General features: G+C 36.0%; 1 long non-coding RNA gene across 2 annotated transcripts; it reads left to right on the forward strand.

Annotated features, from left to right (window-relative positions):
• Positions 1–35080: 35080 nt before the first annotated feature.
• On the forward strand, positions 35081–238202 carry LOC116661276. 2 transcript variants are annotated; one of them, XR_004317103.1, is made up of 5 exons: positions 35081–35498; positions 37095–37160; positions 125486–125611; positions 163926–164034; positions 235634–238202. It is a non-coding gene; the product is annotated as an uncharacterized LOC116661276 (long non-coding RNA). The 2 variants fall into 2 exon arrangements; XR_004317101.1 differs by lacking the exon at positions 125486–125611.
• The last annotated feature ends 20432 nt before the right edge of the window (positions 238203–258634 follow it).

The raw sequence follows: 258634 nt of genomic DNA on the forward strand, positions 1-258634 counted from the left end.
AGTTCACAAACTGAGTGTGTTAATGGCATTCAAAATGTCACTTTTTGCCTCTTGAGAAATCCTACAGGGGAGTCAGGCTCCACTGGAAAGAGCTCAGGGTTAACAAGCCAGCCAGCCAAATGAAATACGTTCTAAGTCAAATACTTTGGGAGAGTCCAAGTAGGTGGGTAGCTGTAAGCTAAAGATTGTAATTCCTACAGTTCCACTTAGATCCTTATATTTGACTCTTTGAGCTGTTTTTGATCTGAAACATTGTGCTAAGTCAGGCTTTATAACCCAAAAGGAAATTCTTTGAAAATGGAAGACCCTAGAGGCAAGGAATTTGACCTTAAACCTCTGGTGGGGTTGGATTTTTTAGAATGCCATTTTTCAAGGAATTTTAATGTCATTTTATCTAGCATTTAATTGTATTTTCTGCAAAGACTTTAAGGTTACTGATTTTTTTTTAGTATGAGTTTAACACAATAGTTATGTTGCATTCTGGCATCCTGACCTTTTAAAAACATGTCATTTCATTATGTTTCAGCTGTGTAAGTGCTGTGCTCTTCTATAGCTTTTGCCCAGAGGAGAACTCATAATGAAGACAAGAGCCAGCTAGAGCTCATACCCTCTGAAGCTCTGACATTCTCATTTTAGGTAGACTCTATCTGTTAACAGAGGGGAGGCTTTCTAGTTCCTGGCACCTGATCACATTATGCATGCTGTCAAACAGAATAGAGGCAAAAAGAAGCCACTTAGTGTACAGGAAAAGATAAATCAGATCTGGCTCAATTTGTGTGCTTTTCCTATGGCTTCCTGAAATGTGTCTTGACAGATGCAGTCCACACTGATCTTCCATCTTTGACCCACCTGAGATGTGTGTTATCTGCATGATATAATTTGGCACTTAATCATATACTGTCTTGCAACATAAATGTTTATAATCTCGTGTCCCTAGTTAGGCCATAAGCCTTCAGGGGAAAAGGACTGTCTCTTCTACTTTTTCGTATCCTTTTTGACCCTTAAGATAATTTGTGGCATATAATATATATTCTATAAATTTTTATTTGATAAAGATTGCCTGAGTTGGCTTATCATCTTTAAGAATGTACAGGAGCAGGAAAACCATGGAAATATCATTAACTATGGGATGCTGATAATTTGTCATCTACTGAACCAGTTGGATTTCCCGTCCAACCCTGATTGCTCCTTCCTCCCTCCTTTCGGCATAGCTGCACACTCTGCTTTGTTTCTTTCTTCACTGTACCACGTAACCCAGGGATGTACGCTGAGGTAGAGGGAATGTCTTATTTTCCTTCAGACAAGCTCAAGAATGGTAAAAGTATATCATATAACATTACCAGTTGTTCAGGTTATATGAGGCCAATAAAACATTGCTGGTAATAATGAAAATTATGGCCAAAGGGTCAAAAGTATACAGTGTATCTATAAGTCCTAGGGCAGAAAAAAACAAAACAAAACAAGGGCTTAAATTGGAAGTGGGGGTGAAAAGAATTGGTCTGTGGTTGGACAGGGAAAATGGGGAAGATATTGGGGAGGAAGTCTGGAGGGAGCATTTAGACTTGACAATGGGAAAATCCAGGTTAAATCTGGCGTAAGTTTATCTACTTGCAGAGCTCAGGGGAAAAGTATCTCAAGTGTCTAGGGCTGCTTTAGCTCTTTGAATGTGCCCTCTAAGGAAGCAGACCCAGAGAATACTAAAAGCTGGTGGGCATGACTAGATTTAGATCTCTACTTGTTAGACAGTGGTTTAGTAGCTGAGGCTGACTGTTACAACAGATAGATCCCATTGTGTACAGTGTGTCAAACCAGAAGAGGTTTATTTCTTGTTAAGAGCACTGTGTGTTTGCCCAGATTGGCATGGCGGCCTTCATCCATGTAGCTACCCAAGGGCCTAGTTTAGTGGAAGCTTTGCCATCTTTGATATGTAGCTTCTGAGGTCTCTGCAGGAGTGGGAGGGGCATCTCTAGCCATAAAGGGGGAAAAAGGCAGTGAGGGACATATGTGGATGTTTTTAGGGTCTAGATCTTGAAATGGCACATATTTCCATCAATATTTATTCCAATGTCTAGAACTCAGTGATATGGTCACACCTAACTGGTAGAAATTTAAGGAGTTAGAGAATTCATGACAGGTGATGGGGGAGGGGTACTTCCTTAGGGAAGGAAAAGATGAGAACCCTGGAAGCTTCCCGGTTTTTCTTTGCTTAGTGTACCTGTAACACTGCGTGTGTTGGTATGTGTGTGTAATTATGTCAGGTACAGTTATCTGTAGATGCATCTTACGAGCATCTCTGGGCCTGAGCCACATGAACTATGCCAAGGTGCCTTTGCATGACTTACAAAGATTGTTGATTGTTGTTGGAGTTAAAGTCAATTTTCTTCACTATTAATAATTAAAAAAAAAATCTTTGTGTCCAGAATTTCATTAACTAAGGTATCCATGTATGTGGTGGCATCTTATTATATTAGCACAGCATATACTTGGTGTCTTTGATAATCTTTTTATTTGTTAAAATTAGAAAATGCTGATTGAAATTTATCCAAGGTGAAATTTTTATTTCAGTGAAGTGTTATATAGAACATGAATAATTTAGTGCTGAACTAATCAAATTTTGCATTACATGGTCTATAAAATATAAAAGGCTTCCAGTGCCTTTCTGAAACTTTAATGGATTTGTACATTTCAATAATTTTTTCCTTTGTTGTGTGCTAGCACAATTACCAAAAATTACTCCACTGAAACAGCTGTAGGCAATAGCATTAACATAATCTGCTAATGAATTAGTCTATAATGTTCTGAAGTGTTCTTTCTTTGTTTAAATGCTTTTTTAACCTTACAAGGGAATCACGAAAATGACTATGACCTAGGTCAATTACAAATGTTCATGTAACTTCATTTGGCAACAATTTATAAAATATCAAAAATTTTATAGAAACTGTGTTAACAAGGAGAAATGAAATTATAAGCCACATTGTAGGTGCTGTTAAAAAAATTTGTTGAAAAATGAATGAAGATACAAAGATTCTATCACCTCTCTTTGACCTAATTTATCACTTATTACCTGATTAATCAAATACTTACTCAATCACCTGAATATCAAGGCTTTGTCCCTGATTAATACAGGCATAATCATCAAATTTGCTGAGCAGTAAACTATTGTAGGCTGTGTATAGACTGGGTTAATTGTTTGCAGTCAATTTTGAGCCAAGATACAGAGGCTGAAAGCAAATGTATTATTTCTGAATTGTATGTTTGTTTATTAGTTTTTTTCCTTAGTTACAGCCTCACCCTTACATGTTCTGTATTACGCAAGTTTATGCTACACCGAGGCAGACTAAATGAGAGTGTTGTAAAATGTGGGTGCGGAAGTGGAAACCTCCAAGACTCCATAACGGGTCTCAGCAGAATGTAGAAGAGAGTTTTCTGCTCAGTCCATTTTCTCCTGTGATTGTAGAGCCCTGGCTTCAGTCATTTACTATACTATCAACGCTTGATTATTATTATTCTTTTTACAGGTCATTTCAGATAACCTGACGCCTTTGCTTGTACAAAATCACTTTATTGTGTGTTAGCATGAAGTTGTTCTTGAATCAATACAAAAAATAAATTAGTTGAGCATTTACTTTGTCCAAGCCAATTCAATTAAATAATTCAATTTGATTCAGTCAAGTAAGCATGTATTGATTGCGCTCTATGGAAAGCACTGGTTTGGGGGATATTTATATAGAATTGAATTAAGAAATACGCCTATGATTTAGTAAGCTTTTGGCCCTGTAAAATATTATGATTGTGAAAACTCACCAGTCTGATTGATGTTATTGTCTCTGGAGGGAAGCTCCTTGATTGGCATCTGAAACTGCTAATTTTGATGCTTCTCATGGCCTGGAAATGACCTGTCAAAACATAATGGCTGTGTTTTATGTTTCCTATTCTATTCATTCATGATCTAGGAACAGGATCATATTTAGTTAGAGATGCAAGTTTTGTCAGATACACACATGCACGTACTCCTTTTAGACCCTGTTTAGCATGTACCTTGAACTCCCCCTTCTGAACTGGCTTTGATAGTTGAGAAGTGAAGTTGGAATAGTTGGGATTCAGAAGGACAATGGACACAGAGAGATGATCTTGGGATCCCAAGTTCCAGGGGAAAAGAGTCAGAGTGTCTGCAAACAATTCTAAGTGTATGTGGGAGGGATGACATTAAAGAGGAGTCTCTTGGGGATAACTTCCTTTTTCCCAGCCTTCCAGCCTTTGCAGAGCCATCTTTCCCAGTGCTGTTGGGCTGCCTGCTGACTGTGGAGAAGCCCCACAGTTATGTATGCTCCAGCAAGGGCTTCTGCACTTTAGAACTTACTCCTTCTATCAGGTATTTGAGAAAATGTCTACTTCTGCTCAACCTAGCAGGATACACTAGAGATTTGTTACTTGTAGGCTCACTTCCTCTTAATTCCAAAATCAGTTTTGAGGACAAAATATTACAGAGTATCATGAGCTTTTTTGCCCATCAGACTGTGGTCTTGAATGTCCACAAAATGCCTAGTGCAGGTGGAGGGAGGGAACCCTATGACAAGGTTGGACCTACAGACTCAATTTCCACTCATGTGATGGACACACTGCCAGAGCCATGGCAACTGGTTTCCACTCTAGGTCCTAATGGAACTTGAACCTGTCCTTAAAACTCTGGTATGTAGGGATAGAGCCCCAACTCCTTTCCTTTCTCAGTAAGCCTCTCCCTGAACTGGACGATTTCTGGTCCCCACCTGACTTGACCAGTTCTGTTACTGAGATGTCTGTGTCCTCATACAATGCCCAAAACACGATTTTACCTCTTGTATCAATATTTAGCTCAGTCTTTCTTTATAGTATCTGGGGCTTTAGAATTTGCACTAGGGGACTCTGTCCAGTGATTTCATCCTTAGCCTCAATCTTATACTACTCTCTGCTTTTCCCCATCTCTCTAAGAGGATATCCCAGCATGCCATGTGCACACGGCTGCTGCTTTTATGACTATTTACAAGTTCTGCCTTTCTTTCAGCACACAGTCTTACCCAGTTCTAGAGGGTAGATGTAAGGCAAAGGCCTTTAGGGTAAAGCAGTCTTTTCATATGCTGACAGTGTAGGAGAACCAAAGGTAAGTCATCTATTTTCAGAGTCCTGTTGGCGTTTTAAAATATAATTTAGAGGTTTAAGTTATGTAGTTTTGACCATATTAGCAAATCTCAGTCTACTTGAGAAGAGCTTTGTCTTCCTTGTTGACTTTTTGACTCAAGTAGCTTATTTCCTTGGAGGGATAGAATGACTTTCTTTGGGCAAGAAGTCAAAGCAGATTATTCACTTCTTTTTTAATTAATAGACTTTATATTTTAGAGCATTTTTAGATTTATAGAAAAATTGATCAAAAAGTACAAAGAGTTACTACATACCCCTTCCCTCCCCAGTTCCTTCTATTATTAACACCCTGCACTAGTATGGTACATTTGAGGAGTATCTGTTCTCTTTTTCTATGAGTTGTTTGTTTGTTCTTGAAGTATAATTGACCTACAATACTGTTGGCTCCTGGCACATAACATAGTGATTAAATATTTCTATACATTTCATAATAATCACCGTGATAAGTCTAATTACCATATGCCACCATACAAAGATATTACATTATTGTTGACTGCCTTCCCCACACTGAACATTTCATACCCTTGACTCATTTATTTTATAACTGGAAGTTTGTACCTCTTAATCTCCCTTAGCTATTTCTCTTCTCTCCTCACCCTCTCCCCCCTGGCAACTGCCTGTTTGTTCTCTGTATCTAAGACTCTGTTTCAATACTGTTATATTTGTTCATTTGTTTTGTTTTTTAGATTCTACATATAAGTGAAATCATACAATATTTGTCTGTCTCTGTCTTACTTATTTCACTCAGCATAATACCCTCTAGGTCCATTCACATTACCACAAATGGCAGTAATTCTTTTTTGATGGCTGAGTAATACCACATCTTTATCAAAGAATATCTGCTGATGGACACTGAAGTTCTGTTCCCATGCTGCAGTGAACATAGGGGTGCATGTATCTTTTCAAGTAAGTGTTTTCATTTTCTTCAAATAAATACCCAAGTGGATTTGATGGATTGAATGGTAGTTCTATGTTTAATTTTTTGAGGCACCTCCATGCTGTTTTCCATAGTGGCTACACTAATTTACATTTGCATCTTTCGCCAACACTTGTTATTTGTTGAATTTTTGATACTAGCCGTTCTGACAGGTGTGAGGTGATATCTCACTGTGGTTTTGATTTGCATTTCCCTGGTGATTAGTGATGCTGAGTAACTTGTCTTGTTCCTATTGTCCATCTGTATTCCTTCTTTGGAAAAATGTCTATTCAAATCATCTGACCATTATTAATTGTTTTGTTTCTCTGTTTGATGTTAAGTTGTATGAGTACTTTGGATATTTTGAATATTAACCCTTTATTTGATATATTGTTTGCAAATATCTTCTGTATTCAGTAGGTGGTCTTTTCATCTTGTTGATAATTTCTTTAGCTGTGCAAAGGCTTTTTAGCTTCATGTAGTTCCATTTGTTGTTTTTGTTTCCCTTGTGTGAGGAGACATATTCAAACAAATATTACTAAGAACAATGTCAGAGAGCATACTGCCTATGTTTTCTTCTAGAACTTCTATGGTTCCAGGTCTTACATTTAAATCTTTAATTTATTTTGAATTTATTTTTGTGCATGGCATGAGAATCTAGTTTGATTCTTTGCATGTAGGTGTCCGGTTTTCTTAATGCCATTTATTTAAGAGGCTTGTCTTTCCCCTATTGTATATTCTTGCCTCCTTTGTCATAGTTTAATTTCCCATGTAAGTGTGAGTTTATTTCTGGGATTTCTGTTCTGTTCCATTGATCTGTGTGTCTCTTTTTTTGTGCCAGTACCATATTTTTCTGTTTAATGTAGCAATGTAGTATAGTTTGAAACCAGGGAGTGTGATACCTCCAAGTTTGTTTTTCTTCCTTAAGATTACTCTAAATCTTCAGAGCCTATTGTGTTTCTATGCAAACTTTAGAATTATTTGTTCTAGTTCTGTGAAAAATGCCATTGGTATTTTAATAGGGATTGCATAGAATCTGTAGGTGGCCTTGGATACTATGGTCATTTTAACAACCTTAGTTCATTCTTTTGTTTTTTATTTGTTTTTTGGGGAGGGAGTAACTAGGTTTACTTTTTAATTAATTTCTTTTTATTTAACAGAAGTATGGGGGTCAAATCGATGACCTCATGCATGCCAAGAATGTGCTCTACCACTGAGCTATACCCTCCCCCATTAGTTTATTCTTTGTGTATAGAAACACAACAGATTTCTGTATATTTACTTTGTCTCCTGCAACTTTACAAAATTCTCTGATGGGTTCTAGTAGTTTTTTGGTAGTGTCTTTAGAATTTTCTATGTATAGTATAATGTCATCTGCAAACAATGACAGGTTTACTTCTTCCTTTCCAGTATGCCTTTTATTTATTTTTCATCTCTGATTTCTGCATCTAGGATTCCCAATACTGTGTTGAATAAAAGTGGTGAGAATGGGCATCCTTGTCTTGCTCCTGATCTTAGAGGAAATACTTCCAGCTTTCCACCATTGAGTATGATGTTAGCTGTGAGCTTGTCTTTATTATGTTTAGACATGTTCCCTCTATACTCATTTTGTTGAGGGTTTTTGTTATGAATGGATGTTGAATTTTGTCAAAGGCTTTTTCTGCATCTGTTGAGATGATCATATAGTTTTTATTCTTCAATTTGTTCACGTGGTGTATCACATTTATTGATTGATTTGTGGATATGGAAAAATTCTTGATCCCTGGGATAAATCCCACTTGATCATGGTGTATGATCCTTTTAATGCATTGTTGGATTCAATTTGCTAATATTCTGTTGAGAATGCATCTATGTTTGTCAGCGATATTGGCCTGGAATTTTCTTTTTTGTTCTGGATACTTTTATCTTGTGTTGGTATCAGGGTGATGGTGGCTTCATAGAATGAGTTCAGAAGTGTTCCTCCCTCTATAATTTTTTGAAATAGTTTGAGAAGGATTAGTAACGACTTTATTGTTTTGCTTACTTATTTTTTATAGTTTCATAAATTTTGTTTTATTTAGTGGAAAATGTGTAATGTTGTACAGCTTATATATTGGGGACTTTTGTAAACTCAAGAAACTGATTCTAGAAAGTCAACCCTAAATGTAACATGTTTTATAATAATAAAAAACATCAGAGATTTTAAAAAATCATTTTTGAGCCATTTCTCTTCCATTCATTTCCCAACCACATTTGATTCAACTTTTGATTATTTTATTCTCCAAGTGAAGTGATGATTACAGTTGTAGATAATGTGACCTTAATTTTTTTTCCCATTTTTTAAATTGAAATATAGTTGATTTACAATGTTGTATTAGTTTCTGGTGTACAGCATAGTGATTCAGTTATACATACATATATATGTATATTCTTTTTCATATTCTTTTCATTATAGGTTACTACAAGCCATTGAATATAGTTCCCTGTACTATATACAGTAGGACCTTGTTTATCTGTTCTGTACACAGTAGTTTGTAACAGCTAATCCCAAACTCTGAATTTATGCCTCTTTCCCCCCTACCCCCTGCCCCTGGTAACCATAAGTTTGTTTTCTGTGTCTGTGAATCTCTTTCTATTTTGTAAATATGTTTGTCTCTTTTTTTTTTTTTTTTTAAGATTCCACATATAAGTGAAATCATACGCTATTTGTCTTTCTCTGACTGACTGACTTAGTATGATAATCTCTAGGTCCATCCATGTTGTTGCCAATGACATTATTTCATTCCTTTTTGTGGCTGAGTAGTATTCCATCATGTATATGTATACCACATTTTCTTTATCTATTCATCTTTTGATGGACATTTAGGTTGCTTCCGTGTCTTGGCTATTCTAAAAAGTGTTGCTGTGAACATTGGGGTGCATGTACCTTTTCAAATTGTTGACTCTTCTTTAAATGTTTGGTAGAATTCACCTGTGAGGCTGTCCGGCTTTGAACTTTATTAGTTTCCAGTAAATTTTATCACATCTTATTTGTCTGTTCATATTTTCTGTTTCTTCTTTATTTGAACTTGGGAGATTGTATATTTCTGGGATGTGTCCATTTCTTCTATGTTGTTCATTTTATTAGTGTATAATTTTTCATAGTAATCTCTTATCATCTTTTGTGTATCTCTGCTTTTGGCTGTATTTTTCCTTTTTCATTTCTTATTTTATTCATTTAAGCCCTCTCCCTTGATAAGTCTGGCTAAAGTTTTATTAATTTCATTTATCTTTTCAAGGAACCAGCTGTAAATTTCATTGATCATTTCTTTTGGTTTTTTTTTGTCTCTATTTCATTTATTTCTCATCTGATCTTTATTATTTATTTCTTTCTATTAACTTTAGGTTTTGTCTGTTCTTTGTCTACTCCCTTTAGGCATAAGGTTAGTTTGTTTATTTGATATTCTTCTTGTTTCCTGAAGTAGGCCTATATCGCTATAAATTTCCCTCCCAAAGTTGCTTTTGCTATATTTCATAAAATTTGGATCATTGTTTTTTCCTTTTCACTTATCTTCAGGTATTTTTCTTTTATGTCTTATTTAATTTCTTCAGTGACTCATTGTCTGTTTAGCAGCATATAATTTAGCCTCCACTTGTTTGTTTTTGCAATTGTTTTTCTTGTAGTAGATTTCTATTCTCAGCATTGTCGTAAGAAAAGATTCTTGACATGATTTCAGTCTTCTTGAACTTACTGATACGTGTTTTGTGACCTAGCATGTGATCTATGCCAGAGAATGTTCCATGTGCACTAGAAAAAGTATATATTCTGCTACTTTTGGATGGAATGCTCTCTTTATATATCTATTAAGTGCATCTGGTTTAATATGTCATTTAAGGCCAGCATTTCATTATTGATATTGTGTCTGGATGATCTGTCCATTTATGTAAGTGAGGTGTTCCAGTCCCCTACCATTATTGTGTTATTGTCATTTTCTCCCTTTATGTCTGTTAATATTTGCTTTATGTGTTTAGATGCTTTCAGGTTGGGTATATATATATATATTTACAATTGTTATATCTTCTTGGATTGACCCCTTGATCAGTATATAATGTCTTTCTTTGTCTCTTGTTACAGTCTTCATTTTAAAGTCTATTTTGTTTGATATAATATTGCTACCCTGCCTTTCTTTTGATTTCTATTTGCATGGAATACCTTTTACCATCCCCTCACTTTCAGTCTGTATGTTTTTAGATCTGAAGTGAGTCTCTTATAGGTGACATACTTACGGGTCTTGTTTTTATGTTCATTCAGCCAATTTTTGATTGGATCATTTGGTTGATTTATGTTTAAAATAATTATTTATAGGTATGTACTTATTTCTACTCTATTGGTTGCTTTTGCAGTTCTTTTTTTCTTCTTACAGTTGTGCCTTATGATTTGATGACAATGTTTAGTGTTATGTTTGGATTCCTTTCTCTTTTTTGTGTGTATCTATTCTTGATTTTTGGTTTGTATTACCATTATGATTATTTTAAGTTGCATATCTCTTATATTTGAATGCATTTTAACAGCCCTTCATTTATACTCCCCTTCCCACATATTTGATGTTTTTGACATCATAATTTACATCATTTAAAAAATTTTCCTTAACTACTTATTATGGCTATAGATGATTTTACTATACTTGTCTTTTAAATTTCCTACTAGCTATATAAGTGGTTGATTTTGATTGGGATTCCGTTGTATCTATAGATCAAGTTGAGAAAATATGAAATTCTAAAAAATACTGACCTTTCCTACCCAGGAACAGGAAATATCTCTCCATTTGGGTAGGTTTTTTTCCTTAATTTTTTCATCAGTTTTGTAGTTTTCCTCATCTAGATCTTGTACTTTTTTTAGATTTATGCATAAGTATTATTCTTATTTTTTGGTGCTAAGGCTAATGATGTTGGATTTTTAATTTCAAGTTCCTATTGTTTATTGCTAGTATATAGAAAAGCAATAATTTAGATTTTTAACTTTTTATAATAATATGCTTACTTTATTACCTACACATCTGTTTTCCAAAGTAATGTTGATTTCTTCTAGTCAAAACATAGAACATTTGTTATTTGGGGACTCAATAAGAGCTAAAATCCAAAATGACTACCAATGAACTCCTTAAGAATCCTATCTGAGGTAACTGGGGGAGAAGTAACTATCCATTTCTATATTCTCTGCTCTGAGAATAAAAACTTCCTGCACTTCAAACTCAAAAAAGTTCTTGGGCTGTGATCCATCTCAGTCAATCCCTTTAAATGTGCTGGTTTAACCACACTTCTGAAAAACCACTCGTTAGTGACATAATCACTTGGCTGAAAGCCAATCAGCAATAGTCTCACTGTGACTGACTTTTAGAGACATCTCCACAGCTTGAGATACTTCCAGTTTTAGAGACACTTCTATAGCTATTAAAGATCTACTATTTCTGAATCACTCCCGGTTCTCAAATTACAACAATCTCCAAATTCTGTGCTTCTCAAAACCCTGTGTAAGATCAGCAACTTGCTTTGATCAGTAATACCAGGCTCTATTGATACAGATCTTCCTTGCTTACCAAATAACCCATTAACATTTTGTTTGAAACATTGAGGGGTGGCTTCTTTTTGAGAGCTTTTTCTCCTGTTATCAGTTAAGCTACCAGAAACAGAACCTGTGATTTGCATTGTTTTAGAGCCAGGTAGAAACTCTTAATGGAACTATAATTTTACTATTTTCTTGACAATTTTTTGTTGCAAATTTGCATAAAACTCAATTACATGAATATAGTTTCTGTATCTCTTGAAGTTTAATGCTAGGTAAAATTGTGTCTTGTCTCCTGAGCAAATAGTTCCCTTTTTTCTTTGGCTGCCATGAATCTCAGCACTGCAGTTTCTAATCAGTTATAAGACTTATTTCTCGCTTTGAGATTATGTTCTTAACCATAAATGACACATGGTTTTCATTTATTTTCAGATTGTTTTGTTATAATCCTTCTCATAATGCTTTTATTGCATATGACTTTTGTTTAATCTGCCTTAAAAATCCATTTTGGGGACTAGGTTTGGAAAAAATTATAATACATTTCTTTTTGAGGAACATCATGGTGATGCTCTAATATTTTCACACTCCTTGCTCTTTCCAGGCACTTTCACCTTTGATAATGATTATTTTGTTTACATAATGTCTAGAATTTGGTGGCAATGTTGTAATGAAGTCAGTCAACTAAATTTATGTTTTTACAAGTCATTTCTAATGTTGATATTCTTTAGAGCCAAATTATGTGTGAAAATGTTAATTATAAGCATAACTGGTGAAAAATTAAGCCTCCATAGCAGTTAATTCACCAACTATACAAGAAAGTGGTACAATTTTAATAGCAATATTGTACTACAATAAAAGGCAGCATCTTAACCTTGAAGCTTTGGTGCTAACAATGGAAATCAAAATGAACATTTCTAAATGTTTATTTCACTCCTCTATCCAGCAAGGCAACAGATTAGTTAGTCAGAACAACTAACATCCTGCATAGAAGAATACTTGTCACTGTCTATCTATCTGTCTGTCTGTCTGTCTGTCTGTCTATCTATCTATCTATCTATCTATCTATCTCCAAAAACATATCCTAAATATGAGAATGTTTTTGAGACTGATACAAATTTTCCCACTTCCATTGCTGGTTTTTTGGCATTCATACATACAACAACTTGAATTAGGGCGCTTGAAACTAATTTGTTTGGCTGGAATTACAGTCATTGCTGTTATTATGGATAATTTGTGCTTTCATATAAGCAGCACAGATTCTATAAAGAGATAAAATAAATTTTGGTGTCCATAGTATGGCTTAAAGTGTTGATAAGAAAAGATTATTTGAATATATATTTCTTCCCTTCTTCCCTAAATGCCATCCTGCTTAAAGTTCTGTCTTTAGAAGGGTTGTGGGGAAGGTGTAGTGGAAGAGAGATGTGGATTACCTTCTCCAAATTCTAATGACATGTAACAGAAGATTGAGCAAAATTTACATCATTAAGACCAATTATTCTTTTTTCCAGGGAATATTGTAGATTCCGCTGGGGAATAAAACACAATAAACTCCTATTTTCTGATGGTATATAGGTTACTAGATCTTCTCTGAAGGCCCAGAATGAATAACCCTAGGGGCCTGGGGTGGGGAGGGCAATGGTAGGAGATCTTTGAGAAACTCTAAAATTAGGCATATATGCAGAAACAGTAGTCTTAAAAAGAAAAAGCTACTGAACCTCCTCCTGATTAATAGTGGACATAGGTTTGGAGGAGAAAGGTGGGTTAGTTTTAGTTCCAACATCCTGCACCTCAGGAAAGGAAGGCGAGAGGCAATCCCTTCTTTGCCTACTTCCTGATTCTTTCTCACATGACGTTGTCTTCAAGAAATGTAAGGTTTAGCTACTCTAAAGTGCTGACATGGCAACAAATACAGTACTAGAAAGGAAGCCACCTGGTCTTCAACTAAAGAAAGGAAAATTATTACAAAGAAAGTCTTTCTGACTTTCATAGACTGTCTCCACCTATTCCTGAAACCACTGGAATGGAAGTTGGAAGGATCTGTTTTTGTCTTGTCCTTTCTGCTGATTTTGTCAGGTACTCAGGATATGCCCAGTATTATTTGCATCTAGTTTTCAGAAATTTTCCTAGGATGAGGCCAAGAGAGGCTCCTTGGGCCTGCTTTGACGACCCTTGCTATGAGTAGTTGGGAGACCACTACTGAAGATGAAGAAATTGAATTTCCCATAATTAGTTTTTTAAATCCAACTTTAAATTTTATTTTAGTATTTTAAAAAGATCCAGCTTATTAGGCTTCCTCATTCAAAGCCAGGACAAAGTACGTAATATGATACTTTTATTCATCAAAGGTGATTTATTTTCCTATTTAAAATGACCACTGATGTGTATTATAGCCTGGATTACACAGGAGCTACTTACAGTGGTACTTATATCCCTAGTCACACTCCAAAGTTAAACGCACACTTATTGAGGATGTTCACTGAGCCCCCTGCTTCATGTCAGTCGTATCAGCGGCAGTGGCACCACTGCCAGCTGTATAACATCTGCCATTTATTTACCAATAACTGTGATTTGACCCAAGGCTAAAGGCTAATTTTATTTCATCCAACTCTTACATAAACTATGGCAGGTAATATTATCCTCGTTTGATAGATGGGGAAACTGAAGCAGAAAGAGTCTCAGTATTCTGCACCAGGTCACACAGGTAGCAAGTGAGAAGATTCAACCCTCACGACACTACCCTTTACAATTAAGGACGCTGGGGCCCAGAAAGGCCACAACCAAGGGTACACAGTGACAAATTGAAAATGAGATCGGTCAGAACCCTCAAAGAACATGTTCTTTCTGTTGTGCCATTTATCTCTCATTCTGCATTTTGTTTCTCTGCCCTCTGTGAAGTGTAGGAAGAGGAAATAAAATCTGTGCATCAAGGGGTTTTGAACTGTTTTGGAAGGTCCCCATTTTGGGCACAGACATAATTCTATGCCCGAGTCCACATTTTTAGAAGGCACATCTCAGATAGGAGCGGCTGGCTTGGCAGTGGTCTCAAGCTTATGTTACCCAGTGACCTCAGTGTTGCCAATTAATCGCTGGTGTATGAGCCAACACAAAGCTACTCTTATGTAGGACAGAGGCAGCTAACAGCAGCTTGCTTCAGAAATTGATGTTATTGATAATGGGAGAAATTGTGAAATAAGTTTCATTGGCAAGGGTTTAAGGGCTCTTTTTAACTAATTCCTGAACTCACATTTGAGCTGAGTCCTGGTGGCTTTGGAAAGGAATTCAAAAAGAAAATGCAGACAATAGGAAGGCGGCTTCACTTTCATTGCCTTCAGCTGGAAACAGGTTAGTGCCCACCCACATCAAGGCTGTGCGGGTGCTGCTGCCTGAAGTACAGTCACGTCCTACAGAGTGGCTTCGCAGGTTTTCATTCTCCTTCAGTGACTTTCATATCAAAGCTGCTTTGTTTTCAAGTTAACATAATGAGACTCAGCCTAACACTTTGCCAAGCTCTCATTGATCCTTGGTGTGGAATAAATGTGAACGCTGCCTCATTAATTCTCTCCATGGTCCTTGGAGAGATGTGGCAAGCATTCTCCCATCCATTTTGCAGTCGAGGAAAGAAAAGCAAAGTAAATTGCTCACTTTGCATCTGTGCCCAGCCTTCTGGACGTTTCCATCTGGATATCCTGCTGGCTTGTCAAACTCAACTTACCCCAAATTGAACTCATTGTCTCTTCCCTTTTCCAAAACATATCTCTCTTTCTGGGCGTTGTGTCTTGGTTAATGACACTGTTATCTGCACCATTCCCCTGTGGAGGTCTCTGAGTCATCTTCGATTTCTCTCACTTTCTACGTTCAATCAGTTTTGGAGTTCATTTCCTGTTCCTCTGAGATAGCTCTCCAATCATTTGTTCTCTTCATACAACCCTGCCCCAGTCTCTTGCTCTGTTCTGTGTCTTCTCATCCCTCATCCACATTAGTGCCAAAAAAAAATCCTTACTAATATACCCTAATTTGGGTTTTCCGGTTTTTTGGGTTTTCTCCAAAAAATTAATCTTCCTTGATGGCCCATATGGCCAACAAACACAGCCCTGACTCTTCACATCAGTGATATCTTTTAAAATCAGGCACAACCTCACACTGAGAACTTGTCTCCCTCTTCTTGTTACCATGTACCCCCTACTCTGGACACAAGGCCATCTTGTTGTTCCGAAGTGCTTTGCCCATATCCTAGCTTTAATTCATGACGAACTTGCCTTCATCTCAGCTGATTAGCTAGAAAAATTTCTAGCCATTCTTTAAGGCCCAGTTCATATGTAACATCTTATTTGTTATCTTTTTGACTCATCTATCTGTCTACTTTCTTAATCTCTCCCTCTTTTGGATTTTCATAGCAGTCTGTTACCACTAATCATAACTTGTTTTATATTAATTATCAGTATTTCTCAAAATAGTCTATAAGTTCCTTGAGGGCAAAGTTCATATTTTATTCATCTCTGAATTATTAATATTTAGTATGCTGCTGAATACTTACTTGGTGCTAAATAAATTTATATAGCAATTTATATAATAAAGAACATTTTTAGAACAACTTTTATTACATTTAATATTCACAATAACTGTAATAAAGATATTACTACTGATCCTTAACTTACAGATGAACAGACTGAGGCCTGAAGAGGTAAAAGATTTTTCCATGGCCTGTCTAGCATGAGAACCAAGACTTAAACCCAGGGTTCCTATCTGGAAACCCTGATTTTATCTCACTGACTAGACTGCATATGAGCAGAAGTAGAGGTAGAAGTTTGGCTTAATACAGTCCCCACTTTTGATAAAACCAGCATTTCTGGTTACTACAACATGCTAGATGTTTGTATTGACCGTCAGTGTCCAAAGGATTGTCCACTATTCCTGGTGTTTTCAGTATTTGAGAGTAGGAATGGAAACATCCAAGGGGCAGGGATTCTATCGTGTTGGAGCAACCATAGCACCTGTATGACTTGAGTATAAATGACGTTTAAGAATTCTTGATTGTACAATGGAATCTAGTCAAAGGACTTTTGCTATCCTTATGCATTTTCTCTTCTCATCCCCAGTTCTCACAATAATGTTGTCAAATGTTCATGGGAAAAAAAATGCACACATCTTGGTTGGTTGCTAGGATTAGTTTATTCTGTTACTAGGGGAAAAGCTTGGAAAGGCTTTTCTTTCAGATTTTCTCCCCATTGGCTGAAAATCCTCCTATTCAAATCGTTAATGTCAGATCACACACATGGGCGTCTCTTCCAGGAGGTTCTGCAGCAGATCTCTTTGCATTGTCTACATTTGCTTTTCAGCATAAGTATCACTTGTCTCATCTACAGCTAGTCTAGGCTGTTACCTCTAATTATTTGCTCTGGATTGGCCTAGATTAGTGAACTGTTTGTAGCCTTGTTGTTTTTTAGATGCTTTGCTTTCTTAGTCCAGCTTGGTAAAAGGACAGAGGACTAGTAGGCAAGTTGGAGCCCTAATTTGGTAGAGATGCTTAAAGGTGATTCAAGCAAATGGATCCTGTTAGATTCTCCTTTTCCTTTCTGATAATTCCTGGCATACTTCCAACATCCACTACTGTCCCCTACTTTGTCTAGTCCTCTCCATCCCTCACTCAGTCTTCATGCTCTGTATTACCCACTTCCCACTCTATCTAACAAAATGTTATTTCTTACTAACTTAAAGAGTATCTAGTTGTGACCTCATATATATGAAGCTTTGTAGATTTTAACCTCTTAGTCTTAGTAACAACTCGCAGCGGCAATGATTGATGTTTACTTAAGCCCCAGGCTCTTTAAGTACTTTAATATAGTAGATCAATTGCAAATACAGACTTGACTCTTTAATCCTCCTCCTCTCCAATCCCCCCAGGTTTTCACACCTATTTATCTACTAAGAGGTGAAGTTTATTCTTCCATCTCTTGAATCTAAGCTGATCTTGCGTTTTGCTTTAAAGTGTAGAATGCAGTTGACAGTGTGCTAGTTCTGAGTGAAGGCCTCCAGGGGCCTTGTGTGCCTTCATTCTCTCTCTTAGAACCCCTCCTCTGCCCCGCCTCCCCCAGCATGTGAACAAGCTTGGTACACCTGCTGGAAGATAGATCCCTGTGGAAGGAGGCCAGTTGTCCTTGCTAAGACTAAGGATCCTAGACCAATTTATTTTCCGTGGCCCCCAAACATGCGAGAGAGCTGCCTGCCTATCAGTCCACAACTAATTGCAGATGCAAGAGCAAGCCCAGGGAACACCAACAGAAACACCCAGCTGTCCCATTGACGTAAACAGCCATACTTGCTTACTGTTTTAAGCCATTGGATTTTGGGTGGTTTGTTTCACAGCAGTGGCTAACTCACACCATGTGTGACCTCATTTAAGCCCCCTTATCCAATGATGTAAATATTATTACTATCCCAAAGTGATGGCTGAGGAAGTGTTGGGTTGGCAAGTTGAAGTTACTTGTTCAAGTTCTCACGCTAAGTGACAGGGCAAGGATTTGAGCCAAGACAGTCTTAACTACAGAGTTTGCATGCTCAAATATTGGGTTATACTGTTCCCCTTCAGGACCATATAATTTATAACTTAATTCATAGAATCATTTAGTCTTTAGGGGAAATAATTTAGCCCAGTCTCCTTGACTTCTGCCTGAGGAGCTAGAGACCCAGAGTTTACTGATTTGTTCAAGGTCACAAAGTCAAACCATAGTTGGAAGTTTTTTTTAAAAATTGCTCCTTAATATCCCTATAATTAATTTATCTTTCTGAATCAAGAGCATTTTTTTTTCTACTGGCTGATTGCAAGTTTCTTGATGTTTAATTCTTTCTCTGTGTCTCCCTTGGTGCCGGGCACTGTGCTGATTACTTTGAGGGTAGCACATATTGACTAATTGACCAATTGCTTGCTTGCTTGAATCTGTTTACTTCTGAAGTCATCACCATCTTGGCAACAGGCAGGGTGGCCCCAGCCAGCAGTATCATGATGGGGGAAGGTTGCCTGCCAGACGTGAGCACCACGTTAGGACTGGGCTGCTCAGGCCTAGACCAGGATGGAAATTCTCACCCTTTGGATTTACTGTATTTTTCTCCCAGGAGGTATAACATCTATTGTTCACTGAATTATCAGGACAATTTTTTTTTTTTTTGATGTGCCTGCTGGAAGAAAAAAAAAAATCCCACATATGGGAGAAATTTATCCTTCTATGAGGGAAGACCTAAGTTCCAGACTTTTGCTTTCATATAAGATTGTCCTGAAACAAACTTAAGCAAAAAATGATTCAGTAAGTACAAGCAGCATCAAATTTAACCTGAATTCTTAAAATGTGGCTATTTCTATCTACATTTTCTATAAGCCAGGGAATTCAGTTATGTGATAGAATCAGTTAAACTGATAATATGAACGATAGACGCACTCTGGGGGAAGGGCCTTACATATGCACTTCCACCCCTGTTCTTGCCTTTACCCTTTGCAGAAAAGCATAGCAAAACAAAAATCATGATTTTCTTTCCATCATACTGCATCTTCATCATGAAATCTCACAGAAGATACTCCAAGGCAACTGAACCTTTTTCATGTGCTTAGGTAACAAATCCTTTTCTTCATACTTGTTTCTTTCCCTTGAATCTGCTTCCTATAGAATACACATGGCTTAATGACTAGTTTTCTAGAGATTGAGATTAGAGTCTAGTCATTTGATAAGGTGACAGCAGAGTCTGGTTTAAGTTTATTTAGGCCAATTACATGTTAAATGTAAAACTTACTTGGTTTTTTAATTTGTATTTAGGAAAATTTTACTCTGAAAATGCGATCATCTTTTTGTAACCAGGTTGTGTTTTTATCATTTAATTGTCAAATTTTCCAATTTTAAATTGTTAATATTTAAAGTAGCATAGAAGAAAGTACTGGATTAAAAAATAAGATAAGGAGAGTGATCTAATTCCTCCCATTATCATTTTCTGTGGACTCCAGTGTCTTCAAAGCCTTTTGTTTCCTTTACTGAAATGAACTAACTCTTACTCTGCCTTTTATCCCTGTCTTGCCAACTGGAATCAGACCAAAGCTGTGATTAGAGATCACATACTAGCTGACATCAAGGAATGAAACTGAATCTTGTTAAAATTTTCCTTCTTACTGAAGAACAAAATTGTTCAAGTATGGCTTTGCTGTCACTGTTTTGGGTAAACAAATGTACAAGTGCCATTCTAATAAGTCAGGGACGTATCTAACATTTTAGAGTCATACCAAGTTCTGCAACGTACTGGTTGGTTAGAACAGTGTGTGTGTGTGTGTGTGTGTGTGTGTGTGTGTGTGTGTGTGTGTGTTGGGGGAGTGGTGCTGGGAAGTCAACAGGGGAAGGGCAGAAGAAGTCTGTTTTTCTTGGATGCCTTTAGTTTTTGACTCATCGTTCCTCGGGTGGTTATAAGTGGATGGACGCCCTGCTGTTGGCACTTCACTACAGCCCTTCTCCTGTGTAGGGATACCTATAACTTTGTTTCACCTTTGGCTTCTCAGCTGTTGAGAAAAAGAATTGTTTTTGCTAAGAGATTACACTAAAAGAAATGATGACAAAACTGTTAGGTATAGGTAGCCATAATTAAAGACTAGTAGACTTAGTCAAACCATATATCTATTGGAATTTTATAAAAAAGTCCCAAACTGTAAAAATGTATAGCTTTATAATTTTGTAATTGGGAAATCAGAACATAGTTCTCTATTTGCTAGAGAAATCTATTTACTGGTCACTGAAAAGCCTGTTGCATCCTCCTAACATGGCCATTAGCAAGCCTCGAGTCCATCTGAATGTTGACCAGAGACATCAGTTCCTCACTCTGTGGGTCTCTCCATAGGGCATTTCATAATGTGGCAGCTTGCTTTTCCCTGAATGGGGAGGGGGGAGGGGGAGAGAGAGGTAGGAAGGGATAGGGGAGGAGAGGGAGAGGGAGAAGGTGAGGGGGAGAGAGAGAGAGAATGGGAGAAGGTATCCTAGATGATTGCCAGTCTCTTTTGTGACCTAGTATCAGAAGGAGTATCTCATGACCTTTGCAATGTTCTATTCATTAGGTACAGCCCACACTCGAGGGGAGCAAATTGTACAAGGGGACCATCTTAGAGGCCACCTATCACAAAGTGTATGATTCATAAAATTGGAATTCAGCAGTTATTGGACATTTTGTATAAAGCTTTTCTTTTTGTACACTGATTGTAATAAGATACTGACATCTTAGTTTTTTCACTTATATGGCACTTACATTCTGCCTTTGATTTACTTATTTAAGGTATTTCTTGATATTTAAGTCTTGATTCATCAAGATAGAATAGGTACTTAAAGTTTTTCATTATAGGTATTATGCTCATGTTATTTTAAAAGCTGAGTTATTTCTAGCGTTTAATAACTAAACACTATTGCAGGCCATAAAAAAGATGGAAATCAACCTACTTCATTTTATAAATCAAACATAATTTCAGTGTCAAGTCAATAAAGACAGTAATAAAATAAAACTGTGAACTAATTTCACATACATATGCAGACAAAAATTCTGAATAGTAAATTGAATCCAATAGGGTGTTTAAAGAAAAATACAGGGATAATTCCAGAAACACATTTGTGGTTCAACAATAGGAAATCAATCAACATAATTCATTATGTCAGTTAATTTAAAAAGAAAACTTCAATGTTACATAAAGTTTACATAGAGTATTCTTATACAGAATATCCTTCCCATTTGAATAAAAGATTTCATTAACTTTAGCAAACATTTTTGCTCTAAAGTGAAACTTAAGTAAAAATAAGGAGAAATAAATAAATATGATAAAACTTTTTTCCACATACCAAGAATAAACAGTATATAAAATGGGGAAATGTTAAAGCTATTTCCACTCAAATCAGAAATAAGACAATAGTTCCTACCATCAGTATTTTTTAACCTTGTTTTAAAATCAAAATCAATTCAATGTCTCCAAAATAACACATTATAAATGATGCAAGAGAGAATTAATATACGTTGGAAATACTTCACACTCTACTAAATGAGTGTAATTAATATAATAAGGAAGATGGTTGGATATAAAACAGATACACACTAATCTATTGCTTTTCTCTAAAACTGCAAGAGTTCATATTTGTCATGGAGGACAAACTTTATTAGGGATGAATGAACAAGTTAGGCAAAATTTCTATGGGAAATACATGATAAACCATTGTTCAAGGACATAAAACATGATGTAATCAAATGAAGCAATACAACATACATTTTTAGAAGGAAGCTATACTATAGAAATGTCAGTGTTTCCAAATTTACCCTTTAGCGTTTCTCCAGTAAGAATTAAAATAGTTTAATTTGGAACTGAATAATTTTTTTAAAGTTCAGAAGGAATAATAAATATCTAAGAATAACCAGAAATATTTTATAAACAGAACGGTTAATGTGGATTTGTTTTACCAGAAGTTGAAGTACGTGGTCTTGCCACTGTAATAAAGTAGAATTGAACAAATAGATTCTTGGAGAATAGAAAGTAGAAACAGATTAAAGAATATTTGGAAATTTAATGTAAGATAGTGTTGTTTTTTCATTTCAGTAGAGATGTAGTAATTTATTTAGTAGATGTTGGTAACACAACCTAGATAGTTAACCATTCATCCAAAACAAAAGTAATATGAATCACTACTGTATATATCATCTATAAAACTATATTCTAGACAGATCAAATATCTAAGTGTAAGAAAAATCTGAAAAACTAAAAGATAGTAGAAGAAAATTGAAGAAAATATTTATATAACTTTATGGTAGGAAAGATCCAATATCCATAAAGCAGAGGCAGAAAACTTTCGCAATATAAATACTTTTAAAAGTTTGTATGATGGAAGATACCATAAGAAAGTAAAAATGCAAATGACAGGTAAAGAAAAATACCTGCAATTAGATGAAAAGTATTAGTATCCTTAATACACTGGGGTTCTGCAACTTAAGAAGAAAAGGACAAATAGAATTGAAAAATGGGTAAAAAGACCTTCAATGGGAGAGAAAACTTCCAAATAGACACTGAGAAGATGACCAGCTTATTAGTAATCAGCAAATACAAGCTAAATATAAAAAGGTTTTTTTTTTTGACCCAAAGAGTTGCAAAAATGTAGCACTGTAACTTTGATAACTGGTGATTGTGTTAGGAAATCATCTCAATCATACATTGCTGTGGGAACATGGATTCTCTTGTGAAATACGATTATCTATAATACTATAACTGTCTTTTCTGTATATCCATCCAATATCTATCTATCTATCTATCTACCCACCTACCTACCTACGTACCTACCTACCTACCTATCAATCAATCTCTTTTTCTATCTAATCTACTTATCAGTCATATATGTGTATATATTGTACAGAAGCAGAACATAAATACTAGAGAATAGTAGGCAGCTGTTAAAAACAATGAGTTAGATATACAAACAAATACAATGCTGGTTTCCAGAGGCTGGGTGGAGGAGGAGGCAGGTGTTCAATGGGTGTCGTGTTTCAGTCATGCACTATAGGAGGGTCTGGGGATCCGTTGAACAACAGTGCACATGTGGCTGACAATAATGTACTATACACTTAGAAACTGTTGGTAGGGTGAATTTTATTTTTTATGGGTTTTTTGGCTACAATAAAAATTTGGGAATATCGGACAAACAAAAAAACCCCAAAAGCTAGAAAAAAACAAACAGTGAGTTACATGTGTATCAACCTTGAGTGATAACCGTGGTACAAAGTGAAGGGGAGCTTCCGTGAAGGCAGAGACTGTCTGATTTGTACATACACAGCTCTATCTTCATTGTCTGAAACATGTAATTTGCCTAATTAATAATTGTTGAAAGAATTTATTAGTTTATTTAATTATTAATTAAGTAAATAAAATAAATAAATTATTTTTTATAGAAAACATTCTATATATGAGTATCCACATGTTAATGAACATGGAGAAGAATGGAAAAGGGGTGTGTGTGTCTGTCTGTGTATGTGAGTGGATGTGTATGCTGTTGATACACATACACATCAGCCTGCTAATATTGATTAAGTAGGGTGGTATTGAAGTAAATAGGGGTGAATATAGAGAAGATTATTTTTTAATACATATTCACAGTATTTCACTTTTCTTACAAGAGCCTTTTACTTGTGTAACTTAGAAATATAATAGAGGAACAATTTTAAAAGAAAAAAATGCTTAAAAATAGATTTGAATGACATGAGAAAATGCTTAGAATAGATTATGAAACTCTTGGTAGAATGATACCAACTATGTAAGGTAAACTATGGTTAAAAGAGGTAACTAAAATATTGGTGAAAGTTATTAAAAGGGAGCTTATGAATTTATTTATTTTAATTCATTATACTTTCTTTATATTTAAATTTCTTGCCTTTCTTATTTTGTGATATGTTACAGGCACAATTCCACTTCCTTCTTTCCTAGAGAAAAACTGCATTGTTATGTGGAAGAGTATTTTTACCATATACATATATATATATATTTTTTTTCAGCTTAAAATATCTTTTATTTTTCCCAGAATCTGGATACAATTAACTCTAGTGGGGCAGCCCTCAATATTATTGAAACCTCACATTTTAGGTTAACTACTAAAATACTGTACCTGTGAATGCAATCCCACAATTTCTAATTTTCTGTGTGTTTCAAAGTTAATATCATATTATGTATGTCCTTTTGAAACTTTCTTTTTAAATCATAAAGTAATACATCATTTAAGCTCTTTTCTATTGTATGACAACTTTTTGTCTCTTGATAATACCCTTAGAAATGCAACGTTTTATTGATAATAATTGCTACCATTTATTTTGGGTTTACTAAGATGTCTAGCACTGTGCTCAATAGAATCTAATACAAATTGAAAAATAATCTGATCAGAATTTTGAAGAAGAGTTGAGATCCAGTAAGAATTTTGGACTGAAGGCCCAAGAATACTCAGTGGAGGAAAGATTGAAAAAATAGGTTGGCCCCCTGATTATAAATGCCATCTATTTTTTTGTTTTTCCCTGAGATGGCCTAGGCTATAACAAAATTCTATATTCATCAGTCAGAGTGCCATGCATCTCAATTTTCTTTATTTAAATTCCCTATGTATCCCCGCCTAAGGAATTTACCATATTATTTCACACATGCTTATGTTGTCCTTAGTTGCTTCTCCAGGTATTACATATACACGTAAATATTTTCCCTGACAGACTCTAAGCAGTTTATTAGAGATAAAGCAAATTAGCAATAAACACTCATTGAAGTGATTTGAGTTGAAACGGATTCTAGCTGTAGACCCCTTCTGGGGAAGAGCAGTCCTGGGGCATGAGAACCCCATGAGACTGTACAGGATGCTTATTCTCCATGTGGGCAAGAAAAGAATTAAAATCACAGATTGAGTTGCCCAAGTGTGAGTTACTAACTCTGAGTGCATGGAATAAGGCTTAGTTACGAACTCTGTGTAAGTGGGTTTATAAGATGAAATGTGCAATCACGCAGGGATTAAATGAACTTCTTTCATTGTTTATTTGTTCAGTATTATGGGCACACTCACTGTATTGTCTGGCTTCCACCTAAGTACCTCTAATAAAAGGGAACTCATTATCCTCGAAGACAGCTTGTTCCATTTTGGGACAGCTCACTTCGTTGTAGGATAAAAGGATCATTGGGCCCATTTCCAAGGGCTATAAGAACAAGATGACTTTTGTGGATGTTTGGAGACTAGAGTTTAGATCAGAGATTAATAATCAAGTTCTAGAAAGAGTGATGCAGAAGCGAATTGTATTATCGCTGAAGCTATATAAAGGTGACTGTGATCCTGTTCGTTCGAGTATCATCCCAGGCCTTGGAAGCCAAAAGTAATCTTCCCTTCAGACCCCACTGCATAATAACGTACAGTGTTCTTGAATCTATTGTTTGCCAGATTATGCAGAAAAAGGACAGCTCTGGGGATAATTAAAGATGGTGACAAACAGACTTTCAAAGAAATATTTAAGAAACTAGAATTATTTAATCTTGGACAAGGGGAGATTAAAGGAAGGAAATGATGATGTTTAGTTATAGGTTCACAATTCCTTAACTACATGCTCCCCCGAAATCACTGAAAAACGAGTATTTCATAACACATTTTATAGAAAAACCTGACTACACTGAGATGGCACTATTTATAGTCTCTCCTACTTTGGTGTGAATATTCATGTTTTGCTGCAGTAATAATTACATCTTTGATCATGGAACACTGCTCCATGCGCTGTTGGGGGCGCTGGGTGACATAGATTATATGCACTGTATTACCTCTCTAATGTTTGAAAAAGTGTGAATTTGAAACACCTCTGTTGTTGGGGCGTGTAGACTGTAGTAGGTTATTTCCATATTTAGCTTTTGTGAGGATGATCTTATCTTCTTCCCATTGTGCCTGCCTTTTTTCTTGACTTTGAGGTACACTGATATTGCAGAATTAAGATCCTTGAAAGCAAACGCCAGTCTGAGAATACTCTGCACAAGGAAAGGATGCTTTACTTCTGCAGTTCATTAAGAACTAGGTGCGTGGAGGGAACAGGAGCTCAGTGGGATGTTTCAAGATCAGTAGTCCTTAACCAGAGTTAGGTTATGGCCCGCTTGGAAAATCTGATGAGAGCGGTCTACTGACTCTCTCCCTAAAACACAAAAGGATACAAGATTATACATCTATTTTCATGATGCTCCAAGATCTTGTGAGCTTATATGTTTAAAGATTTCTGCTCTAGAATGTGAATGAGTGAATATAGATTCAATCAAATGAAAAGTTTGCTGTAGCTAACTCACAGGTAAACCTCTTAGAAGTTTTGAATTTTGGGAGGAATGGGATATAAATATTCTCCTTGTCCCCACCATGGCTTAGAAGTAAATGAGAAATTCATAAGAGCTGAAGGGCATAGCCTTCCCAGTTAGGCATACCACACAACCGTCTTTCCAGGCAGGACCTGAAGGAGCAACTCCAGAGGGTCTAAGCTGAGTTCTTCTGTCGAACTTATCAACCCATCGCATCACCTCCTTCTCCATGGGAAGGGATGGAGAGGGGCAGGGGAGAGTCAGACTGTCCCTTCCTGGTCAGTAGTGTACAGATTGTTTCTGTCTCTGTGGAAAAATGAGGAATGAGGATTAAGTATTAACACTAATAGGCTATGTGGCTGTTTTTGAGTTTCAAACCAATAATAGCCAGCAAAAGGTAAAGAAGCCAAACCTCTCCGAAGAGAATAGTAGGCTGTCCCATCCATGCACAAAGCTAGGTTGCAGGTTTGTCAGGCCGGGTGAACAGAATGGTGGGCAAGAAAAATGTTTCTCAGGAAACTGACTGGGCAAAGCATTATCAGACTAAAAAGTTGAGGAGGTAGTTACTCTAGAGGTTAATGTCTCTTCCCATTTCCCTTCAGTCCTCGCTGGCACCGCCTCAGTGCCTCCCAGCTGCCATCAGTCGTGCCCGCAAAGCCCTCCCAGCTTCTACCTGTGGCCGGTTCCTAAAGCTGTTGCCGCGTGTTTTAGTTTTTTGTTATAGTAGCATTTCTAGGAACCAATTTCTGTTACAATTACTTACTTCTGTATAATGAACCACCCTAAATCTTAGTGGCTTAAGATTTAACAATCATTTAGCTTGTGCTTGAGTCTGGGGGTCAGGAATTAGGGAAGGACTTGGCTGGATTACTCTTTTTCTCCGTGTGGTGATGTCTGGGGTCACTTTATTCAGTTGGAGGCTGGTATTTTCCAGAGGTGCAACATGACCACTGGAGTGCCGAGCTCAGCTGAGCTTCTCTTTCCATATAGTCCTAGGTCCTCTCCGTGTGGTCTCTCCAGCAAGGTAGCTGAACTTCCTACATGGCTTCTGATGCCTCCAAGATTTGAAACTGACATATATTTATTTCTACATTATTCTAATGACCCAAAGTTGTAAGAACCAACTCAGGATGAAAGGACACAGACAACCACTCACCCCCAGTGTAGGAGGAATATAAATGAATTTGTGGCCATCTTTAATCTACTACATACAGATTATTAAAATGTTCTTTTGATAATTCCTTAATGTGGATGCTTAAGTTATTTATTTTCAGGCTTTTTTCCATTATAAGAATAAAAGCTACATAGCCGCTTTACTATATCACAAAAGTTGTATTTTATAATTTTTTTATCCTTTAGGTCTAAATATCTTTTACTTACTCATAGTTTCTTATTTGACTCAGTAGTTGTTTGAAATGTGTTTAAAATTTTCCAGCATATGAAGTATTTGTTGTACATTTTTATTGCCTTCTGGTTAATTGTGATGTGGTAGGGATTGTATAAATGATACTAATTATCTCAAGTTCACTTGATATTTACTTTTTGTCAGGATTTACATTGTCAATTTAAAAAAAATTCAGTGTATGCTCAGAATTATAAGTATATTCCTTTGTTGTAGGGAGCAGAATCTTTCTCTCTCTCTGTGCTCTCATTCTCTTTGTAATCTACTTATCATTTGTCTATGAGATAAATTGTCAGTCTTACCCTCTCAGATATTGTGAAGACTTTCAACTGGAAAAGAGCTTTTTGATCTAGTTATCATAACATAAAGTACTACCAATTTTATAAAAAGATCTTTTAAGTCTTAAGTTAGAATACAGAAGGCACAGTATCAGTTACTTAACTTTTCTAAGCCTTTATTGCCTTACTTAAAATAGGAACAATACCTTCCACATAGGGTTCATGGTGAGAAATAAATAAGACAGTGAGAATTAAATAAGACAAGTAGAATGTCTGGTACCTAGAAGGTGCTCAGCAAATTGTATCTTTGACCTGAACAGAAAGTATATTTCATTGTGAAAAACAAGTCCTACAATTACTGAATATTTCTTCAGATATCAGATTGAAGAAATGATACAGTAGCTTCACTTAATGTATTCATAATTTTCACTATGTTTTTCAACCCAAAGTCAAGGCCAGAAGGCATGTGGTTGACCCCTTACCATTCTCTGTGCATGAAGCACCATGTGAACTGGCATCCAGGAGCATCCTTTCATTACAGTGATTTCTCTCTAGGCTGCAAATATAGTTCTAGCTTTCCAGTCTCTATCACAGCTCAGAAAATACTTCCTTGGAATGAAGTCTTTTATATAATACATGTTTTTTTCAGAGTAAATGTCTTAAGAGGATAACAGAAAAAGTTTCTCATAAATACTGCACATACACCAGGAGCAAATTCATACACTTTGTCAAACAATTGTAAAGTTAAATGTCTGTCACCATGAACAGAGCAGTAGTCACTACTCACATACATTGAATATCACTGACGTTGTGTTACATCCAGGAGGATCCTTTGAAAAAACAAGCCTATATATAGCTCTTTCTATTTTCTGTCTGCATACAGTAGTCATTCATTTTGTGCTCAGTTTGACTATCTTCTTGGCAATATGGAGACTTAAATTTGTATTTTCCAGAAAGTGTGCATCTTTGAATGATGCTTCTGTATCTTTAGTCTCTTTGTCATGAAATGAATGAATTTGATACTGGAAAGCATTATTTTGCACTCATTCTGAGATAAGATCAATCTGCTTGCTAGCAAAGTTACTATGTTTTGTCTTAGAATGATATGTGAAGTTCAGTGGCTTCGTAATGCTACTTGATAATGTTTTATACAGTGTCTTGTTGAAAAAGACAAAATGGATTGCTCATCCAAATAAAATCAGACTTTCTCATAGTCATTATTTCACTTTCTATTTGTACTTTCCTTTTGTGCATTTGTGGCTACCTGTGGGCAATTGCCATAATCACAGTTTTACTAATTTCAGTATATTTCACATTTTCCTCTTCGATTATGGTAATCATACTACTGTTTCAATGAATCTCTTTTGAGACTATAACCCAGATTTGCAAATTTGGGGTATAGTATAATATGATGGTGATAAACAAACATTCAAGTTAAAGCACAAAATAATTAATATGCAACTGACATGAAAATAGGTTTTAAGGAAGATGACCTGGACCTCTACAGACCTTATAGTATCTAAAAAAAATTTTACAAATATAAATAAATTAATGGGATTTCTGTAAAAACTAAAATTTAATTTTATGCTTTATACTTATGAACTAAAAGCAAAATTTTTACACTTTCCAGTAATTCTGTTACCAAACCTTTTTATCTTTGTCACTTTGATGGATGAAAGATAGCATCTCATTGCAAAACTAATTTACACTTTTAAATTATGAATAAGATGAGCATCTTCTCAAGTATGAAGATCCATTTATATTTGCGTTTCTATCATCTGCTTGAAAAATTTTTTTTCTATTGGGTATTAGTCTTCATATGTGTTGGAAATGATTTTTCCCAGTTTTCAATTTGCCTTTTGGCTCATTTTCCTTGTATATTTTCAAATGCATAAATTTTAATTTAGATCTCCTCTCCTTTTAGTACTCTTTCTAAACTGATTTCTATTTGTATACAGAAAACACTGTGATTTTGGTTAATTATAATCAAAATGATCTACCTTCTAATGTTTTCACTTTCAAAGGTTTTCGGAGTCACCCTACTTTGGATGTCTCTATAATAACATATTTGGAGATAACACTTTCCAATTTAACTTTTCTTTTTAATTAAATATATTTGCTTATCCCATTACACTTTTTTTTGAGGCCCAGAGATCTGTGTTATTTTATGTAGTTATTTACTTATTTGTTATTTATTTGTTCATTTACTGAGATAGTTTAAAGTGTGTATCACAATAATTTGAGACACTTATGTATTTTAAATGATTACCACAGTAGGGTTAGTTAACATCTCCGTTCCCTCACAAAATTACCACTGCTTATTTGTTGGTAAGACTCAAGATCTAATCTCCTAGCAACCTGGAATTATTTTTTATATATATTTAATTAATTAATTTAATCAATTTTTATTGAAGTGTAGTTGTTTTACAATGTTGTGTTAGTTTCAGGTGGACAGCAAAATGATCCAGTTATACATATACATATATGTATTCTTTTTCAGATTTTTTCCATTATAGGTTATTATAAGATATTAAATATAGTTCCCTGTGCTACATGGAGATCCTTGTTGTTTATCTATTTTGTGTATAGTAGTGTGTATATGTTAATCCCAAACTCCTAATTCATCCCCCCACCCAAGCCCTTTTCCTGTTTGGTAACCATAGTTTGTTTTCTATGCCTGTGAGTCTATTTCCAGTTTGTTAACAGTATTGTTAACTATAGGCACTGTGTGGTACATTAGCATATCCAGGACTTATTCATCTTATAAATAGCAATTTGTACCTTTTGATCAACATCTCCCCATTTTTCCCACTCTCAGCCTCTGGCAACTATCAATCAACTATCTATTTCTATGAATTTGACTTTTTAAAAAAGGCCTGAGTACCAAAAGCCCCAAAGTGGAAGAATCCAAATATCCTATGATAGGTGAACAAACCAGGAGGTGAAGGCTAACACAGGGCTGTAAATAGCCTGGCTAAGCAATGAAGGAGTGCCCAGCACGGAGCCACTCTGCAAAAACTGGGAGAGGGTTTCATTTATTTCTTCTTCTTCTACTTCTTGTCCATCTCCTCCTCTTCCTCCTCCTCCACCTTCTTCTTTTTTATCTTTCTCTTTCTTTTCTTTCTCTCTTATCTCTCTCAGCTGGCTCCTGAAATTCAAGGAAATCTGTCAAAACACTAGCTGAACCCAGCCTAAATGAACTGCTTCTTTCAGAGACCACATACAACAAAAAAAAAGCACAGTTCAAAATTGTTTAGAAAAGTTATGAAACAAACAAAAAGCTAGTGTCTACATCAAGCTGCATAAACAGACTCCACGGAGGGGGAAGAGTGATTTCCAGGGTTATCACATAATATTACATAATATCACATAATTACATAATATCACATAATATTATCACATAATATTCAAAACATCCAGTTTTCATTGAGGGCATTATGCTGAACAGGAGAAAAAAAAAACCACCTTAAAAAAGTCAGATGCTACAGCTGTATGATTCCATGTATTTAACATTCTTGTCATAACAAAATTACAGAGATGGAGAACAAATCAATTACTGTGAAGGGTTAGGGATGGTGAGGAGAAAAGGGGATAGGTATGGGTTATACCTACACCTCCTCAAGGTAGCATGAGGAACATCTTGTAACTCTGTTTCTTGATTGTAGGGTGGTTACCTGACTCTACACGTGGGATAACATGACATAGGAACACACACACAGTGTACCAATATCAATTTCCTTGCTTTGGTATAATACTCTCAATCTAGAAGGAAACCATTGGGCAACCAAATGAAGAGCGCATGGAACCTGGCTGTACTATTTTTATAACTTTTGGTGAATATATAATTAATTCAAATAAAAAAATTAAAGAAAACTTAAAATATTGAATTTTATAACAAGATATTGATAACTAACAGGACAGTTATTGATATTAATATTAGAGTTAACATCTATATGAAGTCTCCTTAATAAATTCTAACTAGAGTTAATTGCCTTTTTATTTGTCTTTTTTTGTAAGTTATAATTCATTATTTAAAAGTAATGACAATTTTCACCTTTCCTTTCTGATATTAATCTCCTCTTTTCTTTTATTACTGAATTATTAAGACATTAAGCACAATGTTGAAAAGTAAAAGTAGTAGCAGGCATTTTTTTTTCCTATAAAGAATGAGAATTCTTCACATTTTCTGTTATGAAGTATGATGCTTACTGTAGTTCTGGTAGATTCCTTTTATTGTGTTAAAGAGATTTCCTTCTGTTCTTGATTGTATTTTATTTGTCACATCATGTATTCCATCTTTCAAAATTTAGTATGTCAATATTTCATTGTGATCCACTGAATATACTTTGACTCTTAAATACTTTAATATTATTTTCTCAGGGCTATGAGTTTTCAAAGCCAACAAACCTTGGTGGGGTGATGGGTAGAAAGACAGTGATGGGAGGAGCAGCAGTGATGGAAAGTGAGAGCAAAATTTTAGTTGCGTCTCTGGAAACTGTGATAGTATACCAAGTCTATGACTGAGTAGAACAACAACCTTGATGAAATGTGTTTCCAGATGACTTCTGAACAGGACTGTGACTACCACACTGATTTGGCACCGTGTGATCCCACAGTAGAGATACTGCCATCTCAGTGGGCCAGCATGTCTACTTGTGAGAGGGGAAGAGGCTAAAGTTAGATTTCTCTGTTGGGAAGGTCCTTTCCTGTGGAGATTTCAGAGCATTAGGAAGTGATGAAGGTGACAGCATTTGCAAAATGGGACACTCTCCTTTCAAATACAGAAGCATTTCTGGAGGTGACCCTGAGAGTGGGCTGCTGTTGGCAGCAGGGAATGTTGTCATGCAAGGAACAGGGAACACAAGCCTCAGTTGAAAGTCTTCTGGTGAGACGTTATTTTCTATGTGGTCCCCAGTCTTCAACAGTCGCCATGCAAACCAGTGTTCTGGCCCTCGGTAATGACTCATGTTTGATGCTTTCCCTGGAGTGCAGATTTGTTTACAAGAGTTACAACAGTGAGACATGGCGGTGTGGCACTTCATGCTCCTAATTATTTCTATTCTTTTATTTTTGCCTCTATCTAGTTAGTGTTGAAAGTGAAGAGGAAGTGGAGCAGAAAAACATGTAGAAAAACAACATGGGCCAAGTACTTAGCATCAGAAATGTTTATATCTTTCTCACACAGATTATCATGAAGATTTATTTGGATTCTTTAACCTTTATATAGGAGGGTGGGTGTAGTTCAAGTGGTAGAGTGCATGCTAAGCACTAAGAGTGCATGGGTTCAATCCCCAGTACCTCCATTAAGAAAAAGTAAATAAATAGACCCAATGATCTCCCCCCCAAAATTAAATAAAAAATAAATGTTAAAAAAGAGAGGAGAATGTACCCTTTATTTAGCAGTGTTTTCAAAGGGCAGTGGTATTCAATCCTGCCCATAATTAGGGGTATGTGTGTGTGTGTGTGTGTGCGTGTGCACGTGCGTGCGCTTTCACATGTGGGCACGTGTTGAGCTGCAAGCCTTGCGGTTGCCCAGCTTCAAGACCAAAGAAAGAGCGCGGAGTCAGCAATAGAGACATCAGCGGTTATTAGACGTTATTAGGGATCTTACACGTCCAAAACAAAGGGTCCTGGCGCCACACCCCACCGTGTACAGCAGACGGCAAACAGGACATGGCAGCCACCTTCCTTTCTCCGGGGAGAAGGAGGCTACCATTTATAGGGGAAGCTGAAGTCAGGTTGGCTCATCAGTTACCAGGGAAACCAGCGACCGGGGAAGGGGCAAGCAGTAGGCAGTTACTAATTAAGCCTTATAATTAAGATGATTAGAGAGCCGTGAGTGAGGCAGGGGATGTACAAGGAGCAAGAGAACCACCATCTTGAATGGCCCGACCATACAGCGTGCTGTGGGGGGAGGTTAAAAATACTGACACCAGGACCTTATTTCAGATCTTTTAAATCAGAATTGCTGGCAGTAGGGCTTGGGCATTTGTTGTTTTAATGTCTGCAGAAGGAGAGCAGGGCATCCTGACTTGCTAGGGTATCAGCATTTGGAGGTACTGCCGAGCATGACAGGAGCCTCAGCGGGCTGTGTGCTGTCAGTCTGACAGTTTGCTGGAGGCATGAAAAGTATAACTCAAATCAGGGTGCAAGCTACTCCTTGAAATGACAGGTAAATTCAGGCACACTGTAGAAAACAACACTGTTTGACAATCTGCTTTACAGACATCTTTAGTAGCTGCTTCTTGGAGTCGACCTTCAGGCCAGTGGTTCACAAACTTGAGCGTAAGTCAGAATCACCTGGATGGTTTGTTAAAGCCCAGATTGCTGGGCCCTGCCCCCAGAGTTTCTGATTTAGTAAATCAAGAGGGGAGCCCTGAAACTTCCATTTCTCACAGCTTCCCGGGGGAGCTGATGTTGGTGTTACTGGCCTGGAAACCACACTTTGCTTTAAGGAGTAGCTTAGGAGAGGCCTATTTTTCAATTGTAGTTGACTATCTGTTGCTTTAGTCAGATCCATTTCTTAGGAAATAAATAGGTTCCTTCTTAACAGTTATGGGTTATTAAAATGGCATAGTTATATCAACCTAGGGAACTGGGGGCTGCAGACCTGGGAGCCTTCACTGATCAGAAGACGACTGGGTGTCTTTTCTGAAGTCCATTTGTAAGTCAGCTGTTCAGAGTGCAGGGTGTTTTATCCCCAAAAGAGAAATGCCTTGAGTGGGTGCTGGGTGCTCAGCCAATCCATAAAACCTAGTCAACTGGTGTGCTAGTTTTCATATTGTATATATCAATTAATTGTAACTCAGTTTTATTACATCTTTACCTTTGCAGTGTAAAATTTATTTTTTATGTAGATTGTTGGACATTTATTTCCAAGCTCAAGGAGATTTGCCCCAGTCTGTCCGTAGCTTGTTATGGAAATATTTCTGGTCATAGATAAACTCAACTCCAAATGGAAAATTGTCAATAATATTTTCAGTTAGAAGCAATTACCTGTGACATACATTTGTTACAAAATATGTTTGTATGCTCCCTGCCACCGACTCCACTTTTCCTTTCAGGCTGTATGGTCAGGCCACTCAAGGTGGCTGTGATCTTGCTCCCTGTACATGCCCTGCTTGACCAGTGCCTGCCTCACTCACATGACTATCCAATCCTCCTAATTATGGGGCTTAATCAGTAACTGCCTAGGTGCTTGCCCCCTGCCTCAGCTGCTGGTTTCCCTGGTAACTGATGAGCCAACCGGACGTCAGTTCCTCCTGTAAATGGTAGCTTCATTCTCCCTCGAGTCGGGAAGATTGCAGCAGTGCCTTGCCTGTGGGGTGCCGTGCACAGTGGGATGTCACTCCAGGACCTTTTGTTTCAGACAGGTAAGGTTCCCCTGTCCAGTAAACCATCGATGTCTTGGTGACTGTTTCAGGCTCTTCCGTCTCGAGGCTGGGCAGCTACAAGCCTCGGAGGCCTGTGGGTTTCAGCCCAACAGAGGCTGAGGGAAACAGCAGTAGTTGCTTACCTTAAATTAGAAAACTTGACATTGAATATTTGAGAATAATCACCTGCAAACATTTTTTGGGGAGGGTTTCAATTATTATTTTGATACCTTTAAAACTTAAGTTTTCTATTTCTTTTGCAACAGTGTTGGCTTTTAATAATTTTTGAGTAATTTATCTGTTTAATCTTGGTCGTCATCTTGATTAGAGTCCAGCTGACTATTGTTGGAGGAACTCATGTGAGCTGGACCCTGGCAATTGGTGGTTCCTCACCCCCTCCCCTGTCTAAGAAAACACATTCAGCCCAGTGTTTCCACAGTGGGACCCAGTTTCAAGGACGTAACCTTGAGAGAGTAAAGGTTATTGAGTCCATCTGAACTGAATATGTGATGGAACCTGATTAGGACCTCTGTATACATTCTTAAGATAGCGGTGGGCAGGTGTGGAGGTCTGCTAGTCCTATGGCCGCCCAAGATGAGCGCTGTAGATTAGCTCCCTTGCTTATTAAAGCTGCCCCCTGCCAATTTGGAGCAGTCCGCCTCTTCCTTGCCCTCCAGTTTCAGATTTTACCCGAAACTCCCAAGGGTGTCTTCTAACAACTATATTTTTATTATTTTTTAATTGTTTTACTCGCTAGCCAGTTTCCCTTTTTCATTTTATATTTTGTATTTTGTCTCTTTCCCTAACCAGTCCTCACAGAGGCCTGTTTTATTTCCATTGTAGCTTCTTTGATCTATGAATTTTACAGAAGAATGATTTTTAACATAATCAAATATTTTGGGGGTTCTAATATTTTATGGTATTTATCATTTTGTTTCAATGTGGTCAAAGAATGTTGTCTTAAGATAATGCCCTGTGCTGTTTGTTGACGTTTGCTTTGAGTTGTGCTAGGCAGTTTTTTAAATGTATTTCACAGATGTTTATGGAGAGTGTACTCTTAACTGTTGGATAAAGGAACTTAATATAGGAACATTAGATTGTGCTTTGTAACTAGGATATTTAAATCTTTTAGATCTTAATATTTTCTACATAGTCTTTTACTCAGAAGTGTGTCAGTCTCTTTCATGTGTGACTGTCCATTTGTCAACTACTCCTTGTGAAGTTTTTTTAAAGGCTATGTTTTCTTCTTTGTTACCACAACTTATTAAGGTATTTGTAAATAGAGAATGTCAAGCAATACTATCTTTCACTATCTGCCTGAATTTACTTGTCATTTTAAGGAATATGGAGTCTGCCCCTTCATTTGAATTGACATTTTCATGCCTCCAGCAAACTGTCAGACCGGCAGGATTCAGCCTGTTCCTGTCCTGCTCAGCAATTGTCCTCCAAGTGCTAAACTTGACAGTTGGGGCTGCCCCTGCCTTTTCTCTCCAGCTGTTAACGAGGATCTGTATAAACATGTGACTATACTGGCTGTAGTCCTGTCTAAACCTGGAATTTACTTCTACCTCAGTAGTTTTTGTTTTTTCTTCTCAGGAAGTGGACCAAGATGGGTTTGTCAACCAGACATGAAGTCATGGGACTGCACTGTGTGAGAGACAGGTAGGCCCCTGTGTCGTGACTGTAAGTGCCCGCTGTGAAGCATGTCCTTCCAGAGTCAAAGAACGGTCCCCGAACCTTCAGGTACTTCTGCAGCCATTTAATGCTATTAGTGTCTACCTCATAGTCTTATCAGAGCTGCAAACTGCACGGAGAAATTTTTTTTGGCTACTTAATCTCCTGAAGTGGAGCCACTGGGTTTCTAAGCTCTGTTAGATGTTTTGGGTCTTTAAAATGGTTACAGTTAAATTTCTGCTTCAGTGTTTCTGTTTGGGCATTAATGTGGAGTAATCTTTATTGCATGTGTTGACTGGAAAAAAAAAATGCACAACCTAAAAGTTGAGAGTTACGTTTTATTAAGCGGACACTTCTGAGGACTTAAGGCCGAGATCCAGCCTCTCAGCTAGCTCTGAGGGACTTCTCTAAAGGGCCAGGGGGAAAGCCAGGATATACAGGAGTTTTTGCAACAAAAACCACGTGTTAAGAACATTAAAATATTGCTGTTAGAGAAAACCAGATATCTCAAGTTAAGGAATTTAATGCTTTTTTTTGTTTGTTTTTGTATGGGAAGGTGCAGAAGTCTGGGCTCATTGAAATCATTCCTTTGTTGTGCACCGGTCTGTCTAGGGCCAGTATCGTGTGCTTTCCCGTCCTGAGTTCCCTCAAGGTGCACCGGTGGGGGTGGTGGCAGAGGCTGGGCTGCCTGCTTGTCTTGTCTCCATCCTGAGTTCTAGCTGGCTCACTGTTGGGTCAGTGGTAGAGGCTGATGTCTTGATGGTGGAAGCATCCTTTCTTTGCTGATATGGCAGGCAATATTTTTAATTCACACATGAATGAATTGTAACACTGAAAACATTGAGAACATATTCAGTTCTTTCGCGTATTTATTTTTACTGCTACTTAATAGGACAGAAGAAACAAACATTTGGAGACTTTATGTACCAGTCTTAGTTTTGAGAGGAAGTGAAAAACATGCTTACTTGATAGGTAATGTAATTTAGATTGTTCCAGGAATGTCTAAAGGACCTGGGAGCCATTTCTTTAAAATGTTATCGTCAAGGAAGATTGCACCCCTATCTCCTTGTCTCTGTCAGAGAGTCAGAGCCTAACTTTAGTGGATCCGTTACTCCAAGTGGTAAAGCTACCTCCCATCACAGAGGCCTAAGAGGTTTATTTTTCCTTTGGCTAAAGCTAATTAGCAAACGCAGTCACCATAGTTACCAGGTGAACTTAGGATGACCTGTGTCTGACAAGTGGTGCTGTCAAGTCATCTTACTTGAGGACTAGTTATGGCTGATCTCGAGAACATGTGTGTGATGGACTGTATCTGCTTGGCACGTAAAAGGGGAAGATTTCTTTCTGTCTCTGCAATCACTTAGCAGACTATGATGCACATCACATTACAGCTTAATGTTCATTTGACAATAAAACTATTTTACTTTCGTGAGTTTTCTTGATTGGCAGGAGGATTTGTCTTATTTTATATTTCTCCAGTAAATGTTTCCTTTTATTTACAGGTACTATATAATTTAACCCTCTGATATATGCATTTTTATGTTAATGTTTTGGAATCAGAAGGTTACATTCAGAGAAAGTGACTTAGCAAAGTTCATGCAACTTATAAATGAACAATATGACTTGAACTTCATTTTCTCTAGCTCTGCAGTATTTCATTTCACTGTGCCGTATTTCTCACAGACAGACATGTCACTTATTTACATGTTGTCATACTGAATTCAGTAACATTGACTTGTTGACAAAAGAATTACCAAGATTTACTTGTTAAATGTGCTCAGTTGACTGAGGGGCCAAGTTTGCTTCACTACCTGTTAAACTTACACCTTCTCTCATTTAAAAAATTTTCTCTAATGTGCTTTAGCAATGTAAACAAACCAAAACTGACAGCCTTGTGGTTTTTTTTTTTGTTTTTTTTTTGTTTTGGTCTCAAGTTCTGCATTCAAATATTGGCATTACATTGGAAGTACTCAAAAAATTAAATAGCATTTCCTGACTAAAGAAATGGTAAGAAATAAACACTAATGTTTATGAAGATATAACACATACCTTATCTTAAATTTTACTAGTACTTACATTCTTATTACTTTTCTGTTTTGCCTTGATGTTTTTTCTTTAGAAAACAATTAAAATTCTTTTTCAAAGGTGTATCTCCTTAGGTTCATAGGAATTCAAAATGAAGTATGTTAGCTGCTTTTTTAGTGAAGTATAGTTGACAACATTAGCTTCAGGCATACAACATAGTGTTCCAGTAGTTTTATAAATCATACTCCATTTAAAGTTGTAAAATAATGGCCATGTTTCCCTGTGCTGCAGTAAGGATATATTGTTAAGTGCTTCTCAAAATTTGCAAAAATGTCTTACAAGAGAGGTAAACTGCATTAGAGCTGGCTGATCTACAGATGGGGATGGAAAATGCTCTGTCTTATGAGGCACCTGTCTGAGGGGAGGTCTTTGCAAGGTGTCCAGGCAAGGGAAGTTTGCTCTCAGTCAAGAAGGCGAGATCTGCTTCTACTGTCCTGAGGGTTCAACTTCCTCAGGTTCTTTGATGCAAATGAATCTTTCCCAGGTATCAGGGTCTCACTCTTTCTCAATTAGGGCCCCGGCTTTTGAGGCAGGAGTCCAGCGGAGGCTGCACGTCAGTCTCCTTACAGGTGTCCTGCCAGTACCATCGGTGCCTGAGCATGTTTTCCCAACAACTTGGACCTGCAGATGGGTTTAAGTGCTGCTGTGAGGCTTTCTGACTTTCAGTCTGCCTTGAATTGAGTCGAATAACCCAAACCTGTTTCATTTTAGAAAAGACTCTAAAAGCAGTTAATCAAACACAGCCAATTCTACAGACCTTATAATTACCATTGACCCCAGACCTTTCAAGTGATATCCCGACCTCATAAGCCAGTGCTTCACTTTAGCCTGTAGCTTGCCCCAGTCTACCGCGGGTTAGAGTGTTAGAGTTGTGTTTTTCTGCAGCCAGCTATGATCACCACCCCACCGGTCCTGATTGCCGGGTGACCTGTGCGTCACTCACAATAACCGAGAATTCTAACCTGAGAACTCTCCCAACTTCAGCATCTCCTGACCAGGGCAATCCCTGGAGCTGTCTGAGTCTGGGTCCCCCCAAAAGCAGAACCCGAGAAAGGCCTGGATCACAGGTCGCTGAGTTTAGACTGTGCTTCCAGAGACCCAGAGATGGGGGATTAGGAAGACTAAATCAAGAAAGGAGGGAAAGCCTGTCCTAAGTTGCATCATTGGACTGGTTACCGCTGTAGAAAACTGGAACTTTGTTCTGTTGGGGACCCTTTGAAAACTGGTGTAGCCGTCACCTCAGAATTAGCCTTTCAAAACATGGGGGGTTAATATTTATCCAAGAGCTCCTCTGTTGGTTTTCGATTGCTGCTGTAACAAGTGATCACAAACTGGCAGCTTAAAACAACTCATTTATTATTTCACTTGGTGTATCAGGACTCAAGGTGTTGGCAGGGCTGTAGCCGCTCTGGAGATACTAGGGGAATCTGTTTTCTTGTTCATTCAGGTTGCTGGCAGAATTCAGCTCTTGGTTTTTATTATTTTCAGAGGATCCAAGTTTCCACTCAATATCACTTTCCCATGACAGGAGTAATTTCCTTCAGCATTTATTATATACTGGCAGTGTCTTCTTAGTTTTCTTTTATTTGAAAGGAAAATACCATGAATATCTAGGATAAAGACATCCTCGAATCCTAGTTGGACCAAAGAAAATGTTTTCAGCACTAGAGATCTTCTCTCTCGTCATGGTTTCTGATGAGAAGTCAGCCATGAATTGGATCATTGTTCCCCTGTCTTTAAAATGCTGCTTTTTTCAAGAGTTGCTCCTAATCCTTGGCTTTCATCACGTGGACTATGATGAGCCTCATTAGAGGTTTTTTGTGTTTATTTTGCTTGACATTTAATATCTTCATTTTGAAAAAAACTTGTATTTCATCAAATTGGGAAATTTTCAACTGTTATTTAAAATTTTTTTCTGCCTCATTCTTTATCTCTTCTTCTAATTTATCAATTCCATGTATGTTAGACCTTTTAATACCATCTAATTGGTTGATAAGACTGTTTTTTCCCTCAATCTTTTCTATTTCTTTACTGATACTTTGATTCACCAAAAGTTTTGTTTTCGTTAATTGGTGATAATTATAAGAGCCATCTTAAAATCCTTGTATGTTAGGTCCAGCATTTGTTTATCTCTGGGTCAGGTGTGACTTTTCTTCCTTCTCTGCTGACAATGCATCATATTTTCTTGGCTTTTCTTACATTGGATAAGTCTGGATGGTGTTCAAGATACTATAAAGGTTTAGTTGTGAAGATTCTGGATTCTGTTACTTTTCTGTGATGAGGGTCATTTTCTTTTCAGCAGGTAATTGGCTTGGCTGGATTTGAGCTACAGTCTGTGCTACATGGGTACCAAATCTGGTCTCAAATGAGAGCTTTTGTCTTTAATTCCAGTGACAAGAGTCTGGTCTACATTGGACATGCTCAGGGTCAGTTGGAGACACTGATAGGAGAGTTTGGGGATTCTCATTATGGTTTTTATCACTTCAGAACTTCGGTGCTTTCTTCAGTGTTCGATATTGTCTGGCTTCACTTCTCCAGTTCCTCAGACTAGAAAGAGTGAGAGATTCTCCCTGTGAGCCCCTCTTCCCACTGTGTGTTCCGTGTGTGCTGCACTTAGTCCCAGGGTAAGGCCATGGACGGTGGAAACGTACTTGTGGGAGCGTGCCATCTCTCCCCTTCCAAGTCAGTGCGCACTTCCCAGCAGGCTCTGTTTCCTTCATTCTCAGGTACCTTCAGGTGGTTGCTTTTCTGTATTATGTCCATGTTTTATAGTTTTCTGCAGAGGGGCCCATCTGGTTGCCTGAGTCAGTCCTACTTGGAAGTAGAAATTCCAGTATAAATCTGGGCCTAGGCTGTTAAAGACACTGTGGTCATTGTTTGCTCCTTTAATTTCCCTCTCAGAACGAGGCAGCATTCTTAGGGGAATGGGCTCTGTGCACACCGTGTGATTCTTCTTTCCTCTATGCAGAGAGGGCATGGACACCACATGCTAATCGGTTCACTATTGAGGTGAAGGCTCAGCTTCTATAAGTACAATTGTATTCTGGTCGGTATTTGTTCAGCTGCCTTAATAGTAAGAACACAGTTTGCATTCATTCATTTATTTATTCCATCATTTAACAAATACTGAGTGTCTACTAAGTGCCTGGAACAATGCTATATTTTGGGTTACAACAGAGAAGTACAGACACACACACACACACACATACACACACACACACACACACACACACACGGCCTTTACTGCTATGGTTTATGTTCTATCAGGAAAGACATCATAATAAAATGTGATATAAAATGGACTAGGGAGACTACAGGTTGTGATATAAAATACAACTAGGAGAACACAGTTGGTTATTGAAGCCCACCTAAAGGACTTAGGGTTTCGCCACAGCGTCTGGTGATGGCTCTGTACCGAAGTGATCAAGTTGATACACAAAGGTAATTTGAAATTATCCAAGTGAAGGAGAAGAAGAAAGGGAAAAATAGCACATGCAGAGAGAACATTATGTGCAAAGGCCCTCCCTTAGGAAAATAAAAACATGGAACACTTAAAAATGTAAAAGAGATTCAGAGTGGTGTAGCATGGAATATGAGGAGAAAGATGGTGAGGTACGTGGGGGGAAAAGGACTGAGCCGAGGTGCTGGGGGCAGGCCATGATGTGTCATGTAGGGCACGTGTGCTGGACGTTCTCCAGATCCAGTGTGTCCCCTGCTCTCTGCACCAGAGGCCAACGTGTGTAGATTACATCAGTGGTTCCTGTGCCCAGGGTTTCTGGTTGTGTTCTGCCAACGAGAACCCCGGACAGTAGACTGGAAGGAGTGGGGAGGGTGAAATCACGGGATTTATTTCCTTACTGACCTTTCTGTGAAACAGCCTTGAAGTAGTTTTGTTCCAGAGCTCCAAGTCCCTCCTAATCTGAAGGAGGCTTCCTCTATCTGACGGCCTTCTCTCCTTTCAGCCTAGGGATACCAGTACTCCCAGTTTCCTAAATGCTCTGCCGAGTCAGGGAAGCAGAACTGCATAGGTATTATGAAATAAGGCAACTGTTACGGAAATAGGACCTTTTGCAACGGTGGGAGGAGCTGGGGAAATAATGTACCCTAAGGGAGAGTTAGGGGATCAGAGAAAAGTCATAAGTTGGCCCTTCTGAAGCACTGGTACAGGTGGACAAATGGGAGCTTATCATCCAGTCTGTGATGCCAGTCACTTTGAGTGACTGGGGTCATGGCGGAGAGCTGGGGGACAGGTCTTGCATGTAACAGAGAGCCTGGGTTGCCGTTGGGAGGAAGAGCTGAGCCTGGGGCAAGGGCAAGCTGGGACCCATCTGTACTCTGTTATCTGCCCTTTACCACTCTAAAACACCTACCATCAGGTTGTAATAGCTGCTGCCTCATTCTGCCTTGCAAATCTCAAAATAAATTTTCCTTCTAGTCATCTGAAGTCCAGAACCATACAGTGAAGGAGATTCTGAAAAATGTAGTTCTAGCTTAGCCAAATGTACTTAGCCACAGTACAGTCCCCTTCCACTATTGCTAATGGTTTCCCTCCATCACACCTGAAACTATCTAAATAGGTCACTTATAATGCCTACCTGAGATACTAATTTGTGCCATCTTTCCCACTAGGACCCTGGATGATACACCATTTAAATGTGCTTGGATTTATCCTCAGGAAAACTGAAAAGCCATTGGATTTCAATAGGGCAATAATGGAACAGACGTGCACATTGGATTGTTTTACATTCAGTGTATGAAGTATGAAATAGAGGCCTGGGATTATGTTGGCTATGAATGGAATGAAAAAAAAAAAATCGAGAGGCAGGGACATCAAGACCGGTCAGGAATCTCTTGTGGTGAGATTCAGTGGTGATGAAGGAAACTGGGCAGATTTAAAGATACTAATGTCAGACAGAATGAGTGGATCTGATGACCTGAGGGAGGTGCTTCTGTGCAGACTGACATAATAGGTCGCACTGAGGGAGACACATGGCCATCACATCTCATAGAAACATGCGTAAATACAAGCTGAGATGAAAAATGCTATCCTGGAAAAGTAGGCATAAGTTATATGGTACAGTGTACAAAAATGGAACCTCTCAAATGTCCTTAAGCCCCCGTTTCTGCTGATGGTAGAAGAGAAAGGAAAACTTGCCATTTTGAGGTACTTTGTTCTGGCCTTAAGCAGTCGATTTCAGTTCGACTTAACATCCTTTGGGTAAGCTGTTCTCTAGGTTTGTTGCTGCGTCTTTCCTCCTTTGTGCCTCCCAGCTTGAGAGAGTTGGTGGAAAGCCTCACCGTGGCGGCAAGGGAGGGGCGTTTGAGGGACATGGTAGTCTTCTCTGCAGGCTCTGTCTGACCTTGACTGCAGACCCTGCGGCAAAGCCCGGGCTTGTGTAAGTTCTAGCATGCTCTTCTGTCACAGACAAGGCACGATGGCTTTTCCCACTGTGTTCTTTGAAAGCATGGTTTGACCCCGAAGCCTGGCTGCAGCACCATCTAATGAAGTGTTCGAGTGTTCGTTGTCTCTCTGCTCCGACGCCCCTTTTGTCCTTCTTTATGATGAAGGTGCTTCCACAGCCACTCATGGCCATGTGAGGTAATTCTGGATTCCTTCAGCATGACGCAGGAGATCAGAGGGACTTGGGTTCAGTCGTCCAGAACCATCTATCCAGACCCATTTCTATCCCTGCCGGTCTCTCATTCCTGTGCCATAATGTGAGGATATATACCACCAGCTTGAAAATCTGACGGTTCCCCAGGTATTTTTGTAAACACTGTCTCTCCCCAGAAACCTAGGGATCATAATTCCCCTCGTGTTTCCCCTCCATCTCTCTTTCCAATCCAAAACGCACAAGTTGTCTACTTCCTCTTTCTGTAGGGTGGAAACTTCGGCCATATTCTCTATCCTTTCAAAAGTAATAGTTAAAAAACTCAATGTGCCAAATAATTTAGGAGTTTTGATATATAGAGGGGAGACTTTATCTCTGAAATGGCCTGGCTGTCAAGACTATGAAGATCACTGGACTGAAGAAATTAAATTTGCAGCTACAAGCTGAGTAATACTGTCTTTATTTTAAGCTATATTGGTCTTTGCACTGAAGTAAGGAGTGTCCTTGGGTCAACATTCCATGTTTTCCAAAAGGTAAAGGGAATAACAAATAAGTTTGATAAATAAAAAACAATCAGCTGCTCATTCAGGATGATGGTTGTAATCTGTCACAAAGCATAAGTCAAAAAGCATGTGGAAATCTATAGAGAATTTGACAATTGAAATGATGGATAAATTTGGTCCCACCTCTATAAAACCTTTAGAGTTTTGATGCCGTAACACCCAATATTAAATATTTTATTTAAATTTAAACATCTTTCTGTACTGGAAACCAGCAAGTAGGTGGCTTTTAGCTTTGCTCCCTAGCTGCTACAAAATGGAGGCAGAAGGAATTTTTATATTATATTTAGATATTGCCTGACACTGAGCTCTTCCCCTGGACTGGAAGGAAGTCATGAAAAAACAAAAGTTACAGAAGATAAGCAATAAACCTCCCGACTTAATTGAATTAAAACATTTACTGGGGAAAATGTCGCTGCATTAAAAAAAATCCTCATTTATTTAAAAACTTTAATATAAAGTCTGGTATGTTCAGGCAGGAAGCCTGTGTTTGTTCTTAGTGGGCTGCCATTCACGTGGCACAGATACCCAGAGAAGAGGAGACTGGCAGTAAATAAGACCAGGTTCTGAAAACCTTGTTGTTTAGATATTACCCCTCTACTTGGAAGTGTTTTATTTTTTTTGGTGTTGACATTTAATGATTCTGGAGGTTTCCTGTTTCCTTTGTCATTCTAAAATTCAGTTGAGTTACAATATTAAATATGCCAGGAACATAGCTGAATGAACATAGCTGAGGGTAGAGAGAGGGGAGAAGAAGTTCATTCCATCTTGGAGGAATTAAGATACCCTGGCGTGTTAAGTCACTATTATAAAGACTCTGGAAGGCTGTCCGGTTGATTTTGGTGATTCTGACAGAAGCTAGCCAAGACTTCCAATTTCTGAAGGATTACTGAAAAAATTACTTCCTCTAAAGCAGTAGGTCCTTGTGACCTAGAATAGAACATCAGATACCTCAGAAATGAACTAAGAAAGGAATAAAGACATTGGAATCTTCATCTGAGTTACTTGTTGAGCATGGCGCTCCCAAAGGGCTGGGTGAACATTAAAGATGCTTCCCTCTGACATTCCTGCCTAAGGAAGGCATTCCTTACTATCACTGTGCTTCTCATCGGTTTGTCTCAAGCATCATTTTCATCTCCATAATATTTTGTTTGTCCCCCAAATGACTTCTAAAAAAAATAAACGTGGATTTTCAAAATTTGGGAAACTTCAAGAAATCTTAAAGCTAGTGCTTTATAGGAAGGGCATAGGACAGTAAGAGGAAGGTAAGTTTTAGGAAGTACAGGAGGAGATTGAGCAGTTATAGGGAGCCACTTGGTACAGAAACATACTGAGACACAAGCCACATTTCTAAGATCACCTTGGGATTGCAACATTTTTCTTCAGGTTAGACTACACATTTTTAAATAGGGGACAGCTCGTCCTGCTGAGCTAGAATAAGAGACTGATGGCAACTGTGAAGTAATTGGTTGAAATCACTGTCAAAATTGTTTCGCCCAGGGAGTCCCTTTTTCAGGGCCAGGTGATTTAATAAAAACGTCAACAAAATATCAGTTCTACATGGGATACAGCAGGAATGAGCGCGAACTGGCTGGGAGGCTGAGTGTCCCTTTCTCCTTCCTTTCGCCATGTGCAGTTTAGCCACTTCGATGGGCTGTGGTGGCAACAGTCCGGATGAGGAATGAAACCATGATATTCAGAAAGAACACTTCAAGTTTACCCTATTTCACAGATGGGACTGATTCAGTTATTCCTGTCTCTCACTTGAATGGCTTTTTCATATTTATAGGCAGGAATGACACCCCCATTAATTATGTTTGGATGCCGGGAGCAACGCACTATTTTAAACTGGTTGACAGGGAGGAAATATTTTCAAATTCTAAAACATGTCTTTCAGTTACATGAAGCCATTGAGGAACATTGTTGCCTTAAACACAGAGATTTTGTAACACATGCATACCTTCTCAGAATCACGATTCTTCTGACGTTCTACCACTGTTCGACACCATGTTACATCTATTCCTAGAAAGTGAAATTATCTTTTTAAAGTCAAATGAAAAAATTGTCCCAGTGTGAAGAAACGAAATTAATAGATACTGAGGGGCCAGAAGAGCATGAGAGGGGCAGATGCATGGGGTTGAGAGCATGTTTTCTGGGCAGTTTTGATTCATCAGCAACTGTGAAAAGCCTACAAATTAGAAGTCCTGTGGAGACTGAAAGCACCATCTGACACGCTATTATAGCTAATTTGTTTATGTTAAGGAAATAATAATTATAGACAAATCTAACAGAAACCTCCATTATTGGCTTAATTAAATGCTTCTCTGACACTTTGCAAATTATTTGTCAGTTGGGGCTGTGCTGATGGAAGTGGCTGGTGTGGTCGGTTGACCATTTCATGGTTGGACTTGACTGTTATGGCAGTTCTTGTGTTAACACACAATCCTAAAAAAAGACTTGCTTTGTTCTGAGGGGGAAGACCATGTATTCCCTTCATTATTAACTCTTTTCTTCCTAAATAATCACATGGACATCATATCCTTCCCTGTAGTCTTCCTGGGTTGGGAAATGGGCTTCATTGTAGCAGTTAGGCTGTTTATCAGCTGTGCTCACCTGGTCCCCTTGCTTATCATTCTTACACCAAATAGACTGACTTACACGCTTCAAGTTTTAATGATCAGAGGCACTTCAACGTGTGTCATCTAAAAAAGTGCTCTCACAGCCACTGGTTTACTCGTGGCTTCTATTGCTAATGGCTTTTGTGTACTACCCTCTCTGGGTGCCTAAGTATTTGAGATATGCCAGCTGTTACCAACTTCAGATTGTCTCTAAAGTTTGTATGTTCAAAGTCCCCAACACAAGAGATGTTACTGGGTTAGTTAGACACTTCTGACCCTATGGGACAAATCTGTCATACCAGATCAGTTCAGATGCTACTGCCAGAAAGAGATCGGCTCCCTATGGGAGAGACATGGATCTCTGTTCTACTCTGCTGTGGCTGGGATGGATGGGGCACATAGTCAGTCTCCTTTTTAAAGAGCTCTGAAAATGCACATAGAGCATAGTAGACTACTTAACATGCACAGAAATGAAAAACCCAGTATCAGAAAGAACAGCTTCCACGATTATTTGCCACGTTTTAGATCCTGGACTGAGTACATCATACATCCCGAAACACAACAGCCTCATCACATAACAGGGCAAAGTATCATTACAAACAAACAAGTTTAGCCTCAGAAAGGTTAAGTAATATGCCCAGTGGTACATTATCAGTAAGAGAGAGAGCCAGGACTTGAGCTACCTTCAAGGAAATTATAATCCTAATTTCCTTGCCCGCCATCCTCTCCTGTATCTAAGGTTATGGGAAAGACGAGAGCTAAGAGATACTGGCTGCGCTTTTGCTACCAATTTGCTAGACATGTCAGTCAGAGTCCTTTAATGCGTAAGTTCTCTCATCTGGAAGAGCTTACTGAGGTCAGGCAACGATGCTATTCTTCTTTAAAACAGAATCTATTTAAGGATTGAATGAGAGATTTATATAAATCCCTAATACGGTTCTTGGCACAAAATAGACCCTTAGAACATTATTATCATTGGGGTTGTCAATCTACTACTTCAGATGAAATTCCGTAATGCATAAATACATTCCTTTCCAAAGGCGAAGCACAGATGCAACCATACCCATTGAAATTCTCTTGTTTCCAGTACCTTATTTACATTTTATCCTTGATCATTTCTGTTTCTCCCCTGTTTTCCTAGGCTGGGTCTTTATACAGTTAACTTGTGTACCTTTCCCAGCAGTGACATACCACTGGCATGAGGGAGAAGGAACTCTGCAGAGTGCTTGTCGGTACAAAAGGACTTTTATCCTTAAGTATGTCCTCAAATAGGAATAGTAAGATAAGCTGATTGTGTGATGGGGAAATAAAATTAAATCATTAGCTTTTCATTCATCCACCCAGTATTGATTAACATGCCATGTGCTAGATGCTGGGGACACATTAATACATTCATGAGTGATCTGTTGTTTTAACGTGAAATCTTTTCGATTCTGATGCCAAGAGTCTCCAGCTTACCTTAACGATAAGTTCACTGATTAGTTATTATTTCTAGCTTACCATTTTTATGCAGGGTCCTAAGGCAAAGACTCATCATTGGTGACTTACAAATTCGTGCCTGAGGAAATAGTCACCATATTTATCCAAGCATCACAGGGCTTTAAAATATGTTAAGAATTAGCACAGTTCAACTTTGAGATATTATTGCCTTGTTATTTAAAAAATGAACTATTTTTTGAAATACGCTCAGGGAAACTTTTTTTTTAAACATTCTTCTGCTTATTTGTAAAAAGTACATTTTGGGTTTGATATCAAGGTTTCGTTCTACTCATTTAAGTGGAAAACTGCCTCAAATCTTGGTTGGCCTCCAATAATCCAATATATTTCCTGTACCTAGGACTGGGCTTTACATCAGTGAGAGCACGTTTGAGAAGGGTGACGGTTGATTAGGCCTCCAGAGGAAAAGCACGTCAGGATCTGCGTGTGGGCACGTGCTCCCGTGTGCACACCCATTTACACTTACACTTAAATTTGTGTTTGTATTTATATTAAATTTCATAGGCTGCTATGTTCTTCTTACTTAAAATGCAAGGGATTCTGTAATCATGGGAAGTCTGGCTTTATAGGAATTAGAAGTAAACTGAATGGACACAGCAGCATGTTGGGCTTTATATTTGGAATTCTGGACAAGATGGTTCCAGGGGAGAAAGAAAGTTATCACCCTCAGCCACATGCAACATTCTGTGTTCCCTGGCTCCCATGGAAGACGATTAAAAAGGGCAGAGGAGCCTCTAAGTAATGGAGGCCATTTCTCCCTTCCATATCAACTGAAAAGCCTTTTTTATTTGTGCCCAGCAATTATGCTCATCAATGAAAATAGTTTTTTTGATTAAAGCAATCACCTCTGAACTGATATTCTAATGAAATTATACAGAAGATACTATATTGAGAAATGGGCTTTAAAGTTACGAAACTTAAAATTTAACTGAGAAGATAGGTAGGGTTGACATTAATTATACATCGTATACTAATTAGTGAAGAGTTAGCTTTGACCAGTAGGTCCTAAATGTCATCAGAGGCATCAGGAAATGTTTCTCTCTCCTTCCTTCCTCTCTCTATCCCTCCCTCCTTTCATTTTCTCGGGAGACTCCCATTTTATCTATAAAGAACCTTCTTCTCTCCTATCTGGCTACCAGTGTCTCTGGAACTGGGTGAAGGAACGTGGCTGGTAGTGGGTGGGGAGTGAGGAGTAGAGGAGGCCTCATCTTTCATTACAGACTTTGATCTATTCTTTTTGTTGTCTGTTGGGGGGGACCTTAGCCCCACACTCATCTATGTCTGTTATCACTAAATCTGGAGGCTCCATAGTTCACTTCTCCAAATCTATAATCATTTCCTTCAGGAGCTGGAGAGGGATGGTTGCTTCTTGCTTTGGAGTTGAGGAGGGGATCTCATATCTAGCTAGGCTTTCAAATACTATCCAATACCAGTGTCATCTTGACTTCTGTATGCCTGTTGACTCCAAATCCTGAGCTCCTCTGGGATTCTACAGGGTGAATCAGCTTGCTTCTCCTTATGTACAACTGTAGGCAGCACAATTTCACTTAAGTCAGTTATTCTTCTGTTTTCCATCTTACAAAGTTGGGTGACTTCTCTTGTCTGTTATTACCTACTCTGTAGTTGTTTTTCCTTTTGGATTTATACTTCTAGTTCCTTTATTCTAATTTTAGTGAAGTTTGTGAAGTAAGCAAAGATAAGAGTTGGTATCTACTTTACTGTGTTTAACAGAATATCTCTGATACTTTTCACTGGACTTTTACAGAAGTATACACTTGGCTTCTAGAGAATTAGACCTGGATTACAGTATTCTTGAGTTAAATTTTTACAGGATGACTTCCTAAATGTTCCCAGGTCACTCCTGGGTAGGTTCCTCCAGTTGGCTGTTGATGAGATTTACTTTCCCATCCTCTACTGTCTTGAATGTCATCCTCACGTCTAAATAGGCCAGTTCCAACCATCCTTGAGGCCAAATGGCAGGGAAGGAGGCTTTGTGTGTTACTCACACACTTAGTTCAGTTAAAGTCAGGAAATGGCATAGACACTTATTCCCTAGCCAGTTAGGATCAGCAGTTGCCCAGATTTTACAAGATGTCAGTGGAACTGCAAAGGCGAAAGTAATTCTATAGTAGCAACCCACTATGTGAAGATAAGGTAATGCAGAGAGTAATGGAGAGAATTCAAGTTGAGCTTCCTCAACTTCTGGAAGTGTGGCCCCATAATAACCCCTCTAAATTCTTTTCTGCTTTGTTACGTATTCATATGTCTCCTTCTCTATTTCCAAGTGAGCATTCCTAAGATCATTTAGTGTCTGATATATATATATATATATATACATGTTTCTATGTGTGTATACATGTACAAATATATGTATATCTGTATATTGATGTGTGAACTAGCTCAAAGCACACAGGAAGACCTTTTATATACCTTTTTCTGGCTTTCCTCCTGATAGTACTGGGATTCTTGAGTGTGAAGAGATCCTGTGTATATTTCACATCTTTCCCTTCTTCCAAAGACAGACAGTAACCTACATACAATATATTTATAATGAGCTGACATGGAGGTTCACAATTCAAGATAATCATTGGGCCATTGGAAGGCAGGGATCAATGGTTTTAGTGTCAGTGACATGATCAAACCTCAGTTAAAGTGAAAAATACTCTGGAAGGTTATTGTGAGGGAGAGGAGTATGTAGGGTAAGAATATTCTTATCACAAGGGGGCATAGCCCGGGTGCTCCCAGTTCAGACTGTGTCTGATGTGTCCTTGTATCCCTCAAAACCTTGAGCATAAAGAAATAATTGTTAAATAAATGAAAGAAGAATAGAAATATTAGTGAGGTGGACCCTGCCTGTCAGAGACTCTTCCTTAGCCTAGCCTTACAGGAACTCAGACAAGGCTCAGACAAGCATGAGTTTTGGGCTTTGTCCCAGCATAGGTGCAAGATGACGACTCAGGGCTTTCTGGTGGTATTCTCTGATAAATACTAGGACCTTAGTGGTGATCCGTAAGGATAGTTTTTGCTATTGGTCATTTTTTTGCCCCCTTCATGCATAGCTACCCTCCTATATTTCCTCAAATGAGACACTTTCTCATTGTCTGCATTAAGTGCTCTGTTTGGCTAACATTCATATATACTTTAAAACTGCTAAGCATCTCAAATGATAGATGAATTAAGAGAGAACTAAAATATGCTTCAATAAGTTCATATATTTTAATCATGGCAGCTTATTGTTCTTGTATTTTGCTAATGTGGTTTGATGGTTCTTGTACCCTGGGGCTGTTTTAACAAGGAGTAATTTTTAGAAACTCCAGAAAATAAACAAACATATAAATTGTCTTTGCATGGCTCTATGTCAGATTAAATGTTCGTCACTGGAAGTTCAGTTCTTGTGGGAAGTAAATGAAATGCTCTGAACTCTTTTCATAAAAATGAAGAATGAAGATGGTCTCTTCGCTAGAGTCCCAAGGTGCCCTGGGAGGTAGGAGTGAAGGCACCAGCAGCAGCTTTTATTAAAAATATCCCCAATTATCTGCCCATCCACAGCCAGCAGGTTGCCTGTTCAGAGTGTGCAGTCACCTTGTGTGTAAGACACAATTTAGTCCACGTCAGCTCTGGGGAGGGACCTCTCTGTGGAACAAGAAGTTACTACATTTTGCTTTCAGCCCAAACCTTCTACTTTTTACTATTATTGTTGCTACTGTTTTACTATTTAGAAGAAAATGTTCATGATTTTTTATACTAATAGAATTATAACTGCTATAATTCCATTTGGAGCCTGATTCCGAATCTCTACCACATTTCCCCCTCCATTCTCGCATATATAAAGTGAGGGTGGCATAGCATTATCCATTCATAGTCATGTAGGAATATCAAAAATCCAGAAGTTATCTGTCTCCTGTCACTTTTCTATCTAGAATAATTAAGGTAGGGGGTGTGTCTCTTTACAAATACATGAACAAACTTTACTGAGTGGAACTAACTTAGATGAGTAAGGATGAACTAGAGAGAAAAGATGGCCTGGGAAAATTCCTTAAGGAACCTTAACTTGGAAGTCATCTCATGGCAGCGGTTGGTGGATGTACCTAGCACACAAACTTACTTACTTGGTATTATTGCTCCCTCTGTGGTCCTCAAGTTGAATGTCACATTTACAGCCTTTCACAATGTTCTTTCTCTATTTTAAGTTGGACTTAGTCACTCTGTGACATTCAAACACTGCAGAACAAAACTTTATAATGTCTTTGTAGTAGTTAACCAAGAAATGAAATGAAGGTTTAACCAAGACAGAAGAGAATGTGTATTCCTACAGACAGATGGACTATATAAAAGACTATATAAAAGATACATATGTGTGTGTAGAAACCAATTAAGGCTAGTGAGAATTGTGGAGTCTGTTTCAAATTCTTGAAAGCTTTTTCTTAGAGGTCTAATTACTTCCATTGTAGCTCTTTTTGCCTTTCCTCATTTGAATTGTGCATATCAGGCAGGTCTAATTCCTGTAAACATCCCTATACTTCTATTTAATAGTCAAAGGGTAGCATGGATGTGTGGTTCCTCTCTCCTTTGTAATTGCCTAACTTTCCAGATATAGATGAATCCCTAAAATAATTTGTGGGCTTGTAAAAGCATGTGTTTTGTATGTAGACTGCTAATGGGAAGTCCTGGAACACTGGCTAGAGCAGAGGACGTGACACTGCTGACACCAGGATAGAAGGCCAAGGATATTGGAGCACGGGCATTTCAGCAACGTGATTGTCGCTCCCCGGAAATGTTCTCATTATCACCGTGTCCTCTGAGAAGTGTACAGAGACAAGAGGATGGTGAGACTCTACTTTTAAATGCTGAGTAATAGCTAGCCTTTTTTCATCATGATTTTGTGAAAAAATAGGATTCTTATTTGTCTATAAAGCATGGAGCGTCCCCTGCTTCTTGGTTACTAGGTTTCCCGTGTCCCATTGCTTGGAGTGAAAGTGTGTGTTTTATTGGCCATTAGCAGTGCTCCTGCGAAAGAGCTTTAGAGATACAGGTTGGCAAAGTTAACAATTAGAAGTGGATCTCTGACCTTATATGCATCTATTTCAACTAAGGGTTTTAAAAAAGGGGGTTGTCAGGTCACTATGCACCTCTTTATTTATTTGCTCCCCTGATTTCTGGGAGAGTCTTTTAGAGTGGGGAAAAATAGCTTAGATTTCTTTCACCATTTTCTCCCTTGTTTATGTAAGGAGAATAAGGGGAAAATATAATAGTATGGGCATTTTCAGAGAGAATTCTTTTATAATTTTACCACTTCTAAATGTTCATGCCTTGTCTGTAGAGCACATACGTTGCACGTTTTACCCTTACAGTGTAACATGGTGTGCTTCACATTCTCAGTATTTGCTGAATGATGAGGCGAGTGATAATGATGATCAGAGATTCTACCTGCTAAGAATCTTACTGTTCTCATCTTTAGATTTTCTTCTTTCTGCAACATTTCAACCAAAACTACTTAGTCTTCTGCAAATATATCTTGGTTTTTTTTGTTGCTGTTTTTTCTTTTACTTTAAATTGTCTTCCTTTCAGGCTCTATAATTTCTACTTTTCCTTCAAGACTCAGCTCAGAAATTGCCTCTTTCCATCAAAGCCTATAGCCATATCACCTTGATCTTCCTCCTTTTAGCTGCTAAGAGAAGCCACAGTCTGAGAGGAGTCAGTTCTGGCTGGGGATTTTTTTTTTTTTTTTGGTAAGTTATGCATATCTAATTTAATACATTTCTGGAAGCTTATAGACTCAGTTATATTATTAATTTTTAAATTTTATCAACTCGGCAAAAATATTTTAATCAGTTGGCAATACTAGGCTTGGCCTCTGGCTGCTGTATATACAGTTGCACATTTGTAAATCACTTCTCTCTTTGAGCACTGGTCCTTCACTGTTAAACAGAGAATGAGGTGGTGTGTGGAGTCCGTTATTTCTAAGGTGCCTTCCCATCTTATGTGCATCTGTGCTTCTGCGCTTCTGCTTTTCTTGGGTCCTGGGTTGGGTTTCATATGAACATAAGGCCACTGCCTAGCAGCACTTGATGAGATTGGAGTGGAATTAGGTGTCCTCAATCTTAAAAAATTCAACCAACATTATTTTTGAGAACTCAAAGTTGTCTTCTCCTGCCTTGGGAAGAAAGAATTTGACAGGATGAAAGCTTGGTGGGTCTGACAATTTTAATTTATTTCTAAGAATACAGGAAATTAAAAAGGATGTTCTGGAACTGTTAGGTAGTTAGATAAGTGGGGGCACCAGGCAGAGAGGTGGAGGAGAAGGAGCATGGTCTGGAAGATGGCGGTGTGCCCACCTCCTGGCTGGGGATGTTCTTGATGTCTGGTGAGGGTACTCTGTGGGTTCCATCTGGGGCTGTGTTGCAGGCACACAATGATCAGAGAGTGAAATCAATTCTTTCTAAGGCAGGATGTCCATCAGGGTTAAAAGAAACACTTTATTAAAGTATAATTTGCATACCATAATTTCACCCACTACAGGTGTACAATTCTGAGTTTTAGTAATTTAGAGGTGGTTGACCATCAGTACAGCCCAGTTTAACAACACTTCCATCACCCCAAGGATCCCTCCTGTCCATTTATAGTTAAGCCCCATTCCCACCTTCAGCCCCAGTCAGCCATAGACCTTTCTGTTTCATAAGATTCTCCTTTTATGAATATTTCATATAAAGGGAATCATATAATATGTAGTCTTTGCATGTGTCTTTCACTTAGCTTAATGTTTCTGAGGTTCATTCATGTTGCACTGCTGATCATTTTAATTGGTGAATAGTATTCTAAAGAATTGATAAGTCACATTTTGTTAACCCATTCACCAGTTGATGAATAGTTGAATTATTTCTGGTTTTGGGTTATTACAAATAATATTGCTAAGTACATATGTGTATAAATCTTTGTGTGGACATATGTTTTCATTTCTCCTGGGTATATACCTAGGATTGGAATTGCTAGGTTGGTAAGCTAAGGTTTACCTTTTTAAGAAACTGCCTATACTAGTTACTGTTTGCTGTGGAAAACTGCAAACTTAGTAGCTAAAAACCACATAAACATACTGTCTGGTAGTTTTTGTGTGTCAGGACTCTGAGCTTGGTTTAGTTGGGTCCTCTGGCTCAGGGTCTCTCACAAGGCAGCAGTCAAAGTGCTGCAACTGTGATTTTATCTCAAATATCTTTGGAGAATCTGCATTCAAGCTCATGTGGTTTTTGGAAGAGTTTATTTCCTTACGGTGTTGTTGGACTGATGTGGCCTCAGTTTCTTGTTGTCTGTCTGCCAAAGTCTAACTTCACTTCTTGCTGCGTGGCCTCTCTGTAGGACAGCTCACAACATAGGAGATTACTTCATCAAAGTCAGCAAGGGAGAGAGTCCACTAGCAAGAGTGTGGTTTTAATCTTACAAAATGTAATCATGGAAGCTAACATTCCTTTACCATATTCTGTTGGTTACACGCAAGCCACATGTTGTGCCCAGACTAAAGGAGAGGTGATGACAAAAGGAGTGACCACTGGGAGGTGGGAATTGCTAGGGGCCATTTTAGAGTCTGTCTTACCCAACTGGTGTCTGAAGTGCTGATAGCACTGGCCATTACCACCAGCAGAGCAGGGGGGTCCTACTTTCTCTTCATCCTCACCAGCATGTGTTATGGTCTGTCGTTTTGATCATAGCCAGTCTAGTGGGGGTGAAGTGGTATCTCACTGTGCCCTTAATTGCATTCTCTTAATAACTAACAATCTTGGCTGTATGTTCATGTGCTTATTTGCCATTATATCTTCTCCGATGAAATGTATATTCAACTCTTCTATTTTTTAATTGCACTATTTATCTTCCAATGATTTAGTAGTAAGAGTTTTTTACATATTCTGGATATGAGTTCTTCATTGGATATGTGATTTGCAAATATCATTCTCCCGGACTTGGTTTGTCTTTTCTTAATGTATTTTGAAGTGCAAAATTTTTCAGTTTCAGTGAAATTCACTCATCAGTAGTCCTTTTGTGGATCATGTTTTGGTGTCATATCTAAGAATTCTTTGCGTAATATTTATAGGCTCTCAAGTATTTTTCTGGGATTTTTTCTTGTAATCATTTCATAGTTTTAGCTCTTACATTTAGGTGTATAACATTTTGGTTCAGTGTTTGTGTATGATAAATGTAAAGGTCTAAATTCATTCCTGATATTGCTAATTCATGTCTACTTTTTTTTCTGTGTCAGTCTATCTAAAATTGTGTTAATTTTGTTTTTCAAGGAAAATTGGTTTCCTTGATTTTTATATATATATATATATATATATATATATATGTGTGTGTGTGTGTGTGTGTGTGTATATTTATTTATTGAAGTATAGTCAGTTTGTGTCAATTTCTGGTGTATAGCATAATGCTTCAATCATACATGGACATACATATATTCATTTTCATTTTCTTTCTCAGCACGTTACTACAAGATATTGAACATAGTTCCCTGTGCTATATAGTATTAACTTGTTGTTTATCTATTTTGTATATATTAGTATCTGCAAATCTTGAATTCCCAATTCATCCCTTCCCCTACAAGTAACCATAAGTTTGTTTTCTATGTCTGTGAGTCTGTTTCTGTTTTGTAAATACGTTTGTCTTTTTTTTTTTTTTTTTTTTTAAGATTCCACATATAAGTGGTGTAAATTCGTATTTTTCTTTTTCTGGCTTACTTCACTTAGAATGACAATCTCCAGATCCATCCATATTGCTGCAAATGGCGTTATTTTTTTGTGGCTGAGTAGTATCCCATTGTATAAATATACCACAACTTCTTTATCCAGTCATCTGTCAATGGACATTTAGGTTGTTTCCATGTCTTGGCTATTGTATATAGTGCTGCTATGAACATAGGGGTGTATGTATCTTTTTGAATTAAGGTTCTCTCTGGATATATGCCCAGGAGTGGGATTGCTGGGTCATATGGTAAGTCTGGTTTTAGTCTTTTGAGTAATCTCCATACTGTTTTCTATGATGGCTGCACCAAACTACATTCCCACCAACAGTGTGAGAAGGTTCTCTTTTCTCCACAGCCTCTCCATCATTTATTGTTTGTGGACTTTTTGATGATGGCCATTATGACTGGTGTGAGGTGATATCTCATTGTAGTTTTGATTTGCATTTCTCTGATAATTAGCAATATTGAGCATTTTTTCATGTGCGTATTGGCCATTTGTATGTATTCATTGGAGAATTGCTTGTTTAGGTCTTCTGCCCATTTTTGGATTGTGTTATTTTTTATTATTAAGTTGTATGAGCTGTTTATACATTTTGTAAATTAAACCCTTGTCAGTCTCATCTTTTGCAAATACTTTTTCCCATTCTGTAGGTGGTCTTTTTGTTTTGCTTATGGTTTCCTCTGCTGTGCAAATGCTTATAAGTTTAATTAGGTCCCATTTGTTTATTTTAGCTTCTATTTCTATTGCCTGGGTAGACTACCCTAGGAGAACACAGTGCTGAGATTTATGTCAGAGAATGTTTTGCCTATGTTTTCATTTAGGAGGTTTATAGTGTCTTGTCTTATGTTTAAGTCTTGAAGCCATTTTGAGTTTATTTTTTGTGTGTAGTGTGAGGGAGTGTTCTGACTTCATTGATTTACATGCAGCTGTCCAGTTATCCCAACACCATTTGCTGAAGAGACTGTCTTTATACTCCATTGTATGTTCTTGCCTCCTTTGTCAAAGATTAACTGACCAAAAGTTTGTGGGTTCATTTCTGGGCTCTCTGTTCTGTTCTATTGATCCATACGTCTGTTTTTGCACCAATGCCGTGTTGTGATGGCTGTAGCTCTGCAGTGTTGTCTGACATCTGGGAGGGTTATTCCTCCAGTTTCATTTGGTTTCCCTTGATTTTAAAAATCTGTTTTATGTTTAACCTATTTGGCCTCTAATCTTTATTGCTTCATTTTTCAATCTGCTTTGGGTTCAGTTCTATTGTTCATAGCTTCCTAAGGTAGTGTCTTAGGTCATTAACTTGTGATCATTCTACTTCCCTAAGACAGGCGTTTCTACATACTGCTCTCTAAGCACTGCTTCGGCTGCTTCTTGCAAATTTTTATCAGTTGTGTTTTCATTTTAATGCCAAAATACTTTCTAATTATACTTGTGGCTTCATCTTTGAGCCTTGTATTGTTTAGAATTGTTTAATTTCCAAATATTTAGAGATTTCCCAAAATTGTCTATATTGCTTATTTCTAATTCTCTTGTGACTGAAGAATGTGCTTTGGATTATTTCAGTTACTTTAAATTTACTGAGACTTGTATTATGGACTCTCATATGGTCTGTCACAGAGAAAGTTCCATGTTCACTTGAAAAGAATATGTGTTTTGCTCTTACTGGGTGGAGTGTTCTATGGATTTCAGTTTGTTCAAGTTGGCTGATAGTGTTTCTCAACTCTTCTTTATCCTTATTAATTTTCTGTCTTCCTTTTCTATCATTTATTTAGACTCAGGTATTAATGTCTCCAACTATTGTTGGATCAACTATTTTTTAATTTCAATTATGTCATTGTTTTCTTTGAAACTCAACCTTAGGATTAAAGAGTCAATTATGTTGATGATTATTTATTTATTTATTTATTATTTCAATTTTATTTATTTTTTTAAACATTTTTTATTGATTTATAATCATTTTACAATGTGTCAAATTCCAGTGTAGAGCACAATTTTTCAGTTATACATGAACATATATATATTCATTGTCACATTTTTTTCTCTGTGAGCTACCGTAAGTGTGTCATTTTTATTTAATGTATTTTTGAGTTCCTTATTAGGCACATAAGTATTCATATTATGTTTCCCTAATGAAATACTACTGTCACTCTGAAATGGCTATCTTTGTCTCTAGTAGTAATTTTTTTTTATCAGGAGTTAATTTTGTCTATTAGCATGGCATTCCAGCTGTTATAGTACATTTTGCATTGTATGTTTTTTGCCTTCCCTTTACTTCCAACCTATTTGACAAAATCCAAAACCCATTCATGGTAAAAATACTGAAATTAGGAATGGAAGGTAACTTCCTCAACCTGATAAAGGACATCTATGAAAAAAAAAACACACTGAATGTCACCCCTAATTAAACACTAAATGCTTTCCTCTAAGACCAGGAACAAGCCAAGAATGCTTGCACTCAACATTACTGTTCAACATTGTACTAGAGAGTCCAGGTAGGGCAATTAGGTTTTAAAAAAAGAAATTAAATGGATCTAGATTGGAAAGGAAGAAATAAAACTATCTCTATATGCAGATGATATAATTGTGTATATAGTTATTCTTTGAGATTTTCTAAAAAATGTTAGAACTAATAAAGTTCAGCAAGTCTGCAGGACACACGATCAATATACAAAATTTACAGTATTTATCTAAGTTGTCAGAACATTGCACAACGATATTAAGAAAACAATACAATTCCATTTACAATAGCGTCAGGAATAAAATAGGAATACATTTAACAGAAGTGTATGTAAAACCTATACTCTTAAAAACTACAAAACATTGCTGGAAGAAATTTCAGAAGATCAAAATAATTGGGAAAATATGTTACTAAAACTTAATTGTGTTAGGAAGAAAAATACCCAAATTGAACTATAGATTCCATATAATTCCTATCAGAATCTCAGCTGACTTTTTTATATATAATAACCAGCTAATTCTAAAAATTCATAGGGAATTACCACAGACTCAAAATAGCCCAAATGATCTTAATGAAGGAAAACAAAGTTGGAATATTCATACTTGGCAATTTCAAAGCTTACTATGAAGCAACACTGTGGTATTGGCCTAAGGATATAGATTGATTAAATAGAATTGAGAGTCCAGAAATAAACCAAACATCTAAAGTCAACTGTTTTTCAATGAGGGTCCTCAAACCATTTAATAGATAATGGAAAATATTTTCAATAAATGGTGCTGGATAACTGGGTATCCACATGCCAAAAAAACAAAACAAAACAAAACAAAACTTAGTTGTAAATTTTCTTGACATTGGATTTGAGCCTGGATTCTTAAATGTGACATCAAAAGCAGTGGAAACAAAATTGATAAATCAGACTTCATCAAAATTTAAACTTTTCTGCTTAAAGACACTATCAAGAACAACCCACAGAGGGGAGAAATTAATTACAAATTACGTATCTGAAAAGCATTTACTCTAGACTATACAAAGACCTCACACAACTCAATAATAATAATAAAAACAATTTAAAAATAGTCCAGGTTTCTGAGTAGGCATTTTACTGAAGAAGGTATTCAAATGGGCAGCATGAACATGAAGACATTTTTGACATCATTAGCCATCAGGGAAATGCAAGTAAAAACTACAGTGAACCGGAAGTTGACACAACATTGTAAACTGACTATAACTCAAACCCCCCCCCCCAAAACAAAAAACACAATGAGATACCAATTCATAACACACTAAGGTGGCTAGAATCAAAAAGTCAGATGAGAAAAAGTGTTGAAGATGTGAAGAAACTGGAACCCTCATAAAATGCTAGTGGGGAAGCAAAATGGTATAACCACTTTGGAAAGAAGTCTGGGAGTTCCTCAAGCAGTTTAACGTAGAGTTCTAGCAACTACACTCCTAGGTATATACCCCAAAGCAGTGATTTTACACACAAAAACTTGTACGTGAATGTTTATAGTGGTACTACTCATAACAGCGAAAAGGTGGAATTAATTCTAATGTACATCAACTAATAAATAAAGAATGTTATATGTATACAATGGAATATTATTTGATCATAAAGGAATGAAGATTGCTTTGGCAATTCTGGGTCTTTTATGGTTCCACATAAATTTTAGGATTATTCTATTTTTGTGAAAAATGTCATGGGTTATTGGATGCAAAGTTGGAGGCATAACTCTCCCAGATTCGGGACAACACTACAAAGCTACAGTATCAAAACAGGGTGGTATTGGCACAAAATCAGACATATGGATCAATGGAACAGAATAGAGAGCCCAGAAATAAACCCACACATCTATAGTCAATTAATCTTTGACAAAGTAGGCAAGAATATACAATGGAGAAAAGACAAGTCTCTTCAGCAAAAGGTGCTGGGAAAAATGGACAGCTGCATGCAGACTGATGAATTCAGAACCCACCTTCACACCATACATAAAAATAAACTCAAAATGACTTAAAGACTTAAATATAAGACATGACACCATAACTCCTAGAAGAGAACATAGGCAAAAATTCTGACATAAATGGCAGCAATATTTTCTTAGGTCATTCTCCCAAGGCAATAGAAACAAAAGCAAAAATAAACAAATAGGACCTAATTAAACTTACAAGCTTTTGCACAGCAAAGGAAACCGTAAGCAAAATGAAAACCTACAGACTGGGGAAAAACATTTGCAAATGATGTTACCAATAAGGGCTTAATTTCCAAAATATACAAACAGCTCATACAACTCAATAACAAAACAAATAAACCCAATTTAAAAATGGGCAGAAGACTTACATAGACATTTCTACAAATAAAACATACAGATGGCCAATAGGCACATGAAAAGATGCTCAACATTGCTAATTATTAGAGAAATGTAAATCAAAACTACAATGAGGTATCACCTCACACTGGTCAGAATGATCATTATTAAAATGTCTACAAATGATAAATGATGGAGAGGGTGTGGAGAAAAGGGAACCCTCCTATACTGTTGGTGGGAAAGTAAATCGGTGCAGTCATTATGGAAAACAGTATGGAGGTTCCTTTTAAAATGAAAAATAGACTTACCATATGACCCAGAAATCCCACTCCTGGGCATATATCCAGAGAAAACTAATTCAAAAAGATACATACTCCCCAATTTCATAGCAGCACTATTTACAATAGTCAAGACATGCAAGCAACCTGAATGACATATGACATTTGAATGGATAAAGAAGATGAATGGACATTGACATCTGAATGGATAAAGAAGATGTGGTACACATATACATATATATATATATATATATATATATATATATATATATATATACACACACACACACACACACACAATGGAATATGACTCAGTCATAAAAAAGAATAAAATGCTATTTGCCACAACATGGGTGGATCTAGAGATCTTCATACTAAGTTAAATAAGTCAAATATCCATGATATCACTTATATGTGGAATCTCAAATATGATACAAATGAACTTATTTATAAAACAGGAACAGATTCACAGACATGAAAAAAAAAAACAACTTATGGTTACCAAAGAGGAAAGTGGCAAGGGGAGGGGATAAATTAGGAGTTTGAATTAGCAGATACAAACTACTATATATAAAATAGATAAACTAAAAGTTCGCAGTATATAGCATAGGGAACTATATTCAATATCCTGTAGTAACCTATAATAGAACAGAATATGAATAATATGTATACGTATTGCTGAATGAATCACTTTGCTGTACACCAGAAACTAACAACATTGTACATCAACTATACTTCAATGAAATAAAATTTTTAAAAGGATTAAGAGATAAGTGGAACAACATGGATGCTTTCCCCTAAATTAAATATGAATGAACCTTGAAAAAACTATGCCAAGTGTAAAAGTCAGTTGTTTAAAAAAAAAATTAGGATTCCATTTAAATGAAATATCCAGAATAGGCAAATCTATAGATAGGGAAAGTAGGTGAGCCATTGCTTGGGACTGGAGAGTGGAATAGGGAGTGAGGGGTGATACCTAAATGATACAACATTTCTTTTTGAGGTAATCAAAATGTTTAAAAAATGACTGTGGTGATGGTCACACAGATTTGTAAATCATCTATTAAAACCCACTGAATTGTACATGTTAAATGAGTGAATTACATTGGATGTACACTATATCTCAGTAAAGCTGTTAAGAAGTTTTTATATATGGTTTCCTTAATTCTTTGAATATAATAATAGTTACCTTAAAGTCTTCATCTGCTAAGTCCAACATTTGTATCCACATTTTCATTTTATCTGCATGTCTCTCATAATTCTGATTGAAAAACTGAATGTTTTTGATAATATAGCACTTTGGGATTCTATTTAAATTTTTTATTTACTTGCTTGGACTCAATCTGTATAGTCTGTTTTACCCTCAGTATGCATCTGTTAATGTCTCTGCTCAAAAAAAGTTTCTTTTTCTGCCATAAAACCTAGCTTCCCAGTGGTCTCTCCTGTGTTACCATAACTCAGCCAATGGTTCAACAGAGGTTGTACTTAAACACCTCGAGACAGTACCACTTCCAACCCTTGCATGGATTCTGCATGTGAGTTGGAGAATGGATTCAAATCCCAGGCTTTTGTTTTCCATTGAGTCCTTCTGTACTTTGTTTGCATGTGCACATGGCATTGGGTTCAGACAGGGTAGGTAGATGGCTAGGGTCCTCTCTTGCTTCTGCTGTGCAGGCACACGGCCTTGTACAAGAGCAAAGCTTTCCAGACCTCCAGGGATGTGTGGATACTTATCAAGGATCCCTGTGTCTATCCCATCCCTGAGACCTCCCTGTTGAATCTGACTAGCCTGTCATTCCGTTGTTTACCTCAACCAGAGCTGCAACCTCGGGTTAGCCGTTCCATCAGCTTTCCCTGTCTATCACTGAAATTGCTGCTGCTTATGACCATGTGCCTCTGTGTAGAGTTTTTCTACTTTCTGCTCCAAACCTAGTGAACCCCTCCTGGCGGTGAAGCTGCTGGTTCTCGTGGCTTGCCCTGCCGTTACTCAACTATTGCAGTCACCAACCTAGGACAGGGTTATCAGAGAAGCTTCAGGCAAGAAGGCTATATATAGACTGGCACTGTTTTTTGCCAGAGGTTTAGTAGTTCTTTCTTTGAATAGAGCTCTTCTATTTTCCCCAAGGCTTTCGTTGATTTCCAGGGTCTTGAAATGGTTGTGACAATTTTGTCAAGCTTTATTGTTGCTTTTGGGAGAAAGGATTTGCCAAGCTCCTTTCTTTGTTCTAATCACACTTGGTTGCCACAGTCTTGTAGAGAATGACTATACAAAAAGTTCTTTACTATTTCAACTTTTCAACTTGTAGCAGCACAGAGAGTAGACAGAAGTTTGGATTTCATTCCCTATTTTTACCCAGCCCCATCAGTCTCTAGAAGAGGAAGGAGGCCAATGCAGAGCTAAGGTATCCTCTACTTAGGCATTATTTACCTCTTCCACTACTGTGAAATTTCCACCCTCTTCACCAGGGTTTTGTAGTTTATTTTGAAGTGAATTCCTGGAATATAATTCCCTTTGGAGACACCCTCTTTTCAGATGGAAGTTACAGACAAATTTCAGAGTTTTATCAATGTGTTTTTGGGATCAACTTAAAAAACATCCCTGAGACAGCAAAGCACATTGTGTCAACAGGCAGCGCAGAGAAGGAACTAAGTCGTCCAGCAGTAAAGAGTTTTCCTGGCTGCATAATTTCCTTGGAAATCTTTCCCTTTCCCTCTCCAGTGGTACTTCAAACATTCTGTCTCATCTGGCTGTTACCTGTACATCTGACTAAGGTTTGGAGCTTCTTGAGGAGTTGTCTTATTGCCCCTGTGTCCCTAGCACAGCTCCTTGAATAAAGACGATGCTCAGTGAACGTCTCCTTACAAACTCCTTGGAAATAGGAGAAACACCAACGAGGTCGGAACTTCTTTATCTTTATCAGAAGTTAATTTCTGTCACTTCCCTGGTTTCCACCAGCTAGAACAGTATTAACAAACAACTTGGTGCTGTTTATCAGCATTTAGCAAACAATATAATTTCAATTCTCAAGGAAATACACTTGTTTTCTAACTGTAATTCTGTGGCAGCATGGCACACACATTTAGTAAGATGTCCATTTTCCAGGAAAATTGAGCCTATCCAGTTTTTACTTGTCAATCTCTTGTCAAGAAAATGATAATGTTTTATTTTTTTAAATCATGGTAAAATAAGCTAAGTCCAAACAAAACGTAAAGGGCTGATGTTAATCCAATAGCAAAGACTCATAGCTACTGCTCTTCCATTTTTACTTCAGGGTGTGATTTACTTTACAATTTAAGGACTTACTAACTGAATATGAGAGGCAACAAACATATTCTATTTAGAATTATGCAAAATATAAGCCACAGGTTTGAGAGACAGCATGACTCACGCTGGTGGAGCCTGCATATTTACAAGGTCTCAGCTGTACCTTCTGTTACTCATCTCAGAGAAATTAAGGATGATTTGATTTCAATTTTTGGAAAGATCTATGTAACAAGGATGCCAATTACATATATTTTTCAATGCAAAATAGACAGGGAAAAAAAAATCACAACCACATTTTTCCATTCTTTAAGAAGGGACTTTAGATCATACCCAAGGATTATTAGGCTGGCAAAGAAGATACTCTAAACTAATTTTGAAGGTCTGTTTTCTTAGAAACCTTGTTTTGAAGTATGAGATTGTTGTTAGACCGTAGTGCTTGAAATTTATAAGACCTTTTAGAGGGTTGCTTTACTGCTCTGAGCCTTAGTTTCCATGTAAACTGCGAATAATATTATATTTGAACAGTGCCTTATCTTTTAGAAGGCACAAACTCCTGGGGTTGCCAAAGTAACTTGAACTTGGAGCCTTCTCTAAAATTTTTTCCTCTGATCACCAGGTTTATATGATTCTTCCATCTATTGTGAACAACTTCACCTTCAACATCCACTTCTCTGACAAATACTGGTACTGAACATTAAGTGAATTTCTTTGTAAAGGAATTATAGGGGAGGAAAAATTTTCTGGTGGACGGCTAGCTGCCAAACCAGGGAAACCCAGGTGATAGATGCTTACATCGCTCATCGTCTTAGGGGAGTAGCCCTAGTTTTTCACACAGCAGCTGGCCAGAGTTCCACGAGAGGATACAGAAATGTATAGGCGTCTTACGGCCTAGGCTTAGGATGGATATATAACAATTTTGCCACAACTAGTGAGGGCAAGTCACAAGGCAGCTCAAGTGCTAGGAAAATTAACCTTTTGATGAAACGATCTGCAAAATCACATTGCAAGGGGTGTGGATACAAGTTGGGGAGTAATTGCATCCATATTTTGCAAACTGTCACAAATAGTGATGATCTAAGAGCAGGAGAGTATGATACTTTCCCCATTTCCTAATTAAGGAGGTGAAGAATCTGTAATTACCATTGATTTTTTGCTTAGCATATTTTTTTTTTTTTTTTTTTTTTTGCTGGCCAGATCTTGCCAAGTAAGTAACCATCAAATGCTTTGCCTTCTAATTTTTCACACTTCTGCTAAAAATTTTACTCCTTAACAAATTGAAATGTTGTAGATTTTGGGAAAAAACACTTTATATTCTTTGAAAGAAACTTATTCCCAGGGATAATCTCAGTTAATGATTCCAAAATATATATTTTAGGACATTATTTCCAAAAATCAAATTCATATCCATTAATATGCCTACATTGGTGCTTCAGGAAAAAGAGTTTTTTTTTTCTTTTCCTCCCTGAAATTTCTTCATTGCGTTCAAGTTCTGAAACTAGCATATTAATGTGATTTCAGAAATTGCTAAGACTATTGAACTTTTAGTGAAAAAGAAGATAAAATGATAGAAATTTAACCAGCGGAGTGTATTTTTTCCTCAGTGGAGGCTCCCAGAAGCCTCTGGCCTTTGAATTATTGCCACTTTGCTCTAGCTCTCCTGTATGCCACTTGGGAAATGGATCAAGCTCAGTAACACAACGTTTTTATTATTTCTCCTATAGATAGTTCATTAAAACTCATGTAGGCCCTGAGGGTATCAGTTGATACACCAAGTTACCCTTGCCTGAAAGAACTACAACCACATCCAATAGTTTCTGAATTGCAGCTAAGGTGTCCTGTGGTTTGGGACACTGCATTTTTAAGAGAAATTACAAAAACATTAAAATTCTTGTTCTTGCATTTTTGCTGTTGTCATCACTGTTTGCTATTCTGTGTAAAATTAATCTTTGGATTTGGCTAGTTACTGCTTTTCTCCAGTGGAAATGTTTAAATTTACAAGCACAAGAAATGTGTTTCTACAAATGCCCTAAGGCTTGATCCTTATTTCCCTACTATTGAGTTTTTGGTGCATGTTATTCACTTCCATAGCAATGAACTAAGTACCCCTAAAACATATCCCAAAAAATCCCACAGAAGGTTTTTGTCTGTAGCATCACATTTGCTAACACCCCCTCACTCATTAGCAATTTAGTATTTTCTGTTTGTGCTTCATAAGTAGATTCCATCAGCTTTTTTCACTGTTCAAACAATGGTTTCTAAACCAAAAATATCCTTGAAAGTATAAAAAGCCTATTGCTACTTTTTCACAGCAGAGAGAAAATGGTAATTATCATTGATGCAAGTTAAGACAATTTTTCTCCTAAAAAATAAATATACAATATAAAATTAAGGTTAAACTCTCTCATTTCCAAAAATAAAGGTTTCCAATCATTACATAAAGTATATATAAGGGCCATTTCTTTAAGTTTACAAAAAAATCATTGCAGATTTGAAAAAATATTAAAGAAGGAAAGCAAATTGTGTCTACCAACTCAAATGCTTCCAACTGTCAGAATTAAACAGCCATTTCTATTTTCTTATTCCCATATCAAAAGACAGGATTTTTTCCTTTTAGCTCTTCTAAAGGTTTATTTATGCTTTAGTCTTCTGTTTCTTACATCTCAGTGATCTGTTGGGGTTCACTGCCCAGAAAATAGGAAAACAAATACTGTTAGTGACCCTAGGCTCAATATTACAATAGTAGAAATAAAACATTTCAAAAAGAAAACTTTAAGTAAGCAGTTTAACTATGTTTGATACTAGCCTAGTGCTTGGTTTTTCTCTCAGTTTAGATGACCCCAGTGTACAGGAAGAAATGTACCGAGTAATCTCTATTTCAGGGACAAGCTACCCCAATGAAGGAAGGAAAAATACTATCCAGTGCACCAAGGCCTCAAAATACCCATAAAACACTTAATCTATTTTAAAAAGTAACTTCAGAAGTCTATACCTGTGTTCTTATTAGGGACACCAGATTGATGTGAAATTGTTCATCATCCCTGGTATCAGAGCAAGCTCAGTTCTCATTCGTTAATTTCCCCAGCTACAGAGGGTCAGTTTCTTTTTGTTGTTACTTATTCACTTGTGTATTCATGTATACATTAATTTATTCCAAAAACATGTGAAAATACTATGAGGGTATAAAGATATTTGAGACAAAGATTCAATCTCAAGGAGCTCTCAATTAATAAGAGATGGCATACTATACTGTAAGGATATGGCATAAAATAATAATACACACCATAATTTGGAAAGTTCATCAGAGAAGGATGGTGGGGTTATTGATGAGAAAGAGAATGAGGACTGGGGCTAATAGGCTCTCAGGTGAGCATGTGAAATGGACTGTCTGTTTGTATTTCCCCCCAGTTCATATGTTGACATCTTAATCTCAACATGGTATCAGGAGGTAATTAAGTCATGACAGTGGAGCCCTTGTGGGTGAGATTAGTGCCTTTATAAGAAGAGGTCAGCTAGCTCTCCTTCCACTATATGCACATGGTCAAGAAGGCAGCTACCTGCAGACCAGGAAGGGGCCAGTCACCAAGAACCTGACCACGCTGACACCCCGATCTCAGACTTCCAGCCTCCAGAACTGTGAGAAAAACAAAAAATGTCTGTTGCTTAAGCTACTCAGTTCAGGGTAATGAATACCTAAAAATGTGACTGGGTAATAGAAGCTGGAAGAAGTTGGAGTGCATGCTAGAAAGCTGAGATTGTTGTGAAGGGAATTTTAAAGGTTATTCTGCTGAGAGCTCAGAAAGGATAGAAGAGAGCTGTAGAGAAAGCTTCTGTCTTCTCGGACAGTGCATAATAATCATGTACGCAATGTTAGTAGAAATATGGACAATAAAGGCCATTCTGATGAGGTCTTGGATGGAGATGAAGAGCGTGCAGCTGCACAATGGAGAGAAGACTATCTTTGTTAGAAAGTGGCAAAGAAGTTGGCTGAACTGTGCTCCTGTCCTGGTGCTTCATGGAAGATAGAACTTGAGAGAGATAAAATTGGACATTTAGCTAGATTTCTATGCAAAGTGTTTTAGTGGCTTGGTTCCTTCTGACTGGTTATAGTAAAATGTGAGAAGAGAGAAATATTTGAAAATGGAATTATTAAGCAAAGGAGAACTAAAACTTAAAAGATATGGAAAAATCTCAGCTGATTCATATTGAAAACAAAATGCGGAAGCCTGTTACAAGAGGAGACGTGGGAAGGTGATCCCTCCTCTCCAACATGTTGAGGACATACTTTCCCTTCTGCAAACTAGGAAGAGAGCTCTCACCAGGAACCAAATTGGCCTATACCTTGGTCTTGGACTTCCCAGCCTCCAGAACTGTGAAGAAAAAAAAAGAAAATTGTTGAAGCCAATCACTCTATGGTATTCTGTTACAGCAACCCAAACTCAGATACTGCTCATGTGTGAGGTGAAAGATTGAACTGAGTATTCTCCAAGAGCCCTTAGAAATCTGCATTCTGGATCTGTACTCTGAGAATTTTTGTTTGAGAAAATGCAGTCAAGTAAAAGACTTGTTACCAACTCAAATGTGAGTTATTTACACCGTGCACAGAAGGGATGGAGGTAAAAACATATCAGTAAGGTAGCTGTTCTTCTACCACAGGTATGCACAGAATCTTATGTAGCCCAGAAGACAGTGTCCAACAGGCCTGGTACCCATGGAGAAGTCTCAGGGGATGTGGGCTTTTTACTAGGAGGAAAAGTAATATAAAGGCACTTTAGACAGAACAGTATTAAAAATGAAAATGTCCATCAAAAGATGACTAGATAAAGAAGTTGTGGTATGTTTCTATAATGGAATACTACTCAGCCATGAAAAAGAATAAAATGTCATTGCAGCAACATGGTTGGACCTGGAGATCATCATTCTAAGTGAAGTAAGCTAGAAAGAGAAAGAAAAATACCATATGAGATCACGCATGGGTGGAATCTAAAAAAAGAAGAAGAAAGAAAAAGGACACTAATGAACTCATCTACAAAACAGAAACAGACTTGCAGACATAGTAAACAATCTTATGATTACCAAGGGAAAGAGGGTGGGAAGGGATAAATTTGGGAGTTTGAGATTTGCAAATGTTAACCACTATATGTAAAAATAGATAAAAACAGGTTTCTTCTGTATAGCACAGGGAACTATATTCAATATCTTGTAATAACCTTTAATGAAAAAGAATATGAAAATGAATATATGTATGAATATGCATGACTGAGACATTATGCTGTACACCAGAAATTGACATATTGTAACTGACTATATTGTAATTCAAAAAATGAACAGAGACAGAAAAGTATGGTAGAGGTGGGAAGGAACAGAGTGTATTTACAGATTGGTAAATGTAACAGACACTTCTGGTGTTCTGGCTTGGTGCCCTCAGCATTCTATCCATATTCATGCTGGTGGCTCTTTATTGCGAGCATTTGTTCTGTTTGAAGGCTTCTGGCCCTAGATGTGTGCTCAGCCTGCAGGCTGGAAGTGTCAGAGAGTTAATGCATACTCAAAATATGCCTCAAAATATGACAGGCACAAACACCTCAGGGCCCTTGCCCTTTGGGTGGAATGACTTTTGAGGTATGCTCTACATAGTCACTGAGAGGCTCTGAAGGAATTGTGCACCTCTGAGCCCACACAATAATCACTTACTAGCATGCTCTGACTTTCTTCTCTTGACTCGCTCAGTTTCACCTCTCTACTGGTACTATCTGGAACCACCTTCCAAATTACTTCTCCATCTCATCCAAAGATCCTCTTCTGGGGACACCTAACCAATGGGAGTGAGTAATATGGCGTAACAAGAATTTAGTCATTCTGAGAGTATAGCCAGATGTTCAAGGGCTTTGTTTGATATTCTAATGACTTTGAACTTTGTAAGTGATGAAAAGCCATTGGAGGCTTGTAAGGAGGAGAATAGTATAACAAGTTTGGTGTTTTAAAAGATAATTCTGGTAATAGTAGAAATCAAGAGTGATTACTTATATCTCTAACTATTGTGATAATTTTAGAAATGAACAGGGTCTAAAGATGAAAGTGATGACATTAAGAGAAGTCAGACTTACGAGACATTGCAGTAGGAGAAATAGCAAAATGTAAGTAGGCTAGGTTTGGGCAGAGATGCTTGGAGGGTAATACTTGAAGAAAAAATGATACTTTGATAGGTAATACTATGAGTCAAGACAAGGAACAGAGATGGTCTGGATTTACCTTTGCTTCTGTTTGAGAGTGGCACACTGATGTTCATAGGGAAAAGTAGACGCTAAGAGGGAACTGACCAGCATCAGAAGAGCTGATCTTCTGACCAATACTCAGGAACTAAAACTGCCAGCCTTACAGTCAGCACAACTCTCTATTTCTGTTATTAGATATTAGAGATGCTGAGTTATGGAAGCCATCCAGAAATATGACAATAAAGGAAACTACAGAAGGAGTATACAAGTCCTTTCTTAAGAGAGCCACTGGAATGACTGCCTGCTTGGACACAGAATCCATTTTCTCACTTATTTCAGTGTTTGCCTGTGAGGCAGAGGAAGATGAGAACAATGGCAAGCTTGAGAAGAGCAGCTGCTACCTTATTCATTGTACAGATGGAGAAACTGGGGCACGGAGGTGACTCACTGGTTATCATTAGGACCCCACTTTTTGAGTGCTGGCTTGGTTTGTTACATATAGTAAGTGAAGTAAATAGGTGCGGATACCTGATTGTTTAAAATAGTAAGAGTAGATGGCTTGAAATTGGTTGCAGCATTAGAACAGCAAGAGAGAATAAGAGGCTCGTTTGGTGGAAACATTTCTACACTCATCTGACTCTGATAGATTTAGTAGACTGTGCCAGGTTGCTGGCAGATGAATTTGATCCAATGGCTTCAGGTTTCCTTTGATAAATAGCCATCCTTTGGCAGTCCGTATAGTCTCAACCCTTTTAAAAGTAAGTGTGTGAACCTTGTTGATTGGGTAAATTGAAATCAATAGTGGCCAGAGAGGCAGATTCACTGCATGACAGATCAATTCACAGTTCTCCATTGCAAATAGATAGGGACCACAGAGGGATGGAAATCTTACTCTATCCTGAGGACAGAAATTGTGTACAAATACTATTGCTTTGTAAAATGTGCTACACTCTTTGGCAAACATTTTTTCAGGGCCTTCTGGACTGTAGTATGTGTACTGTTGGCTAAGGGAGCTACAGAGTTAAAGTACTGTATTTATGCCAGTTGGAGATTGGTGCAAGAATGCTTGCGATAAGGTATGCTGGTAAGTATGGTGAATAGATACTTAGGGAGAAAGGCTTATTTTATGCATTCATCTAGAAATTCTGTTTGAGAAATTGAACGTCAAATTCAAAATTTTCTATGTGAAACCAAGTTCACAAGTATTGGCTCAACTTTACAGCTGTAACCTAAAGCAAAACCTATATATTCAATAAGCATTTATTGAGTGCCTGCTGATTTTAAAGCACCACACATGCTACTTCACTAGATACCAAAAATTCTTCACTAGATACCCGGTTCTTGACTTTGAGGAGTTCCTAACCTAGGTGATTTTTACAACTGCATAGCCAGTGCACTAGAATACAATGACACTGATCAAAGTGCTTTAGACTTACTCAGCTGAATGATCGATGAGAGAATATTCTGCTTCATATTTTTTACCTATAAACCAGTTAAGTGACCAAGTTTTCTTTGATCATATAAACATGTTTTCTTTAATTTGTGTTTTATATCTTTTCCATAAAAGCAATGGCCTTCTTGATTTTCCAAGTTATTAAAATAATGCCCCTAATCACCCAATTATATAAATCCTTTGCTTTGTATACAATTCCTTTATGATACTATGGTATCTCCAATTTTACTCAGCCTTCTGTTGCATTATGTCATCTTTCGTTTACCAGAGATACTGTACATCACCAATTAGGTGAGTTTATTTTGCTTCTTTTTCTGGTACTTGATGGAGGATAATACCTGGCTCAGTGGTCTAGTTTGAAACCCTGGGGTTTAGATTTCCTTAACTGTCCAACCCAAAGGGTTTTTCCTCCACATGGAGGGTCCTCGAAAGCACTAGTTATCCTAACCCCTTCTTTCTGGGTAATGACACTGAAGGATCAGAGCCTGTTCCTTGGACTGTGAAGTCAAATATTTCTCATAGAGCAGAAACAGTCTTTTGTAATTATAATTGATTTTCTTTAGGAAAATCTGTTCCTAACTTCTTGGGAAAATTAGGGATTGTGCACAAGTCAGTGTGTGCTCACATGCAGACCCACCTACAGATATTTTACTAGATGCTGGCTTAAGAATTTTGCTCCAACTTTCAGTGGAGGAATTCCTTGTCTTTCAACTCAGCAGTAAAATCTGAAGTATTTGTTTCTCATTATTGGTCACTGTTATGACCACATAAAACTGTGGTCATTTTATGAAAAAAGCCCTTCTCAATTCATTAATCCAGATCTGTATTTTAAAATTTTGACTCTTAAAACTAAGCCATCCTACTTGATTCAGTTAATAAACATGAGACCCTTGTGTAAAGTCCAGGAGTGCTCACAAAGGAGCAACATAAAGTACTGAATATGTGAAAATGTATAGATAGATTCATACATGAAGAAAAACTTGTGTTCTTATGTCACAAGAACTGATATCTTATATCATGGAAAAATTAGCTGCAGTAAGTTAAGTAACTAACCATATCGTGTTTCTTCAACTGAAAATGAAGAGAATAATTTAAATACCTACTTCATGGGGTTTTATAAGGAGTAAATAAAGTAAATCAAATTAACCACAGTACCAAACACACAACAGTCACTCAATGATGGTCAGTTATTAATGTCACTATTTTTATTTTTTATATAATATTAGCATGCAAATAAGTTAGTAGTCCCAGAGTCCATTTTTATTTCTATTGCTGCTAACAAATTTCTCTGGAGAGAAGCTGATAGTCATTCAGAACTATTTCTATAGTCTCTTATACAGCCCAGATTTCCAAAACTTTAAATCAGTGTGACATGTAATCCCAGTCAGCTATATATTCTCTGCTTTTTCCTGGAAGATTCAGTTGCAAGTTCCTCACACTTGATTGTATATTTGTGGTGTGTGCTGTGCATCAGATAAAAATCTGTGAGCAATTGTAGCTAAACTTAGGACATTTCAATCTACTGGAAGACTACTACAGAATTAGAAGCAACCATAATACAAAGTGGAGTATGATCCGTGAGGTAAGAGTAGTGCAAAGTGCTTTGGAAGGTGAGGGGAGGGAGCCATCACATCAACTGGGGAAATCAGAAAACACATTAGAAGTGAGGTGGTATGTGAGTGGGTCCTTTAGGAACAGTTTAGATTTCAAATAGGAGCGGTTAGAGCTGGCATGAACATTTCAGGGGGAGAGAGGAGCATGAGAAAAGTAAAGCGTGGGCAAGTGCCAGGAAAGTTACAGAAAGTTTGTGGTCCAGTTTTGGCCTGCAGTCAGGGAGTTGGGAGCATGAGGATAAAAAGGTAGCTGAGAGAGCAGGTAGGAGAAATTGTTAAGTGCTGAGAAACCTGAACTTAATCCAGCAAGTAATGGGGAGCTTCTGAAAGAGTGAGAAAGATCCTTGATCAGAACAGTGAGATGGAGGGACCAAGGAGGCAGTTCAGGAGGCGTGGGAAGCCACGTACGTAAGATGCATAAAAGCGCTGAGGAAAGGTACTGCCAAGAAGGATGTAATGGACCAGGGGTCAGGAGGGCCAAGTAAACTCATATGAATAAGGCAAAGAAGAGGTAGGGCCAAGGGATTTGAGCCTTCCTTCAGGACTGGGAGAAAAGCAACAACACTATCAGAACTAGGAAACTCTCAAAACATACCACCTTAGGATGTTTGCACTTCCCTCTGCCTGGAATGTTCTTCCTCCAGATATTCATATGGCTCACTCCCTTACCTACACTTAAAAAAAAAAAAAAAAGGAATGTTACTTTCGCAAGGAGGCCTACCTAAGCACACTATATAAAATGGTAGCTGGCATTATCTCCTCTCTACCCCTCACCTCTGCCCAGCATTCCTTCTTCTTAGTTTCCTGATTAGTTCTTTTTCTTTATCCTACAAAATCTATCACCTTTTAACATCCTAAGTAACTTATTCATTATATTTATGTTTCTTTATCTTTCCCCTCCCGCAGTGTTTTATTTATGGGTGTATCCCAGGCATCTATGTTACTGACTGGGCCCTTGGACTCCTTAAACAATAGAAATTGATAAGAGGCTAGATGAGAATTTCAGGCAAGGGTCTATTGGGGTTCATGCTGTAGCACGAGGGAGTGACAGGAGGAAACATGTGCCCCTGCTCGCTCTCTGATGGGAGCTGCTGGGGTCTTTAAATGGGGTAACAACAGGGGTGGATCTGCGGGTTGGGTAGGGGGTGTAGCTTAGGTCATCAGTCCACCGCCTTGGTGGTACCCTATGCAGGAATCATGGGCAGCTCCCTGCTTCAGCTTGCAGCACCTCAGACATGGCAGTTTGTTGTGGCCTTTTTGTATCCTATTGCTCATAATTGCCCCAGCTTGTGCCCGTATGCAGTTATTTTTAGTCACCTATAGCTTCTTTGTGTCCTGTTGGCCAAGGAGATGTTTGTCCAGGTGCAAGCTCTTTGGTAGAGGATCCCAGGTCCCAGCCTATCTCACCTAGAAGACATAGGTGCTCAATAAATATTTACTGAATGCACAAGTACTGTATAAGAGTCTCTTAGAAGATAGATTTTTAACAAAACAAGCTATTTTTGATTCAAGACTGTTTGAACATATGTTTGTAGATGTTTTGGAGGTTCTTGAAAACCACTTGTTCATTAAAGCATCTTAAATGTTTTCCCTTACAGTCTTTCTTATACCATTTCAAAGATAAAGGTAAAATTTACCCAGGAAATGTAAAATATAACTTATGTTTAAATGTCTATGTTCGTAATTAGCAAAGTACATGCAAATGTATATTGTCATAATCAGAAGAGCATTTGTGAGTAAGGAAAAGCATTCCAGTTTGTGATATTCTAAATGATAGTCTTTCATTCCAGAAAATGAAGTTTTCACTCTGGTGAATGAGCATTATGAAAAATGACTTTGCTATAACTCAACTTCTAGAGACAATAAATTTAGGCCTAAAAGATACTATCTTTAAATTTCCTCACTGAACTGTAGATTCAATCAATTCCTGCAGAATGTCCTTAGTTTAGCCCTTCAGAAAAATGCAGTTCAAGGGCTGCTAGCATGATCTGTAGGAATGACAGAAATTTATGGGAAATTCAGGGAAAATGATATTACTGGGAAGAATTTCCTGGACAATTCTGCCAATAAGTTACCATTTAATTTATAATAAATTCATATAACATAATAGATATTTCTAGCTTGAACCAATTTCAGCTATAGCTGCTTTAGAAGGGAGTAATGTAGCCTCTACTTAGTTAAATAATTAATATCTAAGAACTGATTCTAGAACACTCAGAATTTAAAAAATGTATCCCCTTGAGCCTCATTGTAATCTCAAGGAGAGTGAAAAATTTAGGCATAAAAGTGAATGAAACCATGTTTACATTTTGAAAATGACATTATCACTTTTGGAATTAAGACTCTCTGGGATGCCATGAATCAGAATGGTCTAGGCCTTTTCCTAGAGAACTTAGATTTTCAAATGAGTAAAAACGGAGCAGACTGATGTCTAAACGAGTATCTTTATTTCTCCCTCCTGTTTCTAACTCTTGTTTAACTTATTTCCTTTGGCTCTCTGACATCATTAGTGATCAGTAAATGAAATATATTGAGGAAAGCCTAATGGATTCATAGATAAAACATGGTGTACCTGTACAATGGAAAAGAAATGAGTATTGATCCATGTTACACAAGAATGAACCTTAAAGACATTATGCTAAGAGAAAGAAGTCAGACACAAAAGACCATGAATTGGATGATTCCATTTGTATATTATGTCCGAAATAGACAAATCCATAGAGACAGGAAACAGATGAGTGGTGGCCGGGGTGAAGGGGAGGGAGAGATGACGTGACTGCTAGCGGGTACAGGCACTCTTTCTGGGGGCTGGAGACGTTCTGAGTTAGATGGTGGTCATAGTTGCACAACTTTGTGAATACGGATTGAGCCAAGATGGCAGAGTAGAGAGACTCTCAGCTCGCCCTCTCCCACAAATACAACTTTGTGAATGTACTAAAAGCCACAGAATTGTACATTAAAAAAAAATTCTTCAGATGTTGGGTGACATGTTATGTCAGTTCAGTGAATTTGTTTGATGGTCTTCTACATCTGTGTTAGTTTCTTGTCTTCTGTATGCCTATTAGATTCTTTTCACGTATATACTTAATACATTCTTTTAAAACCCTCGTGGATGGATCTGTGTCTCCTTGGACTCTGTTGGTGTTTGCTTTCTGTATTTTGATGGTCTGCTTCTAGGTGAGTATATGCATATTTAGGATTATTATGTCTTCTTGATGAATTGACCTTCTTTATCTCAGAAAGAAAATGACACCATGGCACATCTTAATCAAATTGTCAAAAACTTGTGACAAAGAAAATCCAAAAATATTAGAAGCAGCCAGTACTGATAAAGAACTTTAACAATGTTCAGACTTTGTGTCAGAAATTGCGCAGCCCTTCTTTATCTCTGGCAATACTTCTTATCTCTGTCTACTTTGTCAGATATTAATGTAGCCATTCCTGCTTTTCTATTCACATTTACATGTATCATTTTACATCTCGGTTTTTATATTTAAAATGCACCTCTTGTATATAGCTGGGCCTTGCTTTTTAAATTAGTCTGACAATCTCTGCCTTTTTACATTTTATGTAATTACATTTCATGTAATTTTATGCAATCTACATTTTTTATAATTAAAATGGTACGTGAGTTTCCATATAGTTGGATTTACTGCTATTCTCTTGCTATTTGTTTTCTATTTTTCCTTTTTTGTTGTTTCCTTCGCCTTGTTTTTGGCTTTCTTTTGGATTAGTTGAGTATTTTTAAGGATTTCATTTTATCTCCACAATTGGGCTTATTTTGTGCCTTTGACTTTATTATAAGTTGTTGTAGGGAAGTGGTGCTTCAAGTTTTCGATTTTTAAAGAAATTTTTAATGAGAAAAACAGCTTGTATATTTACTAGTATATTTACCATTGCTAGTGGTCCTCATTCCTTTGCATAGATTAGGGTTGGTGCACCACGGCCTGCCACATGCTTTGTAAGTAAAGTTTTATTGCAATTCAGCTACATTTGCTCATTTACATATTGTACATGGCTGCTTTCATGCCACAGTGTTGAGCACTTGCAACAGAATCTTGCAAAGCCTGAAGTATTACTAGTTGCTGACACTTTATGGAAAGTATCTGCTGACCCTTGATGTAGGTTCAGGCTTTCATAGATATCATTTACCTTTTGCCTTAAGAACTTCCCTTAAGAATGTTTCCTGGAGTGCAGGCCTGCTGAGATGATTTCTTTCAGCCTAGCCCTCTAATGATGTGGGCCCAGAATGGTTTTGTGCCCTTCCCCCAGGGGTAGAGAATATTGTCTTTCTCTTCCCCCAGCTTCAGTGGATCTTACCCTGGGCCCTGGAGATGACAGCCTTGCTGTCCTTCACCTGGGGAGTCCTAAGGCTTCTGTGCCACAGGGGAGAGGAGTCTAGCAGGGCTGTCTGACTTACCCGCTTTCACTGATGCCCTGTCTCATTCTTTTTCATCATCACCTTGCGGAAGTCTGCGAAGAAGAATCTACAAGGGAGTGTGATCCTGCCCCCTCCGCCCCCAGGCCCGTGTCTGTGGATCTCAAGAATCCGATCCTCTCACTCACACCCACACTGGTACTTTGCTAAAATGTTTAGCTTACCTACCTGTATGGTATACACATTCCTCTTGTGTTGTGCTCCAAGTGAGTAAGGGCTGACTTCTTAGAGGTGCCTGCCTTTCTTTAGATTTGAGGCTAGTTGGTTGTCATGCAACTTGGCTCTCTGATAGATTCATGAAACAGTACGATTTTATAGATTGCTTGGCTTTATCTTGTTAGGACTGAAGCAATGCACTTTCCTGACATCTACAGCCTTAGCAGCACATGTGAGAAGCCCCAGTATTTTTTCAAATACATTTTTTATTCTCCTTTCTTTCTCCTTTGCTTCTAGGACTCTAATGACATGCATGGTAGAGAATTCAATATTGTATCCCAGGTCACATTTTTCAGTCTTTTTTTCTCTCTATGCTTCATTTTGGATAGTTTGTATTGTTATGTCTTCTGTTTCCCTGATCTTGTTTTACAATATCTAATCTATCAATCCTGTTCATTGAACTTTTTGTTTGTGATGTTTTCTTTTCTTGATTTTCCATTCATTTATTTGTACTTTCCATTTGTATCTTCTTTTTCAAAAATCCTGGATTTATTAAGATAAAATTTATATATAGCTTTATCCTTTTAACTTGTTCAGTTCAATAAGTTTTAACAAATATACATAGCCATGTAACCATCACTACAATCAAAAAACATTTTTATAAATTAAGAATAGTTCTATTAGCACCACAACCAGAAATATTTTAATCACCTCAAAAGTTTTCTTCTGCCCCTTGGCAGCAAATCCCCTATCTCCATTCCAAGCTCTTGGCAACCTTTGATAGTTTTCTGGCAGTTTCACATTTGTTGGCATTTCATATACAGGGAATGATCAGGGCATAGTCTTACATGTCTGGCTTCTTTCATTTAGCATAATACCCTTCATGATTTTACATGTGTTAGTGGTTCACTTCTTAAAATAGTTATCCTAATGTCTTTGTCTGCTAGTTTCATTACTTCTGAGGTTACAAAGTCTCTTAAGTGATTATTTTTTTTTCTTCTGGGAAATGCATCCCATAATGTCTTACAATTTTTCATTAGATCTCCAACATTATGGAGTTTACCTGATTGATTGCTGGAGTGAGGTGTATTCACTTAGAGACTATTGGCCTTTTTCTGGGAGGAAAATTACAATTCTGGCATAGTGATTTCGTTCTTCCAAGGTCTGTTTTTAGCCTTTTTAAGGTCATGCATATTGTGGCCCTTATACCAAGGCTAACTTAGTCCTGAAATTAAGGTGTTAACATCTAGGATATTTATTTAAAGCTCTGTGTATTCAACAAGGTCTCTCCATTATGGTCTGGGTGACTCCCATCTTTTTTTTTTTTTTTTTTTTTTTTTTTTTTAGCTCTGGAAATTGTTTGCCTTAAAGTTCCCCAGAAATGTTTCCTTCCCTGGCCTATTTCACTCTGTAATTGCACAGCCTAGCAAATGGCTGAAGACGACTCAAGGGTCAACAATTTATGGACACTTTATGTGTAGCTCCTTCTCCCTGATACTCTGCTCCTTGAGTTCCCACCACTTTGGATCTGTCTCACTTTGTCCCTGAGAGCAGAGCAGGCTCTGCTTATATCCCACTGCATGAGCCATGGTCTACAAGTTGCTTGGAGACAGAAATATGGGGTGATCATAGGGCTGACTTTTTTTCCCCCTTTCTCTCAGGGACTTCAGTTATGCACACTACCCATTGTTCAGTGTTTGATAAGAATTATTTAATAGGTATTTATCCACTTTTCTAATTGTTTATAGTGCGAGATATCCGTCATGATCTAAAACAGAAGTCCTTTATGATGTTTTTTGATAAACAGAATTTCTTCAAAATTATTTTTTAAATTGTAGTTGATATACAATATTATATAAGTTACGGGTGTACAATATAATGATTCACAATTTTTAAAGGCTATATTCCATTTGTAGTTACTCTAAAATACTTACTATATTCCCCAGTTGTATAATATACCCTTGCAGCTTATTTTATACCCAAGAGAATTCCTTATTTTTGATGTAGTTGATCTTATTTTTTTAACGGTCTATACTCCCTATGTTATATATACATATTCTTTTATATTCTAAAGGTTTTAAAGTTTTGTCTCTCACATTTAGATGCTTATGGCTTTGATTCCTGTGTGATGTGTCAATCTTGTATTTTTTCTATGTATTACCAGTTGTCCTAGCACCATTTTTTTCAGTACTAATCCTTTACTTGCTATTTTCCAATGCCAGTGAGGCAGTCTGTCAGATTTAAAACTATGGTTGTGTCTGTCTCTCAGCTTTTTTTTCTTATGTTACATATGTAGTTTCGATTTCTGTAGGCTTTGCATATCTGAGGCGATTGCTTGTGTCTTCTCTGCATTCTTGCTCAAAATGATTTGTTTTCTCATTTCTTTTTGTGTATTTTTTTTGTATTATGAGCTTGTGATTTTAGCAGTGTTGTCCATGGCAATTCTTTAAGTTTTATGTTTAAAATAGTTGGCTTTGAAATTATTTAAATATCTCTGCCCTATTCCCACCACAGGACACTTAAAATTTTTCGACTTGGATTTGAATTGTAATTCCAAATTCATATGAGTACGTGTTTAAAGTAAGTTATACTAAGGTGAAATCTTATTTTTTTTCTCCCTTCTCTCCATCCATAGACAAAGCTGAGATAGGAAAGTATCCTTTTTAGCACTTTTTTTTTCCTAATATGACATCCTTCTGTGGCCCTGCTTTCATGTAGGAGTCTCCAATTTAGCATCTCTTTCAGACCCCAAGTTTGTTACCTGTTTGTCCATCTGGTGAATACTTTAAAACCCACGCATTTGGGTATGCACAGATGCTCCCTGGGAAATTGCAGGCTTGAATCTTCTATTACTCCTATCAAATTATGAACTTGGGTCATTTATACCCCATACTTTTCTTCCCTTACTTGTTTAAAACTACTTTTTATGTTTTATGTATCTTTTTAATGCATTATGATAGATTTCTTTCTATATCAATTCCACAATATTACCAGAAATGCGCACTTTAGTGCTATCCAATTGATTCTTTTAAGTCTCAGGTATAAATCAAATATCAACTAGAAATCAGGTATATTTTTGAGCAGGCACTGTAATATAATGTGTGCTCTCTTGGAGAGATAGCTAAAAACAGCAGTCTTTTAATCAGTGTTGGCAGGTGAATTAAGCATGTTAAATAAAATATAGGCAGTGGGTATTTAGATATAGTGTATCATTAAATTTAAGAGGTTGGTGAAAATAATCTCGTTTAGGTTAATGACATAGATCTTGGCAACAAACATGACCTAAAATATACCTAGTTTATCCGTTTAGCAAGTGATATGTATTTATTTGGAATATAGGGAGAGTGAAAGTTATGCCAAGTTCTGTAAGTAATGGCTGTAAATACTTCATTCTTTTGAAATTATGTGAAGACTTCAGGTCAAAGCCACATCCTGCCTGTGATCTGGTACTTGGTGACTACATCAGTTCTTAGAGTCAGTTCTTACAATGGAGTGTGAATGCATAGCCAATAAGTTATACAGAATACAAAGTGGGGCAAACAGTTTTCTGTGATGGAAAAAAAGTAGTTTGAAATTTTATGACAGTAATTCTCTTCACCTACACAAAATGATAAAGAACAAAGATGACAGTATCTAGCTGAAAAACAATACAGCAACTAAATCAGTTTTGTCCAAATTATAGTCAGAGCCATATAGATAGTAAATCAATACCAAGAAAATTCTGAGAGAAACTGTGACCCAGGAATGTTACACCCACCCTGGATTTAACTTCATTACTAGAACAACAGACATACATTACTAACCAGGAAAGAACTCACGGGATAAAACATTCACGTATACTTTTTAGGCATAAAACAAAAAATTTTGCTCATAAAATTCAATGAAATTAAGAAATTTAAGTTTCTTGTTTTCTTTCTATCAACAAATCTAACAAATCTAAACAGAATTCAAGAATTGAGGCTTAAGGGTTAAAGTCCCAGTTGTAAGCACAGGATTCACTGAAATAGGGAAAAATACCAAACAACTGTGCATTTTGTGGTCACAATAGAATGTGAAAGTTATCAACATGAATACTGTAAAAAGCACATATAAGATAACTCACCAATACAAGAGGCTACAGGTGGGAAGATGGAAAAATTATGGGAATATTTTCCTCATTTTTCAATGCAGGAAGTCAATCTATTGTTTTAAATAGAAACATGGTTAAAAAAGAACTTGAGTAAAATGTTCTTAATCTTAGAGATTTGGGGAAAAAATATTTTTATTGAAACTCATAAGTTTTCAGGTTTTTTAATCTTAAATTTGAATAAACTAAACTGAATACTTGTTATTAAAGACAGAATATGTAAGGGGATTCAAGGGGCCCTGAAAGAAAATACTAGGAATTTTATTCGTATTTATTTTGTATTCCATGAATAAGGAAATGAAGCTTTACTTAATATATTATATAGTTGGACATCTCATGTTTTGGTTGGTATATGTGGTAGATAAGGTACACAAGTGGCCCCAGCTCTCCACTCCTTCCTGTTAACATGGCCACTACAATACGTCTTACAGTTCCTCACAGTGAAAAAGTGAAGTCCATTTCCCCACTCTAAATCTGCTGGCCTTATGCCTTGCTTTGGCCAACAGAATACTGGTGGGAGCAACCAGTTCTGAACCACAAGAGGGCTTGCCTCCCCTCACACTCTTCCTTGGGACTTCTGTGACAGCCACGTCAACCCGCATGGGCTATTGAATCTCTCAGTTACCTTTTTCCATTTCCAGTTGCCCTTCTCATGGCCACTTCACCTACCTTTTTTCCTTCCACACATCTAATATTTTAGTTGTCTTTTCCATTTATTCTAGTATTCCTTTGTACGTCTCTCCTTCAAATCAAAGACTTAGTGCTGTGGGTTTTCCTAAACTAAAAAAAATTATGAAAGGAAAGGAGCATGTCTGTACTACATCAAAACTTTCAAATACTATGTAAAATTTTTGCATATTTAGATGTATTTGAAAGTGAGAAGAATGTTTTCACATGCATTCTTGGAAATAAGTGCTTGTTTTGTCTTGTCTGGAAATGAGCATTCAGAATGTTGACAAATTTATTTTTAATATGTGTTTGCATTATATAGTTACAGCTAGAACTAACCCTGTATGAGGAATGTTTTACTCTTGGCATTATTTGATATTTGAGCTAATCTGCAAATGCTAATGACAGTGCTCCTATTACATATTTCATAATGTCAAATTCTAAACTAAGTCTTCAAGTTTGTCCATGCTCTTTCTCTATATTACTATCAAATGAACCATGCTATTTCATTACTTATAAATTAAATATTCACAGATCATTAGATCCTAACTAAGGGGGTGAAGAAGCCAAAGAAATTAAATTCATTTTGCTCTTACTGAATTTAGGAAAAAATAACATTCCCGTATGACAACTCTCTACTCTTTATTAATCACAGAAAATTAAATTGTAAAACTCTGACTTTGTTGGTTGCAGTATTTTTTCTTCTATGTCTAATCCCTAGAAATTAACATATTCTTCCCAGTTATTTCATGCAAAATCAGGCATTGTGTACAAACAGCTGACATATACCATTCAGACTGCTGATAGGTAAATTTCATTCACTATGACATATAGCTTTTTTCCATGATAATTCTTTTTTCAGTTTCTTTTTTCCATCTGAAAAAGCAGCAACTTGTATTTCCTAAAGAGTTGATTTTACAGTGTTTTTTCTTGTTTTCAACTGAAACTTTTGAAAAATTACTTCTTCAGAAGACGTTGGAGAATGAAAAGCAATCTTTATATAGTCCAAATTGTTTTAGCTTTCTATAACCTTGAACAGACTTTCACTTCAGATCTTCACCATATACTTATTTCCATCGAGTTACAAAGGTGGGCACAGGTGCTGTGGGAAGTTTGAATAAGGTCACGTACTGAGTAATTCCAAACGGCCTCCACTTTTTTCTAATTCACTTACAGAGAAACAGGTAATCATTCCTTTCAAGGAAGTCATACACTCTGGTAGGAAAAAAGAGGAGGTTAGGGCAAGTCTTTCACTTTTCTAAAAAGTGAAATTTAATATTGTTTTTAGTTTAGAAATTTAGTACTGTTTTAGGTTATGTCTCATGCTTTGAGTAAAACTCAACCTTTCAGAAACTTTTTTATATGTAACTATACTTAACCCATGAATATAAGTTAGTTGGTAAAGCTCTGGAAATGCTTTGTAGAATGTCAGCAGTAGCATTTGCCACATTACTCTTTGTGTGTGTTGTCATTGATACTGCTTTATGACTGTGATTTTTACTTCTCATAATTTGACTTCTTAGCACTTTGTGTCTCCTGGACCAACATCTTTTGGGAACCTACTTAATTTTACCTTTTCATATTGAAAGTGACAAAACCATTTCTGTATAAAAACAGACATTTAAAAAATTTTTAAGCATTTGTTTTTAAACATACTACTAAAATAAGCAATTTGAGGATATGTGCTTAAAGCATCATTTGAACAAGAAAAGGTACTTTTCCCCAAAGTATAAGAAAGATGCTTTTATTAAAATTATCAGGGAGAGACTTTATTCTTGCTATCAAATGAAGTCCACGTTGCCCCCGTCTCCCCAACTCCTAAATGGTTATTTGACTGACTCATTGTTTTATAAAACTGACATACTTCAAATGGAAGCTGAAGTTATTTGGCTGTAAGGCTATTGTGAGATAGAGGGGAGCCATGTGTGAAAATATTCTGTTTTAGTTGAAAAATGCAGATTCCCAAATGTTGATTTCAAATGCTGTGTTTCACTTCCTTGTCCTGTGAGAGGCTGGCTGTTTGAATGAAGCTCAGCCAGCCAGTGAGTCTTGGGCTCCATCACTATGTGTTAAAAGTACAGGGTGGACCCTGTATGTTTGGTATGATTTTTTTATAGCATGGATTGTAAGTATGTAGGAGAGCATGTGTGTATTTATAAGTGTGCATGTATTCCTCTTTTGTTTCTTGAATTTTTTTCAGTCCTTAATCATAATACCTTCAGACTTGAATTAAATAGCAGATTATGGGCCATATGGATTTGCTCCAGAAATCATGTATGTTAACTGGTGAAGTGCTCAGTGACCCATAAGAATGGTATCAAGTTTGGAGATGGGCATTTCAGACCTTCTAGAATGTTTGAGTTTGTTTCTTTACTGATGACCAGTACTTCAAAGACTAATTTCAAAGCACAAGTTAAGAGTTGGCTTTTCAGACAAAATTTTCAAAGCATAAGCTAAGTATTTCTTCAAGTAACTCATTTATACCTGACACCAATGTAGAGACAGCCAGTGGTGCCATTATTTTGTCAACAGTTTAACGTCTGTAGAGAAAAGTGACAGATTACTTACAAAATACAGTATACATTAGAAATACCCCAAACTCAAAGCAAATGATAGAGTGTTAAAGAATGTTGTTATTGGTTGTGGTACACCTTTGTAAGGATGTGACATTTGTGGTGACCATTGTGCTGACAAATGTTTATTCACAGGGAAAAGTAATTTGTAACATAAGATGTTTATGATTAGATAGACACATAAAACTTCATAATGTAGTAAAAAAATATTATAAATTTTTAATTATGTCCATTCATAAACATTGAGAAAAGTTATATATAAAAATAATTTTTAATGTTTTTATTTCCTGGAGACCATTAGAAAGAAGGCATTTTGAGTTTATTTCATTTGTGAATAAATTCATTTCTGAAAATGAGAGGAAAAATACAAAATAAAAATGTTCAACTTAACTCAAAAGTTGATATTAAGATGTGGAAACATTCAAAATTAAATAATTGGAAAAGTAAGGACTAGAACACTGAAGGACAGTTTAAATGGAATCAGTGATTCCTCTGTTAAAAAATATTTGGGAAGCCAGTAGAAAGTACAGTTGTTGTATGCTAAATTTAGAATATAGCAAATGCTATCCAGAGATACTAAAAAAATAGCTGGGACTATACTGTACTATGTTATACATTTACAGTTGATTTGAATAAAATGCATAGTCAGAGCTTAAAAGGGACCATCTATATGTATGGAAAATTTAAAAATTGCAGCTAATTTAAGGATAAAGTGTTATAAATGCTATAATACACTTGTGTGAATGTCTTGAATTCATGGGGAAGAGGTTTGTAAAAAAGAGGAAAAAACAAATAATCAAAGGACTATCAATTCTTTGAAGGAAAATTTTTATGCATTTGTAAAACTGTTTGGACTTACTCCCCCCAAATTTATAAATGGAGGAAAGTGCAACATGCAGAAAGGTACATATAGTGACTTCTCTGGTCTGTCATTCTTCCCCCAGTATCTCTTGTGAGCACACAGTGATGTTCATGGAGACATTCCTATGATTAGAAGCACGTTTACTCTGTGTTTGTGGCTCGCGGGAGGCCTATATTCTAGTCCACCTTCAGCCTCAGGAATTAGTTTAAAAATTAAGCTTAATTTTTTTTTCAATCTGCTTATTTGCCATCCAGTGTCTGTCCTGATAAGCATATGCTCTTCTTGCATCTCTTTGGAGGCACCTGTCTTCAGTTGACTGCTTAGTTGTCCTAAGTCTTCAGCTGTCTCATAAGTTCAGGAAATGTTCTGATTTGGCAGATTATCTGGCTTTTGTTGTTTTTGTAAGGCTGGGATGGGAGCAGCACTCCTTCCAGCTTTCTGTGTCCTATACGGGAGTCAGATGACTTAATTACTCTATTTACTCCTTACTAACTTACAGCTTTGTGATATGTTATTGCTTTTTAGTGGTTTATAAATACTTAATTAACCTAAATATATTATATATTACTATTATTTTTATGGTATCTCTGATACTGCTGGAATTTTAGTACCTTTTAACTTTTACTATTCTTTTGGTTTTTGCCTTATCATTTAATCTAAACTTTATTTTACACTCCAAAAATGTGATTGTTTTACATAGTATTGATCCATATTTACCCACATATTTACATTCTACTTTATTCATTACTTCCTTCTTTACTTCATGTTTCTGAGTTCATTTTCCTTTTGCCCAGCTAAATCCACTAGAATCTCTTTTAGAGAAAGCCTGCTGGCAGTTAATGCCCTCAGTTTTTACTTGTCTGAAAAAAAAATTTATTACACCTATATTTTAGAAGATTTTTGCTTGGTGTAAATTCCTAGTTGGGCAATTATGTTCTTAAACCCTTTAAATAGACTGTTCCATTGTTTCCTATCTTTGATAGTTACTCTTTAAATCATATGACAATCTTATTGTGGTTCCTTTGGAGATAACACTTCTCTTCCTGGTTGCTTGTTTTTTTTTTTTCCCCCGACTTATCCTGATTGGGTCACACTGAACATCTTGAATATGTCAGTAATTGGTATGTTTGGTTGATAATTCTTGGTTATTATCTCTTCAAAAAATTTTTTTTCTGTTGGATTCTTTCTATCCTCTATTTCAAACTCTAATTGCAAGTACATTAGATTTTTTTCCCTTGTGTCTCAAGGAAAATGTTCTAATGTTCTTTCATAATTTTCTTTCCCCTTTAAAAAAAAAAACAACTCTATGCTTCCCTTAGGATATTTTCTATTGGCTTGTTCTGAGTTAATTAATTCATGTTTTCTGATTCATTTCTATTTGTAGGGCTTCATCCTCCAACACTTACAATCACAAGTCTGGTGTCTCTTTATCTGTCTGATACCAAGGAACAGTGGTAATTTCTGCTTTATCATAAGAATTATCTCTTTAGCCTGTCAACCCATGCGATAGATTTGGCACATGTTTCGAGAGAGCGAGAATATATGTGTACCTAAGCCCTTCAAACCTCTTATTTTTGACAATTCAGTAATCAAAAATGCCCAAAAGCTCTCTGATCTTATACTTCTCAAATAGTGGCTCCTGTAGAGTCTTAACTCCACCTCTAGCTGTACTCAAATTAGCAAAAGAAGTTATTTATAACTGACGCCAATTAACCACATAATTCTGTATTTTCAAACCTCTCACTGAGTTTTTGGTTCTAGTCAGTTGTTCTTAGGTCCTTTTCAAGTGGTAAATTGTTCTCAGGTTCTTTAGGTCCTTTTTCCCGTACGTGCTGGAAGACTCAAAAGATTTGACTTGACTCTGTTTTCTTGTCCGATGTAAATTTTGTATTTGGCAAATGAAAAGGAGGGAAATGGCCATGTATTTGAACATTCTACGTTGTGCACTGTTGTTGTTCACTTAAAGCTTCATGAGCAAACTCGGCATTCTTTTGTGTCTGCTAAAGCAGGTATCTGCTTGGACTTATTTGTACTGTTTACCATAAATCCCCACTTGGCTAATACTCCAAGAAACAGTTTCATAACCTCTGAAATTTTTTCTTTTTATAGAATTTTAATCTGTTTAGTCCTCTGATTTCTCTGGCCCTATTTTTAAATGTATAATTGTTTTTGATTAGACTGCTTGCTTCAAACTATTATATTACACTGGAAAGTGGAACTTGCTTTATTCCAGCTCTGCTTTTATTATACAAATTTATAAAATCATTTATAAATGAATGGACAGAGAAATAATGGAAAGGTGAATAAGCATTTCTTTTCACTTTTTAATGAAAGATTTATAACTGGTGACATTTTGGTGTCACACAACCAGCAATATTATTGAATACGTATAAAAATCTAAGTCCAGAATAATTTTACTTCAATACTTTTAACTTATTTACCTATTTTCCATAATCTAGAGTTGGCTACAGGTAGTTTGATGTCAATGAAATTCCTGTAGCTCTATGTAACTAACCTATATCCTCCTCTGAAAAAGACTAAATTTTCTTTATATTCTCGGTATCTTAAATTTCACCTGTATAGGGTAATTATGCTTTCTCCTTCATCCTGCTCTGCAATGTGGTGAGCCTTTTCAATCTGAATACTAAAGTTTTAATTATCTCTAAAATATTCTAATATTTATTCATTTACTATAATATATTCTGTCTGTTCTCTTAACAAATCTCAGAAATAGACTGTCTTTGTTCTTTTAACCTTTATCACATACATTTTAATCTGTATGTCTTTGCATTTTGGGAGAAACCACTGGCTTGAACTTCTAGCTAACAAATTTATTTTCCATGTTTATCATTCTTAGATTCAGCCCAAATATCATATTTTATATAAAAATAATATTAACATGTCTAAGATTTTTCTTAGTACAGATTGTTATGAATATTTTCACAGAGAATATTATCTTTATTTCAAAATCTCTTTCTTTACCACTGCTTTTTCAGGTATTAATTTTTTTGATGTATAATTTAGTTCTTTTAAGGTGCTACTTTTCCTCAAATGTTTGGTGAATCTTGGTTATCGAAACATGCTTTGCTTTTGAGTCTTTCTTTACATTTGGGTTTTTCTTGGCTGACAGCAAGTGGTGATTATCACGTACTGTACATGGTGACTTTGAGGAAGGAAGTGTGTGTGCCTAAAAGATGAGTTGATTGGTAGGTTGTCTTTTGATTGTGGAGGCTCTTTTTTTCCCTGGGTCTCTCATAGATTTTAGGGACCTATATTCCCTCTTAAGTACCAGTGGTTACTTTTGTTGGTATATACTAGTAAAATTCAGCAGCAGGTCTTGATGTTTAGGCATTACTTAGTATTTTTAAGGTTTTTTTTTTTTTTTTGGAGGGTATTATATATTATACACACAAAGCAACCCACATTAAAAATTTATATATATATATATATATATATATATATATATATATATATATATATATATATATATATATAAATAATATGCATAAAGTTAATTGATTTTAACCAACAATCACCCACATTTCCATCATTTAGCTTAAATAATAAAACATTACCAGTAACTTCGAAGTATCCTATGTGCCCTTTCCCAAACATATTCTATGTCCTTCATCCCTAGAGGAAACCAATATCCTTAATTTTGTTTTAACTACAGTGCTTGCTTTTTTGCACACACACGTGTGTCTGTGTGCATGAGTGTATGTGTATTTGCATGTAGTGGTTTAATTTTGCCTGTTTTGTTATAACAGGGACAGTCCTCATCTACTACTTACCAACCTCACTTTTCCACATTATATTTTCGACAGTTGCTGTGGTTTGTTTCACTGTTGGGTGTGTTCAAATATATAAATAATTCTACAACTCACTTATCTATCCATTATTGATGAGCAGTTGCGTTGTTTCCTGTTTTTATGATTACAAGCAATGATTCTATATATAACTTACATCCATTAATGCATATACAATACACCTGAGAACAATTGCTAGCTTGTAAGATACATCTCCATTTTTAGAAAGTAATGCTGTATTATTTTCAAAAGTTGTGTATTAGTTAAACTAATACACAGTTCTGCCAGTAGTTTTGAGTATTCTCATTGCTCCACATTGTTGCTTGATAATTTTTGTATTTTCAAACTTTATTTTGCTATGAATGTGGGTGTGATGAATTTCCTTCAATTTTTACTTTCCCAATCATTAAGAAGATGAAGCATTTTTTCATGTTTATTTGCCATTTATATTTCCTCTTCAGTGAAAATCCATCCATGTATTTGTTCCATCTTCTATTAGATTATCTTATTTATTCACAGGAATTCTTTGTATATGATACGGATTATTATTCTTGGGTATGTATGTTGAACAGAAGTCTATTGAAGTTCCAATGTGCATACCAGTTTAGAGCTATTATATATTCCTGGTAAACTGATTATTTTATCTCTAGTAATGTTTCTGCTTAAATGCCCTTCTGAGCTATTAAAATATTTTAATATTTTAAATCTTTAATTATTTGGGGGTAGTTATTTTGTTTAACATCCTAAGAAATTTTTCTTTTTCTACAACTACTGCTCTTTTCCTAATAGCTTATCCTTATTACTGATCAGTTATCCTTTTAATTTTCATTGAAACTATAAATTTAGAGTTTTCAAAAAATTATCCCTTGCTTTTCAGTCAAATCTTTCTAAATACTCAATATGGTCTTTTAATTCAGGGTGCTGATTCTTCTTTATTGTGGGGTTATTTTCTACTTCTTATGTCTATAAAAAGGACAGCCTAGATTGATCAGTATATTAGACCAGATGGGCTAGTTGATAACATACATGTCAGTAACACACACAGTAAAATAAATTTTTTGCCTATATGAAGGAATTACTTGGCAGATGGCCAAGCAGTTCTCTGATCTATGACTATACCATGTAAGAAAATATATATGTACATGTATAGAAAGGTAGATCTCTTCATTGAGGCCTATGGATACCAACAATCAAGAGGTCAGCCCAGATTCAAGAGGAGGAAAACAGAGTACAGGTTTTCATGGGAGGAAAACAGGCACTTGTCTGTGTACAAAAACTGCCACGATCTTCTGCCCATTTTTGGATTGGGTTGTTTATTTTTTTAACAAGCAATTCTCCAAGGAAGACATACAAATGATCAAAAAGCACATGAAAAAATGCTCAATATCACTAATTATCAGAGAAATGCAAATCAAAACTACAATGAGGTATCACCTCACACCAGTCAGAATGGCCGTCATTCAAAAATCCACAAATGACAAATGCTGGAGAGGCTGTGGAGAAAGGGGAACCCTCCTACACTGCTGGTGGGAATGCAGTTTGGTGCAGCCACTGTGGAAAACAGTGTGGAGATTCCTCAAAAGACTAGGAATAGACTTACCATATGACCCAGGAATCCCACTCCTGGGCTTGTATCCAGAAGGAAATCTACTTCAGGATGACACCTGCACCCCAATGTTCATAGCAGCACTATTTACAATAGCCAAAACATGGAAACAGCCTAAATGTCCATCAACAGGTGACTGGATAAAGAAGAGGTGGTATATTTATACAATGGAATACTACTCAGCCATAAAAACCAACAACATAATGCCATTTGCAGCAACATGGATGCTCCTGGAGAATGTCATTCTAAGTGAAGTAAGCCAGAAAGAGAAAGAAAAATACCATATGAGAGCGCTCATATGTGGAATCTAAAAAACAAAAACAAAAACAAACAAACAAAAAACAAAGCATAAATACAGGACAGAAATAGACTCACAGAGAATACAGACTTGTGGTTTCCAGGGGGGTGGAGGGTGGGAAGGGATAGACTGGGATTTAAAAACAAAACAAAACAAAACAAAAAAAACCTGCCACGAGTTGCAGGCAACAGATACAGTCACAATAATACAAAACCTAGGTGAGTGTCTCCGGCTCACAGCCTCAGGGAATATACTTAGCCACATGTGTCTCAGGAGAGATGAAAGTCTTTCTGGGCTTCAGGAAATGCATGGGGCCCTGGGAGCCTCAACAAAGCTAATGTGTGTGGGAACTTTAGTTGGACATGAGCAGAGGGGAGCCTCAGGTTTCACCCTGGGGTGCTTGGTGCTTAGCAAAATCAAAAGCAGGAGGTCAGACTAGTTTGACCTATTTCCCAGCAGGCTTGGCTAAAGCAAAACTATCAACTCTAGAGAAACTATCTTTGTGTATATAGGTCCTTTACACTTTGGAGGGAGTGTTATTTGCTGCTTTTATTTGCTAAGTTGTCTTAGCTCCAAGTGTAACACAGAGAAGTTAGATGCTTTAACTTTCTGGCTCTAGGCTGGCAGTGCCAGGTGGCTACCCGGAACTGTTACGCACTTGGCCTGGGAAAGAACTGTGGAAGTACTAGCTTGGGATACATGGAGCTTGCCCTACACTCGCAAGAGATGCTGTCTTCCCCCGGAAACATGGTCTCAAGTTGGCTCAAAGCTAGCCAGCTATGTTTGAGTGAGAGAATGTCTCTAGAAAGTAGATTTGTCAGGACTGAACAGTTCATAGCAAGAGACGGTAGAAACAGCCACTGCAGCATAGAACTACTCAAAAGCCTGAGTACCATGTCAACTGAGTAAAGCCCACATTCAGTTTACAGAACCGAAAGGCGAGATAGAAATTAAGAAATTGTGAGTCTATTGTGTATCAAAGAACAGCACCTCAAATAAGATCCAGTATGGGCCCACTAGTTTTGCAAATGCAAAAAGAAGTCTGGAATGTTTCAGATTCCATGCTCTGAAGAAGGCAATATGGTTGACTTTCTTCTTCAAATGTGTTAAATGCATACTGTCAAAATTAACTTGTTGTTAGATTTCTTCTTGTTTGTTTTAAGATCATATCATGGGTTCTGTAAAAGGGGTACCGATTTTTTTTTGGCATGCTGGTGAAGCTAAAACCAGGATTTTCTCTGTTAATCTGCTTCAGTGGTAAATCCATTGGGTGTCTTGTTCTGTAGTCAGGCAACGCTTAGTACTGCCATATTTAAGATGTAATTTGGCCTGAAATAACTGCTTGTGGTAGTGGAATGTGGTTTGTTTTGTTTTCTTTTGTTTTAGTGGTGAATGGGGTCAGGACCATGATAATCTTGTGTGTAGGTACTTGACATATTTCTTTTGCACATGGGCAGATACACATGTATTTTCATATGTCCTTTTTTATGTGAAAGGTAGCATACTCATGTAGGCAATAATTTTTTCACTGAACAATATGTCTAAAAATCACTCCATTTCAGTTCATAGATATATTCCTTCTTATTTTTTTCCCATAAAGCCAAGTATTATTCCATTGTGTGGTTATACATACTTAATTCCAACAGTCTCTTATACATAGGCATGTACGTTGTTTCCAATTTTTTTTTCAATTATAAACACTGCTGTAATAAATAACCTTATGCATGTGCATTTTTGTATCATTGGAAGTAATTAGGTTGCTAAGACAAAAAGGTTAATTAATAATTATATTAGATATGGCCAGATTTCTAACCAGCAGGGTTATACCAATTTGCTTTCTCATCAGCAACATATGATAGTGTCTGTTTCCCCATAACCTCACCAACATAATGTATTATATTTTTGAAATTTTTGCTAGTGTAATAGAAAGATACAGTATGTGTTACTTTAATGTGTATTTTTAAAATTCTGAGTGAATTTAAATTTTTTTTATATACTTGAGGGCCACCTTTATCTTTTTTTTTTGTAAATTGTCTGTTCACGGCTTTTCCCCATTTGGGGGAATTTGTCTCTCAATTTATAAGAGTTCTTCAGTTTTCCCAAGACCACGAATTAAAAATCTTACCTTTACCCTATTGATTTTTTGATACTACCTTTGTCATATGTTAAATTTGTATATGAATTTGAGTCTGATTTTGGGCAATGTATTCCATTGACTCATTTGGCTGTTCATATCATTACAATACCATTTAATTATTAGGCTTTTCTACTAGGGCTAATAAATCTTTGTAGTTTAACTTTTTTTTTTTAATGTTTTCACGGTTATTTTTGAATGTTTGTTTTTACATAGGAAACCTAGAATCAACTTCTCTAACTCCATAAAATAATTTGCTAATATTTTCATTGGGATTGCACTGCCTTCAAAATTAATTGAGGAACAATTGACATCTTTAATATTGAACTGTGCTATCCAAGAATAAGGAGTATCTTCAGGTTTGTTTAAGTCTACTTTAGTCTTTCAGGATCTTTTTACATTTTCCTTAATTTTGCATATTTCTCCTACAATTTATTGCTAGGTATATAATCTTCTGTGTTGCTCTCATGTATGGGCTTACTCTATCATTATGGCTATTGTTTGTATATATGAAGGCTATTGAACTTGAAATGTGTATTTTTACCCTGCTATTTCACTGAACTCTTTCATTATTTGAATTGATTTATTACTGATTCTTTTGAGTTTTCTCAGTATACCATCATGTTGTCCTCAGATAGTACTTAACCTCTTTATTTCCTTTGGATCATTCTTACTCTGTTGTCTAAGTTGACCTATTTCAAATATTTATAAAAACTGTGATAGTGCTTGGTGTCAGTAAATGCTTGTAGCAATAAGCATTTTCAATTTTTTTGGTGTAAATGTAAATTAATTACAAATAGTAGAGGATAATTACCACTGATCAAGAGGCTTAAAAGACCATCATGCCATTTATTCATTAATTTCATTTCTTGGAGTTTGTCTGGCTAATCTCATTTAACCTGGTATCTCAGATGCATTTGACTACAGAATTTGTTTTTCAAGTAATACGTATTTCACAAAACACACTTTATGAAAAGTTGCCTTAATGAGAATTTGATGACATGGGAAGTTGTGCGTGCTATTTGTTAAACTGAAAAGGCAGAATACAAAAGAGCAATATTGTCCTACTACTTGAGAACACGTTTATGTATGGACATGCATAAGCAAATTCATAAAAATGTTAGCTGACTACTTACTATACTTGTAACATTTAAATGTTATGTAACATTTAAATTTTTATATTAGTTACTTTGTAATTTATGAATATATTTTTTTCTACCAAAATACATATTTTTTTGGATTGGACACAATTTAAGAATTACATTAAGATATATTTTTCAGAATTTTCCAAAATTTATAAAATAAGCAAGTATTCCTTATTGGAGGATGAGAGAGAGAAGAGATTGGTTAGAGAAAGTCCCGAGACTGTTTGAGGATGAAATTATTTTTCAAACACTGAAAATGACAAAGTGGAAACTTGCTATCTAAATAAGCAGGCAGAGTCTAATTGTAATTAATTAAACTATGTGACTTAAAAAAATTCTGACAACAAATGACATTGTCTTAATGAAAAAGGTAAGCCTTTATCTTTGTATTAACTTACCTTCTGTTAATTAAGTTTTTGGCATTTTTAAAATGGCACCTTGACACACAGAAACTCAGGTTTTCTTTTTGATTGCAGCACTAAGAACATGACATATAAAGCCAATTTAAGTAAGGGTTTGTTGTAAGTTTAATCCTTCATTTATGAAAGCAGCAGTAATGATGCGAAAGTAAGTTGCAAATAGAAAAATTCTCCAGGGCTCCTACGTGAGAAAAATTCAGAGGAGCAGCATTTTTAGCACAGCATTTCAGGTCACAAGAAAGGCCTGTACTTTACTGCTCGGGGACATTTGCATAAATCTCTCAGCTCATAATGTTTGACTTTATAGTGGTAAAAAAGTTACATATCCTAAAAACTCATTTTCCGTAGAAAAACATTTTTGCAATTCTCGTCCATTGTTTTAAATATGGTACCTATTTAAACAGTAACTTTCTGTATATGAACCAGGAGTTTTTGTTAAGTTCTGGTACTTCTATGTTATTTCTTAGAGACATAGAGGAGGAGGAGGAGGAGGATGATGATGAAATATTGTTGATGAAATTTGATTGAGGTCTCCCATGTGCTGTATAGTTTTTTCATGGCTTTACATGTATTAACTTATTGAATCTTCACAAAGTTCTTATGAGGAAGGAGGTATTAACATCTGAGCTTCACAGAGAAGAAAACTGAGGTAAGGAGAGAATAATTTGTCCAGGGTCATACAGCGAGGAAGTGGCAGAGCCCAAGCCTCAGTTCTTAACCTGAGTCTCATATAAGGAAGAATACATGCCCCCCTGAATATCATGGAACTACAGAACTGCCTTTAATACAAAGGGGATTTTTATTTTTATAAAATGAGAAAAATAGAAATGAAGTGCAAGTAATTTTAGCAGGATGTGTCTACTAAGGCTTTAATCTTTGTCCAGGGTATGCTTTAGTTTATAAACTATTTGAAATGTATCTGAAAAGACATGCACATGATACATAATACATGTAAGTACATATTAACCCATAGTAATTATAGTCACCAGTGAAATAGTAATGTATCATTAATTAAAACACATTATGTGCTATGGATATGTAAAGATTCTTTGCTTGTGATCGTAATTACTAGAACTCATTTTTTGCTTTATAATATCTGTTATTAACAAACATATATATATAATTATATATATATAATTAATTAAGGTCCTAAGGCTTAAAAAGTAGATAGCTCTTCAATTTGTTAGGTGTGTCTGGATTTACAAATAGCAAGAAAAAGAGCAATGCAAAGTAGTACCTTTGAAGCCCCAGACAGATTTGAGATGAATATGAATATCTGATAAAGAGGATGCCTAGAAGCATTTAGAGAAAGTTTTGTAGAACTTACAGATTTTGACTTTGCCTTGAAGCCCTAGAGGCGGGACCATGAAGGAAGAGAACACGTTTATAAAGAATTGTATGGCAAGGTGGTAGCGGTAGGAATGTGCAAGGAATTGTAAAATTTTACACAAATATGGTGATCTGGAGAATGGTTGGGGCCGGTTGTGCAGTAACTTAGTCAAGGAGTTAGTATCTGCTCAGAGGGTTGATGTGTGTACTAGGTATAGAGCAAAATTCAGCTGATGTCTTTTTATGTACCACAGTATAATCAATTAGACAGTGGTACCATGTCCTAACTGATGATCTTGCTTCTCTCTTAGATTTGGAATCTCTGTTCTTCTCCACCCTGTTCTGAAGTTCTGTGAATACTCTATGATGTCTCTCAGAACTTGCTTTCCATTTACACTGTTACTTTGCTAGCATGTTTCGCTAGTGTCTTGAAACTCTGTAGATCATACAAACCTCCTCCTGAGTCCAAGTATATTCTTTAGGACTCTAAGTGAGTTAGCTTAAGTCAAAAAGCAAAGTTGGCTGGCATATGTAACTAACCTAGTAAGAAAGGAGAGGGGTGAAATTTGCCTCAGGGACAACTGAGGATTTGCGGGCTGTCAAATCTCATTTCCAGCTCAAATTCTCTCTCTCTGTGGCTCCATTCTCCCTTTTTACACACAGACTTTCTCTAAGAGAAGTGATCTCAGGCTGCGCCATAGTCACATTCCTCCAGTCTAGTGAGCTAAGAGAAAAGAGACTCTTTCCTGCCAGTTTTAGTGAGAAAATATCCTAAGCGTTGTGACGGACTCTTCCTTCGTCAAGACAACATCTACATGGAAACTTCTGTAACGGGGGAATAGAGTACTGGAATAGGGCTTTCATCAGAGCCTGTCAGTGGGTAAGGAGTAGTAAAAAAAAAAAAAAAAATCAAAATACAGAAGTACATTTCTGACAGGGCAAAAAATTAATAAATGCCCACTGCCTTCTCTAACCTCTGAGTAGTAGTCTGTAAATATATTTTCAGCGTGGTGCGTCTGTATTCATACTGAAGTAGTCTTCCCAGCATTGCCATTTGTCTTCAGTGATTGTCCTACAATGTCTTCTCTAATGATAGTCAACTTGTTAGTTAAACCTATTTGTTTTAGGTTCAAAACCTGGCTTTCTGATTTATTAGCTTGGTGATCTTAGGCAATTTATTCTAACAGTACATTTTCTCATCTCTAAACAAGGGATACTAATTGTGCCAACCTCATGAGTTGATTGGGCAGATTAAATTTCATAGGAAATACATGAAAAGCACTTTGCATAGGGACTGTCACACAGTAGATAATAACGATTTGTAGACAGAATGGATGGATAAAGTTATAAAATATCTGAGACAAAATTTCTAATTCTCATTTATTCTGTGCTTTCTCATACAAGTCTCTTCACTTAGAAGTCCGTATTTTCTTGTTTTTTTCCATGTCTATCAGTTTCAATATCTAACATTTATTTTGCCAACTCTGACTTTATTTTTTAATTGCTTCATTTTGTATCCTGGTCTCTAAACCACCTGACAGAAGGCTTTGCATTCATCTAAATAAATAATATATCAAAACTAATTATATTTTTATGTCCTTTTAACACAATGAAAAATATTTACTTTTTTTTTTTCATTCAAGGGTAGGATTTGACACTTGAATCCTGTATTTACCTATATATTCAGATTTCCATCCCTTATGCTTCGGTGTGATTACTTACAGCCCCAAAATTGCATATTAAAAAAAACAAAACAATGATTAGGTAGCAAAACCTAATCTCCTTTTCGAAGGTTATGAATACAATAAGGCTGGCAAAAATCATGACAAGCTCCTTAATAATAATTTTTGAAAGCATTCATTTTGCTGTCTCCACAGTTAGGGGATATAATTTTTCTCAGAAAGTCTGCTTTTTTTTCTTGATATCCATAGTGTAATGGCTATGGGCACTTTAAAAATAACATCAAGGTCTTTGACCAGCAATAGAAAATTCCCGCCTTCAACTGTTTGCTTTAGGAATTGTTAGCAACTTTCTGGCTTGTTCACTGGATGCTGTTGAAAGATTTCATGAAATATGCTTGTTGGAAGATCCTGCTCACTTGAAGTGAAACTAAGGCCACCAAGCCCAATAGCCTTAGGATGCTCTTAGGATAGGCAGCCAGTGACCGTTCCAGGAGCCTCCTGTTGCTTCTGCGTTCCAGTCAAAGACTGGCGGTGATTTCTAGGCACAGCGAGCTCAGTAGCATTGTGTTTGGTACCAGAGGTCAGGAATGGTGGTGGTCATGGAAGGAAAGAATGTGGGGATGAGGACATGGGAGGTTCTCAACTCTTGAAATAGAATTAAATAATGTTAAATGACATACTATATGAAAAAATGGTCCAAAGGCACTAACATACCATATAAATTCCCATTACTGTGTTTCTGGAAAAGCAGGAAAGACTTTGGAGTAGGGGCTAAGCTTGAAAACTCCTAGGATGGAAGGAGTAGTTAAAGGAGGCAGGGGATTTCAGTAAAACTACTGCCAACAAGTATCTGACTTGCTCAGATCCTTGCCATTACGTAAAACCTTCTTTGTGTCTTTTTACCATTTTTAAAGTTTATTTTGTCTGATGTGACTATAGCTACCCCCTGCTTTTTCTTTTCTTTTCTTTTTTTTCTGGTTACCATTTGCTTGAAATTTTTCTTTCTATCCTTTCACTCTCAGCCTATGTATGTCTTTTTAAGATTAAATTGAATCATTTTAGGAAGCATACCATTGGATCTAATTTTTACATCAAGCTATTCTCTCATAACTGGGGAATTTAATCTGTTTATGCTTAAAGTAATTTTTGGTAAGTAAGGATGTACGTTGCCATTTTACTGATTGTTTTCTTGGTTTTTTTGATCTATTGATTTTTGTTTTATCCTGCTGTTTGTGTGTGTGTGTGTTCTGAGGTCTTGTTACCATAAGACAGTGTGCTTTGAATTTTTTTTATCATATTCTTTTGTGTAATTAGTACAGGTTTTACCCTTGTGGTTACCATGAGGCTTACATAAAACATCTTCAGCTATAACACCCTATGTTAACTTCTGTAGAACTCCAAGTCTTACAATTTTACTTCTCTTCCCCCTCACATTTTAGGTTATTGATGTTAAAATTTACATAGTTTTTAATATTGTGTTACTAATAACAGATTTATGTAGTAATGGTTATTTTTTTATTACATTCCTTTTAACTTTTAAACTAGAGATGTATGTGAATCATGCATTTACCTACTTTGATTCCATATTTACCATTGCTAGTGAGTTTTACATGGCCTTATGTTTTTATGATATTAACTAGGGTCCTTTTATTTCTACTCAACTCCCATTAGCATCTCTTGTGAGGCAGGTCTATTAGTGATGAACTCCCTCAAACAAATTTTGTTTCTTTGGGAAAGTCTATATCCCTCCTTCATTTCTGAAGGATAGCTTTGCCAGGTATAGTATTCCTGGTGACACACTTTTCATCAATATTTTGAATATGCCATACCATTTTCTTCTGGCTGATAAACTTTCTGATGAGAAAGTGGCTGATAGTCTTATGGGGGCTCCCTTATATAAAACTTTGCTCTTGATGCTTGAAAACTTTTTGTGTTTGAGATTTGACAGTTTAATTATCATGTTTCTAAGTGTAGTTCTATGTGGTTTCAACCTATTTGGGATTCTTTAGACCTCTTGGATCTGGATGTCTAACCTCTCCCCATGTCTGGGAAGTTGTCAGCCATCATTGCTTTAAGTGTTTTTCGTCTCTTTCTCTTCCCCTTGTGAATTTCCTATAATGAGACTTTTCATTGTGTCCCATGAATCCTATAGGCTTTCTTTTTTTAAAAAACCTTTTTTTATTGAGTTATAGTCATCTTACAATATTGTGTCAAATTCCAGTGTAGAGCACAATTTTTCAGTTATACATGAACATACATATATTGATTGTCACTTTTTTTTCGTAGTGAGTTACCACAAGATCTTGTATATATTTCCCTGTGCTATACAGTATAATCTTGTTTATCTATTCTGCATATGCCTGTCAGTATCTACAAATTTTGAAATCCCAGTCTATCCCTTCCCACCCTCCTCTCCCTTGGCAACCACAAGTTTGTATTCTATGTCTATGAGTCTGTTTCTGTTTTGTATTTATATTCTTTTTTTGTTTTTTAAGATTCCACATATGAGCGATCTCATACGGTATTTTTCTTTCTCTTTCTGGCTTACTTCACTTAGAATGACATTCTCCAGGGACATCCATGTTGCTGCAAATGGCGTTATGTTGTCGTTTTTTTTTATTGCTGAATAGTATTCCATTGTATAAATATGCCACCTCTTCTTTATCCAGTCATCTGTTGATGGACATTTAGGCTGTCTCCGTGTCTTGGCTATTGTAAATAGTGCTGCTGTGAACCTTGGGGTGCAGGTGTCATCCTGAAGTAGGGTTCCTTCTGGATATAAGCCCAGGAGCGGGATTCCTGGGTCATATGGTAAGTCTATTCCTAGTCTTTTGAGGAATCTCCACACTGTTTTCCAAAGTGGCTGCACCAGACTGCATTCCCACCAGCAGTGAAGGAGGGTTCCCTTTTCTCCACAGCCAAGAGGGCATTTGTCACATAGGCTTTCTTCACTCTTTCTCATTCCTTTTACTTTTTGATTCTCTGACTGGATAATTTCAGTCACTGATTCTTTTTTTCCAATGATTGAGTCTGCTTTTGAAACTCTCTACTGAATTTTTAGGTCAGTGATTTCTTCCTGGCCCTTCCTATGAGATGGGGCTGGAGACCATGCTCTATAACTGGTGGGCTCTAACTCTGGCTCCTGCCTAGGTGGGACTGGGAGGGCGCACTTCAGGACTGGCAAGAGTCCTCATTTGGGGGACCTGTACCCCCACTGAGTTCCTTGGTCAGACTCTGCCTCTGATGTGGTTCTGCAGATGATCAAAGCTATTGGTTAGGACTACGACTTGAACTCCTCAGATAGGAACTCCATCTGCCATAATTCAAGTGCTGGTTGTTTGAAGCCTCTACCTGATTCTCAGTCTCTCAGATTTGAAGTGGTTGAACACTGAAGATTCCTCTGCTGTCTCTGTGTGGTGAAACCAGAATAGGGGCTCCTGTGACGTGAATCACAAGGCTGAGGTGGGGAGCTGGGTGTCGCCCCTGGGCTCTTTTCCCACTGGAAGAACTGTAGACTCAGGGGAGACCTCTTGGCATGGTGCTGTCCTGGTCTGGGAAAGGGGCAATACAGTCAGGGTTTAGCCATTCCTCTTACCCTGTGAATACAGTCTGTCTGGTCTCTGTGGTATGTGGGGTGCTTCAGCCTCACTGTCATGTGTTCTAGGATACTCTTTAAGTGCTGTATTGTCCATGAATAGTTGTTAGTTGTTCTTATGAGGGGGAGTTAAGTCAGGAAGGACCTGTGTTGCCATTTTGATGACATCACTCTCCAAGTTCTTTAAATCAAACAATATAGGTGCTACTGTGAGTGGAATTTGTGCATGTAATTAAAGACCATAATCATTCTACTAAGTAAATCAAAAGGGAAATTATCCTCAATGTGCCTGATTAGTCGGAAAATCCTTAAAACAGATCTTGAGTCTTTCTTGAGTCTTCCTTTAGTATAGAGAGACTCTCAACTGTGAACAAAAAAGTTTCAGCTTGTGCCCTATAGGTCACAGACTGCTTGTGCCCTTCTCTGCCTGCGGCCTGCTCTCTGGATTTCACTTGCTTAGTCAGGTCCCCAGATATGAGTAAGCACATTATTTTTAATGAATTCCATAACAGATATATCCTATCTATATTTATACATATCTTTCTATATATAGATATATAATATCTCCTACTGGTTTTGCTTGTTTGGTTGAACCCTGAATGATATACTTAGTAAAAATAAATAGAAGGGTTTTTTTTTTCTGTTAAGATAGCAAATTGTCATTTGATCCAGTAATCCAATCATATCTTAGCAATCAACTTAAATCAATTTCCAAATAGTTAATTTGTTTTGTATACACTTAGCCAGAAGTTTTATAAAATTCAAATCAATTAACTCTAGTGAAGTAGAAATTTGTTTCATGATGAATGTTCTAAGAAGGAGAGAGTTTATGAATATATTATCCTTTTTCCTCAAAAAGAATGAGCTTAAAGAAGAGTAGCATATGTCTTTTGAGAAAATGTTTGTGAAGTCAATATTCTTTCATAATCAAGGTCAGACCCAACAAAAGAAGCCAATCAAACTTACTTTCACCTTAGGTATGGCCCTAAAGCCCCTTTTCAGATCTGTCAGAAGGAGTAGTCTACATTTATAGTCTCTGTTTCTTCATTTTTCATTAACTACTCAGCCATTAAGATTTGGCTTTAATTCTTAAAACTGCAAAATTGGTTCTAACTTCTTGACATTAAATTTAATGGTCCCTTTACTCAACCTCTTAACATGATTCCATAATACTTGATCTCTCCTTTCTTCTGGAAGACCTCTCTTTCCATTGGCATCCTTGATGTCAGAACCTTCTGGTTTTCTACTATTTCCAGATTGCTCTTTCTCTGACCATTTTACTGGTTCATCAACTTCTGGCTAGACTTCATGTTCTCAAGGTTCAGTCCCAGTTTTACTTACCTTTTTTATATTCTCTTCTTGGGAATGTTACTCCACATGCAAGGCTTCTGTAACCAACCAGAGCCAATAAATTTTAAATGTATACTACCATTTCAAATCTGACCTTTGTATCCAGCTGCTTCATTACCTCTATATAGGTATCTCAAAAAGCAACTTTAAGGCAAAGAGTCCAAAATTTAACTAATGATCTTTCCTCAAACTTTCCTTCTTCCAGCACTCCCCACTGTAGTCAAGAACATCATTATCCATTTGTACAAGTTAAAAATCTGAGAGTATTCCTCATACATCCTTACACTTCACGTCTTCCTTCCCAGCCCTGCTGTCATACTTATCACAATGTCCTGCTAATTTTGCCATCTGGAATCTGACTTCTCCTCTGTGTGTCCTCCACTCCAATCAAATTCAATCCACCTTCATCTCAAAACTACACTGTAGAAGCCCCCTAATGAGTCGCCCTGCAACCACTCTTGCTCAACATGTTCCATTCATTTTTCATAATGTATGCAAAAAATATGTATTTTTTCAAATCCTGTATCTCATCCTGTTACTTTAATGCTTAAAAACCTTTTAGTGGCTTCTCAGTTATCTGTATCTTCATCATTTCTTGCCATTCTTTCTAAATATATCTGTCCCAACAAGACATCTTTTTTTTTTTTTCATTTCCCACGTCGAGGATTACACATGTCTGCCCCACCATCTCTAAACAGCACCTTCACTTAGTTAACTTATGCTTTATTTGGATTGTAGCTCAAATGACATTCCTCAGGGAAGAACTTCCTTATGTCCATGATCAGATTTTCCTGTTAGAAACCCCTCAAGCATCCTACAGTTCTCTTTAATAATGCTTGTATCTGTGTGCTTCATGAGAAACTGAGGCGTTTTTCATCATTGTATTTTCCAAGTGGTCGAACAGGCCCAACATGTGGTAGACACTCAAAAAATACTTAAGGAACAACTAAGTGAACGAATGATGTGTGAAGCATCATTACAGCATCCTAGATAGTTTCTGCTAAAGTTATGTGTTGGAATGTGACGAGAATTTGAGCATAACCTTGTGATTTCCATACTTATTCTCTCTTAATTATATTTACTTGCATTTGCACAGTTTCTAAATCACAAGCTGATTTTTTTTAACTACTAGGATTTAAAATTCAGCCCATGATGTGAAAAATCAAGCTGTGCTCTCTCTACTTAGTGTCATCACCAAACCACAAATTCTGCAATTAGAAGCACAACTTTGTAGGTGAGGCATGAGAATATCCAACTTGTTTATCCATAGCTTTATTGCCTCTATAGATCTTTTGGGAGTAAAAAACATTCTTTGCATTTATAAGTCACACACACACACACACACACACACACACACACACACACACACACACAAAACACAGCAAATAGAAAGAAGAAAAATGTTCTGTCTTGGCATGACTCATAGTTAGACCTAGAGTTTACAAAACTGTCAGGCAAGATTTTTAATTACCTTTTCCAAGTTTATTTTTATTTTGACTATCTGATGAATGCCAGTCAACAACTGCTAATTAACTTACCTTCTAAAATAAAATCTTGATATATATAAACTCTTCAGTATCCTGGGATTTTAGGGCTGTTGTACCAATAAGCAAAAGATAGAGACTGAAAGTAACTTGCATTATACATAAGAGGAATGATATTTTTGGACAATAAGATCCTAAATACAATTAAAAAAAAAAAACCAAACCCTTTATCCTATTCTTCTTCTCCAGGTTCCTGGAATTTCAGTCATCAACTGGTTAGGCCATAAGATATATTTTTTACTGGATAAAGTCAATAGAAGTATTCAAAGAGCTGAATGTGTCCCTGGAAATTCCAGGTGTTGCAGTGATTAAAAAAAAGTCCAGCCCTGTCAAAATACTATGGAGTCCTAGGCCTGAGTTTTGACACCATGTTGATATCACTCTGATGCCAGCACAAAGAGCTTAAGAATTTTCAATTTATCTTCTTCCCTTTGTCTCCTTCATTCTGCCCTCAGTAAGATTCAGGCAACTGGGAAAAAAATGTCTCAAGTAGCCTGACAGCATCCTTCTGACATTTGAGTCTGACTTCTTAGCCTCTTAGAACCATTGTATATACTTCTGTACAGCAGAATTCCAGCAGGAGTATGACGTTTTTTGGTAGGAACAAGTCATGTGCTATTGGAGAGCGCGAGGTGGTTGGAGAGAGAGGTAGACAGAGAAGGGTGTTTGACAGAGCAGTCGGAGAGCTAAGTATTTGGCCTGGAAAGAGGCCAGCTGTGGGTCGTCTTTGTAGGGGGTTTACACAGTGGGAGTCAGGAAGGAAAACTGGGCCCCTGTGGAAATCTTTTAAGTCTGGCATCTAGCGTTTAGGAATACCTCACTGCTGAAGGCATAATCTGGTTTTCTGCGCTACCCAGCCCAGAAACAAGAGTCTTTACATCTCCCTAGGCTACTGAATGGGTTTTATCACCAAGAAGCACATAGCGCTGCTACTGTTCTGCCAAGCTAAGGGCATTCCTTGTAAAACAAGTGTAGACAGGTAATCAGGACACAGACTCCCTTCTGGGATTGAGTTTGGAGGAGGCAAGTAGACAGGAAGGTACTGAAGTCTAAAAAATTAACTGATATATAGATATATATCCTTTATCATCTGGTTTGATTTTTACATAAATTTATGTGTTGATCCTAAAAGAGCTCCATTGGAATTTTTTCAACAGGAAGTGCCTCTTTCAGAGCAAATACTGTCACCATCACCTCAGGGGTAACTGTATAGCAATAACGGGGTGCTGTCTCAGAAATTTCCAGATTAAGTTACTTTTAAAATCAACCTGTAAAATATCCTAGGGATATTCACAAATGACTACATTTATTGACAGTTACCTATAGTCATAATCAGGTATTGGACTTCATTTTTCTTGCCAAGTAAGTATTAAGGCTCCATGTAAGCCTGGGAGAGGCACCAAGAGGGGCTCAGTAACACCTGTTTGGTGGTTGCATTGAACCAGCCTTGTCTGCATACTGCAAAGATTGAACCTCTACTCAAAAAAAAAAAAAAAAAAAGAAAAAAGAAAAATGCGCAGAACTAGTCAAACAATTGCTTACTTATATTGACTGATTTTAAATGATCAGTTTGATTAAGCAGTTCATTTGTCACCAGCTGTACTGGTGTTGGGCTGAGACAGTTTAATTGAAATTCAAATTCTGACCACCAGCTATGGGGCAAAATCAAAAGCACAGTACAGTTGAAGTTTACCAGTTAGACATCTGGGATTATGCTCTTCTCTGATGCATAATAATGAAAGTGCATATAATATAACTCATCCCAAAATTCGTAAGATAAAATAGTTTTCATAAAGACCAGAATGTCCTTCTGTGTGTGTACTTCACTTTTATAGAATACAAGTGGCTTATGGCTCATACTTGAGGACAGTGGCTAGTGGTTCGTCACAAAAATAAGAATTCTGACCCACTGACTTAAAGAGAACATCAGGTCAGAGATGACTTCAGTAACCTGGATATGTTTTGATGACAGATTTTGTTTTCTATTTCTCAGTTGATTCACTGTACTTGTTTGTTTTATGCCACACGTTGTCCTTGTGGAGCTGGGCTATTACTAGGATTTCCTTAAGAACTTTGGAATCAGAATCTTTGGGGAGAATGATGGAATTAGGGAAAAGATTGATAAAGATGCATATAGAAGCACCTAGAGAAAGGGAAAAAGCAGTGTCTTGTATAAAACACTGGATGGAATTTCTCAGTGACTCCCTGTTTTGAAAGGTTTCCCAAAGTCCTGAGATGGTTTTATTTTCTTTTCTATTTGGTGAAATGATCTCGACATTATACCTAACTGAGCCATTATATAAGGCTGGGATTAAGCAAGGTCCTAAGTACACAAGGACATGCAAATCCATTTGTTAAGAAATGATCTGACTTACATAAATTACAACCATCTCATGTTCATTTAGGACACAGAAGTTATGGTCAGCATTTGCTAGTCTGTCCTCAGATGTTCTAGGCAAAAGAAATGCTACTGTCGCTGAGAGGTTAATTGGTTGGTGACTAATTCTTTTATATTATACCTATTAGATTTGTATCTGTTATCTTCGCAACCCAGTGCTGAGTATGGCAGGGGATTCAATATATACAGGGATAAGATCCCTGACCTCAGAGAAGTCTAGCAGATAAGTCTTGCACACAAATAGCTATAAAGCAATTCAAGGCATGTTAAGTGCTGAAAGAAAAGTAGGATAAAGTGCCAAAGTGATTCCATAGCGGGATTTAAAAAAATCCTGGCTAATTTACTTTGGAATCAAGTCTGTTTGATACTATATATATATAATTGATGCTCTCTAAAGCTATTATTCTGCAGAATACTATTCTAGGATGTTTTGCATGTGTTGTTAACACAAGTATTTCATGTCCGAGAACATTTAGAAAATGCTAAATTGTGTATAAGCAGACCACTTCTCCTTTCTTGCTTTTTTTTTTTTTTTAAACCAGATAGCCTATTGGAAGGGATGCTTGAATAGAATACCACTAATTCCTCAGCCACCCCTCTTTCTCCCCTTCTCTCTGCCTCCCTGGTGCTCATCCTCTTCCATTTGTTCCCCCAACCCTGTGAACCCGGCATTGATTGACCCAAGTTTTTCGGGTGACTGGATGACTATGTCGAAGGGTAAATAGGCACTGCTTGCTTTGTGAAGTCACTTTGAGGTTCTAGATATGTTTTTGAATCCAGAGTGAAGCTGCACATGGTTCTTCAGGAGTTACTGAACATCCTCTAATAAACTGACACTTTGATCCTCATTTGACTCCTGTGCCTCTGCTCGATTAATGAGAACCCAGAGGAGAGCAGGAGTAATAAATTAAAATTTCAAATCATAAACAGGCTAATCAAGTTAAACAGCTTTTGCTGCAGGACTTTTTAGGTGTAGTGTTAGGATAATGCTTATTGAGAATATTGAAGGTATTTTGGTATATAGTACTTCCGAAATCAACTTGGACTAACTAGTAGAATATTCGAGAGCCCCACTGATAGCATGTGCTTAGTAAATGGTAGCTAAGTGCTAGAAACTGTTAAACATTTGTCGATACATTCTCATTTGATTCTTACAATAGACCAGCAAGATAGGCAATACTTCTTACATAATCATTTTGCAGATAATGAGTTAGTCTGAGAAGCTAAGTAACTTGCCCAAAGTTAGAAAGCACATTAAGTGGCAGAGTGGTAATTCAAACACAGATCTTTTTCATTCCAAGATTCCTCTCCGAACCACTGCAATGTAACATGGAATATACTTGGGAAAAACGTCTGCATAAGGATACAGATCTTCTTTGGGTTACCTTTCAATTACAGGAAATTTTCATAGGGACATGGAAATGGTAGAAAAGGCTGAGAGTCGGGCTGAATTCTTGCCTTACGTTTCTTAGGGATTATGACAAAAATAGAGCTCCTGCATGAAAAATAAAAAAATCTGGTGGCTGGAAAAGGATGTTGGTTCCTTTTCACCATTATTGGTACCAGGAAGTATTACCTATTCAACTGCACGGGCAAAAAATAAAATACAGAGGGGAATATTTTCACACAGATTTCCATGCTCTAGTTGAGATTAAACACAGCCACTGAGAAGATACAGCTGAACAGTGTTTTAGATTACTCAGGAGAAGATCAATGGTTATGGAGAGTGAGTAACGTATTCCATGACAACAGCACAAAATACAAAACTAATTCTGCATCCTGGCATTCCAGGTCTGTTTCTGTGATTTACTTTTGTTGTGAAAATCACTTACTGATTTAGTTCCTGTTGCAGTAGTTATGAAACGAGGAGTGATTCTCAACCTTGCAGTACCCCAGATACAGCCGTGTACTATGCTCAGCTAGGAAGCGGAAAATGATGTTCTTTGTTCCACGTGACTGGTTGATCGGGGGCAGCAACATTGTGCCTGGCAAGACAAAGAAAACTATAGTGGTGGGGTTGCCACTTGAACAAGATCTCAGAGAGACTCCTCAATGCACTGGAGACCAGAGGTGAACAGCATACTAAGAGACCATCAGAGAGGAAGGATTACTGTTTAATAGTTAAGACTAAATTGCCAGATAGGCATACCTGCTTCCTCAAACTGCTTTGCAGTTATGACAACGCTGTGAACATAATGTTGGTGCATGGGCATAAGCTGAGGGCTTTAGGAAAGGTTTTGACTTTCCTGATGCAGGTGCTGCCCCTTCCGCCTTCTGCCTGTCTTGTATGTGGGAATGCTGTGTGGACGGTATCAGCCGTGTTGCCACTGTGAGGCAGCAAGCTTGTGGATAAAAGCCAAGGGAAGAGAGAAAGGGTCTGGCTTGGTCCTCGATGGTGTCACTGAACCACCAAACCAGCCCTGGAGCACTTGACCCTGGACATTTTGTGTGTGTGTGTGTGCATGAGTAATGAGGCACAAAAATTATCTAGTTTAAATCATTAGGTTTTCTGTTATACATCACCAAGCACAATTGTAACTTCATATGTTGGAGGACACCTCTGCATAGGTTCCTGTCGTTTCTTCAAGCAGAGACTCTGACAGCTTTGCTCTAGACTCTCTTTTCAAGGATGCTTGTATAGCAAATAGCCTTGAAAGGTACACATAGTAAATCCTCCCATAATAAAGGGAGGTTTGTTTACTGTTCAAGATAACAAAATAATGCTTCCTTCTGGAACAAAGTTCAAATACTGTCTATTATAAAAAGCTCAGGCTTTTTACGCTTGGGGTTCCTGTCTTGTAACAAAACCCACTATGTGTGCAGGTGTTACCTGGTATCGATGGTTCAGGCTGCTGTAACCAGATACCACAGATGGGGTGGCTTAAACAACAGACATGTATTTCTCAGTTTTCAGAGGCTGAGAACTCAACGAGCAGGTGGCTTCAGATTCAATGCCTTCCGAGGGCCCTCTTCCTGGTTTACAGAGCTGCCACCCTGCAGGATCCTCACCTCTCACGTGGCGAAGAGGGAGAGAGCTTTGGTTTTTTTCTCTTCTTATAAGGGCACTGCTCTCATCATGGAGGTTCTACTCTTATGACCCCATCTAAACCTAATTACTGCCTGAAGTCCCCACCTCCGAATCATTATCACTGTGGGGGTTAGGGCTTCAAGATAAGAATGTAGAGGAGATAAAAATATTCAGCCCATAGCCCCTGGCCCTATTCATAAGGTTCTGTGGGAATGGAGGTTAGGACAGCTGGTGAAAATGCTCAGACCTTGACTACTGCTACTGTTTTGAGAAAAAGTACTTCGTCTCAGACCCAGGAGTCTTTTATCTTCTGCCTGCATCCATGAAAGTGTGGCAGTATTATTTGTTAGTTTACAAGTAGGGTTAAACATCAGACCTTGGGCAGTTCTCAACAAGAAGATTTTTTTTCTTCCAGTTTATGGGTACATAACCGACATACAGCCCTGTGTAAAGGTGTACAGCATAATGATTTGACCCACATACATGAAATCATCATGAAATGATTACCACAATAAGTTTAGTGAACATGTCATTTCATATAGATAAACAATTAAAATAAAAAATTTCCTTGTGATGGGAACTCTTAGGATTTATTCTCTGAACAGCTTTCATGTGGATAACATGCAGCAGGGTTAATTATGTTAATCTTGTACATTACATCCTTAGGACTTAGTTATAACTGGAAGTTTGTACCTTTTGAGCACCTTCATCCAGTTCCCCGTCCCCACATCTTTTGCCTCTGGTAACCACAAATCTTATCTTTTTGGAAGTAAAATTGACCTTCAACACTGTTCTAGGTGCACAACATAGTGATTCAGTATTTCTATACATTACAAAATGATCATGATGGATAAGTGTAGTTACCATGTGTCACCATAGAACGAGATGATGTTTTTATTGACTATATTTCCCACTCTGCTCATATCATCCCCAGGACTCACTTATTTTGCAACTAGCAGTTTGTGCCTTTTAATTTCTCTTACCTATTTCACTCATCTGCCAACCCCCCTACCCCTGGGCAACCGCCTGTTTGTTTCTGTGTCTATGATTCTGTTTCTATTATGTTTGCTCATTTGTTGTGTTTTTCAGATTCTGTCTGACTAATTTTATTTAGGATAATACCTTCTAGGTCCATCCATGTTGTCACAAATCACATTATTTCATTCTTTTTTATCCATTCGTCAATTGATGGGCACTTGGGTTGCTTCCATATCCTGGCTATTGTGAATAATGCTACAATGAACATAGGGGTGCATACGTGTATCTTTTGAAACTAAACTTTTGTTTTCTTCAGGTAAATATTCAGGACTTGAATTGCTGGATTGTATGAGAGATCTTTTAAAAATTTTTTGAAGAATCTTCATACTGTTTTCCTGTTGCTGCACTGATTTATATTCCTGTCAACAGTGCAAAAGGGTTCCCTCTTCCTTACATCCTTGCTAACACTTGTTATTTCTTGTGTTTTTGACAATAGCCATTCTGAAAAGTATTTCATTGTGGTTTTGATTTGCGTTTCCCTGATGATTAGTAATGTTGGGCATCTTTTTATGTACCTGTTGGCCATCTATATGTCTTCTTTGGAAAAAAATGTCTATGCAAGCCTTCTGTCGGTTTTTTTAATTGGGTTGTTTTTGATAGAGCTTTATGAGCTGTTAGTATATTTTGGATGTTAACCCCTTATCAGTCATATCCTTTGTAAATGTTTTCTCCCATTAGGTGGATTGTCTTTGTGTTTTGTTGATGATTTCCTTTGATGCGCAAAAGTTTTTAAGTATAATTAGGTCCCATTTGTTTATTTTTGCTTTTGTTTCTTTCACTTTAGGAGGCAGATCAAAAAAAAATTCCTATGACTTATATCAAAGGGCATTCTGTCTGTATTTTCTTCTAGGCATTTTATAGTATATGGTCTTACATATATATTTTTAACCCATTTTGAGTTTACTTTTGCATGTGGTGTGAGAAAAATTCTACTTTCATTCTTTTACGTGTAGCTGTCCAGTTGTCCCCACACTACTTATTGAAGAGATTGTCTTCTCTCCATTCTATATTCTTGCCTCCTTTGTTGTAGATTAATTGACCGTAAGTGCATGGGTGCGTTTCTGGGCTCTCTGTTCTGTTCCATTGATCTCTGGGTCTGTTTTTGTGCCAGTACTGTATTGTGTAGCTTCATAGTATAGTCTGAAGTCAGGGGGCTTGATTCCTTCAGCTCTGTTCTTCTTTCTCAGTATTGTTTTGATTATTCAGATTCTTTTGTATTGGCATACAAATTTTAAAATTATTGTAGTTCTGTGAAAAATGACACCAGCAATTTGATAGGGATTCCATTCAATCTTTAGATTGCCTTAGGTAGTAAAATCATTTTCAAAATGTTAATTTTTCCAATTCATGTACACAGTATATCTTTACATTTGTTTGTATCATCTTCTGTTTCTTTCATCAGTATATTATAGTTTTCCAAGTTCAGGTTTTTCACTTCTTCAGGTAGGTTCATTCCTAAGTATTTTATTCTCTTTGATGTGTTTTAAAGTGGGATTGTTTCTTTAATTTCTCTTTCTGATAGTTTGTTGTTAGTGTAAAGAAATGCACAATTTTCATATATTAATTTTGTATCTCACAACTTTGCTGAATTCATTGAGCTCTAGTAGTTTTTTGGTGGTGTCTTTAGAATTTTCTATGTATGATATCATGTTATCTGGAAACAGTGACAGTTTTATGGTGCCTTTTATTTCTTCTTCTTGTCTGATTAGAAGTGGCAAGAGTGGCATCCTTGTCTTGTTCCTATTCCTAAAGGAAATGCTTTCACTTTTCACCACTGAGTATAGTGTTGGCTGTAGGCTTGTCATATACAACCTTTATTATGTTATGTTCCGTCTGTGCCCACTTTGTTGAGTTTTTAAAATCAGGAATGGATGTCGACAAATTGATTTTGAATGGAGTAGTCAAAATCAGTATGCACATGAATTCCATAGGTAAATATTATACATACTCCCTACATATAAGCTAAAATGCCAAATAAATGATAGCCTTTATTTATTTATATTGAAGTCAGTCAGTTACAGTGTCAATTTCTGCTGTACAGCACAATGTCCCAGTCATGCATATATTCGTTTTCACATTCTTTTTCATTAAAAGTTACTATAAGATATTGAACACAGTTCCCTGTGCTATATAGAAGAAATGTTTTTTTTTTTAAATCTATTTCTATATATAGTGCCTAACATTTGTAAATCTCAAACTCCCAAATGTATCCCTTCCCACCTCCTTTCCCTGGTAACCATAAGATTGTTTACTATGTCTGTGAGTCTTTCTGTTTTGTAGATGATTTCATAGTGTCCTCTTTTTTCTCTCTCCTTTTTTTTTTTTTTTTAAGATTCCACATAAGAGTGATGTCATGGTATTTTTCTTTCTTTTCTGGACTACTTCACTTAGAATGACAATCTTTAGGTCCATGTTGTTGCAAATGGCATTATTTTATGGTTTCTTATGGCTGAGTAGGTATTCCATTGTATATATATACCACAACTTCTTTAACCAGTCATCTGTTGATGGACATTTGGGTTGTTTCCATGTCTTGGCTATTGTAAATAGTGCTGCTATGAACATTAGGGTGCATGTATCTTTTCAAATTAGAGTTCCCTCTGGATATATGCCCAGGAGTGGGATTGCTGGATCATATGGTAAGTCTATTTTCCATAACAGCTACACCAAACTACATTCCTGCCAACACCGTGAGAGGGTTCCTTTTCTCTCCAGACTCTCCAGCATTTGTTTGTGGACTTTTGAATGATGGTGTCAGGTTGATACCTCATTGTAGTTTTGATTTGCATTTCTCTGATAATTAGCAATATTGAGCATTTTTTCATGTGCCTATTGGCCATTTGTATGTCTTCATTGGAGAATTCCTCTTTTAGGTCTTCTGCCCATTTTTGGATTGGGTTGCTTGTTTTTTTTCCTTATTAAGTTGTACGAGCTGTTTATATATCCTGGAAATTAAGCCCTTCTCAGTCTCATCTTTTTGAAAATATCTTCACCCATTCCATAGGTTGTCTGTTTGTTTTACTTATGGTTCCCTTTGCTGTGCAAAAGTTTTAAGTTTAATTAGGTCACATTTGGTTATTATTGCTTTTATTTCTATTGCTTGGGTAGACTGCCCTAGGAGAATATTGCTGAGATGTGAGATAATGCTTTGCCTGTTTTCTTCTAGGAGGTTTATAATGTCTTATGTTTAAATCTTTAAGCCATTTTGAGTTTATTTTTGTGTATGTTTTGAGGGAGTAATCTAACTTCATTGATTTACATGCAGTTGTCCAGTTTTCCCAACACCATTTGCTGAAGAGACTGTCTTTATTCCACTGTATGCTCTTGCTTCCTTTGTCAAAGATTAATTGACCAAAAGTTTGTGGTTTCATTTCTGGGCTCTCTATTCTATTCCATTGATCCATATGTCTGCTTTTGTACCAAGACCATCCTGTTTTGATTACTGTAGCTCTGTAGTATTGTCTGAAGTCTGGAAGAATTATTCCTCCAGTATCATTCTTTTTTCTTCAATATTGCTTTGGCAATTTTGGGTCTTTCGTGAGTCCATGTAAATTTTAGGATTATTTGTTCTAATTCTGTGAAAAATGTCCTGGGTAATTTGATAGGGATCACATTAAGTCTGTAGTCTGCTTTGGGTAGTATGGCCATTTTTAAAAATATTAATTCTTTCAATCCAAGAACATGGAATATCTTTCCTTTTCTTTAAGTCATCTTTAATTTCCTTAGTCAATGTTTTGTAGTTCTCTGCATATAAAAAAATACTGGTTTTTAATCAATGAAGAGACTTGCAGGTCAGCAGTGATCCAATAGAGTTCCCTCCATTGGTCAGAGGTGGAGATGAATCAGGGAAGGGAAATGGAGTATCTGAAGAGGGTAACTGAGGCACCCAAACCACTGTCCTACCAAGAGACCTCTGAAGTAATTTCTTTATTCATGTTGGAGTAGCAAAGGAGAGTCAACACATTACACATTTTTTTATCAGAAAGATTTTCACTTCAGAAAAGAAAGTATTGGTTATTCCTACTATGACTGATCCCAGTCAAAAAGAAATTTTGTTTGAACTCTACAGTATATGGGAGTGATGCTTAGAATCATTAATAAATACTGATTCCAAATGCAAATTTAGAGATCTATTAAATATTAAATCTAGGATAAATTCTGGGGATCATCCAAATCAATTTAGTGACTTTTTAAGTGGGAAACTTAATATCCAGAAATGTTTAGAGATTTGTCTGAAAACAGAAATAACATCACTGAACCTGTAAGAAACTGATATAAGTACATCTGGGAAGTTTTGAAAGTTAAACTCTCTTTCCTAGAAATGATGGATAAATTTATCAGTTTTTTCCAAGTAGAGAAATCATATTTCAAAAATTCTTAAGTCCTTTATAAATGCAGGGGCAAACAGGAGATCAAGCAAAAAAATAAGTCTTTATTTTGAAAATATCTCTGCAGCCTGAAAATAGAAGCTTTTCTCCAGGCAAAGGGAAGAATTCTAACTCCTAGAGAGCTAATAAGAACTTTAGAAGGAAATGATAATAGACACTCCAATTTCCATGGAACATGAAGGCCCCTCTAGCATTTGTGGACACTTGGCTTGTATTAAAAAATGTAATTCAGGGTTTCCTAAACTTTTCTCTTTCCCAGCTTTCCTTTCTTCTATCTCCTTTACCTTACAGTAGTTATAAACATATGCTAAAGTATGCATTTCTAGTCTCTACTAGGTAAATAAAGGTTTTTTTTCACATTCTTAATTTAAAACTTGGAGAAAACAACCACCCAACTTTCTCTTTTAAAAATCTTTTAAGTTGCTTTTGTCTTACATATAACACTTGACTAATTTTTTTTCTCTGTGTGTCAGAACACTTGGAGAAAGAAGATCTCCACCCTGTGTTAAAAAGGCTTTTAAAAGAGCTTAAAAATTAAGCTTAATTTCAAGCTGGTTGTGATTTCTGTAAACTCCTTCTTGTTTGTTTCATTTATAAGGAACTTGTGGAAATTTGCTTAAAGATGCAAGTGTCTAAGAGTCAGGACAAGCACTTGGTAGTGATAAAGCAATATTAAACTTCAGAAATGTGGATAGATTTTTTTTCTTTACAATAAGATCTTTGCTTAGAAATTGCTTGTGGTACCATGGACTTTAACATTTTGGATTCCATCTGAAGGACTATTATTGGAGAAATCAGAATGATCTCAATACAAGACTTACTTACTTATATCTTGCTCCTTAAGTTAAGTTAAGTAACAGTTTATTCTCAGTTTTGCACTCCTTTTTCAAGGACTCATTATTCCAACCTCCAGGTGTCTGTCAACATTTGCCGCCCCTTATTCTAATTCTAGTATATATCATGGTGAGATTGCACCACACTGAATCTGTTTTTCACACTTTAGGTTGAAAGATAGTCCTGAGGATGTTCCCTAGTTGAATTTTAACCATCAGTTAAATATTTTTCTAGCCTAAATTATGCAAAACTCAGATGATCTTCAGACCTAAATACAGTTTATTACAGGTTTGTATTCCCTGTTGGTGTTCATTGCTCGTGTCATAATTGCTTTTCCTTCTTGATTTATGGGGTTGAATGATGGTCATAATACCTAGTTATTTACAGAAATGAAGATAAAGTGGGAGAGGCTGATCATCTAAAAAGAAGAATCCATAATTAGGCTATAAAATAACTGGGATTGTTTACAGAGGAACTTTTGCCCAGATAAGAACTCAAAAGTTACCTATCTTTAAGTTTTTATTTATTCTCCTCTTATTAAAAAAAAAAAAAAAAGCAACAACATAGCTCAGGACAGTAACGCTTCCTAGCTGTGCTGTTTTAATGATTTACTTGATCCAGCCCTAATTCCTGTGGAGAACGCAGGACTGCGCAGTTAGCATTGACTGAAGACTTCTTCATAAGGCAGAGGTGAAGGAGTAGGAAACGAACTCACAAACTGCCCTCCCTGACGCTAAAACTGTGCGCTGATTCTTTCTGACTGAGAAGTCCTGCAGCTTAACAACCCTCAAACTTTTCCATTACTTTCTCTCGTTCCTATATATATATATATATATATATTTTTTTTTTTTTTTACTGAGAATAGCTTTAATCCAGAGGCTGTACCAGGAAGGAGATAACAGGCTGATAATCTCAGAATGATGCCGGGAAGATTCATTGAGGTTAAGGGGAATGTATCACCCTGTAAAATGCCCTGAGTGTTCTCACCTTTTCTGTTCCATCCAGTTTTTCTATAGAACCTCAAGACCCCAACCCCAAGACGGATTCACAGTTTCTAAGGCATTAGCCTGCTATGACTCCCCTTTGCCTGGGAAGCAGTAAAGCTGGTCTTTTCTGATTCTCCCAAAACTCTGCCTCCAAGTCTCAATCTAGCTATCAGCGTACCGAGGCTAGTTTTGTGGCAATAAAGGGACAAAACATTTTCCTACAAAGTTGACCCTACTGTGATTTATACTGACTCCTCTTTTTCCTTCTCATACAGTTTCCTTTCAGGCTCCCCTACTTAATACAACCTACATGGTCATTGTATCAAATCACACAATTATTTTATTGTAGTTTGAATCAAATTCAGGATAAAAGTTGCATAGATTTTTGATACAAGAAAATATGGACATGAGATACTGTCATTTATATAGTTGTGGCATTTCAGGAACAAAGAAATCAAATACCTGGTCACGGAATCAATCATAGCATCTCACGTTACTCAGTGAGCTTAGCTCAGTTTGGAAGTATAATTCCATTTATATACATTCTCTTTAAGTCGCTTTCAGGTGTCAGCACTTTCCATGCTATATAATCTGGAGTCATTCTCCTTCCTTATTTAGTCTCCCAACTTTCATACCAAAGTGAGATTCATACATTCTAGAGATAAATATTTGTTATTGTATAAATAAATAATGTTGAACTCCAGCTATGTGCCAGGCATTCTGCCAGGTGCTCAGAATCCAAAGGTGAGCAAAACAGATTTGATCCGACCAAAAGCTGCAGTCTGGGGTGGACAATCAATCAAATAATCCCATAAATAAGTAATTATTCACAACAAAGTATGTTGTGAAACATATCTTGAAGGAAAATACAGATACTCTTCAGGCTAGGGAGTGAGGATATGATGCGTGAGCTGACATCTGAAAGGTGAAGTATCAACAGGCTGGATGGGGGAGAAGGGACGTTAGGCAGATAGAACGTAATATTCTCGTCACAGATGAAGAGAGAGGGTGGCTTATTCAAGGAATGGAGAGAGGCAGGGACCAGAATGTTCAGGTCCCTGAGATTCTTTTTTTTTTTTTTTTAACATTTTTTATTGATTTATAATCATTTTACAATGTTGTGTCCAATTCCAGTGTAGAGCACAATTTTTCAATTATACATCAACATATATATATTCATTGTGACATTCCTTTCTCTGTGAGCTACCATAAGATCTTATATATATTTCCCTGTGCTATACAGTATAATCTTGTCTATCTATTCTACAATTTTGAAATCCCAGACTATCTCTTCCCACCCTCCACCCCCTTGGCAACCACAAGTCTATATTCTATGTCTATGAGTCTATTTCTGTTCTGTATTTATGCTTTGCTGGTTGTTGTTGTTGTTGCTTTTAGATTCCACATATGAGTGATCTCATATGGTATTTTTCTTTCTCTTTCTGGCTTACTTCACTTAGAATGACATTCTCCAGGAGCATCCATGTTGCTGCAAATGGCGTTATGTTGTCAGTTTTTATGGCTCAGTAGTATTCCATTGTATAAATATACCACCTCTTCTTTATCCAGGCATCTGTTGATGGACATTTAGGCTGTTTCCATGCCTTGGCTATTGTAAATAACGCTGCTATGAACATTGGGGTGCAGGTGTCATCCTGAAGTAGGGTTCCTTCTGGATATAAGCCCAGGAGCGGGATTCCTGGGTCATATGGTAAGTCTATTCCTAGTCTTTTGAGGAATCTCCATACTGTTTTCCACAGTGGCTGCACCAAACTGCATTCCCACCAGCAGTGTAGGAGGGTTCCCTTTTGTCCAGAGCCTCTCCAGCATTTGTCATTTGTGGACTTTTGAATGATGGCCATTCTGACTGGTGTGAAGTGATACCTCATTGTAGTTTTGATTTGCACTTCTCTGATAATTAGTGATATTGAGCATTTTTTCATGTGCCTTTTGATCATTTGTATGTCTTCCTTAGAGAATTGCTTGTTTAGGTCTTCTGCCCATTTTTGGATTGGGTGGTTTATTTTCTTCTTATTGAGTCATATGAGCTGCTTATATATTCTGGAGATCAAGCCTTTGTCGGTTTCATTTGCAAAAATTTTTTCGCATTCCGTAGGTTGTCTTTTTGTTTTACTTATGGTTTCCTTTGCTGTGCAGAAGCTTCTAAGTTTCATTAGGTCCCATTTGTTTATTCTTTCTTTTATTTCTTCTAGGAGAAAACTTTTGAGATGTATGTCAGATAATGTTTTGCCTATATTTTGCTCTAGGAGGTTTATTGTATCTTGTCTTATGTTTAAGTCAGGGGTTTTCCTTAGGCTAAGATTATCTTAAGAATAATGAGAACCTTTTGCAGAGGTAAAAATGGGAAAATACTTTCTCTGCTTCTGTTTTGCTCCTCTCTAATTCATCACCTTTTTTAAGCAAATGAAATTCTACTTTGTTAGTTACACATCTATTGAGAAAGTCAAGAGAGTTGATGCGAGTGTGGACCAGGATGGGGGTGGCAGAGAGGACAAGACATTGACATAGGTTAGTGGTATTTGATTATTAAAATGGAATAGATTTTTAGGGCAGTTGAAAAGTTCTCGTACTTGGTTTCTGGAGAAAGCCTTTTTTTTTTTTTTTTTTTTTTTTTGGTTTAGGTGTGAAATGTCTTCCCAGATTTCCTAAACTCTGACTTTATTAAAAAAGGTACTCAGAGCATGTTTAGCCTTTTGAGCTACCAATCTATTCACTCAGATTTTTATCCATGTCTTTACTTTTAAGTAATGACATTATTTCTAAAACCTATACCAGCTTACATGTTTATGCTGAAACAGGCACTGTGAGATGCTTATCTTTAAGTATAAATAGACATAAGCATTTGGGATGGTAACTGGTACTATGTCTCATGAATCTGAAACATGCTTATTCTTTATGCCTAGTAATTTCTCAATTGGGAGACCATACTAAAGAAAAAATTCTAAAGTAATGAAGGCCTCTGTGGACAAAGATGTCCACTAATGCATTATTCCCTAATAGTAAAAAAGAAGCAACTACTTACATATTCACATACAGGGAAAAGATTAATTGAATGTTAATTGTGAAAAATTATTAAAAAGTATAATGGAAATAACATGTCAATAATCAGAAACATAATTTTTAAGGACCAGTATGTCAGCAACTCTATTCATATTATTTCCTAATTAAAATATCATATTTATATTTTAATGCTTCTCCTTCAGTCTGTGGTTTCTCAAGGATTGGATGGTCAAGTCTTAAGTATAAAATAACCTGGTAAGAATATTTTATAAGCCATAAAACAGTAGGCATTGATAAATGTACATCTCAGTTTGATGGCTCAAGCTGTGTCAGTCACAAAGTCTAAGATATGCTGGAGGCAAACAGGTATTCATGCAATGTATGAGTGCCGAATGGATTCTGTGGGAAGGCCAAATAAAAGACACTTCTACCCTGATAACAATCCCTGGTTCTGTAAGGATCCCTGCCTTAACCCTCACCTCACCTGAGGTAGGTACCACATGCAAACTATTCATTCCACAAAGGTAAAGCTGGAGTACACAAACTGGTTGAGGGTCAGCAAGGATGAGTGGGGGCAACAGGAAGAGGATGAGGTATTATGGTATTTTGCACAGAGCATAATGCATCCCATCCATGTGCTAATGGATCCACTGGGATTTTTTTTTTTTTTAATAGAGCTCTTTGGGGAAGATAAGGTATAAAAAATTGAGAGTTAACTTAATACAGGGAGTTTCTATTGTTTCTGTTAAGACATGCAAATGAGCACTGCTTTAAAACCCCATCACTGTGGACCACAGATTAAAGCACAGAATGGAGATATGTCAAGGCTAATAAAGTAGTAAGTGAGCTAATCAGAGAAATACGGTGGCTATAAGATGGAAGTCAGTAGAACTAGAAAAGATGGTAATAAAGTAAAAGAACTTGAAAAATAGATTTTCTAGACATGTCTAATACACAACTTTATCCCTAAGGACTCAGAGTAGAGAGGATTTTTTCCTCTGCTCTCAGCCTTATGGTATCCGTGGTAGGAGGAACCTGGGGAAATGAATTACACAGTCATTGTATCACCCTAATTCCTTCTTCATTTTACCCTGTCGAGCTGTTACAGACCCTCAGGTCAATAACGAAGGCGTTCAAAAGGGAAGAAACCTACTGTATCTGTTTTTTCTTTGTAACACTTGCTTCAATTTGAAATTACATAGTATTTGTCTGTTTAATGTCTGAATCCTCCATTGGACTGTAAGCTCCATGGGGTCAGATGTCTTGTGTACCATTTTACAGCCTCTGGCCAACAGAGTGGTGCTATCATATTGAATGGGTAGAGTAGTCTTATGTGGTATAAGATAATTTTGGCTGCAGACAGGGGAGGGAGAGCTGGACACTCGAGGCCATGAATGGGAATTTTTTACTCTATATAAATTATACCTCAAAAATTCAGAATATAGAAAATATAGGACTTATAAAATGTTAAAATGTCTGAATAAATGGTAAAACGTATGTACAACCTCTGTTTTTGAAAAGTATGACTAAATATATACATTTTCAAATTAATCAATTCTGCCAGAATGGGAATTTTTTACATAGCACTATCTGTGCTGGCAATGCTCTACTTCCAAATGGAGTGGAAAGGTCTGGGCAGAAGGCAGACAGAAGCCCCCAGCAACGTGAAGGCCGGAGATAGCCATCTCAGAAAAACATCCTTAGCAAACAGCTAAAGCAATGGTTACAGAAAGCTGGTCTGTTTAGAGAGTAAAGATCACTTGGAAACAGGGAAGAGGAGTGAGAAGCAACCACAAACCTATTCTTGGTGGGGTCTGTTGGAACGGAGTTTTAAGTAAAAGCTCTGCTGAGCACATGTATGCCATATCCCGAAGGCTGTAGTAAAAGTCTTATATCCCACAGCAAAAGAGGAAATGTGTCTGTGTTAAAATGACTAAATTTTAAAATTCTGCAATTGAAGGTGTATGAGAACTGGTTGCAAGTTACATCCTAATGGTTAAACAACCTATAAATACAAGGGATTTACAGATTTGTGTATGAATGTGTGTGTGTGCATGTATAGCTAGTGTGGACTGTAAATGAATGACACTGAAAAATAATGATTCTTATTCTTTCCCCTCATTCACACCTGTATTAGAGTTCTCCATAGAAACATAATCCATAGGGTTCCATGGGTGGATCTATAGACCTGTTAATTTATTTACTTATTTTAAGGAATTAGCTCATAGGATTATGGAAGAATGTTAAGATGTACAGTTGGGGAACTGAAGACCCAGGAGAGCCGATGGTTAAGTTCTAGCCTGAAGGCAGAAGGAGACCTGTGGTCCAGCTCCAAGACAGGTAAGTGGAGGGAGCTCATTCTCCTTTACTGGTATTGTTCTAATCAGGTCTTCAACAGATTGGACGAGGCCCACCTCCACTGGGAAAGACAATCTTCCTTCCTCAAACTCCTGATTCAAATGCTAACTCACCCAGAAACACCCTCAGAACATTTAACTAGCTATCCTGGCACCCTGTGGCCCAGTCAAGTTGACACAAAATTAATCACCACAAAACTTTTATCTAGAGGGACATAAGGAAATGACCAAGATACTCTAATCCTGTGATTTTTACACCATCATTTTGCAGTTTTGGAATCAATAGTTGTACTCTTTTATTAGTAGCACACCAAAATATCCGTATCCCACCCCCCCAGCTAAGTAAAACACAACAGCCCAGCCAAATAACATTTTATGGCTGTAATATCCACAAGAGGTGGTATTTAATGATTCAGGCAGCCTGCCAGGAGATGAGAGGTGTTTACATTTATAAAGGGTTGCTAATGATTAGATTCAACGTTTGTCAGACTGTTTCACAAGCTAGGCTACTAGCTTATAATATTCAAATCGGGGATATTTGTATATTAATGAATAACATTCCAAAAAGTAGTGATTCCTTTACTGGAAAGAGTGAAGACTTTTTTAAATTAAGATTTTATAACTTAGTTATGTTCTAGTAGACACATCCCATTCAAAGCAGCAACCTTGATATAAGCAGAACTCTGTTGCTTGTGGTTTGGGGAGCAAATTTTGAAATTTGAGCACAGCTGTAAGTTATTTACAATCTTTTTTGCACTTAACCCGTCACAATGTATACCCAAAGTTTGCAAAAATAGAATGAAATTTCTTCTTCTGCCAGAATGGGAATTTTTTTTACATAGCACCAGTTCAACAGATGTAGATAGTCAATGGCCAAGACTTTGGTGGCAATCTACAGAAACAAGGTATTTTTGTCATGAGGACGTTAGTTTTTGGTTAGGTCAATCTCTATGCATTTGGTGCTCTTGAGTATATATAATGAGGATACTAAACCATAATTTCTGAGGCCTTTTGATTTTCAAGTATCCAGAGGAGAGAAATACAAGTTCTATCAATGAAATATTAGGAAATATTCATATAGAAATTACAATCTGTGCTCAGCATTGAAGAATGTGTAAGCTTTTAATGCACAGAAAACAGCTGCATAATCCTTCAATGAGTAATAGCTGGATGGAACTAAAACAAGTGGAAATGCTAGTTGGGAAAGGAGCAAGTTATCTGTATTAAAGGCTCTTGATAAGATTATTAATTACTTCATGCACGTTAAACCATTCAGATCTAGTGATGCTATTTATTTTGGCACTAACTCATATTCCACTGTATATGTGCACTGTGGTTTTGATTCTCTATATCTTTATTGACAGCTATTTGCATTGTTTTCATTTTCCCCTGTTACAAACAATGCTGAGGTATGTCCCTGTGCATACATCTTACATGCATGTGTGAGAGTATGCTGAGGAATGGAACTGCTGGGTTGTAGGATATGCTTATTTTCAGCTTGAAGAGACATTGCCAAATTGCCCTTCAAAACCAGTATATACTCCCACCAGCTGTGGATGAGATTTTCATTCTCATATCCTCATGTGATTTGGCATTACTATAACTTTTGCCAAAATAATGGGTTTGAAGTGACATCTTGTTTTGTTTTGCAATTTTCCCAACCACTGATGCTGTCTGTTTTCTTCTTTGCCCAGTTTTTTTTTTCCTTTCTTGACTTACGCATACCTACATCCTTTGCCCATTTACTAATGGATTATTTGTCATATTCTTATTGATTAATAGGAATTTGAATTTTTTTCTACTGCCTGTAGTGCATATTGGTTGTATTTTTCAGTTTATTTCTCTTCTTTTAATGTTATGGTCCCTTTTTGCTGTAGAAGTTTTAAATATTATAGGCAGATTATGATTTATGTTTTTTTCAAGCAAAATATTCCCTGCCCAAATGTTATAATAATATAGTTTTAAAGTTTTTCTTTCGTGTTTAGGTTTATATCATATACGTAGTAGTTTTGTGCATGTTTTGACTCAAGCATCTAATTTTATAATGGAAACGGATTGCTCTGACACTGTCTACTGAGTAATACCTCTCCCTCTCTGATTTTCAATACCTTCTCCAGTATATATATATATATATATCCCACAAAGACTTTAGTCTCTTCTTGAGTACTGTGTTTTCCTATTGATCTGTCTTTCCCTGAGCCAATAGCACACATTTTAATTACTACAGCTTTACCATGTCTTGATATCTAATTAAAGGAAGTGACCCCAGCCTGTGCTCCTTCAAAATACCATACTTAATCTAGTCTTTAGCTCTTCCATATAAATGTAAGAAATTGCTTGAGACATTACAAGGAATTTTGATTATAATTGTACTGAATTTTGTGATTAATTTGAAAATGCATACATTTAGACATACTTTTCAAAAACAGAGGTGGTACATATGTTTTACCACTTATTCAGACATTTTAACACTTTATAAGTCCTATGTTTTCTATATTCTAAGTTGGGTTTTTGAGGTATAATTTATATAGAGTAAAATACACCCTTTAGCTGTGTAGTTCTTTGAATTTTTGACAAATGTATAAAGTCATGTAACCATTGTCTCAGAATATAGAACATTTCCATCACTTCCTAAAGTTTGTGGCTAACCTGCTCCTCTACCACTAGCTCCCGTAACCACTGATCTGATGACTGTCCCTATAATTTTACCTTTCCCCAAATAACATAAATAATGGAATCATACTATGGGTTTGACTTTCTTCAGGTAACACAATGCTTTTAAGATATATCCATGTTGTTTTATGTATGGGGAAATTTGCTCTTTTTTTAGTACTGAGTAGTAGTCCATTGAATGGACATACTCTATTTATCTATTCACCTGCTGATGAATATTTGGGTTGTTTCCAGCTTGAATGATTACGGATAAAGCAGTCAGAAATATTCACTCACAGGTTTTGTGTGGACATAACTCTTCAATTTTCTTGGATAAATACCTAGGTATTGACTCACTGGATTATATGGTAAGAGTATTTTTAACTTCATAAAAAAAATTTATAGTCATCATATGTACTTTCTAGATTTTTACTTCATATTGTAGTGTATTTACTAAGATAATTTTTTCACTGCAGAATATGCCCCTTCAACATATTAGGCATCTGGCAATATGTTAACAAAATGTGTTGGCTTTAATTTTATCTCAGGTCAGCTAAGATAATGATAATGCCAGGAGGTTTGAATCAAAAAGAAATGAAAAGTACTTAGATTATTTTTAGTACATCTGGAGTTAAGTCTTAGCTTTGTACCTCTTGATATGCTTTTGAGTGATCCATTTTAACTTTTAAAGTTTTAGTTTTATAATATTTTAAATGGAAACAGTAATAACTGATTTTTCTGAATTGTTTAAGATAGAACAAAGGAGAGATTGCAATGGTAGTACTGTACAAATAGGAGTCAGTGGTGGTGAATTTCTTCCCTTCTTATTTTAAAACTATATGGAAAATGAGACTCTCTGATCAGATTACATAGGGAAGAGAATTTCCAGGATAAACCATTTCCTCTACTAGTTAAATTTAATTTGGTATAAAACTTAGCTATTAAAAAGCTTAATAATAATTATCATAAGATATACCACATGTATTCAGAACAAGACAGGTAACATTGAAGCCTTTACATTTTCGTATCTTGCTCTGCTTTGTATATATCATTTTGTTAATTGCTTTGCTCATTTATGGGGAAAAACGCATAAGAAATATCCAAGTACAAGACAGTGCACAAGCCACTCTAGAAGACAAGATTTTTTCCTGGATTCTCTGAGCAGCAGACCCCAAGATGGGATAGAGCATTATTAAGGAAATGATTGTGAGTTAGAAAAGGCAAGGGAACCAGAAATTGGAAAAGCTATGAAAAATAATATCACAAAGATGGCGACATCAGTCATTCCTGACTTTGCTCTTCCTCGTAAGAGCAGCTAACAACCATGCCTGGACAAGACGCCATTTAAATCATCCTAGAACTTGGACTTGAAGCAGCTCTCTTCACCATAGGCACTGGGACAGACTGCATTAAGAGGGTAAGGGGAACACCTACACCATGATGACACTGCCCCCTCTCAGGCCTGCACAGCACCACACCAAGAGTTCTCCCCTGAATCCATGGTTCCTCTAGTGAGGAGGAGATCCCAGAGGTGACGTCACACTCTTACATCATTGTGGATTGCTTTGTTGTAGCCTCCACTCTGATTTCTCCCCACAGGGATCACAGAGGAATGTGTGGGGCTCAACCACAGGGAACCTGATGGACACTGAGAAGCAGGGAGAGGAGGCTTCCAACAACAAGCTGAGTTCCGACCTGAAGGGCTTAAGTAGTCCCAGTAAGTGGCTTTGCTCATCTGCACGACCAAGTCAAGGAAAGAGTCTGACCAAGGAAATTGGAGGGGTGCAGGTCTGCTTAATTCAGGTCCCTGAGTTTAGGTTTGCCGGTCCTAGAGCTTGGTCTGTCCACAGCCAGGCACGAGGCTGAGTCACAGCCCCACCTGCAGGGGAGCATGGCCCTGAATCGCATCTGACAGGAAGGGCTGGTGAGAACACTTGGAAGATACATAAGAGTTGCTGGGTTAAGAGGCAGGACAGAACAGAGCCAGTACCAGGTGTGGAGGAGATCCCTTTCTATAACCAGGTAGGGGAATTAATTCATAGCTCTATCAGCTACAAATCAGAGCTCCCAGCTCCTCCCAATTAGAAAAACTTGGGGAAAAATTTTAGAGTTGCCTGAAGTAGACCCTCATCACCCTAAGCAGACAGGAGCCAGAGTCAGTCCTGCCCACTGCAGAGTATGGTCCCCATAGCCAAGCCAGTGGCCTTGTTCAACCAGGGAACTTGGAGCATGGATTGGCTTGAGTCAGGATCACAAAGAGAATTAGCCTTGAAGCTGCACTCAGGCAGGGAAACTAATCTGTAACTTATTGCTGAGCATAGCCTTCAGATCACCTAACAGGGGAACCTTACCAGAACACACAAGAAGCTGTGTAGCCCTGATTACAGTGGCACTTAGAGCACAGCCAAGGTTGAACCCGTCTGCAGAGCAAAACCAGTGGCCTCACCTGACACAGCTATACAGGTACATTTTTGCCTGACTCAGGTCCCCAAGCAATCAATGCCAGGCCCTGAGTTGCGTTCTGCTGCCCTGCCAAGCTACTCGTAACCCTACTTATTGCTGAATATCGTAGTACCCGGTCCCCGCAGTTAGTAAGCCTCACCAGAGACCAGGCCACTACAAAGCCAAGCCTGCAGTTACATTTGGGCAGGGAACAAAGCCAGCAGTTCTAGCCAGTGGCACACCACCCCCCTCCAAACCTCCAAGCTTAAACAGCTGCTTTGCTCAAAAATAGAACCTAATAGCAGGCTCAGCCTGCCCAAGGATGTTAGCAAAAGACATGTCCAGAAACCCAGACTGGACTTACTGGTGAAGAATGGTCTATGGCAAAAAGAACCTACAAAGTCTGGAAGCAAAAACTACTTATTCAGATGCATAGATATTGATGTAAGGAATCAAGGATCATGAAAAATCAGGTAATTATGACACTACCAAAGGAAACTAATAGAGCTCTAATTACTGATTCTAAAGAAATGAAGATCAATGAACTGTCAGACAGGGAATTGGGAATAATTCTCTTTAAAATGTTAAGTGAACTCCAGGAACACAGACAAATTAGGAAAATGACAAATAGAAACCAAGAAAAAAAACCCCAAAATCCTAGTGCTAAAAAAAATACAATAACTGACCTAAGAATTCAATAGAGAGCTTCAAAAGCAGATTCAATCATCAGAAGGAAGAATCAGCAACCTGAAAGATTGGATATTTGACAATATCCAGTCAGAGGACACACAAAAAAGACTTCTAAAAGCTTACAGGGCTTATAGGACATGATGAAAAGAAAGTCACATTATGAGAATCCTAAAAAGAGGAGAAAGGAACACAAAGTATATTTAGAGCAATAATGGTTGAAAACTTCCTAAACCTAGGAGAGAAATAGCCATCCAGGTCCAAGATGCTGAAAAGACACACTGAGACACATAATTAAATTGTCAAAACTCAAAGACAAAGGCTTTTAAAAGCAGTAAGATATATACAAGGGAACCTTCATAAGACTATCAGTGAATTTCTTAACAGACACTTTTCAGGCAAGAAAAAAAAAATGGGATGATATACTAAGGATACTGAAAGAGAAAACTTGGCAGACAAGGATACTATACATCCAGTGAAGCTGTCTTTCAGAGATGAAGGTGGCATAAAGACTTTTCCTGAACAAACAAATGCTTAGAGAATTTACCACAACTAGACCTACCTTACAGGAAATGCCAAAGAGTTCTTTGGAAATAAAAAAGACACTGACATCATAAAAATATGAAGAGGGAGTGTAAAATTCACTGGTGATGGTAAATAAATACTCAAAGTTGGATTTTTTAATGGGGTAATGGTGGTTTGTAATTCATTTACAACTCTGATTCAAAAGTTGAAAAACAAATGTAACAATGATAATAAGTACAATAACCTTTTATCAGCTGCACAATATAAACGATGTTAATTGTAGCATCAGTAAACCTAAGCTGTGAAGGGAAGAAGTAACAGTGTAAGGCTTAGCAATTCTGTTGAACTTAAATTGTTACTAGTTTAAAACAGGGAGTTATAATTCTAAGATATTTTCGGTAAGCCTCATGGTAACCACAAGGGAAAAACCTATAGTAATTACACGAAATAATATGATATAAAAGTCAAAGCATACTGGTACCACAAGATATCAAATGAAAAAAAAAATCAAGATAAAAGCTTCTGAACAACCAGAAACTAGCAACAGTAAGTTCTTACTTATTAAATTATTAAATTACTTTAAACCTAAATAGATTAAATTCCCCAGTCAAAAGACATAGACTGACTGAATGGATATAAAAGCTAGATCCAACAATATGCCACCTACAAATGACTTTCTTTAGCCTTAAAGACAGACATAAACAGTGAAGGGACAGAAAAACATATTTCTAGTAAAATGGTCACCAAAAAAAGGATAGCTATACTTATATGAGAAAAAGAGTTTAAACTAAACATGGTAAAAAGAGACAAAGAAGGTATTATATAATGATAAAGGGGCCACTACATGAAGATGTAACAATTTTAACTATTTACAAGCCCACCATCAGAGCACCTAAATATATAAAGCAAAAACTAACAGAGAATGAGAGAAATGAAGAGCAATATAATAATGGCAGGGAACTTCAATACAATACTAGATAGATCCTTCAGACTAAGAATCAATAAGGAGAGAGTGGGTATGATCAACACTACAGACCATATACAACTCATTCTATTTGACAACAGCAAAATATACATTCTTAAGTGCACATGAACATATTCTGGGATACACCACAAGTCTTAGCAAATTCAAGACGGCCGAAATCATAATCAAGTATCTTCTCTGCCCACAGTGGTATGAAACTAGAAATAAATAACAAGAGGAAAATTAAAATTTATTAATATCTGGACATTAACCACTCTCCTAAACAACTAATGGACCAAAGAAGAAATTCAAGGGGAAATAATAAAGTAACTAGAGATATGAAAATGGAAGCACTACATACCAAAACTTATGGGATGCAGCAAAAGAAGTTCTAAGACGAACTTCATGGTAATAAACACCTATATTAAAAAGTAAGGAAGATTTCAAGTAAACAGCTGTGTCTTAAAGCACTAGAAAAAGGACAAACTGAGCCCCACACTAGCGGAAGGAAACACAAGCACAGCTTGTTTTACTGCACTTCACCTCATTATGCACTGCAGATATTATGTATTTTACAAATTAAAGTTGTGTTGCAACCTTGTATCAATCAAGTCTATCATGCCATTTTCCTAACAGCATTATTTTAAATTAAGGTATGTACATTGGTATTTTAAGACATGATGCTATTGTACACTTAATAGACTATAGTATAAATGTAATGTATGAGCTGGAAAATAAAAAAATTTTTGACTCACTTTTATGGAATATTTGCTATATTGCAGTAGTCTGAAAACAAACCTGCAATGTTTCCATGGTATGCCTTTAATAAAAACTGGAGCAAAAATAGAGTAGAGAACTGGAAAACAATAGTAAAGATTAACCAGAGTTGGATCTTTGAAAAGATAAACAAAAGGGTTAATCTAGCTGTAGATTTGTCCAAGTTAAAAAAAAAGGCCCATATCAAAATTATAAATGCAAAAGGAGGTCTTACAACTGCCACCACTGAAATAAATGAATCATAAGAAGCTACCATGAACAATATACATTAACAAACAGGATAGTCTAGAAGAAATGGAAAAATTCTTAGAAGCATACAGACTACCAAGACTAAAGCAGGAAGAAATACAAAGTCTGAATAGGCCCACTGCTAGTAAGGAGATTGAGAGATTTTTTTTTTTTTTTTTGATACTGATTCAATGATGAAAAGCCCAGGACCAGATGGCTTCACTAGTCACTTCTGCCAAATATTTAAGGAAGAATTAATGTCAATCCTTCTCAAACCCTTCCAAAAAATTGAAGAGGAGGGAATGCTCCCAAATTCATTTTACGAGGCTAGCATTATTACCCTGACACCAAAGCCAGGAAAGTATGTTCCAGAAAAGAAAACTACAGACTAATATCCTTGATGAATACAGATGTAAATATTCTCAATAAAATACTAGAAATCTGAATTTAACAGTGTATTAAAAGAAGCATTCACCATGATAAAATGGGATTTTTACCTGGGATGCAAGGGTGGTTCAATGTATGCAAATCAATCAATGTGAAACATATTAATAGAATGAAAAAAGATCATATGGTCATCTCAATATATGCAGAAAAAGCATCTGACAAAATTCAATTTTTTCATGATAAAAACTCTTAAATTTGGTATAGAAGGAACATACTACAACATAATAAAGGACACTTATGATAAGCCCACAGCTAATATTATACTCAACAGTGAAAGATTGAAAGCTTTTTGTCTAAAATCAGGAACAAGACAAGGGTGCCCACTGTGACCACTCCTATTCAACATAGTTCTGAAAGGCCCTGCTAGAGCAATCAGGCAAGAAAAAGAGAAGGCATCAGAATGGGAAAGGAAGAAATAAAACTTTTCAGAGGACCTGATTTTATATATAGAAAATCCTAAAGACCATACCAAAAAAACTGTTAGATCTAATGAAAGCTTCAGTAAAGATACAGGATACACAATTAATATACAAAAAATGAATAGTATTTCTATACACTAACAAGGAATCATCTGAAAGAGAAACAAAGTGATCCCATTTATGACAGCATCAAAAACAATAAAATATTTTGGAAAAAACTTAACCAGGGAGGTGAAAGACCTCAACTCTGAAAACTACAAGACATGATGACAGCAATCAAAGATGACACAAATAAATGAAAGGTACCCCATGACCATGGAGTGGAAGAATCAATATTGTTAAAATGACCACACTACCCAAGGTAATCTACAGATTCAATGTAATCCCTATCAAAATTCCAATTGGGAGTTTCAGATTTGCAGATACTACCTACTATATATAAAATAGATAAATAATAAGTTTATACTGTATAGCACAGGAAACTATATTTGGTATCTTGTAGTAACCTATAATGAAAAAGAATATGAAAAGGAATATATGTATGCCTGAACTATTACTCTGTACACCAGAAATTGACACAGTGTAAACTGACTCTACTTCAATAAAAAGAAAATTCCAATGGATTTTTTTTAACACAACTAGAATAAATAATTCTAAAATTTGTATGGAAACATGAAAGACCCCAAATAGCCAAAACATTCTTGAGAAAGAAGAACAAAGTGAGAGGCGTCACACTTCCTAATTTCATGGCAGATTATAAAGCTACAGTAATCAAAACAGTGTGATATTTGCATAAAACAGACAGACCAATTGAACAGAATTTAGAGCCTAGGAATAAACCCAAGTCAATTAATATTTAACAAGGGAGCCAAGATGCTTAATGGAGAAAAGATAGTCTCTTTAGTAAATGGTGTTGGGGAAATTGGATATTCACATGTAAAAGAATGAAACTAGACCCCCTGTCTTATACCACACACAAAAATTAACTAGAAATGGATTAAACACTTATATATAAGACCTGAAGCCATGAAACTCCTAGAGGAAAATATAGGGAAAAAAATCTCCTGGACGTGGGTCCTGGCAATGATTTTTTTTTTTTTTTTTGGATATGACACCTAAAGCACAAACAACAAAATAAAAAATAAATGGGATTATATCCAGTCAAGATCTTATGGTAGCTCACAGAGAAAAAAATGTGACAATGAATATATGTTCGTGTATAACTGAAAAATTGTGCTCTACACTGGAATTTGACACAACATTGTAAAATGATTATAAATCAATTAAAATGTTAAAAAAGAAAAAAACCTGCACAGCAGAAGAAACCATCAACAAAGTGAAAAGACAACCTATGGAACATGAAAACATTTGCACATATCTGAAAACGAGTTAATATCCAAAACATATAAAGAATTCATACAACTCAATAGCAAAAAAAAGTCCAGTTAAAAAAATGGGCAAAAAGACTTGAATAGACTTCTCCAAAGAAGATATAGTGAAGTCCAACAGGTACATGAAAAGATGCTCAGTATCACTAGTCATTAGGGAAATGCAAATCAAGACCACAGTGTGATATCATCTCATGCCTCTTAGGATGGCCATCATTAAAAAGACAAGATATGCAAATGCTGGCGAGGATGTGGAGAATATAGAGCGCTTTTACACTGTTGTTGGGATTGTAAACTGGTGCAGCCACTAGGGAAGATAGGCTGGAGGATCCTTAAAAAATTAAAAATAGAACTACCATATGATCTAGCAGTTCTACTTCTGGGAATATATACAAAGTAAACTAAGACACTAACTTTAATAGGTATTGGCACCTGCATGTTTGTAGCAGCTTTATTTACAACAGTCAAGACATGGATACAACCTAAGCATCCACTGATGGATGAATGGATAAAGAGGGGGGGTGTGTGTGTTTGTGTATACACACATGCATACATATACACACAATAGGGTATTATTTGACCATAAAAAAGCAAGGAAATCCTGCCATTTGCAAACATATGATTGGACCTTGAGAGCATTATGCTAAGTCAGACAGTGAAATAAGACAGTGAAAGACAAAGACTCTAGTATCTCACTTATGTATGGTATTTCTTTAAAAAAAAAAAAACTGATCAGATTTATGGCCAGGAGTTGGGGAAAGGAGGAAGTGAAGAAAGGTGGTCAAACTACCAATTACAAGATAAATAAGTATTAGGGATACATGCACCCCAACGTTCACAGCAGCACTATTTACAATAGGCAAGACATGGAAACAACCTAAATGTCCATCGAGAGATAAATGGATAAAGAAGCTGTGGTATATTTATACAATGAAATACTACTCAGCCATAAAAAAGAATAAAATAATGCCATTTGCAGCAACATGGATGGACCTGGAGATTGTCATTCTAAGTGAAATAAGCTAGAAAAAGAAAAAAAAAACCATATAATATCACTTATACGTGGAATCAAAAAAAAAAAAAGACAAACTTATTTGCAAAGCAGAAACAGACTCTCAGACCGAGAGCAAACTTGTGGATACTGGGGTGGTGGGGGAGGGGATAAATTGGGAGTTAGAGATTTGCAGATACTAACTGATATATATAGAATAGAGAAACAACAAGTTCATGCTGTATAGCACAGGGAACTATATTCGATATCTGTAGTAACTTATGGTGAAAAAGAATATGAAAACAAATGTGTATGTTCACATATGACTGAAGCATTATGCTGTACCCTAGACACTGACACAATACTGTAAACTGACTATACCTCTCTCTATATATATATGCACATATATGGATGAAACACAAAAAATAAGTTCTAGGGATGTCACATACAGCATGATGACTACAGTTAACACTGCTGTATGATATGTGTAAAAGTAGTTAAAGGAGAAAATCCTAAGAATCCTCATCACAAGGAATTTTTTTCCTTTTCTCTTTTCTTGTGTCTATATGAGATAATGGATGCTAACTAAGCTTATTGCAGTAATTACTTTAGAGTATATGTAAGTCAAACCATTACACTGTTCACCTTAAACTTTTACAGTGATACATGTAAATTAATCACTATAAAACTGGAAAAAAATGAAATAGAAAGCCCTCATACCATGAAGCACATTTATTCTTATGAGGGAGGGGGGAGGAAGGAAGGTGGGACAGGAAAGGCCTGAAGACTAGAGCAGTTTTAAAATAATTTTGATGAGAAGCCTTCAAGCCAAGGCACCCATTAGCATCGACCTGTATTTCTCAGAAAGGGGCCTGCCTCGATATCCCTGCTAGGCTCAGTTATCAGCTCATCAGACGCATGGCCCTGGCACCAACTTACTGATTGATTTTAGAGAGAATCAGTAGATGTCAATTAATTATACTCCTTGCACTGGGAGAACTGAGAGGCACATTTTCACCTCCACCGTGTTCATCTTTCTGGAAAATGAAGGAGCAGACACTCCCTCACACCATATACAAAAATAAACTCAAAATGGTTTAAATGTAAGACATTAGACCATAAAGCTAGAAGAGAACATAGGCAAAATATTCTCAGACATAAACTGTAGCAATATTTTCTTAGATCATTCTCTGAAGGCAGAAGAAATGAAAGCTAAAATAAACAAATGGGACCTAATCAAACTTACAAGCTTTTGCACAGCAAAGGAAACTATCAACAAAACAAAAAAGAATGGGAGAAAATATTTGTAAACAATGTGACTGACAGAGTGTTAATACCTAAAATATACAAACAGCTCGTAACAACCCAATCAAAAACTGGGCAGAAGACCTAAAGAGACATTTCTCCAAAGACGACATACAGATGACCATCAGGCACATGAAAAGATGCTTAACATCCTTAATGATTAGAGAAATACAAATCAAAACTACAATGAAGTATCATCTCACACTAGTCAGAATGGCCAGCATCAAAAAGTTGAAAAATAATAAATGCTGGAGAGGGTGTGGAGAAAAGGGAACCCTCTTACACTGCTGATGGGAATGTAAATTGGTGCAGCCATTATGGAAAACGGTATGGAGATTCCTTAAAAAGCTAAAAATAGAATTGCCATATGATCCAGTAATCCCACTCCTGGGTATACATCTTAAAAGATGGAAATTCTAATTTGAAAAGATACATGCAAATCAGTGTTCACAGCAGCACTGTTTACAATGGCCAAGACAAGGAAACAACCCAGTGCCCAACAGCAGATGACTGGCTCAAGAAGAGGCGGTATATATATATGTACCATAAAAAATAATGAAATAGTGCCACTTGCAACAACATGGATGGACCTAGAGAATATTATACTTAGTGAAGGAAGTTAGACAGAGAAAGACAAGTACTGTATGATATCACTTATATGTGGAACCTAAAAATAATACAAATCAATCAATATACAAAACAGAAACAGACTCTTAAACGTAGAAAAGAAGCCAAACGGGAGAGGACGGGAGGGACAATTTATAAGTACAGGATTAACAGATACTAACTACTATACATAAAATAGATAAGCAACAAGGATTTACTGTATAGCACGAGGAATTATATTCAATATATTGTAATAAGCTATAATGGAATATAATCTGAAAAAAAAACTGAATCATTTGGCTGTGTACTTGAAGCTAACACAAAACTGTAAATGAACTATACTTCTATAAAAGACAAATCTTTGGAAAGAACACCGTACTGTACTCATGATTTCCTTTCCCTGTGATGACTAACTCTTACCAGGACGAACTTGTGTGCCTGACTGCCTCTTTTCTGAGGATGACTCCTCCCCTGGGAGATTCTCCAATTCTTCCTAAAAAGATTACTGCTGGCCCATCCTCCCCATTTGCTGCTCATGCCCTGGCACAGTGTGATCCCCGTGGTGGACAGGCTCAGGCAGCAACCTCTGTTACTATTCCAGAAAACTGATATCCTTTCCTATCAGGTGTGGCATTTCATTTTTCTGCTAAGTAACCCTGATTTTGTTTTCAACCAGAGTTATCAGAATGTTCCCTAACTGATTATATCCCTGAGCAGAATGATAAAAAATTTATTCTTAACTCAAAAGGAGATAACCCATGTCAAATTGATTCTACTTTAATACATTTGGCTCTGTCTTTTCATCCATGCCCGCCTACAGAAATCCAATTGAATTCTTACATTCATCTTAGAAGCCATAGAACACAGAAAAAGAAAAATAGCACTTGGTCATTCATCAGAGAAAACTGAACAAAATGTATAGTGCATTTTGGCCTCAGTACATTGTATCTTTATGAAATAAATTCCAATAGTAATGATACTGAAAGTATCGACATCTCCTTTCTGCTGGGCACTTTATGTGCACCATTTCTAGTCCTTACAGTGACCCTGCAAGTTAGGTATGATTATCATCCCAATTTATCTATGTGGAAATTGAGGGCCACTTCCCCAGCTTTGCAGTTAGGTATAGTTGCTGGTATTTGGGTTTATTCCAAACTTAAGTCCTTCACACTATTTCACTTAATAAATACTAAGCACCAGGACGTGTGAGGCAAACTTGATGAGCAAACCACAGTGCGATTTCTTTGAAGATCTCTCCTAAGTCTGAGGGTCTGATTGCCAGAGTTTCAATTCATGTTATGCAGAATTCTAGGGTTCTTTTGAGGTATTTCTGAAGGTACAAGGGGCCCAGGGGACAGATATTGGGGCAGTCTGTTTATGTTTGTATTCATTTCTATTTCTATTTGTTTTATACAGTAAGGTTCCATATAAGATACATTTAAAAATTTTGAAAGCCACTGATAGAGGCATTAAGTATTAAAGGAGTTTAGAGAAGATCTCACAATTCCTTCAAATTCCTTTTAAATTTGTCTATGTCTCATTGTGTTTCATGGCCCAATCACAGCAAAATGAGTCCTCCACATTCAAATTCCCTCTCCCCTGGTTCATGGTCACTTCCTGGATCACAGAATTAATTAAGATCAGAAGCCATGCATCTTAGAAATTTGGCTTTACTATTTACTACTATATGTGTGACTGAGCAGTTTATTCAACCTCTCTGAGCATCCGTTTTCTCATCTGTAAAATGGGGATAATAATAGTACCTTTGTCACAAGGTTGTTGTAATGATTAGATAAGGATTAGATAAATATAAAACAAATGTTTTTCATGTGGTAAGGGATCAGTAACTGTTAGCTGTAATTATTAAATGTCTGCCTGACTCTAGGTAGCACCTTGAATAATGCCTAAAGCCTCTTTAAAACACAACAATAAGGTCATCTTCAGTTGGTTTCCGTATACATCAGTTTCAGTCACTGCATTTGAGTTCTTTACTTTCTGGTCACACGGTCAATGGTGTAATTTATATCCTTCACTGATACGATTTGCTGTTTTATTGCTCACTGTGTAGTTTTCTGGAACTCCTGGCTCTGGCAGCAGCAACTTTTTGAATACTTGCTCAAATGTTATTTCTTTTTCATATTTGTAATAAAAATATAAAATGTATTTTAATCATCTTCTGCATAATTCCCTCTTTGTCACCATAATAAGCACCTTAGAAATGTGAACAACAGTGCCTTCAAGTCACACTCTGCCCCTAAGGTGGTGAGCACACCTTCCTGTGTGACTGCGTTTAATATAGCTGTGGGCTTGATGTAGGCAACTACAGGTCTCTGTCTTGTATTTTCAGATTTCTGTCTTTATAGCCATTTTCTTCAGGAGACTAATGAGAGATCTGCTGGCAAAGGGATGGATTTGCTTCAAATTTATTCATTATTTAATGGGAGGTCTCTCCCAGAACAGCCTGGTGATTATTTAGCAATAATCCAGCATGTATTCAGTTGAGGCTTTTATTCATGAAAAAAAACAACTGTTTCTTATTTTAGTATTTTAGTTTCTGGTTGTGTGCTTGAAATTCCATTTTCTTGGGCCCCAGGTGTACTGCTACTGTCGAGGCCTCCTCGGTTTGGTGCATTGGACTTCTGAATAAAACTGATGAACTTCACAGAAACATTCCTATTTATTTCATGTTTCTGAATATTATATTATAAGGGAACCAAATTACTATACTGTTTATAAAAGAGTAGTATTTTAGAGCCCAGATCATCTACCTTTCCATATGTACTTAATCACCAGAAAGAAGAGATTTTTGTTCAGGTATGAACTAGACTCGTTGGATTTACAGTTTCAAATTATCCAAAATTATTCTGAAAACTGCTGGAATTAATTAAAATACGCTATTTTACTTATTATCTTATTACATATCCTTTGAAAATCCTTCATGAGTCCCTGCTCTAGTTTCTTACGCCAAATTAATGATATTATTTTTTACTTTGAAGAAGATAGATCACATTGCTTAAGATATCTTCATGTGGTTGCCTTTTTTCATGATCCTGCTATTCACACAAAAATTATTTTTGGTTTGGTGATCTGTCAATCATAGAATAATTGACCTAAAATATCTTCACTTCTAGCTAATATTCACACATTGGAAAATTTTCTAAGCATTAATGGAAGTTTCAAGTGAATAGATCACATTCTTAATCAAGGAGGTCCACCCACCATCCTGTTAAAGCTGGGCAAGAATGGACAAAGAAACAGGTTTAAGAGGAGTATAAGAGAAATTAATAGCAGAATGTATCACAAAAGGCATAATTTCAGGTATACCATGGACATATCAAGGAAACTGCAAAAGCTACAATCCAGGGAATTAACTGAAATTAGAAAACACGATATGGTCAGCTATCAGGAGTCACTTGAGTGGTTGGATTGACAGGCATCTTGTTACACTATGTTTAGCAATTTCCTTTTTGCCTAGAGACATTCCAGTTTGGTCATCCCAGTTTTCAGTCGCATATTACTGTCATATATTAAAAGTGTGCCACTGGTATCACAAACATGGTATTATTTTTTTCAGACTCATATCAAAGGAGTTCTATTCTAACTTTTACTTCTCCCTACCATTGAAGTCTTATAAGTCAATCATCTTCAGTAATGAGAATGCTCTTCTTAATTGGTGCTATTCTTCCATCCTGACAATATCCTTGATGATACAACAATGGCAACACATAGGAGGCTTCAGTTCAACCTTTCCTTATATCCAGAGTCCACATTAAAATAATGGTATCTAGAGAGCTCCAATGTCAGTGATAACCAACACAGATCTGAGACATAAGTGCACAAGTTTTGAAAAACAAGCAGGAGCAGCTAAAGTCATTTTGTAAAGGACTCTGCTACAAATCGAAATTCTCAGTAGTGGTCCTGAACATTAATATGGATCCTTGTTCAGTGCTTTTGACCACTTCCCATAGAGAGGTAGGTTGGGTGCCTGTGGTAACTGGAGTGGATTTGCATTGACTACATTAGTTATTTACATGAAAGAATCAAGTGGGTCAAAAAATTTATTTTAGAGCCTGTATTTATGTGAACAGTTCCTAAATTTTGTCCATGTAGGGTAAATGTGATTACAGTAATCTGTCATTTGAAATAACAACTACATTTGCTTATGAAAGGCAATTTTTTAGTCAGATAAGTCAGACCACACTAGTGAATAATATTAAATTCTCAGACAGTTTGTATCACCATATCAAAATATCACATTATGAGTGCATCATTTGGGTACAAAATTAATTGTATGATTTAGTAAACCTGTCAAAATGTAGTATAGTGGGCACAACAAAACCTACCATCTGCTGAGGCAGGTGGCACTGGACATTTGAATCACATGTTGCTTTTTCCTGACGTGAATACATATAGAGTGTTTATATGCATAATCAGAAGTCTTAAGTGTTATATCCAGCTGATACAGTTAACGTGATAGGGTTTTCCTTAGAAAATTTCAGGAGTAACAGAAAGGGGTTATTTGTGACCCTCTTTCTTTCACACAAAAGTATGCTTACTTAAGTAGTATTTATTTATAAGATTGTTTGTTAAATGCCTACGAAGTTTTAGGCATTTTGCTATGTGCTAGCAATACATATAATGATTATTTCTCTCAAGGAGCTTATAGTCTAGAAATAAGATCAAGTACCTCGATGATTACAACATGATGGCATTTTTTTGGATTGGGGTAATGTGTTAGGTGCAATAAGAATTGTATCTAGTCTGCACTGGAATGGGTGAGGAAGGGAAGCTTTTCAGGTGATGAGGTGGTACATGAGCTAACTCATGTAAAACTAATAAGTGTCATCTACAAAATGGGAGGGCTGTGTGGATGGTGGTATTCCAGGAAGAGAGTCACACCGACGTAAGCAGATTTGAGAGAAGGTAGATTGCACTGGAAAAATCTAAAGTTGCTTATTGTGAAAGAAGATGGGTATCCTGAAATCTTCCTTTAAGTGCACAGAAAGTGTTGATCTCGTAAGAAAAACAAAACATAAATGTCTTCCTACTCCTGGAATCACTGGAAAGAAATCTCAAGAATAGTAGAAATTCTGAAGAGAGAGGCTTTACTTAAAATCTAAGGGTTCTTTGGTTCCTTTAGGAGCTTTTTGTATTTTGGGCAAAGTCAGCAGGTCCCCCTACAAGGACAGTAAATATGTAAATGTAAATATAAATAAATATAAATATAAATAATATATTTTTTTTAATTTTAATAAAGGTGTTTTCTAGTTCCAGCATATGAAATGACTTTACAATCTCACTTAAATATTAGATGTAAGAACTCACAAAGTTCTTTGAGAAAGTATTACCAGTCCAATTATACTTTCAATTCTATTCTACTCAATAAGCATTTATTAAACATCCTTTTTGTGGAAGGTACCAAGGACAGGGATACAATATGGAAATTTCTCCCTGAAGAAGGTTAATAGCAATAAACAGACTAAGAATACTACATAATATGCAGAAATAAAATACATGAGAAAATGAGTAACTGCCAAAAGAAATTTGGGAAACGCTTAATTAAGGAGATAGCATTTGAATGTAACCTTGGTGGATTTTGACAGGTAAAGTTTGGGATCAAAAGCAATTTCAGGAGCATAAACAGAGGTGCCAAGGTTGAGTCATTTTTACTTTCTATGCAGCAACCAGAGTCTTATGAAACATAAATCAGGTCATATTGCCCTTCTTCTATGCAAGGAAAGAAAAAAGAAAGATATAAGAATAGTTTTTTGACTCAGTAGATGGCTAAGATTTTTGGGTTCCTCTGTACCCATTGAGGCTAAATTTTCATTTCAAATTTTAAATGAATAAAAATAAAACCCAGAATCCTATGGAACAAATTAGGCTCTTCCCTAAGTCAACACTTTTGTACAGCCAGTACCTCCTAACAGTATGAAAGCCACTGACATAGATGCCCATGAGAATGTTCCAAATTGGCCTTTGTCACAGCAGAGCTTCCAACAAGACCAATGAAGTCAACACAACTTTATTATAAAACTCTAAAAACTATCATCTTGAGACCAGTGGTCATCTAGTCCCAACAAATGTGGTAAGAGATCATATGAGATAATGTATATAAAGATCTTTTTACTAATGATACTGAATGATAATTACAGTTGAATTCCAAATTTAGGTTTTGATCCTTTCAAATTAAGTTGAAAAAAATGTCACTACTTAGAGATATTTTGCACCAAACACTTGTGAATGCGATTCTCCTTCAAATCCCCATAGTTACGTGAAAAATTAAGACCACCAGATTCTATGTAATGAAAACAGCCTTCACAATGTGTGGACTCTTATTTTGTTGCATTGCAAAATGCAACCTTGCTTCAAGTGGTACCACCTACTGCCAAATTTACATTCTGTGCTCATGAATTTGAAACACATTTATGGACACAAATCTCCATGTCTTAAGCCGAATGACATTTCTAAATGGATCTGTGTATATATTCTATAGTGTTCAATTCTTGTTGCCATAACTTGCCACCAGAACTTTTCAGGAGTTAGTTGCATCAGAAGATATTACTTCATCCAATGACATCTATGAGTATGGCTTATTTTTGAGCTATTATAAATGTTAAATTTCATTTAGACAAACTTAACATAACCAGCCTATCTATTTATGAAATCAACAGTTCAAAATATCTAAGCAATTTCCAAACTTACAGTTGAAAGCTAGAACAATAGTGTGATATAAGCAGAATTCCCTCAATTTTTTTGATTCAACTTTGACTGATAAATCACTAAACACTGACTCTCATATTAGCAAGGAATGTGCTTTTAGTAATATTCCGTGTGTTTAAACATTAATGTCTTAAGTAAAAGATGATGACAATAATAAACTTAGGACTACATACATTAGTATCAGAGAGCACCTTCATTCAAGGATTCTTATTTCACTTGCTTCCTGAAAGAACAAAGGCCTGTCAGTGTATGAACCTCAGGAAAGAGTTTTTCCAAAATGTCTTTTCAATAATAAAAGAGTATCTTTTCAAATAAAAGAATATCTTTCATGGGAATGACACTTTGTATTTTTACAAAGTATTGTACAGTATTTATTATGCTCTTTGATCCAATCAACAGTATTACAAGAATGCAGGGCAGAGGTTACTGTAAACTTTTTAAGTGAAAGATAAAAAGTAAAAAAAAAAAAAAAATTTTAAAAACTGAGTTGAATGAGGTAAAGTGATTTACCTGAGGACTAATTACTAGGAAGCCATATTTACTGGTACTAGAATCTGCAATTTTTTCTTCTTAAGAGCATGTCTATTTTAAAACAGCCTTATATTCCCCCAGCTTCTGTGTTCTCTTGCATCCACCAGATGCACCTGCGACTCTTTGGAGTCTGTCCACAGGCTACTGGAGCCACTTTGCCTTTGCGCACAGACTGTCAGAAATACTGGAATTTTGTGTCATACTCCTTAAGTCACTTGCATAGGAATCCTCATCTCACAGTTGGTTTTTCCAGAACCCAGACTAAGAAATTAACTAGTAAAACTTGAGGTATGGAAACTTTCAATATCCATTCCAAGGGCACACACTTCATAAATGAGGGAGATAGGAATCAAATCTAACTAATCTAACTAAAAACCATCATTTTTTATTCTTCTCATTGGTTCACGACCAGAGACTGAAATATCTGTGTTGGAGCTTTTACTTTTCTATAAATTTACATAACCTCTTTGAGCCTGTTTTTTTTCATCTGTAACCTGGATCATAGCAGCTGCTCAGACTGTTGTGAATACTTATTGTGATAAACAAATTAATAAATATTTTTACACTGTAAAATACTCCAACAGCATTTTACAAAATGTAAAAATAAATAAAATGCAGATTTTCAGGCTGCACAGATGCTCCCCTCAACTGCACAGCTTGTCATGAATAGGCACAGTAGAGTTAGAGAACTTACATTTTTAACAAGCACTTTAGTTGATTTAGCTGAAGATTGTTCAAGATACACAGTTTGAGTAACACTGAACTGTGCAAGATGAGTTGATACTAGCATTATCATTATCATCTATATAGAATAGTCAATTTCTTTCTGACTTCTCTGCATAAAATCTAATCTTTTGTTACTCTGTTTTTAATATTATTAATTTATTAATTTCCTCCATTTTTATCTTCTCTTTATTTCTTAGTTGACACTAGCAAAAGTTTTTATAATTTACCCAAAGCAAGCAAAACAAAACAAATCCAACAGAAAGACTAAGCAAGCCCATCACCAAACACTTGAAAATGACCAGGAAGAAATTCTTAAAAATTAGTTTTAAAGCATCTTTCATACAGACGGGTGCTCACTAATTAGCAATTGCTATTTAAAAAGTATAGTGCAAAAAATTCACTGTGGCAGTTTGAAAAATGAATTCAGCTTATGCACTCATCAAGTCATGAACATAATTAGTCACTCAAGAATTATGGAAGAAACATGCAGAGCTTGAAGTAATTATAATCTATGTTTTGTATCTCATGCCACTTTTGTAGTTGAAGCTTATTCAGATAATGTATTATAGATCCAGAGATCACCAATCAGATATAATACTGCATGGCTATCATTGCCAGTTTGTTCTTTTTATCTTTATAAATGCTTAAGAGAAGCAGATTCCTCTTTAGTTGATTTCAATTCTAGGTACCAGAATACAAAAATAGTATCTAAAATGTTTTAAGTGTCTAATTGCAATGATATTTATGTATTTCTTGAAATTTACACGTGATACAAATTGTTCCAGTTAGTAAAGTTTTAAATCATTAAATTGCAAAACAGTAACTCAAGATTCTGTTTAGGCGAATAGAAGCAGTATATATATTTGACAAATTAAGTGATTTCGTGCTTTCTGCATGCTGATGTCTCCCAAATTTACATCTCCAGCACAAAACTCTCCTTCACACCAGACTCATATAACCAACTGCTTAAACAGTGTGTGTGATAGGCATCTCAAAATCAGCACGTCCACAACTGAACCCTTGATTTTTCCCTCAGACCTCTCCTGCCCTCGTCGTCTAACATCATTCTACCAGTTGCTCGAGACCAATCAATCAACCAACCAACAAAAACCAAAGAGCCAAACAAATTTGGACTATTGTATTACTGCACTTTTTCTCTCATATCTGGTACCTAATTTGTCTTGTCATAGTGCTCTGTTAAAATATGTAATACATACCATTTTCTAAAACTCTGCAATGACTCCCCATTTCACTAAAAATAAAAGATAATAATCATGATAGTCTACATATTTCTAAATAATGCAAAACCATGTCCTCTACACCTTTAAGACTTCATCACCTATGACTCTCCATGTTGCTTACTCTGAGCCAACTGAATTCACCACTGGCCCTTTCTTGCTCTTCCTTGAGCATACTTGGAATGCTCTTTTCTTTTGGCTTTTTCATTGGCTATTGTTTTAGTCTGCAGTGATTGCCTTTAGATACTCAATGGCCTTCACTTCTGAATTCTTTTGCTTAAATGTTATTAACATAGCTATCATGATCATCTTAAATTGTCTACACCCTACCCCCAATACACTCTCTCTTATCCTCTTCTAATTGTTCTTTTCTTTCTTTTTTTTTTTTTTTTTTTTTTGGCAATGGCTCTGATCATCTTTTCACATCCATGTAATTAATTTACCGATCTTGTTTACCTTCTTCCCACCACTTCAAAATGTAAGTTGAATGAGGGAAGGGATATTTCTTTCTTTGTAATCCCCATTAATGTCTTTTAAGTACCTAGAACAATAATTGGCACATGGTAACTAGTCAATCATTATTTAGTCAATGAATAAATTTATGAAAATGGAGAACTAAGGAATACCATACACTTGAGGAAAGCAGGTAGTAACACAAGAGGCTCTAAGCAAGATAAACATAAGACTTAGTGCTGATGGAAACAGATAATCTGGATAATATGAAAGAACATTAAAATATTCTAATTAGAACCCTCAGCTGTGAGATATTATTTAATCTATTAACATTGGAAGGTTATAAAGAAAATCAGAGAACAAGAAGTTTTGGAATAATATATAGATGATGAAATTAAAAACAAATTATAAAACAGAAAATTTTTCAAAAGTTATTGAAAAACTTCCCAGAATATAGAGCATCAATATATGAGAAGCAAAATACAAGAAAAGAGGAATGTAGAGGATGAATTTAAGAGGTCCAATTTTCATAACAGGAGTTCCAGAAAGGGGACACAATAGAAAATAAAGGAAAGAATTAAATAAATAATAAGTTTTTACAACTGAAGAAATATAAAAATATTGAGATTAAACAGAGTCAGAGAATTTCGTTCAGGATAAATATAAAAATACATGGCACCTCTCAAGAATTTTCAGATCATCTAAGAAAAAGGAAACCTCTATAATTTTCCATAAAAAGGAGTAAGTGAAAGAAACAAATTACCCATGAAAAAAAAGGAATCAGATTGGTATTGTCCACTTATATTAATAATAAAAGATTCTAGGATAAAATAAAGCAAATCCTTCAAATATTTATGGAAAACTCTATACTTAGTCAAAATTTATTGAACCCTAAAATGTTACCTCCCATTAATCTTTTTTGAAAAAAAAAATAACTTGAAATGAGGGATGTCAGATACCCAATCAAGCAATTTAGACCTTTAAATAGAATGTTTTTAAAATGAGTACACATAGTACTCATTCTCTTCTCCAAATTAGAATTTTTAGAAAAAATATCTATAAAGAAATGTATGGTCCAAATATGACATTTCCTATAAAATTTAGAATTAACTTGCTAATTCAACAACAAATCCTGCTGGGATTTTGATCTAAGATGTACTAAATCTTTCAATTTGGGATGCACCAACATTCTACAATTTTCAGTCTTCTGATGCATAAAAATAGTCTATTGCTCTATTTCTGGGTTTCTCAATCTGGACACTATTGACACTGGAGCAGATAATTAGTTGTTTTGAAGAGCTATCCTGCACATTATAAATTGTTAAGGCAATGTAACCCACCCTGCCCAATTATGACAATCAATAATGTCTCTGAACATTACTAAATGTACTCTTGGGGGCAAAATTACTTCCTATTGAGGAACAACTGTTCTAAAATTATATACTACCAGTGCTACAACTCAGAGGAAAAGAGTAAAATATAGAATGAAGCACGTGAGAATTGTGGGACAATAGAACAGATATAATTACAATCAAAGACTCAGAAGGAGAGTTATGACAGCAAAAATATCTGGGGATATAATACCCAAAATTTTGTCCCAAATTAATAGAAGACATCAACTCATGGATTCAGAAGTTTGGTGAAACTCAAGCAGGATATATACAAAGATTTCCCAAAGCACAAACCAGGTAAAAGGCTTAAAACCAAAATTAAATAGAAAACCTTAAATGTACCAGAGGAAAAGACAGAATCTTAAATATACTGGAGGAAAAAGTCATATTCAAAAGAATAACAAAAATAACTGCTGACTTTTCATCATAAACTACAAAACCCAGAAGACAATGGAATAACATCTTTAAAATGCTGAAAGAAGAAAACAGAACTATATAGTACATAGCCAGTGAAAATTTCCTTCAAAAAATTGAAGGTTAAATAAAGACAATTTGGGGAAAAGCTGAAAAATTTATGATCAGTAGCTAGCATTAGAAGAAATATTAGTTCTTTTAGCTGAAGAGCAATGATTCCAGATGGAAGCCTAGACCTTCAGAGATAAATGAACATTACTGGAAATGGTAGACATATATGTTTTTTTAAAAGACTAATGATTGCTTAAAACACAAATAATTACAATTGTGTGGTAGATTTTATAAGGTGTAGAAAAAAGACAATAATAAGATAAAAGGTAGGAAGAAAGATAAATGCAGTTTTACGTTATAAGTTTCTTAAATGGTAATGTGGTAGAATATTAAGATGTGCTGTGATCGGGTAAAGATGCATTTGCAATTCTTACAGCAAATATAAATATAACACTACCCAAAGAGTAGAAAACAACTAGATTGTAAGCATAAACTTGGCTACATCTGAAATTATGTAAAGAAAAAATTATCTTTATACATGAATAATATAATTTTGCACAGAGAAAATCTATATGTATCTATAAACAAACATATAATAAATACATGAATCAAGGTAAGTGTACAACAAATAAAAATGTATTTCTATATACTTGCAATGAATATTTGGAAACTGAAAAAAAATTCATTTACAATATCATCAAATACATGAACACAAGTTTAATTTTAAGAAATGTAGAACTTCCACACTTAAAACTACCAAAAAAGTCATGACAGAAATTGGAGATCTAAATACATTGAGAGGCATTTTGTGTTCATGGATTTGAAGATTCAATACTGTTAAGATGCTAATTTTCCCCAGATTCATTTGCATATTTAATACAATCACACTCAAAGTCCCAAAAGGATTGTCTTTTGTAAATGTTGTCAAGCTAACTCTAAAATTGATGTTGAAGTGCGAAGAGCTTAGCCAAAATGATGTTGAAAAAGAGAAAAAACATAATTGAAGGTTTTCTATTAAATAATTTCCAGACAGTCTATAAAGCCACAATTAAGATAATGTATTGGCCCAGTGATACTTACATAGATCAATGAATAGAACAGAGTTCAGAAACAGACCACATTGATGGCAAAATAATTCAATACGTGAAATAAAGCATTTTCAATAAGTGGCTCTGGAACATGTGTATCTGTGCTTATGTGTGTAGATGTGTGAAAAGTGCGTATGTATGCATACACACTCATATATACATTCATGTGCATATGAATAGAAAATAAACTTTGACCTGTACTTTATACCATATTTAAAAATTAATCTGAAATGGATCATTTAACTGCAGCTGAATGTAAAAAGTACATATATTCTAGAAATAAAACAGATGAATATTTTTATGACCTTTAGGCAGGCAAAGATCCTTAACACAGAACAGAAAAAATACTAACCATAAAATAAAATGACATGATAAATTGTATTTTATCAGAATTTAAAACTTCTGTTATCTAAAGACATCATTTAGGAAAGTGAAAAATCCAAGCCACAGACTGTACGTCGTATGAGATATGAAACAAAGAACTGATACACAGGATATATAGCAAACCACTGCAAATTAATTACACGAAAACAAGCACCCTAACTAAAACACAATGGACAAAAATATTCACATAGATTCCTCACAAAAGGAGATTCCCAAATGGCCAATAAGCATATGAAAGTTCGGTCAACATAATTACTCATCAGGGATAAACAAGTTGAAGCCACAATGAGATAATGTTACACATCTTGTAGAATGTGTAATATTAAAAATTTTGATGAGATATGTATATATATATGTTGGCACGTATGGAGAACAATGAAAATTTTCATAAATTGCTGGTGGAATTGTAAAATGCTATAGCCATTTTGATAAACTCATCATTTCTTACAAGTTAACACAAACATGCTCTATGACACAGCAAATTCACCACTAGGAATTGGATAAGTAAATCTTATGTCTACAGAAAGACATATACAAGAATATTCACAGCAGCTTGATTCATAATAGTCTATAACTGGAAACAACCCAAATGTCCATCATAAAGAGAAGGAATACATAAGCTGGATATTCATTACAAAGGGACACTACTTAGCAGTAGAAAACTGATACACACTAATACATAGGTAGAGTTCAAAAATACCATGTTGACTGAAAGAAGACAAGCACAGAAGAGTACACATGATATGATTTCACTTAAAGATGTTCAGTAATAGGCAAAATTAATTTATGGTGATATAAACTAGGATCTGTTGAACAAAGTCAAGGGTGCTTTGTGGGGTGATAGAAATATTCTTTCTCTTATTTTGGGTAGTGGCTATATCATGTCTACATTTCTTCAAGCTTTGCACTTAAAATTTGTACATTTTATTCATTATAAATCAAAATATGATTAGTAAAAACTAAAAATGAGATCTGGAAGTAATTACTGTATGATATCTAAAGAGAAATCTGGAAATAAGTGTCAGATTTTGAATTTTTCATAAACTTTTAAGGAAAATAAATAAGAATGGTGGCTGTAGACTTTGGAAGTATGCTGAAGCACTCTAGTGCCCAGCTTCTTCACTGATTCTGTTCTGAGCATATCTAGGGTCAAAATAGGGCAGGATTTTCTTTGCAAGTATTTGGAGTTTGGCCCTGAGAAGTAAATGAAGTTCATTCCTTGATTATTACTCTAAAAGTCAATCAATAGAGTCTTATAACTTTAATATTACTGAGAAATTTCTGATAATTTATCTCAACAAAACATCACTTACAGTTAGATAAAAGATACCCAAACTATCTGATTCTTCTGAAGTCTTTCTGATCTGAGACCTGCTGGTTTATATATAAAATTTGTGTTTGAATGTTTAAACATTCAAACATTTAGCATTTAAATGTTTTAAAATATACATAGGTATCTCAGCTTGGAATTTTTCTTCATCTTCTGGCTACTAATTTATAGGGGATAAGATATATTCAGTCTCTGATATTTGTATATCCCTTGAAATTTGTTATTCTTTATGTGTACCAAAAAATACACGTCAATGCAATGGGAAAAAAATTATTATTTACTGTATTTTTCTGGTAGTTGCTGAGAAACTCCATTAGCTAATAATAAAAAGATAGTTTCCTTGCTCAACTCTCTTCCACTAAGAGTGAGAAGAAAATGCTTTAAATCTTCACAATCTGGGGCACTGGTTCTCTAGTTATGCTTGGCGACAATTATTGCAGGCAGCTGTAATGCGTTTCAAATGCCACTGGTCCCCAAAACTGTTTTTGGAAAGATAAGCACTGTTGATTTAGCTCCTTGTCACTGGTTTCTCAGGGATTTTGTCAAGTTTTGTAATCTATCAATCGCATTTTAAGGGCAAACTAGTATTCATGTGTCCTAGATTTCCCCCCACATATATTTCAGAGCCTAGTAGTTTCAATGTAATTTATAAACTAAAATACTTCTCTGTTTCTTGATGACAATATCTAGCTTAATTCTATGAAGAAGGAGTCAAACTTAATGAAAGACATTTCACTCACTGATAGCAAATCCTTTTTTTCTTTCCTTTGGTTTCTGTTGTATCCTGAGATATCTCTGATTATTTTAAGAGTTTCAACAAACTTTCAGGCTAAAGATCTCCGATCTAGAAATGATGAGATCAACGAAGTCTACTCTTCCACATCAAGAAAGAAGGGTGTGGAGAAATACCTGGAAATTCAGAAATAGAGTAAAAAGTATATACAGTCTACACTCTTATTCCCTAGCAACTTCTAACTGTTGACACATAGGCTGCTTTTGCTGACATTCACCAGATTGAGATAATCGATTTATTGTATCCCTAAAGAGAACACTGCTTAACATACAGAGAAACAATGGTATTTGAGAACTGGTCAGTGCCTGCCTACCTTGCAGCTGTCAGGTAACTGAGGGCAAACCTCATTTTTTCTTTCATTTATTGGAAGATGTGGGAATGAGACAGTCACAGAATGGATACTAGTCTAGTACCTCACACACTATCTTGAATTGCCTTGCAAGTCTGTTCATCAGTATTACAGAGTAAAATTTATATGTAGCAAAATTAAATCATACTATTAGACTTAATCACCTGAGACATATCCTCTCTCAGATGAAAAATCTTAAGCATAGCCAGGGTGATGTTTCTTGGGGATATATTTTGTAATGTTTTCATGATATTTCATGATATTTCATGATATCAACTCCTTTAATCCTGTTTCTGTTAAGTATTTATATGCATGACATTAGTGTTTGAAAATATCCCGTTTGTTATAATAAAGTAAATGGTTTCTTCAAAAGAAGTGCTAAAATAATTTACTTACAGAAATTAAATTTGTTTTTTTTAAATAAATTTAATTCCACATATTTTACCCTTCATAGAAATGCGCACCAGAGTGAAAACAGGGAGAGTGGAAGCCAAGCAAGAGATGATGGTAGCCAGGACTAAGCTACTAACAATAGACATGTATGGAAATGACTGTATATATACAAGATGTATATCGAAGCTGAGGGAAATCGCTCAAGAATTTAATGTAGGAGGTGGGGGAAAAGAATGATTCCTGGTTTGGGAGTTGGGAAAACTAAAACAAACAAAGAACTTTGGATGTTACACATGTAGGAGCTCTGAAGACTTTCTTTTCCAGATCACTTTATCCCACCAAAAAGACCCATAAGGTTCTTCAGGAGGATGTAGTCATAGTATAGTGGGAAGTGCATTGACTGGGGACCTGCAATTAGCTATGTGACCTTGGGGACACCATCTAACCACTCACAGCCTTTGTATCCTCACCTGTAACAAAAGTCAATGACAACATCTCCACTATATTTTTGTGAAGGTCAAAAGAGATAATGCTCAAAAAATGCCATTTGATGGAAGTTCAAATTGTAATAACTAAGCCTTTTAACTTTTCTATGTATTGCCTGGATAATGTCATATTTAAATAGGGCCTCTTATAGTGCTGAATTGATTTTTATTGTTCTAAATGTTTTATTGGTAATAAGACATACAATGTATAATATATAATATCATTATTATTTGTAACTATATATTAATTATATATATGTACACAAATATATGTGTGTGTATATAAACTAAACAAAAAACAACAAAAAAAGAGAAAAGGAAATTCAACTAAACCATGAGTTTTAGACCTAATACTGCTGGATAGTTTAGCACAGCTTAGGAATGTGGTAGTGGAGATAATATCTCTTTCTCAAACTTATTCTTTTCAATGACAGACTGGTCAAGGAACGCTTAAGGCTCTGCAGCTGATGTCTAGAGCAGATCAATTTTCTGATTTTTGATCCCCCCCCCCCCCGGCACCTGTCCAAGGAGAAAGGCAAAGACCTCAGCTGAACAGCATTTTTCACACTGACCTGCTCATTCATTTGAATCAGTCACACTATTTAAATAAGAGCCAAGGGAATGAAAACAGCATGAGGATTCTTGACTATGCTTCCAGTTGAAAGGATTTTTTTCTACTGCGTTTACCACCTATAGCACCATGTTACTGTCTCTCTTTAGGTACTTTCCATTGTCACTGTAATTTACACAAGTGTGTGTATCATATATATTACATACACACACATATCTGTGAATATGTGGATGTATACATATATCCAATGTATTATATAGCATATATATGATAAATATATGTGAAGATGCTTTACCTCCACCATCAATTTGTAACTGTTGACTTATCTTTCTCTAATAACCCAGCACCTGGTTTATACTGGAAAGTCAAGTTTGTTTCAAATGAATGAAAGAATTATATATATTTTATATATAGTAGTGTGTATCTGTTAATCCCATACTCCTAATTTATCCTTGCCCTCCTCTTTCCCTTTTGGTAACCATAAGTTTGTTTTCTGTCTATGAGTCTGTTTCTGTTTTCTAAATAAGTTTATTTGTATTATTTTTTAGATTCTACATATAAGTGAGATCATATAATGTGTGTCTTTCTCTGTCTGACTACTGCACTACATATCATACTCTCTAGGTTGATCTATGTTGCTGCAAATGGCAATATTCCATTCTTTTTTATGGTTGAGTAATATTCCATTGTGTGTTTGTGTATTCATCTGTTGATGGAGACATCTTTATCCATTTGTTGATGGACACTTAGGTTGCTTCCATGTCTTGGGTATTGTACATAGTGCTGCTATGAACATTGGGGTGCATGTATCTTTTCAAATTAGAATTTTTGTCTTTTCCAGATATGTGCCCAGGAGTCAGATTCTTAGATCATAAAATAGTTCCATTTTTAGTTTCTTAAGGAACTTCTACACCATTTTCCATAGTGGCTGCACCAGTTTAAATTTCCACCAACAGTGTAGGAGGGTTCCTTTTCCTCCACACCCTCTCCAGAATTATTTGTAGACTTTTTGATCATTCTGACTGGTGTGAAGTGATATATCATGGTAGTTTTGATTTGCATTTCTCTAGGAATTAGTGATGTTGAGCATCTTTTAGTGTGCCTGTTGGCTATGTGTATGTCTTTGGAAAAATGTCTATTTAGGTCTTTTGCCCAATTTTGGATTAGGTTGGTTGTTTTGTTATGGACATGTGTGAGTTGTTTGTATATTTTGGAAAGTAAGCCCTTGTCAGTCACATTGTTTGCAAGTATTTTCTCCTAGTCATTAGGTTATCTTTTCATTTTGTTTATGGTTTCCTTTGCTGTGCATAATCTTATAAGTTTGATTAAGTCCCAAGTGTTTATTTTTGCTTTCATTTCTTTTGCCTTAGAAGACTGAGCTACAAAAATATTTATATGATTTATGTCAGAGAATGTTTTGTCTATGTTCTCTCCTAGGAGATTTATGGTGTCTTGTCTTATGTGAAAGTCTTTAAGCCACTGAATTTATTTTTTGTGTATGATATGAGGGAGTGTTCTCACTTGACTGATTTACACGAGGCTGTTCAGCTTTCCCAATACCACTTGTTCAAGAGACTATCTTTTTTCCATTGTATATTCTTGCCTCCTCCTCTGTTGTGGATTAGTTGACTGTAGATGTGTGGGTTTATTTCTGGGCTCTCTATTCCCTTCCATTGATCCATATGTCTGTTTTTGTGTCAGTGTGATGCTGTTTTGATTACTGTAGCTTTGTAGTATTGTCTCAAGTCTTATGTCTCCAGCTTTGTTCCTTTTCTTCAGGATTGCTTTGGTAATTCTGGGTCTTTTGTGATTCTGTGTAAATTTGGGATTATTTGTTGTAGTTCTTTGAAAAATGTCATGGGTACTTTGATAGGGGTCACAGTAAATTTGTGGATTGCCTTGGGTAGTATGGCCATTTTAATCATGTTAATTTTCCTAAGAAGACTTTTTATAGCATTCACATTCATGTATTCATTCAATAAATATTTTAAAATAAATACATGTCCAAGGTACTCTTCTGAATATTAGGAATACAATAGTAAAATTAAAACAGTTCCTGCCAGCACTGTGTCATCCTCCAAGACATGTCCTTGACACAAGTGTACAATAATACCAGGTTTTCAAAATAATACGATCAGAGATTACTTACTTGGGCTATTGCTTAAAGAAGTCTTTCCTGACCTCCTATCTTCCCAATGTCTACTTCTTAAAGTTTGGGGGACTAATTTGGTATTTTCATAGTTTACTTACAATTATAATATTTACTCATGAGTTTGAAAGTTTTGAAGGGATTACCTTCTCTCCAAAAATACAAAAAAAGAGAATAAAATATCTTTAAAAACATTTTTTACAGACATTACTGATTCCCTGTAAAGTTTTGGAGGTAGCAGATAAACTAAATGAAATCATTACATGATCTCCTATCCCATGTAGATGATCTCTGAATAGTTTTATATTAGGTGAAATATACTTTATTGGATATTTAGAAGAAATACACACCACAGCTTTTTGTAGAAGCAATAAGGTCACAGTGGCTTAGTGTTAATGTGGATTTAAAATGTGTACAGGTAAATAATTTTTTAAATATTTTCTCTAATAGACCATAAAATTAAAAGCTATTTGTCTGAGATGGCTGGGAAGAGTTAGAGAAGTGAGGAGGTTTTGTGCTAAGCAATTTATAATGTGTTGTGCGGGTACTGCAATTTATCATAATCCTTTCTGGCCTAAAAATAAGCTACATGAACTGATGTGAATCTTACATAAGTTTTTTTTTTAAACTTCTATTAACTTTCATTGCTTTTATGACACAGTATTATAGACCAAACATTTTGAAAATATATGTGAACGAAAAATTGAGGCAGAAAAATAATGAAAAGACTGTAAGATCTGAAATCAAGATGTGCATGAATGATAAGGGAGTGGAGGCAGAATAACATACTAGAAATATCTTGGAACCCGGGGGTCATAAAACGTGGGTTTGTGTCCTGGCATAACCACTTGCCCAGTGGTTTCAGTCTAATCATATCAACTTTAAACTTCACCTATTTACTGAAGATGTGACATCATTCCACTGTTCCCTGTGTACTACACCTCAGAGCACTGCTACACGGATAAAAGGGTAGAGGGGATAACTGCATGTGAGCATGCTTTGGTGAACATCATAGATCTAATAATTATATTTATCTTCAAGAAGTTTGGAACTAATGGGAAATAGAGAACTGGCACAGAAGTTCGAAGAATGATAAGATTTTCTAGGCTGGTGTTATGGGCTGAATTGTACTCCCCCTCCCCAAATTCGTGTTGGAAGTTTTAGCCTCCCATACTTCAGAATGTGACCTTATTTGGAAAGAGAATCATTGCAGATATAATTAGTTAAGATGAGGTCGTACTGGAGTAGAGTGAGCCCCTACTCCAATATGACTGTTCTCCTTATGAAAGGGGGACTTTGTGCACAGAGATAGACATGCATAAAAGGAAGAGAAATGAAGAAACATATGGGGAAGATGACATCTACAAGCCAAGGAGAAAGCCTGTAACAGATCCTCCTCTCACAGCCCCCTCAAAGGAACCAAACCTGCGGACACCTTGATTTCTGACTTCTGGCCTCCAGAACTGTGAGACATACACATGCTGTTTAAACTCCCCCGTTTGTGGCACTTTGTTATGGCAGCCTGAACAGACACACACAGGTAGGAAAGCTTAGGCCAGTCTACAGGCTGAGGAAAGTAACCAGTGAATTAGAAAAGAGTATCATTGGATTTCATTTTATTTTCCTCATCTTTTTCATACAGTGCCTGGACATAGGGGGTGGTAACTAAATAATATTGCCTGACTGCAATATGTCACATCTAGAGCAGTTCCACATCAATTAAAGGTGTTTAGCTACTTAAGGGGTTTAACTACTGTGCTATAATACAAAAGTAAAAATGGCATTAATTTAAGAATAACATTGCAGGAGGAGGGGGTCACAAACATGAAAAAAGAGAACTTTAAAATTTTCACACCTATCAGTATATTTTATGGAAAATGAAAAATATCAATATTCAAGAAGTGTCTTAGAGATAAAATTAGTTCCTTTGCCTGACTATTCCTGTTGCATGTTGCATCCCCTGATGCCTCAGCTATGGCATCTGTCCTTCCCTTATTTTTCATTTTGACATAAAAAGTAATCAATATACAGTCGACCCTTGAACAACATGGGTTTAAACTGCACGAGTCCGCTCATACTCAGATTTTTTTTTTCAATAAATACTGCAGAACTACATGATCTGCAGCTGGCTGAACCCACAGATGTGAAACTGCAGATACGTGGAGGTGGACTGTGGACCTGAGTGCCAGTAGATTTCGGTATCTGCCACTGGTCCTCGGACCAATGCCCTGCAGATACCCAGGGACAACTGTACTCCTCTATACCTGTCATTCCACCATCATTATTTTAAAAAGGTGATTACCTCTAGCAGAAGGACAAAGCCTGTTACAGGAGCTAATGATTGCTGGTTCCCTCAAATTACCGTTCCATCTTCTCCCATGAGGACACTCGCTTTACTGATTATAGACCCATCTCAGCACTTCTGACTGTCGTCAGTAATGAAAAGTGGCTGCAGCAGTTATGCATGGTAATTCGATGCTAAGGAGTCTATTGAATGATGCATCTGTTTTCCATCAAGGCACCTAGCACAGCACTGTAGGAAGTTAGAGCTTGTTATTCCCTCATACATCAAAGTCTGCTTGCCAGTGTTACATTTATTGACCTGTCCAACTCCTTTTCCATGATTGATTACTTTTGCCACCCAAAGGTTTTCCCTATTGCCCTGTCACAGCAAAGTTCTCAACAGTGCTTTGACAATGAAAAGTCCCCTTTACTCTTTCCCTGGGAAAGTTCTTAATTTCACAGGGACAAGGGGCACCAGTGCTGTGGCAGACGTTGTTTTGCTGCCCACCATGTGCTCTTCCCTCCTTCATTACCAAAGGAAACCTCTGTTTTGTTTAGGGTGCAAGGGACCCATATTCATATTTAATTTTCCAGGCTCCTTTATATATTGCTAGTAGTTCTGTGATCTAATTCTGACCAAAATAATATAAGAAGTGCTCCAGTTGCTGGAGCTTACAGAAAATAATTGTTTTCCTCAAAAAAAAAAAAAAAGGGCAAATCACTCAACATTCATCTTCGGCTTTCACTGGCCTTCTTTTCTTTTCTTTTCTTTTTTTCCCTTAACATGTTATACTGTAGTGCAACAACAATTTTGTGAACATGAAAATGGAACTATTTGGTAAATTGCTGATGCCTAGGTCCCCCTGGCATTTCTTAGAGCCAAACTACTAGCTCTGAACCTGTGACTGCTGGACTTCTTAACTGCGATAAATTGCTCCCTGTTATATTTAAGTCACTTGCATTTATTTGGGTTTTCTGCTATAGGCAGATAAATGCAATGCTAAAGGAATTCACAGATCTAGACTGTAGTTGCACCCATTCCAGAATAGCTGGGCTTTGTGATGATAATAAGGCAATAGCCTTTTTCTACCAATCATTTTCAAGATTCAAATATTCTAAAAGTTATAACTTGGGCACTCTGGATTACTCAAAATTGTGTATGGAGAGAAACAGGTGTGTTCTCTCCTTTACTTCTGCAATTAAATGTCACAAAAATCTGACATTTTAATATAGATGGCATAAATATCATCAGGCATACCCACCTTCAACATGATACAAACATGGTATGTTGTGTTTTTTCCCTCCAGGGCCCAGGTCACTCTCTGGCTAATAATTTAGTCTTCAGAGAGGTCCATACTGGTGAATTCCAGAGTATGAGAGAGGGAAGAAAGAAGAAACAGGCAATAGACTGTCCACTTCCCCAGTTTCGAGAATTCAAATGAATAAATCTTAGAAACACAGATGGTACATTTCTATAAGCATTAATGTATTTATGTACTTTTTATGTACAGACGACTCCTCTCTATGTCATATTGCTTTATTTTCTGCTCTAACTAGCTCACGTATGTTCAGTGGCACAAACTCAGGGAAGTAAGACATTGGGCCTTTGCTGATAAAAATACACATATCTTGACTTCTCCAGTCATAAATATCCCCAAAGGATATTTTATGATTCTGATTTTTTAAAAAGGTGTATTAGAAGGAGAAGAGCTTTCTTGACTCCATTCTTTTTTTTTTTTTTTAACAGAGGTACTGAGGACTGAACCCAGGACCTCGTGCATGCTAAGCATGCACTCTACCACTGAGCTACATCTCTCTGCCCCTTGACTCCATTGTTAATTGAGAAAAACATAATCTGTTTATTTTGTAACCGTGAGTGGAAGCTGTGTAGTTAGTTCTTCAGAAAAGAAACTAGTGATAAATACATTTCCTTAGTTTACAGACACCAGCCTAAATTTTACCTTAGGTTATTTAAACTGTAAGTATTTCATTTCAGCATTAGAATTTTTTTAAAAAAAGGAAATTTCAAAAGGACTGCTTTAGTTCTTGGACTTCTAAGTATATATAATAAATTAGCAAGGAAAGATAATTATATACATTCCATTTTATACTGTTCCTATATCTCTAGTTTCCCAACCCCAAGCATGATATCCATCTATACAATACATCATATAATTACTACATATATAAATATATATTTGATTTTTGGCCAAAGCATCTGACTCAGCTGAGTCCCGATTAGAGAGGTGGGGCAGAATGCCCCAGACGCAATGTAAGAGCACTGAAAAGTTGTACAGCAGTGGCATGGATCCAGGGAGGCTTAAAAAATTAGGACTATTTTGTGTGTGTGTGTGATCAATCTATCCATCTTCTCTCACCTCCCCCTCTTCCCAACACTATCAAGATTTTCGATACTTTTATTCTTTTCTGTAACCATGATTTTATTTCTTGCTTCACTGGAGTTATTTAAAAAAAAACCCCAGCATTATTGTGGTATAATTGGTATATAAAAACTGCATGTATTTAACGTGTACAGTTCGATGAATTTAGACCTATGCCAACACTTAAGATACTATCATCACAATACTGTCTAACGTCACAAAGTTTCCTTGGATCCTTTTTTTTTTTTTTAAATAAGAACACTTAACGTTAGATCTACCCCATTAACAAAATTTGAAGTACACAATACCGTAAAGTTTGTGCTCTAACACTTTTGTCAAGAAGGGAGAATGGAAATTGTATTCCCTCTGGGAATAAATTTCATAGGGTACACATTTTCCCTTGAAGAATTAATAAGGTATTGATCATTGTTTCCTAGCATTCAGAGTTGCTATGGAAAAAAGACATACTTAACATTTTTAAACTGAACTACTCATAGATATTTTAGGTTGTGATGAAAACTTCAGGTTAGAATCCAAGCTGTTTCTACCTATAGAGTTGGAAGAAAGTCTGGTATAAACTCATTGGCTTTAGCTCTTCCTATTATAAAAACCAGAATGTATAGTTGTTAGATAGCTAAATATAGGGAAAATCGGGGGATACTCATCTGCTTTCTCCCTAGTACCTATATATCTTGGATAAAATTCATGTGTCATCATTTTAATCATAATTTTTATAGGGCATATTTACTACCAAAGACTTACCCTCACATTCTTAAACTCATGTTTTTCCTAAACTGAATTTTCCTGTATTTAGATACTATTTAACTTATCACTTGAAAGAGAAATAAAACTGTCTCCAACACATTAGAAAACTGAAACCAAAACACTGTTTCACCTCTAGCATCCTTTTCCGCTCTTCCCAATTCCCTGTTTAAATGAAAGCTGCCATAGAAATTGCTCTCAGAAATGTCTCTTCTTCCATCTACACTGTCACAGTAAATTTGTTCTCTTTTGAAATCTGAAGGTTTCTAGCATCCTGGGAAGTAAGAGGTAATAGTTGTTCCTTATTTTCAATCCCAATAGTTGCTGATGTATCAGCTGTCTCATCTCATGGTTATTCTTTCCTTTCACAGCCTATTAACTTGCAGTTCCAGGCCCAGCGATCTGTAACTAACTGCAGAGGCCACCACATGTGCAGGGTTGAAGTGTTACCTCCTAAGTTCCATGTGTCCTTCAAAATCTGTAAGTAGAATTTCCTCTTTCAGCTTAATTTGATTTTATCTGATCACCTTGCAGGAGGAGGAGCTGACTGAGATTCATCTTGCATTTTTAATTATTAATTTTTTATTCCCCATCCACATGCTTTTCTTTGTATGTCTATTGACTAGTTTTTAAGGAGAAAGTGTGTCTTTTCCCTTTGATGCTTCCCTGGCTATCAGGATTTTAAACCATTTGCTTTCCCTGATTTCTGCAAGAGAGTAAAGTCAAAATCTGAAAGTTTTACATTGGCAAAGTGCACACAAAAGCTGTCATCTAATAGTCCTATAATCCTCTAAAGGAGCTAAAAGCACAGTGTTACTTAAAGCTGAGCTGGTTCTTGCATTCAGTCAGGATTTTAGAAATATAATACATTTTATCAGCCTTAACAATGAAAAAAACCTTCACTATAACTGCAGGATATATCTGCTTGAAGCAATTACCAATCTAGGTTCAGAGTTTGCTGAAATTTTCCCAACTCTGTGTCTAAAATCTGGTTTGTTCTTATTGTATATGAAGTTAGCTTATCCTACTGAAAAATAGAACACTTAAGGTATCAAGGGTAGAATAATTCATTATTTTTTAGTAAAAAGCAAATGTAATCGAGAAAAACACTTACTTGGCATGAACATGTCTTATTTTTATGAGTCTAGAAAGCTAATCTCTTTTCCTTGCATGGGAGTTCTTTGCAATGTGGTTATTATTATTAAAGTCATCTCATGTCAGTTCCTACATTAAATCAGAGTTATATTATTTTTTAACATTTTTTATTGATTTATAATCATTTTACAATGTTGTGTCAAATTCCAGTGTTCAGCACAATTTTTCAGTCATTCATGGACATATACACACTCATTGGCACATTTTTTTCTCTGTGAGTTATCGTAACATTTTGTGTATATTTCCCTGTGCTATACAGTGTAATCTTGTTTATCTATTCTACAATTTTGAAATCCCAGTCTATCCCTTCCCACCCTCCACCCTCCTGGTAACCACAAGTCTGTATTCTCTGTCTGTGAGTCTATTTCTGTCCTTTATTTACGCTTTGTTTTTGTTTGTTTGTTTGTTTTTGTTTTTGTTTTTTAGATTCCACATGTGAGCGATCTCATATGGTATTTTTCTTTATCTTTCTGGCTTACTTCACTTAGAATGACATTCTCCAGGAGCATCCATGTTGCTGCAAATGGCATTATGTTGTCGGTTTTTATGGCTGAGTAGTATTCCATTGTATAAATATACCACCTCTTCTTTATCCAGTCACCTGTTGATGGACATTTAGGCTGTTTCCATGTTTTGGCTATTGTAAATAGTGCTGCTATGAACATTGGGGTGCAGGTGTCATCCTGAAGTAGATTTCCTTCTGGATACAAGCCCAGGAGTGGGATTCCTGGGTCATATGGTAAGTCTATTCCTAGTCTTTTGAGGAATCTCCACAGTTTTCCATAGTGGCTGCACCAAACTGCATTCCCACCAGCAGTGTAGGAGGGTTCCCCTTTCTCCACAGCCTCTCCAGCATTTGTCATTTGTGGATTTTTGAATGACTGCCATTCTGACTGGTGTGAGGTGATACCTCATTGTAGTTTTGATTTGCATTTCTCTGATAATTAGTGATATTGAGCATTTTTTCATGTGCTTTTTGATCATTTGTATGTCTTCCTTGGAGAATTGCTTGTTTAGGTCTTCTGCCCATTTTTGGATTGGGTTGTTTATTTTTTTCTTATTGAGTCGTATGAGCTGCTTATATATTCTGGAGATCAAGCCTTTGTCGGTTTCACTTGCAAAAATTTTCTCCCATTCCATAGGTTTTCTTCTTGTTTTACTTCTGGTTTCCTTTGCTGTGCAGAAGCTTGTAAGTTTCATTAGGTCCCATTTGTTCATTCTTGCTTTTATTTCTTCTAGGAGAAAATTTTTGAAATGTATGTCAGATAATGTTTTGCCTATGTTTTCCTCTAGGAGGTTTATTGTATCTTGTCTTATGTTTAAGTCTTTAATCCATTTTGAGTTGATTTTTGTATATGGTGTAAGGGAGTGTTCTAGCTTCATTGTTTTACATGCTGCTGTCCAGTTTTCCCAACACCATTTGCTGAAGAGACTGTCTTTATTCCATTGTATATTCTTGCCTCCTTTGTCGAAGATGAGTTGACCAAAAGTTTGTGGGTTCATTTCTGGGCTCTCTATTCTGTTCCATTGGTCTGTATGTCTGTTTTGGTACCAATACCATGCTGTCTTGATGACTGTAGCTCTATAGTATTGTCTGAAGTCTGGAAGAGTTATTCCTCCAGCCTCTTTCTTTCTCTTCAGTAATGCTTTGGCAATTCTAGGTCTTTGATGGTTCCATATGAATTTTATTATGATTTGTTCTAGTTCTGTGAAATATGTCCTGGGTAATTGGATAGGGATTGCATTAAATCTGTAGATTGCCTTAGGCAGTGTGACCATTTTAACAATATTGATTCTTCCAATCCAAGAGCATGGAATATCTTTCCATTTTTTAAAGTCTTCTTTAATTTCCTTCATCAATGGTTTATAATTTTCTGTGTATAATTCTTTCACCTCCTTGGTTAGATTTATTCGCAGATATATTATTACTTTGGGTGCTATTTTAAAGGGGATTGTTTCTTTACTTTCTTTTTCTGTTGATTTATCGTTAGTGTAAAGAAATGCAACTGATTTTTGAACGTCAATTTTGTAACCTGCTACCTTGCTGAATTCTTCAATCAGCTCTAGTAGCTTTTGTGTGGACCTTTTAGGGTTTTCTATATATAGTAACATGTTGTCAGCATATGATGACACTTTTACCTCTTCTTTTCCAATTTGGATCCCTTTTATTTCTTTCTCTTGCCTGACTGCTGTGGCTAGGACTTCCAGGACTATGTTGAATAGGAGTGGTGATAGTGGGCATCCTTGTCTTGTCCCAGATTTTAGTGGGAAGCTTTTGAGTTTTTCACTGTTGAGTACTATGCTGGCTGTAGGTTTGTCATATATAGCTTTTATTATGTTGAGATATGTTCCCTCTATACCCACTTTGGCGAGAGTTTTTATCATAAATGGGTGTTGAATTTTATCAAATGCTTTTTCTGCATCGATTGAGATGATCATGTGGTTTTGTCCTTTCTCTTGTTGATGTGATGTATTACATTGATTGATTTGCGTATGTTGAACCAGCCTTGTGTCCCTGGGATGAACCCCACTTGGTCATGATGTATAATCTTTTTTATGTGTTGTTGGATTCTATTTGCTAAAATCTTGGTGAGGACCTTGGCGTCTATGTTCATCAGTGATATTGGCCTATAATTCTCTTTTTTTGTAGTGTCTTTGCCTGGTTTTGGTATCAGGGTGATGGTGGCTTCATAGAATGAGTTTGGGAGTATTCCCTCCTTTTCAATCGTCTGGAAGAGTTTGAGAAGGACTGGTATGGGTTCTTCTTTGTATGTTTGGTAGAATTCCCCGGTGAAGCCGTCCGGTCCTGGACTTTTATTTGTAGGGAGGTTTTTAATTGCTATTTCTATTTCCTTTCTAGTGATCGGATTGTTCAAGTGTTCAGATTCTTCTTGATTCAGTTTTGGTGGACAGTATGTTTCCAGAAACTTGTCCATCTCCTCTAGGTTATCCAGTTTGGTTCCATATAGTTTTTCATAATATTCTCGTATGATATTCTGTATTTCTATTTTGTTTGTTGTAATTTCTCCATTTTCCTTTCTTATTTTGCTAATTTGTGCTCTCTCTTTTTTCTTCTTTGTGAGTTTGGCCAGAGGTTTGTCGATTTTATTTACTTTTTCAAAAAACCAGCTTTTGGTTTGGTTGATTTTTTCTATGGTCTTGTTAATCTCTATTGTATTTAATTCCTCTCTGATCTTTATTATTTCCTTCCTTCTGCTGCTTTTTGGGGCTTTTTGTTCTTCTTTTTCTAATTCATTCAGGTGGTGGGTTAAATTGTTTATTTGAGATTGTTCTTTTTTGAGGAAGGCCTGTATCGCTATAAACTTCCCTCTTAGCACTGCCTTTGCTGTGTCCCATAGGTTCTGAGTGGTTGTGCTTTCATTATCATTTGTCTCAAGGTATTTTTTAATTTCAGCTTTGATTTCCTCATTGACCCATTGTTTTTTCAATAACATATTGTTTAACCTCCATGCTTTCCTTTTTTCCTCCTTTGTTTCTCTGTTGTTGATTTCCAGTTTCATGGCATTGTGGTCAGTAAAGATGCTTGAGATAATTTGTATCTTCTTAAAATTGTTGAGGTTTCTTTTGTGCCCAAGTACATGATCGATCCTGGAAAATGTTCCATGTGCACTTGAAAAGAATGTATATCCTATTTTTTGGGGGTGGAATGCTCTGAAAATATCCACCAAATCTAGTTTTTCTATTGTAGTATTTAATTTCTCTGTTGCCTTGTTTATTTTCTGTCTGGAAGATCTGTCTAGTGATGTTAATGCAGTGTTAAAATCTCCAACTATGATTGTATTCCCATCAATATCCCCCTTTATCTCTGTTAGTCATTCTTGTATGTACTTAGGTGCTCCTATATTGGGTGCATATATATTAATGAGTGTAATATCCTCATCTTGTATCACTCCTTTAATCATTATAAAATGTCCTTTATCTTTCTTTATGGCCTTTGTTTTAAAGTCTATTTTGTCTGAAATCAGTATTACAACACCTGCTTTTTTGGCTTTTCCATTTGCATGGAATATCCTTTTCCATCCTTTCACTCTCAATCTATATGTGTCCCCTAAAGTGGGTCTCTTGTATGCAGCATATTGAAGGTTCTTGCTTTATTATCCAGTCTGCCACTCTATGTCTTTTGACTGGAGCATTTAGTCCATTAACATTTACAGTAATTAATGATAGATGTGTGTTTATTGCCATTTTGAACTTATCTTTGCAGTTGAATTGGTATATCCTCTTTGTTCCTTTCTTCTTCCTTTTGTGGTTTGGTAATTTTCCTTTGTATTATCATGGATTTTATTTAATTTTTGTGACTCCCTTGTAAATTTTTGGCTTGTGGTTACCCTTTTTTGTAAATCTATTAACCCATTACTATAACTGTTTTTATTAAACTGATAGTAACATGATCTCAAACCCATCCTACTGTTAAAAAAATTTTAAAAAGAAAGAAAAAAATATTCAATATTTCCCTGCCTCTCTCTCCCACTCTCAGTGATTTGTATGTCTTCTTTTATAATTTTGTGTTTACTTTATGTGTAATTCATGAGTTACCACCTTTCTAGTTGTGAGTTTCTCATTTCTGTAGCATCCTGCTGCTTTTCTATTTAGAATAGCCCTTTCAATATTTCTTCTAGCATGGGTTTAGTGTTGCTAAATTCCTGCAGCTTTTTTTTTTGTCTTTGAAACTCTTTATTTCTCCTTCTATACTAAAGGATAGCCTTGCTGGATAAAGTATCCTAGGCTGCATCTTTTTTTCATTCAGGGCTTTAAATATATCTTGCCACTCCCTTCTGGCCTATAGTGTTTGTGTAGAGAAATCAGCTGAGAGCCTTATGGGGGTTCCCTTGTAACTTACTCTTTGCTTTTCTCTTGCTGCCTTTAGAATCATTTCTTTATCCTTGACTCTGGCCATCTTGATTATGATGTGTCTTGGTGTGGGTCTATTTGGGTTCTTCCTGTTTGGGACCCTCTGAGCTTCCTGTACTTGGATATCTGATTCCTTCTTTAAGTTTGGGAAGTTTTCAGTCCTGACTTCTTCAAAAACCTTTCCAATCCCCTTTGATCTTTCTTCCCCTTCTGGGACCCCTATTATGCGAAGATTGGGACGCTTTATATTATCCCATAGGTCCCTTATGCTATTTTCATTATTTTTTATTTGCTTCTCTTGTAGTTCTTCTGAATGGGTGCTTTCTATTGCCCTGTCTTCTAGATCACTAATTCGTTCCTCTGCATTATCTAGTCGGCTTTGCACAGCTATTAGATCATTCCTCATCTCTTTCAATGAGTTTACCCATTCTACTTGGCTCTTCTTTGTAGCTTCAATTTCATTTTTGACATATTTTATATCTCTAAACACAATCTCTTTTAATTCCTTCAGCAATTTGATCACTCCTTTTTTGAAATCTTGATCTAGTAGGCAATCGATATCTATTTCATTGATCTTTCTTTCAGGGGATTTCTCTTGTTCTTTTAATTGGGAAAGGTTTTTCTGCTTCTTCATCTCGCTCATACCTCTCTGGCACTGTGGTTTATGGAGTATCAGTTGTCTATTTTGGTCCTTAAGGATTTTATCTATCTAATGCCTATTTAGGAATAGAACTTAGGAAAAAAAGAAAAAAAAATAAGAGAGAGAGAGAAAGAATTTTAAAAGAAGGGAGAAAGGGTTTGAAAACAGTGTATAATGAATAATAGAAGAGCGAGTTGAAGCAGAGTATTAATCGGGTTGAGACGTCCTTTTAAAACCCTTAAAAAAAGGGGGGGGGGATGAATAGATGTATTTGAAACCTGTGTCTAATCAATAACAGGACATCAAAACCCAAGAGAAATAGAAATGAATTAAGAAGTAAAAATTAAGAGAGTAATAGAAAATAGAACAGGTAAAAACAGATTTAAAAAAAAAAGGGGGGTTGTCAGTGTTCTCCTGGAGTCTGTGTGCTTTTAATGTGAAGTCTTTCTGTCTTCGTCCTGTTTTGGAAGCTCAGCTAGCTGTTTTCAGAGGCCCTCCGTTGGCGCCCTCTTCTGTGCTGCTCCCAGCACCTGTTGGCAAGCAGATTGCGCCTCCTCCTAACACTGGGTCAGGTGCAGCTCTCTGCTGTGGGCGGGCGGGTCGCTGCCCCTTCGGATGCCGCAGTCAGATGTTTCAGACTGGCCAGGTAGGAGGGCGGGTCATGCCCCCTCCCAGCACCTCAGTCAGGGGCTGTGTTCCTGCCCGAAAGGCGGGGGGCCGCTCTCCCTCTGCCTGCACCGCCGGTAGCTCTGCTGCTCTGTGCTGCTGTGAGCTCCGCCCTGGTCGGAGCACCACAGGTGGGCTCGGGGAAGAGGGAGGGACAGCCTTGTCCCTGCTCCGAGCCAGAACCCAGCTCCTTGTTTGTCTTTGTGGAGCAAGTTCTCTGAGGGACCAGGATGGAAGGATCCTATCTGCCCCGGGCTGCAGGCCAGTTTCAGTCTGGCCTTTGAGGCTGCTAAGCCCTTCGGTGCGAATGCAGGTTTCGCCCCTGCCCCCACCTGGGTGCTCAGCGCCAGGGGATATGGCGGCTGTGCCTGAGCCCCGCCTCTCTTCCCCCGAAAACTTTCCGCTGGTTTTCAGAGATGGGGGTATGCACCCTTCCCCCGAGAGCACATCAACCTTGCTGTTTTATGGAGGGCCCAGGTTGTTCTGCTCTGTACACCCACAGCCACGGCGCGCAGCCCCTAGCAGTCCCCCAGGGCTGCCTCCGTGCAGCCACCCCCGTCCTCCGCCTGGCTTGTGCAGCCTGGCCCTGCCCGCTGCTGCGGGCCGTGTCTCAGGCTGGGTATGGGGGGGGGGGACGCTCTGTGCCCGTTTAACTTAGTTCTGTCAGTCAAGGGCTGCTCTGTACAGATCCGAGCCTCGGAAGCTCCCCCTCTGTCCCGCTGGCCTCTCAGTTGGAGAGGGGAGACCCAGCGAGCCAGCGCCAGTCCTCCTTTGCCGCTCCCTCCCCACGGGATCCGTCCCACACTGCTTTGCCTTTTGTTCTTTCTTTTTTCCTTTTCTCCTACCAGGTTTTTGGCGTCTTTATCTTTTGAAGAGGGAGATGTTCTGTTGGAGTTCCACAGGTGCTCTGGTAGGCTGAGTGGGTCTGTAGATGTGGGTCTTGGTGTATTTGTGGGAGAGGGTGAGCTATGAGCGTCCTTCTACTCCGCCATCTTCTCCGTCCCAGAGTTATATTATTATAATATAATCTCTGGCTACACTTTTCAAGAGTTCATCTTATGTGAGACTGACGCACTACCTACTGTGCTAAGGAGGCAGATAAGAGTTCATCTTATAACTGCAAACCAAAATGGAAATGCTTTCAATTACATATGGCAAACATGCAGGAGATGTATACTAGAGCAGAAATACTTGAAAAAAATGACAGAAATCCACTCATTCAGGGCAAACAGAGAAGAGACTTGACAGACATTGTGGCCTATGCCTGGATACCTCTGCCTGGAACTCTAATCACAGACCCTAAAATAATCACCTGTGCTTTGTGACACAGTCAGTATGATTACTTCCTTGAACCACTACCCAAGGAAGAAAAGGTAAGTACCTCACTCCTGTCAACTCAGCTCAACACAGTACAGTGAAGCAAGAAATGTTTTCTGTGATTGCAACAACCAAAATGGTTACCTGTCTATAGAGCTAAAGAATAACAACAATAATATACTAAGGTACAGTGTTGCGTTACTGCTCATTATTCCTAGCATTAGTGAAGGGGACAGGCAAAAATTCAGAGTCCTGCTTTCACTTTTTATAGGCCAAAGGCTTCTGCTTTATCTATTTTTTCTCCATCAGTTACTCCCAAAACGAATGACATTAGAGCATCAAATGGCAATTTCAAACATGGAAGAGACGTGGGATCCAGGGAAAGATAATGTGGCTCTTAGATACACATATCTCAGCAGTGCATTTAATTTAGGAAAGAACCAATCTCTATTTATAAATGCAGCTCTGAGATAATGGACTTCATTTTTTCCTCTATGTTACTCACTGGAAGTTGCAATATCTACTCAAACATAGCTTGGTTACAAGAGGCTAGAAACCTGGAACTGGTGATAGAAGCTGATACCTTCTTGTGATTAGTAGCGCTGCCATTAATTCTATATCACTGAACATAAATAGCTTTCAGCACAATGACTCCCCTGTCTTTTAGGGAGAAATGACTCAATTTGGTTATGCATCCTTAATGAGTTCCCGACTACCCCAGCAAGAAGCTGAAATTAAGGGTATAATTCTCCTTGGGTACATACTTGCTTGGGAATATAAGAATCCAAGCAGATTAATGAATAACCAAGAATTCTTTGGTGACAATCCTGACATCTCGACCTTAGTTCAGGCTTCTTATTCAACAGCCAAGAGGGGAGATTGCTTTTGAAATTCTCAGTGTCACTGGTTTTTGTGAAACTAAAACAAAACCCAGCAAACTTCTCATTGTATTTGGAGAAAAATCCTCATTTCACAGATGAAAGAACTGCCCTGTCATACTTCTTTTAGAGAGATTTTATTTCCTGTTTGAAGTCTTTAGCCACAGAGGATTTTAGGCAGGACTGTAACTTCTCTGGTCACTGTTTTCCACATACACTTCGATAAACCTAAGTTCTCACAGTTCAAGCCTGGATTTATGCACAGGTTGAAAAAGGCCATCGCTTACAAGCTGACCCTTGAGAGGTTCTGGAATGACATCCTAACCAAAAACTCTTTGGTCAATAGTTGCAGTCACTTGAAAGTTTGGCCATTTCTGAAGATATGAAACCAGATATAAAATAGACAACTCATTTAAAGATCATAATTATATTTGGGAAAGGAATTATAATCCATGTCTCATTTGAAACAGAAATTTTTGAACCTATTCCCCCTGTGACATTTTCTATAAGCTAGGAGTTTATCAATTTCCCCTGTAAAGCTAAGAGGATTTAAACAAATAATGGCTTATTTGGCTCTTCCTGTTAATCCATTGTATTTAGTACTCCTGAGCAACAAGTGTATGAGTTCCAGGGACACACAGTGAATAAAACAGATAATGAGACAAATAATGGGGGAAAAAAACAAGCAATAAACAGATAACTAGATATCACATATTTAAATTTCACATAGAATTTCAGATAGAGATAAAGTATAAATAAAACAAGGCAATGGGAGGTACAGTGCACGCACATGTGTGTGTGTCTGCATGTGATCTGTCTCTTGGATAAAGTATAATTCAGCCAAAGGCCTGAATGTAGAGAGGAACCAGTCATGCAAGGATAGGAGGGAGTTGTGTTCTAGGCAGAGGGAATAGCAGTGCAAACAACACAACAAAAACCACATTCACTTTGCTTTAAGGTTAAATTAAATATAACCTATTTCTATGACAGCAACATCTATATAAAATGAGCCCAGTAAAACTGCATAAAATTCTGAAAGATTAGTTTGATCTCTGTCTTGCTGGTATTGTCACAAAACTAAGCAGCCAAAGAGGGAAGAAACATGAGATCAGGAGCAATTTGCTTTGAACATCTCACACAGTACAGTTTTTAATAGGTTGATGGAAAAGTCGGGTTGCCCTTTTTTAGCAACTGTTCTTTCATTACTTCAGATTTTGCTCTATTCTTGGTATCTTTCCAAATCTGTCACTTCCCGTCTTTAAAAATGAAAACCCTGGAGGGTTCAACACCATTAATCTCTCGAATTTATTAAATAGATACAGCACTTCCCTTCAGTTGAAATAAAGCATTCATGTTAGTTTGGAGGAACTCTGTGACACTAACCATCACTGTGTAAATAATAGATCTACCACTCAAGGAAGCAGTCTTCCCCTATTGACATTTGCCTCTCATCAGCTTTTGATGAAAGACCAAAGGAAATGGAATTGTGTATACATAATTACATGGTACAGAGCAGTTATGTATTCACTTTTATTCCCCAAGGTCTTCAAGGCCCAAATGTCTATTCTCTCAATTTATTGAAACTAAAATTTATACATTCCTGGAGTCAGAATGATTTGGGAACACAACAGGGATAAACTGGAAGTTCAGAATAACACTTACAGTTTCATAATTAAACTCTCTGCTGAGAGAATACTCTTTGAAACATGCATATTGGTGTTTGGCCAAGATAAAATTCCCTATAGCATAAGTGGGTGTTTCTAAACTTGATTTCTGAATAGCTTTGAAAAGGTGGCTATCAACATGGGGACTATATTGTTCGAAAGCAATCTAACAACCACTTTAAAGAAACAATGTAAATGTACCAGGCAGACGGGGAGATTTAAGACTGCTGCATATGCTGTATGATAACTTGAAGGAAAACTGATGATTACATTGAGTATATCAAAGTAAAACTCCCATTCCCAGGGAAATATCACAGAGTAATTTCAGTACAAGTCAAAAGTGTTTAAAATAGTCAAGTAGAATGTGTTTTTTATTTTTCCCAAATCAGATAGAAATTTTAAAAAATTCCCTTTAACTATATTTCATTCCTCATAAATTCCAACTCTTTCAGTAAATTTCATGGAGCCAGTTCCTAAAACACTTTCCTAAAGAGCTAAGCCTCAAGCCAGAGAGAGAAAATGAGATACAAATAAAGGATAACTGAGGGGAAAGCCTAACAGGTTCTTTTCTTTTTTCCTCTCTTTCCTTAATGCAGTGAAGTGGGAAGTGGAAGATGAAAGGTAAAATGCTTCCTTCTTAAAAGGGTCACATTAGTTTGTGGCTTCAGTTTACATTTAACTATAAATTATTTCTAGCAAAACTTAATTGTGAAATGCAGATCATAATAGTGGGAACCACTATGAAATTGTGGATGGACTCAAATACATGCTATCAGTGTATTTATGTGAAGGGAGCAAAGTGCTTAGAGGAAATGTAGAGCTAAAGCTGAGCTGCAGGACTGAGCACCAGGATAAAAAATGTACTTATCATACTACCTGGAAGTGTATCAGATAAGGCTGGCTACACAGTGGGAGGATGTCTGCCCTGTCCTGGGGTGGGGGTGGGGGGACGTTGACTGTTGGTAGAGAAATAAAGCTTTCATTTCAATTCCACTCAATATTTGAACAATGACTTCAGGGGAACTTCTTGCAAAGTTCAAAGGAGATAGGGTACTCTGTTAAATATATATAATTTAATATCCTTCTCTTATTTAACATTAAAAAGTGCCTTATAGATACATGTACCCCATCATAGTAGCTCTATATACAATAGCCAAGACATGGAAGCAACCCAAATGTCCATCAACATATGACTGGATAAAGAAGTTGTGGTATATTTATACAATGGAATACCACTTGGCCATAAAAAGGAATAAAATAATGCCATTTATAGCAATATGGATGGACCTGGAGATCATCATTCTAAGTGAAGTAAGCCAGAAAGAGAGAAAAATATCATATGATATCACTCATGTGCAATCTAAAAAAAAGAAGAAGAAGAAGAAAAAAGGACAGGGAAACAGACATAGGAAACAATCTTATGGTTACCAGGGGAAAGGGATGGGATGGGATAAACCTTGGAGTTCGAGATTCACAAATATTAACTATTGTATATAAAAATAGATTAAAAACCTAAATTTCTTCTGTATAGCACAGGAAGCTGTATTCAATATCTTATAATAACTTATTAAAAAAGAATATGAAAACATATATACACACATATTATGACTGGGACATTACGCTGTACACCACATATTGACACATTGTAACTGACCACACTTCAACAAATCAAAAAAGTGCCTTATAAACAAAGAATGTAAGTCATAACTCTTTAGGTTCTTAAAAATGATCAAACTGGTCAGAGAAAACCTCAGTCCATGGACTTCACTGTAATAATGGAAGATTCCAATAATGCCTCGTGACTTGTGTGCAGAAGTTGAAGCTTACACATGCCCGTGAGTCTCAATCTTCTAATCATCACTCATTTTTGTCCTTGCACATAGCACAGTGCTGACCAAAGAAGCACTCCCTCAGTGGTAAATTATTACCTCACATCTCCAGTAATCTTTAGTACCAAGATGGAAAACATTTTCCTGATGAGAAACTGACATTGCTAGTGATGTCATCTGATAGGAGGCAGCTGAGATGTTACTTGACTCCAGTGTCAGAAATGGATAGAAGGGCTGGTTCCAACCAAACATGAAACATTAACCCAGCCTCCTGCGCTCTAAAGCTGCATCTGAATCTCAATTTATGGTAACTGCTCATCTTTGTTGTTCCTTCAGGAAAGTAGCATACAGTTAAGCCACCTGTGAAGACATTGCTCAGTCAATGAACAGAGCAAAATAAGAACTGTACTTGGAGAGAGAAAACCTGAGTGTGAGTCTTGGTTGCATCACTCACTCTCTTCACATTCTTGGGACACTTGCTAAGATTCAGTACCATGTCCCCTAAAGTGTCCCCTCACTTTACTTCCAGTGTCAAACATCAGTGTTTGTACTACCTGTTGACTTTGCAACCTACTGTCTTTGGAACTTCCTGAATGGTTAACTCCCTTAATCTCAGCTTTTTACACAAATAGCTTATTGTCAATGAAGTCTTCATGGAAACCCATTTAAAATTGAAAGCTGCCTTCCTTTATCTCTAAGACTTTTTTTCCCCCAGGATACTCAACACCTTTTAACAAACTATGTAGTTTTTTTCTAGATTCAATAATTTTGAGACCTATTTTCCACCATATATGCCAATGTGCATATGTACAGCTTTTGAAAAACCAAAATTATGGTTATTTGAACTTTAAACTATTGTTTGTTATATTATCACAATGCGTATTATTATTATAACATAATTACATTGTTAATATAATCATTTCAAATCATAATTATACCTTAAACTTGTATATCTCTTCTTCTAGACTGTTGAATCCTTGTGTAAAGGGACTGTTGTTTATCACTGTATCTCAAAGCCAAGCACAATTCTGGATAATAATGTAGAGAATAATTTAAAATATTATTGTTTAAGTGGGAAATTCCAAGATGAATACTGTATATTTTATAGTTAATTTGGTCTTTTAGGTCGTGGAGTGGATATTTCTCTCTTTTCCATTTTCTTCCCCTGTCTTCATCTCTCTCTACCAATGGTCTTAACTGGTATAACCATCTCTGGTTTCATTTGTCAACTGTCCAGACCCAAATTTGCCCTTCAATGTGGAATTCCAATAGCTAGACTTGGGAGAAAGTGTACAGTCTCTCATTTAAGATCAAAACCCTAGTTTAGCCTTAGCAGTAGTTATGCTGAAATTTGGTCTCCACATATCTGTTCCACACGTCTACTTCTCCACTGACCCCCATGTCAAGTTGTGGGGAAGAGAAAGGTGTGATTAATTATCAGCCTCAAACCCCAGTATCTCTGTGTGGTGATGTGCTGCTGAGGATGCAATTTCAAATACAGCTCTCTAGTACAAGAATTTCCACTAGCAAGTCCTGCTGACTCCGAAATTGCTCTTCTTTTTTTCTTGTCTCTTCCATCTCTTATTAATCAACCAGAAGGGCACAATTATTGGATTTAGAAGTGGGGAGAAGTTTGAGCCCTCTGAGCAATGTGTAGCACAGAACTTGTTTAAGGGCAATACGATGAATTCCTTAAATCAGTTAATCAAATACATTCCAAATATTGGACACTTTTTGATATTAATTGTAAAACTTACAATGTGAAAGCTTAAAAAAAATAGCCCATTGTTTTACTGAACTTTATCAAATGTTCTCCAAATTAAGTATAAGGGACAACACCTATTTATGAGTAACATACCATAAAATGAATAAGTGCGTGTGTGTGTGTTTTCTCAGGGTCTGCAGGTCTATTTGTCAGTTGCCTCATCTGTAGATTAGTAATCCAGTAAATCATGTTCTCCCATTGAATTAACAGTCAAATGAATAAAGCATCCAGAAAAGGAGCACATTTGCTCCTTCTAGATTACTTAATTTCCTCTGATAGAAAGCATCATTTCAAGGATTGGCAAGTCAGAACCAGAGAGCAGTACATAATTTCTCAGAATTTGGTGTTACAAACTTTCAGCACCGCCTCCTAACCCCCCTGCAGATTGCCCATTTTTTTGCCTTTTCACCACTCCTCCAGGAAGTGGAGCCAGCATTAGTGCCTGGGGGCAAGGGAGAGGAGCTCCTTCTCTCATCATAGATGTGCCTGAGATTTAGGTTGTTATTCAGACCAGCAAATACTCCATTGCTTTCTACAGTAGGATTTTAGGGGCTACCTTTATAAACTGCACCATTTTATATATCTTTCCTCCTAAAGATAAAAGTTGTAAAGTAGTGGTCCCTGAGCCAAATGACTGATAGAAAAATTAATAATTTTAAAACTAATCTTTTTATTTTAAGTTAATTATAAATTGATATGCAGTTGCAGAGAATAAGAGAGATCCTATGTACCTTTAACTCAGTTTCTCCCAACAGTTACATCTTACAAAACAATAGTAAAGTGTTACAACCTGGATACTGATGTTGCAAAAGTCCACCAGTCCTATCCACAGACATATTTTATAGCATAATTTTAACTGGTGTGGTAAATCTGAATAGTAAACAATATTTACAAATCAGAAAAATTTACATAGAATAGACTTAAATCATTTCTCTCAAAACTGGACCTGCATTCTACATATAGCAGTCGGCTAGAACTAAGTATCATTTTTATTACACAACATGCATTCTCCATTTTGTACCAGGCCCCACCTATGTTTCTACTTAAAACCAGTCCATGTTTCTAGTTAACAGCTCGCCCAAGTCATGTGTTATGTCCCTAGGACTGGCCCTATTACAACAGGTTGGGGAAGTACTTACTCCCTGTTTTAGCTTATGTGTACCCTAATGTGCTTAACCTTGCTGGTTTTCCACCAGAGGGCACCCTATCCCCGCCTGTGTTCAACTGCATCCTGGAAGACTGAAGGTACCATTAGACCTTTTAAAAGGTGACTAACTGGAGTCCTTAGAGAATCAAGTCAAACATTTTTCAAATAAAATAATGTCACCAGATGATAGCAAATGAAATTATATAATGCCAAATGTGCAGTTTCTTACTTCCAGTCTTGACTTTTTCCCTGAGGTCCAAATATATATTTGACAACCTACTTGACATTTCCACTTGGGAATTTAACATACCCAAACTTAACACACTGAAAATAGAACATTTGTTACCTTTCTCCTAAACCTGCTTCTCACAGTCCTCATCTCAGTAACAAGTTTCACCATGTACCCAATTATTCAAGCCAAAGACCTAGAAATCTTCCTTGATTCATCTCATTACTTCAAACCACCTCCATCCTCCCTTCGCATCAAATTCATCTACAAGTCTTACTGGCTGTGTCTCCTAAGTATATTCTTAATCTCCTTACCATCAAGGCTAACCCACCGTGATCTCTCACCTGGACTAATACAACACCTTCCTAACTGGTCCATCTGATTCCAGTTTTGCCCCCTGGAAACCATTTTATAAAATGTTAGCTCTTCTGAAAGCATAAATAATAATCTACAAAGCTCTATACAATTTAGCCCTTGGTAACCTGTCCAATACCATTTTTTTTCTATTCTGAATATTGTATACTTAATTCCAATGTTGTTTTTTTTTTTTCTTCCTGTTTTACAAAAACACCAACCTCTTTTCCATCTCAAGGCTTTTCAGCTTGCTCTTCTCTCTTTCTGGAGACTCTTTCCTTACTTATTCACAAAGCTCACCCCTCAGCCTTTAGTTTTCAGTTTAAATATCCCCTTAGTTAACTATCACCTTATCACAGAGGCTTTGCTTGTCATCCCAGCTAAAGTGCTGCCTTTCCTATGCCCCAACCAGTACCACTTCTCATCTCATGAATTCTTTACTTTGTTACATATATCATCATAAGATAGTATCATATTTATTTGTTTGCATGTATGTTTATCATCTGTATCTTAACAGCTATAGTATGAGTTCCATGAAGTCAGGCTTCGTATGTCTGTTCACTGCCATACTCCCCAAACCTAGAACATTGTCAAAGTCATATTTCATGTTCATTAAAAATTTGCAAATGTGTAGATTGATGATTATCAAAATTAAAGGGTGAACTATAAGTGATATTTCACTGGGCAAAAAATCATAAAAAATAGTATGACATCTTCCAAGGTTTAATTACTTTTTAAAATTTAAAACATATCAGCATGGTGAATAAATTACTGTCTTCAATAATAACTCACTAGAATATCTACTTTCAGTGATGAGAGTAACACAGCAAAGATTTGCCCTCTCACCTTAAACAACTAATCAGAAAAATGCATGAAAGTAATTCTTTTCATAGAGTAGAGAAGACGCAGTATAGGGCAGTGATATCCACAGAAAGAAAAATAATGAAAAGGGCTCTAAGATTACTCCAGCTTACTCCGTGGAGAGAATCTCCACATCACAGTACAGGGAGGGGAATTCTGTATAGAGCCTGGCTATGTGCCTAAGTTGAGGAGAATTCTGAAAAGTCCAAGTGGCTAGAGTTTTCAGGGCACATTACTGGAGAGCAGAGAGAGATGCACAGAGGAAGATCCAGAAATCTGCAGGTCGTTCCTCTAGAGCCTTCAGCTAGATACCGATCAGCAAATATATGTGAAGAAATCACCTAAGGAAGATACCTGAGGCATTTATTTAACCAAGACAAGGGAAAGCATTTATTCACACAAAGAACTGATAAATGAAAGAAAACAGACAAAAAAATATATTATATGGACATAGTTCAATTCCATAAAATTCTAGAAAATGGAAAGTAGCTGCTAGAGACCAAGGCTGAGTGGTGGCAGGGAGGAATAGTTGTATTACAAAGCAATCTGAGCAAACTTTTTAGAGCGATGGGTATGTTTATTTTCTTGATTGTAATGATGGATTTATAGGTATATAAATCAGTTAAGTTCATGAAATTTTACACTTTAAATATGTGCAATACATTGTATGTCATTATATCACAAAAAGGCTGTTAAAATAGCAAACCGTTACTGAATACTTAGTAAAACAAGTGGCCTCAATCTTCAGTTTAATCTTCTTGAAACAAACTAACTTTAGCAGACCAAATGTAGGAGCACACTGGAAGGGCATCTTACTTACATGTTACTGTTAGCATCTTATGAGCTCTTAGTGCATGTCAGGAACTGTTCCAAATACCTTCGTGGATGAAGTCTTAATTTTTATAATAACTGATGAGGTGAATTCTATTATTAACCTCTTATATTTTATTATTAAATGCTATCATTAACTTCTTAAAATGGTTAAGTAACCTGTTCAAAATCAGAGTTAGAAGGAAAGAGGTTTGGGATTGAATACAGACATATGAAATGCAGGCCCATACACTTTATAATAACACTTGTTTGCTTCGGTTGGGGCTGGGGGGTATTAGCTACCAAATAATGTGTTTAAGGCAGACTGACTAGTAGCTCCCAAACTGCTGTCAGATAAGATGCCTTTAAAAGCAGTGCTGGTGACATTGCCTCTGTCGCTGAAAGAAAACAAAAGATTTCTTTACAACAATGATGACAGCCCTGAAGCCCAGGAGAGGTGAAGGCCAGACTCTGCACCGTGCCAGTAAGGATGAGCAGGCAAAGCTGATTCTTTTTGTACATTGCTAATAGAGTCACAGCTGTTGACATAAGGTCCCTCCTGCCAATCACTTATGTCAGTGCAGTTCAGGGCAGCAAGTGAAAATGAAAAAGAGGAAAGTCTGCCATTAAAGGAATTGGTGTCAAGAGAAGAGATTGGTAGGAATTAGAATATGTAAACAATAATTGGTTCAAATACTACAGTAGGCTTAGTATACTTCAATTAAGAAGGACTAAGGTGGTAATTAGGAATATATCTACCCTTTAGTTCAATTCATATTTTATACTCTGAGTTTTAATTTTATGTCAATAAAAGTGAAGCTTTTACACATCTGTTGCCATTCTTTTTTTTTTTTTTTTTTTTTAAGATGGAGCATGCTTACACAGCCTAGAATCTAGTTAAACCAAGTGAAAATATTCACTTACAATTATACTGCCTATGGGGAAGCTGGCCATGGATGTGACCTGACAGGTCAGGCTTTGTGTGTGCACCTCTCCTCTGCTGTTTATCAGCTAAACTGCTCTGGGTAGATTGAGGAGGTTGTTAAACTTCAGTGGTCAGAGTTGCTGACTTGTAGAATGGACACAGGTGTAACTGTCCCTATCTGCTGTAATGTTTATCCCAGAATCTGTATGTAAAGGTTTTCAAATTTTTCCCCACTCCCCTCTAATATACTGAGAGTGGATCATGAGAAAATTTCATCTCACTTTTATCAGCTGCTCACTAAAGCAGTGACTTCAATGGTAAGGACTTCTGGAGAACAAGGAGATAGGGCATACAGTGGGCTGGTGAACGTTCTGGGGAATATATTAGAATCTTGGAAAGAAAAGTTATCTTATTTTTATAAAATCACTATTGAGATATAACTCACATACAATAAAATCCTGTTGTTTTTGGTATATTCACCAGATGTGCAACCACCATCACTCTCTCATTCCAGAGCATTTTCATCAACCAAAAAGAAATCTCATATTCATTAGTAGTCATCCTTCCCTTTTCCTAGCCCCTGACAACCACTGATCTGCTTTCTGCCTCAACAGATTTGCCTATTCTGGAGATTACATATAAATGGGAATATATGATATCTTGCATTTGGTGTCTGATTTTTTTCTCTTAGAATGATGTTCTCATGGTTCAACCATGCTGTAGCGTGTATCCGGACTTAATTCCTACTTACAGCCTAATAACATGCCATTATTTAGATATCCCACATATTTTTATCCATTCATTATTTGATGAACATTTGAGTTGTTTCACTTTTAGGCTATTATAAATAATGCTGCCATAAACATGTGTGCACAAATGTTTTCATTTCTATCGAATATATAAGAAGGAGTAAAACTGCTGGGTCATATTACAACTCTATGCTTAATATTTTGAGGAACTGATAAATTGTTTTCCAAAATAGCATCACCATTTGACAAACTCACTAGCAGTGTATAAGGGTCCTAATCCCTTCATATCCTTACCAACATTTATGTCTTTTTTACGTTAGCTATCTTAGTGGGTATGAAGTGGTATCTCATTATGATTTTGAATTGCATTTGCCTAATGACTAATGAATTTGAACACCTTTTCCTGTCCTTATTAAACATTTGTATATATTCTTTGGAGAAACAGCTCTTAACGTCCTTTGCCCATTTTATTTGACATCTTTTTATTGCTGACTTTAAGACTTCTCTATATGGTAATTGTAACACCTTCCCTTTCATTATAATTGACATATGGTATCTTTCATAGTGACTCTCAAAGTATGGTTCGGGGGTCTCTGGTGGTCCCAGATACTTTTTTATGAGGTCCAGAGGGTCAAAACTAGTTTCATTCCACCAAGTGTACAGTGGAGTTTTCCAGTGACTACATATGTGTGATATCATAACAGATTAAATGCAGAAGCAGATATGAGAATTCAGTTGGATTTTGCTAAGCCAGATATTAAAAAGATTTGCAAAAATATAAAACAGTGCCACTTTCTCACTAATAAAAAAATTGTGGAAAATAATAATTACTTTTTATAAAAATATGTTATGGATAATGTAATAGGTTTGTTACTGTTATTTTGAAATGGATTAATAAATTGTTTTAAAATTTTATTTTAAATTATAATACAACAAATGTTGATTGCTCTGTAACCCACATAAACAAAAACTCTTTGTGGTCCTCAATAATTTTTACATGTAAAGTGGTCCTGAGACCAAAAAGTTTGGAACCATGGACATAATGTGATGCTAGGCACATAGCAGACACTCAGTAAAATCCAAAACTTCCTTTTATAAAGTTGCTCCATTCATCATGGGAGGAGGATCTTAGATGAATCCTTTCAACTGTGCTCTGTTCTTAACCACTGCACAGTTAGAGGAAACACACAAACAAGGGAAAGAATTTAAGAGACGGGATGTGAGAACTTGAAGAGCACAGTACTTTTCTATCTTATTTTTGTGTTTTTCTGTCTCTGCAGACATATTGCTTGGTTATAGGTACCGTCTCTCCCTAAACCTGGCAGTCCTAGTGCAACGCCCTTGAGTTTTCCACATTCCACCACCAACTATGTAGAGACTACTGCTTCCAAGCATTGCTAATAGGGTAGTAATTATGAATAGGGGCTCTAAAATAAAATTGAGTATTTCGTTTCAGTGATGACCTCTGACTTGCTACACAAAATTGGGCTAGTTACCAAACATTTCTGAGAAACAGAGTACATGTGATTGCATTGTGTTAGTTAAGAGCATGAATTCTGGAATCAGACTGCCTAGCTTTAAATCCCCTGTCACTTAATTACTATGTAATCTTAATACAAATTACTTAATCTCTCTATTCCTTGGACTCCTCACCTACAAAAAAGGGATAATGATGATAACAGCACATATACACGGTGTTGTGAGGAGATTCAGATATACATGACTTTTAAGGATATAGTCTGTAATACGGTAATGGCTGGTACATAATAAATACTCTGGAGGTGTTTGCCACATTATCATTTCTGTGTTTCTGTTTCTCAAATTAATCATCTCTGTAATGAGGATAATAGTTCCGACTTCATGGGACTGTTATAAGTATTGCGTGAAAATACATATGAAGTGTTTAGCAGAGTCTCAGGTGCAGAATAAGCTCTGGATAAAGCATTAGTTACTTTTATTGTCACTAATAGACAGCCAGCTAAAAATCTGTGATTGTATTTTAATGTCAGAAATCTTGCCAGTTAAAGCTTTGAATCTAGAATTTTCATGCTAGAAGGAGCCTTAAAGTCTCCGTAGTCCTGCAATTCCAAATTGAATCTGAATCACTTGAGTCAGTTCTATTGACTTAAGTTTCTATGGCCAGGGTTTTGGCATCTACATGTCCAAAAACTCTAGTGAGTTTGAAAATCACCTCAATGAACAATTCCATTATTTTATATTCGAGGAAGGAGAGGTTTGGAAGGTCAAGGAACTTGGTAAGTCATCTCAAACCAAGGCAAGGACCCCAATTTCCAGACTTCTAACCAAATATCAGACATTTATACATCAGTGTGAAAGAGTTTCAAATCATTCTTAATGGTGTATTTTTCTACAGAAAGAGCATAAGGATTCTGAAAGCTGGAGCCATAAAGGAGTTAACTCTAACCATATACCTCCAGGAGTCACATTCTAGCTGAATTGAATGCTGGTCTATACACGTTTCTCAGCCTCAATCTGATACTATCAGCAGCAGTGGAAAGTAGCCACATGTCCTTGAACTTGAGAAATGTCCCTCAATACTGTAGAGACCCTTATCATAGATGAGCATAAGGAAGAAAGTCACTTTGTACAAATGTCTCCTCTGACCCTCCTCCACCAACTCAGTTTTTCCTTTATGTTTGGATGACTAAAGCAAAACTTCTCAACAGAGATAGACTACTTCTACATACTAGTATCCCAGTTAGACAGACCTTTAAAGAGAAGAAAACAGTCAATGACCATTTCTCTACAGAGAAGCTGTTAGAGCCTGTGAAGGAAGTCAACACTGTAGTCTCACTAGCATCCTTCCTGTCCACAATGGCTATCGTTGAAGCTAGATGTTAATGTTGGTGTTGGGCAAAACTATGACTACTTTAGACCTTACCCTCCTCCCCCATCATTAAAAAACACTATTATCACCTTATGTTAAGATTTCATAATTTATATAGTATGTTTAAAATTATTATCTAATTTGATTATGTAATTACCTTGCTTTACAGTTGAAGATACTAAGATGTGGAAACAAAGTGATTTGTCATTAATTCTATGTATGAGTTAGTAGAGTCAACATATTAATTGATTCAATTAAATAGAAAACCTGAATTTCTCCTGTGCTCTTTCCAAACACCAAAGCTGTACTCCCATCTTAATTGTATAGTATTAATTTTGAGAATGTTTTATAGGTTATCAGTTCCAGCGAGTTAGATATATAAAAGAAAAGCCTCAATACAATTTTTAAACTCCTAATTGTGGTGCTTTACACACTGTGGCTAATCTGTGTATGATCTGTGGGGTCATTTCCCTTTCTTAGAATCACCCCAGATGATGTACATACTGTTTCTTCCATCTGTAATCCACTTCCCCCTTGCTTAAAGACCTGCTCTGAGAGGTCTTCCCTAACTTATATTACCCCATTATTTGAGTCTCAGGCCCCTAGTTTATTAACTCCATAGCCTTATCACAATTTGGCATCATTTTTTTTGCATGTTTGTTGACTTAGATATGGCTTCCTTCCTCCACTAGATTCCATGATCTGTGCCTGTCTCATTCACAATTGTGTCCCCAGAACCTGGCCTAGTGTTGCCACTCTGAATGACTCTGTAGGTCTATGAATTCTCAAAGCTGCTTAGCCATTTAGGCAGCACTGCCTGATAGTGCTAACAGGGAAGTAGTCTGGGTGGAGAGGCAGCAGCCATGCCTTTGGAGAAGGGCTAAAACTTGCAAATACACAGTAAAAGTTTTGAAGTTTTTGGTATGGTTTCTAAGTTTAATGTCACCAGTTATACTGATTCCCTCGGGCACCCTGACTCACCAGGGCTTGAAATATAATATTCTGATGTGTCAAATAAGGTGGATTTTTTTTTATTAACTTGCACCCCACCAAAATTGTCGAATTCAGAATTTTGCTGAGCTATGTTAATCTCCTCTCTGTGCAAAATGGGATTCACAACGGATCCCTAGTTGTTAATAATGTTGAGTTTGTGCTGTTGAAAATACTCTCAACACATTTTCAGAAAGTATGCTTCTTTCTGGCATAAAGTTTAATAGCATATGACATATAGCAATGAGCTCTAGATATGAAAGGAGTTTGCTGGTTTTATGAATTTTTATGACTTTGCCTTCACCTTTTCTTTGAATTTCTCCCCTAGAATATCACGTAACAGAGGTAGAAATGTAGAGACGCTAAAGTGAAAAATCATTTTTCACTCTCACTGTATGACTCAGCTCATGTTCTCCATATCATGTAATGGATTAGGGACTTCTGGTATTTTACTTCTCTGAAAGTACCCAGTGCCTGCAACAGAGTAAGAAGCCAACAAAAGTGAATGATTGATGGTGATGATGATATCCACGAGGGATGATAAATGTGCTTGAATATGCTAATCAACTCAATGTGACATTTTTAGAAGCTCAGGTCTCAGAAGCAATAGATAAAAGTACAAATGTATGCTGTCCAAATGGCTGGGGAAGGAGGTCTAGACTGCAAAAAAGAAATTATTTTCTAGTAGCCAAGACCACACAGAGACTTGATATTCAAAGAGCAAAGAAAGGACATAAGCCTCCCATAAGCTAGGAATAAAGACTGAGGACTAAATGAAAATTAAATATTTTATGGAATTCAGGTGAGATCAAGACATGCTTAAGTTAAAAAAGGAATGCTGACCAAGGAGTTATAATTAAAAGGTGAACTTGGGCTACCACCTGGCTAGAATCTTCTGATCAGACAGAAATTCAAAACTAAGGAAACTTTAAATATTCTATTTGATTTATATTTGTGATCAAGTAGATGTTGAGAAGGAAGATATGGTAAATCCCTTGTTTTTTGAGGTCAAAGTCACAAATACATAACCTCAAATTTTGGCTAATTGCAATACACAAAGAGCACTTTATATTTTATCATAATGAGTACTCAAAGGTATGTGCACATCTGATATAGGAAAATTGAACTTGGTCTGTTCCAGGAATCCTAACAGGGCTGAAAAGGATCTAGATAATAGAATGTAAGATGAATGACAACACAAAAGTTGAGTTTTCAAAGGAATGAGAAGCATTAGTGTGACCATCCTCCCCCTCTGCAAAAGTTTGAGATTAGAAAACTACTCTGGATGAAGGAAGGACAGCTCTTACTAACCAAGGTTCAAGCTGAACACAGGATGAGTCCACTCAGGGGCAGAACAAGCCCTCCGCAGGGGATGATACCACAGGAATTTTTAAGATTATTTACTGGAAGGAAGATATCAGGGGCTCAAAATATGAAAATCTGAAATGAAAAAGGAGACATTAATTTTAACCTTAGAGAAACAATAATAATTATAAGCAAAAACTATGGGCAAATGTAATCCAAGAAATAAACTAGATGAAGTAAGCTCATAAACACACAGACCATAAAATTTCCTCAAGAAGAGGTTCAAAACTGAAATAGATCTATAATAATAAAGGGATAGAATTAGTAATCAAACAACTTCCTACAGTGAAAAACCCAGAGCCAATGGCATCACTGTTGAATTATCAGATCTTTAAAGACTTAACATCTATCATTCAAAAAAAAAAAAAAATCAGAAAAAAATAGAGGAGAGAACACTTTCCAACTTACTCTGTAAAGCCCTGATACCTCCCACAAAGTGTTATAGGAGTGAACTGCAGACCAAAGTCTTATATGAATATAGACACAAAATACTCAAGAAAATACTAGCGAACCAAATACAGAAATATAGAAAAAGGAGTCTACATTCTGATCAGCTGGAACTGATCCCGGTAGTGCAAGGTTGGTTCAATACAGGAAAATAATCAATTTAATACTCCATATGAGTGGATGAAAGGACAAAATCCACGTAATTACTAAATAGACACAGGGGAAGCATTAGGCAAAATCCAACTCCCTTTTCATAATAAAAACACTCAACAAGTAGGAATACAAATCAAGAAAACCTACAGGTAACACCAGCTACCAAACAGACCTGTAGCTTTTTGCCTTAAAAGCCCCCTTTTACCACACTGATTTGAAAAGCGCCTGAGGATGCAGGGGAGAAGAGGTGGAACAAGTAGGGTGAATGTCAGACTGCATTCTTATTTCCTCACTAAGGTTTACAAGCTGCAGGGCAGACCTTCATTGGAGGAATGCAAAAAAGCTTCAAGTTGGGAAGATTTTAAATTCTCAATTAAAGTGGTTTGGACTTTTAAATAGCCAATAAATATTAACTACTATATATAAAATAAGTTAACAACAAGTTTCTTCTGTATAGCACAGGGAACTATATTCAATATCTTGTAGTAACATACAATAAAAAAGAATATTAAAATGAATATATGTATGTAGATGTATGACTAAAACATTATGCTATACACCAGAAATTAACACAACGTAAACTGACTATACCTCAATAAAAAAAATTGGTTTGGTAATTGAAAGTATAATGCCATTTGCAGCAATATGGATAGACCTCAAGATTGTCATTCTAAGTGAAGTAAGCCAGAAAAAGAAAAATACCATATGATATCATTTATATGTGGAATCCAAAAAAAAAAAAAAAAAAAAGACAAACGAACTCATTTACAAAACAGATATAGACTCACAGACACAGAAAACAAACTTATGGTTACCAAGGGGAAAAGGAGGTGGGAAGGGAATAAATTGGGAATTTGAGATTTGCAGATACTAATTACTACATATAAAATAGATAAATAACAAGTTTCTACTGTATAACACAGGGAACTATATTTAATATTTTATTGTAACCCATAAGGAAAAAGAATATAAAAAGGAATACACGTATGTCTATGTATGACTAAAACATGGTGTACACCAGAAATTTGCACAACATTGTAAACTGACTATACTTCAATTAAAAAAAAATTATGATTGGTCTTGATACAGTCTTCAATATAACACCTGTTAAGTACCTTTTCACTATAGCTTTTGTCAGGAACCTGACACTTTGCTTCTGGAGATTCTGATGTCCAGAATTCAGCTGTCCAGAATGTACCTCAGACTAATTAAATCAGAATTTCTAGAGGTGTGGTTCGGGCATCAGTATTTTTCAAAAATCCCCAGATGAGTCCAACATGGAGCAAAGTTAGAGAAGCTATGGGCTGCATACTTTCGCTTTATAAGTTCTCCTCTCAGAATGAGGGAGAAACCTTTAATAAAAATTCAAAGATGAAGAAAAAGGACTTCTTTTCCCAGACATTGAACAAATCACTAGTTTCTGTGGGTCTCACATTCATTTTACTTAAAATGAAAATAATACCTTACTTCAAAGAGTTATTTTAAAAGTTAAACTATTACTATGCAATAACACACCTTGCACATAATATTCAGTCAACATTTTACCTTCTTGGAAGAAGGCAGGGCATGTAAATCATATATATATATATCTCATTGCCTATTTATGCCTCCTTATTCAGCTGTCAGTAAGTGTCTATATCCACACCTTTTGAATTGTCATTACGCTTCATCAGAACCAGATGGTATAATCTGAACTCTACAATTCTATAGGCTTTAGGACTTCACAGCATCCAACTATATCATAAGTATTTCATTTCATGTAATTGTAAATTCAAAGAAAACAAGAAAAGCAATGCAAGGAATAAAGGCTTTAGACCAACTGAATTTCTGAAATGTTTTATTTCAGTTATATTCAGTGCATTCTATGATTTAAAGTAGAATTTTAAAAGTGTACTCCAAGTTATAGATAAAAAGGAGTAATATTCTCCCTAGAAATTAAAGTTGTTAGACTGTGTTCATTTTTATTGGTTAATCCAATTTGTTAGCTGCATTTGAGAACTGCTTTAAAGAAATTGAAAATCTTTGATTTAGATTTCTCCTTGTCTTGTGTTCCCTAGTTTCAGAAAATGTGCTATTCATGGAGATCTGTGTAACAATCTGAGTGAAACTATCCCAAGTCTTTCAGAAAATACCAATGCCAACATTAATAAACATGCATCTGGGAATTTTTGAATTACGGTTAAACTATCTAAAAAATAAAGATTTTTATATATGAGAATAATATTAAGGCATAACTGAACAAAGCTTAACCAAATTTTGTCAATCAGATCACTCAAATAACATCTTGAGTATTTTAATCATGATTAAAACAATCATACTATTTTATACATATTTTATAATTTTATCCTCTACTTTTCTTCAAAAAGAATAGTTAATGTAAATATGAAATTGAGAGTCTGAGAATTGCTAATATTAGCTACTATACATAAAATAGATAAAAAAACAAGTTCTTTCTGTATAGCACAGGGAATTATATTCAATATCTTATAACCGATAATGAAAAAGAATATGAAAACGAATATATGTATGTATATGTATGACTGAAACATTATGCTGTACACCAGAAATTGACACATTGTAACTGACTATAGTCAATAGATAGAAATTTAAAAAGCAAATAAAAAGCCTTAAACTTTGCTATTTCCTTGTCTAATGAATCTTGCATATCAGCATTCAGGGGCTGAAAAATTTCCTCCAAGCTACTCTTAACCCCTATTTATTTATTGTATGGAAATCTCAGATTAGAAGTATCTGTGATCCTACTATTAATTTTTCATCTTCTATGAGCCCACTCTGAAAAAGCTACATAGATCTCAAACCCAGAATGAAAGGATTCAGGCCTAACTTATGGTCATCATAAGTTCTGTCACCTCCCTGATCTTCCACCACAGATACCTCCCCCATGTACCATGGCTTCTTTTCCATTAAGTCAAGTCAGGGTTCAATGTTCCAAACTTTATTGCCAATATGTAAGACTTGGCCCACAGATGAAACCAATGTGTCATCCTGGAACCAGACAAAAGGAACTCTTATCATTTATACTGCAATTTATAATATAAATTTGCATTTAGATCACAAATTTACATACTGTCTCTTTTAACCTCAGCAGTAAATCCATGTATTTATTTTGTCAACCACTGTGCTAGAGAACAAGATAGTCCCTGCACTTATAGCATTTACAGTTTACTTTTTCCTGGACAGTGTATTAGTTTTCTATTGCTGTGTAACACATTACCACAAACTTAGCAGCTGGAAACAACAGCCGTCTGTTAGCTCACAGTTCTGTAGGTCAGAAATCTGAACAAGGCTTAACAAGGCTTCCTACTTAGGATCTCACAAGGCCAATATCAATGTGTTGACCAAGCTGCTCTCTTATTTGGAAACTTTAGGAAAGAATATACTTAGAAGGCTGTTCAGATCCTTAGCTGAATCCCATTCTTTGAGGCTACAGGACTGAAATCCTTGTTTTTTTTTTTACTGGTTGTCAGCTAGGGACCAGCTCTCCTGAAGTCTTCCCTCATGCCCTGGTATATGGCCCTGTCTACCTTTAAAGCCACCAAGGGCATGCTGAATCCTTCTCATGGTTGGAAATCTCTCTGATTTCCACTGCTGCCATGAAATAGAGAAAATCCTCTGCTTGTAAAGTACATATGTGATAAGGTTAGACTCACTTGGATAATCTACCTTTTGCCATGTAATGAACACAGTCATGGGAGTGATATCTTGTTATGCTCAGTCTACTCACACTGAAAAGGGAAAGTACTATACAAGGCTGAGAGTCATTGAGGGGTTATCTTAGGGTTCTGGTTACCAAAGTGAAGCACAACAATTCAGTAGGCAATTCAGTATCAAATAGTAAAATGCTATGGTAAGGTTAAGTATAGGATCCTATAGAAACATAAGGTAAAGGACCTAATCCAATTTTTGGAGCTTTCAGAATGTATTCATATTACTAAAAACAGTATAGATACTAAGATTATATGGGGGCATTTATGTGTATACAGAAATATTTCCGGTAATTAATCAAACGATGGAATTTATACGTTTAATTTTTCGATTCATCTGCATTTTCTGGATTGTCCATGTTAAACACATGTACGTAAAACACTAAGTAAGTATGTTTTGTGCAATGTAAACATAAAGCAATTTTTGTCTCCATTGCTCTTTCAGATTTTCTTAGCAGCACATATTTTTTCCACTGGCCAAGTCCTCTGAGTTTTCTGTTTATTCTGATGTCACAAAACACTGTTTTAACTTAGTAACAGGAATGTCAAAATTCTGAGGTTATTCAAAGTTGTATCTTTCCGCTCCCTAGCTAAGTACTGCAGTAGGCTGAGAATCCTATGATGGGAAAGAGAGGTGGTATGTTTAACAACTTTCTTTTTCTCCATAGTGTTTCCACACTCCCATGCCCACCTGGATCACTGAGGTTTCTGACTCTTCAGGATGGAGCACAGGGAGGAAAGAGAGGAAGAAAGGTCATCCTTGAGTGATAACTGTCAGTTAATTAACACTGAACCTGTGGGCTTGGAAGATGCCTAAGCTGCGTCTGTTGGATGGATGTTGTTATGGGTCCTTTAGACAACTTCCTTCATTGGAGTCTCACATCTCTGGTTTTCATTCTCAGCCTGAAGAAATTAGGCAAGTTAATAACCTCTCTCAGCTGAGTTCTGCTTGCCCATTATGGAGGGCAGGACTCAAAAAATACAAACATCTGTCCCCAACTTTACACTTCTTAAATCCTCTTTGAATCTCCAGCAACCTGAACCCTTTAAACCCTTGATGTAAGGGATTTAAAAGTCATTTAACTTGATTTAAATTGTTTTCAAAACATAGTATGTTGCCCAGACACCTTATTTTAGAATGTCTGGCCTGCAGTATCTTCATGTAAAGATAGAATGAACAGTCACTATTTCCACTTTAACATTATGCAGATTGTTTTAGTAGAAATGTTCTCTTTTGGATGAAAAAACAGACAAAGCAATCAGAAATGAGTTGAAGGGCTACAGAAATACCAAGAATGATTAAAAAAAAATAGGGGAAAAAAAGTCACTGGTTATACCTTAGGTTTGGAGGGCATTTGCAGTAGAACAATGGGAATAAAAGGTATGTTGCAGGGGGCCGATTAGGAACAGAGTGTCAGGAAATGAATGTACTGATTTCCTTCCTATGATGGCTTGAGGAGTCCTAATTTCACATACTGTTAAACATAATAGACCCTGCCAGCTGGTCCTAGAGAAGATTCTGGGCTCACTGGTTCCACTCCACCTCTTATCTCTCTGGTTCTACAACCCAGTTTACTGGGGTTTGCAAATGGACATTCTAACTTCAATCAGAAACATGCAGGCTGCTTCTGTGCACAAAGGGAGTCAGTTCAGTGTTTTGCTTCTTCTTAAACCTCCATCACTCCATTAAGCACAACCTGAAAGAAATCAACCACACCAAAAAGCCAGCCATTCCACCCCCTGAGAATTCTTTGTGCAACTCTTTTGAATACTAGCATATCATTAGGTAAGCATTACAAATTGGTATGGAGAGGGGTTTGGGGGCAAGAGTAAAGAAAGCATGAACCTGATAACTCATATAGAGGTGATCTAAAACCTCGATCAACAGAACTTTGAGGACAGCAGAAGCAGGAGGGGATTGGTACACTGAGAAAGAAACTCACTGGACATAGGGTCATGCTCTCTCCTTGGCAGCAGGTATGTAGAGAGCCTTCTTCCTAGAGTCATAGATTCTTCAAGATGTTTTAAACATGAAACACACATGCACACTGTAGAATTAAATGAGTCAGAGAAACAGCTAAAATCCCAGTATTTGCTAATATTAGTTTCAACTTTTCAATGCAGGAACATGTTTCAGCCAATGAATTCTTGTAGATGTGAACTACAAAAGAAGGATCTTGGGGACTTTCAGGTTTCTGATGCTGTCAGATATTTTTCTTCATCTTTTTGACATTAAAGTATATTCTGGGGCCATTAGAGATGAGAGGCTGTCAGAGTGATAATATTAATGGGACTTAAGGGCCAATTACTCACATGGTATTGTATATTTTAGTTGTCTATCTTTTCTTCCTCGTACTCCCCAACCTCCCTGGCAACTCATAAGGAGTGGCAGTGTGTCTAAAAGCCTCCACTCTACCTCACCAAAATTCTTATTAAGGAAGACTTTTTAAACCTAGGCAGGGACTATTATCTTATTTCCAAGTGACAGAAACATAGACCAAAAGAGGCTTTGGGAGAAAGGAGATAGTTTGTATTTGAGCTCAAGTTTTCATATCACATAAGAAGGAACAGAGTTCAACATGGTTTTTCCCAAATGACAAGTTTCACTTTCTTGCTTTGACTTAGGTGACCAGTACTTCCCCAGGCAATTCTTGCCAGAAAAACACCCTCTCAGCTCACTAACATTTGTATTGTGTTTTCCACTACTATGCATTGCCCTTTCAATCAAAACTACTCCCTGTGATGCAAAGTCTGGGAAATAGATGATCCTACTCAGTGAATTCTCCCACAGCACCAGTGTTTGAAGGGCCCCATAAACCTGTTGGTGGAAGGAAACTCCAAATCCATAGGAAGGTGGAAAATGAATTCATTTACACATGACTTTATCCTCTATCCTATTTCAAGCAAACTTGTTTTCAACTCTGCTTTCCAATTCTTGAGAGGGTAGGTTTCATTTCTAATGAGTATCCTAGGCTTGCCAGACTCAGTAGCTTATAACCTTATGGTTTTGAAACCCTGAATGATGTTATTCGAAGCTTTTTTGTGAATACAGAAAACATCAAAAGAAAAAAATCACGCTACATTTGTAAAGCTTAATAACATATGTATGCTTATATATGTATCATATATAGTTATGTATATATAATGCATATGTGTGATATTTATGTACCATATGAAGAGTAGCAGACTATGCCATCCCAGACTATGCTCCTGTGGCATAAAGTCTAGTTTGAGTTGACTATTTTTGAGAAAAAGTAAACACAGGAGAATAGAGTAGAATTTACCTTTTTGTAAGGGAAATCTTCACTTTGAAGGTATTTTCCTCTTTTTACCAGAAGAGAAGAATGACTCTAAATGACAAAAACAAGAACAAAAACAAAAACAAAAAACCCTGAAAAACTATAATAGAGAACATGTCAGACTTAACTTTGCATAATTTCACTGTACTTTTCCTAATAACCTCCCATAACTGGCTTCCCTATCTCCTAACAATTTTTTTTTTTTGTCCTTAGCTAAGATAATATTTAAATTGGTGGCCTGGGCCATTTCAGAGAGTTTTACTCAGTTTTCCTGGGTCTCTTCCAGTATACACGAGGCACACATGTTATTAAATTCTGTTTGCTTTTCCTTTGTTAGTCTGTCTTTTATTTCAGGGGAGTCTCAGCCACAGAACCTAGAAAGATAGAGTGCAAATTATCTTTCCTTTCCTACACAGACATTTATAAATATATATACATATATAGAAAAGCACACATATCAATACATACATATCTAGGATATGGATATATGCATAGATACATGTGCTTATGTATGCATGCTATATATATATATACACATATACATCTATGATATAGCTGTATCTATGATACAGCTACATAGATACATACGCCTATGAATATATGTGTGACATATATACATATATTATGTTTATATGCTTTTGGTCTCAGCTGGCCATCCTTTTCTTCCCTTATAAGAATGACCAAATTTTAGATAGGATCATGTTACCAGGAATAAAGACTACACTTTCAAGCCTCCCAGTTAAATGTGCTTGTGTGACTAGAATAAAATCTGTGAGAATTTTATTTTTATAATGAAGAATGTGGTAGCTTTTTTAATATGACATAAAACTGAAAATTCATAGAAGAAAATTAAGTCATAATACATGGAAAAATCTATGACAAAATAATAACAATCTGAGAACATTATTTCTCAATCACAGCTGAACAAAGAAATCATTTTTCTTAACATGTTAGCAACCTCAGCATGCCAAGGATAAAATGGCCAATAACAATATTTAAGTGGACAAACAGGAAGTTCCCAGGAAAGGAAATGCCAATGACTCAAACTTATGGGAAAAGTTCAATCCACCTCACTCATAATGGAAACACAAATTTCAAAGATTAGCAAAGGTAAAACAACTCAGTTACATTGTGGCAAAGGTATGGGGAATTTCCTCCCCCAAATTACTGGTGGGACATAAATTAGTAGAACTTTTACTCATACAATTTCCAATATCTATTGAGAATATTAATGTTTATCTGTTTTCACCCAACAATTATTCTAAGTTAATTACACAAGGAGGCCATTAGACTGAGGCAGCTCTAATGCTATGGTGGCCTATGTAAGCAAACCAAAATCTAAGTTTGTAAATGCCTCAAGGTACAAAATTGAAACCTAAGGACAACCAATCACAAATAGCCAACTAGGCTTTAAGCTACAGCCAGTCAATAATTGACTTGCTTTGCTTCACCTTTTCTGTATGAAAGTCTTTCCCCAGCTCTTGGTTGGTGGAGGGAGAACTTCTAACTGCTTCTGGTTTGGCACTACCCAATTCCAACTGACTTTTGCTCAAATAAACTCAACGTTTTAAATATATCTCACTTTATCTTTTAACAATACCATTATTATTTTACTGCTACAAGAATTGACTGTTTATTCCAGGAATGCAAGGTTAATTTAATATTTGAACATTATTCATTGTAATTCACCATATTAGCAAATTAAAAAAAGAAAACCCATATGTTATCTCAACATATGTGGAAAAGAAGCATTTGATGCAATTTAACATTCACTCCTGATAAAACCTCTCAACAAACTAGGAATGGAAAGGAACCTCCTCCACCTGAAAAAGGGCATCTATAAAAAGCCCACAGCCTACACCATAATTAGCGGTAAAAATGGATGCTTTTCCCCTAAGATTGAGAACAAGTCAAGGTTGTTTATTCTCAAAAATTATATTCAACAATATTGGACTAAAAGATCTACCTGGTGCAATAAGGCAAGAAAAAGAATGAATAGGAATCTATATTGTAAAAGAAGTAAAACTAAAATTATCTTTATTCATAGATGACATAATTTATTTGTGTAGAAAATCTGATGAAAAAACTTAAAAAGCTATTGGAACTAATAAATGATCTTTAACAAGATCGATGTGAAAAATCAACTGCATTTCTATATACTAGTGGCAAATAACATACATTGAAATAAAAGTGCCATTCACTATCACGTCAAATGATATGAAATTTTATTAGAGAGAAATCTGATAAACATGTAAAACTATAATGTACTGCTTGCTGAGAGAAATTTTAAACACCTAAAAATGAGAGACAGTGGTCGTAGCTGAAAGAATCGGTATTAGGATGTGCATTCTCACTTAAATCATCTGTACATTCAACACAAGCCCAATTAAATTTCCATTTCAGTTTTTTTCAGAAATCAGCAAAATAATTTTTAAAATTCATAGGTCAAACAACTTAGAATATCCCCCCCAAAACTGAGGAAAGACAGACTTAGAGGCTTAATATTGCCTGATTTTAAGACCTTTTATAAAGCTACAGTGTGGTATTGGTACTGAGATAAAAATAATAGATCAAGGAACTTAATAGAGAGCCCAGAAATAGTATGGAAAACTGATTTTTACAAAATCAGAAAGGTACTTCAGTGGAGAAAGGATAAACTTTTCAACGAATGTGGCTGAAAATTGGATATATTCATAGTTTTAAAAGATCATTATTGATTCCCATTTCACACCATAATCAAACATTAACTCAAAATAGATCATAGATTTAAATTTAAAATCTAAAACTACAAATATTATAGAATAAAACGGGAATATGGGAGATAAAATTGAGGTTTTTGGTTAGGCAAAGAATTCTTAAATCACCAAAAGCATGATCCATCAAAGAACAAATTGATAAACTGGAATCCATCAAAGTAAAAAACCTATACTCTTCTAAATACACTGTTGAGAAAACGTTAAAAAGATACACACTGGGAGAAAATATTTGCAAATAGTATGTCTGATAAAAAGACTTGGATTCAGAATACGTAAAGGATTCTCAAGCCTCAATAATAAGAACATACATAACCCAACTGAAAATGATTTGAACAGAAACTTCACCAGAGAAGACAAAACAGTAAGCACAATAAAACATTCTCAGTATCATTAGTACCCTGGAATGCAAATTAAACCACAATGAGATACAACTACACATTATTTGAGTGGATATAATTTAAAAAGCTCACCATATCAAGTATTAGAATTTGGAGGAAATGACTGCTAGTGGAAATATAAAATAGTACAAACATTCTGAAAACAGTTTGGCATTTAAAAATATTTTAAATGCATCTTATCTTCTAATTCAGTCATTCCATTTAGAGAAATGAAAGCATATGTCCATAAAAAGACATTCTGTGTATGTTCAGAACAGGTTTATTTGTAATAGCCAAAAGCTGGAAATGAATGGAATAGTCATCAACAGGCAAGTGGATGAACAAATTGTGTATCATACTTTGCACTTAAAATGAATGAATTATTAATACATGCTACAATATGGATGCATCTCAAAATAATTTTTTCTAAGTGAAAGAAGAAAGAGAGAAAAAGTATATATGTTTGATTCTATTTATATAAAATTCTGAAAATTGCAGACCAATCTTTAATGACTTGAAGTGCATCAGCAGTTGCCTAGGAATGGTTTAGGAGGTTACAAAGGAGAGAAGTAAAGGGAGTTAGATTACAAAGGAGCATGAGGAAACTTTGTGGAGAAGTGAAATAAATGTTTATTATTTTGATTGTAGTTATGGTTTTATAAATATGCATGTATGTTAAAACATATATTGTGCACTTTAAGTATGTACAATTTATAGCATGTGAATTGTACCTAAATGAAGCTGTTAAGAATAATTATGACAACTGGAGAAACTAAATGGGGTCTGGAGATCAGATGATAGCAACATACCAGTATTAGCTTCCTTTTTCGATGTCTCTGTGGGAATCTGCTCTGAGGAACTGTACATATACCCAGGGGATCTATTATCCTAGGCATGGGGTTTTTAAACTTATTTTAACAGAAAGGTGTTTTATTCTCTTTCCAAATTCTTCTTCAATTCACTTGCAGCAGCAAGGATCAGATGATAGCTTAAGGGCAAGTTGTAAACTATCCACAAAACCAAGAGAAAAGAGAAAAGCAGACTACAGTCTCGGGTCATTAAGTGAAAGGATAAACAGGACTCACACTTCATTAAGCCATGTTTTTTTATAAGAGTCACCCTGGGGTCATCCTGGAAATGTTAACTTATGTTCCAAAAAGAGAATATTTTTTCCCTTTATCTCCTCCTTAGTACCAGGCATGGTGGGACCGGTATGTGTGTGTGCGCGCACGCACGTGTGTGTGTATCCATTGAAAGCCTGTAACAAATTCAAGAAGTAGCTGTTTTTACACTTAATTTGTGGAAGAGAAAAATAGGGTTGAGGGAGGTAAACACTTGGCTCAATGTTATACAGTTACTAAATTAAAAAGTCAAGGGCCTTTCCCAATTTTTAATGCATTACCCAAATCATTGCTTTAGAAATCAGGGTGAAATGCGATATATTTTGAAAAGAATGAAGAATTGAATGACTTTCGATTTCCAGTTAGTTAGATTTTTACTATTCTACACTTAGAACACTAAAATAGTCTTAATTCAGATGTTACGCATTTCCACCTTCATTTTTTTAAGGTCATCTTTATTTATTTATTTATTTATTTTTAAGGAATAAGAAGATTTTATGATTATTCTTGAGTAGTTCAAAACTTCATCTATGATTCTGATACCTGGCCCTCTGGGGTTTGTGAATCCCAGCCTGCTTCCCATTGTTCTGATTCCTCTGCACAAGTGTATAGAGAGAGGTGACTTTGGGGTAATCTATACTTGGCTTTACTTCCTGTTCCTCTGTTCTCTGCTGTATCATCATGGAGACTTTACTTAACCTCTCAGCCTAAAATAGTGATAAAAAATTCTTACTAGTGAGGCTTTGTATGAATTAAATAGGACAGTAATTTAAAATGCCTAGTATAATACCTGGTTTATAGTAATATGCTCAAAGTACTTGTTATTAGTGACACATCATCCTTTGATTAAATTTGGAGGAGATGAAAGGTAGCTGCATCATAAGGATACTAATAATTTGTTTAAAGACTAAAATTTGTAATACTGAACTACTTTGACCATCCAGACCTTCAAGTTTTCTTTGGCCAAATTTTATTGTGGATTATTTATAGGCTCAAGGTCTATGCTATATTGCTAGTCTCTTACCTCCTACCTGTTTTGGTCAGTCTTTTCTATTTTTTGTCTATCTCCAAAAATTTAAAAAATTTCAACTAAAGAGAAGTTTGCTTATCTGTTTGTTTTCTTGTCTCTGGATATTCTGTCTCTTCAAGCTATATGTTCTCCTCCCAAAGAGATTATTAGGTCTTTCCTGAAGCAAAGAGCCATTCTTAAAAGAAACTCAGTACCATCTATTAATAGTGTGTGTGTGTTTACACATGACACACATGCACACACTTTTACCTACCTCCCTATCCTTGTATTATACAGTAAATGTTCACACAATTGTAACTATTTTGTAGGGTCTCTGGTCAAGGGACTAAAACAAAAGACCACTGTTATTTTATCCATGAAATAACCATCAAAATTTCTCATGATGTTTATATAATGAAAACTTTCTTGGGGCAGTGAAGGTGCTGAACAGCTCCTGTTCTAGAACAAACCAAATTTCCATCTATAGATCAAGGCCACCTAACTGTTGTTCTTAGTAAGAATATGCACACAGTTACCCGGGAGAAGCACTGGAAGGCTAACCTCATGGCCTGCATATTTTTAAAGCACAAAAAGGTAAGAATAAAATATTAAAATATTACCTCTTACTGGAAGGCATAAAGTTATTGGTCAGATAAAAGCGTATTGAGCAAAAGGTATTTTACAGTGAATTTAGTTACTCCAAAACACTCGTTCAAAATGAGAATTATTTGTGTTTTAAAGATTTTGTTTTTCCAAAATGAAAATTTCCTTGATATACAACTCTGACATGAAGAAACCAGAGATCTCATGAAACGAAATAAATCAGATATAAAAAGGCTAAACTGATTTTATACTCGGCTCTTTTTGATACTGTACAGAAAGAATGGAAAATGAGAACGTAGGCTGTGCTAATAGTTTTACCTTGGTAGTGTGCAGAGCAGTTAATAACCTTGAGACAAACCTTGAAACAGCCTGATGAAAGGACCACTGACTTTTTCTGACTGTGTGAATCCATGTGAACCTGGTGATGAAATTCTCTGAAAAATTCTACTTATATTTGCACTATTTTTCTCATCATTAAGACATATTTTAGGAGAAAAATATATTACAGTAAACTATAAAATACATAGTATTGTCCTTTTATTCTTCATAATCCAGCTTTAACTATAATTTTAAGAAACCAATGACTTCTTTCTGTGTATGATTAGTAATGCAGGACACTCTACATAAGATCTGAAAACCTTCTTTAAGCTATAAAGAGTTTAAGTTGTTTTAATTCACATTCTAATTTTTAAAATGTATGCATTAACCTTAGAAATAACTGGTGTATATTTTTTCTGCTAATCAGACAGTGAATCTGCAAGTCTAATTTGATGAAAACTGCTGGCTTTTCTATGTTTGATACAGTTACTTTTCCCACGCTCCCAGGTCTGTAACTTTCCTTCACCCTTTGGCTGGTGAATTTGCAATACCACTCTGCTCTGACACCCAAATTGGATACTGATAGTCCAAGTATCCTGCCCTTAATGGATTCCACATTTTTTACTTCTATATGCAATGGTGTCTCGTATTAAGTATCTGGCGGTCTGGGTGCCATCCTCTGCTACTGCTCTTTAGCCCATGCTGTGAATTCAGACCAGAGCTATGGGAGTGAGTGAGTATGTCTAGCATCCTTATATCCTTTCCAGTAGAGGCAAACTGAACACTAGGCAGAAGAGGAGTTATATACTGTAAGGTTTTCTATCAAGTTTTATTAGGAAAAAGTTCTGCTTGGTGTATATTAAATTAAAAAATTTTAGAACCTTGCTTAGAACCGAAGTGCTATCAGAGTATATTTCTAATAGGGAAAACAGTATTTTGATTATATATTGGATATGATACTTTATATAAATTAGAATAACATAATTAGGATTCATGCCATGAAACACTGAAACATTCAATATTTAATCATTACAATAACTATTGATTGGCAGATAAATTTATAGGATTAAACTTTTGATTAAACTTCTGTTTTTAGTTCCTTCTATGACTGCAATTGGAACCCAGAAAATAGAGGTGCTAGAAATATCTATATTATATTAATCATTACCTATAAAAATGGAACAACTCATAACTGCAATGTCACTTTAAATCTATCAATTATCACACCATCATTTTTGAAAACTACCACATGTAATATATTTACAGATAAGTAAACTGCATAAAATCAGAATTTCTAAGGGAAGAACATTACTATTTAATGTCTACTACATTAGCATTTATCGAGGTCTCTGTGCAATCATGTGGTATGACATCATCATATGTAATTAATTTCAGCCTGAATAAATCACCTATTGGGTTTTCATATTATCTAAACAGGTGTAGGAAAAGATTAAATCAATGCATTTTGTTTTTAAAAAATGGCTTATTTCACAATGTGTCTCTGACCTTTATGCCTTTATACATTACAAAAGACAATGCTTTTTCTTAATGGGTTATATGTGAATTTATAAAGATTTCTGGTTTTGGTTAAGAAGTATTTAATAACTTCATTCCCTGGTGAGAAAAACAAAGGCTAAGTATTCAATAGAGATTCATTTCACATAGTTTATAATAAGTCAATACTAATTTTAGTTGGAGGTCAAGATTTATTGATTCAAAAGGTCAATATAGGGAATTATGTCACAGCACTTCCTAAGATTCTGAAAATACACAGTATTTTTAGCAGGTGAATTTGGTCTACGTATACCTTCCTTCCAGCAAATGTATAAGAATTGCTCAGCAAGTACTTGTGGTTTGAAAGGAGATAGTTTTTTTTTTTCCATTATAAGATCAAAAATTTTAAAGTTAATGCTAATGTTTATACAGGGATAAAATTTAAAAGGGGTATTCAAAAGTAGACTTGGTTCTAAATGATTAGTGAAAAAAATCCTAACCTAGTCACAGACTATGTATTATTGGACAATGTAGGCAACTGATGATCTGGCTATCATGTGTAGAAAGGTGATATTTAGGACATATTTAAAAAAAAAATTGAAAGTATAGTGTCCTATAATTAGAGCTGACACCTGAAAACAACCCTTATGAAGTTTAAATTCACATCAAGTTTGAAATAAATGATCATATATTATCTGTTGTTTTACATATTCTGTAATTAAAATTACAACTTCAAACAAAAGAAAAAGTTGGATATGACGAGATAAATCCTTTATCAGGAGGCTAATTTATACACAATAACAACTTACTGAACATGCAAATAATGGTGCTTCATGATGAAGAACCAAAGTGACAAAATTAGTTTCATTAAAATAAGGAGGATTTTTTAAAATTTTATTTTCGAATAATCTAGCATCCAGGAAAAATACTGAATTTAGACCCATAAGACTGAATTACATTTGTGGATTTTTGAATAATGGCCATTCTGACTGGTGTGAGGTGATACCTCATTATAGTTTTGATTTGCATTTCTCTGATAATTAGTGATACTGAACATTTTTTCATGTGCCTATTGATCATTTGTATTTCTTCCTTGGAGAATTGCTTGTTTAGGTCTTTTGCCCGTTTTTGGATTGGGCTGTTTGTTATTTTTTTCTTACTAAGTCATATGAGCTGCTTATATATTCTGGAGTTCAAGCCTTTGTCGGTTTCATTTGCAAAAATTTTCTCCCATTTCATAGGTTGTCTTTTTATTTTACTTATGGTTTCCTTTGCTGTGCAGAAGCTTGTAAGTTTCATTAGGTCCCATTTGTTTATTCTTGCTTTTATTTCTATTGCTTGAGTAGACTGTCCTAGGACAACATTTTTGAGATGTATGTCAGATACTGTTTTGCCTATATTTTCTTCTAGGAGGTTTATTATATCTTGTCTCATGTTTAAGTCTTTGATCCATTTTGAGTTTATTTTTGTGTATGCTGTAAGGGAGTGTTCTAGCTTCACTGATTCACCAGTCAGAATGCCCATTATTCAAAAGTCCACAAATGACAAATTCTGGAGAGGGTGTGGAGAAAAGGGAACCCTCCTACACTGCTAGTGGGAATACAGTTTGGTGCAGCCACTGTGGAAAACAGTATGGAGATTCCTCAAAAGACTAGGAATTGACTTACCATATGACCCAGGAATCCCGCTCCTGGCCATATATCCAGAAGGAACCCTACTTCAAAATGACACCTGCACTCCAATGTTCATAGCAGCACTATTTACAATAGCCAAGACATGGAAACAGCCTAAATGTCCATCAACAGATGACTGGATAAAGAAGAAGTAGTATATTTATACAATGGAATACTACTCAGCCATAAAAACTGACAACATAATGCCATTTGCAGCAACATGGATGTTCCTGGAGAATGTCATTCTAAGTGAAGTCAGCCAGAAAGAGAAAGAAAAATACCATATGAGATCGCTCATATGTGGAATCAAAAAAAAAAATACAAAACAGAAACAGACTCATAGACACAAAATACAAACTTGTGGTTGCCAAGGGGGTGGAGGGTGGGAAGGGATAGACTGGGATTTCAAAATGTAGAACAGATAAACAAGATTATACTGTATAGCACAGGGAAATACATACAAGATCTTATGGTAGCTCACAGAGGAAAAAAATGTGACAATGAATATATGTATGTTCATGTATAACTGAAAAATTGTGCTCTACACTGGAATTTGACACAACACTGTAAAATGATTATAACTCAATAAAAATGTTTAAAAAAAGACTGAATTATAGTATTAGCTCTGTCATGTATTAAGTGTAGGATTTGGGGGAATTTTAATTAACTTCTATCATCAATCTACCTCAGTTTTCTTATCAGTCAAACAAAGAGTTAAATCATAATTTGAAGATCTTTCCAGGTCTAAAGAACAGATTAAATAATTAAATAACTACCTACCCTGTATAATTACTGTTTCTTCTGGAAATAAAACACACAGCTGAAGGTAAATGGCAAATATATCAAACCTATACTAGTTTTACATCTCTTCAGATTTGCTCAGGCTTTCACTTAAACAAGAGTATAATAAGTAGAAAGAACACAGAGCCCGGAGACAGGCACACTTGGGCTGAAACCCCATTGGGCCACTTACTACATGTGTGTTCTTATGTCCTGAAAATTTTTCTTTAACCTATTGTATGGAAGTAATATCATGTTTTTTAGAACTGTGGTAAGAATTTAAGATAATACATGCAACATGTCTATCATTATCAATTGTTTTGTTTTGTTCTACTTTAAACTATCAATGCTCAAATTCACTGATACTTTGGAGAAAGACATTTCTCATTAACTGGCTGTGTTTTCAGCAAGTTGCTAGCTTTGCTAGGCAGATGTTCCTCATACACAAAATAAAAATATGGGACCAAGTTGCCAATGTCTTATAGCTCAAGGACTCTCATCAAAATTGTAGCAATTTAATTCATTTATTCAAATGTCCAGTTTAGGTTCCTGCTGCAGTTGGATTTAGCAAAGCCTTTTTAGATACTTAGAAAATATTTAATACTATATTCCTCTTAATTTATTTTTTTAATTGAGGTACTAGGGATTGAACCCATGACCTCACGCATGCTAAACATGTGCTTTACCACTGAGCTACACTCACCCTCAATACTACAGTATTAGTAAAGATGTACAAGTTAGCTCTCTACAAACTGTGAGAGCATGTCCTAGTCTATAACCCTCAAAATTAAATCAATCATTTTTCCTAACCCAGCTATCAGCAGTAATAATTGGTATTATACTGAGGAAAATATACCATTAAAGTTAATTACATTAAAATATTTTTACATCAAAAGTCAAGGTTATTTCATTCACCTCAACATTAGTAAGAAGCTTGACAAGCTTCTGAGGGACCTGGATTAATTTAGTGTGTGGGAAAGCCCACAACTATTTTAATACCCCAGGGTTCCATTTAATTCACAGTAGGAAGTCTTAATATAAAGGAATTATTATGATCTTGTGGAAACTGTTTTCATTAGAAAATACTATTTTTTGAAATCCAACTTCTAGTGTGGTATCCAGTCCAATTTAATCATTATAATTTGATGACATATGATTAATAAGAGTGTCATAAAATAAGAGTTAACTTTTAAAATAAGTGGGCTATAAGTATTTTTCTCCATAATTTTAATAAGGTCATGGCATAAAATGTTTGTGCTTCCTAATTATTGAATTTTAAAAGTTCTAACAGCAACTTCCTTATCTTATGTCTGTGGATGTAGATATAACAAAAAGATAAAAATTAAGGCTGTCACATAATGTTAAGTCTGCTCCAAGTAGTAAAATAATTTTTCTATTTATTGAATGAATACCATGTTCAAAGTCTTCACATTTATTATCCTCCACCTTTGTCTTAGTCCTGCAAAGTTGATGATATTGTCATTACTGTAGAAGAAACTGAGATTTAGATGCTTCTTATCCACTGTAACCAGTTAATAAGTAGCAGAGGCACAACAGGAAGCTAGTTCTGTTTAACTGTTTTTATTTAAATTTCACACTGTTTCCATTTTCCCATGTAGCCTCAATAATGAAGTGGTTCGTTAAGAATGCTATATTACAGAGAGCCCTATGGTATCAAAAAGCAGGATGAGAAGTTTGGGTTATAAAATACTCTCTGATTTACTGAGCAGTTACTGGCTTGTGTGGACCTTAATACATCTTAATTAGCACCTAAATATAAATAAGACACGCTAAATAGTGGCATGTATTTAGAAACAAATCAGACTTAAGAACTCCAAATACAAGACACTGAATTACACTGTTTGGTAACAGAGGTCAGCGTTCCCAGTCTAAGGAAGCAAGGCAGAACACCCTTCCCTAGGGAAATGGAGAGAGTCTGAATACCTAAACAGCGCATTTTGCGTCTGGGGCTGAGGCTCAGTATACATTTGCTGAAGGAAGTGAATGAATCTGGGCTGGATGAGCTGGGACTCTGAGGTGGTGTACATGAAATATGATTCATTGGTAAAATTAAATGAATGGATGGATGGAAAGATAGATGGATGAATGGATGATTGGACAGGAAAGACTGGTAACTGTCTCTAGTTCTCATGAATTAAAATTTCCTGACTTTACCAATTGGAGTGGCACCTAGAACTCTTGGCTTCTAATGTCAGAGGGATGGTAGAACTTCAGTTCCTTCTATCATTTCTCTTCCTTTCCCTTCTCTTCTTTTTTCCTCAGTCTTCACTTCTTGCTATATTTTTTCCCCTAAAATTTCTTCATGAAACACAGTTTATGTGGTATATCATCTCTCACTAATCCAAGTGGAGTCTTTTAACCCTGGTTGAAGACACCATGACTAAGAGAGTTCTTACTTAAAGCAAATATGGTTATGCTGTCAAACTTGTATTTTTTCATCGTTTTCTAAATATTCTACTTTTTCTTAAAATAAAAACAAAAACACCTGACCAGGCCAGGGCTTCCCAAGATATTTTTTGTTAAAAAATTTTTTATTTTAAAAACTTTTTGGTTGGGGAAGTAATTAGGTTTACTTATTTATTTATTTATTTTTAGAGGAGGTACTGGGGATTGAACTCAGGACATCATGCATGCTAAGCACGTGCTCCATTTGAGCTATACCCTCCCCCAATCAGGGCTTCCCAAGATTTTTCGTTTCAAGTATCCATTTGTTACTTAACACTTGACCTTGTGTGTTAATGTTTTCATTTAAAAATAAATAAATAAAAGGATTAAAAATCAAATCAATGGTTAAAATTATATTTTTGATTTTGGTATTTTTTTCCAGACAAGTGACATATTTCCCATAATTCCATCCTGAAGTTGAGAATTGCTTGTGAAGAGTATAAACTCCCAATCACCAGTCCACAAGTAACTTCTGAGATCCTACAGTATCATTCTCACTGTGGCATCCATTGTTCTCTCAACCACCTCCCAATGCAAACGTTTTAATTATAAGCAGATTTCATCTCTGCCTAGGGAAGCACTCCAAAGGTTTCTGAAATAGATACCCCTTATGATGAATGTGCAGCAAGTAAGGATTTCCCCTACATCTATCTCCTCTAGGAATAGTTCCCCCCAATATAGAAATCAACAATCAGTAACCGCGTCTGAACTATCTAACACTATGACTGAGGCTGTAGCTGATTGGCTCATGTTTGGACATCTGTCTCGGGAAAATTTTTCCCCTCAACATCTATCTGATCTCTCATTTTATTCTGATCTACACTCAGAAAGACCATCTGTGACATCTTCCTTTAACCAACTTAGAGTTCCCTATTTTCATCTCTCTCTATCCACTTAACCTACTTTGTTTTCATCAATGCATATACAGTTATGAAAATATTTATAACCATAAATATAGATCCATATATTTAGATCACTACCAGAATATAAACTTGATGAAAACAGAGAACTTCTGTTTCTGTCATTGCTATATTCCATTGCCTGGAACCATTCTAGGCACGCAGTAAACACACCAATATCTTTGACTAGGTGAATAAATGAACCAATGAATGAACAAATAAATGCTACAGAATAAATCATTGATCCGTAACCAATCCTCTGGCACAGGGCAGAATTACTAGACAGTGGCTTCCCAGGTTGACCCCATGGAGAGATGGGAAAGCCAACCTAACTGTAAGGTTCTCTTGTACACGCTACTCCTCCATTTGACCGAGACGCTATGGAGAGCCCTACTCCATTCTCTAGATTCTTGTCTTGGTCTTTGTTCCTCACCTTGGGTCTTGCCACCCATATTTTCCTTTTTGACTTTTCCTTGATACAAACTAGGCAGATGTACCAATTTTTCCAACCCTGCCAATTGTTTACCTCTGAACTTACTGCTGTTAAAGGCAGTCAGCCGTTGTATGAGGTTTTTATTATTCCAGTTAAACTTAAAAATTGAGTCTTTAAATCTATTCTTAGGTTTTCCCTATATGCCCTGAAAGAAACTCTTCTGAAACTAATATCCTATCACTATCAGAATGACACATTACACTCAACTAAAATACATTTTTATTCTTCACAGAAGTTAATTCTGACAATCTGTGTTTATTACAGTCATCAACATAAGGGAAAAAGCAAAAACAGAAACAAACTACTTGAAGGCATGCAGGGAAAAAGAAGGTTAAAATGCCTGCTCCATGGAAAGAAAACCTTAGGTAGATAAGGGTTTCAGAGTATTTAGTTTTATTGCCTTCAGAAACAATTTTAAGGGGGTGGGAAGGGATATATTTGGGAGTTTGAGATTTGCAAATATTAACTACTATATATAAAAATAGATAACAAATTTCTTCTGTGTAGCACAGGGAACTATATTCAATATCTTATAATAATGTTTCATTGAAAAGAATACAAAAATGAATATATTATATATATATATGTGTATCACTGGGACAGTATGCTGTACACCAGAGACTGATACACAGTCACTAACTTTACTTCAATTAAAAAAAAGATTTTAAAACCAAATCATATATAAAGACTTTGCTTCTACAATTCTGTAGGTTTAGTCCACAACACTTGTAAAATGCAAGTCGTGTATTAAATTATATAAAAGAGATAAAATCTGATTGGTCTCTAGTCTCTATTTGTCTATAAATAAAATGTCTCCATTTCTCTTTGTGCTATTTCATGTGCATGACTTTCCAGTTTAAAGCTTCCCCTTTGTTCTCCATCATTTTGCTCTTAATGTCCTATATTTATCACTCCAGTCAAACAACCAGTTAGTAACAAATTATGTTCCTCAGATTGTAATCCCAAGACTACCTTTATCAAAATCACTTTTGGGACTGGTTAAAATTTGACTCTCATATTTCACCTAGATTCAGAATCAGAATCCCTGAACATAAAATTTTATTTCTGATGTTTTAAATAAGATTCTGATGACAATAAAAGTTTGAGAACCACTGACTAGATGGAAACTGCGTTATTAATCAAAATTGGAAAGCAACTTGCCTGCTAAAGCAGTAGTATTTTTCATAATGTTTGCAGCATTTCAGTAGCACTATGAATCCATCATAGGGACAAACATCATTTTCCCCTTCAGACTAGACCCCTTAAGGGAGTGTGTTCTTTACGTCATCATTTTTCATAAAGGAGTGGTATTATGGACAATGGGAAATTAAGCCCATCAACCATAAATGTGCTCAGACTTTTAAGCCCACACCTGTCTCATTCTCTCATCTAACAAATGTATATGTGTAAATGCCAGTCAAGCAAACCAGATGGTCTTCCACAGAAACTTCAAAACGATTATGAGGAGCCATGAACACCTGTGCTCAATACTGCAGTGTCAGAGATTTGAGATCTAAGACTGTGTTTAATGGATTTGAGCATTAAGACTCTTTGAGGTGAATGTTGAAAGATGCCTTCTTTCTCTGCTTTAAGTTCAGCAGCTTGGGAACAGAGGAGACATTAAAAAGATCCAAGTTCAAAAGTAAAAATTTTCTCAACTCAGCCATCTTTAATAAACTACTCCATCTTTAAACCAGTCACAATGTTTGATTTACTTTCCCTAACTCCCCAAAGACTGCTTGTCTTAATTCTAAGAAATAAATAAATGAGCAAAAAATATTACGATGTGGGTATCCAACAATGAAACAGAAGAGTTTTGGAATGTAGATACAACCCATAAAGCCATAACAATACTGAGATGGGGTTAACAAAATTGGATGGGTTATGGTGAAGCCTGTTGTGCATATGAGGCTTGAACAAATAGATGAGGATTATATAGGTGGTGGGGAGAAAAATAGGCATGTAATATGATGTCAACAGCATTAGACCATGTGTTAATTAAAGATATTTTTGTTAATTATGGACATTTTAACAATGTTAATTCTTCCAAGCCATAAAAATGGAGTATCTTTTCATTTATTTGCACCTTCCTCAGTTTCTTTCATCAGTGTCTTATCATTTTCAGTGTACAGATGTTAGTATACAAAAATACAACTGAGTTTTGTGTATTGATTTTGTATCCTGAAATGCTAGTGAATTCATTTATTAGTTCTAAAAGGTTTTGGAGGAGTCATTAGGATTTTCTATGTATAAGGTCATGCCATCTACAAACAGACACTTCTACTTCTTCCTTTCCAATTTGGATACCTTTTATTTTTGTTCTTGCTTAGTTGCTCTGGCTAGGACTTCCACAATTATGTTGAATAGAAGTGGAGAGAGTGGGGAACACTAATCTCGGAAGAAAAGCTTTCAGTTTTTCACTACTGAGTATGTTAGCTATGGGCTTATCATATATGGCCTTTATTGTGTTGAAGTACATTCCTTCTACATCCAATTTGTTGAGAGTTTGTATCATGAAAGGATGTTAAGTTGTGTCAAATGTTTTTTCTGCATCTATTGAGAAAATCACATGATTTTTACCCTTCATTCTGTTAATGTTGTGTATCATGTTTATCAATCAGTGTATGTTGAACCATTGTCTGCATCTGACTTTATCATGGTATATGATCCTTGTAATGTGCTGTTGAATTCTCTTGCTAGTATCTTGTTGAGGAGAAAGCATAAAGATGAACTGTTGTCAACCATTCTATTGTGTATACCATAAGAACCTTGGACAACTACTTAAATTCTTTTAGACTAGTTTGCTTACTTGTAAATTGGAGTTAAGTTCAGTATTTTGCTCAGAGTTGCTTTAAGGTTTGACTGAGATAGTGGATATAAAATACTGAGTATATTAGCAAGCATAGAATAAATGTTCCATACATGTTTTTATGTTAATGATTTTTAATGTTATCTCCCATTTACCTAGAATGCCATAATCCATCCACCACCATGACAAAAAGTATTGTTGCACCATGTAAATGTTCCTCTGGATTCCACCTTTATTTCCCTACAGTCCAATTTCTACATAGCAGACACAGTAGTCATCTTTTCAAAGTGGAAAAGTGCTCATGTTATTTCCCTTGTAATGCTTCAATAGCTTACTAATATGTAAGAATAAAATCCAAACCCATTACATTGGCCAACACCCTGAACCTGAATTCTTTTTCATTCTCATCTTTTATCACTCTCTTCTTCACACAATTGGCTTCAGCTACATAGCACTTTGTTTTCTAACTTCTCAGCTAAGGACTCTTACACTTGACACTCCTTGCCCAGATCTTTCTAAGACTGGTCCCATCTCATTACTTAGAGCTCAAGTCAGTGTTGCTCCTGCAAAGACCCCACTCTGATAGAACTATCTCAACAGTTCCTACCCCACTCTGCATGTACCATTGAAATATTCTTGAAAAATTTCCTAGAACTTATCTGTTTAAGTATATTTAATTATTCATTGATATGTCTGTTATCTGTCTTTGCCCAAAGCAAAAATATGTTCTATGAAGGTCAGAACCTCTTTTGTCTTCAGGTCATATCCTGAAACAAAGGTGGTACTGACACATGGTGAGATCTAAATAAATATTTGCTGGATGAATACATGAATAAATGAATGCGTACTCACACGACACATTCTTGCCTCTAAGGAGAATTAAAGACAAACAGACACCTCAAAAGCTCTAGGAAGATTCCTTACCTTCCCAAACATCTCCAGGGTATCTCAGTGCATCCCAGTCCTCCCACCCACTCAATATTACCCAGTGGATTCCTTCAAAGAAGTTTCTTAATATGGATAATTCAGAGTCCTAAATTACATTTTTAAAAACTAACTTCTATTTAAAGAATAGGTAAATAGACATCACTTCTATATTCCAGTCTGCATAATAGCCCGTGTATTAATCTAGCATACAACTACCAAAACCTTGAATCCACTTGTTACTATTTATTCAGAGTACTGAAAGGATTTCACATGCATATTGTCAAGTCTATTTAATAAAAAAAATGCATGTGGAAAAAAAAGTGAGAAATCCAATCAATCTGTCATCTCAAGTGCACTAGAAGGTTGTTTTTTCTTATTCTTACCCACAGGAAGAAATATACTTACAATGATATTTAGTACATGCATAAATGTATTTCTTATGTATGTAGCTGAAACAGAACTTTCACATATCCTTATTCTGCATGATACATTCTGATATTTTTTATTCTATTAGCTATTTCATTTTAAAAAATGGTGACAGTCCACTAACTTCCTTTTGTGACCCACTAATGGGTCATGATTCAGTTTGGAAAAAAAAAGCAATTTGAATCCAAAAGGTAGAAATCTCTATTTGTAAAACTATATACATATTAGGTGGGATATTTTTGGTATTTATGTTGTTCATTCAACTATTACCTTAGATTGGGAGCTCGGAAACAAAACTCAGGGCAAATTTTATCTCCTTTGACTTTAATAGTGTAGACCTTCCCCACCCCACCCCCTACCCCAGAAGCCTGACTAAACATACTGTGTGGTTATAATGTACTTTTGGAAAAAGAGTAGATACAAACTTTGCTAGAACACACACACACACACACACACACACACACACACACAGTTGCATAAGAAAGAGGAGAAAGAAAAGGAACAGGAGTTGAGGTGAACAAGGAAGAGAAGAGAAGAAGAAATTTGCAAACAAAAAATCATGAAATGTCTTTATTCTATAAATATGTATTTGGAAAGATTGATAAGCAAAATTACTAAAAGTCTACTTGGAACATTTTTGGAGCATTTTTGATGCTCGTATTTGAAATGCTCATACGTATAAAATCTGAATTTTGGTAGGACAATATATTGTACTCATGAACAGCTGTAAAAATGTCTTTTCCATACACAGAGCACATACTTGTAATACTTACACCACTTCTCCCAACAAAGTACTATTTCACTATTACCAGGGAGCTTCATACCTGATTCTTTGTGAAAGTTTGTCTTTGAACTTGCTTCCTTCCTATATCCTCTGTATGCCTTGATTCTGGTGAAATTTAAGCTACTCTTCCATATCATTGCAGTCACCTCTTGTTGAACAGAGCATCATTAGTAAGCATGGTGATCACATGTGTTCATATTCTTAGGTTAGCCCCTATTTTTGCCTATTTGCCTTTATAATTTTTAATAACACTCCTTTGTATAACCACAAGGGGTACAGATTTGACAACACATTATATAGGCATCTACTCTATTGGAAAACATACTCCCCTATCATCTCTCTATCCATTTGTAATAAATAAAAAAAAAAGCTATTGTGTAACGAGCAGTTGTTTCATGCTTTAAGCAGCTATCTCATTTGATCCTTCCAACAATGCTGTGAATTAGATATTATTATTTCCACTTCACAAACTAGGAAACAAAGGCTCAGAGATAAAGAAATATAGTCAAAGTAATGTAATCAGCCAGTCAAGGAGCCAGGATAAAACTGGGATATCTTGGACTATAAAGTACATCTTGCAGAGTCTGACACTCTGCCTCCATCTGACTGAGTGCAGGTCATGCTGTTGCTAAAGAGACGTGGTAAGACTACTCAGAGCGCTCTACTGTACGTGACCAAGATTGTGCTTTATGTGTGGCTGACATAAAGTGCACAACTGGAAAATGGAACATACTTCAATGATTTTACCAAATGTTTCCTTTGGTAAAGCTTCTTAAAGCACTATGCATTGTATATAATGGTTAGTTTTTTACAGTATTAACATACTATGGGCAAGTTAAATAATTAATTTTCAGACTAGGCTTGCGGATTTACTTTCCGTCACATGTTTCTATGGGAACACGTTACAAATTTCAGACTTACAAATAAATATTTGGAAAACAAGTCATCAAGTGTTTGGAACAGAATCCATTATCTGTGGTCTACACGATGTTCTCAAAGATATACAGAAATCTCAGGAGTTTTCTTAAACTTGAATATGAAGAAAATCTAAATGTATACCTGATTGTTCCAAACAAGCTGACTAAAACCTCAGTCCATGGGGGATGAATCATTTTTGATCAATATCCTTTTATGGACGAACCACAGAGTATATAAAGTTAATTCAGAATTTAAAAAAATGATTCACACCCTTTCATCAAACCAGTAAAAGTGTATACCGAACAGGGCTGGGGTACCTTAAAGCAGAGCTCAAAAGCCTAAATTTGCATCAAAAATATTAACTTTCCCTTCTTAAATAGCTTAAGTATATATTCCTTACTTTTAATAAAGAAGGCCCAGAACATTTCATTTCACCCTGTATTGAAACCACCATGACTTTTATTTAAGAGAGATAATAAAATAGCTTATAATACATTTATTTTAAAGCTGATATCCAATAATTAAATACTCCTCAGAGGTGGAAAAGAAAGGCTTTGTCATTAGCCCACTGCTAAACATGCAGGGAAGTTTTGGTTGAGGAAAGGAATAACTGAGCTTGTTTGCTTCCTGTAATACCAACTTCAGCAACTAACAGATAGAAAACACTACTGTCAGTTTTAAACTTTATGTCAAGCCTTTGTGGGATTTGAATGGAAATTATTAACCTAATTTGATATGGTGTTAATCCCTTACTTATGACCCCAATTAATGACTGACTTAATCTTTTGTGCGTGAAAGCTGAATTACCATTCCAGTGGTAAGTTATTAGAAATGCAGATCTCTGGTATGGCATTTTCAGAGACACAAGGATTTTAAGAAGCCTATAATGTGTAGCTTATATTTTATTATATTAATCTTTGCAAATCATCTGTCTTTACAGTCTTTGTTAAATATATGATTTAAATTCAGTTTTCATGCCTATATTTACTATCTGCATTTCTATGTTTATTATTTCATGTCTATATTTACTATTAATGCATGATAATTTCTGGCAGACCTAGAGCCAGTAATTCATATAGTAATATATACATAATATCATATGAATAAAAATAACCTGCAAGCCAAACAGTTCTCCACCCCACCCCCACCCCCAAATAAAATAAGAAGAAAAGAAAAGAAAAGGGAATGAGTCACTCCTTTGGTAAAGCTTCTTATACTGAGGAAATCATAGGAGATGTTTTCTGGTGTACTATATCATAAAATAAAATGCTTTTTGGGAATATGAGTCTGAGGTCTGTCACTAACCACTTGGTAAAACTTTTAAAATATCTTCTCTGATACTTTTTGTTTTCATTTATAACAGAAATCAGCAAATTACAGGGCCTAAGCCAGCCTGTTTTTGTGTTATCTGAACAACAACCACACTTACTCACTTACACATTGTCTATGTCGGCTTTCTCACTCCAGGGGTAGGGTTGAATAGTTACATCTGAGTTTGTACAGTAACCCAAACTTAAAATATTTACTACCTGGTGCTTTATGGAAGAAAGTTTGTTAACCTTTGATCTATATAAAATAAATTCTTTATTTTATATATGAAATAAGGGAAGAAAGTCTTTCCCTGATTTCAATACTGTCATTTTCATACCATTTGTAAAGCAGACTAATTTTTAAAAGCAGATTCAGTATTTCACTTAAATGTAGTTTAAAAGAAAACTGCATAATAACTGACAAAAATAGTAACAAAAACAAAATAGTGTCATTACATTTTCCACTGGTATTACTGACTGCTAAAAGCTGGGAAGTTTAAGCCCGAATTCTCTTTTTAGAAAAAGATGGTAAAAAGATGGTTAGAAAGATGGTAAAGTTTTATGAGGACAGATGAGAAGTTTCATTTTAAGAAATCAAACGTATAGATGAGCAATTGAAAGGAAAATTTTCCTATGATGTGATTTAATGAAAATGTACGCTCTGTGTACATGCCACCTAAATTCATCTCACTCTGTCCACAAGCATCCCTTGTATGTAGTGCTGAGCAAGACAACATACAAAGAAATTTCAAAGGCATAAAAACTTAAGACATGCTATTTTAGAAAAAAGCGTTCATACAGTCACCATGGGAAAACATATGTGGGCTTCTTTCCATGTATTTTATGGTAAATCTTGTTTTATTTCAAATGTTTTGGAGTGTATCATAGACTGCTCGGTGTTTAGTGCCTACAAATGTTTCTATCTTACTCTGTACCACCCAATGTATTCATCCCACACTGGCAAACACATGATTTGATGATTTCTAATGTTTTTTCTCCAGATCCAAAAATTAAGGGGTCTAAGATAGTAAAATGCCCTCTTCATAGAAGTCCTCTGATTGTACCATTTAAAAAATTTTTTTTCCTTAATTTTTACCCATTGCTTTGAGCATACATTGATAATTCTTGCTTGGACTGTTTATTAATAAGGTAATTGCCAAAGAGGCCATTTTACAACTCAATCTTTACTTCTACATGTATAAGTTTGTATTCAATTGTAAGGAAGAGATTATTTTCCTTGTTATTTATTTTATTTGTATAAGTATAGATTCTTATTTTATTCAGTGGGTTACAATTGGTTACTCTCCTTATTTATTTGATACTCAAATGTCCCGATTTTGCCAGAGGGAGCGCCTTCAAACTGACTTGTGTCTTGTGTCCTGTTAGATATTCCCGATTCTTGGAGAATTTTCTTTTGTCTGGCACAACAGAATGCTCCTCTATCGTTTTATACTGTCCTTGCTCCACGCCTAGAATCAGCCATTTCTTCAACAGGACCTGCTATCTTTTACATGAATACAGTAGTTAGAAATGAAGATCAGAATATTAGGTGTGGTCATTGTTACTGGAATGTAATTTCTTCTACTCTTTGTCAAGACACAGATGTCAGGAACGTACGTGTGTGTGTGTGTCCCTCTACTGTCTACTGTCTGTATTTCTTTCTTTTCTTTCTTTTTCTTTCTTTCTTTCCCATTCTATCTATCTATCTATCTATCTATCTATCTATCTATCTATCTATCTATCATCTATGACCTATATAGCAAAAACATCTAATAGATATTTTCTATTCCAATTCAGCACCAACACCACAGCATTAATTCTAATCTTCTTCTTTTCCATATTTGGAACTTCTTTCCCCAGTGATGCAAAACCTAGCTCCTATTATCTGTAATATATTTATCTATATGCTTAATTCTAGAATACTCAGAAAGTAACTTCAGAGTTGCTAAACTACATTGCTACAAAAAAACTAACCTGAAAAACTAGACTTAAAAATCTGTTATATTTTGTTTTTTCTTTAGGCTGAGGTTATACAGTCAAACTGCTCTGTATAAAAGATGCTCAGGATAATTAACGTTTTTCCTTCAAAGTGGTTAGGTTATTATTTTGAAATACATTAATTTTGTTTTTTTAAGAATTTCCCCATTCTATTTTATCTAATATGCAAACAGTAATATGATTCAAGAAATCAAACTCTATACACAAAGCTAGAATCAAAGAAGTAACTACCACACCAAAGGACTTCTACCTCATTCCCACCCTCCCTCAAAAAATAATCATTTACATTATTTCTGGTTTATCGGTGTTTCTTTTTTAGAGAGAGAAGCACGCTCAGATACACTGTCTTATTTTTCCTCAATTCTTCTAGAAAAAGTGGCATTTCAAGTGTACTACTTTTTACCGTTCGCTTTTTTCTCTCACTTAAAAACAATTACATATTCATTTATAGAGAACTTCCTCATTCTTTTACAGTTGAAGAGTATTGCGCTGTGTCTATAAAATTTTATTCAGTCACTCTCCTATGTATAGGCATTTAGATTGTTGCCAACGTTTCTACTTTCTGGAACTTATTAATACTTTCAATATAAACAGATATTTGATCAATTTTTGTCAATCTTCCAATGCTTCTGAGGAAAATGTGTGTTTTCTATTGTCAGAGTGTAAATTTTAATATATACGCATGAGATGTGCCTTATTTTTCATGTCTTTCCAAAAACCTAAGTTTTCCTCTCTTGCTTCTTTTTCCCGTCACCAGTCTCCAGAGGGTAATTCCCCTTTTCTTTTTATCCTCTTCTCTCTCAGAACCATTGCCTTTTTACAACTGGCATTTTGAACCCCATTCACTCTTCCCTTCCCTGTAGAATGTTATCTGATGTACAAAGATTCTTAGGGTGAACTTTCTCTTTCTAAGGGTGCCTTCAGTTCTCCTCTTTTACAAACAGATTCTTCTGGGCCCATTTAACTCTTCAAAAGGGCTTCGAGCAAGAAAAAGCTCTACTAGAAACTGGTGTTTACTTTTCTATGAGAGGTAATTTGACGTTTGTTTTGCTTTCTGTCTTCTATTTATAACCCAGGTATGATATTTGGAGGGAATGTGGACAGATTCAGAGCTAGGCAGTTACTATTTCCTTAGCTAACAACCAAATAAATTTAAAGGGCCATTATCAAAAGTATGTCTTCACTTGTGGAAACACTGGTACTTAGAACTTTTTGATCATAATTTAGCTCCAAAACCAACTGAAACAGCATCTGGATCAAGATAGAAATGTATCACCTTTTGTGAAGGAAGGATGATTTTCTAATAGTTAAAGAAGGAAGACATTCATACAGATCATTTGAAATCATATTCAGTTCATTAAAATCAAAGAACAGAAGAACTTGTATGTGGGGAGGCAAGAACACCATCCTATTTTTTATTACTCTGAATATCTCATTGGTAAGTAGGACATTTTTGTTGAACTTGAACTGTGAGATTTGAGGTAAGATTTGAGATTGTGGTAAGATTTGAGGTTAAAGCATTATTTACTTGGACTTTATATTGAGCTCAAGCAGCTTAATTCATAATGTGTTCCTTTCCACAAAGACTGAGGGAAAAGAAAAATCAATAAAAGTTCAGAATAATCTTTTATTTTTCTTGGCAAATTTCTCTTCGAGTTAATAAAGAGTGAAACAGTAAGTAATAATGGGATAGCTTTGCCAAAAGTTTCCTTGAAATTTCTGTGAAATACTTTCCTGAGGAATTCAGACATGTAATTTATCAAGGAAAGAACCTAGTATAAAAATAGAGACAATGCATTATAAAATAATAGGTGCATAGTCATTGTTTTATTGTTTGCTGTGTTATTGAAAGACAAATGATTTGTTTTTATCTGTATGTCATCATGGTTACAGTGTTAGTAAGATTAAATAGGTTTATTCAGATAGTCATGGAGTTATGGCAGACTTTGAATGAATGTATCAGTAAAATGTCTTTATCTGTTGCCTTGAGCAAAGGACACTGCTGTTAGATTACTGACTTCTTTCCATAGCCTCTCCTTAGGAGTGGCTCATGTTATTATTTTTGGCTTTTATAGAATCTAGTGCTTCTTTTCCTTGGTTAGCATAATGACACAGTGAGCCTGCTCCAAACCCACATACCAAGTAGTGGGAAAGCAAAACAGAAAACAAGACTATTTAAATAGGCTAGGTGATTCGAATGAGACTATATAAATGAACACTGATATAATTAAATTAAATGACTGTTTAAACTTAAAAGAGACTGCTTTATCTGGAAAGACTGAAATGTTTTCAATGGACAAGTTCAGCTGTGCCTAAGAAGGATATGAGAAATTTTTAGACTGTGAAAACGATAGTTTTCCATATATATTAGTGTAGTTGTGAATCCTCCATATAATGACATTTTAAGGGTGTCAAGTTTTAATATCACTATTTCTACATTTCATTTCCTATGCAGTATCATTTATATGGACAAGTTCTGTCCCTTCCTGACACCACCACCTCTACCCCTGGTTCTATCATTTAAAGAGAAAATTGGAAAAACAATGTTTCTCTTTGTACAAGTATACCATGAATAAATTGGCCTATCAGTTTGTAGGGGTATTTGTCAAGCTCCCAATAGAAAACAGAGGACACCCTCAAATGGGTGCTTCAGAAGTGTTTAATGAAAGCACTATTTAGAAAGCTGTTGACAATATTCAAGGAAACCAATAAGGGATGCACTAACACCCAGCAACAGTCACTACCATCAGCAGATCTGACAGTGCAAGGGGAGTCCCCAGTTACTGGAATTCAGAAAAGGGCTTTAGCATATGTGAGGGTCCATCAGACAGGAACTGTGGCTTTCTAAAGAGAAATGTGGCTACCGCCAAGTCATAGTCCTGGCTGGGAGGAAGCCAGAGGAATGAATACCCCTGACTCATTATCCCCCTGCCCTCCCTCATCTCATGCTGGTGACTGCCATTGGCCAAAGCCAACCAGAACCCAGAGGCAAGGAAGTTGACTGATACTTTCCACAAGGTCACCTTCTTAAGCACAGATCAGGATGGAGATCAGCCAGAGAACAGATATGGAGATCAGCCAGAGAACAGATATGGAAATGCAAAATGGAGAATGTGCAGCAGGAAATGAGAAGAAAGCTTCTAAGGCTCAATATTGTTCTCAAAAATGTTACAGTATAATTTTTAAAATATGTATTTTAGTATCAAACAGACATGATTTTGAATTCCAACTCTTTCCCCATAAACTGTGTGACCTTGAAAAAGTTACCTCAATGTTGCTAAACTTAAGTTTAACCATCATTAAATGGAGCAATATCCATATAACAGGATGATAAAATGGCACTCTTTCTGTTTCAGCTGAAACACTGAAGGCTAAAAACCAAACAATAAATGTCAGCTGTTCCCACATTCTAAAGCAAGGTGCGTGACCACTTACAAAGGAGACTGGCAACAACTGGTTTTGTGACCCCTGGCTCTTCATTAATCTTGAGAAGTTCATAAGTCACTAGTAGAAGGAGGGCAGAACTTTGCATAGGAAAGTTAGTGTTCTGTGCATTCTTACTGTCGACTTAAAAATGATACACAATGTAAGAGCTGTGAGTTCAGTTTATTCAGTGCCTTACTGAGGACTATAGCCAAAAGAGAGCCTCTCAGTAGCTCTGAGAAACTGTTCTGAGGAGATAAGGGGGAAGGAGAGTATATATATGATTTTGGCAAAGGGGTACATACAATCAAGCACACATCTCAGTAGAAGACTGCTGCTAGTCATGAGGAACAGATATCTTAGTTAACAGTTTTAGTGATTTACTAAGTATGGAGGATGCAAGAATCTGGGTTCATAAAAATTTCTCCTGAAAATATTTAACTATCTGAAGACCTGTTCTGCCAGTTTTCCTAGAGCACAGTGCTTTATTTCTGATCTCTGCCTTTCAAGGTGCATTGAAGATCAGCAGTTGCAGTGGCTGATGACTCAATTCTTATAGAACTGGGTGGGGAACAACACTCTTCATTTTACATTACCCTTCCACTGAAATGAACAGACAGTGACATGCTTCCCTTTCATCACATACCAAGTGAAAGAGGGGTCTGAATGGACATACTCTGATACCCTGACATGAGCCTTGGGAAGTTTAGGTAGCATAGGATCTGACATGATAAATTATTGTGAGATCATTATGCCCTTCCACTCATGTTCTATTATCCTCTATTAATACCTTTACTTATCTATAGATTTTCATCATTTCCCTTTCATGTTTCATTATTTCTGATAATGGCTCCTAACTCTTCTGCTTTCTCCTTAGATGGATATCTTTAATGTCTTTTACTTTTGTTGTTGCTCTTTCCTAGACTGTCTCTAACTCTGCTATGATTGTATTGAGGGAGGAGGACTAAAATTATACATTGGAATTCTGATGTGCTCTTCCTTTATTACCTCCCCACCAAACAAACAAATTTAAAAAAAAATTGGATTGCTTCAGCTGGAATCTAAAATGTATGTGTCCTTAGAATGTCTACATAGGCAAAAAGAACACATCCAGCACCAGAAAGATATGAAAAGTAATGAAGGAATAAGATTTGATGACCAGAAAAATAAACAAAAGAAAACAAATAGTGAGGCTAAAAAAACCAAAAGCCTTTCTGCTTCACTTTTCTGCGTTCATTACAACTAGAAATTATCTCCAACTGCTGTTCTCTGTTCTACTCTGCTTTTGACATTCTTAGAGCTTCCCTGTGTTAGAAGTCACTAGTATAAAGACAGGTCGTCTCTCTGACATAAACATAAAAACGTGAAAGGGCAATAAATCTTCAGTGACTGGCATGCTTATAAGGAAGCACTGAACTTCAAGGGTTGTTAAATATCACCTGAATTTGTTACTTAAGCCCAAGGGGTCCAGGTCTCCTAGAGTGACATCTTTAATATCAGTGAACATATCAATATTCTGCTTGTCTACTTTTCTATCTGATGTTTCGCTAAAATATTTTTTGACAAATTTAGGATATGTTTATGTCCAGAATCACTAAATAACTACTATCCCTATATTTTCAGATATTAATTGGTAGTTAAAGAGAAGCACAATGAATTATTTCATTACATGATGTGACACGATAGTCCCAAGAATGGTAATATAAACGCCTCCATTTTAATCACAGCAATTGCATTTTAATTTATATATCTGATGCAGGTGAAAAACTATCACTGACTATCTCTTATATTCTCTGCCTTAGGACTAAGCTCCCTAGAAAATTGGGGTTGTTCCACTATGCAGTTCCACCTCTGCTCACCCTCTGGCATTCTCCATGTCCCTGAGCACAGGGTAATTAAGTAATAATGACATCTCATGAGGGACATTGGTGTACTTACAGGAAGTATTTATTAAGAAAGTATTTGACAAAAGGGAGCTCTCAGCTGCTGAGATTTGTAGAATTCCACTTACCGTATAGATTAAACATCTGATTTAGACCCTTGACACTAGACTTGGGACCCTTGTTAGTAATTCTGTTAAATCAAAGAGACAAGAAAGTAACAGCTAACTTAGTAAGGAAGTGGATTATTCCAGTTTAATGACATCAATAGCTCTTCATTGTAATTAACTGGGAAGTAAATGAGATGAAGAACAAAATTCAAATAGTTAAATCTATAAAAAGCTTAGAACTAGAAATACAGACCTAGACTTAGCCACTAATATATTAGGAGTCAAAGTGTCTGCCACTGATTATATAGGGAGATATTATAAAGCCCGAGATGAGTAATGAGTGAATTAAAAATATGGATGTAACTGATATATAAAATATGTCACACAAAGTTTCATCAGGTGGAGATCAAGATAGTGGAAAAGAAGGATGAGGAGTTCACCTCCTCCTTCAGATACACCAAAAATACATCTACATGTGGAACAATTCTCACATAATACTGACAGAACTCTGACAGAAGATCTTATACAGGCAAAATTACAAGAAAGGTAACCGTGTGACTAGGTAGGATTTAAAAAAAAAAAAAAGAATCAGGACAAGACCTGTGCCCCTGGGAGGAAACTGTGAAAGAGCTCACCTTGGGAACCCCCTTTGAAGGTGAGAGATCACCCAGGACAGATAGGGAGCTTCAGAGGCTCAGAGGACAGTGCAGCAGTCAAGTTGTGGCAGGTAGAACAGAGAGAGACCATGCTGCTGACAGGCCTGTGACAATCACAGATCGAAGAGTTACCACTCAACATCCAGTGCAGGCTCTGGTCACCACACCACCAATCACATCCCCCATCAAAGGGATAACAGCCAGCATACACAGAGGAAAGACGTAGTAGCCATCTCTACTAAAAACAGCCTTCACAACAAAAATATTACACTCACAAGGCTCCCACATAAACACACCCTTCAAGACCACAGTAGATAACTGTTACTCCTAAATTCATATAAAGCATCCTAATCTGTGCATAATGAGGATCCCAAAAGGAGAAGAAAAAGAAAAGGGGATTGTAAATGTATTTGAATAAATTATTGTTGAAAACTTCCTAAATCTGAAGAAGGAAACAGGTATCCAGCTAGAGGAAGCATAGAGGATCCCAAACAAGATAAATCCAAACAGACCCACACCAAGACATATTATAATTCAAATGCCCAAAGTTCAAGATAAAGAGAGGATTCTAAGGCAGCAATACAGAAATAAAGAGTTAATTACAAGGGAATCCCAATAAGGCTATCAGTTGCTTTCTCTACAGAAAGGTTGCAGGACAAAAAGGAGCAGCAAGATATATTCAAAGTCCTCAAGGGAAACATTTGAAAACTAGGATGCTCTACCCAGTAAGATTATCATTTAGAATAGAAGGAGATATAAAGAATTTTTCAGACAAGCAAAAACAATGGCATGGAGACTAAACAAATGCTACTAAAAACCCAATGGTTTGATGATGATATCAAAGAGGAAATTTTAAAATACCTTGAGACAAATGAGAATGTAGCACATTAACCTTAGCAGTGTTCTCCTAGGGCAGTCTACTCAAGCAATAGAAATAGAAGCAAAAATAAACAAATCGGACCTAATTAAATTTCAAAGCTTTTGCAAAGCAAAGGAAACCATAAGCAAAACAAAATGACAACCTACAGAATGGGAGAAAATATTTGCAAATGATGTGATTGACAAAGACTTACTTTCCAGAATATATAAAAAACTCAACAACAACAATAAAAAACCTCCCAAACAACCCAGTCTAAAAATGGGCAGATGACCTAAATAATGAATTCTCCAATGAAGACATACAAATGGCCAACAGGCACATGAAAAAATGCTCAATATCACTAATTATCAGAAAAATGCAAATCAAAACTACAGTGAGGTATCATTTCACACCAGTCAGAATGACCACCAGTAAAAATTCCACAAATGATAAACGCTGGAGAGGGTGTGGAGAAAGGAGAACTTTTCTACGTTGTTGGTGGGAATGTAATTTGGTGCAGCCTTTATGGAAAATAGTATTGAGATTCCTTAAAAAAAAAAAAAAACCTAAAAATAGAGTTACCATGTGATCCAGCAATCTCACTCCTGGGCATAAATCTGGAGAAAACTCTAACGATACATGCACTCTAATGTTCATAGCAGCACTATTTACAATATTCAAGACATAGAAACAATCTAAATGTCCATTGACAGATGACTGGATAAAGATGTTATACACACACACACACACACACACACACACACACACACACACACACACACACAGTGGAATACTACTCAGCCATAAAAATAAATTAATGCCATTTGCAGCAACATGGATGGACCTAAAGATTTTCATACTAAATGAAGAAAGTCAGTAAGTGAAAGACAAATACCATATGATAACACTTAAAAGTGGAATCTAAAAAATGATACAAATGGACTTATTTATATCACAGAAACAGACTCAAAGACATAAAAAAACAAATTTATGCTTACCAAAGGGGAAAGAGGGTGAGAGATAAATTAGGAGTTTGAGATTAGCAGATACAAACCAGTATACATAAAATAGATTGACAACAAAGTCCTACTGCATAGTACAGAGAACTATATTCAATATCTTATAATAACCTATAATGAAAATATAAAAAAGAATATATACATGTATAACTGAATCACATGCTGTACATCAAAAACTAATATTTTAAATCAACTATACTTCAATTAAAAAATAAATTTTAATCAACTTAAAAAAAAGTTTCATCAGATCACTTGATTTTGAGGAAACAGTTGTGTAGCAGATGTCATTTTACAACAATGGCCATAGCAATACCTCCTGTCCTACACACCATTCTGAATAGTGACCTTTCCATCCACCCATCAAGATGTGGAACCTAATTTACTCCCCTTCACCTAGGTTGTCTTAGTGACTTGCATGAACAACAGATTTATATGGAAGTAATGTTCTCGATTTTTTGAAACATTCCTCCTTAGAGTAACCTATCAGAACTTGACCTTGATATGCAAAGTCCAAATCACATGGAAATGTCATATGCAGGCCTGTTAGTGGCCAGTCATAGCTGAGTTCTGACCTAAAATCCAGCATCAATTGCCTGTCTTGTGAATGCACCATTTTGAACATCCAGCCCATGTGAACCTTCAGATCACTGTGGCCTAAATATCATCTTACTGAAACTATGTGAGAGACCTCAAGCAAGAACCACCTAGCTGATCCTAGTCAATACAAAGAACCATGAAAAATAATAAAGTGTTGTTTTAAGCCACTAAATTTTTGCATGCTTTGTTATATAGAAAAAAGTAACTGAAACCTCTGGTGAGGGAACTGATAGTATACTTTTTATTTCTTCTGGTTTTTTAAATTCAATTTGTACCATGATAATATTGCCTTTATCTTAAGAGCACCTAAACAATTTATTTTCAATATTCTAGTTGAGATTCATATATTCTGCAAGGCATTAATTTTTGTCGACCTTTCTAATACTTTCTATTACATACTCATATCCCACATAATATTTTTTCTTACCTTTCATACATTATGCTATTTTAAGCAATAAATGTGAAAGGAATATGCTTCCAGATAGCTCAGTCCAAGATAGGATTTGGAAGGCTCATTTGTATCATCATTTTAAAAAAAAAGATTTTTTTGAAACTACTTCTATTTTATGAATTGCTTTTAGCCTATGCTATTGGTGGGTCTCCTTCCTAGATAACACCTAAAGAAAATGCATTTGTAAAGGGAGTTTAATAGTAAGAGAATCATTTTGATATTATATATATAGATAATAACTAATATTTTCAAATGTAACTATTATAATTTTATGGATATGTACATTATTTCTACATGGATAATACTGCACATCCATTCATTATTTCAAAGAATAACACACTGCTCCTCTTCTGAGTGTTGACTCATACACACACACATACACACACACACTTCCAAATATAGTTTGTACCCTTTCCAGGATTCTGACAAAAGGAGTAAGTGACCATTTCCTCGTTAATTTTAACAATATTCTTTTCTTAAACTTTACTTTCTTGATAACTAAAACCAGAAATACATTTACAGTTTCATTTGTATGTTTATACTTCTGTGATTAATAGTAAAATTAAATATTATTTTAATTGTCTCTTGGTCATTTGTATGTGTTTTTGTACGGTTTCTCAAATAATATTAACATATAAATTCTAAGGTAGTTTCCAGTTTTTGGAAGTTGTATTATTTATGTATATATTTCAAAAGTTGGATAATATGGAGAACCACAAAGAAAAACTGTATTCTTTCTACTCAAGAGTAATATGATCCTATTATATGTGATGGCTTTTGATGTGTCAACTTCACTAGGTTGAGCTAAAGTCCTCAGAATTTTCTTTCACTGTTTTTCCAGGTAGAGTGGGCTACAGAGGATAGGCTCTTTTGATGGAGTTGGTAAATGAAGGAGAAGTAGAGATTTTTTGGTTGCATATACACATCTTCTCTCACTTACTCAAGCAAACGCTAATCTGGGTGCTAGTGTGAAGGGATTTTGCAGATCTGATTAAAGTCCCAGTAAGTGTAAGTTAATCAACAAAAACAAAACTTTACCCACCAAGGCCAACCAGACTACAGCCATCACTGAGTGCCCAATCTGCCAGTAGCAGGTACCAACCCTGATCCTGTATATGGCACCATTTCTCAAGGTAAAGAGCCAGCTACCTGGTGGTAGGTTGAATACACTGAACTGCTTACATCATGGATGGGGCAGCACCTTATTTTTACTGAAACAGACAGTCACTCCAGATACAGATTTTCCTTCCATTCCGGCGATGCTTCTGCCTAAACTACTATGCCTAGAATAATACAAATGCTTTATACACACTTATTTATTTTGCTTCTCCGGTTGAACTCTGACTTAGGCATTCTGTAAACTTTCCTTCTCTCTTTATATTCACAATGGAAGCTCCTATTTCCTATATGTTTTCATTTAATTATATTAAGAATACAAGCGAAGTCTCATTTCTTAAATTACCTAAATCATATGAATAGGCCTCCCTCTAATACCCTCCTACCAACATTGGCTGAGTCAGGTGTCAGTTTTCTGTATTTCCTAGCTGGCACTGACTCATTCAAGAAATACAGGAAAGCAGGTTCCCCCTACTCCTGTCTTTCATGCAGAAGATGTCATTCTGTTCAACTGTTTTTCTTTGCTCTCTACTGCCACACAGCACTGCTCTTATACCTTGTTATGAGTTGAACACTGCTCCCCCATCCCCATTCTTATGTTAGATCCTAAACCCCAGCACTACAGAACATGACCACTTTAGGATGTAGTCATTGCAGGTAGTGAGTTAAGCAAGACGAGGTCACACTGGAGTAGGATGAGCCCCTAATCCAACATGACTAGTGTTTTATAAAAAGGGGAAATTTGGACACAGGCATGCACATGGCAGTAAGGAACATCATATGAAGATGAATGCAGAGATCAGGGTGACACTTCTACCAACCAAAGAAGCCAAAATTCACTAAACTGCAAGAAGCCAGGTGAGAGGCATGGAACTGATTCTCTCTCACAACCCTCTGGAGGAATCAAGCCTGATGACATCTTGATCAACTTCCAGCCTCCAGAGTTGTGAGATAGTACAATTCTATTGTTTAAACTACCTAGTTTGTGTCACTTCATTCCAGTAACCCAGGAGAACCAAGACAAGGTGAGTAAAGGCAAGGACTTGACCTACACCTGTAAAGGGTCTGCACAACAACCTGAACCTGAATAACTCCTGTTATTCACCATCTGGCACTCAGAGGTAGCAGAACACCCTCTGTATCCCTAAATATCTGCTCCTAAGATTAACATGACTCAGACCTGAGTAAAATAGACCTCCACAAATCTTGCATACATTTTTCAAAGAAAAGGTAACTATGTCCAAATTCTATGAAAGTCTGTGGGTTGGGGACAGACACTGCAAAAAGCACAGAGAGGTAGAATTACTTAGGCAAAAGGTATGAAAGTTAACATTTACTGGTCATGCAAAAGGAAATGATATCAAGTTATACTTTTTAAAATGTGGCAACTACCATACACATCACAAGACACAAGAATAAAAATATACTTTATTACTTAGCTGCCTAATACAGCTCTATAATACTTTTATTTTTGTACTTTTGGTGCTTTATTTCTTCTTAGTTGTTGTTATGGAGGTACTGGGGATTGAACCCAGGACCTCGTGCATGCTAAACATGCATTCTACCATTTGAGCTATACCCTTCCTCTGGCTGTTCATTTCTTCATCAACTCTTCGTCTCACAGCAGTTTTTTTAAATGATAAAAATATTAAAATAATTAAATCTTTTAATGGCAGAACTAAACACTTTTTATCATAAAAATTTAGCATAATTACTTCCAGCTTTACAACTTATAATTGGTAATGTAATATGATGCTAAGATCATTGTAAAATTTGGGGAAATATCTATCATTTTCTTTCATATACAAGACATGAGGTATTGGACATTTACATTTTTCTTGTTTAATTACTAATCTTAGATATGTTTTCAATCAACAATATTCACTAACTAGTTTTTACCTTAATACCCAATCTAGAGGGTCATATTATGATTTTTGTATTATGAAAACTAAATTGCCTTGCCTCAGTTTTGAATAAAATTATTTCTCTTCCTAATTATTAAAACATTATTAAAGTTTTTAAAACTAAAGGAAATCAAATAATTCATTAGAATGAAACTGCTGCAAATTTTTGCATTGTCCCTTATTTGTAAAAATTGTATTTTTCTTTATTTCTTTTCCTTTATTTTTCGGTGTACTGTTTTGGAGTGTTCTGATTTTTAAAAATCTTTATTCCTTCTGTTGTCATTTTCTCATCTATATTTGATTAACAATTGTAACTCTCTCTCTCTTAACTTTACAATTTTTACCTCAGAATTCTAGTTTCTCTTGTGCTATAATTAAAGATTTTTGGATATTTCCATTTTCTACCTTTTTGGGTTTCTGCTAGGATACTTCTTTTTCTTCAATACATAAATTTTGTTCCTATCAAAAATTCAGGAAGAACATATAAAGTTTTTTGGATGCTTTTATTGTCAACTCATTTACACCGAGAACAGCGTTCCCCAGAATTTCCTTCTCTGTGTGGTTCAAGAGTAGACATGTCCACAAGTGAAGGTTGGCAAACTATGGGAGGCAAAAATGAAGTATCAGTCATTATCACCCGAGGTTGTCATTGGGTAGAGTCTGTGAAAGACAGACATAGAGGTGCAGGCAGGTTCCAGTTTGTCCTTACTCTTCCCTGTTCCAAAACCAGCTCTCCTTAACATTGTGGGCCCTAATGACCCACCCAAGCCCACTATCTGACACTTCACTGTGAACTTAAAGCAGCAATAGTCACAAAGAGCCAACAGCCTTCCATGGACCTCTACTGGTACTGTTCTCCACCGTCCCACCATAGCAGCTCTCCGTGCTTCATTTTCAGGTTTGTTCACCTGTACCATGACTCATATTTTCTCTCTCTTAATTTTCATTTTTGGACCTGTATATCACCAGCCTCTCCAACAATTATGCAAGTTCTAATTCCTCTCACAAATTTCATATTGTATATATGCTTCGTGCTTCTACTTCACTGATTAAACCATGACTGACATAGAAACAAAGTTAATCAGAAGTGATCATGCACTCAAAGGCAGGTCATATGCATTTTGAAGTTGCTGCTCCACAATTCTGGGCTAAACACACTTGTGTAATCAGATTCCTCTAATCCTACATACCTTGACTTATTGATACATGTGTGTAGGGATTTTGTCTCTGAAACACTTCTGACACAGTAAAGGGTCTTGTATTAGTGGAACTTAATTTCAGACTTCATCAGAATGAAATGCATCAAATGTGGTAGGATGCAACCTGTATGCAGGGGTGCATAAAGCATGCTACTCTACCTAAAGATATACTCACTTCTGTATTACTGTTACTAGTTTGTGCTCTATAAACAGCAATATGCTAATAAGTTCTATTTCACAGGATTCTCAACCAAAAAGGAGGAAAATCTCTGGTATGTTTATACACTATGTAACTGAGTACATTCCTGTTAAGAGGGAATGTCTATATTGGTTTAATGGGATCTGAACCTTCTGTTTACAATTTGACACAGGTGATCCCTGGAGGAATTTTACACATACTTATTTCTGGCTTCATCTGTTTCAAACATTGTTTCTCTCTCTCTGCCCATATACTCCTGGGACATGTGACACAGGATGTCCTTGTACCCCTGTGCTCCCTCTGGCCCTGCACCTTTTGCCATGAAGCCACAAGTCAGTATACTGAGTATTAGAAACATTCTTTGAGGCTATTCCAGTGCTAGCAAAATAAGTGATTGTTTAGGTATGGAAATGACCATGAACCACTCTAAATATATGCCAGAAAGCCAAATAAAAAATATTTCCAGCTCAACAATTAGTTGTAGTGCTCATACTGCTTAATAATGGTCTTAAATACTATCATTGACTTACAGTATTTCCTACTGTTTCCAGTTGATTTATGATGTCATGTTTTTAATACCCAGTACTTTACTGCATTTAGTGAGTCCTTTTTTGTTTTACTTTGTTTTTCAATTTAGGACTCCTGCACCAGCACTGAGAGAGAATCAATTCTTTGTTCCTACACTAATGGAATGAAATTTTCCTAGTCCATTGTTTACAAATGTGCCATCTTTTAAAAACCCAAACTTCATGTGGGGCCTCAGGTCTTTCTCCCCACATTCAGTGGATGCTTGGCCTCCTCTCCCATCCTTGGGTGAGCTTCCTACTTGCTAAGAGTCTGGTTACCAAAAACAACTACCACACAGCTATCACCACCCTTGTGGCAACAGATTCAGGGTCATTTTTAAAATCAGCTGCTCTGATGATTATTTCCTTTTAGTTTTTGATACCTGATCATTTTTCTTTCTTGTGAGTCTAACAATATATTGAAAATAATCTAAAAGGATTATTTTCTTTAGCCAACATATTTCTAAAGTTGTAGTAAAGGGTTTTGGGGTACTCAGGCTGCTATATATTCAGAACTGAGAGTCAATGAGCACCAGTTTAAACATGTCCATATGTATGCTAACTGACTGGATACACACAACACTGCTAGATACTGCATCAGGATGGCCTCTGGGGGAATTGTGCTTCCCAGAGTACTGTGCACAAAATAGATCTTCAGTAAATGCATATGGAAAAGTGTTGGTTGAAGATCAATAAGAGAAGCAAATTAAATGTTAGAGGCCAAGGTTAAGTACCTTTTACTGCAGTTTGGCAAACTCATGTTATTAACTGACCGTATACCTGGAAGATTTGCCATGGGAATTCCAGACCCAGAAAGCAAAGAGAATGATGATCTAGGATTGATGCCCCCAATCAGCTAACTAGATTTTCATGCTCTAAGCCGTTTCTTTCAGGCCGCAGAGAACGACTGCCAAGTATCATATCAGACAGGAGCAATGACTCCCCTACCTGACACCTTAGGAAAGTGGCAAAAAAGGGTCCAGGGCTCTAAGATGTCAGCACCAAAAGGTCAACACATAGACACTGTCACTCAGGATTCTACAAGAACGAAGAACCAAGCCTCTCCAGAACTCCTCTCTTTACAAAACAAAGATAACCTGGTTTTAATCTCTCAAGGCTATTTTGTAAAGAGACAAACCAAATTGATCAAATGCAGCCAATACAGTACAAAGGCTTACTGAATAGGATTTTAAAATTGTTTTTCAGTAAGTAGAGATGGGGACCTATAACTTGTTTTGAGGCAGTAAATCATGAGTAAGATTCAAACAGATTTTAACACATCCAATTTTTAGTTAATCACATTATTTGTCCCCTTGTGCCTTGAAAAATATTTATAGGATGTTTTGCTTTAATTTCTTTATGCATGAATTGAGTATAATGTGTATGTTTTCATCACACAAGAATAAATACAGCAAAATCATCATAACAATTTTATAAAATATAAAAATGTCAGGTATTTCTTATGTAATACATCCAAGTCTCTCAAAACTGAGTATTGAGATTTCAGTAAAATGTAAATAAACTTGCAAATCAAAAATGAAAAGACCAAAAGCCCACTTAAAAATTGGCAAAAGATGTTACACACACACATACCAGGGATATATAAAAAAACAGTAAGCATATGAAAAGGTACTAAGTTTTAGGATCATGGAAACTCAAATTTAAACCTCAGTGGTTTCCTAATATAAAAATCCCAATAACACCAAGTGTTGGGGGGCAGCAGCTAGAACCATTGTACATTTTTGGTGAGAGTGTAAAATGGTACAACCATTTCGGAAAAATGTTCGCAGGTTCTTATAAAGTTAAACATATGTGACCTGGAAATTCCACTCCTAACTAATTACCCAAAATAAATGAAAACCTATGTCTATGAAAAGACTTTTACAAAACTAGATTAGCAGGATTATTCATAATAATCAGAAAAAGGGGAAAAGCTCAAATGCCCATCAACAAGTGAACAGATGAAGAAATTTTGGTATATTTGTGCAAGGGAATATTTCCAAGAAATAAAAGTAAATGAATTTTGGATATACTCAACAGCATGGCTGAATCTTACAGATATTAAGCTGAGCAACAGGACCTGAATATAAGAGAATACTTTTAAGTTTTATTTATACGACATTCTAGAACCAGAAAACTGACATGAGGTAACAGAAGATATAAACAGGCTGATTCTGAGGGAAAGGGATGGCATAGAAGGTGGTATGAATGACCTTTCTGGGATGATGGATATGTTCTTTATCTTTTGTAGGTGATGGTTATGTGGGTGTATCTGACTGTCAAAATGGAACCAACGGAACACTAAAGCAACGGGCATTTTATTACATACAATGTACACTATCACTGAAAAAAATCTAAATGGACTGTCTTCAGAAATTTGGAGTTCCATACCAGTGGAAGTCTTCAAGCAAAGACCAAGAGACAGAATCACTAAACAACTGGACTAGATGCCTGGCTTTTGAGTTTCAGAATGCACTGGAATCAGAGCTCGTAAATGTACAAAATCAAAGTAGCCCAACTCCCAGAGACTCATTTAATAAGAATAAGACGGGACTCAGGTACTTTTATTTTTAATTGGCACCCACCTCATAAAATTCTGAAAAAGATGGATAAATCACTGACTCCAATTCAAGAAGCAACAAAGGAACAGTAAGGAGTAACCACCATTCACCATTCTCAATACTTCCTGTTTCTAAATTTTAAGAGGGAAATCATGATGAGAAATATTGATTGATGTGTTCTATAGATGGACACATTTCAGTATATTACTATAAAACTATATTAAATCAATATGTTTTACTCATTATTTTCAGTGAAGACAATTTAAAGTTTCTTCTCTTTTGTTTCCCATACCCAGTTTTTTTATATATTTGAGAAAGTTACATAATCTTCTCTTAACAAAAAAGAAATCACTACCAGTTTTTCAGGAAACAGCAAACAAAAAGGCGAGTAAACCTGTAAAGACCTATTAAACCTACACACTCTCAGTTTATTTATAAATAAGTGGCTTCTACTACACACATGCCCCCTTGATATCTATCAGGCTGCATATTATCATTTCATGCTAATTACTTTAATTTTAGTAGCATTCTCCTGTAAGCCCAAAGCCAAAAAAAAAAAAAAAGTTTAGGGCCAAAAACGATTGTTGGGGGTATTATCTTTTCTCTTTGTGAACCTTACTGATACCTGTTTTGTATACATAACCCCAGAACACAGAGGTAGGGAAGGTTAACTACCTGGAAGGTAACCTGAGCTATCTTGAAGAAGTAGTACTTGGTGACAGGTGGACACGGGGGAAGTCATTCCAAGTAGTGGAAAGAGCACACACAAAGGCGTAAGATGAGGAAATACTGCTACAAGGATTGTAGATTTGGTATAATGAAAGTTGTGTTTTGGGGAGTGAAAACGACAGGGACACTAAACGAGTAGAAGCAATGAAACAATATGATAAAAATTAGATGTGCTATAATTCTCACTCTTGCGGCATTGTGAAAAGTAAATTGGAAGGAGTATGGCAGAGATAAGACGTGAGGCAGACAGCTTTACGGTTCAAGTGACAAATGATAAGGCTCTACGCAAAGGCAGTCCTGTGAGAGGTGACTAGAAGGTGAATAGAACAAAATCGCAAAGATTTTTATGAGATTGAATATAAATAGTGAAGGATATGAAGGAATCCAAAATGAGATGGAATGAACAGTAAGGTTCTGAAATGCAATGCAATAGCAGATGTGGTGTGCACAGATAAGGGGAGAAAATAAAGATTAGTCTTGAACACACTTGTATTTGTTATTGTAGCCATCCAGGTCCAGAAAGCTGTTAGAAACTGAGACAAGAATTTAAGAAATGAGGTCCCTACTATCAACATAGTGTTTCTGGGAAAGGTTTTCTGACGAAAACAAAGGATGACAGTCAATTCACTAGCAGGGACGAGTGCTATGGTGGAAAACAAAGAGAGGAGCATCCTTAGCCCAGGAGAGGAGCCTAATGGATTTCACTGAGTTTATGGTGCTTACTTCTCTCCTAGGTGAATATCCTCATTTAGAAAGCTAATAGGATTTCTACAAGGGCAGACTCAACAAATGACAATGCAGCTCACATTAAAACATTAATCCTGATAAACCATGACAACAGACTGATTCTCAACTGAACAGGAAAAAAAAAAAAAAAAGGAAGAAAGAAAGAAGAAAGCTTGAAGGATCTAAAGCTAACTTTTTTCAAAGGGTAGTTGAAAGCAATAAAGTTTAAAGTCGTACAGTAGGAAAGATTAAAAGAAACTCAGCAAGCTACGCCTCACAATGAAGGAGAAGCGGCAGTTGTGATTCTTTCACAAACAAAATACGCTCTGTGGCCAGAGACTTTTGAAAGCAAAATCATTGAAGCAAGTAAAATAGATGATAGCTTATTCTTATGTGAGGTTTATGATTTGCAGATTTAAAATAATCTCTAGGTCTCCCCAAAATGTTGTATTAAATAATTCCCATTGACTTTTCCGTCTAGTCTACATCTTTTTCAATACATATTCTTATCTCTAAATAAAAAAGTTTCAAGAGTATTAAAGTGATATGCTTTTACTGTTTGATTCATATGAGCATCATATGTGAACAAAAGTTCTTTAAAGCAATGAGTCCAACAATTTATTTTCATTACAAACATGATCAAATTTTAAAAATTGTTGTGATAAGGATTTAATTTGATTGAAACAAAAGTCATATTTTCTTTCTAAAGGCTAGTAAAAGCAAACTTCACACTGCAGTATTTGGGTTAGTTTTTAGATTCTCCAAAACTGTTCACTTATTTCTAAAGAAATATTCAATGACAGAGCAATAGTTAACCTGTATACAAAGTATGCAGTCTAATATAAACATGAGAAGAAGAAAAGGGAAATATTATTGAAATGTCACAGATCCTTGGCTAGATGGTATAATTTTCAGAATTATCCAATAAACTGTAGTTTAGCTGGAATGTTTTTAGATTCAGTTAAGATCTGAAAAGCAGTTAAATAAGCATCACTTTTAAAGCAAAGGATGATAATGTTTAAACCTTAACAGTCAGTAATGACTCCTAGCTGTCTTCAGATTAAGTACACTTTGGTTCAAAAAAAATTGTTTTCTTTACAATAACAATAAGGAAAAGTCATCTCATAGAGGAATTAAAGGAACTACATGCTTTGCAAGTCAGGCAAAGACAAAAAAAAAAAAACCTTGGAAGAATTATTAACTTTGGAGTTTAGGAGTTAAAAAATGCTGACACATGTTACTGCAGTGGTTCAAACAATGCTAATGGAACGTATCATTACCATACTTATTACAGCTGCACAGTCACTCATCTCACTAATACTGAGTGATGCAACTCTTAAGATTTGCAGTCATTTCAGAAATGTATCTGAAAATAAGCTTTAGAATTTTTAAATAGGACAAAAGTAAGTATTAAAATTAAACTGTTTTATGGAAACTATTTAAATTACTGTTGTATCCTAAAAAAAAAAATACCCACTAAAAAATATCCTGGCCCCTCAACGCCATTCTCCATGAAACAGGTGTGTTTAGCAACAGCACTACATGACGGGTTTTCAGTTGTGTGATTGAGGAGTAAGATCTGTTCATATATGAAACAAAGGAATTGGACCCTGCTCGCTAATCTTGCTTTTCTCAAAGCAGAAGATGAATTTTAAGGATAAAGAGTGAAGACACATTCAGCAGAAACAAAAGATGAGGCAGAGAAGAAACTTAGCTCTCATGGCTAATGCACTCTCTGACTTGCTAAGAAATTGAGAGTCACTTGAACCTCAGTTTTCCCTGGTACCACAAATATTCACTTTACCAAGGCTGGGGACAGATTGCTAGTAAGTGTGGATTATAATGGCCACAGACACCTCTCAGTTCTGCGTGATTTTAAATTGGTGGAATGTTGCTTTGGGGATAAAACACAGCCTAAAGTTTTCAGCTTTCTGAACTTAAAGAGTTGAGAGTTCCGTTTTCACCAAAGTAATGTTCACTAGTTACACTAAAAAATAATCACAAGGTCTTAGTGACTTAGTACAATATATGTGTATTTTTCACTCACATCATAGTCCAACGTGGGTTAGTGGCTCTCCTGAGCATCCCCACTTTAACAAGTGTAGCTGTGCCATCCTGGGGACCTTTGATTCTGACAAGAATGGGGGAAGTAGTGAGAACAAAAGAGAGTAGATGGATGGTAGCACAGGGTTTCCGAAGGCTGGATGTGACACATGCAGTTGGCCTGAATCACACCTATTGGCCAGAATATAGGCACATGGCTCCATCTGACTAGAAGGAGGTTGTTAAATACAGTCTTCCAGTACTTCCAGAAGAAAAATGAATATGGCTTGCTGAACATACATTGTTTCACCTACATTTTAAGAAAGTAAAACTAACTCTAAATTCCATTAAAAGTCTAAATGTTATTAATGCTGCATTAGATACTTGAGGCATTTATGAACTTGGTTGTTGATACAGATATTAGATATGTATTGAGACCCTAAATCCTAAATTCTTACTGCATAGCTACCACTATTCCAGACAAAAACAGCCAAAGTAGGGCAGAAATAAGAGCTATAAAACCTGAGTATTTATGATGAGGGTAGAAGTGGTGCTGAAGCAATTACAAAAGGTGAAACATACATACAATGATAATGCCAAAAGAAGAAAGATAAAGAAACAAAAGAGATATCTGAAATAATAATGACTGAGACTTTCCAAAATTAAATACAGACATTGAAGCACAGATCCAGTAAGCTCAGAGAACAGTAAAAAAGATTAATACTGAAAGATCTATCTGGCTACATCACATTCAAACTGAAGAAAATCAAAGACAGGGGAACAAGCCAGGTGCAAAAGTTTTTAAGTTTAATCAGGTCTCATTTGTTTACTTTTGCTTTTTTTTTTTTTTTTTTCACTTTAGAAGGCAAATCCAAAAAAATATTGCTGTGCGCTGTATCAGTGTTTTGCCTATGTTTTCTTCTAGGAGTTACATAGTATCGAGTCTTACATCCTTGTGACATGTAACAATAACTTAAAAAATCAATAAATACTACTGAAGTGTCTCTAAATTGAAGTTAAAAACATAGTTTGTACTAAAAAGTAAAAATTTTAATCATAATCAGCTTTTCCTGAAGCTAAGGAACTTTTAATTTGCAACACTAAATTGTACAATAGCAAAAAATACTTTAACTGGCTTATGATCAGATACTAATGGAAAGTAAAAAAATAATAAACAAGTAGTGACACACTTTATTTTTTCCCAGTAAGTGTAAGAATGAAGCAAACAATAAATAACTTAGAAGATTTTTTAAATAAAAGAAATAGGAGTACCAGGATGCATTCCTCATTAAGAATTTCAAAGAAATTTAGAGTAAGAAAGTAATTTTATCCAGTAAGATTACATTTAACTTAATAAGAGGGCTTCCACTATGGCTCGACAATCAGAAAATATTTTGATGTAAGAGACAAAAGATGTACAAAGAAATTTTATATTTTACATTATTGTGACTCTTTAAATGTCTTCTCTCAACTGTATTTCCAGGTTCTGGAGGAGAAAGAAACTGATATTTGAGACACAGAACACTCTGTAAATACATTTTCTAGAGCTGATTCCAAATATTTATCTGAAATTACTATAGCCATAGTTAACCTGTAATATTTTAATAATTTTTGATTTTTAACAAGAGAATTCTCTACTTTATTGAAGCAACTGCTCTAAGAAGTGCAAATTGAGTAAGCTTTGTGCAGCCACTTAAAAAATAGCAAATGAGGAAAAGCAATGACAATGTAATGTGGATATAACTGAAGCTAAAAAGTAATTTTTAAGAGATTATAGGAAAATACTTCATGCAATAAAAAAAGGGATTTAAAAAATTTTCCCTGAAAAATTAAGCTTATGGAAATATGGGGCATTTTAGTTTTGAATCTTCTGTGATTCTTTTGGAAATAATACAATGTGATATGAAAATTAAAAAATACTATATGTTGAATAAACTAGGAGACAGAGAAAACCTCCAAACTCTGAATGATGTGTAAGGACTACAAAGGCCAGACAAACAGCAAGTTTACAAATTTTCTTGATCTCTATCAGAGTGCTGAGAACTCAGAGTATTCAACTACACCAAAATCGAAAAGGGACAGGAGTCTGCAGGGAGTGATAAGACATGATTACTGGCTTACTGGGTGAAGAAACAGCCAGGCACCAAGAGGAAGTGTTTACCTAGTGACTGGCAAATTAATGGAAATGGAGTGTTCTCTCTGAGAGATAGTGAGTTCCCTGGGAAAGCAGAATTAGGTGAAGTTTATACCCTCTTGCAGGCTTTTTCTCCACTAACCCCAACTGATGTCCACAGAAAATCTGGCAGAGTACTAAGAAAGTCTCTTATGGTGCAGAACTGAAGTAGGGCAACAAAAACAATACAAAATAATTTCTCTGGTCATAATGGAATGAAAAAAGAAATCAGTAACAGAAAGAGATGTGGAAAATTTCCAAACATTTGGAAATTAAGCAACATACTCCAAAATAACCTGCTGTTTCAAAAGAAATTATTTTTTTCAAAAAGAAAACATTATTTAAATAAATAAACATTACTTATTTCAAAAAGAAAACTTATTTTGAACTATCTAAGAAGCATTCTGAAGTATATCAAAATTCATGGGATACGGGAAAAAAACAGGGCTTAGCAGGAAATGAACAGCATTACATGCTGATGTTCAAAAGTACAAATACTCCTCACATCAATAATCTAAATTTTCACCTAATAAATTAGGAAAAGAAAATCAAAGTAAATAACAAGTTAACAAAAGAGATGAATGAAGATAGTAACAGAAATCAATGAAATTGAAAACAGTAAAACAATAAAAATATCAATAAAATAATACTGAAACAAAAAACTTGTTCTTTGAAAAGGTCGATTCAGTTGATAAACCTCTATCTAGACACATGAAGAACAAAACAGACTACATAAAATATATAAATGTGGGTATAGTATATAATATCTATATATAGATAGACATATATACACATATATATACACAGAAATTAAAGTAACCTGATTTTGGCTATATATCTGATTAAACTGTAGAAGTTAAGGACAGAATTTTCTGTTTCTATGACTGTTTCAACTTTTGAATTTCCTCTATTTAAATGGTGACATTTTTTCCCTTTAGACTAACTGGTACAGTAATTACGAGTTGGTATAAATAAATTAATGACAGTTTTGTATATTGACCTTTGTAATGTTTATGCATCAGCATGAGTGGTATTTTATTGAAATAAATAAAAGGTATCTTACAAGCTACAACAAATCATACCCTCATACTGTGATGCTACAACTTTTCCTCTTTGTTTTGACTTTTGCAGAAATAAAGATGAAAGAACAAACTAATCTTGCATACTATAAACCTGTGATTCTCCATCAAAGCAAACCCAGCTCTTCCACTGACCTTTATCCTCCGGAAAGTGTTGACTCCAGTGTAATAGTGGCCATTATCCATCCCCCTCCCAATCATAGCTTTGCTCATGTCTTTCCTACATAACATTCTCATACTTAAATCTATTATATTCATTACTCTACTTAAATTACTTTTTGAGCAACTACTTTTGAACAGAGGCAAGATAATGGAAATAAAACATTATACACAACAGACATGGTTCTTGCCTTCGTAAGTGTTAGGAGTTTGTGTCCTGCAAAAAGATATGTTAAAAATAGGTGGAGGATTAACAGACTAACAATAAACACACTACGTGTGTATATATACACACATACACATACATACATATAATGGGATCATAATAAGCCATAAAAATGGAGGGAATTCTGACACATCATAGATGAACCTTAAAGACATTACACAAGCAAAATAAGCCAGTCATAAAAGGACAATATCGTATAATTCCTATTACTGTGAGGAACCTAGAGTAATCAAATTTATAAAGACAGAAATTAGAATGGTGGTTGTCGTCGGCTGGGGGAATGAGATGTTATTATTTAATAGGTACAGAGTTTTAGTTTTGCAAGATGAATGTCTGAGCAATGCTTGTTAATGAATGAGTTGAATTAATAAAAATTAGTTGGTTGCAATTTTTTTCTTTAATAAATACTAGCATAAGAAAATAGACAACTAGACAAGCACTTGCCTACCAAATATTTAATCACATTTTCAATAATCACTATTATTTAGTATTGGTACAAAAATGAAGAGATCAATGGAATGGACAGCTTTATAACAGATTGTAGTATATATAAAAATCTTAATATGTGATAAAGGAGGCATCATAAATCATTTAAAAAGGATTGACTTATTAAACATATGTTGGGAAAATTACTTAGCTTTTGTTGAGAAGGAATATCAATTAAGTTTGTCCCCTATTCAACAGGCAAAGATACATAGCAGATGAAATCAAATAGTAATGTGGGAAATACAATGGAGAAGGAAATTAATAGAAGAAAAATTGATCTTTTTGAGGGAATAAAGGATTTTATAAGATTAAAAATGGGGGTAAGAGCTCATCTATGAATCAGATACAAATAAGACGGCACATTTTTATAGAACTAACAAAACTGAAAAATCCTGGCTGCACTTATCACCTTGGCCTTATCTGCTTAGTTGCCTACCAAGATTCACTGAAAGGTAGAAACTCATGAAATACAGGTTCTCATTTGGACAGATTGAGTGAAAATGGCAAGACAAAATGGAGGTAGAACAAATGGCAGCTGAAAGAGAAAGAATCTGACTAAGCAGTTATTCAGCCCAGTTTTATTTTAAAGTTTTTAAAAATTAAAACAATTATTTTTATTCAAGAAAGCTGAGGATACCTCAAAGTTTTCGCATTACAGAAAATGTGCAAATTATTTTTATGCTGCTGGTGGTCATAAACACTTCAAAGAACTTTCTTTAATATTATACTTGTCATTCCTGAGCAGCATTCCTTTTTAGCCTTTATTTTGAGCTAAAAAATAAACTGTGAACATATAAGGCATTGATTGGAAATGGAGCAAAAAAAAAAAAAAAAAAAAGGGACAAATGTAATGAGTGCAGGAAAGAACTGACCCACTTTCAGCAAGCAGAAACTATCCCTTACTCTTACTTGAATGTGGAACATGCAGAGTTTGGTCAAAACACTGTGTGCTTTTCTAAGGCAGGAGTCCAAGTAACTTTACAGAACATAACAGAAACCAACATTCTTGATGAAATGTTCACTTGGATACTTGATAACCACTTCCTAAATCAATGTTTTCCAAACTGTAGGTCAAAACCCACTAGTGGATTATGAAGTCCTTAAAATATGGTGAATTTCAACCAGCAAGTTTTTAAAAATTAAGTAGAACACAAACAAGGAAGATAAAAATATAATAGACTATATTTGAATATATCATTGATAGGTAAGATGTACTATTTGTGAAAGTTTAATGTACCCTTATAAAGGGTGATACATTTGGTTATAGTCTATATCCTATACAGGGCGCGCGCGCGTGCGCACGCACACACACACGGATGTGCGTGCACTTGCATACCTCTGCTAGGTTCCCAACGTGAAATGCATTTTCTGTTGTGGATCAGTCAAAATATCCTCAAATCCACTGTCTGAGAATCAACTGCCCTGTATGAATGGATTTTAACTTGATCAAGGGTAGTAGTGTGTTTGTACTTAAGCGTGTACATATGGCCATGTGAATTTACGTAGGAGCAGAGATGTAGAAATTAAGCTCTAGACCGTGTAACAAGCTAGGCAGGAGTCTGTATATAGAGAGAGACTGTGGGTCAAAACCCATTAGTTATTTATAGACAGAAAGCACAATACACGACACTGGAGGACCTGTTGTTTCTGCTACTTACTTGGAACAAATGTTTTACCTGTCTAGATGATCACGTTTCAACTGTAAAATGCTGAGAGCAAGTTCTAACAGTTTATACATACTATCATAGACACAACATCTGCTTTAAGATACTTCAGGATTGTGTTCAGTTGCTCAGCCACCCCGTGGGTGTAGTGCACTGGACTATAAAGATCCTTCCCCTTTTATATCCTTTTCTCTAAATAGGCCAAAACAAACCCTTACACCAATTTCATAAAGCACTATAATTAATTATTTTTTAAAATTCTGTTAGAAACTTCACAGAATGCTAAGATCCTTGCTACTATTGTAAAGTAAATATATCAATGGAACAGATAGCTTTATAACAGATCACAGTATATATAAAATCTCAGTAAGTGATAAAGGAAGCATTGCAAATCATTTAAAAAGGACTGAATTATTAAACACATTATGTTGCGAAAATTATTTAGCTTTTGTTGGGGAAGGAGTATCCATTGAGTTTGTTCCCTATTCAACAGGCAAAGATAACACAGCAGATGAAAAATCAAATAGTAATGTGGGAAATAACAATGGAGAAGGAAATTAATAGAAGAAAAATTGATCTTTTTTGAGGGAATAAAGGATTTTATGAGATTAAAAATGAGGGTAAGAGCTCATCTCTGAATCAGATACAAATAAGATGAAACATTTGAAAAAGTAATTTAAGTAAAGTAATGAGAATAAGTAATGAGTAAAGAATATGTTTTCATCTCTATTTTACAAATGCAAAAACGAAGACACCCCCCCAAGTCATAAATGAAGTCAGATACAACTTGAGAAAAGAATACTGTCCCACTGACACTGCATTTAGATTTTGATTCTCCTCCTACTGGTATTATTTCTGAGATATCAAGTTGTAATTTTGTTGTTGTCTGAATTAAGATAAGGTAATTAGCACTTTTTTATACAAAAACATTTCTTTTAGCTGTCAAATATCTCAAAGTTAATCTGTTCTTGACACTCAACATGTCCTCATTAAAAGTACATGAGCCATTCAGTAACCCCTGCACATCATACACATGCTCCAGGAAATCCCAGATATTCTGAGCCCAGCCTCAGGAAGCAAGAAGGAAATCCATTATCAGGAAGGGCAGAAAGTGCTGCACACTATTATTTAATGGCCTGTCACTCCAACAGTGACAGGTGAAAATAATTCTAGGATGGATATGAGTCAAATTGTTGTACATGTACTGACTTTCCTTCAATACATACTCAGCTCATAACCTGCACTCATGCTGAAAAAACCCTCTACCCAAATTGATTTCTGAAAAAGTGAGCTTTATGTTAAGAGACCATTCAACTGATCTTTGTTTCCAAATATAGAAGCCAAGATTTTTGGACATGCAGGAAAAAAAAACTGCAATATCAGAAAATCATCAAGCAATGCAGGAAGTACAGAGATATGGTACAGAGCTGTAGGAATTTGGAGACAGAAATATTTACTGACCTAAAAATCTAATTTTTACTCCTATGGTATTCATCCTTCTTGTCCCCTACACATTTTCTTCATGGCTCTTATCAAAGTTTGCAAGCATGTATGTATGTATTAATACCTCCTTTAGGTTATACACAGGCTAAGAAGGTAAGATTCTGGATTTATCATGCCTTTTACTCTGACCTACCTAGAACTAGCGGAGTATCTGGCACACATTAGGCACTCAAATACTTATTCAAAGAACACACATCATTAATTCCTCTGGTAGAGAGCTATATTGTAGAATAACTTTTCCAAAAGAAATTCTCATGTCCTCTAAAAAGGCAGGCTACATTGAGCAGAGACCACCATTCCAAAAAGAATAATCCTGTCCAAAGGGGAGAACACACATAGAACAGCTATGACTACAGGAAAATTGGAAGATGTTAACAATACACTGCAGGGATAAGGAAATTAAAGAGTAGTAGCTGTGAGAAGAAACATTTCATAGCTTAGTTTTAAAAATATTAATCTTCCTGTAATGTGTATCTAAGTGCAAGTGAAATATCAATAAGGATGAGGGATTTGAATTGTAGGTGGAAGCCATGAATAATATCAGAGCTGCAGCCATTGATTTCATGGTTGTTGCAAATGTAAGCAAATGAGCTAGCATCAAGAATAAGAGCCAATAGACAGATCTGAGGCTTGGCAAGTACTAAGTATTAAAGAGCCTTACAAAGAATACAAAGCAGTAAGTAAATTAAAACTAGCAATTTTTTAAATCATTTGCTGGCTTGATAGTGTTAATACTTTAGGTTAAGAAATAAATTCATAATCTCTGGAAATTTCCATTTCAGCTGGCAGTAAAATAAAATGATTTTCCAAAAGCAGGAATATGGAAGGGAAATCTACAAGTCTTACTTTTTCTTATTCTTACTCTTCCTCCCCTCTACATGCCATAATTAGTTTCTGTAGCCTTAAGAGGATGGGTAGAAGAGGTAGGTTTCATAATCCTGAAAGATAAGAGTCCTTTTAAAAATTTAAATTGGACTCCAGTGCAATTTCCCTGCAAAGGAAATATGGTCTACTTTTAACGGGGATTTGTTTATATATGTGCATAAGTTTATACTTTTTTCATTTATGATTTTCACATTTTCCTGTGATCTGCAAGCTTCATATTTTCAAGAGTGTAATACAATTCAAAAGCATGAGAAATGCTTAGCTAAAGATTTGTTGCTCAAATGTGTCATTTATGAGTTTAAACTGAGTAAAGTAGGAAAGGAAACACTTAAGCAAGAGGGATTCATGTGGATAATACCTATTATCAAGTTTCATTTATCAAATTGTCACTAGCTAAAATGCCTAAAAAAAAAGAAGATACTTTAGTAAGTTTAGGAAGTCATTTCACTGTTCTGGGCTGTCAACTCTAAAACTGCATAGTCTTCAGAGTCACTGAGAAATAAGCTTATGGATTTTTTAAAAAAGCTTAAAATATTTCTAATCTGTGACACTGGTGGAACTTCAAGTGTTCAGATAACAAATAATGAAAAGTTTAATCACACTCATTGAGAAAGGTGTTTTTTGGATTCTCTCTAAAAGTCACTTTAATCAAAAATGAATGGGATTGGAAATACAAAAATTAGTTGAAATATAGATTTAATAGCAAAAATTCTGTGGACCAGGACTCATTCAAGCAACACAAGAGAAATCTGAAGATTTTAAAATGGGAATAAAGCATTGTTGAATAGCTGTTCTCTATTTAAGCTGCACTCAGAGTTTTTTGTTTGTTTGTGTTTAAGGAAAAATTTATTGACTCTCAAAAAGTAAGATTACAAAGAATAGCTTAGTTTAAGAGCATTACTTTTGCTCCATTTTCCATTGTAACAACTTAATACAAATAATGCACATACTTGAGAAAAATAGAGGTGGCCCTCTATAACTCTGACTTCTGCCTATTTTCCCATCCCTAATGTTATCAGACTCATAATGGCAAGCAATGAAAATGCTGACAAATCAATTTAAAGAAATATACTCCAGTATTATCCTTATAAACATTTACACAGAAACTAGAGAAAATCTGTCACCTGGTAGTTTCAAGGAAGTTTGAAATGAGATTTGTAAAGCAACAAAAACAGATCAGAGCCGCTATTACAAAATAATGCAATAAGGAAGAGATTAATTTCTAATTTTGCAAATGGCCATTTGTCTTAACATTTTTCTATATACCGAAATAGTAAGCGGTCATTATAAAATTTTTGGAAACTACAAAACTGTGTAAAGACTATTCTAAAATCACTCATAATTCTATAATTTAGAGATAGTGCTTAACATTTGAAGATTCTTTTCAGACATTTTGTATAGTTGGTGCCATGTTATATATACAATTCTATATTCCTTTTTATAACATGTAATGAATATGTATGTATTCATAAAATCACTGTCTTGTTAGTATGATCCCAATGCCCCAGCCATAATCAATCACAAATGACCTATGTTATATAATAAAAAATAGCCATTTAAGCCAAAGGAAGTATCTCCGTAAAATTTCCAGATTCTTACGACTTTTCATTCTGAAAGTGAAAGGCCTTTTTCTTTAGTATAAAGTGGTTAAAAATCAGAATGAAAGAAAATTTAAGTCAGTCAGTTGTGCTCATCTCCAGCTGAAGTGCTGAAACATTTATTAACTATTTAAGCTCAAAATTTTATGAAATGGAATTTGAGCAAATTTTTGACTTTTATTGACTTTCAACAGACTCTATCATCTTTTATTAAGTACTTTCTCTATTCACTCTTAGACATCACTCCTCAAGGAGGGTTTAGGATAGGTGCACATTAACTTCACACTGGCACACTTTCAAATGACTTGAAGGAAATTTACTTAACAGAATTATGATTCAGAATCTGTACAATGAAAATCATACTGCCAGAAAGTACTTTTAAAGCCTAGCTCACAGCATCTGGAAGATCACACACTAATAACAGAAAACAAAAACACTAACCAAATGTTCATGAAGAGGTGGGGTTACAGAATGATACCCACGATATTCAGATGTACAGAGAAAATATAGCTGAGCTCACAAACCCCTATGTACTTGTGGGAAGGAAGTAAGGAGGAAAACAGATACATTTTACTGTAATTTAGTAACCTCAGTCTAAGACTCATCTAAACAGTCCTTTAATGTTTTGTTCTTTTAACTAGAATTTCCCCAAATTGTCTGTAACTTCTCTAAGATCATCTCTAGGATGACATTTGAATATATTTGGAGATGGTGTGTGATTGAAGGCTTTGATGGTGGGAAGAAGAGACTGAATCACCTAGGTGTCCTTTTCCTGTTCTGTCTTGACATTGATTTCTACAGCATTACTCTGATTGCCAGCCGAAGTCTTGAAAATCAATCAGTCTATCTCTTGCTCTCTCTCCTTCCTTCTCTCTCTCATTCTCTCTCTCCCTCCAAAAGTAGCTCTCAGGATTACCGCTGTGATGTAAAATCATGCTTACTTCGCTCTAATCTCAATACCATGCTCTCATGTTCAATAGATATTCACAACTCCTGTTCTTGGATGACTCAAAAATGAATAGAAAAAATAATTTAGAAGATGGATAGCCTGATGTTTCGTGTATAGCCTCTTGTTGGTGCACTTGAATCTCTCCTTTAGAATAGATTGTAAAACAGCTATGGGGACTCTAAATTGTGACATACAATCAGTTCATCGAAACCACTCTCTGAGTAAGGACTTAAGACCAAAAAGCACAGCTAAGAAGTGATTTAAAAAAAAAAAACCTCTTACATAAAAATTTCACATATTAAAATTGCCCCAGATGATCATCATCAGAAAACCTATGAAAGACATGGCATTATAAAGCATGGAGACAAGTCTGATAACAAAAACTCTAATCAATTTCATCCAGCCACTTTTTTCATTTTACATGATACCTATCACCTATCCCCTGATGTAGCATTGTTCAGGAATTGAAGAAACAAAGGTGTTTTTTTTTCTAGTTTCAACAAAGGTGTGATATGAAAGCTTTAATCAGAAATTGCACTAAATCTATCTTTGCTATTGTATTCTTCAGCTCTGCTTATTTTTAATTTTTTAAAAAATATTTTCTAGGTCTTTGTTGAAGTTCTCACTGTATTCCTCTAAGTTTCCCAGGTTCAGTGAGCACTTTTGTTATTACTGTTTTGAACTCTTTATCAGGTAAATCATTTCCATTTCTTAGGGATTTTTCCCCCTGGGGTTTTACCTTGTTCTTTTGTTTGTTTATTCCTCTATCTTCTCATTCTGTTTCGCTCTCTCTGGATGTATCTATGAAATTATGCATAAGAGTTACCCGTCTCAGTATTGAAGGCATTTCCTTGTGTGGGAGCTTCCCTATTCAGTCTGCATGTCCCAGTGTACTTGGTGGGAGAGCTGGCTCTGACATGAGCACGGGCCACATCTTCTTCCAGGATGCACTGGCAGCCAGAGCTTTGGTAGGAGGTAGGGCTGGAATTGGAGGGTCTGGAACCAGACCCAGATGCAACCAGGCCTTCTATGCTCATTGGCAGTTGCTGCCCTATCAAGAGATGAGGCTACACCTTGGGGGTCTTAAGTAGGAGCCCTGAGGGAGTTGGGCTTCTCCCCTGTGTGGTGGCCATCTCTCCTTTGCTTGGGTACATGGCCAGGTCCTTAGGGATTGGACTAGCATTTCTGAGCTGGCTCTGTTCCTTCCTTGATATGTACATAATGGTAATAATGTTCTCTGCCTTGGCTAGACGTAGTGTTTTGGTCCAAGGGTTTGGAGCCTTACTTCTAGATCTAGCTCCACATTTTTCCCAGTGCATGCATGCAAAGATAGCCTCTGCCTTAGCTGGGAGCAGTGCCAGAGCAGCAGGGGCTGGAGCAGGAGCCTGGTGCAGGCTGGGGAGTGTGCTGTGACAATCCTGGCAGGCTGGCTAGTGCACTAGGCAGTTTTCAACCTGCTGCCTCTTTACTGAAACTGGGAGCAAGTCTGTGTATGTGCTCTTCAAAAGTGGAGTCTCATTTTCTCATAGCCCTCCAGCAAGCCCCACTGGTGTTCAAACCAGCTAAGGGAGACCACAGTCCCAGTGCTACGCTCCAGGACGGGGTGCCTGATGTGCGGCTCAAACCCCTTGCTCCTGAGGGAGGGCCCCCAAGCCTGTGATTTCCCTCTCCTCTTCTGGCTCAGCAGGGGTGTGGATTCTGACTGGACTGCTTCTCCTCTCATCCCTCCTACCAGACTCTGCACGGTTCTTTCTTTTTAGCCCTGGATATAGAAGTGCCATTCTGTTAGTCTTCGGGTCATTCTCAGTGAGAGTTGCTCCATATGTAACTGTAGTTTTGTTGTGTTCATGGGTAGAGGAGAGCTCAGGGTCTTCCTACTCTGCCATCTTTATCCCACTTCTCACAAGGAAATTTTTATAATCCATTTGAAAGTCTGTATCAATCAATATGCTTACTACTCAGAGTGATTTCAACTCCAGGTACAAAGATGCTCCATGCTCAAATTCAAAGACACACAGGTGCAGTGCTATTTACTACAGCATTAGTTCTAATAACAAAAATCTGAAAACAACATAAATTTTCATCAATACTAACATATAGCATAAGGACTATAGTTAACAACAATGCAATGTACACTCAAAAGTTGCTAAGAGAGTAGATCTTAAATGTTTTTAACACCTACACACACACAGTAACTATGTGAGGTGATGGATGCATTAACTAAACTTATTGTGGTAATCATTTCCCAATATATACATGGATCAAATCATCATATTGTACACCCAAACATATACAAGGTTATATATCCATTATATCTCATTAAAGCTGGAAAAAGTTCATTAATAGAGGACCAATTATATAAATTCACTGGAATACTCAGCGTCCAGAATAAAAAAAAAATGAGGTCATCCATATGTGTTGAGCAAAATGAGATATCAAAGAGTATGTTACAGAACAAGGTATCCAGTACGATCCCATTTGTATAAGCGCATGTGTCTCTCTGTGTAAATACTTTGTGTACTTTTAGAATATATCTGAAAGAATCACAGAAAAAGTGATTATCTCTGGAAAGAGGAAGGGTTAGGTCTTTTTCACTGATTATCTCTATTATATTCCTATTTTCAGTTTCAAAGATTTCTGCTATTATGTTTACTATTGTCTTCCTTCTGTTTACTCTGAGTTTATTTTCATTTTCTTCTTCTAGGGTCTTAAGTTAGGAACTTTCCATATGATTTAAAGTTTTCCTATTGTCTTTCTGTTACTGATTTATAGTTTAATACCACTACAGTCAGAGAACATACCGCATGTAATTTAAATTCTTTTAAACTGGTTAAGGTGTGCTCCATAGCCTAGAGTTTGATGTATCTTGGTGAACGCTCTGCTGTTCCTGGGTGGCATGTTCTATTTATGTTTATTGGATCCTGTTGGTTGGTTGTATTGTTCAGATCTTCTGTATCTTTTCTGATTTTCTGACTAGTCATTCTATTAACGGTTGAGAGGAGACTGTTGAAGTCCTCAGTTACACAATTATGAATTTGTCTATTTTTCTTTTTAGATCTGTAAGCTTTTGCTTCATGTATTTGAAGGCTCTGTTATTTGGTACATAACATATTTAGGATCACTATGTGTTCCTAGTGATTTGATCTTTTTTATCTTTACATAGTATTCCTCTTTGACTATGGTAGTTTACTGATTTTTAAGTGTACTTTATTAAATATTAATATAGTCACTCCTGTTTTTAATTAATGGTTGCATGGTATACCTTCTCCCATCATTTTACTTTCACTATGCTGATATATTTAAATTCAAATTGAGTTTCTTCTAAGAAGCATATAGTTGAGTAATTTTTAAAATTCACTCTAGAATCTCTTTACACTGGTGTATTTAAATCTTTTACATTTAAAGGAATTATTGATATGTTATCACTTAAACTGACATTTTATTACTTGGTACATATTTTAAATCATAAACATACATTATCTGTCATTACTTTGTATTTGTAGATGGAGATGAATGAGTGGGCAACAGGTATGAACCCAGCACTACAGCCAGAAGTTCAAAGAAAAATGTTTCAAAGAAAGTTTAATAATTCCAGGTGGCTGATGAAAACAGGAGTCTTCATACTGAAATGAAGTAATTACAAAATTTAGTAATTTACAAATGGGATGCCTAAAAGTGATATATCCAAAATGTATTTTCGTATTTTATAATCCCAAGGATTAAGATCCTAGTAATGCCCAGAAAACAAAAACCACACAACCAAAAAGAATGAGAATCAGACAAACATCATATTTTCCACCAATAAAACTAAAGTTAGAAGACAACTGAAAACAACTTCAAATTTTTCAGGGAAAATTATTTTCAATCTGGAATTTTTTTTTACCAATCAAAATTATTATTTAAATGTGAGGACAAATATATTTCAGACACAAAAGGACTCCAAGTTTATCTCTCACTCAGTGTTCCTGAGGAAGTTTCTTGAGAAGAAACACAAGCTAAATGAAGAAGGAAACAGAAGACACAGAATAAGGTAAGAATTATTTCTTACTGACAGAAGGAAATTTGACAAGATTACAGCTTGAAAATAATCAAGTTTTAATGTAAACTCAAAGTAAACCAGGAAATAAAAATCACCATCACTGCAAAGCAAGAGAGGTTGTTCAGGCTGTTCAGAAAGAGGGACCACTTTTTCACTTATTACCCTGAGTGGGTAATGTCAAGAACCTAGTTAAATCTTACCACTAATCTTAGTATCATTTCATCTCAAGGAGTTGATGTTTCTGCCCATCAGCAGGAAAATACTTCTTCCTTGGGAAAATACTTCTATGACCATTTAGATGTCGAGTCTAGGAAACACTGTCCTGTCTTCCTATAAATGGAAACCCTGTATTATTCCATCATAGAAGATAAGCTTAGAGATTCAGAAATTTTTTATCCATCTGTTTCAAGAGTGAGATTCTAATTTAATAATTATTTTAGATAAGATAACGTATCAGATATCAAGATGAAAAACATACCCAAAGACTCAGCAGATGCCTGAAAATACTCCCCATAGATTGAAGAGATTATGTTTTAAAATTTCCTGTTTATTTGCCATGCCAGGGAACCTAGTCTTTTCCCCTGAAAATAAGGACAAGTTTGTTAAAAAGGTTTTTCCCAGGAGAATTTCCATACACTCCTCAAACAGCAGACAGAATTTCTTTCAACTTTAGTCCTGAGATGCTCCTCTATGGCCCGTCTGGCAGCTACAACATCCCTTATCCCACCACATGACTTTTGATTTCAGACAGTCTACTCATTTCTCAAAACTCTGTCTAGCATGACTTAAATTAGACAGCAGAGATTGTCTGCTGTTCTTTTTTTTTGCTCCCTTACCAGGTAGTTTTGAGGACATAGGAAAGCTCTATCTGAGCAGAGTGGTTTCTTCAGAAAAACCACTTGTGCCTGGGGATTTCTAGAGGGGCTACCTACCACCAGCTACTGTATAACTTGCAGAAAGTCTAGTTTATTAGTTCTAGAGCCATTTTCCAGAATAGAGCCATAAGTCAGTCCCCTAAGTGAAGAGTTAGCTGTGCTGCACTCGTTAATGCTAATGTAGGTGGCACAGTTACATCACACTGTACTGAAAATGATCGGAGGCACTTAAGGGCCCTTAGTTTATAAACTGGACAACAGGGAGAACACATAACACAAGTGCTCTGGTTCCATGGACATTGTACTTCACAGAGAGTAGGTATTTAGTGTAGGCATAATGTATATAAACAACCTCCCCTGTGGATTACTCTATTGAAAAACAGTAAAATCAGAGCTTGCAAGATAGAAGCTTTATTTGATCTTAAACCAGACATATTTATACCTGACTGGTCATATAATAAAGAACATCAGAGAAATAAATATGATATGAACCAAATTGTTTTTAGTTAGCATGCAAACACACATCATGCATTTACATACATGTACATACACAATATACTTTTTAAACAGTATCATATTCTTAATCAAAATCCAGTTCTTTCCTGAGAAGTAGGAAAGCTGGCATCAGAAATGCAATATTGTCTGTTTACTCTTGGTTTTAAGGCTAAAAGGGGGTAATTTTTTACTCCCCTCAATTAATTCTCAATAAGATCAGGACCAGTGTCTTAGAAAGGTTAATAAGATCAGGGCAATTTACTTTCTGCTATAGTGAACTGTTCTACTCCAAGGACAACGAACTAAACCTAAAATTTTAAAAGAGATGAGATGAGGTCTAAGTGTTTCAAATGTTGGAAAACTAACGCCCACACACACACTTTTTATACCAACACTGAATCTGTAACATTGTCTAATATGATATACTTTTAACAAAGAAATTCAGACCTTTCGTTGTTTCCTTGAACAACTGAAATATAAGCATTTTTTCCAGTCTATTTCTTATCGTAATAGATTACAAGATCATTCAAAAGCTTTTGGTATCTTCTAGAAACTTTTATATTTGGAAAGTCAGTTAAAATGCCTAGGCCTTGGTTGTCTCATGTATATATGAAGATGTTCTAGATTTCTCAAAGTTCCCTTCTACTACTTTTGTGCTATAAGGCTCTATAAAGTATGCCAGAAAAACTGAGCTTTAAATTACATTTTTATGTTACACAGAACTATATTTTAAAATACTGCATAATTTGTTGAACTTCTGGTGCTGAGATACACAGATAAACAAGACAGACCCAGGTCCTGCCCTCAGGAGCTCATAATCTTGTGTCTCTCAGACAATAAACAAGTGATGACCAGAGTTCACTGTGGTGTTACGTAAGCAGTGCACCAGAGACCGGGAAGCCGACACTACTGTTACCTTAAGCTACAACATGGGAGCAGTCTGGCCTTAATCAGAAATTCACACTTCCCCATAAAATACAGAGATGGAAAAATATAAAATCAGATCTGTGATTATTTTGTACACTTCTTTGGTGGAAAAGAATTTTGAATTTATTGTTGTTCTGTTTAGTTATCTCTTTCAGAAGAATTCAGTTAATAAGTCTCTCTGACTGGTGTTATAGTAGATTTAATTTTATCTATACGCTTGAATGATTCCTATTAATAAACACACAGAATTATGTTTTTGCCTTGGCTTCCAGACAGGACAAAGCTAAATTTGCTGTTCCAGTGAGCAATTATCTTTAGCTTACATTTTTCTGATATAATCTACTGATCCATCTCCACCACCAAATCAGATTGCACCATCACTAAAACCATCCATGCCCCTAGCATCTCGCCATTCTAATAGGAATCCACTGGTTCATGTTGCTTAGGTCATGCTTGGCCACATGTCGTAATAAACTGCATAGGTCCCAGGAAGCTGTGTTTGTAGGGCAAGCCTGACTGTATGAGGAGGAGGATGCTCTCTTGTTGGGAATTTGGATAAATGGTGCAGGAAAGAGTTTAGGTATATGACAGAGGGCCTACAGTTTAGGTAATCTGAGTTCACCTGGAGCTGACTGTGTTTCCCTATTGAGCAGAACTGGAATCCAGGACGGAGAGCACTCCTGTCCAGTCCTCTGTGTGTATGACTAGGTTGAGCCTTCTCATTTTCCAGCAGCATACACAATTTAACCTTTGTCCTACTATTCTGTATTCAGTCCTCTAACAGTGACTACCTCATCACGGCTGAGAGCATGGACTCTATAGAGATACCTCAAATCCCAAACCGCCCCTTGGCAGCTTCTTACCTTAGCAGGCAATCTAACTTCTCTGAGCCTCAATTTCCTCTTTTAGAAAATGAAATAATCGAGTGTTGCTGTGGGGTTATTTGAAATGACTCTTGTGGGGTATTTGGAACCTTCCCTCAACACACAGAAAGCATTCAGTATGTGTTAAGTCTATTTCTTGTTCTCATGTCACATATGACGTTATGCTGTATTTATGTGAACAGACAATTCACCATTTTCATTATATACGTATGTGGGAGCCACACCCTTGGGGCATTTATTTGGCCTTATCAGGTATTCATCAGAGGGTGAACTTAGCTATATTCCTGAGGCAGCCTCTATAGACATTTCCATTATCTCATTTTCTAGTCATCATCTAAGAAGCTTGCTCATTAGCATACTATGTTATAACTGTGATTTTGTTGAAGAAATTCTGTGAATTAACAAAGTGGGGATCTCGCAGGTGACTTTCAAGATGTGCAGACTGGCTAAAATATTTTAGAGATAACCCCAGACCTGTCATGAACCGACATTAGAATATAGGAAACCCTGCACCCGCCACGTGTACCTTTGAGTATGACATTCCAGGTTTGACTCAAACATTTTTTCCCACTACTGAGTTAAAGGTTTCTTTGTGGAACTGAGTTAATAGGTTTCTCTATATTTAACAATGGAATGTTGTCATATTTGGCTCAAGTGAATCTTTCATGCAAGTTTTTTTTTATGTATATATAAAATGAAACTTGAACAAAATTTTGAAAATAGACAATATGCTTGATTGTTCATACATGTTGGTGTCAGTGGCCCAATTTGACCTGAGACAGGCTTTTCTTATCAACTGGGGATGACCTTTCTTTATTTCAAACTGTTGACCACTATAAATAGCTACCAAAAAGCCCACTGGTTGTGCATACATATAGTGATTTGGGCCAGTTTACAGCTATATGCCTCCCTAATTCAACTAGATTAGAAATTCCCTGAGGATGAAGTCAAAACTTACCTAGCACTCATTTAGTCAATAGATATTTACTGACAATCTGATTATTACAAAGTATTATGGGCAGTGGGAGTCTTCACATGAGTAAGTTAAGGTCTTTATTCTCAATAATTTTACAATCTGGTGAACTCTTTTCTCATCTATACTTTCTTGTAGTAAGTTGTATAGAACACAATCTTGGCACTACTGAGTGAACAATTACTTGAAAGATTTCTCCCAGGAAAAGTACTTCCCAAAACTTATAACCCCTTTCTCCCTCTAACTGAAGGGGAACCCCTTGTAAATTTTCCTAGTAG

This window comes from Camelus ferus, chromosome 3, assembly GCF_009834535.1.
Source record: "Camelus ferus isolate YT-003-E chromosome 3, BCGSAC_Cfer_1.0, whole genome shotgun sequence".
NCBI classification, from domain to species: domain Eukaryota; kingdom Metazoa; phylum Chordata; class Mammalia; order Artiodactyla; family Camelidae; genus Camelus; species Camelus ferus.